The sequence below is a fragment of the Phascolarctos cinereus genome, unplaced genomic scaffold (assembly GCF_003287225.1).
Source record: "Phascolarctos cinereus isolate Bilbo 61053 unplaced genomic scaffold, phaCin_HiC Scaffold_726;HRSCAF=1367, whole genome shotgun sequence".
Classification (NCBI taxonomy): Eukaryota; Metazoa; Chordata; class Mammalia; order Diprotodontia; family Phascolarctidae; genus Phascolarctos; species Phascolarctos cinereus.
In genome coordinates, this window is record NW_027556098.1 from 216334883 (window position 1) to 216623240 (window position 288358).

The 288358-nt window shown below is 38.1% G+C and overlaps 2 protein-coding genes and 1 non-coding gene across 5 annotated transcripts; all 3 read right to left on the bottom strand.

Moving 5' to 3' along the window:
• Positions 1-15103: 15103 nt before the first annotated feature.
• LOC144454590 (U6 spliceosomal RNA) lies at positions 15104-15211 on the bottom strand. Its single transcript, XR_013483111.1, has one exon. It is a non-coding gene; the product is annotated as a U6 spliceosomal RNA (small nuclear RNA).
• A 6481-nt stretch (positions 15212-21692) lies between these two features.
• PDK1 (pyruvate dehydrogenase kinase 1) lies at positions 21693-51968 on the bottom strand. 2 transcript variants are annotated; one of them, XM_020990972.1, is made up of 11 exons: positions 51694-51968; positions 48686-48827; positions 46344-46415; positions 43706-43890; positions 43353-43448; positions 42050-42127; positions 40349-40425; positions 38268-38366; positions 33669-33779; positions 24051-24164; positions 21693-23630 (listed from the first exon to the last, which is right to left on the bottom strand). In XM_020990972.1, exons 1-11 carry the CDS (start codon positions 51866-51868, stop codon positions 23490-23492), a joined length of 1290 nt encoding a protein of 429 aa, XP_020846631.1. In that variant the 5' UTR covers positions 51869-51968; the 3' UTR covers positions 21693-23489. The 2 variants fall into 2 exon arrangements, with proteins under 2 accessions (XP_020846631.1, XP_020846632.1); XM_020990973.2 differs by having other exon boundaries at positions 51686-51762.
• A 12596-nt stretch (positions 51969-64564) lies between these two features.
• ITGA6 (integrin subunit alpha 6) lies at positions 64565-169998 on the bottom strand. Of its 2 annotated transcripts, XM_020990971.2 has the most exons (26): positions 169570-169998; positions 111206-111330; positions 107649-107728; positions 105571-105826; positions 102814-102945; positions 98656-98866; positions 92502-92695; positions 92272-92360; positions 91496-91614; positions 88465-88563; positions 87577-87638; positions 82349-82509; positions 81997-82140; positions 80080-80195; positions 79773-79962; positions 79572-79655; positions 79389-79468; positions 79159-79236; positions 78968-79070; positions 77552-77725; positions 76218-76319; positions 76022-76132; positions 75826-75924; positions 72244-72369; positions 69156-69285; positions 66700-66786 (listed from the first exon to the last, which is right to left on the bottom strand). In XM_020990971.2, the coding sequence occupies exons 1-25, from the start codon at positions 169752-169754 to the stop codon at positions 69178-69180; spliced, it is 3228 nt and encodes a 1075-aa protein (XP_020846630.1). In that variant the 5' UTR covers positions 169755-169998; the 3' UTR covers positions 66700-66786; positions 69156-69177. The 2 variants fall into 2 exon arrangements, with proteins under 2 accessions (XP_020846629.1, XP_020846630.1); XM_020990970.2 differs by lacking the exon at positions 69156-69285 and having other exon boundaries at positions 64565-66786.
• Between the last annotated feature and the right edge of the window lie 118360 nt (positions 169999-288358).

A 288358-nucleotide genomic window follows, 5' to 3' on the forward strand; every position in this document is an offset into this window, starting at 1 on the left:
GGAAGAGAAATTCCAGTTGACAAAAATGATGATGATAGCTATCATTCATATAGCATGTATTATGTGTCAGAATCTGTGCTAAGCATCTTACAAATATCTCATTTGATCCTCACACCACAACCCTGGGAGGTAGGTGCCATTATCTCCATTTTACAGATGAATACACACCACAACCCTGGGAGGTAGGTGCCATTATCTCCATTTTACAGATGAATAAACTGAGGCAGGTAGCATGACTTGCTTCACATCACATAGATAGTGTCTGAGGTCACATTTGAACTCAGGTCTTCCTGACTCCAGGCCCAACCCTATATCCAGTGTGTCACCCAGCTTCTGGTAGAGCTGTGAATTAATACAACCTTTATGGAAAGCAATTTGGAATTGTGTAAATAAAGTTAATAAAATGTCCAAGTCCTTTGACCCAGGGATTCTGCTATCAGGTTTATACCTCAAGGAATTTATTGATAAGAAAGTCTCCATTTAAACCAAAATATCTCTAGCAGTACTTTTTGTAGTAGCAAAGATCGGGGGGGAAAGATGGCCATCAATTAGGAAATGGAAAAACATTGTAGTGCATGACTGTAATGTAATATTCCCATGCCATAAGAAATATGATGAATATCTGGGGTTCTTGTCCTGATGAAAGTACTGAGTTCTTTAGAAATAATTTTAACAAACCTTTATTTCCAAGTTCATTATGGCAAGGTTGAGGAAAATCATAGGATCCACCAAAGAAGAAAGAAGAAAATTCTTTCAATTTCCTTTCAAAGGTGACATTGTATCTACAGTGAAAGAAACCAATCCAAAATGAAGGAAAAAATAATGGTCACTAAGAAAATACAAGAACTGGAAAAAGAAATTTATGAATTCAGAGAGAAGTTGGAGATGCAGAAAACTGTAGTTGCTGCAGAACAGAACTACTAAAGTCAAGGATTAATGAGTAATTTAGAAATAGTTCTATAGGGCATAGTCATTTAGCATGATAGACCTTTTTCAAAAATATTTCATACCCAAAATATTATTTTTGTGAATGTATGTTTCAAATACTATATTTAATAAATATGATATATGTACACAGACATATACATATGTATATGTGATATGTTATACATGTATGATATGACAAAATCTGTACTTTTGGGGAGTGGGGTCCATATCTATGATTCAATCGTTGTGGGTGAACTCCTGGTGAGGAAACTCCTTCTGTTCAATGAATATTGGCAGCTGCCTGTAATTTATAGTCTTAGAGAATTTGCACTGAGTATTGAGAGGTTATGTTCCTAGCTTATGGTCACATATGTTGTATGTGGAAGAGGAAGGTCTTCTTCGCTCCACAGCCAGCCCTCTATCCACTACCATGCCACTCAACCTCTTCCTTAGGAACCTTTATATTAACAAAATGTATAATTTACTTATAGATGTTGGTCTATTTATATTTTTTTACAAAATTTATCTGTAGGCCACAGAGTACTCTTACCGCCTCCCCCATACACACACACACATGCACACATACACATGCATACTACTGGGTTAGCCTACCCCAGGTTCTAGTATTTTGTAGGATAATTAATTTATATTGCATCTATTAAGCACCAGGTACTATTTCATTTGATCCTTACAACAGCTCTGCGAGGTAAATGCTATTATTATCCCCATTTAATAATTGAGGAAACCAAGGCAAATAGAGATTAAGTGACTAGTAAGTGGCCAAGGTCAGATCTGAATTCAGATCTTAACTCCAGGTCCAGCACTCTATCCACTATTATGTATGTCAGAACCCTCCCCAAACCATAGGTCACAAATCTTCCTGTTGTGTTTCATTTCACCAGTCATTCACAGAGCACACTCAGTTCCTAACAAAGTCTTTCTAATTAAATAACAATGTAAATAAAGTCATATAACATTTCTACCGTAAACCTTGAACTTACTCTTCCACAAACATATACATACTCAGTGGGAAGAGTGTCTCTTCCTAGTGATAATGCATGGGACATCTGTACATGCAGAATTCATTTGACCAGGACATCTGTGGGAAGAGATGCCCATGCATGGAACATGGGACCAGGGTACATATTTGGAAATGCAACTCAAATCCTTGATGCTGCAAAACTCCTGATGTGTCCTCCTGATAGAATCCTTGTTCTCTGGCAGACCTACTCTCCATCTAGAGGGCTCTTCATAATCAGGAGTGTTTCTCCTCTTCATCTGGTCCTCAACTGCAATCATTTTCAGAGTCAACCTGATATCTTGGACAATATCACTAGGGACACTGTGGTAAAACAGCTCTTTCACCAATTCTTTTACTCACCTACATTATGGTTAATGAGCTTCTGCCTGTAAAAAAAAAAAAAAAGAAAAGAAAAGAAAAAGAAAAAAAAAAGAAGCTACCTTGTCTTGTGGTCCATTTTTTTCAGACTCTTTCCCTGACTCAGCTTTCCTCTTCAAATGAGGTGTTAGTTTGAGAATTATCTTCCACTCCATTTGCTAGAGGTGTTATCACTAAACCATTGCCCATCAGAAAGGGCTCCAGGTGTTCTGCATTTGTGCCTATCCTAGCTTCTGGCCATCATCTGCTTGTCCATCTCATAGATGCAAGGCAACCAACCCATCCCAGCCATGTCACTTATGACCTTGTGACCTTAGACAAGTCACTTACTTTGTTTCAGTTTTTCACATACAAAATCAGGGAGTTAATGAGGGCAGCTAGGTGGTGCAGTGGACAGAGCACAGGCCCTGGATTCAGGAGGACCTGAGTTCAAATCTGGCCTCAGACATATAACACTTACTACCTGTGTGACCCTGGGCAAGTCACTTAACCCCATTGCCTAGCCAAAAAAACAAAAAACAAAAAACCCAAACAAAATGAGGGAGTTAAACTAGATGGCCTCTAAGGTCTCTTCTAGTCTCTATGATCCTGGGATCCCAAAGATTGAACAAAAAGTCTTGAGTGAATGTTAGCTGAGATTGGTTCAGGAGAGGTAAGGGCTAACTTAGAAATTTAGGCCATGAACAAACTTTTGACACCTTTATTCTTTGTTTCATCATGAAGCTTGTCATGAGTCTAACATAGGAAGCTCATGAGCAAATGCCAACCCTTTTAGGACTAGGTTACTACAGTAGTGTAACAGTCCTGGCAAGGCATAGGCTGGCTCCTTTGCAAGGGGACCTACATCACTACCTGGGGAGTTGCATTGCTTCCCAGCCTTACTGGCTGAAAATGCCTTTCATCTCTGAAGGAGGATGAATTGCTCATCTTCTTCTAGTTAGTTATCTATGCATGAATTAATGCATCAAAAAGCCTGACACTTTTGTTGACCCACAAACTATCACAGGGTTAACAGCTTAAGATAGAAAGTAAATAACCATTTAAGCTTGGGAACCTCAGGACTTCTCGTATAGCCTAGTAGAGTCAAATGGAAGCAAGGAATAAGAGTGCATAAAACTGGGGCTGCTGGGTGGCGCTGTGTATAGAGGATTGGCCCTGGAATCAGGAGGATCTGAGTTCAAATCCGACCTTGGACACATAACGCTTTATAGCTGTGTGACCCTGGGCAAGTCACTTAATCCCATTGCCTAGCCAAAAAAAAAAAAGTGCTTAAAAATACATGACGTTCAGTATCTCGGTCCATAGTTTATGTTTGAAATGTCTCCATTTTGTTCTGCCTCAGACTATTAGCTCATACTGCCCTGCCTCTGAGGAGTTCATAGTCTCTGACAATATCACTAGTCTTTTCCCCCTACCTTCTCCTCCTCCTCCCTACTTGGAACTTAAGAATCCTGAGTAAACCACCTGGCCAGCAGGTTCTTTTTTCCCGAAAATTACAGACCCTTTAAGCAGAGCCAAAAATGAGTTATATGAACTAATGGCCATGTGTTCAGGGAGAGGATGAGTTCCTGCATTCTGGGAAAATTTCTTAAGAGTCTAGGTTAGAGCCTGAACAGGCTCCTACCTCTGTGAAAATAGGACCAATATTGGCCATTGGCTAAGTCAGACACCACAGCCCCCTGCTCTTCCATCTTTACCCCCATCAACTTTAATCCCGTTAACCAACTGTAATGCTCAAAATGTAGATCTGGGAACAAAGGTAATAAATAATTAATACCTTGCTTTCTCAACAATCAGTGCCTTAGAGTTCATAGAAAATAAGGAAAACTAACCTGCTTAGATCAGAGATGGAACTTCTCTGTACAAGATGGTAAAGTTGGGAAGTCATTTTGGAGTTGCTCATCTTCTACCACCACCACCATAAAACTGAATGCATGTCCCACTGGGAAGGAAGCATTTGAGTCCAGACAGAACATGTCATTGAAACACTACAGTAGTGGCTGGGAATTAAGCTGGAGAAGAGAAGGCTAATAAAAAGCCTCAAAGGACCAACATTTGACTTCATACACGATTTCAAATAATAGGACCTTGATGTCACTGTGTCGGCATGCTTGCAGAGACTAGACTACATAGGTAATTTGGGAATTCAGAAAATTTAGAATAAATTTGGACAATTTATTTTTTTTAATTCTTTGGACAATTTTGTAATGCCAAACAACAACAGAAAAGAAAGAGAGATGCCCTCTGAATTTTTGCTGCAAGTGGAAAGACTACTTTGAAAGATTGGTGGCCAAGTGAAGAGCAATAAAGGTAGAACAAATTGATAGCTCCCAGATTATCCTGTTGGTGCTTGAACATAGAGCAGCTGGTGGGACGCTTGGCCATCTTTGAGATACTCAGAGAACTGATTGCATGGGACTAGCTGCTTCAGCAAGTGATTTTTTTTAAATAAAAGAAAAATAAAGTCTAAAACAGAGAACAGGAAGATGTTTCAAAGCCTTTTCACATATAGGTTATGAGGGCAAGGCAAGGGACAACTACTTGTTCAGATTCAGAAACAAAAATTCAAGGAAAGTCTGCTGATAAATAAAACAATAATATCACATATCCTATTAATATTATATTTCCTGGAAAGATAAAGGATGGTAGGACCAGAGGGTCCAAGTAGTAGAATACTACCAACAGGGTAAAGATGGGCAGGTAGAATTATTTCTATTATGATTATGTTACAGGTGTATGTGTAGATAGATATGTATATGCCTACATACACATATATATACACACATACATATATGTACATATATGTATATATATATGTGTATGTGTGTGTATACATATATATTAGATGCACTTGAAAGGCAAATGCAAAATTGGGTAACTCATGTTTACTACGCTGACTTTGAGGAATTGAAGATAGGGTCAGGGACAAATGACACTCTAGACCTCAAAGACCCTAAGACTAATTCAATTATCAATCATGCCCAAGTCTCAGGAATTAGTGTATGGGAACTTAGCTGAATTAAAACAATCCTCTTTGCCTCATTTGTCTTTGGATAACTGGAAGCAATAGAACAACTATCTGATGAACTAGAGTGATAATAACATGGGCATAATCTATTTTCATTCCAAAGAGGCCACCCTACTATTGAGAGAATAGCAGAAGGTAAAGCTATGAACTGAGTATAATATTGGTGTGTGTACATATATTATACATCTCACACAAAGAAGCAGTATGATCCTTGAGTTCCTTGTCAAGATCTTCAGCAAGGGAACAAAATTCTGCCAAGACATCTTGAAGTGAAGAAAAAGAGCTGAGATGACTAAATAGAAGGAAGAAATACAGCTGACTTCTCCCCCATAACTCTTACATAAAGATCTATAAAATGTGCTAGACCAAGGACTGATTGAGAAATACAAGAAAAAAAAAAAGATCACAGCAAGTTATTTTTCAAGCCCAGTTCAATAAGGGAGATAGGTCTGTGGACATCAGGGACAGGGTATCTCCAGAAGAATATAGGCTAGAGTGTTCCAGCTTAGGGACTGAATGAGGGTGGAAGCTTTGCACTAGTGGAAAAAGAGGTCCCAGACTCACATAGAATGACCTGAATTTGTATGGGATACAGAAACCAGTGTCAACTGGCAGCTCTGTCATTTACTACCCAGTACTGAGTCACAGGTGCAAGGTGGGCTGAAGAAGGGACCTGTTTGGGGGGTAATGTTCCAGGTGAGGTGTGGTTGTAAGTCCTAGAATGCATACTAAAGAAAGAGCACATTCAGAAGCAAGCATGAGCTGTGTGGCTCTGATCTCATTCCCAGTTCCTAGCCCTATCTGAAGCCTATAGCAGAATAATCAGGGCAGCAATCTCAGACAAGGGCAGAGCCTGCAATTCTGTCACTCTAAACCAACACAGCTTTACAGCTGTCTGATAATTGCTGAGGCCAGCAGCAGTCTACTCCAACCAGAGGCCAGCCCAAAAGTGTGTTGCCTAGACCCAGATCAGAAACTCAGAGAGCAGCAAGTAGACTTTGACCTGGATCAGACCACTTTGGGCCACTGAAAGTTTTCAGATCCCTGGCCTGAACTTGTACCTGAGACTCTAGAATAATACAACTCTCAATGCCCCAAGAAAATAGTAGTAGGACCCAAGCTCAACCTCGACATTCCCTAAAAATATGCATAAAGCACAGCCCTAACATAAAGTCTAAAGTGAGGGAGTAGTCAGGAAGAATGAACAAACAAAAAAGGAACTCCACCATAAAGAGTTATTATGGTGACATACATTCAAGACACATATAGAAGAGAATGACTCCAAAACATCTCTAAGTAAAGCCTCAGTGAAAAGCACATCTTGGACACAAATTCAACTAGACTCTCTGAAAAAGATATATCAAAAGTTTTAAGATACTTTTATAAAGGAAATGAGAGCATTAGATAAGGAAAATGGAAAAGAAATGAGAGCTGTGAAATAACTAGAAAGGAGATTAGCAGTTTGGCACAAGAGGTGCAGACCTTACCAAAGGAACAAACTCCCTCAAAATTAGAACAGATCAAAGTTAAGCTAATAACTCAATGAGGCAACAAGAAATATTTAAAATAACGTCAAAAGACTGAAAAAGTAAAAGAAACTGTAAGATATCTCATAGCAAAAACAAGTGATCTGAAAAACAGATCAGAGAGAGGTAACTTAATAATCACTGGACTACCTGACAGTCATGACCAAAGACCAAGATAACAAGAAGAACCTAGACATCATATTTCAAGAAATTTTAAAAGAAAACTACCCAGATCTCTTAGAACCAAAGGGCAAAGTGGAAATAGAAAGAATCCACAACACTTCTTGAAAGAAACCCCAAAATTAAACACATCCCCCCCAAACCCAGGAATATTATATGCAAAATCCAGAACTTTCAGGTTGAAGAAAAATGCTGTAAACAGCCATGAAGAAAGAATTCAAGTACCAAGGAGCCACACTCAGGATTAAACATGATTTAGGAGCCACCACTATAAAGTAGCAGAGAGCTTAGAACATGATAGTCCAGAAGGCAAAAGATAAGGGGCTGCTCGGTGGCACAGTGGATAGAGCACTGGCCCTGAAGTCAGGAGGACCTGAGTTCAAATCCAGCCTCTAGACCAAACACTTGACACTTACCAGCTGTGTGACCCTGGGCAAGTTACTTAACCCTAATTGCCTTAAAAAAAAAAAAAGAAGGCAAAAGATGCAGACTTATAGTCACAAATAACTTACTCAGCAAAATTGAGTATAATCCTACAAGGAATAAATATTTTTTTAATAAAATAGAGGACTTCTAAGCATTCCTGATTAAAAGACTTGACATAGAAACTTTGTGGTACAAACATAAGAGAGTCTAAAAATATAACTTTAAAAATAAACATAAAAAACCAGGCCTACACAATTAAACAAGGCTAAACTCTATTCTGTAATATAGGAAGCTGATATGTGTCCCTTCTGAGCCCTATTTTCATCATCAGGGTTGATAGAGGAAGTCTAATAAGACAGGGCCTGTGAGTGGTTTTTTATATTTTGATGATCTTAAAAGAAAAATGGAAAGGAAGGAGAAGAGGAATATACTAAAGTAGAAAAGGGAGAGGAAAAATGGGAAAAATTATCTTACATAATTAAGGTGTGAAAGTAAAAGATTATACAAACAAGGAAGATGGGGGAGAGGGCAGGCAATACTTGAACTTCACTTGCATTTGAAGAGGTCAAAGAAAGTAGGAATACATGCACATACACACACATGCGTGTGCGTGCACACACACACACACACACACACACACACACAGAGTTGTGTGCAAAAATACTTTTCGCTCAACAGAGAGACCAGAGGGAAAGAGAAAAGGAAGAGGGAGCAGAAAAAAGGGTGGATCTTGAGATCTTGGGGGAAGGGGGGGTAAAAGAAATGAAATAAAGAATAAGACCCTGTAATTGGGCTCTGGGTGAGAGACTGTACCAAACTCGGAGCACTGGTGCTGAGCATACTCTGTTCTCACTGACCTTTTCTTTATAAAGAGGGGACGGGAAACAAAGCAAAGGAACATCATAAGAGAATAGGATGAAGGGAAATACAAAATTAACTATGAATGTACACACACACACACACACCAAAAAAACCCCCAATGTAGCTAAAATTGTAATAGAAGCTGAGAAATGCGGGGAAGGGGGGAAGATCTTTGCATCAATTTCCTTTTTTCATTTGTTTGGGCAATGGGGGTTAAGTGACTTGCCCAGGGTCACACAGCCAGTAAATGCTATATGTCTGAGGCTGAATTTGAACTCAGGTCCTCCTGAATCCAGGGCTGGTGCTCTATCCACTGTGCCACCTAGCTGCCCCAGCCATTTTCTTTTATAAAGGTCTTCTAAGATATATAGTTTAATGATTCAAATTTATTAGAAATAATTATTAGAAATTTAGTAATTATTAGAAATTTATTAGAATAAGAGCCATTTCCCAATTAATAAATGGTCAAAGGATATGAAAAGGCAGTTTTCAGTTTTCAATAGTCATATATAAAAATACTCTAAATCATTAATAATTAGAGAAATGTAAAATTAAAACACCTCTAGAATTCTACCTCACACCCATCAAACTGGTAAAGTTGACAAGAAAGGCAAATAACAAACCCTGCAGAGGCTGTGGTAAAAGTGGGTGCATGGGTGTACTCTGAAGCTGTAAATCTGGTGCAGCCATTCTGGAAAGGAATTTGGAACTATACCCCAAAAGTTATTACATTGTGCATACCCTTTGACCCAGTGATACCATTATTAGGTCTTTGCCCCCAGGAGAAAGAAAAGAGTAAAAAGACCTATGTGTACAAAAATATTTATTATCAATTCTTTTATGGTGGCAAAAAAAATTAAGAATTGAGAGGGTGTCCATCATTTGGGGATTGGCTGAACAAGTTTTAGCGTATGAATATGATGGAAGAAATGGTGGAGATGGTTTCAGAGATACGTGAGTAGACTTGCATGAACTTATGAAGGGTGAAATCATTACATACAGCATTTTTCAACCCAGTTCTCTGTGGAGTAAATAAAAACAGAAAGGATCTGAAGGTGGATAAGAGTGCGTAACCCCAGGAGAGTACATTGAGGGTCCAAATTGGTCTCAAAACAAATGATCTTTCGTTCTTAATTGATCATAACAATCTCTGGAGTGTCCCTTTTCTGTCTCAGTGTCCTCATTGTCTGAGGCTCCTGTTTTCCTGTTCTGGGGAGCAGCAGCCATTCAGCCAATGTTCAACTCCTCAGTGAAAGAATTCAATAGAATGACTCCAAGTATGTCTGTCTCCTGGCTCTTGAATCATTACCATTATCTGCCACGTTCAAAGTCAAAGATTCCAGCATAGTAGAGTGGGGGAATGCAGAAAAGGGCCATTACTCTCCCAAAGCCAGTAAGAAGGCGCTCCAGAAGAAAGTCCTGCACTCCAACTCTTAGACCTCTAGGTCTTGATTGGCCTCTAGGAAGAACATCACAACAACAAAAAACAAACATTTGAAATTTCCTCCACAATGACACAGGTGTAATTGTATAAATTAAAACTTTTTCCTTTAAAAAAGTAATATATTATTCAGCTAATCCCAGATAGATGTAGATTTCGGTATGCTTTTAGCTCAACCACACAATCTTCCGGCATCTGCGTAACTCACTGTGCTTACAACACCCAGATGTCACAAGACCAAGAAGGATGTGAGGATGGTAGCTATAGGTGTGATGCTGCTAATGGGACACAAGTTTACCAGACCCTGGGAGCAGCGAGATCTGAGCCTGGGATGTAGCAGCAGCCTCAGATATCTGACAAGAAAGTGGCTTCTTTCTACACTGAAATTAGCTTTAGCTTTCAAGGACCTGTTCAAATTAGCCAATATGCTAAAGATTCACATTTCCATATATATATAATAGGATGCCAATAGCTACTCCTATACCATGTGCATGAGTACACGTGTGGGCGCACAACCACATACACATACACGCTGAGTGCGCCAATCAAGTTCATCTTATTTTAAAAAACACAGTACTAGACTCTTGGTGGCTTTCCGTTATATGTATTATGAAATTAAGGCAGGAATGAAGACTGCCATCATATTCTATCAGCAAAACCATGCAATTTGATGCTTCTTTTGCCACTGATACTGTTAGGTGAAATGTGGTTCCAGTTAACCATATTGAGTTAATTTTTTTAAAAAGTCTCCTTTTTAAAAAAAAATCAACCTTATTTTATTTTCAGTTTCCAAATTCTCTCCCTCCCCCAATCTCTCACCCATTGAGAAGGCAAGAAAAATAAAACCCATTACCAATATACCATCCTTTTTATCATTTTTTACAGCACTAAAGTATTTTATTATTTCAAATGGAATTTACCTTTGCGTCTTCCTGCTAGGTTTTGTTATATACAGAAATGTTAATGATTTGTGTGGGTTTATTTTATATCCTGCAATTTTGCTGAAGTTGTTCATTGTTTGATTCATTTTTTGGTTGACTTTAGGGTTGGTTTGTTTTTGGTTTTGTTTTTAAGTAAACTACATCATCTGCAAATTACTCAGGTTAATGTAACAGGAAATAGAAAAATTAAATAACTTTGTCTTGGTTTCCTCCTTGAGTTCTTTTTCTTGTCTTATTATTATAGCTAGCATTTTTAGTACAATATTGACTAGTGATATTGATAATGGACATCCTTGTTTCATCCTGAAAGGCTTCTAGCTTATTCCCATTACAGATAACATTTACTCTTGGTTTTAGATAGTTACTACTTATCTTTTTAAGGAAAGTTCCATTTATTCCTATGCTTTCAAATGTTTTGAAAAGGAATGGACATTGCATTTTGTCAAAAGTTTTTTCTCTTTTGAAATAATTATATGATTTTGTTGTTTTTGTTGTTAATATGGTCAATTATGCTTATAGTGTTCCTAATATTGAACCAGCCCTGCATTCCTGGAATAAATCCAGCCTGGTCATATTGTATGATCTTAGTGACATTTCAGTAATCTCTTTACTAGAGTGTTATTTTAAATTATGCATCAATATTCATCAGGGAAATTGGTCTATAGTTTTGGTTTGGTTGGGTTTTTTTTTCTGTTTTGACTCTCCCTGATTTAGGTATCAAGATCATATTTGTGTCATAGAAAGAATTTGGTAGCACTCCTTTACTTATTGTTTTATTCAGTTTAAGTAGTCTTGGAATTGTTCTTTAAATATTTGGTAGAATTCACTTGTTAATACAACTAGTCTTTTTTTTTTCCTTAGGGAATTCATTTATGGATTGTTCTAAGACAAGCTTATTTAAGTTTTCTATTTCCTGTTCCATTAATCTGAGAAATTTGCATTTTTGTAAATATTCATCCATTTCATTTAGATTTTCAGTTTTATTGGCAAATAAATAAATAAATTGGCAAATTAGCAAAATACCCTTTAACAGTTGTTTTTATTTCATTTTCATTGGTCGTGAATTCATCTTTTTCACTTTTGATACCAGTATTTTGGTTTTCTTTTTTAATAAAATTGAAACAATGGATTTTTAAAAACATGTTCCTAGTTTTATATATTAAATGGCTTTTTACTTTCAATTTTGTTCAACTCTCCTTTGATTTTCCAGGATTTCCATTTTGGTGTCTAATTGGTGGAGTTTTTTTTGTTTGGTTTTCTAATTTTTATAGTTACACACCAAATTCATTGATCTGCTTTTTTGTTTTTCTCTTTTACTGGTGTGAGTATTGAGAGACAGAAATTTTCCTCTAAGTACTATTTTGACTGCATCTACAAATATTTCTATATTGTCTCATTATTATCTTTAATGAAATTATTGTTTCTATTGGGTTTTTTTTGAACCACCTATTCTTTAAGATTAAGTTATTTAGTTTCCAATTAATTTTTAATCTATGCTTCAAAGGCCTTTTATTGAAAATAATTTTTATTACAGTATGGTCAGGGAAAGATACATTTAATATTTCTGCTTTTATGACAAATAGGTATACTCATTGCTATTCTCACTCAGTATTCCCCAATATCTATCATATTTTTTTCTAAAATTCTATTCAGTCGCTTAACTTCTTTCTTGTTTATTTTATGGTTAGATTTATCTAAGTCAGAGAGGTGAAGTTGAGGTCCTTCACTATTAGAGTTTTACCATTTCCTCCTGTAACTAAATTTAACTTCAGATATTATGTCATTTGGTATATATATGTTTAGTAATGATATTAATTCATTGCCTGCAGTACCTTTCAGGGAAATGTAATTTCTGTTTATCTCTTTTAATTATATCTATCTTTGTTTTCTTTGTCTGATATGGCTTTTTTTACCTTTTTTACTTCAGCTGAAGTACAATCAATTCTGCTGTAGCCCCTTATTTTAACTCTGAGTATCTTTTGGGTTCGAATGCTTATTTAAACATATATATATATATATATATATATATATATATATATATATATATATATATATATATATGTATATGTATATATAGTTTCTTATTAAAAATATTAGATTCTGGTTTCTAATCCATTCTGCTATATGCTTCTATTTTCTGGGTGAGTTCATCCCATTCACATCCAGAGTTGTGATTGCTGTGTATGTCCTCTTATCCTATTCTTATACTTATCTTTCTTTTTAACCCTGCACTTTAATTGCTTCTGACCACTGCCTCCCTGAAGTGCCATCCTTTTTATTCCCATTTGTGCTTCTTTCTCTTGATCCTTTTCCCTCCTACTTCCCTGTTGGCTAAGATGAATTTTTGTATCTAAATATGCGTATGCTTATTCTTCCCTCCTTGAACCAGTTCAGATAAGAGTGAGGTTCAAGTGTTAATTACTACACCCCAGAACTGTCTCCTTATATGTACCATTTGTACAAGATAATTGGTCCCATTCTTCCTCTCCCAGCGCATCCCTCTTTCTTAGCCTTGCATTCTTTTTTTTTTTTAGATTATCCCAACATAATAGACACACTCAGGTACCCTAAGTAGACTCCCTCTAACTGCCCTAGTGATAATAAAGTTCTGAGGGGTTATATGAATCATATCTCCATAAAAGAATGTAAACAGTTTTAACCTTTTTTAACTTCTTCATAGTTTCTCTCTCATGTTTACTTTTAAAATATACATATATATGTATATATATTTCCCAGTTAGATGTAAAGACAATTTTTAACATTAATTTTTTTTAAAAATTTTGAATTCCAAATTTTCTCTCCCTCTGTCACGTCCCCACTCCCTAAGACAGTAAGCAACTTGATATAGATTATACATATTCAATTAAGCAAAACATAGTACCACATTAGTCATGTTGTGAAAAAAGACACAGACCCAAAGGAAAAAAATCGCACCAAAAAATACAGAACGTGAAAAATACTATGCTTTGATTTGCCTTCAGACTCCATCTCTTCTTTCTCTGGAGATGGATAGCATTTTTCATCATGAGTACTTTGAAATTGTCTTGGATCATTGTATTGCTGACAATAGCTAAGTCATTCACAGTTGATCATTGTGCAGTATTGTTGTTATTGTGTACTGTTCTCCTGGTTCTGCTTAACTTACTTTGCATCAGTTCACATAGATCTTTTCAGGTTTTTCTGAAATCTGCCTGCACATCATTTCTTATTGCACATTAATATTCCATTATAATCATATACCACAATTTCTTCAGCAATTCCCCAATTGATGGGCATCCCCTCAATTTCCAATTCTTTGCCACCACAAAAAGAGCTGCTATATTTTTGTACAAATAGGTCCTCCCTCCCCTACTTTTTTTAATCTTGTTGGGATAAAGAACTAGTAGTGGTATTTCTGGGTCAAAGGGTATGCATATATTTTTGTACATATAGGTCATTTCCCCTTTTTGAAAGATCTCTTTGGGATACAGACCTAGTAGTGGCATTGCTAGATCAAAGGGTACGCATAGTTTTATAGCCCTTTGAGTATAGCTCCAAATTGCTGTCCAGAAAGGTTGGAAAAGTTCATAATTCCACCACATTAGTGTCCCCACTTTTCCACATGCCCTCCAACATTTGTTATTTTCCTTTTCTGTCATATTAGTCCATCTGATAGGTATGGGGATGAGTTGTTTTAATGTGCATTTCTCTAATCAATAGTAATTTATAACATTTTTTATATGACTACAGATAGCTTTGATTTCTTCATCTGAAAATTACCCATTCATATCTTTTGACCATTTATCAATTAGGAAATGACCAGTATTTTTACAAATTTGAATCAATTCTCTACATATTTGAGAAATGAGGCCTTTATCACTTGCTATATAAAATTGTTTCCCAGTTTTCTGCTTTCCTTCTGATCTTTGTTGCATTGGTTTTGTTTGTGCAAAACCATTTAAACTTAATAGAATCAAAATTGTCCATTTTACATTGTAGTAATGCTCTATATCTCTTGTTTGGTCATAAATTCTTCCCTTCTCCATAGATCTGACAGGTAAACTATTCCTTGTTCTACTTTGTTTATGTCATCACCCTTTATGTATAAATCATGTATCCATTTTGATCTTATCTTGGTGTAAGATGTTGGTCTGTACCTAGTTTCCGCCATACTGTTTTCCAGTTTCCCACCAGTTTTTGTCAAATAGTGAGTTCTTGTCCCAAATGCTGGGGTCTTTGGGCTTATCAAACAGTAGATTACTATGGTAATTTACTACTGAGTCTATTCCATTGATCCACCACTCTATTTCTTAGCCAGTACCACATAGCTTTGAAGATTACCACTTTAGAATACAGTCTGAGATATGGTATGGCTAGGCCACACATTCCTTCACAAAAAATATGGAATGTTTCATGAATTTGTGTGTCATCCTTTGCACAGGGGCCATGCTAATCTTCTCTGTACCATTCTAATTTTAGTATATGTGCTGTTGAAGCAAGCATTCATGTTTACCTTTTTACTTTTCTCTTGAATCCTATGTTTGAGTGTCAAATTTTCTATTCAGCTCTAGTCTTTTCATCTGGTATATGTGAAAATGATCCATTTTATTAAATATCAATTTTTCCCCTATAGGATTATACTGTTTTGCTAGGTAGGTTATTCTTGGTTGTAATCCTAGATGCTTTGCTTTCTGTGATATCATATTCCAAGCCCTCTGGTTCTTTATACTAGTGATTCCTAAATCCTGTGTAGTCTTGACTATGGTTCCATGTACTTGAATTCTTTTTCTGGCTACTTGCAGTATTTTTTTCCTTGAACTGGGAACTCTGGATTTTCATTATAATATCCCTCAGAGTTTTAATTTGGGGGTTTCTTTCAGGAGGTGACTGGTGAATTCTTTCCATTTCTGTGTCCTTTGAATCCTAGATATCTAGGCAGTTTTTCTTTATAATTTTTGAAGTATGATATCCAGAGTTTCTTTTTTTTAATGGTTTTCACATGGTCCAACAGTTCTTTTTTTTGGGGGGAGGGGGGCAATTGGGGTTAAGTGACTTGCCCAGGGTCACACAGCTAATAAGTGTCAAGTGTCAACTGAGGCCAGATTTGAACTCAGGACCTCCTGACTGCAGGGCCCGTGCTCTAGCCACCGTCTCACCTAGCTGCCCCTCCAACAATTCTTAAACTATCTATCCTAGATCTATTTTCCAGGTCAGTTGTTTTTCCAATGAGCTATTTCACATTTTCTTCTTTTTTTTTAGTCTTTTGACTTTTTCATTTCTGTATGTCTCAGTGAGTCATTAGATTTCATTTGACCAATTTTAATTTTCAAGGAGTTCCTTCAGTAAGATTTTGTACCTCTTTTAACAAATTATTAATTCTCTTTTCATATCTTTCTTCCATAGCTATTTTTTTAAAAAAATCATGCTTAGCTCCTTAGTGCTATGCTTCAAGAATTCTTATTGGGTTTGTGTCCAGTCTGCATTTTTTCCTGACTTTGTTTGTAGATGCTTTCAAGTTGTTTCCTTCTTCTGTGTTTGAGTCTTGCACTTCCTTATCACCATTGTAACTCTTTATTGTGGGAGTTTCTTTTTTTTAATTTTCATCCTTGCTCATTTCTTCCGGCCTACTTCTCGACTTTGGCTTTATGATAATAATGTTGGGTTCTGTTCACTTCTTGGGGTGGGGGGATAAAGTGGGGAGAGGATGTCGGGCCTGAGCTTATGCTCTTCTGCTATTTTCACAATTCAGTCTATGGACTTGCATGTTTTCCGTGCTTCCAAAGTGGTGTGATCTGGGGAGAGGTGTGTTCACTGCCCTCTTCGTCTGAGTTCTTCTAGTTGGTTCTGTTGGCTTGCATAGAGTTGTTTCAGTAGACTGCTATTGAACTCAGTCACTGTTAGCTTGCTGGGAAATTCTACAGATTCAGAGCAAATGAACTGCTGGTTCCCCTTTGGTTTTGGTCTTCTGCCCTGATTATTCTGCTGAAGGCTTGTGTTGGGCTAAAGGCTAAAATGGAGTCACTGCTCTGCTTCTGCATTTGGAGCCACACAACAAAGTTTCTGGAACTTGTTTTATGCTCCATACTTAGCTAGAATCCTGCTTGCTTGTGATCACTTTCTGTGCCCGGAGTCTGTGACCCAGAGTATGTAATAGGCAAAAAAAAAAAAAAGCTGCCAAAAAAGACCTATTCTTTTTTTTTGGGGGGGGTAATGGAGGTTAAGTGACTTGCCCAGGATCACACAGCCAGTAAGTGTTATGTGTCTGAGGCCAGAATCAAACTCAGGTCTTTCTGAATCCAGGGCTGGTGCTCTATCCACTGTGCTCCCTAGCTGCCCCAAAAGGACATATTCTTGATCCCAGAGCTGGTTCAGGTGTTCTCTGGGTTCTTTTTCCACCCTGGTGTTCTCTCTCAACTCCTTTTTTGTCCCAGGGCACTATAATATTCCCTGTCCTCATGGCCATTGCCATCTGCCCCAATCCCTGCCCCACTGTTGGCAGACCTAAGCTTCCCTGGTCTGGAAAAAATGACTCAATGTGACTTTTTCTTGGCTTTCCCATTCAGAATTCAGTCCGGAGCATTTTATAGATTGTTGTAAAGATTTGCTGGGAATGAAGGCAAAAATACTTCTCACTCTACAATCTTGTCTCTGACCCCAGCATCTCTTTTCAAATGTAATGAATATGTCACTTTCTGTTAAACACTTTGTTTTCTCTGAACCATTTTCTTTCACAATGCCACCTAGGCTTTTGTACACTGAATTTGAATTGTATTTATGGGCTGTGTCTCTTCTTCTCAATACAAGATTTGGGAGAATTAATTTATAATTTGCCAATTTTTAAATGCTTCATTCTCAAGGCTGCATGTTTATAGTACCATGAAAGCGAATTTTGGGTTCCTCAAGGCTATGCCAGTGGAATGCAAACCCTGGAAAGTTCTACCATTCTGGAAAGGCTTTGAGTGCGGTCTCAGAAATAGATCAAGTATGCTTTCCAAGTAAGAGCAGTGAGAGGCTCATCACCAGAAGGCTAGCCGGTCAATATTGAAATTTTTGGCCATAGCAAGCCCTGAAACAAAGCTAAATATAAAATAGCCCTCTTTTCTGAGTGGCCTCTTCTTCTTCTTCTTCACTGAAATCAGCAGAGTAGCAAGAAAGGGGGCAGATGGTTCTAAGAGTCACAAGTCTTTAGACTATCTCTAAATTTCAATTTGACTGTTAGTATTTTAAATGTGACACCTTGTCCAAACACCAATGAGGATATACTGTTAAAGGAACTGAATGCTAAAGGAACGTGACATTCTTGCTATAAACAAAACAGAAAAAAGAAGTTGCCCTAAATGGAGGGATAGTTCACAAGTACTCCTTAAAAAACAAAGAAGAGTTGATGAAATTGGCTTATTGTATACCCAAAGGCAAAACATATTGCAGTATGGAAGACATTTACAAAAAGTTCACCAGGAAAATAATTGTAGGGAAAGATCTAAAAGAGAACACTGAGGAACAAGAAGTCAACTCCTCTTCCCAGCTCATTGCATTGGAGGAACATGGGAAGTGGTATATTTAGTACTGGAAAGGGTAGTCAAGAACACAGCATCTTCTGGGGAAGCCAGGTTTCCCTGATTGCAAGAAAACTAAAGGAATACGAGAGGAGGCGATCTAATATGAAGAGCAGTTTGTTAATCATAGAATAGGCATTCCACAAGGCCCAATGGAAGGGCAGGACAGAAAAGAATAGGAACGTCGGAGGGATAGGGTTAACATAAATGGAAAAAAGGGTGCAGGGAGTGGTAGCAAGAGAAAGGCACTTCTTCCTAGACAGTCTATAACTAAATAACAAGATTCTGGGTGGAGTAGATTTGACACCATGCTATCTTCATCCCTGGACATGTTTAAACATAAGAAACTTCTCTCTCCCTAGGTTGGTTTTGATGCAATACTTGTGACGTAGATCAGGGCCATTTATATTTCTGCAACTATTTATTATTTTATCCTGAATGTAACTACTTTTGGGGAATATCAAATTATATCCTTTCAGTAAATAACACAAAATGGACATTCTTTCTGAGTGGCTTACAAACTGAAGTTAAAACAATCATAATGGAACTAAATATAATTTGCTTTTAACCAATATATAGACAATGAAAATAAGAAACCTCCTTGCTTTTTCCATTAGGGTAAACAAAGAATTTCAAAAAGTACCACAAAAGTTTATAGTTGGAAGGAATTTCTTGGAAGGAATACTTGTAGATCTACATCCAAATGGCAGAAATTCCTCTTCAGATACAATATCCCCAACAAATTTTCCCATTGAAGACATACAAGGAGGACCCTACTACCTCCCAAAGTTGCCTCTTTCTGATAAATCTAATTGTTAGGAAATTTTTTTCTTCCATCATGCTGATATTTGCCTCTGTAATTTCTCTCCTTTATTCTTATGCTCTGAGGTGCCGAGCAGCAAAACATAATGGATAAGTATATTTATACATAAATAAACCAAAGTAATTTCAGGGCTCTGGAAACAAGCACTTAAAACTGAGAGAACCAGAAACCTCTAGAAAGAAGTTGGACAACTTAAGCCTTGAAAGGAACCATGGTCTCCTAAAGGAGAGGAGAGGAGAGAAGAGAGCAGAGCAGGCATAGGGAAAAACTTGCGCAAAAGCAGAGACGAGTAAAATGTAAGTGAAATAAGGAGGCAAATTAGATTAAAATAAAGAATACATGAGGGAGAGTAATGTCAAATCAACCTGGAAAGATAGGATGGAGCCAGATTATGAAGGGCTTTAAAGGCTAAATAGGGAAGTTTGTATTTTATCCTAGAGGCACCAGGGAGTCCCTGAAGATACTTGAATTAGGCCACTTCACCTGGTGACACATAAAGGAACTTCCTTAGCCTACTAGTTTCCAGTCTCCCCATCACCTGAATCACTTCTTCTGGACATGCTCAAGCTTTGCAGCGTTCCTCCCACTTGCTCCCCAATTTTCCCCATCCTTCCTCATTTGGATCCCTGGCCCTCCGGCTTCTACTTAATTCAACCAACATTTCAGCACATACTACAATGATAGTGTACTACATATTGTATCATAATAGCACAATTATCATTATTATAGCTAGCATTTACATAGCACATCAGTTTGCAAAGTGCTTTATAAATATTCCATTTGATCCACATGACAACCCTGTGAGGCAGATGCTATTATTACCCCCATTTTGATATTGCTGCTCAGAAGGGCTAGGCTAGGGCCCTGACAATAGCCACACCATACTATCCTTGACTCTCCAGAATCTCAATATAGTCAGGAGAGATGCAAAAGCTGCATTTCCTACGTTTTTGTATCCCATCAGCACCCAGCACATAATAGGTGCTCAATAAATGACCTACTGTCCTCACCATCACTATAATAGTAACATGTTTCTATAGTGTATCAAGGTTTACAAAGAGCTTTCCTCACAACTCATAAGGTAAAGTGAGCATTAACATCTTCCATTTCAAGAACACCGAGGAAATTAAAACAGCAAGTGATAGTGGGAATCGAGTGAACCGACACCATATTGTGACTCAACTCTAGATGTAGCTCGATTCCCTTTCACTTATGAATCTGGTCCAATTTCTGATTTGTGAGAAAACTATTCAAAATTATGAGAACTGTGAGAAAACCCTTATTACATTGCTTGAACCTAGCCCTGTGGGGCTGGGAAACTGGATCTCCTTTACCTGGTGCTTTGAGACTCAAGCACCTAGGTTATGCTGACCAGAAAGAATGACACAAGGAGTTTTCTCACAATCATACATCTCAAGCAACCCATGTCTTATCTAAGAACTGGCCCTATACTGGTCAATCACGTACTGTTCCCATTTTCCTTTGATTGAATAGTCACTTCAGGTGAGTGGACACCTCTTTTTCTGAATCCAGGGAATTGCACCTGTTCATTCTCCCCATCCCAACATGAAAAATCTTTAATCTTTCCTCCAATTAGAAATCAGATTACCTAATTTTGTATCCTGGTTTATGCCATTTTCTTCTAATTGGTCTCATTTAATGTTTTTAATGCATAAAAATCTGTCTCCCCCCCCCCACCAGATTCAGGGTTCACTGCTAAAGCTGAGGAAGACCATTGGTTCCTGATTTGTTATACAACTGGCATTCACTGCATAATAAATCAATATACTTAGAAACTTGAACCTTTGTTTCCTCAGTCATTTCATTTTTTACTCTCCACAATACTATTTATGTCTGGCCACTAAAGAAAAAAAAAAAGATTTATGTAAATCATAAAGCAGCAATTTCCTATTTTCACCTCATCCCTTTCTGATGAAAATTTACTTGAACATTAGGCATTGATAGGGAAGAATAACTGATTTTATTGTATAGGACATAGCAGCTCTGTAGTAAAAACTTAATTTTGAAAGGATTTTTTTTAAGCTTAATCCATGGTATCAATTTAGTTCCACATACAAAATGTTTCATAAAATTACACTTTATACTTCCATTTGAATATCTCACTTAAAATTTCCTGATTCAAGAAAAGGAAACTGCAGGTGGGTATGAACATAGCCAAAACATAAAACAGAATACCTACTTCACTATGACTTCCTAAAACAGTTCATAATTTTCTCAGCTGTACTGATTTAGAAAATGAATGACATCTATATTATTACAGTTAAAAAATTATCTCTACCATATTTGCATAAACTAGGTCCTGGTGAATATATGTTTTAAAACAGCTTAAAGCCATCAATAACTATTAACTAATCAGGTAATACGCTAAGCTATAAGGAACCAGGAGGAAACAAAAAATTTCATATGTTTACATTTCTGTGGATGATCACAATAATCAGAAAGAAGGCCACATCAATCACCCTATCTAAAAGTATATGTCTAAGTTAAGCTGTCTGAAGGAAAAGGACACCCCATATGATGGGATAAAAAAAAATAGAAATGTTAATCTTATACGCCTCAATTGCAAAAATTTTAAGAAAGACAATGACCATTTTATAATTTATTTAAAACCTGTTCTGATTTGAAGACTTCCAAAAGTTTATACATCATTATTGCTAGAAAGTTTGAAGACAGTTATAAACAGCATCTTTTGCCCTTCATCTACTAATACATAGTGAACTAATACACTGTGGTTTTTTTAGTAGTTGATCATTCTTCCAAAATTAGGTCACATTGCAACATTTATATAGCACGGACAGTGATACCTCATTTAACCTGCATAATCAGAAAACACACCATTCTTTATAAGTGAAACTATTTTCCAATAAAAAGTGCTTTTTAACAAAATGTATGAGATACTTCTCCCGCTGCCTTAAACAAAATGACATAGATTCACAAAATAGTCTTATTACTTCATAGTCACATCTCCAATACTGAAGAACTGACCTCTTTTTGGTAACTTATCACAAAAATCAATTACCGTTTTGTGCTGATAGAATGATGCTACCAAGATAAAGATGGCTTTTTATACTTAAGTCTAATCTCTGCTACCAATTGTTATTTATTCAATTCTTATTCTTTCTATTCTGCTGTGTTTTCTTACATATAATTACCTATATAATGGTCCCTCCTTTACAATCAGATTCCCAGAATTGAGGAGGCTGGGAGACTGACCAATTGAAAGAGGTTTTATTATGCTTTTTTAGATGTCTGTGGAAACCTAATCTAGACCTATATCATTACGCCCATGTGTTATGTGTGGATAATTCTACCATTATTAGGATCAATTTTTGGGGAGGAAGCTAGATCTGTGATTTCATTGTTACGGTGAACTTGAGTTTAAAAATTCCCTCCATCAACACAAATCAACTTACAATCTTAGGGAATTAAGGCAAAGAGAAGTTAAGTGGCTGACCTTTGGTAAACACAGCTGGTATGTGTCAAGGCAAGACTCAGACCTAGGTTTTCCTGACTCCAATGTTGGCCTTTTATCAATTATGTCACACTGCTTCTTAACGCCATAATTAGAATCACTACAACACAAGCTATAATCACATAGTAAACAGCTATCCCCTCAAAACTTTTGAGGATTTTGTTAAGGATTGCTAGTGATTTAGCAATAAAAATTTTCCTCCTGAAATTAACAAAAAGAACATTCAGTGTGAATTTCAAAGGATCTTGACTAAACATAGAGAGAACTAGATATCGATTGTTCAGAAAAAGAAAATTTACTTCTAAAAATAAGTGGCTCTAAAGTCAACTACAAAAGGAAATTATAAACAGCAGGTGGTATTAAATCCACAGGGTAATAATTTTCTGCCTTTATATGTGCAACCAATAGGCAGTTATTGATTAATGTGAAAACAATTTTAATTTACTCTCATTCCTGAGTAAAATTAAATAAAGCATAATAAGGTTTTCCAGAGTACAAAAAGGTAGTTAACCAATTAATCAGTACAATTTGGGAAATGCTTTTACTAGATATAAGATAAATTTCACGGGTCCCATAAGGAACCTGGAGATTTCTACAGCAGAAACTTAGTCCCTGAAGTCCAATGACAGGAAGCAAAACATGTTAGCCACATTTGTAGTAGTTAAAAGTAAATGTACACAGTAGCTAGAATTTTCTTTCTTCTTACAATTAAATGGTATAGTTCAATGCTTTAGGAGGTCTGAAAGAAAGCTATAGAATTCAGTTTCCATTTATTCTACCCAGTCAGTGAGTGTGAAAATCAGATGTGAAATGTTTTATGTAACAGTTTTCCAAAGTCCTTCTCAAATATAATACTAGAAACCCATTTTTGGTTTGTTGTTTTTTTTTTTCAGATGGCCTAGATTGCAGCTATGCACTGCGGAATGTGGTCATGTCTTTTGGTTCACTGCTTGGCACACACCAGTCATCTGCCTCATGATTGGCATTATAATGTTTCCACGCAGCTTTATTATACACTGGGAGCCTTTCCACTGACTCTGTCGATAGTGCCTAGAAGAAACAGAAACTCATATTAAGTTCAGTTTACAACACAGCCATTGATACTTTAAAATGGACACGTTTAGCCATTGTGAATGGTTTCTCTACTAGATTAAGAGCGTGGCCTCATGGCCACTGTAGGAAAACAAAGGTAACCAACTTGATAAGCTAGGTTTACCACTTATCTCACTGTGGTGTTTCTCAAAGACCATTAAGATGCATTTTTTACACTCACACACATACACAACAGGTACACATACATAACAGGCACACTCACACACATATACAACAGGCACACATACACAACAGGCATACATATATGCACATCCACTGATGTACAGTTGGATTATAACTTAAAATTAAGCTTTTTGACAAATCAAAGACAAACTAAGACAGACTGATCTGGTAAATAAAAAGAGCTGTAGTCATTACCTTAATGTAAATAACAGCATCTGTCCCGTAACCTTCTAAGGAATACAATTTCAGGTCACCTTGAAAGTACTGTGCATAAAGCCGAGATATGGGCAATCCATAACCAAAACCAGCCTTTTAAATAAGAGTAAGAAAAAAAAAACAACAAAACTGGTGTAAGTTATAATCATAACTCCCAGATCCATTTATTAGACTTATTAGACTACACTTTGTTCACTTTTACATGTTAACATAAATCTGAAAGGCAGCTAGAGAATTTTTCATTTCAATGCCCAACAACAGTTTATTATAAATAACGAGCCTTAAATCTAAGTACTTTTTTTTAAACCTTCAACTCTGTTTACTCAAAACTCCTTTTTCCTTTATTTTATAGAAAACAGCTTGAGTACTGTTGCTAAGTTGACCATTATATGACACAGCCCAAACTTCCTTTTTCTTTGGTATAATTTATTTTTGGCTACCTCTTTCAAAATAACATTCATCTCTGACCATTTCTAAAAGCACCAAGGAACAGAAGATTAATGGATTTGGAGTCAGAAGACTGTGGCTTGAGAATTGGATCCGCTACTTACTAGCAGTGTAGACCTTGGGCAAGTCACAAAAACTTTTCTAAGCTTCAATGTCCTCATTCTGTAAAATGAAAATAATAATAGACTACTAAGTACTTCATAAGGTTTACTGTAGGGATAAAAGGAGATAATGTGCGTAAAGCATTCTGATGCCATGAAATTGCTAAAAACAAATGTCACCTATTTGACACTTATTTTTTCTAATTTTGGCCTTAAAAAGCTGTGATTATAAATCTAATACCATGGGAAAAAAGAATTGCATTACTTTAGCCACATCATGAATTTTCTTTAAGTTCTCAATCTCATGAACTCTTTACTAAGCCAACTTCCTTAGCTCCACTGTCACTTTTATCACAAATGCTTTCACTTACATAATGGTTACAACAGACTCATTCATACGTACATGCATGCATACTTATACACACCCATCATCTGTGCCTTAGGATCTAAATTCATCACTAAAATGGTCTTAACTATAGATTTCCAACCAGCTTCTCCTTGCTAATTAGAATCAGCAATAGTAAAATAAAACTGTTTTAATAAAAAATAAAACTTTTAAATATCATTTTGCTTAAAGCATCTTAGACTGCCTGTTACAATAGTTTTCCTTTCCCAACAGCAACCTAATTATAACGAAATTCTTCACTGTGACTAGGGCATGATTTGAGCAATATGATGCCTTGTAAAAAAAGTTTTATATGTAACATCTTAATTTACAATAAAACTGTAATAATGACAATTTTTCTTTTATATTTACCCATAAGCTTACTTTTTTTAAATTTTTGGGTCTCTCAGCATCTGTATTAGACATGTACCTGTTCACTTAAGACCATACTTCCCATATTTCTTGAGCAATTTGTACCTACAGACAATAGTGTTCCAGTTAGGAATTATTCCACCAAGACTCAAGCTCTGGATGTCATAGGTTTTTTTTTTCCTTTGAAATGTCTCTTTGATAATTTCTTTTGCATTCCCAATGCCAAACACTCTAATCCAGATGCTCAAAGCATCATGGTACAGTAAGAGAGCACTGGATTAAGAGTCAAAATGGCCTACATTGAAATCTCATTATTTATGTAACAATGCACAAGTCACATATTTTTCTACTTTCATCATCCATAAAATAAAGGGGCTGAATTGCCCCTTCCAGCTATAAATCCTAAGACTCAATGAGTTAATACAAGGCTTATAATTAGTCTCCCTAACTCCAGTCTCTCCCCTCTCTCATGCATAACACTACCAAAATTATTTCCTATAAAAGTATTTTTTTTTTACTATATCACCCCACCACCACTACTTGCATACCTAAAAGAACTCACCAACTCCCAACCACATCAAGTCCTTTTTTTTTTTTTTTTTGGTGAGGCAATCGGGGTTAAGTGACTTGCCCAAGGTCACACAGCTAGTAAGTGTCAAGTGTCTGAGGCTGGATTTGAACTCAGGTCCTCCTGACTCCAAAACTGGAACTTTATCCACTGTGTCACCTAGTTGCCCCAGCAATCACATCAAGTTCAAAATCTTGTGCTTTACTTTTAAGATGTTTCCACTGCAAATTTCATTTCTCAACCTGTTTCAGCCAGCTAGGTCTATCCACTGTCCTCTACAACTGTGAAGTCAAACTCAAAGAGAAACAGGAGCCCTTAAACTGTATATAAGGATCTTATGAGCCACACACTAACTTAGAAAACTACACTTTTATATGTGTGTGTGTGTGTGTATATGTATGTATGTATTTTTTATAAATACATTAACATCAGACAGGAATTACACTTTAATCTGATTCAGGTTGCGCTCAGCAGTGTTGTGAGCCACATGTTTGCTTGACACCTCTGCTCTACACATTCCATGCTCATTACTGCCTCTCTTTGACCATGCTGGTTCCCCTCCCCAAAAATGTCCTGTCTACTCTCTTGTAGGACCCCTATATGAAGTCCTATTACACTTGTCATGAATAATACACCCTTTAGCATTTGTTCTCTAATTTTTCCATGTATGTTAAGACCATATCCCCCACTCCAAGCTCCTTAAAGGGAAGGATCATGTCTTATATTTCACATAATGTTAGGCACAAAATTGATACTCAATAAAATACTTCTTACTGATTGAAGAAATCATGGTTGTTCTGAATTGTCCGGCTAATTTATGAGTTGATTTTTTTAAAAGTGCTTTCTTAAACTGAGTTATTAAACAATGACAAGATATGTATATACACATATATGCATCTATATATGTATGTGAAAATAATATATATATGTATAGAAATATATAGATACATATGTACAGGGGTGTGGTGTGTGTGTGTGTATGTGTGTCTGTCTCTACACTGCTGGAGCCATGAAAAAGTATCTTTCCATAAGTTCTCCACAAAGAATCTACCTAACACACTAAAGGCCTTCTCTTGGGTCTCTTCAAATTTTCTGTATAACCAGTATAGGATTTGGACTATTTATCTGTTATCTTCACAGTATATGATCAATCACCTTCTTTTCTAGTCATGAACATCTCTTGCCCTACTTCTCACAAGCGAATTTGCAATGATAATTTGTGGCAGTCTATTCACACCTACCACGCATGCCTCTTTTCATTGTCTTCGGGTCCTTTGAGGTAATTGTCTGAAAGGGTGGCATTATTATTACTTTGTCACCATAGAATTATCTCTAGGAAAAGACTGATTTTTAAAGTCAAGCAAAATATTACCAAAAGTGTACAAGTCCCAGTAACAGTAAGAGGGATAATGTAAGAAGGATAATGATCTATTAACAAAGAAGTTTGTCTATTAAGTCCTACCATTTAGATCCAAATTCTGACTCGTCAAAGGAAGATGAACAATCTACCACCAGAGGATAGGAAGCCTCATTCTTTTAAACATGCTTCTGCTTTAATCAATTGGAAGAAAACATACGTATTTAACAAAGAGCAACTTAGTATTTAACAACTATTTTCAAAGGAACCCATAGCCTGGTATGATATGAAAGAGAACTCTGAGGGAAGATCACTACTGATGAATCTAGAATACAGATCTAGTTTCAAAACTAAAGAGCTAGACAATTAGCACAAAAGAAAAAGCAGGCATCTCTGGTTTCAACCAACTCAAGAGATGCACCCAGAATAGTCATCTCCAAGTCAGATTCCCAAAGAGGACCTCCTTGAACACCTCTCCAAACATGAGTTATCCCCACCAAATGCAACCAGGTCCAACTCATGGTTAAGGCCAGGTGAGCATACTTGAAGAACTGGCCCAAGGAATAGCAGCTTCACAGGGAAGAGAAGTAGAACTTCAACCACTAAGGCTGCTTCCTCAGGATACAGCATTTCCCAAAGCCACCACTCTGGCTCCTCCTCAATCATAAGACCATCAACTCAACTTCAGCCTTATGCCTTCTCCAGGCCAGTTTCCCAGGGAAACTCCAGCCAGTGTGCATCCTCCTGGGCCCTGAAAGGAACACAAGGGCCGAAATATTATACCACATATACCTCCTTTTACAGAGAAGTGAAGCCACCACTGCATCCTCAGGACAGGACAATGGTATGTGTACTCACATTATCACCCACTGCCTCTTTAATATGTACAGGAGCTCCCACCTTAGCTGCAACAGCCACGTCCCCAGCAGCCACCAGCTCTGTTGCCCTCAATGTCCCAGCACCCCACCTTCCAAGTACAACAGCTGACCCCATCTCAGCAGCAGTCACCACAGAAGGATCAAGGCTGGACACAGCCACCCCCCTGGTGAGGTGGGGGAGAAGAGCAGCCAAATGAATTATTCCCTTCTTTTAACCAGGAAGAACTGCAGCCTTTCATTCTGACCAAGATAATTGTTGGGCTTAGATTTACACTGCTTCTTCCTGACGGACAACTGTCTATCCCCTACCCCCCAGAAGATCTAGATACCAACTTGAGAGAACTGCCTTTCCTTCAAGGACATCTGACTGCGGAGATACCAGATGTTATAGACAAGCAAATCAATGACTTCTTGGCTGTGTGAAACGATTAATTCTTGAGTAATTTGAGGAATGTTGTAACTATGGTGTGACCCAGCACTATAATAGTGCCTGTGACTCTAAAAGTCTTCCTGAGATGGATGTTTCTTGCTTTCAGGGCTTGTGAACTCACTTATAAAATGGAAAAGAATAAAAGAATGCATTAGAAAAACAAAGAAATTCTAGAAATACTCCTGTCTGCAAATTATACTGTGCTGATTTCAAAACTATTTGAACTATATTCAATATAATAATTCATCCTTTTTTAATTCAAAGCAAATCTTTTCAAGAATTACATGGTAATGCCTTTATATGTAAAAATAAATGTATTTTTCTCATGTTCATGATGAAATTTATCCTGTTACTAATAACAGATAGCATTTATATAATGTTTTAAGGTTTATAAAATTCTTTACAAATATTATTTCATCTGATCTTCTTAACAACGTAGGAAGTACTATCCCCATTTTACAGATAAGGAACATGAGGCTCAGAGAGGTTAAATAATTTGCCCACGTTCACACAGCTAGTAAGCACCCAAGGTCAAATTTAAACTCAGGTCTTCATGATTACAGGACCAGTACACTCTAAACACTGCGAAACCCAGATGCTTCTTACTGAAAGTTTCACACCAGAATTAATAATCATTTTAAAGAAGTTGTGATTTTTTTTAACTGAAGCACCTTTTTCTCATCTGAATTATCACCTCATTTCTTTAAGTCCTAGATTTGTATATTAGATTTTCTTCTAGTAAAGCACACTAGTAATAAAACTTTTTTGAATTAACCTAAGTATTTTTTAAATAGTCTCTATGTTAATTAATTTTTCTATACATGGTCTTCAAACCCAATATGAACTACCATATTAACAGAATCTTACATTATTTTTCCATTTGTATAGCAAATTTTATGTTTTTCAAATTTATTATTTATATTTAGCTTTTTTTCTGTCTAAATTTTTAGTGCCAAATTCTCTCCCTCCTTCACACTCCTCCTCCACCCAGTAAGACAAGCAAAATGATAAATTAATTATACATGTGAAATCATGTAAAAAAATATTTTTATATTAGCCATATCACAAAAAAAGTATTAAAGCAAGCAAGAAAATTATACTTCTATTCACACTCAGAGTTCATTACTTCTCTCTCTGAACTGTCTTAGATTATTATATTCATCAGATTAGCCAAGTTTTTCACAATTGATCAGCATTACAACACTGCTGTTCCTGTACCCAATGAACTCCAGTTCTCATTTCACTTTGCATCAGTTCTATAGGTCTTACCATTTTTTCTGAAACCACCTCCCTCACCATTTCTCATAGCACAACAGTATTCCATCACATTCATATAACACAACTTGTTCAGCCATTCCCCAATTGACAAGCATCCCCTCATTTTCCTATTCCTTGCCACCACAAAGAGTTGCTACAAATATTTTTTCTTTTGCTTTGTCTGAGACCATTACCACTACCTCTACCTTTTTTTACTTCAGCTAAAGCATATTACATTCTGCTCCAGTCTTTTATTTTAGCTTTCTGTTTCAAGTGAGACTCTTGTAAACAATATATTTCTAATCCATTCTGCTATCTGCTCTCATTTTATCAGTGAGCTTATTCCATTTACATTCAGTTATGATTACTGTTTATTTCCCTCCATCCTATTTTTTTTGTTTATCCTTCTTTTCATCCTGCCCTCCTCAAAACTCTGCTTTGCTTCTGACCACTCCCTCCCTTAATCTGCCTTCCCATTTATTATCCTTCCCTTTCCCATGTCTTACCCACTTTTCATTCTATTTCCCTATTGGGCAAGATAGATTTCTATACCCAACAGAGTGTGTATATATATTCTTCCCTCTTTGAACCAATTCTGATGAGAATAAAGTCAAGCACTGCCTGCCCTCCACTCATTTTCCCCTCCACTATAAAAGCTCTTCCTTGCCTTGCAAGCCTTTTTTACGTGAGAAAATTTTCCCCATTCTACTTCTCCCTTCCCCCTTCTCCCAATGCATCCCTGTCTTATCCCTTCATTTTATTTTTGGGGACACGGAAATCATCCCAATATATCTGACTCATACGCATGCCCTCTGTCTATGCAGACTCCTTCTAATAACTGCCTTAATAATAATAAAGCTCTTAGGAGTTAATATATCATCTCCCCACATAGACTGAAATGTAAACAGTTTAATTATATTGAGTCTCATGATTACTCTTTCACATTTACTTTTTGTGCTTCCCTGATTCTAGTGTTTGAAAGTCAAATTTTCTATTAAGTTCCAACCTTTTCACCAGGAATGATGGAAAATTCTCTATATCATCAAATGGCCATTGCCTCCCCCCACACCCCCACTCAGTTTTGCTGGGTAGGTTCTTCTTAATTATAATTCTATCTCCTTTGCCTCTGGAATATCATTTTCCAAGCCTTCCACTCCTTTAAAATGACAGCCACTAAGTCATGTGTGATCCTGACTATAGTTCCATAATATATGGTTTCTTTCTGGTTAACTTGCAATATTTTCTCCTTTACTTGGGAACTCTGGGATTTGACAATAATATTCCTGGGAATTTTTATTTTGGGATCTCTTTCATATGGTGATCGACAGATTCTTTTAATTTCTATTTTACCCTCTGGTTCTAGGATAACAGGACAGTTTCCTTTGTTACCTAGTTAGTGCCCCTGTTCACCTGCAATCACAAGCTCTTGGCCCTGGAAATGTGGACAGATCCTCTGCTCTCCTGCAGCCACAAGTACGGGTGCTCCTCTCCACTTTGGAACTCTGACCAGGGCGCCTCTGCTCCCTTGCAATCAATCACAGTGCTTCCCTCCATGGTGAAACTGCAACCCAGATTTGAACTCAGGTCCTCTTGAACTTCAGGGCCGGTGTCTATCCACTGTGACACCTAGCTCCTCCCCCTCCTCCCCCCTGCACTTGTAATCTCTTTCTGACCTGTTGTTTGTTTGACCCTCTTACCATCTCCAAGCTGAAAACTCCTGAAGCTGCCACTGCTGTCACAGTCACCTATACTGGTTCACAGACCTTTCCTGTCAACCTCCTAAATTGTCTTAGGCTGGGAAAAATGTCTCACTGACCTTTTGTTGTCTCTGCCACTCCAAAAATTGATTTGAGGATTTATTTTAAAGCTGTTTGGAAGGGAATGTTGAGAGAGTTCAGCTGTACTCCTGTACTCCACCATCTAGCCTCCACCTCCAAAAAGGCTTGATTTTAACCAAAAGCTTAACTATGTCACATTTAATTTAGCTTTCAATCAAGTATTAACAATATTTTCAGTGTTAATATTTTCTCCTAAATGAATTTTAGGGATTACTTTGGCATAAAGGAAGTAAATGAATAAATGCAATACACTAGAACTAGGTTATATGATATGGGGCCACATTATAGGTAAATTTGTAATGAAGCCTTTCTGGTAAATCCCTGGGGAGGATTCAAAATTTTATAATGAATCTTGTTCTGGTCATGTTACAGAAAAAACATTATTGGTATTCCATAACCTAAAAAAATGAGGCTGTTCCAAAACTGCAAATCATCCATTTCAGAAAGATACTTATCATAGGAGAATCTAATCCAGACTTCAGCAAATGTGAAAATATCACTGACATAATTCAATAAAAGAAAATTTAGAGAACTTGACTCAAATCATTAAATAAGCAATAAAACTTAATAGAACCTACCTTTCTAAATTTTAAACTTTTTAGCAGGTTGTAACATAGATGACTCTTTCATTACTTGCCAATGATTACTCCTGTTAGATTATAGTAAGGGTCCTTGAACCCAAGGATTTTCTTATTTCAAGTTTGCCTCTTTTAGCATAGTTCCATAAACATACTTCAGTAATTTAAAGTTGTGTGATACCATCGCCATGAATATTCCTTCCACCAATGCAGATAACTTCTATGCCTTAGCAGACTGTCTTCATGAGTAATTGTAGTTAAAAAATCTGTAGCTCAGTGGCCAATTTTCTGGTGATGAACCTCTCTGAATTTAGCTAAACTAGCTCTCATATGAGACACACAGGCCCTCACTTAGTTTTTTGGGGCCGCCACAAAAGCTAATGTAATCTTGAGCTGCATTACAACAGGACTAGCTTTTGGAAATAAAGTATGTCCCTCTCTAATCAGCTCTCCTCAGATCTCATCTGAAGTACTATGTTCTGGCCACCACAATTTAAGGTGGTGTGTCTAGAGAGGAGCAACCAAAATGATAAAGGACTTTTGAGTTCAGGTCAAGTGAAGGAACTGAGGATATTTAGCTTGGAGAAAAACTCAGGGGGGACAGCATATCTATGTTCAAATACCTAAAGTTCTGTCATGTGGAACAGGAACAAACTCATTCTGTTTGGCCCGAAAGCACAAAACTAGGAACAATGGGTAGATTTTGCAAAAAAACAAACTGACTTCATGTCAGAAAAATTGCCTCACAATGAGAGCTGTCCAAAAGTGGGACGGGTTGTCTAGAGAAGTGGCAGGTTACCCTTCATTAGCAATCTTCAAGCACAGGCTGGATAACCACTTGTTAGGTATGTTATGGTATGCATTCCTTTAGGGTACAGGTTGGACTAGATGGCTATTAAGGTCCCTTCCAACTCTCAAATTCTGTGATTTGTGACGAACATGTTTAAGATTTTTCCAGACCTTCTAATGTTTGTACTCTGGTGGTATAACCTTCAAGTATCCAGAATCACCTCAATGCTATGATGAGGCATCAGAGGAGAGCTTTACTTAATTCAATTCAACAAGCATTTATTAATCTATTCTCATACCACGTTAGTAAAAATATGCCAGAATGTGATTTACTACTTTTTGGCTTTGAAAATCTAATGAATATTCACTTCTATTAATTTTGTCTATCTTAATACATGAACTTACTCCAAAAGATTTTTTTTTAAAAGTAGGCACTGTTTTCTTTACAGAATGATCTTCCTTTATTCCTTGTGTAGAACCCCATCTTGTGGCCATACTGAGTAGTTTTTAAATGCTGCCTTTGGTAGCCTATCTCTTTTTACCTTGGGTAGAAAGGAACAACACTAGATCATATTTCATTATTACAAGATTACACACCAGCGGTACAGCCCGAGATGTCTCAACACGAGGTCGGGGTGCAGTTGAATACATGTAGTTGAAGAGTCTATCGATTTTTCTCAAAGGAACACCACCTCCACGATCACTCATCTAAGAGAAGAAAACATATTTTCTAACATTATCTTACAAAAGAAAAACAGCATTAACCTAGCACACATAGCTTTTGAAACAAAGACTTTTTAAATCAGGCACCTGATAAGTCAGATCCAAGACATGAGAACATATAGACACTGTCTTTATTGGAAGTTCTAAGAACTGAGGCAAAGAAAATCCCTTATGTGCCTATTGTAATTGGTTAATTCCTATTGAATAAAACCTACCCCCATGAAGAGTAAAAGGCAATGATTTTACACAAAGATTAGAGTGCTGCTACAATGAAGTCTGATTAAGTGCTGAATTTGGGTCCTTATTCGAATGTTACTTAAAAATTTTTTGGAAAAGTAACTATAACACTGTTCTGCCTATAGCAAAACAACATGAACAATTTTACTGTGAGAGAAGAACATATAAATTCCTTAAGTCTTTGTATAGTTTTAAAATTTTAACAAACTGTGGCATATAAATAGGATTAAAAGTCAAACTAACTTTTTTTCCTCACAATTCATATGAGCTTTAATTCTGTCAGTCAGAGGAGTTTATCACTTTTCACAAGATTTGAAATAAGGCATTGTATATGATTGCACGGCACAGTTGTCTGAGCCTTAGTAAATTTGTTTTAAATACCATACCATACCATACCTAACCTGTTAATTAATTTTTAGAGAGTGTAAGACCTATGAAGACCCAATATATGAAAACTGGTGTAGGAGAGCTAAGAGCAAGTTTGAGACAATACTCAGATTCAAATACCCATAGGCGATAAAGTAGAAATTTGTCCTAAAAATTAACGAAGTGGGTCCTAGGAACTTAATTATATAAAGGATTTTTCATATTATTCCTTAATCTAGAGTAGTCAATTTTTAATGTAAACACTGGGTATTTCTAATTCATTTGCAACTGGCTACACGAGTAATCAACATGTTAGCTAGCTACTAAATAAAATATATATAAAAGCTGTCTTTACCACTCCCAAAGTGACCAAGGTATTAATCTTCAATAAACAAGCACGCAGAAATACATTTCATCCTTTAGGAATGGCAACTGAAACAAGTCAGATAATGATACATAGGTCCCACTGTTTGGTTTTATTTACTCTTTCTACAGTTATTATAACTCAATTGCTGCTGAAAGGATTTAGTTTAGCTCTGAATAAAAAGGCAACTTGGCAAGAGGTTGTTTTAGAAAATGAGTCAGGAAAGCATGAGAAAAGCCAGAAAGCTGAGAAGCAACAAAAGTAATCTACCTAAGATAAAAGGAGAAAACTAGGCAGTAGAACTGCAAGTAAAAGCTAATGAGCTTATTTACCCTTTGAAACCCAAACACTGTATGTAAATGAAAATTTACATGAAACCACCTACAAAATTTGAGTGCATTAATGACATAATTTAAGTGCTTACTACAAAAATCATTTTAGCAGTAGAGGGGGGCCAGCAGCATTAGATACATTCAAGTAAATAAGTGATCTACTGTGGAATATTGTGTGGGAAAGCCCATCATAGTATTACTCTCTAATATTTTCACTAAGGATGCCTTTGACAAACATGTAGATTTTTTAAAAAAATAAATATTTCATGTAAATCAAAAATTTGGAATTTTTTGTTCTTTTTTGGGTAGTAATAAAGTTTAAATTTATTTCCATGCCTTTGGAACCTTCCCCTCCTTCAAATACCTTGATAATCAATAACTGGATACCCTCAAAATTGCATCAAATATAACACAGATATCCTCAGTTTATAACTGGTCTGGTCCTGCTTACTTTGCCATCCTTTTTCTCAAGTGCCTTGAGATTGTGATCAGTCAATAAATATTTACTAAGTGCCTACTAAATGCCAGGCACATTGCTAAGCACTGGGGACACAAATATGAAAGACGATCCCTTCCTTCAAGGAGCTTACAATCTAATGGGGAAGACATCACACAAAAGGATGCTAAAAAGGTTGGGGGGTGGTGTGGGGGGGGGTAGGTGAGGTCCAAAGGAATGCAGTTGTGTAGGAAGTGAAGAGATGGCTATCCTGAGCACACTCCTTAAATGGAGGTTTTAAGAAACTTCTCAGCCACCTCATCAGAGAGATCCCAGGGAAAAGGTACAGATGAGGGGTGAGTACCAAGGCTGATAAGTTCTACCAGGACTATGTCTAATTACCCATTGTTGGACAAGGATCTCACATTTAGAGTAGTTAAGAGCTAAGTTAAAGTTCTAGACATTTAAAAAACTGAAATCTTAGCACCATCTCCTTTTCTACCAAACTGCCATTTGTTAAAAGGAAGAAGATTTCTATGTAGGGGCTGGGGATTTAGTGGATTTAGATAAGCAAAAAAAAAAAAGGTCAAGAATTTCTTTTAACGAAAAGATTTTAAAAAGTACAAAAGGGGATACAAAGCAGTTTTGTTACTACTTTATTAAATTTCATATAGATTCACCTCATAAACTGAGTATGAGAGGTTCCATTTTTTGGACAAGTTTGTTCTTTTTGTGTATGAAAATATTTCATGACTGTTAAGTGCACAATAAAAAGAAAAACTATCTTCAGGCAAGTAGAAGAGGGATGTACAGAACTGAGGACCATTTTATATTTTGTTGTTGTGCTTTAATGAATTGCCATTACCCAAGAAGTCATCACCGAGAGAGCCCAATAGAGCTTAGCACAGTGCATGGCCATAGTAGGCACTAAATAAATGCTTACTGATTGGTGATAGAATTTTCTGTAATTAGCTAGACTGATCCTCAGAAAATGGACACCCTTGCCAGTATGACACTTACATCCCAAAGGCACAGCCTTAAAGACTCCAAAGTCAACCCCCCAGTCCTAAGGCACAGAAATAGAACTTTATGGTGGTAATAAGCTAATGAAGTTTAAATCAAATTCCACTTTGGATTATTTATAGTGAGTATTCGTGCATAGTAGTTTGAGTTGGAACCAGAGGGGCAAAATACTACATAATTTTGGACTGTAAAGATTTTTTAGAAGAGTGGAAAAAGTACTGACAAATACGAGGAATTTCAGTATCCTGTGGACTAAAAATTCACTGTGTGACTACAGGTAAGTCATTTAACCTCTATGGACTAAGAACCAGTTAAGTGACCCCAGGCAAGTCGTTTGCCATTTAACTTTACACACTGAAAAACGGCTATGCCACTGTGGGCAAGGCAGTTAACCTCTTTGAGCCACAGTTCTATTGTCTGAAACTTTTAATAAGAAAGAGGCTAGACTCTGAAAGAGTAACCAGAGTTCCCACCTTAACAAAATCTGGTCCCTGGAACCTTTGAAGTAGCTCTTCTAACACAAATTAAGGCAATAATTTAATATATGGAAATTTGGTGTAGGTGGTACACTTAAAAAAAAAACAAACTTGGATATGAAAAGGAATACTAGAGGCAAGGTAAAAAGCGGATGAAAGGTTGTATCTAGTTTAGGTTTTTTTTTTCTAGGACATCTCAGACTTCTAAAAAAAAGGATTTTTTTGGTTACTATCCCATAAAAATGATTCTTTGTATCCAACTGAAAAACAAAATTGCCAAGAATGAAGTCTTAAAGCAGAGCAAGCCTTAAAACTATGTTAAATGCATCATAGTTCTATCTGGAGATCTACAAATAACAGCAAAACATCAAAAGAAACTGATGAGTGACAAGTTAAATTTTGTCAGACATAAGCAAAATGAGTAAGAAAAGGTGCTATCATGACCTGCCAGAACACAACTTAAACCAATACTAACTTTGGCTGCAATTTTTTATTTGGAATAGAAGCATCTTGTACCCATGAATCATAAGGGCAGAACCACAAACACAACTGCTAGAGTAGTAAACCAGATAAACATCAACTATGTCTATATGGAAAGAACTGAGTGATACATAGGTTTTTTTTAAATCCCACAGATGAGAATACTCTCAAGGGTATCATCTAACACAAAGGAGTACAACAGACTATAAACTGTAAAACACACAAATGACTACAAACTCACCATACACTTTGAAGTTTCTTCCAATAATGGCAGCAAGCTGTGATGAGCCATCCACATTTCTCTTTTGAGGTGACTAGTCAGGTTTAGAGGGAAAGGTATATGGGGAAAGTTTCTTTACAAAAGCTAATTCATCTGTATTGGAATTCCACCATTAACAATAACAGTAACAACTCACATTTATGTAAGAGGTCTTAAGATTTATAAGGCTCAGAGCACCTGAATTAACCAGCCTATAGATCATATACAATTCTACATAAATACTCACACATTTTGAAACTGATTTGTCATGAATATCCCAGATTATTGTTGAAGTGATGTTATCTGTGTATTCTATAATACTTTTGCCTGAACTAGTGGGGTAATTCCACAGTTTGATAATGTTGGTATATGGCTACTGGCCAGAAGTGAAAAAATTTTCTTTCTGATTTAATCACTTATTTTAAATTTCACATCTTGAAATTAACAAACCTTTTTTCATTTTGGCATATCTAAGAACCAAATTTTTAAGCAGCAATTACCTTCACAGTTAAGTCCTCATTACCCAGTGTTACGTGAACCTGAATAGGAGGGTAAACACCTTTGTCGGCATGATGTTCCATAGTTGCTCTCATTGCATTCTGAAAAATATTAGTTATGTTAAAAGCTACAATTTTCCAAAACTCATAAGCTTCTTTGAAGTTTCTAATCCCAGTGAAGGAAAATAACAAATGGCTACAAATAACCTAGAGAATTCTCCTAAGTATTTTTAAAGGATCATTTTTTTTAAATTCATAAGAATTTTGAAAGGGAAGGACAGTCTTAGATTGCTCTCTATAAACAATAAATACACTTCTAAAACTCTTAAGAAGCCATGCTGAAGCAAAAAATTCTGCCAAAGAACTACTGTGTAATCATACTAGATAACTAGGTAAAAGAACTTTCCTCTCCTACATCAGATGTGTCAATACACTGTATTGTTTTGCTTTGTTTTGTTTTGGTTTTTTTTTGGGGGGAAGGTGCTAGGCAATGGGGTTAAGTGACTCGCCCAGGATCACACAGCTAGTAAGTGTCAAGTGTCTGAGGCTAAATTTGAATCAGGTCCTACTGACTCCAGGGTCAGTGCTCTATCCACTGCACCACCCAGCTGCATAGTTCCTGTCTTTTAGATAAGATCTTAAAATGTGCAAAAGAAAGAACAATTTTTTTTTATAAACAATGACTTCCAGAATAATCCTAATTCTAAACTATCGATTAAAGATAGGGATAAACAATTCAACAATAATGCACATTCCTAATCAATACCTAGATAGATCATGGCAACACACCCACATTTCCAAGTTTCCTCTATTTTCATCTTGTATTAGTCAGTTCTTATCATGTGCTTAGGAACAGTGTCTAGTTCTATATTTCACATAACATGGAAATAAGTGTTAATGAATAATTAAAAACATGTCTATTCCTTTTATCCTATGGAAATTAAACTATAACAGTAAATTTTTAAAATAGACTTTTAGTTTCAAGTGTTCTTAGAACACATACAACATATGCAAAAGATGAGTCCTTGACATTAAAATGGTATAGCAGAAAAAATTTAATTACATGAATGTCTCACTTATCTACCATCACTGTCAAGTGATATGTTCTAAACAAAACACCAAAACTTTATTCAAATGTGTTGATAGAAATCTTGGTAAAATATGTATCCTTATTTGGTTAAACAGAGCACATAGGGAAAAAAAAGTCTTTCTTGATGATTAGGGTCATCCTGGCAGCATGATTTACAGAAAGAACTTAAGAGTTTGGAATAAGAGGTTATAGGTTTATATCCCAGTTCACCTGTCACTTAACACAATCTCTCTGGACCTTGATATTAGCATCTATAAAATGAGAAGGCTGGACTAAATGATCTCAATGGGCCTTTCCAGCTCTAAATCCTATGAATCTGTCCATGCAATGGGAAGACCAATGAATGATCTGACTTTGAACACTGGCTTTCACACCTACCAGCTGCACAACCCTGAATCAATCATTTAACCTTTCTATACCTCAGTTTCCTCATCAATAAGATAAGGATAATACACTGTTCACTTCAAAGAGGGGTCACAAAGAAAGTACTTTGTAAACCTAGTAACTCTAGGTAAATGTCAGCTGATAATTAGCATTATCCATTACAATAGCATACCTTGTTTAGTTTTCTTGTCTCCTTTACTATTAGGCTTGGCACTAGTCACTTCTAACAACTGTCTATTTTATCTGTTGTTAAGAATCATTCCTTTCTCCCAAACACCTGGTCTTCCCTTCCCTATGTATAAGCTGTTAATTTTCTGCTTTTAATTTGCTATGGGTTAGAAACCAGATAATTAAGCTTACTAAGAATTAAGTTTTAAGTAAGAGTAAAAAACAACTGAATGAAAGGTTATATTTTTCTCACACTGTCCATTTCTTGAAGTCTAAGGCCATACCAGTCAGAACTACTGACTTTCAGATAAAGTGGAGTATTATTATATATTTTTAATGAAATTATATTTTACTTTTAAAGTGGCTTTCAAAATTAAGCAAGATTCCTTAAATTAAGGAAAAATCTAAGCATACATAGCTTATGTAATCCTACTTTACAAACCTTGAAAAGCTCAAACACCATGTGATAGAGATGTGATGGTACATAAACCACTTGCATGGGCTGTCCTGGTGATTTTGCTACAGAGTGGAAAAAGAAAAATGTAACTATGGAATTGGATCTACCCACACATCTTAAAAAGACAGTGTAATCAAGGAAGAAACATTTATTATGAAAGGTAATATTGTTTCTGAAGAGTTGTTATATAGCTCATTCTTCAGGGCAATAACGTTTGAATCTCCTTGCTCATGGAACTTACAACTGACAATGACAACACTGATAGTGTAGCAATCTCAAGGAACACTACAAAATAACCTAACAAAGTGGCTGTCCCCTACACTTTTTCTATTCCTCTGACTCTAATAAATTTCTTTAAAAGGCACTAAATATTCAAAATTATAGCATTTTGCTTTCCCAAAGAAAAGTTTTAAAGAGCTCAAGAAAACACAAACTTTCAGCTTACAGTTTTTTTGTTTTGTTTTTGAGGGTTGGGGTTTTTTTTGGCCAGTTCCCATAAATTCAGAAAGTACAAAAACAGGATATATTGAAAACAGCTCTCACTAAGGCAGAATTTTTCTATTCTTTTTCAGGTATTTACAAGTACCTTAGTCAAAAATGTTGTGTTACCTTTACTGTACTATGGGATATAATTTCAATATTCAAATGTTCACTAGGATCATGATGACAATAATTAGTCTGAAAATTAACAACAGGGTTGGGGAGAAAACAAAGGATTATGAGTCACTGTGGTTCACTATTCCAGTTCTGTCAATCAATGAGTGACATTCTCAAAAGATCAGAAAAAGGCTCTGGAATATGGGTTCAAATCCTACTTCCAACAAGAGCTGTGTGACCTAAAAAAGTCACTTAACCTCATCCACATTTGACTTTTCCAGTTCACACATCTCATATCAGAAGTAGGCTCTGAACCCAGATTCTTTGACTCAAGAGCCAGTATTTTTTCCGCTATGTCTTTTGAGAATCTCATTTGTTAACTGACAGAAGTGGAATAATAAGCCAAAGTGATTCATTTAAAAGTCACTTAACTTCATCTACAAAATGAGGAGGTTGAACTAGATAGTTTCCAGGTTCTCTTCCAGTTCTGCATCTATGATTCTATTTTCTAAGGAGGCAGGTCAGTACTTTTTGTGCCTACCTAGATTTCTTCATGTCACGAAGATTATATTTAACACACTAAAGTATCTGTTTACTTAAAGGCTGAAGAAGTTAACGACACTTGCAAAAATCCCTAAGTCACTTCTCTATTATCAATTCTGTAACTTCTCCTCCTACGTTTCCATGAGCACAGAGAGTTTCCTATGCACATGTTACAAAATCAGACTTAAAAAGAATTCCATCATCTCTAAGGTCCCTTCCAGCTCTAAATAAATGATCCAATGCCTATTTATTCTCTCTGAGTCTCAGTATCCTGATCTGTCCCTTCTATCTCTAAGTTCTCTGAAGCTATCGACTGATATTTACATTAGTTAACTTAAAAGAATTGCTGCAAAGGAAATATTCTGCAAGATGTAAATTGTTTTTAAATGTGAGCTGTTATGTATTTGTTTTACATAATCCAAAAATCTATGGCTCAATTAAGAGTAATAACTTTTATTTTACATATTCATAAAAAAAATCAATAAAACTCTCCTTATCATCTCTAACACTAACCATTAGTGAAAGAAAGGTGATACACAGTCTTACCATTTAATTCTTCAAGTTCTAGTTCTGGAGAATTAATGTAATACAAATCACAAAGACGCTTTGCATTTTCATAGCCATCTTGAGTAAATTAAAAAGGAAAATAAATACATTTAAAATTCATTTTCATACACTGAAGCAGCTGAACTGCTGCACCAAACAGGTCAAATTGATGAATAAAGTTTCTAAATTGTTATAATCAACTATTTCTGGCTCTATTTTGATGGGCTGAAAATCAAAATGAGAAGAATGCTTTTACTGAAAGGGTCCCAACCCATATGTGAGAAGTACTTGGAATATATTTTTACAAAATTAATTACTGGTACATTCTACAAAATACAATCATTTTGTTCATAGTATGTTTGTTAAGCATGTATGAAAAAACAAAAAAGTATAAAAGTTTTAGTTATTTTTAACCCATCCTTAAAAAGTTTCTCTCCTAGACAAAAGATACACAGAAGTATATGCTGTGATTTCATTTTAAAAAGTTTTTGCTGCAGGAATTCATTATCAGATTGCTTAAGTTATGAAGATTATTTTTTCAGCTGATAACATGGTCAGCTGATAATTTCTGGAAGGAAGACACTAATGATAAAATTTCACCTGGGGACTAATCATCAAAGAAAAATGCTTATTTTATAAGGGCAGAATTAAGTTATAAAAAGTTACAATCTATATACTTGACTGTGACGCCACACATATTGACAAAATACTGTAGGAAATACAAACTACTACTCTTCATGCATTCTACATTCTTTCCAAACCAGATTATTTGCCATTTTCTGAACAAATCTGGTGCTTTACTGCCTGTCTGTAATGTCTACGATGACCTCCCCTATCACCTACACCTTTTGAAATCCTAACCATTCTTTAAGTATCAGCTCAAATACTACCTCCTTCATGAAGTCTACTAATTCTTCAACCCCAGCCAGAAGTGTTCTCTTCCACGAACTCTTATAGCATCTTGTTCATACCTCACTTATACATTTACCACAGTCTATTTTGTACTATAGTTATTATCATCACTAATAGCTTACAAACACTTTGAGAGCAGGGGTTGTGTCTTATTTATCTTTTTTCTCCCAGTGCCTAGTACATTAGCCTGTACAGGATAAGCATTATAAATGTTTGCTGAATGATTATATAATACATCAGTCTTTAACAAGGTAAACTTACTTTGTAATCCTAATATTTGCTACTTGCTAAATTTTTCCATGTATTACAAATAGCTAACATCGTATGTAGCTAGGAAGTAACACCTTTGATTTCTACATATCTTTTACAATATAAATTCAGAGGAAATTACCTTTAATAACTTCAACAACATTACAATTTGGATTAATGCTTCCAATGTGTTTTCGGTGAGTTGAACTTCCTTTTCCTTTTCCACCAAACAGTAAGGCTACCCAAAATAAAAAAATTAAAAAGTTAAAATAGTTAAATACTATATTTCAGTCTTAGAGTTTTCTTCTCTCAGTAGATCTTAAACAGGAAGATATAAGTATTTTCTATAAGTATTAGCATAACCACTTATATTCACTAAAAACTGAATTGCTGCATGTACTTAGCTGATGTTGCTGATGGGCATGGAAGCAAATGAATAATTTGCTACTGTGTTTCACTTTAGTTTTTCTCCTCTCTTCGCTCCTAGATACTTACAGTGCTGATTGAGTAGCATTCTGATTGAAATTCGACTCATGTAAAAACGATCCAAAAAATACTGTACATTCTGGCTGGTCACTGGATCTACACCAAAGCTTTCCTTGTATTCAATCACACCCTGAGCCATGGTAGGAATGACATCATTATGACGATTCCGGATTCTTATAACAGTATCTGTAAAGCTAAACAAAATACACCTGTTAGACTGGTCCTACATTTTATAACTTCTTTTTAAAGTAACAAAATAAGCTGAACTAACAGGAAAGGGAAACAGAAATCCTCAATTTCTACATAGAATAGATATAAAAAAAACAGCATCAGTGCATTTTTTGGGTGGTAGTTTACCAATATATCTTAGCACAAAGTACAACCTTTCAATGAGTTCAAATTTCACATTCTGATCCACAATTATCAAAACTATACAGCTGCCAAAAATAACTTCCTTAAAGCCCAAGTCTAACCATGTCATTCCATTGGTTTAAAAACCTTCACTGGGGGGCAGCTAGGTGGCACAGTGGATAGAGCACTGGCCCTGGAGCCAGGAGGACCCGAGCTCAAAACTGAACTCAGACACTGGACACTTACTAGCTGTGTGATGCCAGGCAAGTCATTTAACCCTGACTGCCTCACCAAAAAAAAACAAAAACAAAATCTTTCACTGGCTCCCTATTACCCCTGCCCCCCCCACACCGGATAAAACATAAGTCTGTCATAGGCCAGGCATTTAACCCTTCACAATTTGGCTTTCATTTACTTTTGGGGGTCTATTTTATTACTCCTCTTCACATGTTCTGTGTTTCAGGCAAACTAGTCTATTTACTGTTTCCCAAACATGGCATTGCATCACTCATGTAAATGTCATTGCACAAAGTACCTCATATAATGTACCTCCACACCTGGATTTAGAATCCCTTCAAGAGACTGAGCACCATTATCTTAAAGATGATATTAAACATGCTATTGTGCCCTGCACAAATTTGATCACAATGAAAAAGTCCGAGTCAATATTTAGAGTCTTGGTACAAAGATACAGTAGTCTAGGCTAAGTTTTGGCCATTCCCCAATCCTTTCCTCACTCTCTTCCTTCCCTGCCTTCATCCTCATGGTGTTAAATTGGTAGAATGAATGAAACAGTACTGTCTAAGTCAAGGCTCAACTCAGGCACCATATCCTAAAAGGATCCTTTCCTGATCTTCTTAGGTATTAATGCTCTCTCTTGTGCCTTCAAATTATCATGAAGATTCTTATCTTTGTTTACATGCATTTGCATCCCACTGCAAGAAGAACCATAAGCTGCCTTAGGGAAGAAATACTTCTTCATCCAGTCTTTGAATCTTTAGTGTCTAGCACAGAATTTACACATGGTAAGAGACTAATAAATGCTTGTTAGCTTTGAAGTCTTTATCTAGCATTCACTGCAAGCATGGTACTACAGGGATGCTTCTGGAGTATGATCAGACAAAGGCTTTGTTCTTAGTCAATGGTGAAGCAAGATAAAGGCAATTCTCACTACTACAGTATTGGAAACTGTTGTTTATCTAGAGCAAAAAATTATGTATGCTGAACAAATATCATTTCATTCATTCTATTATGTTAACACTATGCAGATGAAGGCAGGGAAGGGTATGGATTAGTAAAGGAGGGGGAGGGGTGAGAGAAACGGCTAAAGCTGAGAATGGGCTACTACATCCTTATGCCAATAGTTTAAATACTGACAGAGGCCTGTACATATATGAGCAAATTTGTGGTGGGCACAAAAGTCACGTTAAAGATGATGCTTAGAACTAAGCTCAGTTAAGAAAAGATTAACAGAAGGAGTGTCAAAGAAAGATAGTTATTTTAAAACATATTACAAATACATTTTAAATCTAATTTTATGTTCTACATAACACGTTGTGTTAAAATAGCATTTCCAAACTATCTGGCACTCCCCTTAAAAAATCAGTTCATAGGAAATTCTAATATGCATAATCAAAATGGTTCAATGAGATAGAATTTTAATGGAATTTGTTTACTAAAAACAATAACAGAATTTATAGCTCTAAATTAGTACTGTCTCTTTCAAAGCACTGGGAAGCTGATACCCAATACTTATTCTTTCTGTCTTTCAAAAATTAAAACTGTATACCCAACTTGACCATCCTTCTTATCAACTAGACTTCGAATGGCTTTTATTTTCAAAAATCATAGTAAGTCTTTATCCTTTATTTACCATTAACCATATTCAAAAGTATGTGCCACAAGTTCTAAAGGCAATTCTAAAGCAGAACTTATTTTAAGCAATGACAGCATTGTTGGACTAAATGTACAGCCTCTTGTCTTTGAAAGGGACAAGACTCTTTCAGATGTGTGAATGCTAGCGTATTTTTTTTAAGCAAATAAGTCACATAACTTAACAGGAGGCAAGCCAAAAGGTGACAGAGAATATTAACAGTGGGAAGAAAACTTAGTTAAGCCAGTGTGACCTCAAAGAGTTAATAAACCCTCTAAACCTCCCCCCCCCCCAAAAAAAACCCCCTGCTTTTTTCCATTAACAAAATTAGGTCCGATGTATTTGCTTTTCAGAATAGCGTTTAGAGGACTGAAATTAAACAGTAAAGGGCATTACAGGGAATGGGATCAAGAATATACTTACTTATAAACAGCTTTAGCATCTTCAGCACTTTTATGCTTAAAATCAAGGAGCTCCTGTAGACTCTGAATGTACCTAAATGTAAGTCCCCAAGTTAAATTTGAACATATTATTTTCCAAGACTTTAATTTGGAAAAATATTTCAAATGTATTTTTAATATCACCTTTTGGTCAGGAACAATACTACGGTGTCACATTAGCAGTACATTAATTGCTGAAGAGATACTTTTTATATTTACTCAAAAGCTAGTCTACATTCCCTCTTTCTGACATGACATTATTCAAGAATCTTTAAGATCTCATCCTACTATGTTTTTTCCCTTAAATTCTATGTCTTCACTCTAAGTAACTCTGGGACATGTCTTTAATTCAAAAAATGGTGGTACAGTTCAACTGTACATTTGACTGATGAGTCAAGAGACTTAGATCTTAGCTCTGCCACCAGCCTTAGTTTCTTAATCTGTAAACTGAGGTGGCTGGACTAAGTAGGCCCTTAAAAGCTTTCCCAAAATGAAAATTCCAAAAATCTAACTCAAATGTCTTAACTCTAAAACTTGCAATTTTGCAATGTATGTGATCCTCTAACAGAAGGTAAACATAAATTAATAATAATAAAACCAAGGTTTTTTTTATTTACTTAGCATTATAAGAAAGCTGTTAATACTTGAAATAGTCAGTATTGCACTTCTAAAAGAGAGGAAGATATTACTCAAAAATGAGGAAAATGAGAAACAGGAAAGCTATTTAATTTTTTCAAGGTAATAAAATTATAATTTTTCTGAAAGTTGTAAGATTAGTACTCAAACCACTGTACTATAGTCTATTCTTGATTAAAAAGAACAGTTAGTTATACAGTGCCATGAAAACTTCTTCTTCCCAATCCCCACTGGTCTCAAATTGTATGAAAGATCAAGCAACAAAGATGTCTTAGGAAATACCTGTACAACTGTATTTGTTTTTAATGTGTTCCTGAATGCATGTGTCTGACTGAATTCCAAAGACATACATTCTGTTGTTTAGTCAATTAGTAATGTCTGACTCTGTGACTCCATTTGGGGTTTTCTTGGCAAAAACACTGGAGTGGTTTGCCACTTCCTTCTCCAGCTCATTTTACAGATGAGGAGACTGAGGCAAACAGGGTTAAGTGACTTGCCTAGGGATACATAGCTATTAAGTGTCTAAGATGGCATTTGAATTCAGCTCCTCCTGATTCCAGGGCCAGCACTTTATTCACTACACAAATCCTTAGGAATTTGTTCTGTGAAGCTTGGATTCAGTTAAAGGACCACACTTGAGGATGTATGTGGCCTTGAGACCACAGGTTCCTCATCCCGTGGTTCAGTCATTTCAGTATATGTATGTATGTGAATATAGATTACATATATATTTTTCAGACATAGAAATATATGTTCAATACATACAAATGCATATATTCGGTATGCACACAAATTTATTCTATATTAATCATCCCATATCTTCTGTCTAAAGGTATATATAACATGGAATAACTTTTTAAACATGAGATGTACTATTTTGACTGCAGCACATATTTCAGGCATGAAATTCCTCAGAAATATTTCAGCTTCCTTCTCTAATTCATAATCATTTTGTGCTTAATCAAATCTGTAATAGTTTAATGCTTAAAGCTGTACTGCCATTTAAAAAAATTAATGATTATGCTAATTTTGATCCACTTGTTTCTTTTGTGAACTTAAAAAATGGATATGCAAGAGCAGATTCTCTCATAGAAGTATAATTTCCACAAAGGAAAAAAAAATTAGAATCTCTTAAAATAATAACCATAATCAAGGAATAAAATTTGGTAACTAAATTATTTTTCATTCAAAATTTATCTTGGCCAACTCTTTTGTTAAATGTTTACAATGCTTAAGAAATAGCAATAGTGAAGACAGACAAGGACAATTACTTGAAACAGCACAGCAGTTAATAAAAAGATTATGACCAATTTTTTAAAATGTGGTTTATAAAACTGATGTTTTCACAATTGGATCAATACATTTGTTAAAAATGTGTGCTTTTAAAATACATTTACACATACTGATTGCATTTGTTTGAATTTTAGAGTGTTAAAAAATCATTCTTGTGAAATTTAACAAAAAATAAATCACAAGCCATACTTAACTATGGCACCTGCTTTTCTGTGCAGTACTGCTTCTTTCAAAGCAAAGAATAGCAATGTCTAGGACTTAGGGAACAAATACATACATCACAAATAAGGACTGCTTATAATTGTGGTAGTCCAATGAAGATTAACAAAAAGACCATGTTTAATGTAAGGTAAAATATTCTCCCCTGATACTCCAAAAACAAGATAGGATTCTTACCAACTCTGTACCAGTTGAACCGAAGGTGTTCTTAGAAGATTATCTGGAAGGAGACTTATTTCTTTCATTATGTTTGCCAATCTCACTGGCAACTCCTGCCGCAAAAACATAAACGAAGTCTTTTCACATGCATTCACAGATCCTGAAACCAAAAGGAAATGGAAATCAAAATGGAAGTGTGAAGGAAATGAGATTCCATAAGTACAAAACTATTCCTCCACCAAAAGTTGCTGTCACATTCTGTCTTTGTTTCTAAATGGTTAAATTCTGAAAATATCTGCTTACAAAATTACCATATTGTTTGAAAACTGAACCTTAATGGAAACAAGGAAATATGTAAGAGAAAGAAAATCATAAGTCTTCAAGATCAAGTCAAGTCTAACTAGAAAGAAGTGTAGTTTTACTAAGAAAAAAAACAAAGTTCCCAGTGACTAGCTCTTTGCCCTTTACCATTTTACCATGACAGCTCACTGACTTAAGGAATCTCAATAATGACGTAAGATAAATAACTACCAACATACTCTTAAATGTCTAGCAAACATTCCATTCAAAAGAATGGTTTCTTGATTCACTATCCAGGTAAAAAAGTTTGGAGTCCTGCTGAAGGAATTATAGGATTCTGTAATCTGAAGGGGAAGATGAGTCCAGAAAATATGCATTCTTCCGCTATAAAAAAATTAGACTAAATATACTGATTAAAGTATTCTGATGGAAGCCATTACTGTGCTTTTGTGTTCACTTATATTACACTATAACGGGATCAGTAGGTCCTACACATACTGATAACTGTAATTAAAATACCAAAAACAAGAGGGTTTTTTTAAGTAAGAATGCTTCATTACCATACCCTACTTTGTAGCCACTCAGACTAGTGATGAAACTCTTTTCTCTCTCCCTTGAAGATACTATAGATGCTCTGAAATTTCCTATGATTAGTAGAGAATAAACTGTCTTTTATCCTGTTTCTCTATTCTAAAATATCAATATCTAGATAGGAAATACATAAAATAGTCCATTTTGATTAAAATTAAATATGGCAACTTTTTAATAATTATAGCTACCATACCCATTTTAAAAGCAAGTTTTTTATTATTTCTTAATCTTAACTCATTTTTTAGTTGCATGTTCTTTTGATACAGTAAACCCATTTTTGAAAAAGTTAAGTGACTTGTCCTAGAGGTCATGCAATTAGTGGGAGAGCTAGGACAGAACCTGTTTCTCCTTACTCCAAGAAAAGTACTTTTCCCACCACAATGCAATACTTCTTCATACCACACTTGTCTCAAAAACTTTAAAGAAAAACACTTTCTCCTAAAAGTCAGCTTTGGTGGATACCATAGCAATGATCATGTCTTAACTATCAGAGCAACTGTTTCAAATTACAAATAAAAATAAAAACATAGGGAGGTTTTCTAGGCAAAAGAAACAGACCTCATAAACTAGGAGGAGTCTTTATTTTAAAATAATGAAATCATCAATATTATGCTATGGGTGTTCTACTAGGACACTGCAATGAATCCTGATAGCAAAAGAAGTAAATTATTGTTCCCAAGCATCACAAGTGAACAGTGCTTTTTTCCAAAGATTTGGAGTTTTCTACTTCTCTTTTTCTACCACCTTCAGGAAATCCCGAGTTCAAACAGGACTTCAAAAACTTACTAGCAGCCTGGGCAAGTTAATTAACCTCTGTTTTCCCTTGTTTCCTCATCTGTAAAATGGAGATAATAACAGCACCCATCTGCAGGGTTGTTGTGAAGATCAAATGAGATAATAATTGTAAAGTGCTTAGCACAGTGCCTGACACACAATAATCACTATACAAACATTAACTATTGTCATTAATATTAATTGGTGTATGTTTCACTTTGTGCAAGAAGGCAATAAACAAACTAAATCCCAAAGGCTTTTTAAATGCAACCACCTCTTTCATTTTTTATAACCTGCTAAATATCTTACTTGGGATAAACTTTAAAAAACCATCAATTTGAACAGGAAGAAAACTAGACTATAAATTACTTAAAAGCAGTCACATGAGTCCAGCAGCATTTTGTGTTTGAGTAGTTTATGTATGCTCAATATCTGTTTAAAACTAAAACACTTCCCCTGAGTTATCAACATTTATCAGTCCATAAACATTTACAAAGCACCTATTATGTGCCAGGCCCTGTTCCAAGCAGTTTTACAATTATTAATCTTCATTTGATCCTGGGGTATTTAAGCACTGGAGAGACAAAGAAAAGCTCCAGGAGCTCATGGTCTAATTAATCTCAATCCCTAGAAATATATGATTCTCTTTCAAGAAAAGGAGCAAAATGTGTTTTCATTCACAAGTCTAGATGACCAGTTGCTTCGTAAAAAAAAAAAAATGAACAGTAATCTTGGGATAAGAAAAATTCTACACCAACATAAAGCAGCAACAGATATCATAAATTAATAGATTAAGGGCTTTGTGCCAAAATGAGAATTTATTATTATTCCTCCCTCTTGTTGCATATTACAAACACAACTGTGGCTTGTGTCTGAGATTTTGTCCACAACTGTGAATTCTAGTTACGTCAAAATTAAATAGATAAATTAAAAAAAACAAAAAACAAAAAACTACAGAACGAGGCCCTGAAATGCTTCCTTGTCTTCCCCCTCTCCAGCACTAGGTGATTTTTCTAACTCCTAGTTTTTATTTAAAAATGAGAAGTGCATTAGACAAAAGGCATGGAAAGAAACACTAGATGAGGATACAAAGGTAAAATAAGAAAAGGAGGGAAGGAGGCACTAGGAGATGGAGCTACCCGGACAGAGGGACGGACAGAGCCGGGTGCGGAGCGGGAGAGGCACAGACTCCAAGGACACAGACACGAGTGACATGGGCCGGGGGAGGCGGGGCAGACACGGACAGAGGGACCCCGAGCAGGAGCGGGCAGCAGCCTCCCCTCCTCCCGCCGCCCATCACGGGGACCCTCGGGGGAGGGGGGGATCGCCGCCTCCCCGGGCAGAAGCGCAAACCTGCTCACCGAAGTCCAGAAACTGCTTCATGGAGAGCGGGGATGGCGAGAAGCGCGAGTAGAAATCCACCTGGCCCGGGACGCTGCGCTCGCCGCCGGCAGCGGGACCCTGGTTTGGGCTGGGACCCGGACCCGGGCCCGGGCCAGCCGAAGCTGTCCATCGCAGGTATCTCATTAACCTCATAGTGAAACGCGTCCCAGGAGATGTCAAGAAACAGGAGACCCGAAACCGGGAGGCGCCATCGCGCGCGCTACTCCCGTCATCCGCAGCGCGTACGTGCGGAGGGAGGGGGGCCGGAAGAGGCGGAGCCTCGGGCCCATCCTGGCGCGAGGCACCTGAGCAAGGGAGCCGAGCGCCCCGCCCCCAGGAGGGGAGGGAGGGTGGATCCCGGCGTCGCCCCGCCCCTTCTCGTCTAGGGCACAGAGCGCGCTCTCTTTGTGTCTCCAAACCAGAGGCACTTGCTGGGACTGGAAAGGGTCCGCCTTCCACCTTCTCCAGGGCTGCCCGAAGGGGCGCACTGTGCTTTGCCCCAGACATGGAGTAAGGTGAGGGAGAGGGGTCCGCAGAGAAAATCCCACTCCTGAATAAGCCCGGCAGGGCTAGGATGCGGGTGTTTTCCCGCCACGTGCGCGGTTCGCCTTCCCCTGCCCCCCTCCCCATCCAGCCACCCAGTGGGGTCCCTTTGGCATTAATCCCACCTTGCTTCCCCTAGGACCCCCCTCCCCCCCCCCCGCCTTCAGAAATGCACGGGAAGATGAATCCACACATGCATGCCAAGACCTGTTGCCAATGTTATTTGCATATGGGATGGATGGGGGCGGGATGGGGAAGACAGGTTTATAATCCTTGTATTCAGTTATTTGAAAGGGCTGCTCTGTGGTATGCAGGAATTAGAGTTACATTGATAGACTCTCCAGAGAGAACTGAAGTGGAAGTTAATTCATTCGACCAGCTTTTACGTGCCTCCTGTGATTACTTCCAATTTTACACCGTATATGTTTTATGAATACATTGTTTGCAAGTTGTCTCCACCATCGGAATGGAAGCTCATTGAGGGTGGTGACCATGTTTTTGCCTTCATTTGTATCTCCAGAATTTAGCACACAGCCCAGCACATAGATGCTTGTTGACTAAAAGTCAAGCACTGTGCTAAATCCTGGGATACAAAGGGTTAAAAAAAAAAGCCAGTCACTGCCCTTAAGGATGTTACTTTCTATTGCACAGAAACAACATAAAAATAAACACAAAGTATATACAAAGTAATTTCTGGAGAGAGGGCACCGGGAAATAAGGGGATCTAGATAAGTCTTCTGTAGTAGATGGCTCTTCAGTTGAGCCTTGAAGGGAACTACCTATTGTAAGAGACAGAGAGAAAGAGCGAGTGCATTCCAGGTGATGGAGAAACCTGACTGAGACCAGCTCCCATGAAGTTTAGGTCATGGAACATTAAGCACTTACTAAAAAGAGACTGACTTAGCCATAGTAGGAAAAAGAGATACATGATATTCAAAGGTGATAGTCTTTGATTCATCTGAGTGGAGCTCCCCTGCCACTGAGTTGCCCAGGGTTGTGTCCCAGCTAAAGCAGTTTCCATGACTTCTAATTGCCAGAAGGATCAAAAGAAAACTCCTCTGTAAGGCATCTGAACCCCTCTACAACCTGGCTCCAACCTTCTTTTCTAGACATAATGTACTTTATTTCCTTTCTTATTGTGTACCCCAGCCTATGCGGCCTGGTTGTTGCTCCATATGAAGATTTATTCTCCCTTCTCCATCGTTTCCACCATGTCTGGTGTTGTAAGAGACATCTACCAACATCCTCCTTGTCACCTGGAATTGGTCCAGAGAACTAAGGCTCAGGCTGTTAATTGTTTTCTCAGTCATCTGAGTAGAAAAAAAAAGCCATAAGGAGCTCCAGTGGGGTCCTGATATGTGATCCTGCACTTTACTAATATTAGGCAGCTGTTTGGAGGATATATAGGAGAGGGGAGAGATGGGGGAAGCCGGCATTCAATATTGAAGTTGTCTCACTCTGCCTTTCTCACCCTCCACTCCCATCCTAAAAGAGGTTGGCATGTGTGGCATTATATTTGGGCTAATAAAAAGGGAATCTGAAGCACAGGGGCTAGGGGATGGAGGAAGGAAGGAATCATTTCACAATTGTACCAGAACTCAGGTCCTTCCTTTCTTTATTCCACTAAATGTAAGTAAAAAAAACAGCAAATTCTTCTGCCACCACAGAATGAAATACCTTTGACTCCTCTCTGCTTCCCACCTCTCTCATTTCCTGAATCTAGGTGGCTATCCAGCCAGCACCCCCACTAATGTTTTAATTGACCGTTGTACCTTTAGAACTGGAAGCCTTGGAAAAAAGGCTGTAAGGATTATTATCTGTTTCCTCTATGATACTCCCTAGATTCTCAGTTTGGAGAAAAATCCATATTTTAATGGGGGACTTTGCTCTCCCCAACCCAGGGCCATTTTTTTTTATTGTGACATAACTGTCAGCCTCTGGTTCTGAACTCAGGTAAAGGGAAGGCCTAAGCAAACCCTGAAAGCCCTGATAAAATGCCCCAGTCTAATCTAGAAGCTGGTGAGGGCGTATGAATTGTTGCTCATATTATAGACTTTACAAGGACAGCAAGAAATGCTATACCAGGGTTGAAACCAGATCAAAATCAGTGTCCTAGAAGAGAGAATTCCAAGCATCTTTTGGTCAACAGGAAATATGAGCAGTTCCTCAACATTAAGCCAAAATATGGCCGCAACAAATTTGGAGGATAGGAGAAATGCTGTAGGCACACACTGAAGCCCAACTTTAAGTAATGTAATATAGCTGACAGATGGGGGGTAAGAAACAGACCAGCTGACATGGGATGGTCCAAAAGAAGATGGCTGTAGGGGCAAAAAGCATGAAGCAGCCCAGGAGGTAAAGAGGCAACCATAAATGGCTTCAGAGATCCCACCATCTCCAAGTGCATGCAATAAAAAAAAAAAAAAGCCAAAAGAAATTTAACTTTCAGTGAAATACAAATACAAAGATTGCACTATCTACTGTACATTGTATGGGTACGGACAATAATTAAAACAAGCTAATTGAACCTCATAATTAAGAAGGGAAAAATTAAATTCACCAATTAACAATGAATCAACAAATGTTCATTAATTGCCCATTGTGTGCTGAGTACTGTGTCATGCTCTGGTGATACAAATACAAAGAATGAAACAAACCCTACTTACAGGGAGCTTATATTCTAATAGGGGAGAGAACAAGGTTATGTGTCAATATCTTTATATTGTGAATAAATAAAATGTATGCAAAGTAGTTTGCACTAGCAACTGGGAAGATCAGGAAAGGCTTCATGAAAAGATGATTCCTTAGCTGCATTTTAGAAGGAAGAGAAGGACTCTATGGGGCAAAGATAAGAAGAGGGTGCATTCCAGGGATAGGCCAGTACAAAAGTAGAGATAGGAGATGGAGTCTCCTGTGTGAGGAACAAAGAGAAGGCCAGTTTGGCCAGTTTGCAGAGTGCGGATATGGGGGGAGGGGAATTCTAATAAAGTTGGAAAGATAGGTTTGGCCAGGTTATACAAAGTTTTTTAAAGTAAACAGAGAAGTGTATATTTTAATTCTAGAAGAACTAGAAAACCACTAGTTGATTAAGCAGGGAATTAATGTGGTCAGATCTGTGATTAAGAAAAATTAGTTTGGCAGCTGTGTGTAAAATGAATCACAGTAGAGAAAGACATGCGTCAAGAAGACCCAATTAAGAGGCTGTTAGAATAATCTAGGTGAGAGGTGATAAGGGCATGAACTAAGGTAGTATCTGTCTCTGAATGGAGACAAGAGGTCTGAAGCAAGAGATGTAGTGAAGGTAGAAATACAAGATTTGGCAACTGATTCAATATGTGGGGTGAAGGGGAATGAGTTGCAAATACCAAGGTTATAAACTTGGGTGACTTCAACAGAAATAGGGAAGCTTAGAAGAGGAGTAGGTTTAGAAGTTCAGTTTTGGACATGTTTAGCTTAAGACAGCTATTCTAAAAGGTTTAATGGGCAATTGATGATGCAGGACTAAAGTTCAGGGTAGATACAAGCATGAGAGAGAGAGAGAGAATCATCTGCATAGAGATGGTAGTTAAACCTGCAAGAACTGATGAGGTTACCAAGAGGGAGAAGATGATAGGGGCAGCTAGGTGTCAGAAGTAGATAGAGCAGGGGCCCTGGAGTCAGGAGGACCTGAGTTCAAATGTGGCTCCAGACACTTGATGCTTACAGCTGTGTGACCCTGGGCAAGTCACTTAACCTCATTGCCTAGCCCCCCCCAACCCAAAAAAAAAAGCAAAACAAGAGGGAAATGACCAAGGAAAGAACCTTGAGGTACATCCAAAGTTAGGGGGCATGATATAGATGATAAACCAGCAAAAGAGAATGAAAAAGAATATTCAGTCAAGTAGGAAGAGAACCAGGAGAGAGTAGTGTCATGAAAACTCAGAAAGGATTTTAGCATCATCCCTTTCCTCCTCCTGGTTCCCGGGTATTTTAGTGTATTTGGCTTTTGTTTGGATTGGTAGTTTGGAAATTTAGGTGGGTTTTTTTTTTGTTTGTTTGTTTTCCTAGAAGGACTGGTGGTAGAAAAGAGTAAAGGGAATTTGAAGGATTACTGATACTTGATCATAGAACAAAAACTAGTATGAAAAGTTCAGTTATATTTTTAATCACAAGTAGAAGAGGGAAGAATGGAATGTCTCACTACAAAAGCTTGCTATTTTTAACTATTGGGATTGGCTAGATTAGGCAATAAAATATGTATGATTCTAATGTGTTCCTGTGTTTAAAAGCTCTTTTGAATCCCACTAATTAAGAGACAGAGATGAGTATGGTACTTGAAAGTAAAATCTACTCATAGCTTTAATTCAATTTCAGTTTAACAAACATTTGGTAAGTAAGTCCTCAGCTAGGTGCTGACCATACAAAAATGCTAAAGGTGCCCTTGATAAGTTCACATAATACTGGAGGGACACAGCACATGATCATTAATAATAATTATGATATGAGTTATATTTTAATTACTTCCCAACATAATACTACTATTCCCTGAAACAATTCATTTCAGCAAACTATACTAACATAGCATAATGTGATATACAGGGTCCCTTGTTAAAATATTCTGGATGTCCAGGGATTCTCCAAAGTTAGGTGGATAGAGTGCTGGGCCTGAGGTCAGGAAGAACAGAATTTATATCTGGCCCCAGTCACTTAACTAGTTGTCTGACCCTGGGCAAGTCACTTAACCTATGTTTGCCAGAGTTTCCTTCTCTATAAAATGGGAATAATAATAGTACCTACCTCCCAGAGTTATTCTGAGGATCAGATGAGATAATTGTAAAGCACTTAGTATAGTGTCTAGCACATAGTACACACTAAATAAATGTTAGCTATTATTGTAACGTTTACGATTGGGTTCATTCCAAAGATGAGTTTTATCTACATATAAGCACGAATTAACTATATGCATTATTTATTCAATAATTAATTTAAAGTTTTTGTCCTCTGATCCCCTTTTTAATCCTTTCTGTAGCTTTTGAGATTGTTGGCCATCTTCTCCTGCATATTGCATACCTTGGGGATTTTCACGATACTGTCCTATTCTGGTTCTCCTCTCACCTATCTGTTTTTTCTTATTTAACTCCCTCAATAACCTTTGAAGACATTAGGGTTATGAAAGGACATAGCATCTTCTCCTCTTACTAGAATGTTAATTTTACATCATTAGATAGCCACATTCCAAGTGCTCAAATAAATTTATCTTCTTATTTCTCTGTTTGCACTTAAAAGTTCCTACTCAACTCTCTGCTTCTCACCATAGCCTCTCTAAATCTGCCCTCCCTCTTATTGTTGTACCAAGAAATCAGTGAGCGAGACCCAGATGTAATTTAAAGTGTGGATTTATTAGCATGCGGCTGCAAGGGGTATGCACACCCAAATCGAGCCGCCCTGATCAGGGGTTGAACTAGGGTTTATATGGAAAAGAGCATGGGAAAGAAATGCCAGGAACACTGATGAGGTAATCCAAAGGCGCAGGTGTCTTTGGGGGCTATGGATGGGAAAGTACAGGGAGTATACTGGACAGGGAGGGGAATGGATCTTTGGAGTCTGGCAGGAGGAAAAGTCCTTGGGCTGGCCAAGTACAAAACTCCTTGGGCTGGGCAAGGCACCCCTCTCCCTCTGTCTTGATGAGAGAATGCTCTGCAACAAGGGAAAGCTTTCTCACAACACAGGAACTTACTAAGGAATTGGGAGGCTTCCAGAGACACGATCTGAGGGTGGGAACCTGAGCAGCCCAGCTCTGTGTAGCTGTACCAGGGAGAGAGATAGGGATAGTGCTGAGGCCCATGCATGAATAACTGCTAGGCACAATGTCCTTGGGCTGGGGACTGGTTATCAGAGACAGTGTTTCTGAGACTAGGGAGAAATTGGGGCATAAGCACAAGCACAAGCACCTGAACACCCCATCATTACAGGTCAGAGATCACACAAACTAGACCAGGTGTCTCTGGTATAAACATAATTATCTAAAGCAATTATATTGCAAGCTTTCTTATCCATTTGCATTGGAGGTACGGGCTATGCTGAGCTATGCAAGAGTACATTTCACTATTATTTAGATTTAGGAGAAAAGAGGTCTGGGGCAAGATTAAGCAGTAATTTCTGCTTTCCATGACTTAAAGGGCCCTACTACCTAAATGGTAAAATAATGTTCTGTATTACATTATCACCTCTTGCCTTTCTCTTCTCCCCTTCCCTTCCTACTTACCTGTTGGGTAAAATAAATTTCTATACCCAAATGAGTGCGTGTGTATATATATATTCTTCCCCCTTTGAATGAGTTCAGATGAGAGAGGTTCAAGCATTGCTGTCCTCCATTTCCCCCTCCATTCTGCTCCATATCAAGCTATTATCTTTTCATAACTTTCTTGCACTGTTCTCATTTATTTTATCAATTTTTCCTCTACCAATCTCATTTGATTTTTAAACTCTTTTTTTGTTGTTTTTTATTTCCTCCAGGACTTCTTGTTGGGCTTGTGTTCACTTTGCATTTTTACTTGAAGTTTTGCGTGTAGCTGTTTTGACATCATTGTCTTCTGAGTTTGTGTCTTATCTTCACTGTCACCATAGTAGTTTTTTATGGTAATTTTTGTTGTTGTTGTTGTTTACTCCTTTTTCCATCCTATCACCTAGGGAAGTGAAAGGCCATTGTCCCAACCTTGAGGCTTCTTTGTGTTGCTATTTTCCAATCTAGTTCTGAGAGGTTGGCCACTACTCTTCTGATCTGCATTCTGATCCTTACCTAAGAAGGGTCTCTGATCTATTGCAGCTATAAGCATTATTGTTCCTCAGAGCCCCTGCTCCCTTGCAACTACAAATGCTTCTCTCTATCCTGAAACTATGATTTGGAAGTGAGTATGGCAATAAAGTTGTCAAATAATGTTCCATTCTATGTCCAGTATTAGCAGAGGGGTCCCTTGTAATCTTTTTCTGACCAGTCATGCAAACTCCTGTCTCTAGGCTGAAATTTCCAAAGCTGCTGCTGCTGCTGTCACTGCCATCTCCAAGCCAACAGCTGGTGTTGCCATCATGTGTACTCTTGGCCAGCCCCCATCCCAGTCTCACAGTCTTCTCCTCCTGACCTCTTAAGTTGTCTTAGGCTAGAAAAATACTTTTCCAGCCTTTTTTTGACTCTGCCACCCCAAAATGTGATTTGAGGCATTGAGGGGAATGTTAAGAGAGCTTGGCTACAAAGCTTCTGCTACTCTACCATCTTGGCTCTATCGCTAGGGTGATTCTTGATATTGGACCTGGCACTGGGACAGCCTGTATGGAAGAGGGATATGACCTCTTAACTGCCTTGCTACAAATGATCCTGCCTGACCTGGGATAAGATGGGTGACAGCAACGTCATCATCAGTCTTGTAGCCCTGATGTTCCTGGTGCTACTCCTGCTCATCGCTGCTACGTCAGGAGATTGACTGTAGTCTTCAGAGTTGGCATGAACTAGCACCTGACTAGATCATTAAGGTCTGGGACCCAGTCTTTCTAAAGCAAAGCCTGGGGCTTATGGTTTTTGTTCTGTTTTACATTATGTCGCTCCTTTAGGGGGCCATTACATTGTCTTTTGTTTTTTGAGAGGTATGTGTTGCTGTCTTCCCATTTTAATTGTTCTTTCCTTCTACCATGCTGTCAGTGCAAGGCTTCTCATGTCCCTAAGATGAGGATTGTCCAGTATTGGCCCTAAAACCATTTTAGTGTCACATTTGTGACTGCAAAACTCCTGTATGCCCAGAACAGATTAAAATGTAATTGGGAAATATTTAACAAAATAAATCAAAATGCAACACAACATAAATGATGTTAATTTGTGGCTTTGTAAATCAATATGAGAACCTCTGGGATCCATTTCTACTTGAGCTTGACACTACTCTTCTGGAATAACTTTGGGACCTTGCTACCAAGGAGTAGAGTGTGGGAGGAGCAATATCTGCCATGTAGGTTAGGCTAATTTTTTGTTAAAGGTAAGATCTTGACACTGACATAGCTTCCTGGTGACAAAATAGTAAAAAGCCCAGCAAAGGAAGAATAAATAGCACTTCTCTCAGGATTCTGACTGGAAGACCAAAATTTTCAATAGAAGCGGGGAAGATGTACCCAACTGAATCAATGCTATGTCCTTGCTTAATATCCTTTACCTTCATTGCCTAAGTAAACTTATGAAGTATGGCAAGACCTGTTTGTTGAGACTATTGTGGTGGGCTGGGCCTGATTCTGGGTTTGTCTGGTGCTTCTGATTCAGAATTAGAATGAAGTTAGACTGTCATAGACCATATAACAGATGGGTAGCTAGGTGATTAGATTGCTGGCCTTGGAGTTAGGAAGATGTGAGTTGGAATCCAGCCTAAGACACTTAATATCTCTGTGACCATGAGCAAGTCACTTAACTCAGCCTCAGCTTTCTCACCTCTTAAATGAGGATAATAGCTCCTGTTGTTGTTCAATTGTTCATGTCCTCGTGTGCTTCAGGACCCAATTTAGCGTTGTTTTTTTTTTTAACAAAAATACCATTTCCTTCTCCAGCTCACTTTACAGATGAGGAAACTGAGGCAAATTGTGACTTACCCAGGGTCACACAGTTAATAAGTGTCTGAGGTCACATCTGAACTCAGGAAGGTGAGTTTTCCTGACTCCAGGCCCAACACTCTATCCACTGCATAGCAGCCCCATATAGCATCTAGTTCCCACAGTTAATGTAAGGATCAACTAAGAAAACATATGAAAAGTGTTTTGCAAACCTTAAAGTTATCTTAAAGTTAGCTATCATTATTATTACTCGGACATGGTAGCTCCTTGAGATCCTCTCATCTAAATATGAGTAAATGTAATTACTACATGAGAAAACATCATTATCGGACCTGTCCCCTCACTTTTATCCTTCCCAGGTTCTATTTCCAAATGTGGCTGTAGCTATCCTAACTGACAAGCAGGGCTAGGCCAAAGAGAAGATTTTTACCCTGACACTTAGCTTTGCTGACTGTTATAAAAATGTCACTTGACATCGCTCACTTCAATGTAATCATCAAGTATTTATCTGCTCCATTTTCCCCATCATGGTGCCTGGCCTACCTTTACCCTGTGCTAAGCCAGTTTTCTTGCTAAGATCTGTGCGTTTACAACTTACTTCTCCTTAGACAGACAACTTAGCTGTTAATCCTTTTATTACTTTCCTGAGAGATAGGGACAAGTAGTAACAGCCACTCCACAGATGGTCTCAGTCAGCACTTCAGTAATACTCCCAAATTATAACAGCTGGATCAAACAACTTCCACATCTAAAAAAACCTATATTTATTTTAAGGTATGACAGAAGTAGAAACACCAATTTTCCATTTGGCCATAATCAGGAACCAAAGCAAACATCCATTTGTTTATTTATATAAACTCTCTTGAGGTCACAACTAAAGGGAGCTCCGAAGTCCCCCGGGGACTCATTTTCCCCACTAAGAACTGCCAACAGCAGGTCTCTTGACTTTGGTGTCAGAAAAACCTTTTAAAATCTTAATCCAAATGTCACCAAAGCTGACCAGACAGTGCCGTCCTCTAGGTATTAGGTAAAGTCCTCAAACCCAGAATGTTGTGTTTTCCAATCTGTTCTCCTTCTCCTTTGAGGGCATATAATCTAGAAACCTGTTTGTTAAACTGTCTTTTTGCTACCGTAGACCATCCTAACTATTAATTTCTTTATTGGTAGTTTTTACATTTTCCTCACGTTACAAAACACTCTAGAATCCATTAGCATTCTGACACAGGTTCTCGTGGATGCAAGATTCCTCTACTCCTTGAAGATAAACCAAGAAAGCATGGCATAATTTATCTTTCAGACAAATGCCAAGTTAAAAAAATTAATGAAGGCAATTATTTAGGACAGGTCAACAACTCAGTGCTCCTAGTATGTGACTTATTTTCATTTCGTTAAATTATTTGATAAACTATCATGACCTACTTCATATACTCTTATCATTCTAGAAAATGGGCCTACCAGCTATTACTTTTTACTCAGACTTGACGAACCATTTATTTCCTGCCTCTTTGCATTTGTACGATACATTCCCTTCATCTGGAACACACTCCTTGATTACCTTTTCCTCTTGGACTGTTTATCAGTATTTATTCAAGGCTCAGGTCAGGTGTAACCTCCCTGTTTCTCTCGCCTTTCTCTCCTCAGATATTCCCAGAACACTCTGATGACTCTTCTTTGCCCCCGTTGTTGCGTATCATGAATTATCATTATCTGTGCACATGCCATAGAGAGTGAAATGTAAATTTCTTGAAGACATGGACCACCTTCAGTTTTTGTCCTCACACCCCAATTACTTGGCACAGTAATACTCTTTGTGATCTCTCCTGCACCTGCCTCTTGTTCATTCCCTACCTTATATTGAACTTGTGCAAATTGTATCTGCCCAATAGAATGTAAACTTATTGAAGGGAGGGGCTCTTCCATTTTTGTCTTTATGCTTAGTATAGTGTCTTGTATATAGTCCCACATATGCCTAATAGATGTTTATTGACTTGAATCTTACCAGGAAAATTTAATAAAGCTGCTAGAGTGGGGATTAAGTCAAAATGATTAAAGACTTGTTTTTCAAAGAGTAGACCTGAAACAACAATTTACTTTGGAGGTAAGTAAACAGCTAGGCAGGAGTGGAAATGGATTCTTTTTAGTGCAGTGGTGGTACCAAATCATACCTTATCAGTGCCATCACAAGACTGAACAGTCCCACCGAGGTCATTAATTCTCAGTGTTGATAAGGATGATGATGGTGGTACCTTACCTTTGTATAAAGCCCTATAGCCTACAAAGTGCTTTTTAACATGTACTATCCCATTAGATCTTTATAATCTTGACTTGACTTGATAGGACATTTGAAACAATTCTAAAATAAATACTGCAATGATATTCTTGTTTAATTTTGGCTGAGGCCATTTTTTTTTTTTAAGTATCAGAGATCTACAACTGTCCAAACACCAGCTTGGGCTTCTCAGTTGTTCTAGTATAGACCACTTCAATTCTTTGATGCATCTGTGATCTCATGGATTTGGGTACTCTCTCCAGAGATGTAGACAGCAAAACAACCATGCCCAAGGTAGTTTAGAATATGGTTTATAACTTTGTCTACATGACTTTTGTCTGTCTGAGTCTTCCAGTAAATTTGTCAATGTGTCCAGTAATTTAACGAGTGAGGTAAATTACTTTATTATTATTGTTCCCATTTTGTTGTTGTTCAGTCGTGTCCAACTCTTTGTGACCCCATTTGGAGTGTTCTTGACAAAGTACTAGAGTGGTTTACCATTTAATTCTCCAGCTTATTTTACAGATGAAGAAACTGAAGGAAACAGGGTTAAAATAACTTGCCTGGGATCACACAGCTACTAAGTGTCTGAGGCTGGATTTGAACTCAGGTTTCCTTGACCCTAGTGCTCTATCTACTGAACCACCTAACTGCCCCATCTTAGATACAGAGGAATTGAGTCAGCTTAAATGACAATGACATAACAAGTAGTATTAGAATGAGAACCCAGGTGTTCTGACTCTAAGTCCAGTTTTTTTTCTATTATACAACATGGCCCAGAATCAGTATTCATTCTGCAGATGTTCTTCTACACAAGTAATCTCTTAGGCTTTTCATCCACTAGGGAAGAAAAACATTCTAAAATTTATCAACAACCAAGAGAAAAATGCGTACTTGATTACTTCAAATAACTTCACCTTTTGAATCTGACAAAGACACTATCTCACCTTCATCCAAAATTAATCTGGACACAGAATCATAGAGCTCAGATGGGTCTTTGAGACTTTCTAGTTGAATGTCCTTATACTACACGTGAGGCAACTGGGGTCCAGGTAATAAGTGGCAGACTTAGAACATACTAAGGACCTGGTAAATAATGTAGACCAGGAAAAAAATAAAAGTATTGCCTCCTTCATTAGCACAGACTCACATAAAATGGGTATACCATTGTAAAATGTTTAAAAGTTGTTTAAACTGTCCAAATTTTCTTAATTACAGATTTTATATCACCTTTTCTTTAGGTATTTGTTTAATACTCATTTATATCAAACACTAGTCAAAATCATATTTGGACAATTTTCAGATATTTTGTGCTTTAAAAGTAATTAAATAACACACAATTTCATAAATCTTATGTAAGACCTAGACATAACAGCTTTTGTGAAGACAGAAAGTCTGGCAATTAAGACTCTCTCACAAATGTCTGCTATATTACAGTACTAAAGTTGACCTCATGACAATGACTAAGCAATAAGCACTTTCATAAAAAAATTTTATTTCACACTTTCATACAAATATCCACAGGTACGTTCTTATCATGGAATGATTTCACAACGTTAGTTAGTATAAAAATTTATCAAATGCAAACAGACCAGTGACTTGACTTGAGATGACATTTTTAATTCTAAATTTAACACTGCAACAACATTCTTGCTTTTCGTGTTGTTGAAAACTACACTGACTTCAGGACATTCACTTTTTATAACAAAGGCCTACGAACACTGCCAACATAAGCAGCCTCTTAGTAGCTTATAAAGCCAGTACATTGGGATCTTGAGTTATCCAGGCAAGAAACTGAATTTTTAAACACTGATGATACCTTGTTTTTTGAGACTAAAATTGTAAACAAAATACAATTTGTGTAAATGTCTCTATGAATGAAGACTTTTGAAATACATAAGAATTTTAAGGGCATATAGTTCCTGAAAAGGAAAAAAAAATAGCCCAAACTGATGAAAGCACACATAACAGTATTTTGTACTTCAGGAAATTTCTTATACTAGTTTCAAACTAATTAGCACCTTCCTCCTTTCCCCCCTCATAAACTTAACATTTTGGAATTTGACAGTTAGGTAAACTGTTTTGTGATGCCTGTTTCTATTCAAGATATAATCAATGTATATAGTACAGCGATTGCCTTATTATGTCAGTAGAAGGCGATAAGCAGTTCGAAGGTATTGTAACGTTCTTATTTCAATATCACAAAGTCATTCAGGGAACATAGGTTGGAGAAAAAACATCAATGTACTTTTTTGATGGCTCTAATAGTAACCAAAAAATTAAAAGTCATGCTATCATGTCTGAAAAATAAAATCACTGTTTTGACATTAGAGCGTCTTTCAGTAGTCTCAAATTGGATCAGTTCAGATCCACCATATGCACCTAGCCTTTTTCCAAGTGCTATTAATAGAAAGCATCTGGAGAAGTGAGGGATGGGGACAAACAAGTCCATTTCCTCCAAGATTTCCTTAAAGCATGTGTGTGATGTTCTCAAAATAGTTGCTGGAGGGCAAACAAAATGCACCCCTTCCCCAAAAAAAGGATCCTGACTGTTCAGTAAGGACAAAATAATCTTAGCGTTAAATCCTATCTCTTAGCCAAACCCAGATCTAGATGGAGTTTAGGAAGAATAAGGATGTGAAGAGAGAAGAGGGGAAGACGCTACAATATATAGCTAAGTTTTAAGTTATTAAAAAAATATCTCTGGTATATTTATAAAGAATTATTATTTTCTTTTTGCAGTGAAAGATTTAGGTCAAAACCACTAACCACCTATGTGCTGACTCTGAACACCTAAACCAATCAAAGAAAGGTAAATTGGATAGTCTTTGGCCTATGTGTTAGTTAAAGGCAAAATGATTTATGAGAAAAATAAATACCAGGGCTAAAATATATACAAAAAATATAACTAGTATTCAAGCCTGTTGTGTGTGTGTGTGTGTGTGTTAGTCAAAAGAGAAGATGATAACCTGTATATTTTGGTGTGAGCAGTATTCACACAAATCTGAGGTTAAAAACAAGATGGTGGGATGGCAGCATCACCTTCTATTGCACATTTACTTGAAGACAGTACTTTAGCTTAAACTAACACTGTCGATTTAAAGTTCTCCAATTCTAGTGGAAGAAATGTTTGCAAAGGTAATGCTAGAATTATGAAACTTACTACATGCCAGTAGATATCAGCATGACTGATAATGGTGGCTTTTTTTCTAATATACCAATGGGAAGATTTCACAGGAGGTACAACTCAGCATACCCTTTCTCATCATGGGTCAGCCACACCAAAATGAAAGGCAATCTGGAAATTTAAATTAAGGCAGTTTAAAAAAAATCAGTTCCATCCATCTCAAATTTAGCTGTGCAAAATAAAAGCCTTGGGATACGTAACAATATCCACAGTTTAAAACTGTAGGTCCATACTGTCTGTAGTAAGTCTGAAACCAATCCTCAGTTACTGAAGGAACTTTTAAAATCCATTTAAATTTCTGAGTTGGAAAACAAGAGAACAGTCTGGAGAGTGTGCTGTTTTTTCCCCCTAGGAGTAGCTTTCATCTTCATTCCATTTTGTGATCCACTGTTTTTTTTCCAGGCCATCATTATATTTCTCATCTCTGATCTGTCGTTCCTCCTTCCGGATTCTTACAGCATGGTATCGGGGAACACTGTCATCGTACCTGGAGCGCTTAAAGAATCCACACTAGAGAAGAAGCAGAAAAGGGGAACAAAAAAAAAATTCAGTTATAAAATGCAAAAAAAAAGTACTAAGCAGGAATAGCTAAGCTTTTTTTTTTCCCTTTTAAAGTAATGCCCACATTTTGGAGAAAAGAAATAATTTTCCTTAAGAAAGGAACACATATGTCTGAAAAGAAAAATGGCTGAGGTTGGAGAAGGGGAGAATAATGGAGTAACAATACAGTAGAAGAGCTTATGCAACTAAAGGCCAAGTGCATTTTCACCTGTTGGCTTTAGATTAAATTTCTTTTTCTTTTTTTTACGACAGTGAAACCCATCTCTGTTCTAACAATTTAGGAGTCACTGGGAAAATGCTTCTACAATTTAACAAATAATCACAATATTATATTTGAATTATAGCTCATTTTAAAATCACACTAGGGGAGTCATTTCAGCATAAAGGACATTTTGGAAATAGATGAGGAGCTAAATCAAGCCTGAGGAAAAAAAAAAGAGAAAATGTTTCCTTACCAAAATAAATTGATGTTAAATCACAAACATTTTGCAAGATGGTATTTGAATATACCAGTATGGTGTAACTGGCATATTTAAAAACCTTACCTATGCCTCCTGTTTAAAGCTTCATTGCTCATATCATATCTCCTGGGAGCTATATGTCATCTCAATTGTATGGGACTTGTTGACCTGTCTACAAGTTAATCTCTTTTCTTTACAAGTAATGAAGTCACTGTGTGCTAGCATTAAGCTGAATTATATACTGCCTTTTGTTTGTTTGAGCTGCTGTGTGACTCAACGCATTGAAATAGCTCCTCTTTTTTCTTGGAAAATACAAGATGCCTTTTCCATTGAAAGTACAATGTGAATTAAGTACTTTAGCTGTATCTACCTTGCTCTGTTGAAAGACAATGCAATCTGAATAAATTTTCTAGGTTATTTCAGAATCAAAAACTGTTTGGAATGCAGTGTGGTAGTAAAAGAAGAGTATTCCAATTTAGAAATGCAGCTAGATGATGGATGATAAGGATATTTTAGAATGAAAGATTAGATTGTTTATTATGCAACTACCTATGGGAACAGAATGCTTATGTTGAATGGTATTACAGTATTATTAAAATACCATGGTAAAAATGCATAAGTATTAATATGGCAATAGGAAAAAAAATGGCATGACAGCTTTCATCTCAAGGCTACTTCTATGTTGATCACATTTTTTCATGAATAATAATCCCAGATCAGATCACAATAGTATCTACCTAGCATAAAACACAGCTGTTACCCCATTTAAGCAATTTAATGAATTTAAGTATTTCATGAACATTCAATGGCATGAGAGAGAAGTACTTTGCCAGTGAAATCTGAGTGGGGTCCTAAACAGCCATGGAAAGGAATAGGAAGTTGGGAAAATGTCCTCCTTTCCCTGCTTACCAAGATGTCAAAAAAAAAAAACCACCAAGAAAGGGAAACACTCAACTTCTCCCATGGGTTCACAAATAAGAAAAGTAACAGGAAATCTAAAAACTTAAGTGAAACCTCTGAAATACGGAGGTTAGGGTTTATTTTGTTGAACTGAAATTTCTTTGTATTTGTTATTACTCCACTAGTGCATAGAGCTTAGGTCACAATGTGCTGAAATGGGCTTTGGCCTGTCTTGTGTTTGCAGCAAAGCAAGGCTGTATCTCTTGATCTTAGCAGCACATTTCTGAACAACAAAATTATTCCAAACTATCAATTCCCCCCTCCATTTAATGTAAGTAGATTAAAATGATAATGATGAAAAAATCAGGTAAAATTAAAATGATGAAAAACCCTTTTCATCAAGAGAAATAACATGTTTTCAGCATGCAACAAAGGTTAATAAAGCAGCCAACGTCACTTCTAGTTATAGGCAATTTCATGACTAACAAAAAAAAAATCAGTAGCAATTTCTTATATGTGTTAGAATCTCCAATTTTGCTCACTATCCAGTAGTGAGTGTATATGTATGTATGTGTGTGTTCATACATGCACACAGGCATACATACACACACACACACATAGCAAGCTACACGTGATTATAGAAATTTGGGATATTCTTTGTTTAAGAGTATATAAGGATTCAAATTTTTGCTACTGTTTTAGGTTGTATTGGAACGGATGGGAAGGAGGGGAAATCATATTTGTAGCTGAAGGGTTTTTCTTATACTTTCTTGAAAAAAAAGCGCGTGAGCATTCAAATGCAAATAATGAAAATAAACAAAAGCAAGCAAGCACATGGAGATAACATGGAAACTCATCTGTTAATAGAACTAATGCAGCAAGCTCTTTCCCTTAACATTAGCCACCACAACCACAGCAGGTCCCACAGCTAGCAATGAAAAAACATTGATCAATTACCAATTACAGAAGTAGCTCAATACTATGCATCAGAAGTAAGCCTCTCTTTATCAGATGGCTGAGCATGGATCTCAGCCTTGTGATATGTGGCATCATAATGATCTTTCTTATTTCTCTTGAAGAAACCACACTATAAGGAAGCAAGGTACTTAGTCAATTTCACAGATTGATGTACAACAGCCAAACAAAAGAAAACTCAGAGCTTGATCCGTTACTTCTCTAGCCCAACTTCAAAGACACCAACTTCAGCAGCCAGTAGGTAAGACAGCACTAAATATTTGGGGTAACATTCAACCTTATCCCTCCAGGACATATTGCCTCTCCTGCAGATTTTCCTTTTACTATTCCAACAACTAAGGAACAAATATGGGTTAACGTATCAAAGGGGAATGGATTTCATTTATTCAGAAGAAAAATGTCAAGGCATGCATTTTTTCCAAACGGACGGCTTAAACATGCCAACCTGAGGCTTTAGTTTCATCTAGAAGGTGCGTTGTGCCCTTTTGCAGAAGGTCAAAAGGCTGACCTATGCTGTTTGTTCAGACAGTAGTTAGGAAATGAATTCTCCGAAGTGAGACTTTGCACAAATCCTAGGAAAAGAGCTTCTGAGAAGTTTTTTTTTTTCCTCCTTTCACAATAAATTCTGCAGCACAAATACCATCTATTTGAGGCCTAGGGATTTGTGGAGCAAATTACAATACAAATTCGAAGACACCACAGTGAAAGAATGATTGCTGTCATTTTCACAAATTCCGGCTGAACATGAAACCCTCAAATGGTAGAAACTTAAGTGAATTAGGTTAGGTCACTCTAAATGAGTATAAAAGCATTATCCCACTTTCCACTGTAATTTCCTTCATATAACTGGAGAACTTGGTCTATTTACTTATACTCAGTTCATAAGGCCTTGAAATTATACTTTGAAATATAGCTTGGCCTGATGGATCTGTGACCTTTGGCGAATTCAGCTTCTTATGCTGACAAATGTTATGAAGGAAAATATATACCTAGTTGATGTTGGGAAATGTATGCTTGTTTGTGAAACCACGTAATGATCTCCCAATTATCCATGCTAATCAAGAGACAGTGTGATCTAAAGAAGAAGTGTCAAATTCTTGAGAGCAAAGCCCAAATCATATTAAAATGTAATTGGGGAATGCTTGACAAAATACATTAAAAAAACAACACAGATAATGATAATTTGTGGTTTTCTAAGTAGTCAATATGCAGATCCAATCCTTTTGTATTTGAGTTTGACACCACTAGCTTAGTGGACAGAACACCACTCCAGTCAGGAAGTCCTGATTATGACATATAGTTCTGTGATCATGGGCAAGTCACTTAACCTTCTGATGCTCCAGGCAATTCTCTGATATTAAGTTATTGATCTGCATTGGTGTTCCCCACACCAAGAATTTACAGGTCTGGATCCCCCAAATGGAGGAAAAATCAAAGCCTTGGTATGATGAGAGTAACCATAAAATAATAAGTCTTAGTCACATGTATATTCTGTACAAAGACTTAAAAAAACCCTGAGTTATAGAATGCTGGATCTGGAACGGACCTTAAAAATTAAACAATCAAACTTCATCGTATTTCAAATAAGAAAACTGAGGCAAAGAGAGATTATGTTAGCCAAAACAACACAGCCAGCTGATGGGAGTGCTGGGGCTAGAAGTCACATCTTTTAAGTGCCTTTCCATGACATCAATTTTTAAATGAAAAGCTGTTAGCAAGGCTATCCTTAGGCACTCCCTAACACCAAAACACTTTTTTCTTGACTTCATTTTTCTTAATTTTTATTTTGGCATGGGTTGGTTAGATTGTCCCAGACTATGAAAAACACAATTGCATAAATTTGATGCTTGAGCAGTAGAAGGTCCACATTGAGCTAATGGAGGTCAGGCTCTAAGATTCACTGTGAATCAAAAGTTCTTGGGATAACAAGAACTCTGGGAGAGGTCTAAAGAATGACTTCACTTTGGGAGAAACAACATAAGCTTGGCAGGAACTGGAGAATGCGGAGAGGGGTAACAGTATTCTGTATAGCCCATTATACTCTGAACTCTATTTGTAATTTCTTTAATTTATTTGTAACTATCATAAAGAGGGTATCTAGATAATACAGGGGCTAAAGCACAGAAGTCTGAGAGATCTGAGTTCAAATCTGGCTTCAAACACTTACTAGCTATGTGACCCTGGACAAGTCACTTAACTCTGTTGGCCTCAGTTTCCTCATCTGTAAAATGAGCTGGAGAAGGAAATGGCAAATCACTCTAGTATATTTGCCAAGAAAACCCCAAAATGGGGTCATGAAGAATCGAACACGACTGAAAATGACTAAACAACAACAACAAAAATTGTAATATGAGATGAGGGAATTGTACATTACCAGTCATACTAAAAACTTACGCCGCAAAATAGTGTCTATATTTTGTAACCTCTAGGAACAGGATACATACAGGAAGAATCCTCATAAAGGATACATGTAGGAAATATGTATACATATATACATAATTCTCATATGAGATATATGATATGTATACATAACATATAAATCCTCACATAGCATACATATAGGAAATCATATGAGGATGAGTACAAGCTGTGTGGAGGAAATGTTTTTTAACATGGTAAAGTGATTTCAGAAAGGGAAGAGGGGAAGGTATTTTTACAGTTAAAAAGAAATGAAATTTTTCCATATAGGCTTCTATTATGTTTAGAATAGAAAGTATGGGTGGTATTTTTTTCATATTGATTCCAAGTTTTGCTCACCTTACATGGTCATTTCACCGGGGGGGGGGGGTTGGGGGAAGGGTGTGGCCAAAGCTTGCCAACACTACAGTAGCCAGCAATTAAGGATCTGTGTGATCCCAAATGAAGAGCACGCCAGCCTCAAGCAACAGAAAGACGAATCTAGTATTGCTAAAACATACTTAGTTATGCGTTCTATGGCGGTACATTAAGGTGGCTGAACTTCACACATCAAAACTTTCCATAATATTCAGATAATTATAACATGCTGGCCTCACTCTTCTAAAAACCAGTCATTTTAAAAACATGAAATAAAATGCCAAATAAAACCCACCTTCCATAGTAAGAATACTAATAGAGCAAGCATCAGAATTCCAGCAAGAATAGCCACAAGGATGACCCACCATGGCACTCCAGAATACTGCGCGACTGTCTTTGAAGGGAATACTGTGACACGGACCTGTGAGACAAGAAATCACGTGAGGACGAGTCGACACGGTGTGAAGGAATGCAAAGAGCGACAGTTTGACAGACCAATTCTAGCACAGATTTTGCCATCAAAGGCAGTTTAGCTAAGGCCATCTATGAAATATACTTAATTTTAAATGGAAATTTTTTCCCTCTATTAATAACTGTGTAATACATTACACACTTGCTTCCTTCTCCAATCCTGCTTTTTTCACGCTAGGCAGACTTAAAAGGGCTACCAGTCTACAATGATCAAGCTCTTTTTTTCCCAATTAAAAGTACAGTAAGGGAAAGAACTGTTAAATTAGGATATAAAGAATGTGTATGGACAATAAGCATTCCCAAATACTTTAGAGGTGCCAGTGAACACCACCAAGGCTGGTGGAGGGCAAGGAAGGCAGGAGGGATGTTGGCATGCATAAATATTTTTCTTTGGACAGAAGCAGCTTGGTGGAGGGAGTCAGGAGGACCCCTCCACATTCAAGTCCCTCATCCACCACATATTGGCTATGTGATTCTGGAAAATTCATTTCACCTCTCAATGGTCCAGGAAACTCTAAGACTATAAGTTGTGATATGCCCTGGTCAAAGAAGTTCCTCCCTAGGGACTCCCAGCACTGAGAAAATCTCAGATCTGGTCAATAAAAGTAACCTGCATACTTCCTAACTCTTTGCTTATTCAATACTGCTCCCTACACCAGCAATATCCTCCTTACTGCCTTCACCTGGTAACCTGCTGACCATCCTTTAAAGCCCAAATTCAAATGTTCTCTCATCCATGAAGCCTTCCTTGAAGCCCCCATCAGGATGACCTTTCCCCCTTTGTCCCTCACGTGACACTTTGCATCGTTTGGTAGGTTTGTCTTCTCTTATGACAATGTCCCAATGAGGGCTAACTACACCTTATATTTCCTCCCACCCTATCTCCATTAATGGCCTATTCACAGCAAGTTTTAAATAAATGTTTATTGAACTGAATTACTGATCAGTAATAATATTAAGAATATTTAGCTTTGAGAAAAAGGAGATCTCGTCAGTTTTCAAGTATTTGTATGAATGAAGTAAATATGTTTTGTATTACTCCAGAGTAGAGGTTCTTAACCTGAAGTCCTTGGTCCCCTTGGTCTATAGAGAGAGTCCAGGGAGTCTATGAACTTGGAAACTTTTCATATTTGGATAATTACTTCAGTATAATTGGTTTCCTTTATAATCCTAAGGATTTTGTTTCATACATTTATTTTAATTTTATTTTTTACTTTTAGGCAATTGGGGTTAAGTGAGTGGCCTATGGTCACACAACTAGTAAGTGTCAAGTGTTTGGTCTGAGGCCATATTTGAACTCAGGTCCTCCTGACTTCAGGGCCAGTGCTCTATCCACTGCACCACCTAGCTAGCTGCCCTTGTTTCATACATTTAAAAATATTATTCTGAGAAAGGGTCCAAAGACTTCATCTGACTGCTAAAGGGATAGATGACACACAAAAAGTTAGGACCTCTGTTCTATAGCATATAGCAGAAGGCAGAAGAATTACTGACGGATAGAAGCAATGTTGTGCTAATAAATATTTAACAACCAGCTCTCTGAAAACACATAATACCATTTTAAGTGTAATCTGCATTACTGGCACTTTCTTTATCACCTTCTTAAATCTAAAACAAATCAACAAAATAATAAATCAAGCCCTGATTTGTAGCATTTGCTGATTTCTAAAGTATAAATACTCACAATGAAAATTTAATAATCAGCTTTTGAAAGCCTACACAAGTTGACTCTAGTACATTCCTGGTCAAAAGTTACAAAGAGACCAACTTACACTCAACATAAGGAAGAATTTTGTAATAATTAAAGCCATTATACAATGGAATAAGATTCCTTGTGGGGTAGTAAGCTCCCTATAACAGGAGGCATTCAAATACAATTTTCTACAGCAAATACATTGTCACAGTCCCACTTGACTCAACTGTTTTGTGAAGACATGCTACTTTTGTGTTTATTGTAAATTGATCACGAGAGAGCATTTGGCTCTATAGAGTAAAATGTAGCTTTTAAGATTCTTCTCCAAAGTTTCTATCATGCAAATGTTAAGATCATGCAAGACTTTCCTGAAAGATGAAACCATAGTTATAACTTCAATCAATGATTGTCTGATGATTAATAGTAAGTAAGACATAAAACAGAGAGACATATGCTTGCCAAAGGTTAGCCACATTTTGGGGGAATGTCCTGTGTGGAGTCAAAATGGAAGAGGGATTACCCAGAGATATTGAGGTTCTCTCAATGTTCATGTTTGGAATTGTGCTGATTGCATCAATCCCTCAAATACTACAGGTCCTCTTCAATGAGATATTTTACTTCTCAAAGGAGACTAGCCCAATAATCACACAGGTAAAGCCAAGTAGATGAAGAATAAATATGCTTACTGGCCAGATTAGAGCATACTATTGATTTGGCAGCCCACTGAGTCAATCAGTTGCAAGTACCTTAAACAAACATAGAATAGGCATGGTCATGGGGTGCAAAATTGAACAAGTGTAGGATAGAAGACTATACTTCATTTGGGAAATTATGAAGCCCTATCGATGCTCCCTTTGGTTACCCAAAAGGCAAAAGAAAGATATATGGTGATTCTAAGTGAGTTACAGAGTATTAACCTAGAACTAAGCTATAGAGTACAATGATAACTTTCACTCAAGAGGACTAGAAGCCAGGATTATTTTGGTTTAAAGGAGTCACTGAAGACCTGTTTACTGGAAAAGAAGTCAGGCCAGTTATGTATAGATTGGAAGAGTTAACAGATAGGCAGTCTGTTATACTGATATCCGTAAAATATTAAAAGACCCAGAGAAGGCTTCTAGGTTGGAGGTTCTATGGAAGAAAATGGACAAGAATCACATAAGATGAGGAAGAAAAGATGGTTTGCAAAATTCACTAGCTGAGGTAATGCCCACATTTATGAGTTTATGGATCTATCATCTTAAAAAAAAATGAGAGGATTGGCCTAGATCAGGGGCATTTAACTTGAAGTCTATGAACTCAGTACAACAGTATTTCAATGTAACTGGTTTCCTTTATAGTCCTGAGTTTGATGCATTTAAAACCTTTATTCTGAGAAGGGGTCCATGACCCATAAAAAATGTTAAGATTACCTGACTTAGATAATCCTTGCAATTTCTCCAAACTCTAAAATTCAATTATTCTATAACTCATTTTACAAATACTTTTGATAAATTAATATGTGCAAGGACGGATGATTTCTAGGTTTCATTCTAACTCTAAAAGTCTATCAAAATGCATATGCCTCTTTAAAGGAATGGGGGGACTTATAAGGAAGAATGAAGAGTGGAATGATGAGACACAAGAGGGTACAAACAAAAAAAAACCTGACAATTAGAGTTTTATTTACCAACTAGCCCAGAAAAAGATCAAAATGATTCTGAAACTACTCACTTGAGTGCCTGCATTTGGAACCTTAATATTCTCTGCAACAGCAGTAACATTAATGGAAGCCTGAAGAAGAATATCTAAGTAGTTCAGCTTGGAATATTCCTATTTTGGGAAAAAGATAGTACACACGTCAAAGAAACGACTGATCTCTGTAACAAAGCAAACATCTCCAAACAAATGTCCCATTGTGAGGCCATACCTCTAGGAATGTACCGTTCCACAGTCTTGACCGTAATATAACAGAAGCTTTACTGTCCAAACCGTGTAGGGGACATTTTATGTTCACACAGTTAACATTTGTGCTACAGTTCTAGAAAGAAATTAAAATCGAAAAACTGAAATGTGATGTACCAAAGAATGCTAATAATCTGCCAAATCTCTTAAAGAACACTTACAAGTGTCTGATATTTTCTTTCTGCAAATAAAGAAAATTTTCTGCCATCATCTGTCTGTTTCTCTGCAATTTCTCGTTTCTTTCTAGAGTTGTGAGGAGATTCCTGAAGGAGAAGGAGAAGAATTGTCACCAGGAAGATCTCAAATGGTCAAATGGTTCTGCCTTTCCTTTTTTCCCCATACAAAGTGGACCTTTACTTATCATCCCTCCCAAAATGACTCCAAATCTACATTTTCATATTACAGTCACAAACAGATTCCTTCTCCACAATTTTATGTACAAAATCAGTAGAAGTTTTCATCATCTAAACTTTTTGACATTTAATGATTTTTCAGAGTAGGCAGATCATCCCTGGCTTACATAAATACATGCTGAAAGAACAGGATCCCCAGACAATTAGCTAGGGCATAAACAGCCCATCACTACATTTGTGTCAGGAACTCGCAGGGAGAACATTTCTTCTATTAATGTAGATTAGCACCTACTTGGAAGCTTGAGAGTCTTTCAGACAGATGCCCAGGGGCACTGAGATGTTATGGGTTACACAAGAGAGTACATTTCAGAGGCAGGATTAGAGACACTAAGGCCAACTCTCTATCACATCATGCTACCTTCTTACTGGTCCACAACAACAACAACAACAACAACAACAACAAGAAGCCCTTACGCCTGTGTTTTATTCTAAAGGACATTTTCAATGGCCAATAAATGTTCTACAAAACACCTCTGGCTGATATAGTGAGGTAAAGCAGAATTGAAACTGCCTGTCCAAGTCTCTAGCATGACTGAAGAATTATTCATTATAATTACTGACATTCCTGTAACACACTTAAGATTTGCAAAAGGTTTTCTGTGATCTTCATAATAACCCTGTAAGGTAAAGATTGCCAATAGCACTGTCTCATGTTACAAATGAAGAAACGGAGGCTTAAGAAGAAGACTGACTTGCTCATGGTCACACAGCCATTAAGTGTCAAAAGGCGAGATTAGAACCCAGGACTCTTCTGTCTATAAGTCCAGCTCTATTTTCACCGTACCACAATACCACACCAACCATACTATTATGCCTCCCAACTCTTCTCAGCTCTCAAAAGATTTTATCCTATTATTGGCCATCACATTCAGAAGTTTTCATTTCCTGGATTGAGTCCTAAGTAAAGGCAGCTCTAGCCTTTGGAATTGGGCATTTAATCTGAAAATTTCTCACTCTTCCTTGGTAACTTACGTTGATTTCCTCAACAAAGTTTGGTTAATGTATCAAAGCAATCCTCTCCCATTTCACTAACATAATGACATTAGGTAAGTTATAAGCTAACTAAACCCTTATTAACATACCTTTAGTCCCAGAGAGTTAATTTCATCTTGTGGCTCACAGTTTATTTGTTCCAACCCTTTGGATTCTATTTTCATCAAATAAAGCAGCCATTTGCCATTGCTAATTTCTTTGGGCCACTGAATGTTTAGAGATGCTGTGCCAAGATTTTTAAGAGGTTTACCTAAATTAATTACCTGTTGGGAAATAATAATGCATATGTTATCTCAAAGTAAATTCTCTTAATGCAAATTTACAGCAGCAGTTACCACTCATAAGCAGCTGGAAAAATGTCAAGAGTATTTGATGCAAAAATTGAATGAGAGCACAGAGAGGCGTTGGAATCACAGATTCTGGGGCCATGTTTGCTCATGCAGAGGACAAGGGCAAAGCACACTGGTCTCCTGATCCATGTCTATGTAATCAGGTCATCACCATTAACTTCAAATGTAAAGATACCCATTGGAATCTCCTCATGTTGCTGCTCTCATGGGTCAGGAATGACACCTCTATGACAGACAAGGCATGTCATAGCAGGCTTTTACTATATGTAATTGCTATATTTCTGAGCTCAGTATTTTTAGTCACAGGAAAGGGAAATCTATGTGTGACTTTACAGCAAGATTCAATGTCATATGGATAAAGTCAAGCAGATATTCAGACAATTTAATCATCTGCTGTGTAGCTAGTCCCCAGGGAATTTTTCATCACTTCAATGTTGCTGTTCAACACACCTCCAAGCCTCCTTTCCCACTGTGGTCAGTATGTTTTACAAAATATAAACCCAGTTTCACATTCCTTAAGTAAAACAAAAATAAGAAGGTAAACCTGTTGAGAGAAACAGAGATATTACCTTCCAAAAACCAAAAAATACATATATTTTTCAGATTTTCATCAGTACAAAAAATTACAAGGTGCCAAGTTGCCTTAGTTCCTCAACTGTAGATTGAGCTGGAGAAGAAAATGGCAAATCACTCCAATATCTTTGCCAAGAAAACTCCAAATTGGAGTCACAAAGAGTCAGACATGATTGAAACACTGAATAACAATGAACAACAAATTTATATAGTGCCTGCCCTGTGCCAAACACTGTGCTAAGTGCTTTACGAATATTATCTTGTCTGATCCTCATACCAACTCTGTGAGGTAAGTCTATTATAATCCCCATTTTGCAATTCAGGAAATTGAGGCAAACAGAGAACATAAAATGTTAGAGGTTGGATTTGAACTCAGGTTTTCCTGAGCCCAGGTCTTGTGCTGCACCCCCTGGCTGTGTAGAACATATGATATGCACAATGTAAAATAAAGATGGAAAGGTCCGACTGTGGGGGCCCTCAAATGCTAGTCTGGAGTTTATTTGGTAGATAATGGGGAGACAAGTAAAAAACTGAAATGATTTATATGAACACCATATCTTACACACATTTGCTCCAACTCACCCTGAATTCATATTCTATTAAGTTTCCAATTTCATCTTCAGATTTCATAGCTCTCTCACCAACAACAGTACCTCCAAAGTACACCTGGGAAGGTTTAGCAACTCTGTTAAATTAAAAAACACTGGGTTTCAGTAAAGACTGTAAACGGTTCTTTCAAACATTGATTTGTTATGCTAAATACAAACACTTACCCAGAGACCGACAAAAGCAGTTCAATAACCACTTTAGCTTTAGCTGTAATTGAAGCCAAATTATCTTGATTGCTTGTTCTGAAGTGAAAAGGAAACAATGGGGTTTTATTTTAACAGTTTTTTCATTACAATTACACTTCTCTCATGAGTCAGATCAGAGGCAATCCATAGAGACCTACACATTCATGGTACAAGGCTAAATGAAGAGACTGAGGAAAAAGAACTCTTACGTTTCTAACTTCAGATTCACGTCCAGGTCTGTGGTATCAAAGGTGACTTCTGTTGTACTTAAAATCAAATAAAAAGTAACCTAAAAAAGAGAAATACAAGTGTATGCCAATTAACATGAATCCAATCTATCAAAATCTGAACAACATTTTCAAGTAATAAAATGAAAAAAAGTTAGCACCCACACTGGAATTTCTCTTAAAGGGATTTCCAAGTTCACAATCTACTTGGGAACCATTTACGTTGGCTGCACAACTCAATTGTTTTTCCTATGAAAGAAAAAAAAAGTTAGGTCAAAATATCAAATGCTAAAGATTTATGTGTGCATATGAAATGAACACACCCATTCTCTTCCTCCTTTTTTGTGTTTCTTTAAGGACACTCACAGGATAAGCCCTCAGCTCTCTGTATGCAGAATAAGTTAAGGTATCAGGAAAAGTTGCAATAAGTTTGGCTTCATGGGCATCATCTCCATCTTTGGTAGGATTCCTGGGATTGGAAGGGCTATTTGTCACTGTTATTTCTAAAGCAATATCCTTCTGGTCTTTGAGAACAAGCTCTGGTATGCCATTGTGACTATAAAAAGACAGAGAGACAACAGAATCATTCTCAAGACACCTGAAATCCTTCCTCATCAAACGGCCCTTGTCAAATGATAACAGTTTATGCTAATGCTACAAAAGAGATTCTTACATTGGTAAATAAGAAAATTTGTCTTGGTTGCCATCTCGCGTACAAAATCTGTACTCTAATTTCAGATTGCTATTACAGATGTTATCATTTCCGCATCCCTCTTTTAAGAACTGGACCTAGAGAGAAACCAGAAATGAATGTAAGTTAACATCAATCAGGAAAATATAGACAGAAGGCTAAGTAAATCAATAACTTTTTCTATAATGTCCACATTCTGGCATGACAACTGCCACCTTTGGAGAAACCCAAAGCATACAAGCCCTTTGTGACATATCCAATTCCCATTTGGCTCTGAAAGGATGTAGTAAATAACATTTTAACAACTTTTTCCCAATCAATCACATAAGAATAAATCATGGCTAAAGTTGTCTTATGGCACAGTGGATACAGTGCCGGGTCTGGGGTCAGGAAGACTCATCTTCCTGAGTTCACATCTGGCCTCGGACACTTACTAGCTGTGTGACCCTGGGCAAGTCACTTCACCCTGTTTGCCTCAGTTTCCCCATCTATAAAATGAGCTGGAGAAGGAAATGGCAAACTGATCCAGTACCTCTGCCAAGAAAACCCCAAATGGGGTTAGGAAGAGTCAGACACGACTGAAACAACTGAACAACAACCACAAAAATGTCTTCTTCTTCTTCTTCTTTGTTTCACGATGCTACACTGAGGCTTTTGCCAGAGAAATGTACTAGAAAGAGCTTGTAACGATGACAAAAACATCCATTTCAATAACAGTCCAAGGAGTTTATGAGCCAGTGTTATACACTGTGGCATTTTATAAAGTTTAGATTTAACCTGACTCCAGTTTCAAAAAATCTTACACCTTTTACTATTCACTCTTAGAGAGTGGCCTCCAGCAATCCACCAAGACCAGCAGAGATCACAGAGGGGCTGTGTGTAGCACGAACGTAAGCTAGCCTACTGACAGCAAGAGAGGAGCGTAGTCATTAATAAGAGATTCTTCTCCTCTCTAAATCAGCACACTACCGATTCCTACCCCTTCCCCCCAACCCAGTACAGCATCTCTAACAATTCACACTGTAACTTTCTCCAATTCTAACATACTATAACTGAGGGTCTCATTGCTGTCCATTTCATCTTGCTGATCCTTTCTGAGTAAGACTTGACCCTTGGTTATAAGAACCAGACCAACCAAGAGCAGTTTTATGACTTTTCAAAGGTAGACAAAGTGTTTGGTATGAGAACACTGTGACAGGAGAAAAGTATGATATACTGCATAGAAATACTAAACTCAGGCTGGTTATAATATGAAAAAATTGCAATAGAAAAAATAATGTCAGCCTATAAACTACACATAATTAGCTATATGCCTTCTTAATTTGGGGGAGGGGGAGGAAAGAAATCATCATTTCACTGATGTCAAACAAGAGTATATGCATGGAAATATATGTATGTGTGAGCATGTATATGTACATGTATGTATATGAGCATGCATATACAAACACAATGATGTATACATCAATACCTATGATTCCTGTTAGTCTCTAGATTACTACAGATCAGAGTGAATAATAAACGTATTAGCTGCTAGAGTAAATGTATATATGTAACATGTACATATGATAAGATACATATGCACATGGCTTTTGCCTCAGAGATCAATAAAATGGTGATTTTTCCAAATTACTAAAAAATATAGGCACTTATTTGTACTGTATAAGCATAGATTATTTTTTTCCTATCATTATATCCTTAGATTATAATTGCCTAAGTTTAACATGTAATATATACTGAACATGTAACACATGCATTTACAATACAAATTTATACAAAGGAGCATTGTCTCAATCTAATACCATGTTCTAATTATCCCCCCCCCCCGTGAAGACATTTTACTAGATTGTTTAGCACTGGAGGAAAACACCTCTGACATGATGGCGAGTCAGGCAAATTTACCTCTGAGGTGACTGTTTTGGGTTCATTTGAATTCAAAATTGGAAGAAGTTCTGGAAGTGAATTTGCTCGCCTCCGTGAACTTGGTTCTTGGATTTCCACTGATGCTGTTATGGGAATGGGACGCAGTTTATCTCTGATGTTCTCCTGGAAAATATAACCACCTAATAAGGCTACTTATACATGGAAACAGTAACATTCTTACACATTTCTGAGGAATAGTTTATTTTGAATTTAAGTATACTACTTTCTTTTAAAAATCTGCACACACCACTATAAAACCCCTCTTAAATTAAATAAGAATCATATTCATGCAGTGCTTTACCCCTCCCTCCTTCATCTCTTAATCCCTTACCTGCAGCCAAAGTGTTCTGTCCATGCACATTTTTTGTTTCTGCGCTTTCAGAGTCAAGGCATGGGAAGACTTAGGCTCAGAAGCTTGATTTGGAAAATGAACTCTTGATGATAAGCCGGATTTCCTCCTCTGACTTTCAGCTTCAAGTGTGCCCACAATTGCTAAGGAAAATTCAACAAGCAAACAAAGAGACACTATGAAGCATATATATACTTTTATTAACTCAAAGTATATTCCTCTGTGAGTATATTTTGAGTTCTTTTAAAATCCTTTTTTTTTAACTTTAGTGGAAAAACATTTTTCCATTTACCAAGAGGGAAAATCTGGTGGCTAACCTGTCACTCAATGTGGAAACATGATCCCCCCCCGCCCCTTTTCCTATTTTCTACTAACAATTTATTTACACATTAAAAATCCAATGATTTATATAAATTAATTTCAACTCAAGCCACCTGAGGGCGCTCAAGAACAATCCAAAATTCCACAGCACTATATTTTCTATTAGTTTTTGGCTAACATGATTACAGCAAATCATAGAATTCTAGGGCTAAGGGGGGGGGAGGTGTCAAACTTCTCTTCAAAAAGTAAAACTATCCCACTGTCTTCAGGCAGGTGAATATCTAAAGCTATCAAGTAGGTAGTAGGTAGTTGTCTTAAAAAAAAAAGATTAAAAACAAGACAAAAGAAAACACTACAGAGACGCTGGTTGCATTTCCTTACAAATTTTACAGTTACGAAGTAGTCTTTTGATGATGGAATTGACTTCTAAAAAGAATTAAAAGTTGGTTGTTGTGTGCTCCTTTTGATGATGAAAAGCCACTATTACCAAGTTTCCTACACACAGTAATTCTGAGCTAGATATTAATGTTACAAATCAATATTTGATCATTTCTGTTTATGTAGCCTCTAAAATATAGAATCATAGAACCAGAGATAGAAGAACCCTCAAGAGCTCACCTAGTCCAACCCCATTTTACAGCTGATAAAACTGCAGTCCAATTTTAAGACTGTGACCTGCCAAAGGTCAAATAGATAACAAGCATCAGGCATGGGCTTTGAACCCAGACTGCCTCATTACATGATTGGGATGGCTGAAGGAACACTTAAATATGACTTCAGGATGCAGTTCCCACCCCCACCCTAGCCCCAAACAGCAGATTTGTTCTATTATGTTTCTTTGACTACTCTAACTTAGCTTGGATTCACTCAATACATGGCAACTTATCAGAAAGAGGAACAGTTCACAGGTAAGCTAGGTTTAATAATACTGTTATCATTAATATTAGCTGTTATTACTATTGGCACTAATAATACAAATTCAACCACTTCATTTTAAAGAATCTGGGAAAAGTAAAGTAATTTCCCCAGTTTACACCATGAATCAGAGACAGGGAGGGAGGTTTTGGGGGGGGAAGAGGAATCACCTTTAGGCCCAATTGTTCTTATGGGATCATAAAATCATGGATTTTATGGAAGAGACATCAGAAGCTATTTTTTTCTAACCCCCTAATTTTACAGATGAAAAACTGAGTACCAGAGACGTTAAATAATTTGCCCAAGATCAGGGATGGCCAACCATTATAGGGGTGGGATTTTAAACCTCAGTCAAATGACTCCAGACAATGCTCTTTCTGCCATATCATGGATTAAAAACAGTCATGATACCTAGTTCTATGTATTAAATACTAGTTCTATGTATTAAAACACACATATGAACATACACATACACAAATTCCACAGCTATGTGGCTCTCTCCTTGTAACTGATACTATTTCTATACAGACAGGCAAAACCAAAATTTAGAGACACTGACATATTGTTCCAACAGTAGGCATTTCTGTGTCCATCTGAAGAATTCCTAAATGTCAGAGCTGCCAAATGGAATGCTCCCCATTTTAAGGCCCTCCACAATCTTGACATTATCCATTTATCAGTGACCTGGAAACATTAAAATGAACTAGATGAAGGCTTATATGCTGAGTGCCCCTCAAAGCAAAAAGTCAGGAAGGGTTTGGGTGCATTAAAACCATTTATGTACCAAATTCTACTTTAACACTTACTAACCCTCCAGACAATTCACATCATCATAAAATATTTTCCAACTGCCTGTGAACTGACCTTTTGAGAGCAAGCCAAGTAGAAGATTCATTAAAACTAAATAATGAGTATCTGTATAAGTGGATTACTACATTTAAGGCCGGTACAATAACAACTATCTTGCCATACACTAGTTAATTTTTTTTTAAATACAGGGGGTGTATTAATTTTTTTTTATTAAGTGTATTAGTTTTTATAGCTTTGCAAACATTTTTCTAATTGACTTGCAATTTTTTTAATGCTATGGAATTACCATGAATAGCAGGTAATCTCTGAATATCCCCTGAAAAGGTTAACATATGCACATATCTCCAAATACAATACACACAGATAAAAATAAATATCCATATTGCAGGCATTTGATAAATATTTGATTGAGAGACTTATCATACAAGTGCAAGGTTCTGTACATAATTCGTAAAATATGGTGAAAACCTACCATACTTTAATCTTCCAAAGATTAAAAAATAGTTCATTTCCAGGGAGATAAGTGCTTTGAAGAATAGATCTCCTTTTTACACAAAATGTGATCTGAAAATTTCTCACTAGAATTTTAACAAAATTTAACAAGATTTGTCCTCATAGGATCATTAGTTTAGAACAAGAAGGGGCCTTTGAGATTATCTTGTCCAACACCCCCTACTGATGATGAGGAAATGTCTCCTGCCCAAGGTCACATACGTAGTCAAGGACAGAGCTGGAATTCAAAACCTAATCTTTGGATTCCAAACCAAGTGTTCTTTTCACTGTAGCTTTCTGCCTCCTAATGCTAGCCATGGAATAGTTTCTTTGTTTTTTTTTATTTTGAGTGGGGTGGCTAATTTACCCCAAAGAATAGTAGAGGATCTGTGATTCTTCAAATAAAGAAATACAAAGTACTGCATTTAAATAAAAAAAAAATCCCAACTACACTTGGATACATTGCAGACTGTTCTTTGTATATGTGAGCTCAAGTTCTGGCTAGCAGAGAATGCTGAGCAGTATTAAGGACAGTATTACAAATAAGATTAAAATCACTTCGGTATACTCCCTTTGCACAAAGTCACAGTGCACCTGCACCTGCAATACCAAATGCCAGACTCAAAGGATAATAAGAAAGACCTGATGGAACTGGAGATAATTCAGAGAAAGGCAGCTACCTTTCCAGGTAAAGGGGAAAAGCCTCAAGGGAATGAACAGAAGCCAAGTAAGGCTGCATAATATCTTTACATGTTGTCTTCCCCTATTAGCATGCAAACCCCTTGAGGGCAGAGACTGTTTCTTTTTTTGTCTTTGTTTCCCCAGCTCCCATCACTGTGCCTAGCACAGTAGGTACTTCATAAGTGCTTGCAGATCGACTCATTAATTCATCTGTATGGCTAGAGGCTAAGAGGGAATGTATGATCAAAGTGTATGTAATCTGGGGCTATTTACGCTAAGCAAACACAAATTTCACAAAAATCTAGAACGTACCAAAGGACATCCCTTGAAGCTTGAGAGGGGGTAAATCTGAGGAAAAAGGGTGAGGAGGGGAAGGGTACTATTCTACACAATGGCCAGTAAAGTCATCGAAATAATTATCCTCCCCACTCCCACCCCCAAAAGTAGTACAAGCTAAAAACTGTAAGTGGATTTAGAGAAATTAATGGAGGGTAGGTACACAATAGAATTTGTTCAAGAAAACTAGAATATCCTATAGGTAACCTATACCTATAACCTATATCTATATCTAACCTATATCTAACCATTTTGAGAGTGATGTATTACAGAGAACAATCATGTCCCTAGTACCTCTATCAAGAGAAAAAGATTTAATCATAAGTTGGACTCAGTACAAAAAATCTCATATTCTTATCATCTCACCTTGGAGATTCAAATACCCATTTAATTTGGCTTTAAACTCCTATATATTTGCCTCAACTATGGAACTAACCAATGAGGTCACTCACTGGGAAGTCTCATAATAGATGCCATATTACCACAAACACCTGTCGTTGCCTTATGTGTTTCAAACAAAAAAGAGGTGTACCACCTTACTAAATCATGCATCAAATTCAGTAACTAAATGTACCACAAAAAAGGAAAACTTTCATTCTATCACAAATTCTTATAACATTTTATAAGCAAAAATTTACCATTAAGACTGTCAAACATTTGTGGAAGAAGTCAACTTGATTGTTCAAGGAGATAGGATATCTGCCCTTTTAATGGATGAGCAAGGAAAAGAATCAATGCTGTTTGTGTCCTTCAGACCATGAAAGAGTGTGGGGTGAGGGGAGGTGACAGATAAGTAACCCAGGGTGTTGTAAGGGGTGGAGACAGAAGGAGGGTGGACTTGGTGAATCTACCACACTCTAGCCAGCTCCATAGAACATTCTTTTAACTAGTAACAACCCCAAAGCCAGCTTTTCCACATGCTAATTTGAAGAAAAGTCTTCACTGGGCTGCCATGAAACTGGGAGCAAGGGTGCAGGAGCAGTTATTCTCCAAAGTATCTTGGTATAAACTGATTTTCTTTGGAGAATCTACATGATGCTGGGATAAGCACTGTTGTATTTTTTAACATATTATTACATATATTATTATGTAAATATATTACAGTTATATATAAATATATTATATTTTTATATATAAATAGTAAATATAAAAATATTTTTAAAGAAGGAAGAGGAACTAGGTATACTCATATAATAATAATAGTAACATTTATTTATTATTATTTTTATTATTTATTGTTATTATTAATATTTATTAATATTCATACAGTGCTTTAAACATTTACAAAATGACATATTATATGTAAAGCACTTTATTGTCACAATGACCCTGGGAGGTGGGTGCTATTATTCCCATTTTATGAATGAAGAAAATGAGACCTACAGAAGTTACTTGCCTAGGGTCATATAGCTAAAAGTGTCTGAGGCAGGATTTGAATTCAAGTCCTCCTGATGCCAAATCTTGTGCTTTATCTTACTATGCCATTTTACTATCTCTAATAAAAAGCACTTTATTCCTGAAATATTTTTTTTGTTTGCCATAGTTCTATTTTTTCTAGAATTTTTGAAGATCTTTCAACTTGGAAGAAATTTCTTTAAAACTCTTTAAAAATACATTCAAAGAATATATACATATATACAATCTCAGGTACTTACATATTGCAGGATTGTAATTACTGGGCTTGGCAGTGTATTCAAAACAGGCCTTAACCTTCAGGCTGCATGAAATCAAACACATAATTCTTAAATAATGCCTTATCATGGTGGGATAAACCAATTAAAAACTTTAGTTTTCACAACTCCCCAAATTACTTTTTTTTTCAAAAAAAGGATGACTCATTAAGACTGTTTAGAAGAAGCGTAATAATAGCTAGCACTTACATGACTTTGAAGTTTACAAAACACTTCATGAATATTAGCTCATTTTATCCTTACAATGGCCCCGAAGGGTAGGTGATATTATTATACCTATTTTACAGCTGAGGAAACTGAGGTAGACAGAGGTTAAGTGATTTGCCCAGGGACACAGAACTAAAAGTGTCTGAGGCAGGATTTGAACGTAGGTTTTCCTGGCTCTAGACCCAGGGCTCTATCCATGGTACCACCCAGCTGCCTCTAAAACTCTGAAAAGCAGATACTATTAATATCCTCATTTTACAGTTGAGGAAAGTCAGACAAAAAAGGATTAAGGCATTTTCCCAGGACCACACAGCTATTAAGTGTATGAAGCAGGATTTGAACTCAGGTCTGTCCTGGCTCCAGGTCCAGGACTCTATCCAAGGATAACATAAGGTTTCTTCTTTCCATGCCCCAGCACATACTGCTTGTGGAATTTTGAGGAATGTTGTCATTGTAGTATCCAAGTATTACAAATAAAGAGAATCAAAATTCGCAGGAAAACACAGTATAGCGTGCGTGTATACACACACACACACGCACACGCATATACAAATCCAAAGTCAGTCTGACAGACAGCACTGACTATTCCCAATGTAGGAAGAAGCAGACAGAGGCAAGCCCAAATCACACAACTATAGATCTCACCATATTCCACTCGGCGCATCGCAGTTCATTTTCTGTCTTAGGTCAATTCTGTTCGGTGTTACTGTGATTGTTTTCAGGATATTGATCACAGGTCGAGATCTGGAAGAGGGGAAGAAACAAAAAACCCATTTAGAAGTCTGTTGGCCTCCCCCGCTGAACTTTCTCTCCAAACGGCCTTGCTGCGTGGAAAGTCAGGCAAACACCACAGCACAGAGATGTTTGGAATCCCAGGGCTTAGAACCTGAAGAGACCTTAAAAGTCATGGAACCCACTCCCCACATTTTACAGATGAGGATACTGATCACCCAAGTCTTAGTAGAAGAGCCAGATCTTGAACTCAAGTCTTCTGACTCCAAATCTAGTTTTCTTTTTATTGTACAAAAAAGTTAGTAAAGGATGGCCTGGGGCCAAAAACACAAGTGTGGTCTGGATGCAGCCCACAGGCTATGGTTCCCTGATTTCTTCCATGCTGCCTCTCTCTGTCCAATGGATCAATAATGTATTGAAGTGTTAAAGGCAATTTAAGCTGAAAGTAACTGATAACAGCAAATGTTAGCTTCAAAGATTTGATTTCTGGAAAAAGAAAAGAGACCAAATTCTTTGGGAAATCATTTTAACAACTGCTCTTCCTGAGCTCTGATATCACACAGGGTGGATGCCCACTCTGTACTGATCTATCAATAGTTTCCTGTTTTCCTCCTTTTTAAGACATAAACAGATGTCCATGTTTCTCTCTTTTTGTGCTTAGCACAATTTTTATTCCTCTGCCCTTTCTGTTCCTCTAGAGGAAGACTGGAATCCATGTCACAAGAAGGGACCTACAATTAGCACAGCAGGAAGGACAGCACAGCTGAGCCGTGGAGTCGGCGAGGGAACAGGTGCATCACTGTGACAGCCGAGCACACCAGCCTGAAGATGATGTCCTGAGGTGTGGGTGGCTGTTTGCTCTCCCAGACTACAGAACTATTCTTTCTCTTCATCACTGCTGGTGTCTGCCACTCACCACCCCCGTGGCCACTTCTAATCATGGCCACCACCATCACTTCCCTCCTCCCCTCCATTCTTCTCTTTTTTCCATCTTTTTTGTCTTCTCTCCCTCTTCTCCAGATGTGTTCCTTAGTTGCCAAGTGCTTAGGGAGGGGCTGCTTCTTCACTTGTAAAATAATTAGGCTGGGGTGTGTGTGTGTGTCTCCACCCACTTCCAGGTCTAAAGACATTCTGGAAGCTGAGAATTCTGAGGAAGCTATTTTCTGTATAGCATGGTTTTCCGCTACATTTCTTTAAAAATATTCTTTAATTCAGAAAATGTTTTTTTAAGTGTTCTTTCCCTCAATTAATCTAAAATGACTCAGGTTTTACTATCGACCTCTACTAAAGCACTACTCTGACACCTGAGCACGTAAGGAGCTGACCTTGGGTCCTCAAAGGCTACGTAAGTAGAGTACATTCTACCATGCTTCAGATAGAGGCTAGATAACTGTGCAACCACAGGCACTGACAAAATGCCTCCTATATGCCAGGCACTATGTTAAGTTCTGAGGATACAAAGGAAGGGTAAAAACACATTCTCTGCCCTCAAGGAGCTTCCATTCTAATGGAAGAGATACCACATAAACAACTATGGACATATAAGATGTATACAGTGGAAACGCAAGGTACTCTCAGAGAGAAGACACTAGCACTTGAGGGAGAAGGGGAAGAGGAGGGGAATGGGCCTAGGAAAGGTATTTCACAAAAAGTGGAATCAGAGCTGAATCTTTTAGTAAGTTAGAGAAGCCCAGAGGCAGAGACAAGGAGAGAGAACATTCCAGACGTGGGGAAAGCCAGTAAGAAGATGTTAAGAGTCAGGAGATAGAACGCTATGTGGGACAGCAAGGCCAGTGTCACTGGAATGTAGGGTATGTGTGAAGGAGGGAAAAGCAGATACAGCATAAAAAGCCTGGAAAGGCAGGAAAGGGTCAGGTTAGGATGGGATGTCCAAGTCAATCTAGGACTTTCTATTTGATCACGTTAACTGATTCTTGTCTAATGATCAGCCTAGCCAGCAGTGGGAATCCTGTGGCACTTGCTAAATTTGTTCTGTAAAATTTGGACTCAGTCAAAAGGCTGCACCTGAGGCCTTAGAAGGCCACATCTGCAGGCTCCCCAGGGAATTTTTCTGTGAAGTTTGGATTCAGACAAAGGGCTCACTTGAGGACCTAGAGGGCCAATTGTGGCCTCGAGGCTGCAGGTTCCCCACCCCTGTCGGCTCATTTATTAGGCTTGGTCACAGCAGTTCTCTATGAGGGGTTCTTAACCTGAGGAATCTATGGACAGATTTTGGGAAGTCCATGAACTCGGATGGGGGAAAAAGGTGTCTTTATTTTTGTTGTTTTGTTGTTGTTCGGTCGTTTTTCAGTTGTGTCCAACTTTTCATGACACCATCCGGGTTTTTCTCGGCAAAAATACTGAGTGCTTTGCCATTTCCTTCTCCATCTCATTTTATACATGAGGAAACTGAGGCAAACAGCATTAAGTGACTTGCCAGGATCACATAGCTACTAAGTGTCTGAGGCCAGATCTGATCTCAGAAGATGAGTCTTCCTGACTCCAGGTCTAGCACTCTTTATCAGCTGCACCTCCAACTGACAGCTGGCATTTTCTTCAATTATTGAATTCTGAGAAGGGGTCAATTGGCTTCGCCAGACTACCGAAGGGGTCTATGACACACAAAAAAAGTTTATGAACTTCCGGTTCTACTAATTTACAAATGGACTGGGAGCTCATCCATGGAGTGTGTTTCCATGCTAATGAAATAGCAGATTGCTTAAGTACTGAAATAGATATGGTATTAGAAAATTGTTTTTTGGTTTTTCTTTAAAACCTAAATATTTCTCAAAGCCAAAAAATATCTTCATGAAAATTCATGAAAAAAACCCCCAATATTTGCCTTTGAAACACAGACACCAAGCTTTTGAAATTTCAATCTAAATTATCATTTTAAATATGTCCTTAAAAATGTCAATTTGTATGATTAAAGACACATATGTACCTGAAAACTGACACTGAATCTGAGAGCGAACCAACGGCAACATCAGGATAGGAATTTTTATCAAGGTCCATATTTCCAGCAATTGAGTAGCCAAAGTATTGAGATTTACCCTCAAGAACCTAAAATGAGAAAGTGAGCAAGATATTAGGTTATTCAAATGAACTTTTTAGCCATGCTTTGAAAAAGAAATACAAAACTTCTTTTGGCACATATTCCTTTAAAGTTCATCTACAAGCACCCCTAATTTATACACCCAAAGTTCAAGTATTTTAGTTCATCCAAGGCTTCCAATTTATGTTGCGTCTATACAGGAGAAGTGTGTAATTATCTGATTAGCTTGTTCCATGTACAAAGCTAATCTAGATAATTCAATTTTTTAAAAAAGCTCTCATTTTCCTTAATAGCAGTTTTGAGGGCTTGAATCATCCAGGTAATTGCAATAATTCTCCACTTCATTCCACCTTAGTGGATACAAGCGGAAATCTGCATTTAGCATGGCTGTAGAAGGAAATCCTGGTTCAGAGAGTTACTTTGTAAAATATAGAAAGGCTATATAGTCAAAACTATTCCTCATTTGGGATTATTTTGATCTCCAGATGTTTATTTATAATATTTTAAAATTAAAATGAATAGGTCATGGAATTTGTCTCCAGAAGCAAATTTCCCAGATGTTTCCCAGTGCTAAAGATTTTTTAAAAAATTCAATTTGGACCTAAGAATTTTATATTAGGGCACAAAACCAAATGTGAAATAAATGGTCAATGATATTGAATCACCTGTGTTGGTTTTGTATTTATTCCACTTGGAGAGCCATGATAGATAAAAACCTTCCCCAAATCATCATAAGGTGCTCCAACTGCAATATCTGTTGAAGACATAACAGTTTGACAGGCATTTACATTTCCAAAAGTCACAAACAAGCATTTTTATAAGATTTTAGACATACTAATTACTGGAAGCCATTTTAACATTTAGACCATCAACATTTTGCCATCCATTGTCTCACCTGGGTATCCATCTTGATTAACATCACCGATGTTTTCCACTGCAATGCCAAACATAGAATCTTTGGTTCCATTAAGGCGAATTGGCTTGACATTATTCCATTTGCCTTGCTGATTAATGTAGACATACACAGCACCCCCAACTTCTCCATCTCTATCAAAATACTGTGGTGCTCCAATAACTATATCTTGCCAGCTTCAGATATAATAAAGGGAAGAATTGTCAGATATAATAAAGGGAAGAATTGTATACAATTAGGTCAAAATGCTTGAAAGTTTAGGGGTATAAGGTACCTATCCATATTGCTGAAATCTATAGTTGTCTTGTCATCATCAGCACAGAGGTGAGTTCAAAATCATTCTAGTCATCAAATTAAATACTGAACACTATATCTGGAAGAAATGGTGTGTCAAAGAAGTACTTCTGGTTCAGGGGAAGCAGGAAATCATGCTGTTTTGGTCAATACCTAAGAGTTTGGTCCAGTTCTTGAGGTATCTGAAAAGGTGGATACTGTATAGGACAGGAAATTTTGGTCCTAGGTTAATGCTCATACTGAGTCCCTTCATGGTATCTCAATCCATGTGGGAGAGGATTTAGGAGTCTTGGTTTGATCAAAATCCCATGAGAATTATACCCCAACTCCTAGAAAGGATGTAAATGCTAACCAGTCTACATATTTTCCTTTTGAAATCTCTAATATCCCTAGAAATCACTGATAGTTCTTATCATTTATTTTTTCTTTTACTTAGGTACCAGGAATATGTGGCTAGGATGGAAAGGCTAGGAGAAGGTGGTGGTAGTGGAAATTCCAATGCCATAAGCTTTTCCTATAACAGAGAATTGATGTGATGATGTGATAGGTGTGTGTCTCCATTTTGCTTTCCTAGGTTTCTCACTGGACTGAGGCCTAGACATAACCTACCATCTTGGGAGTTTCTGAGTCAATCAATCAATCAGTCAACAAGTGCCAGGGCACAATGAATGAAACCATTCCTGCTTACAAGAAGATTCCATTCTAAAGAGCAAAACAAAGACATGTCTAAAGTATATACATGACAAATATAAATTGTTGTTTAGTTGTTTCAATCCTATCTGACTCTGTGACCCCCATCTGGGGTTTTCTTTGCAAAGATATTGGGGTGGTTTGCCATTTCCTTCTCCAGATCGTTTTACAGATGAGGAAACTGAGGCAAAAAGGATGAAGTGACTTGCCCAGGGTCACATAGTTAGTAAGTGTCTGAGGCCAGATTTGAACTCCGGAAGATGAGTCTTCCTGACTCCAGATCCAGTACTTTATCCACTGTACCTCCTGGCTGCCCCATAAATACAAACAAAAATTGTTAAATACACGGTATTTTGGGAGGGAAGGCACCAGCACTACGCACTAGGGTGGTAGAGGAGAAAGATCCAAAAAGGCTTCATGTAGAAGGTAGTACTTGGGCTATGTCTTGAAAGATGAGGTGAAGATGAGGAAATGCATCACTATGAGTAAAGGCCTGAATGTGGGAAACTGGGTGGAGTCAGGGGAGAGGATGCAGCTGGATATAAACGTATCTGAGAGTCATCTGTATAAGAGCTCATGAGGTTTCCAAGAGAGGGAGTGTAGAGGGGGAAGAGAAGGCAGCCAGGAACAGAAGCCTGGGGATGTGAGATGGAGAATAACGTGAGGAAAAGAAGGGGAGCCAATGCTAAACTACAGAGCCCAAGAAGGAAAGGAATATTCAGTGAGGCTGGAAAGATTGGTTAGAGCTAAAATCAAGGGATCTGAGAACCAAACAGAAGAGTTTTCATTTTATCCCTGAGGCAACAGGCAGCGCCTGGGGTTAAGTGAATAGAAAACTGACATGGTTAGACTGTGTTAAAGGAAAATCACTTGGACAGCTATGTATACGAATGTCTGGAATTGTGAAAGGCTTGAGCTAGAGAGATCAGTCAGAGGCTGTTGTACTAACCCAGGTGAGAGCTGATGAGGGCCCAAGGAAGAAACACAGTGACTTCAGTTTTGGATATGCTGAGTGTGAGATGTCTCTAGGACATCCAGTTTGTAACGTACCCTGGGAAACTAGTGATGTGGGACTTGGGAGAAAATGGGACTACATACATATATACATACATATCTGTGAGTTATCTGCACAGAAATGATAGTTAAATCCATGGGAGCTGATGAAGTTACCAAGAGAAGCTGTATAGAGGGAGAAGGCCCAAAAACAGAACCCTGGAGTATTTCCACAATTCAGGAACCTGATAGTGGTATGGAAACCCAGAGAGGGCACAGTACACAGAAGGAAAGTGGGATCAATATGGTGAAATGTAGCACAGTTTGAGAAGGATGAGGTCTGAATAGACGATAGGATGTGGCAATTAAAAGAGCATTGGCAACTCTGGAGAAAAACATTTTGGTTGCATGATAAGGTTAAAAACCAGACTGCAAAGCCTTGGGTAGTGAGTGCCAGGTGTTCAGTACATGCTTAATGAATGTCTTTTGGTTTGAATTTTTGAAAACTGTATTTTAGCACTGTGATAAGCTTGGAGGATTCAGAGAGACATATGACACATTCCTTGTCCTCCAGGGATTTAACACCTAGTTGATGAGATAGTCAGTATTCACAGAAAGATAAATATGATGACAAACCTTTTTTTCTTTTTCTTTTTGTAAGCAGTATTTTATTTTTTTCCAATTACATGTAAAGATAGTTTTCAACATTCACGTTTTATAAGATTTTGAGTTCCAAATTTTTCTCCCTCTCTTCCCCCCTTTCCCAAGACAGCAAGCAATCTGACATAGGTTATACATGTAAGTTGTGTAAACATATTTCCACATTAGTCATGTTGTGAAAGAAGAAACAGAACAAAAGAGAAAAGCCACAAAAAAAAAAAAGTGAAAATAGTACGCTTCGATCTGCATTCAGACTCCATAGTTCTCTCTGGATGTGGACAGCATGGGTCTTTTGGAATTGTCTTGGATCATAACAAATCTTTTTATGTAATTACAATGTACTAGGCACTCAGAATATACAAAAATCACACAGTCTCTACCCTTAAGGAACTAAGATGTCCTGAAACTGAACTCATTATCTTTCTCCCAAACCCTCTATTTCTGTCAAAGGCAACACCATCCTTCTAGCCTCCCTGGTTGGTAACCCCAGCATTATCCTCAACACCTTACTCTCCCTCATCCCACATATCCAATAAACTGCCAACTCTTACCATTTCTATCTTTACAACACCTCTTGTATCTGACTCCTTCTCTCCAATTACATAGCTACCACTTCAGTTCAGGACCTCATCACTTCTCACGTGCATTATTGTACTAGCCTCCTAACTGGTTTGCCGGCTTCAAGTTTCCCACAACTCCAAGCCACTCTTTATGCTATTGCTAAAGTACAGTTATCCTTTCCACATCTCGACTTTCCCCACTGTGGTTTCAAAATATCACAGGTTGGCATAAAAAATCAAATGGGAATTTTTTGGGAGTTTTATGAAAGCAGCAGATGATAGGTAAAGGCCAGCAGACATTACAGAAAAAGTTTAGCAACTCAAAAATGCATAAAATATATGCACAGTACTGTATAATATCAATACTCCATAAAAGAAAACGAGAGAGAAAAAATTTAGATTTCTCTGGTACGAAAGGAGAGCCAAAAATTTTTACATGAATTTTCCAGATCACAGGGCCACTATGTCCCTAACCTCCAAGATGCGGAGGAGATAACTGTTAATTATGGATCACGACATTCTCCTACTCGTCATCTACACACTTCCTTCCTACTGCCTCTAGGATAAAATAGAAACACGTTCACAACTTGGCCCAACATATTTCCATCCTCAGTGAACATTCTGCTCCTTCCTGAACTCTGAAATCCAGCCAAACTAGCCCTCTCTCTGTCCCTCACACATGACTATCCATCTCCCTGGCTGTCTTCCATGCTTGGAACACACTCCTTCAGCTCCACCATATAGAGGGGACCCCCTTTTCCTTCAAGGCCCAGCTCAGCCTTTCCTGATCCCTCCCTGTCCTGTCCTTCTCCCCAACTGCTAGGTGCCTTCCCTCCCAAACTACCTTTTATTTAAATACTTTGTGTTTATTCGCCTTATATTTATCCTGCATGTGCTCACACATGTCATACATGTTCTTACACATGCCACCCTGCAAGTAGATATTGTTTCATTCTCTGTAATAATTGTATCCCCAATGCCTAGCACTTGTGCCAGGAACACAGCAGGCACTCAACAAACACTTGTTGATTTTTAATGACTGATGACATTCTCTGGAGGGGATATGACACATGTACAGATAGGTAAGTATGAAGTCATTTAAGGTGGGTGAGAGCATTCCAAACTGCTGGGGATTGGTTTCCTGTAGGAGGCAGCATCTAAGTCAAGTCTTGAAGAAAAATAAAGTTTTTGAGAAGACAGAAGAAGATCCAAGGATTCTGAGTGGAAGAAGAGCATTCCAAGTGTGGAGGCCACACTGTGCTAAAGCCACCTAAGTGATTTTCTTAAAACATAGGTCTGACCACCTCACCTCCTTCCCAATTTAATAGACTCCAACTGCTCCTCATTACTACCAGAATCAAATATCAAATCCTCCCTTCGGTATTTAAAGCTTTTCATATTCTTACCCATTTTTACCTCTTAAGCCTTATTACTCTTTGCTCTGACTGAGGCTAGGGACCTTTTTAATTTTTGTTGTATCCTCAGTGTTTAATAGAATGCCAGGTATAGAGTAATAAGACCTGAGTTCAAATCTGGCTCCAGACATTTACTAGCAGTATGACCCTAGGCAAGTCATTTAATTGTGTTTGCCTTGGTTTCCTCATGTATAAAATGAGCTGGAGAAGGAAGGGGCAAACCAGTCCAGTATCTGTGCCAAGAAAACCCCAAATGGGGTCACGAAGAGCTGGACACGACTGAAACAACTCAACAACAACAACAAAATGCTTGTTGACCTACTGTGTCTAGGGTAGAAGAGTAACATGAAACAAGGTTAGAAAAGAAGGTTCAGCACCATGTTATGCCGGGCTGAGGAATTCGTATTGAACCCTAGAGTTATTTAAAGCTTTGATACATGGGAGTGTCACAGTTAGGCTTGTGTTTTAAGAAGTTTATTTCTGTAGTTGTGTGAAGAGTGATTTAAGAGGAGAGAGACCAAGGATACCAATTAGGAAGTTATTATAATAACACGGGCATAACGCGAGAGAGGCTTGAACAAGCGTGGCGGTCTTGTTAAACGGACAGAAGGGGATGAATGTGAAATATGTGACAGTACTGATAGAATTTGGCAAATGACTGAATATGCGGGGTAAAGAAAAGTCAAGGATGAACCTGGATACCCGATAGGATGGTGGTAATTTCAACAAAAATAGGAAAGTCTAAAAGGGGGGATGGACAGGTTTTTAGATATAAGGGTAGATAACGAGTTCTTTTTTGGACATGTTAAACTTGAGGTGCCAACAGTACACATAGCAGCATAAGATAAACAGTAATCCTAGTTGCCATACACGATAAACAGTAATCCTAGTTGCCATACACTAAGTAATACAGATCACTACTAAGGCTGGCTTAAGCCAAAAGCAAGTTCAAGATAGTTGTACACTGGAATGGAGTTCTCATTACGGATGACAGTCTACATCTAAGGTGGCCCAAGTGCTGAAAGCCTGAACGCTAGCCTTCCTTTCTCCAGAATATTCTGGGATATCCCAGCCACTCCTAATGAACAACCAACTCAGTGTCAGAACATCTGCAAAGGCTGACATGTTGAGTGCTTTGTTGTTTTTTAGTTTTATTTACTTTTTTTTTTAAATCAAGAAGCAGTACAAGTTAACAGGGGTCTAATATCTCAAGGTCTTTAGAAAATTAGGCAGGCCTAAAACATGAGGTCAGTCAGTATTTAATATAAAAACCATATCGTAAAACACAGACAAATGTGATGATGCTCAGTTATCATGTGTGTTTTCCCCACATAACAGAAATAACAAAGAAACTATGGCAGCTTAGTAAAAATCTGTCAGTAGAACTAAGAAAATCCTTAACAGAAAAAAAAAACCCAAAACAATCTATATGCAAAGTTATCTTCAAGTCCTAAGACCCAGTAAGCAAAGGATGCTTTTCAGTATAAAATTAGGAATAAAATAGTCCTATTGAGAAATCCTTACCCATCTTTGTTGAGGTCCACTACTGCCACATCATAGCCAAATGAAGAGGCCAGCCCTTCTCCTTCAAACAGATACTCAGTAAAAAGATGGGCAGATTTCATGTCTCTCTTTAGGAGAACCACAGCTCCACTATGGTTGGCTCTTGGTGCACCAGACACAAAAGTGATATCATCTTTAGAGACAATACTTTTTCCTGAGTCCAGTGAAAAACCTAGGAAAGCAAGACAGAGACACACAACATCACAACAACTTTCTATTACAGGAAAGGCTTATGTCAACTGGTGTTTCCCCTATCACCACCTCCTCCCTGCCCCACCCTAAACCCCACCCACTTTGTCTGGTAAATGGACTACAGAGCCAAAATAAATGATAAGAACTATCAGTGCTTTCTAGGCATATTAAAGACTTCAAAAAGAAAATACCTACTCTGGTTAGCATTTACATAGCATGAAGCATTTACACAGTTTATAAATGTAACTAAGTTCATTTTAATGATGATAATTGGGATAAGCACAACACCTGGGTTGATATGCTATAATGACAGCCAAACATAATAGCGGACATCTTGGTGTACACACACAGAGGGCATGATTTGACTTTCAGCAGAGCTGAATCCATGCATTAAGTTGGGTTTTACCATTCCACATTGTATAATGCAACGATTAGGTTTTGATGCACTGATAAATCTTCTACAGTCAATCTATTCTGTAATTAATCAAAATAGAAATCTTTAATATACAATAGGTAGCACATAAATATTTCAAAGAGATTTGGTTCTTGGTCATGGACATGCAAAAAAAAAAAGGCATGATGTAATGCTGATCAGGTTATGTAATATTTGAGAAGTTGCAAGATGGAAAATGCTATCCACTTCCAGAGAAAGAACCATGGAGTCTGAATGCAGATGGAAGCAATGTTTTCACTTTCCTTTTCCTTTTTGTTTTGATTCTTCTTTCAAAACGTGACTAATGTGGAAATATGTTTAACATGATTGCACATGTATAACCTATATCAGATTGCTTGCTGTCTTTGAGAGGTGGGAAGAGAGGGAGAAAAATTTGAAACTCAAAATATTATAAAAAATTAATGTTGAAAATTATCTTTACATGTAATTGGAAAAAATAAAGTACTATTTAAAAAATAAAATGTAATATTAAAAAATTTTGAGAAGTTGGTATCAACAACAGAGGTAAATAAGTTGTAATTTCTCATTGAAATTTTCAGAAAAACACACCTAACAGGGACTGCACTTAATTATTTCAGGTTGTTTACTAGAATCTATTAGTAGAATACAAGTACTAAAGCATAGATGTGTGTATATGTACACACATGTGTATATGTGTATGCATGTGTGTTTTTACCTACACAGATATATGTAGATATAGATATAGATATAGATATAGATATAGATATAGATATATAGATATAGATATAGATATGTAGGTGCATATATACAGATATACATATATGTGTGGGTGTGTTTGTATTTGTGTGTGTGTGTGTGTGTGTGTGTGTGTGTGTAGGGAGGAGGGTTGTTGAGTAGGGTGAGTAACCTGGTCAGATCTGAGGCATAAACGCCAATAATGAACCATTCAAATTGAGAAATGAATCATATACAAAAGCACAGCAAATGCAGAAAAGCATCAGCTTAGCCCCTTTATTTTCTTTAATTTGTGGAAACTTTCACTACTACTGTTCCAATTCTCAAATTAGGAACTGACTTTAAAATATGATATATAAGAAAGCTACGGGAAGTTTTGACTGGAATGTTCAATTACCAAGCCATCTCGGAAAGTCACTGAAGGGCTGAATCCCTGCTAGCAAATGCTTTTTATTGTGGTTTTATTTGAAATGGAGTGAAATTTGAAAAAAAAAATGCTGACATATAAATCAAGGTGGATTTAAAAAAAAATGACAAAGACAATTTACTTGTCATCATGTCCAGGGTCACAGACCTAGGTAGCTATTCATCATCACATCAGGAGATTTGCCCACCCTTACACTGGGGGGTTGGGTTTTGTAAACAAACTGATCAGGATCTGTATAGGAAACACTGGTCAAAAAGAGAAGGCCTGGGTACACACACGGGGAAGAAATAGAAGAAAAGGCAATTATGCTCGGTAAACAATGTGATAACTATTGCGTTTCTCTTTAGATAACCAAAGATAGGACAGAAGCCAACATACTCCAAGTTGTGGGGTCACTTCCTCAGACCTTAGATACCTATCCCTTTATTCACAAGAAACAATAAACAAGAACGTACTTCAATCAAGCAATAAATCTATACACAGCTGAAAAAACATAACCAACACTGATGAGTTTGTTTTCTTGTTCTACTGTTGAAGCCCTGATACACAAGTAAGAGGAAAAAAAAGTGATAAGAGCTATCACTATCCCCTAATTTCTAGGGATATTAAAGATTTCAAAAGAAAAATATTTAGTCTGTTTAGCATTTACAGAGCTTGAATCATAAAGCATTTATTCAGCTTATAACTATAGGCTCATTGTCATGATGACACTGGAATGAGTGTAACACTAGGGTTATAAGCTATGCTATAATGAGAGCCATACATAATGCGTACATCCTTTTGTATGCACAAGATGGCATGATTTGACTTTACGTAGACTGAGTTTTTTCTATTCCATGCAATGATTATTCATTCAAAAGGAGGCAAAGGCAGTGTGATAACAAGGCGCAAACATTTACAAATGACAGCAAACCTGCAGTCAAAACATGAACATAATAAGCTCCTTGAGGGCAGAGGCTGTTTTTACTTTTTCTTTGCATCCCCATTATTTAGCATGGTGCCTACTTCTGAAGCATTTTCACTTGATCTTCATCTTCATCATTTCTTTCTTTGACCAGCTGCCATCTGATTTATCTTCTTTCTTTGTTCTTTAACTCAGCCTTTTAGTTGTGAATAAACAGTGCCTTCAGGATATAGGCTTTATTTTCCCCTTTCATTTCCTAATTCCTTATTGGATGTGCCAAACGTCTATAAAGTTAAAGCTAAAGATTTTTATAGAAGGTAGTTTTCAAAAATTTCAGGCTACAGTTAATTTTCTTCTTCAAGCTTCCTTGTTTGCAGTAGGATCACAGGACTGAATTGGTAGGACCTCAGGTATCACCTGGTCCGACCTCTTTATTTTACCGGCAAGAAAGCCGAAGGTGGTAACAGGAGTTGCCCACAGGCACAACACCACCAAGTAGCAAAGCCAAGATTCATTCTCAGATCTTCTCATGCCAAACCCAGTTACACCTATTACACCAAGGAGGACTCTTTATCAGTTCTAACCAAGTACTTTCTCCTCTTTGTTTGAGACAAATTCCTCAGCTTACTTTTGAATGGTTGATTTTCTTATGTTTTTGCCATGAAAACCACAGTAATTGTTCTTCATGTCAACTTACACCAAGAATTAGAGGTTTTTAAATCCTATTTATAATTACTGTAGTGTACTTGAATAACTTATAATAGCCATTAGTAATACCATGAAACCTTAGGCATTAAAGGATTGACACTTAGTCACCATTTTGTTAAGTCCCCATCATAGTTTCTGCAGTTAAACTCAAGCTAGAAAATAAATGGCACAAGCCAGGACCCAGCTGGCCTGGGTCTAAAGACCTTCCTGTCATACTTACCTTTCAGAGAATGTTTCCAAATCACAAAGTAAAAAAGATAAGGTCTTTACCACTCCATTTGGTAGTCCCAAACATAAAGAAACTCTTAAAAATACTTTCATAAAGAAGTTTGGATAGAGGGTTAGCACTCCACATGAAATTTCATATCTGTTTATCATTTTTTTTTAATTTCAGTATAGCCCACAGTTAAATGCCACCAGTGAGTAAGATGCCCTCCTTTTATGTACAAAGCAGAAGGCCACATCTCATGCCAAGGAATTTCAGGGAGGGCACCAGTTTGGGTAAAGATTGGCATTATTATTCTCTTTAAGTAATCTCATCAGGTAGAATTCCATTGCCAAGCCAGAACAAGTGTAGACAGTTACCTTTCACTATGGCTTTTATTAGGCAGAATCAAACAAACCCTGGAGTTCTGAGTTTCCAAGATTTGGGGAATGAAGCTTCAGAGAGAGGGCTGCAGGACTGTCATATAACAACAAACTGGTCTGGAAATGTTTGCCAACTACACTTATTCCTACCTAAATAACTGTTAGCTGGAACAGGAACTAGACTCTCATCGTGGTCAGTCTCACCACCAACTTCATATGGCCCATCTTCAAAGATATTCATGTCAAAAAAAGTGTTATTCTTTTGCTCTGCACGAACAATTCCTGAAGGAATGAAATGGCAAAAACAAAAAAGGGCATGAAGATAAAACCGAAAGAAAATAAATGGTTCCTAACACATTTTTCATGTGATCACTGAAAAGAAAAGAGCAGAGTTGAAAGGAGAAAGAGAGAGAATAATGATGAAGTGGATCATAATAACTAGGGTGAAAAGAATATTACTGTCATCCATGTAAATTCTAAAGAGTCAAGAAAATTGAGACTGTGATAATTTTAAAAAAAGATGCCTTGAATCTTAACGAAATCTATATGATGTCATGAAACAAGATGAAAACATGATGTTCGCTATAAAAATTGTAGAATATATATATGTATATGAGAAATTGACCAAAACTTCCTTTGTAAACAAACCAAAACCAATTTAACTTCTTTACTGTGATATGAAGAGTCAAAATTTGTTTTTAACCCCTTAGGAGAAAAATATGACCAGGTTATGACTTTTAAAAACTATATTCATTTAATTTTTAAAATTTCATATCACACACTCATATACTCTGTTGCTCAAAAAAAACCCCAGAAATAAAACCAAACTCCAAGCCCATTCTATCTCTGCTCTTATGTCAAGGCTTATAACAGCAAGAGGTGACAGTTACACAGTGCTTTATGGCCTAGGATTGCTTTCTATAAGTTATCTTTATGCTATCCCTGTGAGGTAGGAAGGACAGATATTATTATTATGATCATTTTACAGCTGAGGAAAATGAGGTCAAAAAAGAGGTCAAAGAAATTGAGGGACTTGCTCAAGGTTACTGGGCAAGAATGTGGCAGAGCTGGGGCACCAACCCAAGGCTGCTGCCTTCAAATCCACTGCTGCTTCTAAAACACTCCTGCTGTGAGTCCATACTTTTCACAGAAAGTGAAAGCACTATCCTCTTGCAGTTATCAGCAATAACTCCTCCTTGTTCAAGAGAAATTATTTAAAATTTCTAAATACTATTTCAATATGGTCAGAGCCACGTGGCAGGCACAGGAGGCATGTTATTATACCTTTTGTCAAGGAGTCACATGGGCAGATTAAGTAAAAATGTAATTATGAAATTTATTAGATGACAGTATTCGTAAGAACTATTTTTAACAGGAATCAAAACCTGAAAAGGCCCCGAAAGAAGGAAACTTTAAAAGCTATTTTTTCCTAGAGAAAAATAAATAAAATTCTTAATTGTTATTATTTCTAATCAGGTAATCTTCTTGATATGAGTTAGAAGAAAGCCAGCCATTCATTTGTTTTCTATTCTTTCAATGTCTGATAAAATTATTTTTATTATACTAGTAAAAGCTTTTAATGTTACTCTTAATTAATAACTGTGGACCAATTATCTACCTGACTCCCTCCCTGTCTCCCCAAACTATGCCTTTTCCTTGAAGTGATCATCTCAGCATCTCCTAATTGACTGAACTAGCTACTTTACCTTTTTGCAGGCATATGACATCCTAGAGAAAAATGCAACCAAAGAAATATCCACTACAACTGAGCTTTATGCATTCACCTGTCACTCCTTAACTTTTCTTGATCTTCTAGAGAATGATTTGCAGAAAAAAAAATTAATCTCCTGTTAGGACTCCTGTTAAGAGTAACAGATATCAAACTTGATAGTACTAACCATTATAGTTACGCTGAAAAGAAAATTATTATTTCCATGTATTATACATCTGCCTACATATGATAGATAATTATTAAAAACAGCAAATTTAAAAAGAAATAGGGATGAACTAAAAAAATTAAGACTTTGAAGAGGAATATAAATGTGGTATTATAAACCTTTTCCTTTAAATCATATAATTCAGAGGTAGGAAAAAATTAGGATATTTTGTTTCAATCTACTCTTGCTTCTTTTATGCTACATTCTTCAGGGAGAGATCTTGCTTACTCTTCTTAGTCTAGTTTAGACATTCTGAAGGATCAACGTTTTAAAATAGTGTAGTAATATTTTTATTCCTCTATTTCATCTGCCCCTTGCATCTGCATAAATAAAACTGCTCCCTTTTCTCATCTCCTTTCCTATAGCTATAGATTGCTAAAATCTGTCCTTTATTGGATGTTCAAAACAATTAAAGATTTTTGATATTGTTTTCTTCCAAAATCAAGATCCTACAGATCATTCTTAGTACTATTTTAAAAAAAAATTTTCTCCACTTGCTATCTAACAATAAAGTACTCCTTTAAATAAACTTAATCCTCACTGTAGGGATCATGGTAGCAGTTAAAATACTTTGAATTCTCAAAATTCGTTTTATAGATAATGACCTATATTGACAGCTTCAAGACATAGTGCTTCATGTCCAAAATTAAACCTAGAAAAGTAAAAATTCTTTGGCAAAAGTAAAAACTCTCACTAAATATACATACACATATAGATACACACATATGTATATATTTACATACACATTTACATACACATATACATATACATATGTTTTCCTACCTTTTCCCTATCCTACTTACTATGTCTAATCATTTATTTTCAATTCAGTACTAATTAAAAGAAACTTCTTTTTATAGATAATGGTGTATTTCGTGAAAAGGATACACAAGGCTCCCATCACCCACAGTTTCTCTCATGACTCTCAGGAGAATAATAATGCCATCTGTAAGAAGACAAGTTCTCTTACCTTTCCAATTGTAAGTGCCCGGGGCTCCAAAAACAATGTAATGGAAATCTTTAGTAAAAGTTGCAGATACACCTTGCTGACAGGAACCAAATTTCTCATGGCCTCTCAAACGGCCATCACAAAAACTCCAATCTCCTCCATCCATGTCGTCTTCAATGGTAAGAGACTGACTTAACACATAGCACCTCCCAATTATGTCCCGCGACTCCTGCTTGGTATTAACGTGTTGCCTTCTCTCATACCGATGGGCACACGTCTGTGAGGCAGGCATAGGAGATAAAAGTACAATTTAGTCTGTAAAAACAGTTCATAATGTTAAGCTTTGGAGGTCGACTGCACAGGGACCACGAACTATCAAAACAAGAGCTAATTCTATGACACAATAATTTGTTCATCATTTTAGGATCTGATCAAAAGGCATCCTCTAGTTCCTTGGTGAGATGATAACTAACTTCTAGCACTTCTAGTTCTCACCCAAGAGGAAGTTCCAAGTGCAACTGTTAGATGCTAATTCCCAAAATGGAAAGAAGAAATAGCAAATACTTCAATTTATTACAAAAATTTACAAAAACTAAGAAAATGCCTTATTTCCTTCTCTTTTTTTTGGTGAGTTAATTGGGGTTAAGTAACTTGCCCAGGGTCACACAGCTAGTATATTTCCTTCATTTTAAATCAACTCAATACTAACAAATTTGTAACAAGATGTAATTTTATGTTTTGAAAAAAAGAAAACATTGTAACATTTGCATATAGGGCCCAGTGCACTGATGCTTGAAATATATTTACATATGTTTGCATACATATATGTATGTATATTCACTTACATGTATAGACTACATATTAGTGTGCACATATATGCATATATATGTGTGTGAATTTATTATAGAGAGAAAGTCACATAAACATAAACTATTGGTACAGAGTACTCCCAGGGAAGGGAAAACCTCTACCAAGGAGATCAGCAACATTTCTGCATCTTAATAAGATGCCTGGGGCCCTCAGAGATTAAGTGATTTGCCTAGAATCACCCAGTAAGAATGTCAAAGGAAGGCCTTGAACCTAGGTCTTCCTGATGCTGAGGCCTGCTTCCTACTCACTATATAACACTGCCTCTCATTTACTGTGTGTGTGTGCTACTCTAAAAAGAGGGAAATATATAGTCTAAAAAGGTAATACTCTCTATTTTCCAATATTTTATTATAAAATCCATAGCAACCTCCAGGGTTCCATGAGACATGTAATGAAAACCAATGAAAACACTTATAAATTTCAATAACGAAATCCTTCTCCATCCCTTCCTCCTCACTCCTCCCTCCAAAAAACTACCATAAAAATAACAGAATCCTTTTGTTTCTTAAAATGCCCCTTATTCCTTTTTGCAAAGAATGCAAATTCATACAAACATACAACAGTGACCCAATCTACGGAAGATTCATACTAACTTTTTGCAAATTTTATGTTTCTTGTAATTATTTTTTACTCCAGTTCCATGATTTCATCAGTGAAGGTTACTTCAGGTGAGGAGTCTTAGTAAGTCTCACAGAGCACTGAGTTTAAGTGACTTGCCCAAAGTCACACAGCTAATATGTGTCAGAAGTGGGACAAGAACCCAGGTCTTCCTGATTCCAAGGCTGGCCATCTATCCAATATGCCACCTGGTGTTTCAACTTACCTATATGGATTGCAAATTTATTGTGTAATTACCAACTTATCAACTCCTATGGTTTTTAAATATCTTGTATATTTAGCATAGGTGACATACTTTTATGATTAAAAATTTGTTTTAACTGTTTATTACTTGTATGCAATTTTTTTTGGAGGCAATTAGAGTTAAGTGATTTGCTCAGGGTCACATAGCTACTAAGTGTCTGAGGACAGATATGAACTTGGGTCCTCCTGATTCCAGGGCCAGTGCTCTATCCATTGTGCCACTTAACTGCTCCTGTAATTTTTTAAAAAGGCAAGACAAACCTATTTCAAAGTATGTCAAAGAATAAACACTTCTACTGCTCATTACAGCCACTGGTAGCAAAGTCTAAAACAGCTGGTCCCTTAAACCTATGATTCTTAGTACTTACCACCACCTTTCCCCCTGGTCCCTGACTCTGGACAGTGACACCCATCCATTGGTCTTCCTTACTCTCAGAATTAGGGTCAGCTATGGTATAAAAAGATAATCACACACATATTTAGCACTTTGAGTTCTCCAAGAACATGAATATCTGCTTGCTTCTTTAAAAAAAAAATTGAAATTCTCTGCCCCCAGATCCTACCCAGAGATACATAGAAATTATTACTAACCTTGGACAAATTGATAGTTATTTGTAAGGATCTTTAAGAACATTCTATATATTGTTTTTTATTTTATTTGTTTTTAATTTATAAAATAAAACAAGCATTTCCATAATAGAATAATAAAATGATGATTACACATGCAACTACAAATCTATTATGTACAATTTGCTCTTCCTTTTAAATATATAAAAAATTTACCATGTAAATTTCTTCTCTCCACCTACCCCTCCCATCCTAGAGAAAACTACCACCAGACACAAATATGTATATATATGTAAAATCATTCTATCCATACTTATATCTATCAGTTCTTTCTCTGAATGGAGATAGGGTCTTCCTTCATATGTCCTTTGTAGTTAATTTGGGTATTTATGACAGTCAAAATGACTTAGTTGATCAAAGATGTTCTTAGAACAATATTGCTATTACTACACACAATGTTCTCTTGATTCTGCTCATTTTGCTCCTAATTATTTCATGCAAGTCTATCCATGTTTTTCTAAAATCAAAGAGCTCGTTATTTTTTATAAAAAGTTAAGAACTCCAGTTCTTTTCTGGGGGATTGGGGAATGGAAAAGTAATCAATGTTACATGACTTGCCCAGTGTCACACAGCTAGTGAGTGTCTGAGTCCAAATTTAAACTCAGGTCCTCCTGACTCCAGAGCCCAGACTCTATCCACTGTGCCACCTGGCTGCCCCATATATTACTGAAATATATAATACTAAATCATTGCTTGTTAACTCTTTCTCTTACCCTTTGACACTCTTCACAACATAAATGCCAAAAGATACTAATACCACTGTAAAGCCAAGGTAAATAAAGAGATCAACAATCCATCTGTACAAGGATTGTTAACAAGTACTTCTTGATGATGGCTAGAGGTAACATCTCCTATCTTGTACATTACCGTCACTTGTTCCTAAAGGTTACAAGCACAGAAGTGTTTCTTAAACTCCAACTTGTAGCCAAGACAGCAAAAAGTAGGTGCTTCTCAGCCGAAGACATCCAGTCAAAGAGCACCAGTAGAGCTGTATAATAATGAGTAACAGCACATTTCTCTTCATTTGAAGTAGAAAAGACTTCAACTCACTTTTTTTCCTTTTTGCTAACAATGTGTTTTCATGTTGTCAACCCCACTGGTTCGTGAACTTCTTGTAGGTAAGGATTGGTTTTTGCCTTTTTTTGTACACCCAGTACTTAACGCAGTGCAGGGTATACAATGGTCACTTAATAGACGTTTGCTGATTTAACAATTAAAGCTTCCTTTATAAGTCCCTAAAATGCCAACGATATGAATTACATTTACCAACACAGAATGACCTTCCTCTTCATTTCTATTTTATTTTCAACTAATAAATCATTTTCCTTCATGGCAATGTGTTTATAACAGAGTGAATTCTGAATTTTGGGTCAGAAAGATGTCTATTCAATATCTGCCTCTAATATATACAAGCTGCTATGACCATGGGCAAGTCACTCAACCTGTCTAAGCCTCAGACAACTCTCTAAGGCTATCACAAGATGGTGGAAGTTTCCACACCAACTCACAAATCACTAGGCCTTGACATACTGACATAAATAATCTTCACTATTTAAGCTAATCAGGGATCCGAAATCTAAGCTCTATTCAAGTGAAGTACAAAAGTTAAGTGAGAAACAACATTTAAGTACTAGCAAGTTCTAACTCCATTCCCAAGTATAACCCACTATGGAGTTTTACACCCGTCCTCCCATTGGTTTCAGCATTTCTCCTCAAAAAGGCAATAGTATTAACTCTAATCACTGAGACATAAAGATGGCATTTAATGATTTTGCAATCTAGGACTCTGGTAATATGAAAATTTAAAATAGCACCAAGTGGAAGGAACCTCTGTTCTTTTTCTCACATTGTATAAAGTGTGCAGAAATTATAACTGTAGTTAATAGTCTAGTTAAAACTGTAAAACAGCAGAGTTGCTAGACATTTCAAGGATAAATGCCTAAAAGTCTCCGGGCAGGGCACCACTAAAAAACGATTTGTTTAGTTGTTTTCAGTCATGTCCAACTCTTCGTGACCCCTTTTTGTGGTTTTCTTGGCAAAGATACTGGAGTGATTTGCCATTTCCTTCTCCAGCTCATTTTACAGATGAGGAAACTGAGGCAAACAGAGTTAAGTGACTGGCTCAGGATGACACAGCTCATAAATGTCTGAGGCCACATTTGAACTCAGGTCTTCCTAGCTTCAGGCCCCACACTCCATCCACTATGCCACCTAGCTGCCCTAAAGAACTGTAGGAAATAGTAAATTCGGTGTCAGAGGATAGCAAAACAGTGAGCAGTATCCCACTCACTATGGCACCAGATAAAAACGCGATATGAGATAGTAAAGAGAATGCTGGCCTTGGGGATCAGAAAGACCTACATTTCAGATTCTGTCAGATACTTATTAACTATGTGATACTTATTAGTTGTCTGACAGGTCATGTTTCCTCATTTGTAAAATTAGGATAATAACCCACGTACCTCACAAGGTTGCTACCAGCATCAAATGGGACAATGAAAGTAAAGCGTTTTGCAAGTCTTTAAAGCACTACGTGAAAGGGCGATATCATTACTATTTCTTACAAGGTAAGTTTCTAACCGAGCATCCAGAATTTTCATCATGTTTTCAACTTTCACCTTAGGAAAGAGATGTGGCATTTAAAGTCATCTTTTACTTTCAAATATTTTTCATATCAATTGTGGAGATTTGATCGCTGAGAATAAAATGCAAACTCTATTTTTCTCTTTGCTATGAATGCCTTCTTAAAGAATGGCCTTATGCAGTACCTCATTGTGTCAATAGGTGGCAATATCAGCACACTTTATTAGTGAAAGGCAGTGTTTTTAAATTAACTGCCAATCCTTGCTAGGATGGAAGCAGTAAAAAAAACTTTTAAAACACCTAGCTGAGATTTGAGACCTCATTACTTCATGAAAGAAAAAGTTTTAAATACAAACTATCAACATGTACAACTGTTAATGACACATGTAAACAAGGGTGTTTTATCCCCCTCACAGTGCTGGAAAGCACTTAGAGGCCACCTAGTCCAAACACGTCCATTTATAGATGAGGAAACAGATGCCCAAAGTGGTGACTCACTCAAGTCCACACAGGGAATAACAGAAGCGGAATCTGAACCCAGGTCCTTTAACTACAAAGTTGGCCCCCTTCCTACTTATACCCCGATAATCCATTACAAAAACAGTTAAAGGAGGAAGAGTGAGAAATTCACAAAAGTCACTACCTTCTAACACGATTCCTTACTCTAAGACCTCCAGAAATCGTATTTGTCTAAATAAAGTCAGGAAAAATTTACCATCATTATCAAATTCAATGCGTTGGCAAGGTTCCTGGGATGTGATGTCACAGCTGTACAGGCCTCCTGTCCGGTTAGCCTTCTGCAGTGGAAAAGCTCTGGCTCGGGGGGCCCCTACCAACAACCTGTAGACAAGATAAAAAGTAAAGGGGGTGTTTGAGCGTGCCTGGAAAAATCAGCATCTCTAAGATTGGCCAGAATAAAGCGACATTTACAATGGTTGGTATCAAAGACACTGGCAGATTCTGCAGGCCTTAGGCAGCCTTATCCATTTGTATTAGCTGCCCTCTCAGAACCTGTTTATTTACTCCTTAAAACATGGCACTCTCCTCTCATGTCCAATTACTTATCTCACTGTTCCTCTCGTTGCTCTTCCCACATTTAGACTGTAAACTCCTTAAGGGCAGGGATTGTCTTTTGCCTCTTTTTCCATCCCCAGTGCTTAGCACAGTTCCTGTTAGGCAGTAGGTACTTAATAAATATTTACTGAATTGAACTTAAAGGGGTAACAGGAGCCCTTAATCAGCTTTATGTCATGGACCCCTTTGCCAGCCTGGTGAAGTCTATCAGCCCCCTTCTCAGAATATTTTTGAACGCACAAAATTAATACATAATACATTATATCTATAGATATAGCTGTATAACAAACAACTATGCCCATTTTTTTTATCTATACTACTATATCTATGCAGATATAGCTGTCTATAGATTAGACAAAAAATAGACATAGTTGTTTGCATGTTGTCCCCCTCAATAGAATGTGAGCCCCTTAAGGACACTCTCTCTTCCATCCTCAGCACTAGGCACAATGCTTGGCACACTGTAGGCACTTAATAAATGGTTACTGACTGGCAGAAAACCAATTATATTGAAATAGTTATCAAAATAATTTTCAAAAAGTTCACAGACACCAGGTTAAGCTTCCCTGTTTCAGAAAGTCAGCTTTCTCTGCAAGTGATATTCTATCAACCCAACCATTATGAAGGACTTACTTTGTGATACTATGGTGGGTGGTTTTCTTGTCTCCTATTTAATGCTCTCCCAGCAGCTCCAACCTTCTAGGTTTGGACCAAAGTAAAATTGCCCATCTTTGGAATCAAAGAATCTTTAGAGTTGGAAGAGAGACCAACAATGTCTTTAATTCTAGTAATGCTGTGTCATTGTTGGGATCTGTTCTGCATAGATAACCCAGGGCAATTATGGAACAATCAGGAGTAGTAAAATGGAAATAAACAACTGAGTGGAGGGTAAAGGTATGGAGATGAAAGGGAGGAGAGGAGGCCACTGGAAGAGAACCAAAAGGAGAAAATTAAAAATTACTATTACAACCACTAGTCCCCCCATCCCAGGGTACATTCACATTCCCCAGGTGGCTTGTATTTTTCTGGATAGGAGAAGGGAAGAGATTGCTAAGTAAGACCTACCTAAGTCTGTCCGATTTTCAGGTCTAATAACATCATACAGTATTGTCATCAATTCTACAAATAGCTATTAAGAATCTGCTATGTGAGGAGCACCAGTATGTGAGTGGAAGGGAAAGGAGACACAGATAACTAACACACAGTCTTTATGAGCCCTGCCTAGAGATATGATATGATGGCGATCAGCCAAGACTGCTTAATAGAGGTACTAGATATCCACTGGGCACTTGGGAGACTGGGGTGGGGTCACTGGAGTAAGAACACAAAAGAAATGAAAGGCAGTTCTCTAACCTTAAGCAGCTTACAAATCTAAGTTGAAGAGATAAACCTGCATACATGAAATATTAAGACTTTACAGATCCCCATAATTAAATTCAATTCGACAAGCATTTATTAAGTACTTACTATGGACAAGGCACTGGAGATGCAAAAACCAAAACAAATCAAAAGTCCTTAAGATAGAGTGCCAAGAGAATAGAAATAAAAGTGTGTACAGAATAGAGGTTCATGGGTGGGGCTGTTTGTTAAGGTGACGAAGGGGAAAGGAAAGACCACAAACGAAAGGTGAGAATATCAAACTGTTTCGAACGTGTCTGTGCTGTACTATAATCTTTTTTAGGTGGTAAGCTAAGAGAGGCAAAGGGATGTTCTTTGCCATGTCTCAGGAACATCTAGTATAGATGATGCTCTACAAATAGCAGGCATTCAATTCATGTTGTCACCTGACTGACTGCTGCTCTGATCGATGGCTGCATTTAGAGGAAAGATCTGGCAGATGTAATTTTCTACGGCTCTTGCTGAATGCTGTGCCAGCAGTAAAGAACTGGTCCAGGTTCCCTGTTTCTTTTTTTTTTTAATTAATTTTTTTCAAAGAATAAAAATCTATTTCCCCCTCCATCACCCCATTGAGAGAGATAGAGAAGGGAAGAGAGGAGAGAGAGGGGGGAAGAAATGAGAGGGGGGAGATTAGAGAGGAAAAAGAAGAGGAAAAAGAGGAGAGGAGAAAGAAAGAAGGGAGAGAAACAGGGAAGAGGAAAAAGGGAGAAAGTGAGGGAGATAAAGAGGAAAAGAGAAGAGGGAGGGGAGGGGCAGAGAGAGAGAAGGAAGGGGAAGAAAAGAGAGGAGAGGAGGAGGGGAGGGGGGAGAGAAGAGAGAGACAAAGGGAGATTAGAAAGAGGGAGCAAAGGAGAGGAGAGAGAAGGAGGGAGAGAAAGAGGGAAGTGGAAGTGATAGTGATAGAAGAAATTGAGGGAGATAAAGAGAAGACAAGGAGAGGAGAGGAGGAAGAGGGGAGGGAGGGGGAGAGAGAGAGACACAGAGAGAGAGAGAGAGAGAGAGAGAGAGAGAGAGAGAGAGAGAGAGAGAGAGAGAGAGAGAGAGAGAGAGAATATGTGTGTGTGTGTGTGTGTGTGTGTGTGTGTGTGTGTGTTAAGGGAGGTGGTGTGTGTGACATGGTCAGACCTGTGCACTAAGAAAATCCCTCTGTCAGCTGTGAAGAGGAAAAATTCACTATAGAGAATGAGGTAGAAAGACCAATTAAGAAGCTAATGAAATTGTTAAGCTGGGAGGTTAAGAGTGAAAGTGAAGAGGGCCTGGACCAGGTGGGTGGCAGTTTGAGTGTAGAGGACGGGGCAATGCAAGAGATGTTTGTAGAGAGAGGAAAGACAAAGAAGATATGGCGACAAATCAAATATGTGGGGTAAAGAGAGTAACAAGTCAAGGCTGACTGAATGAAATGAAGCATTTTTTGGAAGCATTTATTAAGTACTTACCATATACAAAATATTGTGCTAAGAAAAATAAGGCAATCCCTGCTCTCAAGGCATACAGTTCCATGACAATGATGTACTAGGAACCTGGGAGATGAAAGAATGGTGATGCCCTCCAGGGAAATTTTGGGAAAAAAAAGTAGAGTTTTGGAATGAAATGGAAAACCATTTTTTAAGTATTTACTATGAGCCAAGCATGTGAATACAAATAAAAAAGCAAGGCAGCCCTGCTCACAAAGAGTGATTGGGAGAACTGATACATATAGGAGAGTTTGGATGAAATGTGCATGAAAAGGCCTAGGGGTCAATAAAGCATAATAGCATGGTACGAGGATAGGAAAATCCTGGCAGAATCCAGGTGGGTGGGTGGAGTTCTGAGTAGGTCCACCGGAACACAAAAGAGCGCTGCACTGGCCTGGAGTGCTCTGGATCTGGGAGAAAGACCATGAATTGTTTCAGACCTGCCAAGTCTGAGATGCCTATTAGACATCCAGTTTGAAAAGTCCAATAGGCAGTTTGAGGTATAGGGCTGGAGCTCAGGAGAGAGAGACTAGGGTTAGATAAATAGATCTCCGAGTCATCTTCATAGAGGTGATCATTGAAACCATGGCAGCTAATACGGTCTCCAAGAAGAGAGTGTAGAAGAAAAGAGTAGAGGGCCCAAGGCAAAGCCTACATACATTAGGGGAGGGGGCATGGATGATGATCTAACAATGGAGGAGAAATTGGCAGGCAGGTAAGAGGTGAACCACGAGAGTGAAATGTCAGGGAAATCCAGGAAGGAGAGAAGTATCTGGTAGGAGAAAATGGTCCTTGGTATCAAATGCTACAAAAGGATAAAAAGAACAAGGATTGAGAAATGGACATGAGATTTAGAAATTAAGAAATCATTGCTGACTTTGGAGGGAGAGATCTGGAGGGAGTGATGACACTAGAAGCCAGAATGCAGAGGGTTTAGAAGGGAGTGAAAAGACATTAAGTGGAGGCAGGGATGGGGGTGAACTGGATGTGTTTTTAGGCAGTAGAAAAGGAACCAGTAAATAGGGAGAGATGGAAAATAGGAAATCAAAGTAAGATTTGGTCGACAAGGAGGGGAAGACAGAAAAGGGGGGGGGATAGATAAAGAAGGGGAGAGAGACAAAGGGGGGCAGAGAGAAAAGGGGAACAGAGAGAGGATAAGGGAGGAGACAAAGTGGGGAAGAGAAAGACAAGGTGCAGAGAGAGAGAGACACAGAGAGAAGGAGAGACAGAGACAGAGAAACAGACAGATAAAGAGACAGAGAGAGAGAGAACCAGGATAATATGCTGGAGAAGATGGGAAGGGATAGAATCAACAGCACATACACAGAAGCTGACTTTGTTAAGGAAAAAGATTACCCCTTCATTAGAGGCCGATTGATCATCAGAGGAATATAAGTAATGTACATGCTCATGCATATTAAAATATCAAGCTGATTTTTTTATACTTATAATCTAGTATACAGTAAACAGTGCATATATCTGCATGGTGATGGCAGAGTTTTCAGAACAGTGAAAACAAATTTGTCTTTAAAAAAAGCCAAAAGAAAAAGAAATGAAGTGGTATATTATGCTGTCAAATTCCCTCAAAGTCAGGTTTGCCTTCATTACTGCCTACCCTTTAAATGGTAACAAGCCTATACTCAAAAATCTTTGAAATGCTCCTTTCCACCCCACGACCCTCACCCTTACTCCCATAAAGCCCTCTAGCCAGATCCTTTCCTCCCTCACCCAGGTAAATCCCTGTCTTCATTATTCCAGAGGAAGGAGAAATGAGCACTGGAAAGAACTAGACAGCAGAGGGCCCCTTGATCTCGCTCATGCAGTTTTCCAAGATTATTGTTCAGTCATTTTTCAGTCATGTCCGAATCTTCCTGCCCCCATTTGTTTTTTTGTCTTTTTTTTTTCTTGGCAAAGATACTGGAATGGTTTGCCATTTCCTTCTCCAGCTCATTTTACTGATAAGAAATTAAGGCAACAGGGTTATGTTCCTTGCCCAGGGTCACACAGCTGGTAAGTTTCTGAAGCGGGATTTGAACTGTGGCAAACATTAAAGATTCAGGGGATACTCTGATTAGGGAAATGGGGCTTACAAAAGTAAAGGTGAGTGAACCTGAAATTATCCACACCCAAGAGCAACAATCTGCTCTAGGTTTAGTAACCACAGGAAGGTATATAAGCCAGTTCAAGAGGTAAATTTGGGCTCCACATACTTTCAGTTCTGCTCACAACAAACTCCAGGGCAGCAGCTTACTGGAGGAAGATCTCACTCTAAACAAACGAATTAGATAAAAGAGAAGGGCTTCCCTGCCTACCAAAGGCACAGGATGCCACTAATCAGCACAGGAGATGCTAAAACATTCCATTGGGGATCTACTCTTATTGTCAGGGGCCAGCTAGGTGGAGCATACTGGGCTTGGAATCAGGACGACTCATCCTCATGAGTTCAAATCCAGCCTCAGACACTTACTAAGTGTATGACCCTGGGCAAGTCGCTCAACCTTGTATGCCTCACTTTCCTCATCTGTAAAATGAGCTGGAAAAGGAAATGGCAAACCACTCTAGTACCTTCACCAAGAAAACCCCAGATGGGGTCACAACTGAAATGACTCAACAACCGATTATCAGGAAGTTTTTCTTCATATTGGGCTGAAGTCTGCATCTCTGCCCTCTGGAGCCAAAGTAAGCCTAATCCCTCTTCCACAGGACAACACTTCAAATACTTGAAGGCACGAATTATGTCCTTCTTAAGGCTTCTCTTCTCCAAGATAAACATGACCATTTTCTTCAACTGACCTTCCGGGCAGCATGGTTTCAAGGTCCCTCACTCACTGTTGTGGCTGCCCTGCTCACATAGAGTCTCTCCTCAAATGTATTAGTCAGCTCTGAACCCGATAATCCAGATGTACTCAGATGAGAACAGCAAGACTCTTATTCTGCATGGCATTAAGTCATACTGGTATGAATGCAGCCTCTGCATTCATAGAAATAGATACAGTGCATAGAAACAATTCATTAACAGGCATTTTAAAGTTGTCTATTACGTGCCAAGAACTATCCTAGGTGGTACACATACTAAGGAAATATGAGCTCCATGTCAGCAAGGGTTATCTTTGGCCTCTCTGTATCACCAGCACTTAGCATACTGCCTGGCACATAGTCGTTGCTTAATGAACATTGATTGATTATCAATATTTCAGTACTAGGAGTCAGCATGTGCGTATATAAGCATATATAAAACATAAAAAAAATACAAGGCAATTTTGAGGAGGAAGGCACTGGATTTTTGAGGAATCAGTAAAGGCTTCATGTAAAAGGCAAGAGTTGAAATGTAGGTGAGGGAGAAAGGTCAGCAAATAGAGAAGGCTCCCAGAACGCTAAAAAGTTTTGGATTCTGGGTATCTGGTATCCTTCCCTGCCCTCCCCCAAATTCACTTCCCCTGGAGGTTTTCTGATCCACTCAGGAGAGGCCTGAGGTCCTTCAGTCCAGGAACCTCTACGTCACAGGGTCAGAATCCCTAATAGGACCTCTGGAATCCAGACAGCAAATTTCATTTACTGAAGCAAAACGTCAAACCATTTCACTCTTTCTTTGTTCTCTTCCCAAAACAACACTCTCCGTCCTGACCTATCCTATATTAATAAAAGGCATACTCATAACAACAATCTTAAATCCATAATGACAGTGCTGAAGGTATATTACATTTTGGCTTTAATGGAAAAATGGGAGAGGCTCGCAACATCAAGATGTCTATCTGGCCTACTACATCAGATCAAAACAAGAAAAAAATTAAATTATCATGGCTGAAAACAGAGCAAGCTTCTTGGTTTATACTTAAGCAGTTTTATCCACAAAAAAGAAAAAAAAACACAATAACTGTTTTCAACACATTTTTTATAGGACCAGCATATGATCACCTCCACAGAGATTTTGTCTGCCTCAGAATGTGCACTGCTATGCAAAGAACCATGGCACACTTACCAACAAGCCTTCAAAAACTTCAACCCTAAAACAAAACAAAATGAAATTCAAAAACCATAAAACCACAGTGCTTCCTGTAAAAGGTCAGGCAGAAAAAAACTGAAATTACATGACATCATTTCAACTGATGGAATAATGTGACCTACTCTAAGGCTATTAAGTCAAGCTTACTTCAAAATGCTTTACACAGTCCACTTTTCTGACCACCATCCAGTCTCTCCAAGTACCTCAAATGCCATCACTGAAATTCTTCAGTCATTCAAATTTCAAATCCATCTGCCTGTAGCATTTGAAAACCATTAATTCTAGGGAAAAGGAAAGCTTTGCTTCATGGTCCTTGGAAATAATTTAGGCCTTTGGGGATTCCCAATTATGCCTTAATTCAGCTTAACAACCCATCCAAAGAAGAGAAATATTGCTTCATCATACAAAATTGAGTTTTAGTATTTCTGAATTAAAATTTATGAAAATTAGTAGATGATATGATAGTCATTAGTGTGGTACTACTACATTTAGCCAGAACTAAAACAGTCATTTTTGAGGACTGGTTTTTTACTCCTGCCTAAAGATTCTGTGCAATCTAATTGTCTACTGAGTCCCCACTTTACTTTATCACTAACACCACAGGCTACATACAACACAACAAATTTTGGAGTTTAAAAAAAAATCTCTGAGCTAGAGATAATTAACCAAGTGTAAGGGTGGAGCTCCATTCCAGGCTAATTAATATAATCACGCATGGTCCAGATACTTGGATTGAATCAGTCAGAAGTATCAACTAGATGTGAATAAATCCTTAATCAATTTGAGAGGTTTACAATTGGCCAATGGGAGGGTAAAAGGCTGATGCCAAATAGGAAACATCTTGTAATTTCTTAAGAAGATCAAGTCATACTTTTTGGAGTCCAAATCCCCTTAATAAAAGGATTTGTTCTGTGAAGTTTGGATTCAGTCAAAGGGCTGTACTTGAGGACCTAGAGGGCCACACGTGGCCTTGAAGCCACAGCTATATTGAACCATAGACATAAAGACATCAGGCCATTCCCGGGACTGGGCAGTCAGGCAGTGAACCTGTATAGTGGTGAAAAGGGTTCCAGGTTGGAGAATCCCCATTTGAGAGTTGAAGCCAAGGCTCTGAAAAAGAACTGAAACAGGGAATGAGGGGGCAGAGAAGAATTTCTTTCTCTCTCTCTCTCTCTCTCTCTCTCTCTCTCTCTCTCTCTCTCTCTCTCTCTCTCTCTCTCTCTCTCTCTCTCTCCGTCTCCCTCTCCCTCTCCCTCTCTCTCTCTCTCCCTCTCCCCCAATAATCATGTTATCAAGGACAGTGGCTCAGTAGGAATGTTAGTGCATCCAGCTGGTGTCAAAAAGACTGGAGACAATACATCTACACCTGGGAGTTATACTCACTGGAAGAAAGGCAGATTCAGGTAGAACTCACTGATGAAAAGAGAAAGAAGTGCAGGTTAAGGAAGCTACAAAGGGATCAACCTAGGGACCAGGAGAAAGTTGTATCTAAGAGAATTTCACGAGGCCTCTGAAGGAAAAAAATAGCATGTAGTAACCATGAATTGTGAGATACTCCTTCACCACACGTTTTCTCTACATGTGCACCTTATCGCTTTTGTACTACAGTTTATGCCCACTCCCTATTTTATTATTTATAGAATTTTATTTGTTTTTTATTCTGAACTTACCGAATAAAATTAGAATTTCCATGTACATTTTGTTGTGGAATAGTTTTTTAGTCATGTCCGACTCTTCATGACCCCATTTGGGGTCAACCACTAGTGTGGTTTGCCATTTCCTTCTCTAGCTCATTTTATAGATAAGGAAACTGAGGCAAATGGGGTTTAAGTGACTTTCTCAGGGTCACACAGCTAGTAAGTATCTGAGGCCAGATTTGAACTCACCAAGATGAGCCTTCCTGACTTCAGGCCTGACACTCTATGCAATGCATCAACTAGCTGCCTTCCATGTATACACTAGACTAATAAGTTCATTTCTTTCTATATGTTGTGCACATAATCTATTCTACTCACTTAACTTTTCCATATTTTAACTTTTCAAAATTTAAACTTATATTTAGGTACCAAAAGGTTTTGAATATCACTGTTTTGTTGTGTAGTTTGAAATCTGATATTGTTAGACCCCCTTCTTTCCCACTTTTTTCATTATATCTGTTGAGATTCTTGAATTCCATTGTTAATTCTGCAGGTTCTATCAAATAATTCTTTAGCAGTTTATTGTGGCATTGAATAAAAATCAATTTAATTAGCACTGTCATTTTAATTATTTTGGCATAGTCTAACCACAAGCAATTAATATTTCTCTCATTATTTAGGTCTATTTCCATAGTGTTTTGTAGTTGTATTCATACAGTTCTTGAATGTGTGTGCTGACAGATAACTTCCAAATATTTTATATATCCTGAAGTTATTTTGGATGGAATTTCTCTTTCTATCTCTTCCTGCTGGGTTTTGTGATTTTATATATATATATATATATATATATATATATACACACACACACACACACACACACACATATATACACATACACATATACACACACACATATATACATATATATGTATGTATGTATATATACACGCACTTATATACATATATATTTTATATGTATATAAATGCTGATGATTTATATGGATTTTCTAATATCCTGTAAATTTGCTGAAGTTGTTTATCGTTTCAATTAACTTTTACTTCACTTTAGGGGTTTTCTGGATACGCTATCCTATCATCTGCAAAAAGTGATTGCTCTATTTCCTCTTTGCCTAAAATTATTTTCTCAATTTCTTTTTCTTATGTTACTACAGCCAGCATTTTTAGAACTACATCAAAAATTAGAGATTACAGATGTCCTTGGTTTATCCCTGATCTTACTGCCAAGGGGAAGGGTGAGAGGGAGAGAAAATATTTCTGTTAATTTCTTTTTAAAACTAGCGAGGTGTATGAGAGGGTGTTATAACTGTGAACTGTTGCATACATTTTCAGATGAAGTCGTATTATTAGTTTCACTTAACTGTTTTACTATAAGAGACTCTTATTACAAGAGGCTTCTTTTAATAATCTTGTCTTTTTATTACAAGAAACTTCTCACAGAGTAGGAATAATCTGTAAATGTTTGTCATGTAAAAACAAAACATATCAATAAAACTTTTTTTTTTTAAAATAGGCCTCTAGCCTTTCTTCATTACAGATAATTTTGGCCTGGATTTTAGTTTGATGGTATTTACTATAGTAATAGAAATTTAAATGTCTACTTACTCCTCTGCTTTTTAGTGTTTTTAATGGAAATGGATTTTGGATTTCTCAAAAAAGTTTCCCCCAGCATCTGTTGATATGATAAAAGTGCTTTTTAAAAATACTTTTATTATAAATATAGCCTATTATGTTTATAGTTTCCCTTAAACCAACCTTGCATTCCTCACATAAATCCAACCTGGTCATAATGTATCTTTTTACTACGTTTTTATTACAGCCTCTTGGCTAAAAATAAATTTTATCGTCCCAACAACCCTGTGAGGTAGGTTCTATTATTATCCCCATTCTACAGATGAGGAAACTGAGATACATGTTCTATGACTTGCTCAGGGTCACACAGTATCTGAGGCAGAATTTGAACATGTTTCCCTGACTCAGTCCAAGGCTTTATCTACTACACAACCTAACTGTGTTGTTTAATATTCTTATGTCAATGTTCATTAAGAATATTGGTCTATAATTTTCTTTCTCTGCCTTATCATTCCCTGGTTTAGGTATCAAGACTATATTTATTGCACAGAAAGGGTTTGGAAGGTTCTCTTTTTTCCCTATCTTTGCAAACAGTTTGTGCAATACTGGAATTAATTGTGCTTTAAACATTTAAGAGATGTCACTTGTAAATCTAGTCTTTTTTTGGGGGGGAGTTCAGTTTATGATTTGTTCAATTTCTTTTTTCTGTTACTAGATTACATAAGCAATCTATTATTCTACTAACATGGATATCTTATCTTGTTGCATGTATCTGCATTACAATATAATTTTTTTTAAGGCAATTGGGGTTAAGTGACTTGCCCAGGGTCACACAGCTAATAAGTGTCAAGTGCTTGGTCTAAGGCAGGATTTGAACTCAGGTACTCCTAACTTCAGGGCCAGTGCTCTATCCACCGCACCACCTAACTGCCCCTTACAATATAATTTTTATATTATAAATATTCACATTTCATCTAAGTTATCAGGGTTTTTGACAGGCATATAATTGGGAACACAGTTTGGTAGTTTCCTTTATTTCACCTTCAATTGCTGTGAAATCACTTTTTTCATTTTTAATGCAAACAATTTGGCCCCTTTTTTTAAAGCAGACTAGATAGTAAGTTTTTAAAATTACATGCTTCCTATCCCCAACAACAACAAGACCTGCTCTTGCTTGCTCTCTCCGTCTCTCTGTCTCTATGTATCTCTCTCCCTCTCCTTTCAATTTTGTTCATCTCTTCTTTGATTGTTGGAGTTTCTATTTTCCATGTTTAGTTGAGAGTTTTTGATTTGTTGCTTTTCTAGTTTGTTTTCTTTTTAGTTGCATGTCTAATTGATCTGTTCTTTCCCTCTTCTGCTGATGAAAGTGTTGAGCGATATAAATTTCTCACTAAGGACTGTTTTAGTTGCATCCCCTAAGTTTTGTTATACTGTCTCATTGTTGCCATTTTCTCTTATAGAATTGCCTTCATTTCTATGATTTGCTCTTTTGAGCCACCATTTTTGGGGGAATTAAATTAGTCTCCAATTAATTTTAATCCTTTATTCAAAGGCCCTCTGAAGAATAGAATTTTTAATAAAATGCTGACAATAAAGGATATCTTCAAGACCTTTTGGGGGGGGACATCATTGTGAGGTTTTTATTCCTTGGTACATGATGGTCAATTTTTGTAAAGTAGCTAATCTCAGCTATTTTATCCTCAGGGAATCATGTAAACATCATTCTGTTCCAATTCAATAATAGCCAGAAATCCATCATAATTAACTTTTCTAAAGTTTTATTCAGTCCCTAGCTTTTTTTCTAATTTTTGCTATATTTGTTTAGGGTTAAAAGGGGTAGATTGAACAACATTCCTCCCTTTTATAGTTTTACTGTCCATTTCTCCCTGCAATTTGATTAATTTTTCCTTTAAGTATTTATCTAAGCCATTTAAAAGTATTCATATTTAAGTATTTGCAATAAGCCATTCAGTGAATATAAGTATTGATGTTGATTATCTATGGTGCCTTTATGCATAATGTAATTTCCCAGCTTATCACTTTTTATTGTTTTTTGTTTACTGTTGCCTTGTCTGAAATCCTGATTACTTACTCCCTGCTTTTTTTGAGTTCACCTGAAATATACTTTACTCCATCCCTTCATTTTTAAACGTATATGAATCTTTATGTTTCAAATATGTTTCTTACAACATATTGTTGGAGTGTGCTTTCTAATCCATTCTGCTATTATCTTCCATTTCTTGGGTGAGTTCAATCCCATTTGTGTTTATGGTTATAATTACAAGTATGCATTTCCTTTTATCTTGTGTTCTTATACTTTTTTCTGCCTTCTTTTCCTTTGTCCTCTAAAAGAATCTGATGAAAGAGAAGGAATATGTCTAACACTAGTGATCTAGAATGGACATAAGCCATTTCTGCTGTCGTGACTCTTCACCTTGCCTTACTCCTAGTCACATGTTTTTACTCTTTCTTTCCTTTTAAACCGCTCAGCACAACTTGCCCTGACACTGGAATTTGTTTGTCCTTTAGCTATACCCACAACAAAAAGCCATAGCAAGAGGTCTCCCTTCTTATCTCTTTCTATTTCCCTGTTGAGTTTAATTCATTTTTACACCAAATTCTGTGTGTGTGTGTGTGTGTGTGTGTGTTCAATTGTCCGGTTCAAATGAAAGAGAGGTTCATGGGATGTCTATTTCCTCCACCTCTTCTTCGGTGTCATCATAGGGTCCATCTCATTTATTGCTATTTATGAGATGCAGTAAACTCCGACCTCTTCCTTCTCCTTTCCTATTCAGTAACATATTCCACTTTCCTTTCTATTTCCTTCTTCAACTAATACTATTAAAAAACAAACAGCTCCAGGACCTGTGCTTTACTTAACTTTCCCTAGAACTGCTGCAGTCTAAGGAAGACACTTGTTTCTTTTCCCACATTAGAATGTAAATGATTCTTTATCTTGATGTCCCTAAACAATCAATCAAATGTATTTACCTTTCTAGGTTTCTCTTAACTCCTGTGTTTGCATTTGCAAAGTTTCTACTCAATTAAAAAAAAAAAACAGGAATGCTAGGAAGTCTTCTATTTCATTAAAGGTTTATTTTTTCCCCTCTTTTGCCAGGTAAATTATTCTTGGTTGTAAGCCTTTATCTTTTGCCTTTCATAATATATTCTAAGCTCTCCTATCCTCTGAACTGGCAGCTGCCCAGTTTTTTCATGATTCTGACTGTGGTTTCTTAGTACTTGAACTCTTTTGGTTCGTTATATTATTTTTCATTTGATCTGGAAGCTCTGGATTTGGGGCATGGCACTCCTGGGAATTTTCAGTTGGGAATTTCTCAGGATGCTACCCAATGGATTCTTTCTTTAACATTTCCATCTGGTTTTAATAGAGGTGGGGACGTTTCATTTACGATTTCTCAAAGAATGGTGTACAGGCTTTTTTGTTGTTGTTATAATTTTCAGGTAATCCGATGATTATCTCTTAACCTACTTTCCAGGTCAGTTATTTATAATGTACTTACCTTAAATTTTAATTTTTTATAATCTTTTGATTTTAATATTGTTATCATGCAGTCCTTACTTTCTGTTTGGCCCATTTCATGAAAGTTGGCTATTGGGTAAGCATCTTTTCTAAGTGATTACCATGCCTCTCCAGCTGTCATTTAACATTAGATTTCACATTTCTTGCTTCATTTATTCCAGGTTTTCTTAGAGTACTTGTGTCCAGGGTATTCTTTTCTTTCATGCTCTATATGGACTTGTTATAGAAGTATTTTCTTCTTCTGGGTTTATCTCTTAGGCATCTCTCAGGCCACAGTATTTCTTCGTTGTATTTGGCATTTTCTTCTGTTTATTATATCTCCAGCCTCAGTTTCTGGAATGACCCTTTGTGTTTGGGTAAGATTCTGTTCCCTCCTGTATCCATGGATCATGGAGATAGGCCCTGCTTGGCCCTGGATGTGGTTGGTTCTGAGATTTGACCTGCCTTCTACAGGATCCCTGCATCTCAGTATCCTGATAACTCAACTTATCTCAGGCCTGGAAGGTCCCCACAAGATCATGTTGTTTCTACAGGTAAGCAGCAGGCCTCCAGCAAGATTCCAGGTGCTTAGTTTCCCCAGGGCTTCTCTGGCCCTTCTGCCTGCTATGGCTAAGACTTGGTGCTGCCCAAGTACCAGTCTGGTCCTGTCTTCTTCCATGACTTGTGGGCTGCCCACATACTGAGCTGGTCCTGTCTCTTATTGAGGTCATCACTATGGCTGTCGCTTTGATCTCATCTACTCTCCTGCTGTACCTCACATACTGATTGCCTGGATGCCTGTCTGGCCCTGTCTTCTACTATGCCTCAATCAATAAACATTTATGAAATGCAATGTAAAGATAAAAATGAACCAGTCCTTGCCTTGAAAGAGCTTACATTCTTTCAGGACAGACAATATGTGCATAAACATATAAAAACAAATGCCAGGTAAATTTCTTTGAGGGACACGGGCACTAGTAGCTAGGAAAGATGTCCTATGGAAGGTAGTGTTTAATTTGTGAAGGAAAATAGGGATTTGAAGAGGCAGAGGTGAGAGGAGAGTGCACTCTAGGCATGGGGAACAGCTAGTCCAAAGACTAGGGAACATACAGAGGGCTATAAGGTTCGTGAAGTGCTTCATGTATGTTATTTCATTGGACCTACACAGTAGTAACCAACAAATGGTATGAAGAGGAAGTGACCAGTTCAGGCTCATACAGCTACAGTATGAGCGTGGGTTTCCAAACTTCACCTCTCCAAGTCTAAATCCAATACTCTATCAATTATTTCACATTAAGGCTCTCAGGCCAGGGCCAAATAAAATAGTCTCCTGATTCCTCAAGCCAATGATATTGCTAACTAAACACAATTGTGAGCAGCCTTCAGGGCATCATCAGATCTTTCCCATCATGTACCAAGCCAACAATACAGCCATCTTTTCACCCGAAGAAAACAGCATACCAGAGGAACAATCTTGTTACAGTACAAGTCCATCTCAATGAGAGTCAACTGTCAATTAGCGACCTGCAGATTTATCTCCCTCAAATTTTGCTTTCAAGGTTATTGACAGCATCTCTCCTATTTCATTACAGCTTTGTTAACATCTAGATTCCCTCTATTAATCTTGCATGCAGAGAATCCTCTGAAACCCAGATACTTAACCACCTCTCTTACTACAAAGCAAGGATGGACAACCTCATTTGAAAGAAAGCAGGGTAAACTGAAGGACCTAAAGTCAGGAAGATCTGAGTTCAAATTCAACTTCAAACACTCCCTAACTGTGTGACCTTAGGCAAGTCACTTTCAACCTCTATTTGTCTTAGTTTTCTAATCATAAAAAGGGGATAATAATAGCGCCTACTTTGCAGGACTGTTGTGAGGATCAAATGAGATAATATGTAGAATACTTAGCACAGTTCCTGGTACATAATGAGTGCTATATAAATGTTAACAGGTATTATTATTCATTCTTCTTCTTCATCATCATCATCATCATCATCATCATCATCATCATCATCATCATCATCATCATCATCATCTCCCAAATTGGTGATATTACAAACTAAACTGGGAGCCACAAGCAAAAAAAAAAAAGGCAGTATTTTAGGTCAGGTCTTCAGAGTACCACCTCATTATTGCTTGAAGTGAATTTACAGATTTAGAGCTAAAATAGACTTAAAGATTGCCTAGTCCAACCATTTTCTTTTAGAGACTAGAAAAGGCAGTCCAAAGAAGTTAAATGACTTGCCCAAGGTCACACAGCTAGTTGGAAGGAAAATCAAGAATAAAATCCAGGGTGTCTGGTTCTAAACCTGGCATCATTATACCATGCAACTTATCCCAAATTATTTTAAAAAAAGACATGAAAACTCACCCCAAGCCAAACAAGTGGAGAGATTTTTTTCCCCTAAATTATTAATCCCTGCTTCTGCTACCCTCCAGGAATACAAATAGTGAAGAGTAAACAATAGTTACTTGGAAAAAATTCAATTCAAAAAGCATTTATTAAATGCCTCTTTGCCAAGCACTGTACTAAACACCAATGCTACAAAGGCAAAAATGGAACATTCCTTGTCCTCAAGAGACATCTTTTACTAGGAAGAAATAAAATATACATTAATAAGTAAAGACAAAGTATTATCAAGGGAGAGGAAGATCACTAACAAGTGACTGGGGCAGGAAGGAGGCACGGTCTCAGATAGGAGGGGGAGGTTAGGCTGATCTATAAAGGAACCTTGAGATTCCATGAGGCTGAGGTGAGAAGGGAGGACATTCAAGGCAGGGAGAGAGTCTGTGCAAAGACATGGGGGAGGAGGTAAGATGAAGCATCCATCACATAGGAGGAGGAACATGTAGGCCGGTCTGGCTAGAATACAGCATGAATAAAGGGAAGGAATTAGAAATCAGTCTAGAATGATAAATTCATGATCCAAGAGTACTGGAGAGAACAGACTGGGAAGGATTTTAAGTTCTAAACAGAAGATGTTAATGTCAATTTCTTCTGGGAAGAAAATTTTACAAAGTTTTGCAAGCAGTGATAAAAAATCTTTGTACATATAAAATTTTTCTTTGTAATATATGTACATACTTATGTGTTCACATTTACATGTGTATTACATGTATACTGTGCATATATATAAATACAAACCTGGATTGTGTGTATCTATATAGCTTAGAAAGTATTGTGATGAAAAAACTTTGTAACGATCAAATTTTTTTAGTAACATATGTACATACTTATATGTTCACATTTGTGTTACATGTATATAATATGTATATAAATGCAAACATGTACATCACATTGTGTATGAATAGTTTCACAAGTAGTTGTAATGAAAAAACTATACGTAACAAATTTCTGTAACATGTGTACAGTCATATGTTCACACATATGTTGCATGTATAACATGTGTATAGAAATACAAACATGTACGCTGTGTGTATATAGTTTCACAAGTAGCTGTGATGAAAAATGTAATTTTCTTGGCAACATATGTATACATTTCTGTTTCATACTTACATGTGTGCTACATGTATACAATATGTATACAGATATTAATATATGTGTGTGGGGGTGTGGGTGTATGTGTATATGTGTGTGTGTGTAATTAAGGGATAGAATGCTAGACCTGGAATAAGGAATACCTGAGTTCAAATCCAACCTCAGATTTTCTAGATATATTAGCTGGGTGAGTCATTTAAATTCTGTCTGCCTCACTTTCCTCATCTGTAGAATGGGGATAATAATTGCATCAGGATTGTTGAGAGGATAAAATGAATTAATATTTATAAAGCAATTCACAAAATTTATTGCTCTATATAAATGCAAGCTATCAGTTATTATGTAACATACTCTCATATCTAAGGCTTTGAGCATACTGATCATCCATTAATTAATTTTTACACTTATGAACTAGAACGTCATAAAAGGTGGTGTCACAGATATAGTGGACAAACCTTAGGATCTAATGTTTAGGCTGTATCTTTTCAACTCTATCTCAATCAACCAACAAATTAGAATATTTTGGATATTTAGTTTTTATTTTGGGATCTCTTTTAGGTCAAAGAGAAAACACTTCAAGTAGTAAAAAAGATACCATTCCAGTACTGTAGAGCAATAGTCAGGGTCATACATGATTTAGCAACAATCACACTTACAGGAACAGAGAGCTTGGAATATGATATCCGAGAAGACAAAAGAGCTGGGATTATAACCAAGAATAATCTACCCAGCAAAACTGAGTATAATCTTTCAAGGGGGAAAATGGATATTTAATGAAATAGAGGACTTTCTAGGACTCCTGCTGAAAAGACCAAAGCTGAATAGAAAAATTTGTCTTTTACATAACAAGACTCAAGAGATGCATATAGGTAAACATGAAAGAGAAACCATAAGGGACTCAGTAAGGTTAAACTGTTTACCTTTCCATGTGGGAAGATAATATACTTATTTTCTAAGAACTTTATCATTAAGATATACAAGTAATGGGGTATAAAAATCTATCCTGCCCTACAGGAAAATAAAAGGGGAAGGGGATAAGAGAAGGCAGGGAGATAGAAAGGAGGGCAGATTAGGGGAAGGGGTATTCAGAATGCACACCGTCTTGGGGTGGGGGGAGGGACGAGATAAGGAGAAAATTTGGAACTCAAAATCTTGTGGAAGTGAATGTTGAAAACTAAAAATAAATAAATTAACAAAGAACGTTATCATTATCAGGGCAGTTAGAGAGTGCTGGAATGAGTCAATTAAAGTGGGACGCATTTTTTAAAATAGATAAATGAAAAAGAAGGAAGCCCGGAAAATGGGGGAAGAGAGAAGGAGAATGAGGAATACTATCTCACATAAAAGAAGAGTTCAAGGAAGAGCTTTTATAGTAGAGGGGAAAATTATGTGGGGCAGGGAGGTAGGCAACAAACACTTGAACCACATTCACATCTTTTTTTTTTTAATGAGGCAACTGGGGTTAAGTGACTTTTCCAGAGTCACACTGCTAGTAAGTGTTATGTGTCTGAGGCTGGATTTGAACTCAGGTCCTCCTGACTCGAGGGACAGTGCTCTATCCACTGTGCCACCCAGCTGCCCCTACCATACTCATATCTAAATTGGTTCAAAGAGAGAAAATATACACACACAGACACATAATTGGTAATAAAAAAAATCTATCTTACCCAACAAGGAAGTAAGCAGAGAAGGGGATTAGAGAAAGGGTGGGGAGATGACAAAAGGGAGATCAGATAAAAGAAGGCAGTGGTCAGAAGCAAGGAGGGACAGCAGAGAGAGAGAGAGAGAGAGAGAGAGAGAGAGAGAGAGAGAGAGAGAGAGAGAGAGAGAGAGAGAGAGAGAGAGAGAAGAAAATAGGATAGAGGGAAATGCAGTTAGTAATCTTAACTGAATGTGAATAGCATAAACTCACCCATAAAATGGAAGCAGATATCAGAATGGATTAGAAACCAGAATCCAACAATATGTCATTTACAAAAAATATACTTGAAACAGAAAGACATTCACGGAGTTAATTTAATAAAAGGTTGAAGCCAAATCTATTATACTTCAGTTGAGGTTAAAAAAAAAAAGCAGGGAAAGCAATTATGATTTCAGACAAAACAAAAGACAAAACAGATCCAACCAAAAGAGATAATCATGGAAACTACATTTTGGTAAAAGGTACCATATTATGGACAATAAAATGGTATCAATTCTAAACATATATGTACCAAATTCAATACTAAACATATATACATCCAAGTTCTTAAAGGAAAAGTTGAATGAATTATAGAAAGAAATAGGCAGCAAACTATACTAGTAGGGGACCTCTACTTTCCCCTCTCAGAGCTAGATAAATCTAACCATAAAATAAATAAGAGTTAAGGAAATGAATAGAATTTTAGAAAAGTTAGACCTCTGGAGAAAACTAAATAGGAATAGAAAGGAGTATAAGTTTTTCTCAGCTGTATATGGCACCATCACAAAAAATGACTCTATACTACGGTAAAAAAACTTATAACCAAATGCAAAAAAGCAGAAATATTAAATGCATACTTTTCAGACCATAATGCAATAAAGATTACATTTTAAAAAGCATCAGAAGCATAGATCAAAAGCTAATTGGAAATTAAATAATCTAATCCTAGAGAACAAGTGAGTCAAAGAACAAATCATAGAAACAATCAATAACTTCATTAAAGAGAATGACGACAATGAGACAACATTCCAAAATAATCAAAGCAGTACATAGGATAAAATTTATATCTCTAAATGCATACATCAATAAAAGAGATAAAGAGTAAATCAATGAACTGAGCATGTAACTAAAAAAACTAGAAAAATAAAAAATTTAAAATCCCCAATTAAAAATCAAATTGGAAATCCTGAAAATCAAAGGAGAGATGAATAAAACAGAAAGTAAAAACAAAACAAAACACTGAATAAATAAAACTTAGAGCTGGTTTTATTGAGGCAAAACCACAATAAAATACATAAGCCATTGGTTAACTTGATTTAAAAGAAGAAAAAACCCCAAATTACTAACATCAAAAATGAAAAAGGTGAATATACCACCAATGAAGATGAAATTAAAGCAATTATAAGTTATTTTGTCCAATTATATGCCAGTAAAACTGACAATAAGTGAAATAGATGAATATTTACAAAATATAAACTTCCCAGATTAACAGAAGAGGAAATAGAATATTTAAATAATTCTTATCTTAGAAAAAAGAAACCAAATAAACCATCAGTGAGCTCCCTAAGAAAAAATTCCCAGAAACAGATGGATTTACTAGTCAATTCTATCAAACATTCAACAAATTAATCTTAATACTATATAAATTGTTTGAAAAAAATAGGTAAAGGAGTCCTACAAAACTTCTCTTATAACACCAATATGGTTGTAATACCTTAATCCAGATAAAGAAAAACAGAAAAAGAAAACTAAAGACCAATTTCCTTAATGAATATGGATGTAAAAATTTTAAATAAAATAGTATCAAGGAGATAACAGTAATATATCGTAAAGATCGTACACCATGACCAGGTGGGATTTATACCAGGCATGCAAGGTCTGTTCAACATTAGGAAAACTAAGAGCATAACTGACTATATTAATAACAAACCCAACAAAAACCACATGACTATATCAATAGACACAGAAAAGGCCTTTGACAAAATACAATACCTATTCCTATTAAAAAACAACAACATTAGAAAGCAGAGGAATCAATAGCATCTTTCTTAAAATGATAAGTAGTAGTCATCTAAAACCAAAAGCAAGCATTATCTATAATGCGGATAAACTTGAAGTCTTTCCAATAAGATCAGGTGTGAAGCAAGGATGTCACCACTATTATTCAATATTGTACTAGAAATGCTAACTATAGCAATAAGACAAGAAAAAGAAATTGAAGGAATAAAAATAGGCAATGAGAAAACAGAACTATCACTTTTTTTTTTGCAGATGATACGATGGTATACTTAAAGAACTCGTGAGAATTGACTAAAAAACTAATTCAAACAATTAACAACTTTGGCAAAGTTGTAGGATATAAAATAAGCCCAAATAAATCATCATCATCATTTCTATATACTACCAACAAAACCCAGCAGCAAGAGATAGAAAGAGAAATCCCATTTAAAATAACTACAGACAATATAAAATATTGGGAGTCTACCTGCCAAGACAAACCTAGGGATTATATGAACACAATTACAAACACTTTTCATACAAATTTTAGAAAGACCTAAACAACTGAAGAAATATTAATTGCTCACAGGTAGGCCAAGACAATACAATAAAAATGACAATCCTCCTTAAGTTAATTTACCTACTGAGAGCCATACCAATCATGCTACCAAAAAATTACTTTATAGAGCTTGAAAAAAATAGCAACAAAATTTATGTAGAAGAACAAAAGGTCAGAAATGTTAGAGAAGCAATTCCATATTTCGAACTACATAAAAAAGTAATACTGGCTAAAAAACAGAATGGTGAATCAGTGAAATTGATTAGGTACACTCTACATAACACTAAATGACCATAATAATTCAGTGTTTGATAAACCTAACAATCCAAGCTTTTGAGGTAAGAATCCAACATTTTACAAAATTGTTGGGGAAACTGGAAAACAAAACAGAAACTAGGCACAGATCAAAATCTCACACTATATCCCAAGATAAGGTCAAAATGGATACATGATTTGGACATAATGGGTGATATTATAAGTATATTAGGGAAGAACAGAAAAATGTTACCTGTCAAATCTATGGATAATGTAAGAGTTTATGACCAACAGGAGAAAGAGAGGATCAGAAAAAGTAAAACAGATAATTCTGACTACATTAAATTAAAAGGCTTTTGCACAAACAAAACCAATGCGGCCAAAATTAGAAGGAAAACAGGAAATGAAGAAAAAATTTTACAGCAAGTTTTTCTGATAAAGGTCTCATTTCTCAAATACATAGGAAACTGAGCAAAATCATACAAATAAGAGGCATTCACCAATTGAAAAATGATCAAAGGATATGACAGTTTCAGAAGAAGAAATCAAAACTATCAATAGTCGCATAAAAATCCTCTAAGTCACTACTGTTTAGAGAAATGCAAATTAAAACAATTCTGAGATACCACCTCACACCTAACAGATTGCCTAACACAACAGCAAAGGAAAATGACAAAAGCTGGAGGGTATGTGGAAAAAATAGGACACTAATGCTCGTAGAGTTGTGAACTACTCGAACCATTCTGGAGAACAATTTGGAACTATGCCTAAAGGGCTATAAAACTGTACAAACCCTTTCATCCAGCAATACCACTGCTAGGTCTATATCCCAAAGAGAGCAAAGAAAAAGAGACAGGATCTATTTGTATGAAAATATTCATAGCAGCTCTTTTTGTGGTGGCAAAGAACTGGAAATCAAGCGAATGCCTATCAACTGGGAATGGCCGAACAAGTTGCAGTATATGATTGTGATGGTATACTATTATGCTATAAGAAATGAGAAGCAGGATGATTTCAGAAAAACATGGGAAGATTTATATGAAAATGAAGCAAACAGAACCAGAAGAACATTGTATACAGTAACAGTAATATTGTATGGATGATCAACTGTGAAAGACCTAGCTACTTTTGACATAAGACAATGATTCAAGACTCGTGATAAAGGGACTCATGATGAAAAATCCTATCTACCTCCAGGGAGAGAACTGATGAACTCTGAATGCAAAGTGAAGCATACTTTTTTTTTTCACTTTTTTAATTTTGCGTTTTCTTTTGCAACATGGCTAATATGGAAATATGTTTTGCATAACTCCACATGTATAATCAATACAAATTCTTGCCTTCTAAAGGAGAAGGGAAGAGTGGAAGCGAGGGAGAGAATTTGGAACAACTTTTTTAAATGGTTGTCAAAAATATTTTTACATATAATTGGGAAATATTTAACAAAATAAATAAAAATAATTTCTTAAAGAAAATCACCATTTTAGAGATGAGGAAACTAAGGCCCTGTAGAGTTAAATGACTTGCCTAAGGTCACACAGCTAGTTAAGTCTTTGTGGTAGGGTTTAACGTTAAACCCAGTCCTCCTGATTTGAGTCCAGCACTCTTACCTATTAAATTTCAGAATTTTATAGTATCTTAGAATCAAATCTCTACTTAAAAATTTCTGGCATTAAACATATTTGTAAAACCTTCACAAACTTACTCCTAATATGACAGTAGCCAAAAACACTTGGCTTAAAAATCTAAGTTAGTATCATGCAAAATGTCTAAGGGCTCTGTGAATACCACCCTCTAGAAGTAGACACCAGAACAGCAGTTCTCAACCTCCCCTAACTGATGGAGCCCCTCCTCTCCCAAAGTGATATCTGTCCCTGTAGGCAGGGACAGACAGATATAAAATCAATCTTGCTTAAGAACTAAAAATTTCACATTGAATCTCAATATCACTTCACATCTCATACTAGCCAGAGCTGATTGTTGAAGTTTCACTGTGAGCACACATACCTTAGAAATCCTCAAATGCTACAAATTAAGGCTTGACTTATTGTTTTGTTGATCTCTAGAGTTAAAAAAAAGTAACAGAAAAAATTCTAATAATGCAGATTAAACATAAAAGTTTGTCATTGTTTAAAGACAGCTGTTAAACATTTACCAAAACACCTCTGCACCACATTCATCAAAAGCCAGGCAGCATGACTTAATAAAAAGAGCCCTAGACTACAGAGATCCCTCCTCTGACGCTTAGTAGGTATCATGGGTTAGTCACTTAATCCCACTAAGCCTGATTCCTCATCTATAAAATGAGCATTATAATAACACCTACCTCCCAGGGTGGTTGTGAGGATCAAATCTGATATGTTTAACACATTTTGCAAACTTTAAATCATTATATAAATTGCAAGCTATAATATTACCAATAGCAAAGACGTTAAAAGATGAGAAAATTTATCACTGGAGAAGTTAAGGGAAAAAAGGAATGCTAGTTCATAAGATCAGAGATTAAGAGCTGAAAGGGACCTTATATACCATCAAGACCAATTGCTTCATTGTATAGATGAGAAGTCTAAGGCCAAGAGAGATTAAATAATTTGTGCAGGCTCACATGACCAGAATCTAAGGCAGAATTTGAACTCAGACCTTCCAGATTCAAAGCTCTGTACTTCATTCACTGGGCCATTTATTGGTAGAGTTATGACTTGGTTCAACCATAGGAAAAAACAATTTAGAATTATGCAAGAAGAATTACTAAACTGTTGTAGATTTTTGACCCAAAGATTCCACAGCTGGAGGGTTTAGGCAACAAACGAAGAAGCATCTGTACATAAATCTTTATAGCAGCATTAATCGTGATAACAAAAAGCACATATCTGTGAAACAAAGTATACGAACAACTGAGAAATTATCCAGCACATTTTGGTACATGCATATATGAGAATATCATTGCACCATCAGGAATATGAAGAATTTAGAAAACCATCAGACTACTTGTATACAGAGTGAAAAAAAACCAGACATTATGCACAATGAAAATAGCACTGTGAATAAAGTCAGCTAGGAAAGGCAAGAAAAGCCTGGTTACCTACAATGGTCAATTTTATTACCACATGTGATCAAAGTGAAAGGACTCCTCTCCTTTTACAGTTAATTGATAAAAATAACTGTGGAGGGGGGAGTGGAGCATGAACTTTATAAAGGGGTTTGTTTTGGTGTTTGTTGAGATTTTCTGTTGTATCAAAATAAAATTTATCATTAGTTTACTTTTAAAATAAAATCAAATAAACTGACCCTCCATCTGGAAGCTGGTTCCAATTAGGTTAGAAATGAGAATGACCATGAGAAGATCATCTTTCCCATTAAAACAGGAATTCTTAACTTGGGCTTGGTCAAAAGATTTCAGGGGGCCTGTGAACTTGGATGAGAAAACAACTACATCTTTATTTTTATTAAACTTTATCTGAAGTTTAACATTTCCTTCCATTATAAACATGGACAACAAGCCACAGTGTTCACAGAAGCACCTGAGAATCTGTCGCCAACAGAAATCACAGATGTTTTCTTATCACACTATAGTGGCTGCAAAGATCTCAAAATATCACTTACACCTTCACTACTTAGGGATTACTAGTTATTAGACCTAATCCCGTATTGCACATGATTACATTCTTCCTGTCTACAGATACTATTTCAATATAACTGCTTTCTTTTGCAATCCTATATATTTTATCTTACGCACTTAAAAATTATTTTGAGAAAAGGTCTAGTTTTCATTAAACTGCATGACACAAACAAAGTTGAGTCCCTGTATCAGGATTCTTAATGATATATAGAAAAATATACATTTATCTTGAATCCCCATTGTCATCATGACAAAAAACAGGCCTTCCAATTTTTTCCTCCCAACTAAATGTGAGTTTCTCATTCAATTTAAGGCCATTGAGGCCAAGCCCACAATAACCATGGTGTTTTCTTTGAATGTTCCCACGGGCCATGGGACTGTGAGAACACAGGAGAGGTAGTGACAGGCTTCAGAGCTGAAGGGAACTTAGGGGATGGGGCATCTAGTTCAGTCCCAACTTGTTTTACAGTGGAGGAAGACAAGGCCAAGGGACAGGAACTGAAGTGACTTTTCTAAGGTCAGACAAGAGGTAAACAGAAGAGGTTGAACCCAGATAGTCTAACTCCAAATCTAGTACTCCTGCCATTACGATGCGCGTGCGCACACACACACACACACACATACACACTCACTGTCTAACTAGTTTTGCTTCCATCTCATTTAAAAAAAAAAAGGATCTGTTACTGTTCAGTCACGTACGATTCTTCATGACCCCATTTGGGTTTTCTTGGCAAAGATACAGAAGTGGTTTGCCATTTCCTTCTCCAGCTCATTTTACAGATGAGGAAACTAAGGCAAACAGAGTTAAATGACTTGCCCAAGGTCACACAGCTAGTAAGTATCTAAGGCCAGATTTGAACTCATGAAGTTGAGTCTTCCCAACTCCAGGCCCAGCACTCTATGCACTATGGCGCCACCTAGTTGCCCAAAAGGATCTGACAGTCTCCCTAATTTAAACCCGATGACTAGACCTCCCACATTTAAGTAAGACGCTCTTGAATCTTGTTAAATTCTGAACTGGACTAGTCAAGTTAGAACAAGATAGCAAGGTATATTCTGAATTTAATCTATCATACAAATAAGTACGAATGAGCACTAGTTTATCAGAAGAAAAGAGGAAAGAAAATCTGAGTTTTATGGACTTTTATTTCATGGGTTTGGAGGTAAAGGGAAGGTAAAAAATGAGGTGACTGGACTTTAGTCAGAGTCAGCAAACCTTAAACTCAAGATTTTTTTTTTCAAGCCCAGACCTGAGATTTCATGGATGCTGAAATACCCTCCACTGGTGAACTCAGGCCTACAACTTCTCTGTAATTTATCAGCTTGGAAAATTGCCTGTGGATACTGAGAGCTTAAGTGCCTGGCCCATGGTTGTACAATCTAAGGCAGAAGGCTGCACCAGGCCTAAGATTAATGCTATGTAATAATAATCCTCTAGCTCACTCCTACTAACTGGTTTTTCTAGTGAGATCAGTGAACATGGGTTTCATATGGACATGTAAAAATTATCAAAATGAAGTAGCCATTTAATTTCCAAAAATTCTTTGTTCAACTAGTAAGAAATATTATTTAACAAGTCAAGTCCCACAAGGCCATCATTCCTATACCAAGAAAGACGGTCTAATGTTCATACATACTATAACACCAGAGATCTGAAGGGCATCATTTCTATGAAGCTATGGCTGTGACCAACTAGAAATTATCATAATTCAAGCAGTCATTTGCAAATAATATCTCATTACTGTAATTCCCAGGTCTCACAATAAACTGATTTTGTTCTTCTCAGCCCAGTCTATACAAGTTATAATACATTGCCAATGAAAGTGTGGTTAGAGAGAGTGGCTGTGTGAGTGTCTGAGTACGTGAGACAGATTCAAGTACCGAACCATATTACCACATATCACAATTAATAATAATAATAATAATAATAACTTCACAGATATCACTTTAAGATTTGCAAAGCACTTTACATGTTATCTCATGTGTTCTTGACAAGTCTGGGAACTGGGTAATCTTAGCATTTCTATCTTATAAATGAGGAAATTGAGGCAGAGGGACGTTAAGTGACTTGTCCAGAGTCATATGACCAGTAAGTGCCTGAGGCCTGATTTTAATTCCTTACTTCCTAACACCAAGTCCAGTGCTCTATCCCCTGGCCTATACCATCTAGCTGCCATATATGACATATCAATACGGAATTCAGAGTTCTAGGTTTTTAAGAAAAATAGTTTTCAAACTTCCCCTCACTAGGGTTAAGAATTCCCTTAATTTGACCTCTCCTCCCCATCCCCTCAACCAAGAAAATTCCATCTTAAACATACACTGATACTGGCTACCTAGATACGTGTGTTCTAAAGCCCTGCTGTTTGCCTATCAGAAATTCTCTAGTTTACCTCAACTATCTCTAAAGGGCAAAGATTTTGTTGGGAGATATGGATTGAGTTAGTAGAAAAGAGAGGTCATGACATATGGCAAACAAGTTCATAATTTAATAGAGATTCTTCTTTCTAAGCTTCCTGCCTAGGAAACCAAAGCTTCCCCAATGGCCTTGCTCTCCCCATCAGTTTATTGAAGAACTAAGGGAATTTATTGTAAGTTAATTGGTCAGTTTGGTCTGTTTCTCCAGCAAGACCTATGTTCAGAATTAAGAAATTGGTGAATCTAAGCATGATGGCCCAATTAGACCCTAGTCTACCAACAACCTATTGAACTAAACTAATATGCAAACCCCAGAAAACTCAATTTCAGACCTCTGGAAGTTACCATCTATCCAACTAAAGTCAGCACTATTCATCCTTGTCCATTTTCATGTTCAACAACAAAGAGTCAACAAACATTTATGAAGCGCTTTCTATATTCCAGGCACTGGGGTAAGTGCTGAGGATACAAAGAAAAGCAAAGGAAGGTTCCTGCCCTCAAGAAGCTCACAGTTTAATGGGGAGCCATCAACTATGTACAAATAAAATCTGAACAGTTTAGATGGGAGATAATCTCTAAGAGAACGCACTAAGAATGCCTATGAAGGCCTTCTTGCAGAAGGCTGATATGTTAGGTGGCATTTGTAGTCTTCCAGCTCACTTCTACCAACTGGAAGGTAGGATATGAGATCTTGAAAATAAAAACCCAAACTATCTTATTTTGGATGGTTCCCTGGCTTCAGAAAAAGAAAGGTGAATATTGCCAGTATAAAGGAGTTTAAAGTGAATATAACCAAGGAAACCTTTAATTTGTAAAGACATTCAAAGTCACCGTCTCAAGCAGCTCTTTTCCTATGTTTCTCGTGAAAACTTTCTTACAGATATAAAACTTACTATTTAGGCACGTATTTTTAAAGTAGAAGAGTAAGAATTCAGACACAGTACTTCTCCATATAGAATATAACAGACCAATATAAGGTATATCCCCTGTGGACTGTATTAGGTCTAAATATCTGCTGACAAATAATAGTGTTTGTCATTTTCCCAGCATCCCCTTAGATTTAAGAGCTTCGAAGCATTTTGCAACCAGCATTTCCCAACATGTACCTAAGAATTACCTTACTCAAGAACTGCTAGGCATAAAAACAATCTGTCAAGGATGGCTTTTTGAATCTCCTTCTTTAGGAACATTAAAAAAAGAAATCAGGCTTAATACAAGACTTGGTAGAGACCAAGGCAAGACACATGATCTAGGTTTAAATCCTGGCTCTGCCACGTCTACCTTGTATTAGCCAGGATCAATTACTTAACTTCACTGTAGTTTTTTTTTTTAGTCTGTAAAATGAAAATATTGACCTAGCATTAACCACTAAGGTCCATTCCATTCTAAACTCCCATGAGCACTTTTTTTTTTAAAGTCAGGGTCTCCCTATCTCTCCCAGGCTGGAAGTTTAGGGGCTAGTTACTGCCTAGTCCCTCTCTGACAGGCAGAGGAGCCTTGACCTATTTCATTTCGGATTTGAGCAGGTTGACCCCCTCATTAGATAGCCTGTGGATGGGGGATGGGGGGAATCACCATATTAATGCCAAACTTAGCACAGACAACTGATTGGCTAAGACCATGGCAGTTCAGAACTCCTGAGTTCAAGAGATCTGCCAGCTTCTCCAAGAAGAGAGATTACAGGTGTGCACCCCCACAATCCTCCCATCTTTCTAAAGTTTCCTTATCTGGGAAGATCCCAGTAATCTGGTTTTCCTAATCAACTCTAATAACCTATTTATATTCCAATTGACTTTAATGTCTTCCCTAAATCCTGTTGTTTCCCAATTTCCTTTTTTAAAATCCCAGGCCCACAAACCACTTTCATTTTACAAAGGCCAATAAAACATATCTATGCCAAATCTTTGCCGCATGATTCTGCTCAGAGAATACTTTCCAACCTAGTTTACAAGGTCACAATTCAATGCCCGCCCCTGGGAAGACACCCCACGTTCCCAGATATTTCCTTCAGAATCAGCTTGCTCACCACTGCTGCCTGGTAGAGGGAGATGGAGGTTGAAAGTTAACTTCCAAAAAAAAAAAATTAAATGAGAGCTTCCAAATATACAGGAGGTAGAGTGTAGGCTTTACCCAAAATCTTGTCTGGCCTATACACTTTACTTACTTACTACACCTCCTGCCTTCTCAACAGTTAATACAGTTCTGTATTTCCAATAGCTTTTGGACATCTCCATTTATCTCTCTATCCACTCAACATATCCATTTCAACCAGTTGCATCATCATCCCCACCAACCCCAACTTTCACAAACTGACTCTTCTTCTCCACATCCCATTACTTCAATAATGGTTCCATCAACCTAGAAAATTTAGACTTGTCCATTACCTTAAATGGTTCCATCAACCTAGAAAATTTAGACTTGTCTTTGACTTTCCATTTCTTTTGACCCATAAAACCAATCTGTAACCAAGTGGTATTTCTTTACACAAAATTTTACATGAAGTCACTCTTTATTCCCCTCATTGTAGGTCCTTATCACCTAGTGTATGCCCAGATGACTGGGACAATCTCCTAGCATTCATATCCCTAATACAGGTTACTCCCCACTCCAACTAATTCTTTACACTAATGCCAGATGAATCTTCCTAGACCACCATTTTTATCGTTATTCCCCTCCTAGAAAAGTTACAATGGCTTCTTATTATATAAGTTCAGTCATCTACTTTACTTTCAAAACCTTCTATAACATACTCACATAGTAGCCACTTCACCTAATCTTCTATACCACCTACTATTCATGCTAAGCTGGCCACCTTACTGTCCCATATATCATGCCTTTAATCCATGCTCCTCTCTGCTTTTCCCCCAAATCGCCTGCTAACCTCTCCTCCCCATCCTGGAATCTCTCCAGCTTTCTATCTCCTCCAAGAAGTTCTCTCTCAGTAATGTAGTCCATGCTTATCTCCTTTCTCTGATTTCCTAGACAATTTTCAGTCAATGCCATTATCAATTAAATGTTTTTTAATTGCTTCATATCTTTGTTATCAGCCCAACAATTCTGTTTGTTCCTCGAGTACACACATGGTGCCTTACATGTCTTTAGGGTCCTTGATATCTCATAGCATAGTGCTGCACAGGTCATTCAAATCCAAAAGTCACTTAAATAATTTCTTTATTAATTAACAGCTGGCGCACAAATTATTTCCCATTTTACAGATGTTCAAAACTCTTAACCCTGATTTATCAAGACTAAAGAGCAAGTGAAAGTGAATTTTCTGTATATTAGCACACTCCCATTTTTACTTTCTGAAATAATGGATTTCTGAAATAAAAGAATTCTAAATTAATGAAATTTTAAGAATTCACATAACAGTAAAGCCATAAGCTCTCCAGGACCATTAGGAAATGAGGCATTTTAAATACCAAAATTTTTTGGCTATCGGATTGTCATTGTCAAACAAATTTTACAATTCACTTGTCCCTTTTTTTAGTATAGAAGTAGTAATTATATTATTATTATTATTACTATCATTATTAATAGCTAACATTTACATAGCACCTACTGTGTGCCAGGCACTGTACTAATAAGCACTTTAGCATTATTATTTCATTTGATCCTCACAACAACTCTAGAAGGTAGGTATTATTATTATTATTATTATTATTATTATTATTATCATTATTATTACTATGACTATGACTACTAATCCTCTTCTTCCTTCTCCTCCTTCTCAGGTCTTCTTAACTCCAGGCCCAGGGCTCCATCCATTGCTCCACTGAACTGCTCAAAATGAGAGCTTTACTCAAGACAATTCCTAAAAATGCACTTGCCAGGACAATGACAATGTATGTAGCTCATCACCCTCATTCCCATCCTTCCAAGCTCAGGTCAGCCCTAACTTTGCAGCCTTGCCCTGATTCTTACCCAAAGGATGGATGGCTTTTGTTAAGTCTGTGGGCTAGAACCCCATGGTTTGCCACTGTACATATCAATCCATGCTTATACTTCATCCAGATGGCATACTGGAAAGAGGACTAGACCTGAAGTCAGGAAGATCCAAGTTCAAACTCAACCTCAGAAACTTACTAGTTGTGTGACTCCAAGCAAAGCACTTAACTTGCCCGACCTTGGTTTGCTCATCTATAAAATAGGAATAATAAGAATACCTACCTCTCAGGTATATTGTGAGGATAATTATTTCTAAAGATAATATTTGTAAAGTGCTTTGCAAACCTACTATATAAATGCTAGCTATGATTAAGCAGCTTTTATATCATCTACATGAGTACTGCCTCTACTGGTAGAGAACACAATCCTTCCATGCCTTGGTGGACTATCATGATATATTATAATTATATTATGTAACATTATTAATATTATCATAGCTTATAATTTTAATCAATCTTGACTCCAGACCCAGTATTCTATCCAGGCAACAGTTTAACAAATGGAAATAAGGGAATGGCCTCCTCATTGGTCCCCCTAACTCAACTATCTCCCTTTTCCAGTCTATTCTCCACATAGCTGTGGAGTTCCCTACATCAAAGAAATGGGAAATCCAGTCCCTATCCCTTTCATCAACAAGGACCAAATCTGGAATTCTAAACCAGGTCTTTGACTTCAAATCTCCTAAGTGATCCTCACACCAAACCACACTGTTTCTATTGTTTCTTGGGTAGAAATGTGCATACAACCAAGGAAGCTATACTATAGCTTTACTGACTGATTTAATTTAGTGTGCTTCTAGCTTCTGGACCTTTGTAATTAAAAGTATAGTTTTTTCTAGTAAACTACCCAGCATGGTGGCTGGCACTTAGTAAGTGCTTAATAAATATTTATTCCCTGGTTATGTTCATAGCATTGATCGCCTCCATCTACACAATGATCATACCTTACAAATTTTCTGATACAGCCCCAGTTTCAAGAAAAGAAAGTGTCTTGATTTTTGATTCTGAAAATATGGTCACCGTATAACAATATACTTGTTTGGCAATTACATACACATTGACTCTGACATACCTTGAATTGTTTAACTTTTTATATGTCTTGTATCCCCCTCCCCCACTAGATTATAAGCTTCTAGATTATAAGCTTCTTGAGGACAGGATCTGTCTTGGCAAATAAGGTCCTTTCACAGAGTAGAGACCTGGTGAATGTTTACTGGTATGCATAATTGCTATTCTAGGATCAAAAAAAGAAAAGGCCATTCTGGTATCACTGGAATTGGCTGTATAAAGCCAGTCTCTAGCTCTTAAGGGAGCCTCCTTCACATAGATGCTAGAGATGAGAGCTACTGAATGCAACTGTGAAAGTCAGTGCTTCTATGGCCTCCTAAGGTCCTCCATTTATTATGCTGCCCTACCCATATTTGCAATAACTTTAAAATAACTTTTTCTCTAGGAGTGGCCGCCCTCTGTAACCAGAGGCTGTAGTCCATCCTTTGACATCAAAGGTTCACACAGATAATAGTGAACTATTCCTCAAAACCAAAGGCGACAGTTATATCCGTCTAAGTCATTCACTGCCTAGGACAATTAGAGAGCTCAGCTGGGTTGTAGATTTTTATATTTGTGCCTCCCATACCTTTGCTTGTTCAACCTAAGGCTGTACAGAACACTAGAAATATATCTTATCTCTTGTCCATTTGGGTACCTGGGTCAAAAGATTTATCATGGTAACAAGTCACTTAACTTTTAGTTTTATGTCATGAATGACAGTTTTGACTTCAAGAGCTATTTGTGACAGTGCAGGTTCATTCTCTTTTTATTGTCAGTCAGTAATGCTAGATTGATTTTGTAAAAGAGTAATGAGTCATCATTCCCAGGCAACTTCCTTCAACCTGTCAGGGTCAATTCATACTCTCTTCAGTCTAAAAGCAGAGGACTAAGTAAATTCTCTGAAAGGAGCACTTAGTGCTATGACTTGGGGGGTTTTTTTAATCTCATAAAGTCAATCATTAGAGCAAAAACGTAAAGGTAAGCAACATAAATATTTAACTGTACTCTGGTTTCTGTATCTTTTAAAAAAATTTTTTGCTATCTACATAGACACACACACACACACACACACACACACACACACACACACACACACACAATAAGGTCAATACCTTATAGTCTTGAAGAGTTTCCCAGTGTTCTTTTATCAGTATATATGTATGTATATATGTATGTATGTATATATGTATATAATGAATGCTCTAGGCAGCTATATGTACTGGTGCCCAATAGGTCTTACTTCAGGTTTAAGCTGAGACAAACAGATACAAATAGGTACAGATATAATACGTATATATGCATGCATCAAAAGTACCTATGTCTTGTGTGCATATGTCTACATGTGTTTTTGTGTGTGACAAATCAAGTCTGCATCTAGCGTACTTATATCTGTATATGTGTGTATACTACCCATGCTTTGGTAGCAGGAGTCCTCCATACAAATGAAATCACGAGTCCATTCCTCATCCATATCATGGACTCATGGAGCTAAAGCTGGAAATGGACAGTTCTCAGAGGTCATCGAATCCAATGACATCATTTCACAAATAAGGAAATTGAGGTTAAGTGATTTGTCCAAGGTCACACAGGTAATGGGTGTCAGAACTGGAGATCAAACCAAGTCCGAATCTCAAACCAGCATTATTTTCTGCTGTACCTATTTAGATACAATAATGATACAGAGATTCATGACTGAAAGCACTTTTACATATGTTCTCTCATGGATCACTGAATATTCCTATATGGTGGGTAGAGCAATTATTATTCTGACTTCACAGATGAAGAAATTGGAACTCAGTGGGGTCAGGTGGCTTTCTCCAGCACCCATCACTAGTGAGGTCTTCTGACTTCAAACTCACTAATCTTCTACTTAATATGAGTTTTCTTTAAATCCATTCTCCATCCCTCCCCATTCCCATATCTCTCAAAGTGTAATCAAAAGAACTTAAAAATGACTTTTAAAATTACTGGAAAATAGTCAAGCTTGAGAGATTATGTAAAAAGCAGAGAGCACCAACTTTGTTTTATCTCCTAAGAAGAAATAGGCACATTTCCCCAAAGTTTTTTTTTTCATTCTGACATGAATACCTTATATTTTGCTATATTGGTAAGTCCATTATTTAATGGCTTATTTAAGAGGCAAGTTTACTAGCAAGCAGACTTTCGTGAAGGTCAAAGCAAAGACTGGCAACTGGAAAATCAGGTATTTGATCTTACAGCTCAGAATTAGGAAGTGATTAAATGTTAGATACCATTAAGGTTTCTTCCAGAAACTGGCTGCATTTGAGAAGCACTGGCAGCTGCTAGGGGTGACTGAAATAACATCCATTTCTTCAGGACGCTTTCAGAACCAAGAACTCACTTTTTTCTTAGTTTCTTTATTGGAAATCTGATGGTTTATGGGTTTTGATTTTTCTTGAATTTCTTTTTTCAATTAAAAAGCATTTAATATCCTCCCTCCTACCTCTCTACCATCCCCCCATCCCTCAAATCTGGAAGGGGAGAAGAAAAAAAAACTTGTGGTTTTTAAAAAGTGATTGTCTTTTACAAAATTATTAGAGCAGAAAGGATTTATAGTGAATAAGAAACTACAGCCAGGAAGATAATCATTCAGAGACTTACTAGTCCTGCACTCCATAAATACTCACAGAGTAGAATCATTCACACAATCTGTTGTCTCCACTAGTGGCTATTATGGTTTTGATTTTCTTATATGGAGTCTAGAGAGCTTTTCATATACTAACATGAAGACTTCATGAACAGTTTAAGAGGGAGATGGGCCACAAGTACTGATAATTTTCTCTTTATAAGTAGAGAAAAAGAGCTCCCATTGAAAAATCAGTGACAGGAATAGAACCAGGATTCCTTACTCTCAATCTGCTGATCTGCCAGCTCTTAGCAGCTTTCCATTTAAACTGAAGGTCTGAGCCTGTTTAAAAGCAATGGATCCGATTTTCACTGCTATTATTTTTTCCTGGAAAGAAACTGGATGAGTATGTAACAGCAATAATGCATGTACTTTGGGAGTTGTCTTTATTATATGAACTACTTTGTCCTTAATCAGAGACACACCTAGATTAAGAAAGTGAAAGGAGCCAAGCTGATATCACAACTGTAACCTACAGGCTCAAACTCTGGTATAATTCCATAGTCATTGGAAACTGGGTTTGGTTCGACTAGGTGCTTTGTATGTATGAGGCTTCTGTCTCCTCATTCTCTCTCTCTCTCTCTCTCTCTCTCTCTCTCTCTCTCTCTCTCTCTCTCCTCTTCTCCTCTCTCCCCTCCATCTCATCTTTCCCGCTCACTACTTTACACCCAATTTACTGTTTCTTTCAGTTCTTTGGGGCAGCTAGGTGGCATAGGGGGATAGAGTGTCAGGTCTGGAGTCAGAAAGACTCATATTTGTAGAGTTCAAACCTGGCCTTAGATACTAGCTGTGTGACCCTGGGTAAATCACTTAACCCTGTTTGCCTCAGTTTCTTCATCTATAAAATAAGCTGGAGAAGAAAATGGCAAACTACTTCTAGTTAATCTTTGTCAAAAAAAAAAACATCTCACAAAGAGTTGGACATGTCTAAAACAATTTAACAACCATCACATTTATAAAATAAATATTGTTTTTAAAAAGGATCAAATTGAGGTATCTAATAATTCAAGATGTTTTTCAGAGCTGAGAACAGTATTAGGCATTTTAGTCTTTTGTTTTAAGCAGCCAGAGAGTATATTTTCTTATGTCAAGGCCTTTCATCATATCATAGTGACTCTTTACTTATCTGGAACTCAGTTATCTCACAACCTCACCTGTCCAAAACACAGCACCAAATCAGGAGATGAAAAAATGAAAGCTTTCTTCATAACCAGAATAAATAACAGGAAGTCCATGTACTTTAGGTTCATATACTTTAATTACATAATGATGCTTTCAGGGCCTCACTTAGTCATCTTGCTCTTAACTTACAATGCTAATGTTTTGGCCATCTGATTTCTGAGCCCAAAGCACAATGGTGATGGCAAGGGACCAACACAGTCAGCCACATGAGAAGTAGAAAGACACAAGGGAAGAGACAGAAAAAGCATGAAAAGCAGACACAAAAGCTCCCCAAAACGCACAGCAGGAAGTGCAAACAGTCCTAATTCCTGAGTAGGTTTAGAGGGTTTTGCTATATTTTAGCACAATATAGTAAGTTCAAAATTAAGATGTTGAGAAATTTTAAAAAAGAGTCTATTATATATATTCTCTTTTAAGAATGAAGGCAAGTTGGGGCAGCTAGGTGGTACAGTGGATAGTGCCTTGGAGTCAGGAGGACCTGAGTTCAAATCCAGCCTCACACACTTGACACTTATTAGCTGTGTGACCCTGGGCAAGTCACTTAACCCCAAATGCCTCACCGGGGGAAAAAAAATTAAGGCAAGTTATATTCCTCAGACAACACTCCATATTTTGAACACTGCTCCCTAATCAAAAGTTAACTGTTTTGTGTCCCATCTCCTCTGAGACCTTAATTTTTTAAAGCAATAGCTCAATAATCTAAGTTTGACAAATGAGCTAATGCTCCTGCCTTACAAGGTAATGTCTATGTTATTTTCCTTAGTGGACTTCTGGAGGCAATGCTTTATCCCAACAGAATAACTCTTAAAAAGAAGAATGTAATATGGCAGTGGGAAGTGACAGGGCCTTGTCTTCCTTCTCAAATTACACTGCCTAGGTAGGTTTTATTTTCCTGATCCAGCCCCTCATTGACAGTCATATTCAAACATGGTGCACAGGTGACCCTGGATTTACAAAGATTATGCTGATAGGGCCAGGCTTATCTGAGGATCAGCACAAATATGTGGCCACCAATTATTTTGTTTTTAGTTTGGTTTTAGTTGTGGTTTTTTTTTGGGGGGGGGAGGTGGGCAGGGACAGCATGAAGCACTGGACCTGGGAAACCTGAGTTCAAATACAGCCTTGGGCACTTATTAGCTATGTGACCCTGGTCAAGTCATCCAGCCTCTTAGTTACTTCATTTCCTCTTCTGAAAAATAGGAATAATAAAAATAGCACCCACTTTGCAGGGTTTTTGTGAGGATCAGATGAGATATCTGTAAAACACTTAGATAGCACTTGGCATATAGGAAGTGCTTAATAAATGCATGTTTCTGACAAATATGGAAGTGGTTTGTATGACTTCACATATATAATCAATATCATATAGCTTGCCTTCTCAAGGGGAGGGAAGGAGAGAATTTGGAACTCAAAATTCTTAAATAAATATTTTTAAAAATTTTAATTGGGAAATATTTAACAAAATAAATAAAAATGTATTTAAAAATAAATGTATGTTTTCTATTTCTTTTCTTCCTTCAAAGTTCAGTTCAACTCCCAAGTTTCATGAAGGCTTTCTCCAGATATCCAATGAGGAATACTCCAACCCTACTCCATTTTTTCACACACTGCCTTTAGGCAACACAGTACCATGGTACAAAGAACTCTTGAACTGGAATGGAACAAGATGACTTGTTTTACATCCAAGCTCTGTTATATGCTACCTTGTTTAACCTTGGGCTAAGTTTCTTCCCCTCTGTGGACCTTAGCTTTCTCAGCTGTCAAATAAGAAGACTAAACTTTATCATCTCAAAGATCCTTTCCGGTTCTAAATTCTATGATTCTATGACCTCTCCTTGGGGCAGCTAGATGACACAGTGGATAGAGTCAGGAAGATTCTTCTTCTTTAGTTCAAATCCAGCCTCGGATGCTTACTCAGCTGTGTGACTGTGGGCAAATCACTTATCCCTGTTTGCCTCAGTTTTCTCATCAGTAAAATGAGCTGGAAAAGGAAATGGCAAACCACTCCATTATTTTTGCCAAGAAAAACCCCAAATGGGGTCACAGAGAGTCGGACACAACTGAAAAAGGACTAAACAACAATAAATCACCTTTCCTATAAAATATAGGAAATATCATATTCTTACTTGAATTACAGTCCCATATAAACTCCCAAAGGCAAGAAGTAATTGCATCTCCCCCTCCCAACCCCACTTTTGTAACCCAGCACCAAGCATGTTGCCTCTACTCAATAAGCCTTCGATAAGCATTTGCTGAATTAAACTGTACTCGGGAAATTAAAAGGCAACTGTCAAACAGGATCTAGCCTAAAAAATACCTCCCCTTGTATCCTGTTCAGAAGGGAATGAATCACTCCCATTTAAAATCAGGATGGAATTCAAAGCTTTAAAAAAAAATTTAAAGCACCCATTTATAACTAATTCTCATGTCAAAACATTTTAAAACATCATCAGTGGGCTAAGTAGCCTGCAGCAACCTCTTTCCAAGTGGATCACCCAGATCAAACACTGAGTCACTGCTGGGGTGAGAGAGAGAAAAGGGAGTTTGAAAAAGGAAGAAGGGATGAGCACATCTTGTTCAGTAACAGAAGTAAAGTCCAAGGAGAAGGAGGACACTTGGAGCAGGCATTGGTTTAATAGTTGAGATCTAGCCAAAGCCAACCCAGAAGGCCTTGCTTGGACTGTCTATTCAATCAGAAGCGCTGAGGAGGAGGATAAATCAGGAGAGCCCTATAGCTAAGAGCTCTGCTTCTGCTTCAGTTAGAAAAGGAACTGGATGTGGAAATGTGTTCAGCAGGCCCCAACAAACCCTTCTAGAATTTGGGTGGAGTATTCAGAAAAGGCCACATGGTTTAACGAGCAGAGCTGGATTTGGGAGTCAGGAAGAAGTAGTTTTAAATTCTGCCTCAGATGCTTCACTTGCCTGGGTGACTTTGGGCAGGTTATTTCACTCATGGCTGTGTGACTCTAAGCAAATCACTTAACATTCTAAGCAACTCTCCAAGACTGAATTGCAGAGAAGACACTTACTTGCACTGGTAAAGGGAGTGTCTCCATCTAAGAGTTCCCTATATTGATGAAATCACAATGAAATCAGAATGCAACCAATTATTATTATTATTATTATTATTATTATTATTATTATTACTATTAATAGTAGCATTGTTAACCAATCCTACAAAGCTCCAAATCAGTAATAAGAGAAATGCAAATCAAAACAACCCTCCAGTTTTACCTCATACCCAGAAAATTAGCAAAGATGACAAAAGATAGAAAAGAATTGTAGAAATATGGGCTCACAAATGCCTTATTAGTGGAGCCATGAATTAGTACATCCATTTTGGAAAGCAATTAGGAATCATACAAATAAAACTGCTAAAATGTCCAAACTCTCTGACCCAGAGATTCCACTGCTAGGAGATCACTGACAAAAAGAAAGGCTTCATGGACACCAAAATATTTACAGCAGCACATTTTGTGGTAGCAAATAACTGGAAACAAAGTAAATGATCATTGATTGGGAAACGGCTACAGATCGTGGTTTTGACTATAATGGAATATATTATCACCCTGTTAGAAAGGCCCAACATGATGAATACAGAAAAACATGGAAGGACTTACACGAATTACACAACTTTGCACTGCAAAGCATGCATTGACTACAGCAATTTAAATGCAAAGAACACCCACATTAACAATCAACAGTGAACACTGAGAAATTATAAAGACTGTGTGGGTTCAAAGAACAGATATCTAAGGATGATCCCCTCCCAAACACAAGCTTTTCCAAAGATGTGCACCACTGCAGAGAGTGTCAGATCTTTTCAATAGGTCGACTAGTTTTGCTGACATCTTTTCTCTTTTTCCACTTCTTTAAAAAATAAAAATCACTTGTTATAGGAATGGCTCTCAGGAAGGGGGAGGAAGAAAGACACAGGGGAAATCTAGGAGATGTTTTTAAAAAAATCAATAAAATCTATACAAAAGAAACAAAAATACCCAATCTCGCTTTGTAGCCACTAGCTAATGGTGTCAAATACTTTTTTTATGGCTTAGTAAAACTGGGGGCTATTGTCATTTCACGTTAAGTTCTGAAGGCAAGTAGATGTTCCACCTGAACTATGCATTTTCCCCAATAGATGGCTAATAAGTGTTTGTTGAGTCAAGTTGATTATTTTTACTAGCTGACATTAGTTTTCTCCATTTTTTGACAAGATGACAAAAAACAATAACACAGTGGACGGAATGGTAGATTTAAGGTCCATGGATTTGTGCCCAACTCACTACTTATGTGAACTGAGGTAACAAAATTCATCTCTTTAGACTTCAGTTTCTTCATTTGTAAAACAAATGGGTAGGTCATAGCTTTAGATACAGGATTCTGTGAAATGTGTATTAGCACTTTTTATTGTTCAGTCACATCTGACTCTTCATGACTTTGTGGCTCATACCGTCCATGGAGTTTTCTTGACAACGGTACTAGAGTGGTTTGCCATTTCCTTTTCTAGTGGATTAAGGCAAACAGAAGTTAAGTGACTTGCCCAAGGTCATACAGATAGTAAGCATCTGGGGCCACATTTGAACTCAGGTCTTCCTGACTTCAGGCCCAGCACTCTCTCCACGGAGCCACCTCGCTGCCTCAGAACAGCACTACTTGGTAGCGTTATTTAATTTGCTGGCTCTTTCATTACCTCCCTTAGTAAGGACCCTGTTTGTATAAATAAAAACACAGGATGGCTTGTCCTTCTGTTTCAATGTTTAGCCGATATTATTTTCTAAACCTGATGCAAAAAAATTAATTAAGATGTTACTCTTGGCGTGTGAACCTGGGCACACTACTCCCATATGAAAAGCCAAGAGCTATACACAGGAATATTGTATTGGGGAATTCCTAATGAAAACACCAGTAGAGAGTAAAGCAAGTGTGTTAAACTACATACACCAGGATCCAGACACATGAATCAATAATGGCCAAACCATGGAAATGTATCACAGAATGGAAAACAACAAAAAAAAACTATTAAAATCAAATGCACTGATACAGACAGCCCTGAAGGAAGCCATGGGAAAAAAAAGTTTAAACAAAGAAAGAATGTGCCATCCATGCCAATGAAAGGGTTATTACCTACTGGGGCCAGCTGCTGCCATATCTGTGTGTTCCCTGGGCTTCTTTTTGAACTTCAACCTGTAAATGTGCTTCTAACATAGCAAAACCTCCAGCAGAAGCTGGGAATACATAGTGAAACAAGTCTGGGCCTCCGAGGAACTTTCAAGAGGCACTCTGATACACAAACAGATAATTCAAGTTGCGCTTTTAGGGACAGCTTTTGTTTCCTGGGGAATGTCAAAGGGGCAGTAAGTGGCATTTCTGCTGTCTAGGAATTTATAATTTAGTAGGGGGTCAAAAAATGGACACTATTCCAAACAACATAAGTTTATCAAAATATTTAATGAACACCTACTACATAAAAGGCTCTGTACTAATTATTGCAAAGGAAACAATGACAGTCTCTGCCTTTGGCATAACAGAGTTCTTAATAACCTGGGAATTGTGAACTTGAGTTTTTTTCCACATTTTGCTAACTATAATTCAAATTATCTGATTTTTCTTTGTAATCTTACATACTTTATTTCATACATGTAAAACATTATTGTGAGAAAGGGTCTAAGGGCTTCACAAGATTGTCAAAGGATTCCGTGACAAGGAATATAAAAAAGTAAAAACACTTGGTGCAAAGGAAAAAGGTCTCAATTTGTAACAAAAAACCTGGCTTCCAATCTTGGATCTGTTATTTAATACCAATGTGGGAGAAAGAGTGGTAGATTCGGAGTCCAAGGACCCAAGTCCAAATTTCACCTTTTCAACTTAGTACTTACTTAGTATTTCTGGGACCTCAGGCAAATCTCTTAACCCTCTGCATCCAAGTTTCTTTATCTGTAAAACGTGGAATAAATGATCTCCAAAGTCCCTTTGAGCTCTACATCTATAATTCTTGGTAATTACATTTTTCTGAACCTCAGATTCTTCACCTATAAAATTAAAGGATCTATAATAATGTCCATAGAACCTACTTCATTGGGGTATTTGTGATGATCACATGTGATTACATATTGAAGCACTCTGCCAATATTAAAAAGTTATTTACTAGCTGTGTGACCCTAGACAAGTCACTTAACCACTCTCTGCCTCAGTTCCCCCCTCTGCAAAATGAGGATAATAATAGCACCTACTTCCCAAGGCTATTTTTTGTTGTCTAGTCGATTAGTCATGTCTGACTCTTCATGATCTCATTTGGGGTCCTCTTGGCAAAGATACTGGAGTGGTTTACCATTTCCTTCTCCAGCTCATTTGACAGATGAGGAAACTGAGGCAAACAGGGTTAAGTGATTTGCCGAGGATCACACAGATAGTGTTTTCAGGCCAGATTTAAACTTGGGTGTTCCTGCCTCCAGGCCCAGCACTCTATCCTCTGAGCCACCTAGCTGCCTCCTAGGCAAATAGAGGTCAATGATTTGGCCAGCGTCATACAGTTAGTAACTATCTGAGGCTGAACTTGAACTTTGGTTTTCCTGACTCCAGGCCCAGCACTCTATCTACAACAACAACAAGAACAAACCCAAGGTGGCTGTGAGGATCACATGAGAATTAATATATGTAAAGCACCTAGCACGTGCCTAGCACATAGTAGGTGCTTTTTCTGTTTATTATCATTATTATTATTATTATTTAATAAGCTCATCTTCTATAGGTTCAATAAAAGCATCTTCAGAAGAAAAGCTCCAGTAGCATAGAAGACTATGGAGGTGGCACGTACCCCATCCTGTTCCCACAGGAACTTTTTAATGAACACCTACTACATAAAAGGCTCTGTGCTAGAAAGATCTCTATACATCTACATGGTTTGAATATTATTAAATATGCAGTATTTTGACATGCTAAAAATGGTCTTAAATTTCTATGAATCAGCGTGTCAACAGCTGTGGCTGGCAGATGCTCAGTTCAAGCATAAGTTTATTTTTTGGATTCTCAAGGATATTTTGGAGTTTGTATTTCTAATACAAGGATGTATGGTCTATTTGTTTCTGAAGAGCGATTAGCTTCTAATACATAATTTAAAGAAAAATAATTTGACCAACAAAAGTGCCCAATTTTTTTTCTCTAGACCTGGCAAGGTGCTCCTGATGGGGTATTTCCTCTACCAATGCAGAGGAGGCCCTGAGTCACTTCCAGTATGAGTCAAGGGTAGGATTTTAACCTAGGTTTCCTGAGGCCAGGACTTTTTTTATCCATTCTGCCAATGTACTTCTCACCTGCTCTGTTAATGATTATCATTACAATGAGAATGATGACGTGAAACTTCCAATTCCTTCAATTTAAGACAATGTATTATCAAGCATGAAGTCATGCGGCATTGATTAAAGGAATCCTGGGAGGGCAAAAATCATTGCTTTTTTAAAATAACATAATTTAGCAGAAAGAACACTGGACAATGAGTCAGGAGAACCAGGCTGTAGTGTTGGCTCTCTCACTAGCTTGGCTGATTTCTTCATCTGCAAAAGGAGGTGACTAGGCTAAATCAGAAACTCTAGGCTTCTTTAATCTATGGCTCACGCTCATATGTACATATAATCTCAAAGACACTTCACTTCCACTTTAATCAGTTCTTTCAAGTTACCTACTTAGCTCTCACCTCATTTTCTGAGTAATAGGACACTGTGTAATATACAAAGGGCTGACTACATCCCTTTAGGACAAAGATTTCCACAGCTCTCCTAGAAATAAGCAAACAAAACAGTAATCGATAGGATGCAGTAACAGGAAACATAAGGGATGCCAGAATTACAGAGAAATCAGCTGAAACAGCAAAAAACAAAAATCACAGGCTTCTCTCTTATGACTAGCTCCCAATTCCATACACTTACTTTACGGAAACCAATATATAAATACAATAGGGACTGTGTCTCTCCTGGGTTCATTTGAACTTGGTAACCTATTTCAGCCTACAACTCAAATCAAACAGTAGAGATCTGGATCACACTTTCAGGAAAAAGAGTGATACAAAGAGAATTTAATTATAAAACTTTAAGTTCCTGGTAGTTTAAATATAAGATATATAGCCCTAAAACAATCTTTCCCATGGTCATGTTTCTCTTCCCCCCATTCAAGCACACATTTCCTATCCTTCTCACTTTCCTATCTTTAATGCTAAGGAACAGGGGACTGTTTCCATTGCTACATGTTACCTGCTCCGACCCCAATCCCACCACCTGTTATAGGGTTCTCCTATAACAAAAAAGGCTCCAACCTATGCTTTTGGCCTATGGCCATACACCAGTGGTGGTTAACTTTAACCCTGACCCACACTGTGATGGTAGAATTGGAAGCTCTAGCCATGTAACTGAGGGAAAGGCATAAGACGAGATTTTTTTCCCAAAATGTTCCCTTGTCATTTATGAATACATGAGAACTACAAACCAATTAATCAACAAGCATTTATTAAGCATGTACTATGTGCTCAAAGAGTTATTAAACTACCTATACCCTTTGACCCAGCCAAACCGCTACTAGGTCTATTTCCAAAGATGATTAGGGATAAAAGGAAAAGAACCTATATATTCTAAAATGGCTATAGCAGCTCTCTTTGTGGTGGCAAAGAACTAGAAATTGCTGGGATGTCCGTCAATTGGGGAATGGCTGAACAAGTTGTGGTACATGACTGTGAGAGAATACTACTGTGCTATAAAAAATAATGAGTTCAATTATCTTAGAAAAACATGGGAAGACTTGTATGAAATAATGATGAGCAAAGTGAGCAGAGCGTGCAGTAATTGTAATATCGTTTTAAGAATGATTCTAAGTTATTTTGACTATTATAAATACCCAAATTAAATATAAAGGACAGATGAAGAAAGACACTATCTGCATCCAGAGAAAGAACTGATAAATAGAAGTATATCTAGAATAATTTTATACACACACACACACACACACCCCCTAATAGTAGCCATCTCCAGGGCAGGGGTGAGGGATAGGGAAGAAAAAAAAGGAAAAAAAGGAAATTTACATGATGATTTTGTTGTATATTTGAAAGGAATAGCAAGTTGTGCATAGTAGATTTGCCATTTCAAATGCAATCATCTTTTTCATTGTACTATGTTATGATATGCTTGTTTTATTCCATAAATTAAGAATAAAATAACTTTTTAAAAGTACTATGTGCTTTTCTAGATGTCAAAGATACAAGAACAAAAATGAAACCCAGTCTTCAAGGAGTTTATATTCTATCAAAAAGCACCGCATCACCAACTTATTGGTAGAATGATATTATCTCTATAGGGAAACCTCTTAGTAGTAAGTTACAAAGGACAAAAAAATCCAGTACAGGATAAGTACATTTAAACAAATGTACCTATTTTTCTGGCAACTGACAGTAATTCCCAAAGATTTGCAACATCCATGTTTTCTATCATATGCCGCAGGCATATCATTACACTTCTTTTTGCACCATGCCCTTGTTAGGACTTAATTCAATTGGGACATTTGTGAATAAAAGATAAGATACTTTGTTTTATCACGAGTGCTAATTACAACCAAGCAAAAGGGAACATCCTCAGAAGGATGTACACTGCAATATGACAGGAAGTCTTCAAATTCTTGCAATGATTTCAAGAAATTATTTGGTCCAGGATACTTTTGCTTCAGATGCTGGGTGACATAATGGATAAAGGCTTAGGCTTTAAGTTAGGAAGAACTGGGTTCAAATCCTGCCTCTGATATTGAGGTGTGTGATCCCCTGGGAAGTCACCTAAACCCTAGTTCAGGGGTGGGGAACCTGAGGCCCCGAGGCCACATGTGGCCTTCTAGGTCCTTGGGTTCAGCCTTTTGACCAAGTCCAAGTTTTACAGAACAAATTCTTTTATTAAGGAAGTTTCGATTCAGTCACAGGGCCATGCTTCAGGACCTAGAAGGCCACGTGTTTCCCACCTCTGCCCTAGTTGCTTCACATTATTCTACCAACTAATAGCCAGATTACAATCTGCAAAGGGGAGGGAAGCAAGAAGAGTGTCCACACTGAGAGCTCTCTACACAGATTCTCTTGATAAAATGTGAACTCCCTGAGGCCAGAGCCTGTTTCATTTTTGTCTTTTTACCTCTAGTGCCTAACATAGTGCTTAGTACATAGCAGGCACTTAATAAATGCTTGCTAATTTATCTTTCATGTATTCACTTTTGGTTCATGGACTTCCAACCTTTTAGAAGACTAGAAAATCTAAAACACTTCCCATTTTTAATGAAAATAAGAAAGCCAGACATTACAAAAGCCATGCACTTGAAATTTATTTTGAATTGCTTAAGAAGACACTCAACCTAAGAACAGATTAGACACTACTGAGGTTGCAGGCAATTATTAGAAAACAAGGCACAGGTATTAACCAAGGATATTATTATTCCTTATGTCATTAATTTCACAACATGTTTCTTTCAAAATATTCCTGCTTATTTACCTCCCAATCCAACCAAGACTTAGGAAAAAAAATTAACATAAATATCTGCCTTAAATTATAGCTGAAAAGGCATTTCAAACAAACATGATGCATTGTTTTTTACACAATCCACTAAGTGTGGCTCCTATGCATATGCAGGTATGTGTATGTATGTACACATATGCATGTACACACATAAACTTTAATAGCTTAAAACTGCACAAAGACTTTTGGAACATGGGCTGGGGTGTGTGTGTTGGAGCTTCACCAATGAATAGCATCTCTGGCACTGTTTGGGATGCTGGCATCTGTGGCTTGTGGATACATCATCATCACCATCAATGGGATAAATTCCAAATACACACACACAGACACACACTAATAAGCCAGGCAATGTTTTTATTCAGTGCTTATTCACACTCATAAGACAAATGTTTTCTCTACTTTCTATCTTGGGGGTCAAGGGAGGGAGAAGTTACATTTTAGAGAAGATCTGTTGAAACTGAAAAGAGAAACTGGACTGGTGGCTGGCTGCATGCTCTAGCTAATCATCATTTTACTCGAACAGATGTCAACCTTCCAACCTGGTAAACTGACTTGGAATTGTTGTGCCACTTTCTTCTACACAGAAAAGTCAAATAGGAGAAGATAAGATAGTCATCAGTCTAGTTACTAGTCTGAAAGAGAATTGTGTTAGTGAGAAACCCACCTAACTTGTCCCTGTTTGGGACTGATCAACAATTAGCTGTTTTCCATTAATTCCAAGTGATCACTGTTTACCTTTAAATATCAGTTTCATGATATAATTTACTTGTTTTTATTAGGAAAATAGTGTTTCAAAACTCTCTATGTATCTCTCAACTGTAGGAAGTTTCAACATTTCTTCAGTGACTAGGTTGAGCTCTGTAGTAGATAGACATTAGATCAAAATATCAAACAAAATGGGGAATGCCAATTTTTATCCAACCTCTAGAATAACTGCACCAGCTTGCAAACTACTTCCTGTGCCTCCCAGAGAGGCAAAAGAGACTTTTCTGACATGAGGTTGAGAAGGCATGGCAACCAGGGAAGAAAAATGACAGCTGGTATTCTTTATTAAGAATTCTGCTTGGCCATAACACAATCCCGCTCCATGGGAGTTCCACCTTCATGACAAAGGCCAATCTAAGAACTTCATCACACCACAACTCTCTGTACATTCATCTTCTCTCTTTCAAATTAGTCTTTGAACTACCCCAACTGGTATTGGATCTATTTATTAATGACTATCAAAAGTCTACAAGGCATTTTCCTTCCATATCTTTTGTAGTTATCTACTGTGGAACAGTCTTACTCTGATGGATCATTATGAAGGGGAGATGAGATGATGATGGCTTCTGAAGATTATGCTGCACAGCCTATGGGCCTGACTAGCTCAATTCAGAGAGGCCCACAACCCACCTTGCAGATTAGGGGCAAAGTGGCAAAATTTTCAGGCACCATATGAAGACCACCTCCTAAGGGGCTTAGAGATTGCTTATATGTTGGTGAAGAGAGTACTCACAGCAAAGAAATCACAGATCCTGGAAGTGTTTTAAGTCATGACTGTGGAATAGAGCCTTAAAAATAGGAAAATGCATTTTTAAATGTGACCAAACCCCAAACAGAAAATGTATACATATTCAGGACAGTAATGGCTATGTCTATGTAATTTAATACTGAGCTAAATGGGGTGAATTTATAATTGTCATCATTGGTACTCCTTCAAACTTCTATCCTCCCCCTCTAACCACTCCAAAAGGCAAAGGGCTTTGATGCATATAACATAGGAATGACCATAAAGAACCCAGGCAACTATCCTCCTTGCAGATGCTCCAAGGAAAACGCCACAGCAAAGCGTGTTTATCCTCTTTAAGGTTTAAGTATAATAACCAAGCCATATCTCTTGTTGCTCCAAGTTTATTACATATGAAGCAGCACTTTGTCTTACACTGATTTCACCAAGGATATCTTGTAATATTCTCAGCTTTTTTTTTTTTAAATCAGCAAGCACTTACTCAGGGTCTACTGGGGATACAAACATATCATCCACACTGAAAAAACTAAGTGGATAAAAAAGAGAATTGTTCAAATCATAACATGCAGTTGTATTTACAGCCCAGTGAGTTAGTCCAGAACTACACTTACTTACACACACACACACCCCACCTTAAACGTAATTCAGATAAGACAATTTGCTGGGTCCAACCTTGAGTAACAAGAGGGGGTAGTAGTTAAAAGCTGTATCAGCTTAGGGAAATATCTGCATTTTTTATTTATTCTGATCACATCTACAAAAAGATTATACTGGTGTTTAAAAGACACCCAGTAATGATAAAAGGCTATGCATCATGGGACAGCATTATCTACAATCTAACCTGAAAATGTTAATGACTCTAGCATCCCTTTCACCCCGCCAGGATATCATCCTAAACTTTCCCAGATCTCATTAGCCTCGTGATCCACTTTTGTAACTCCCTAATGAATTGACCACATTAATATGCATTATGTCTTACCTCCCTACTAGACTGTAAATAATTCAAGCTGATAGGTGTAGCTAAATTAGTTAGGAAAACACTATTGAAATCTATCCTCATTAACTTGGTTCTTCACTATGAGGGTTAAGGATGATCAAATCCAGTCCTTTGAAGACGCCCCTGCACAGCAAAGTATCCTACCAAACTCACAAACTCTTCTGGAACGCTACTTTGATCCCCGTTTGGTTTTGAGAGGCAAACCGTGCTGAAGTATACAAAAAGGAAGCATGGGAAGCTGTCTTGGTTCCCTGTGGGCCTGAGGATAGACAGACAGAGTCTGGCTATTTAAACACGAGCCTTTGGTACAATTTAATAGATCAACCTATATAAGTGTTACCCAAACGTAAGAGAGCCTTACAAATTTTTTCTGGATCTTAAAGTCAACCTTGTCCTGCCCCCACTTTTTTTTTTAACTACTAAGGCAAAAATAAATAACACACTATAATAAAGAGTCGGGAATGCAGAAGTGGCATGTAGGACCCTCCCCCACAACACACACTGCACTGGGAAAAGAAACAGCAGTAGTGGGAAAGAGAGAGGGAGAAAAAATTCAGAATCACCAAGTACAGAGAGGCTTTTCATGTCTCCAACTGTCTAGATATTTTGCCTTCCAGCCATAGATTCATGTCTTACCAGAAGAGCTAACAGAGATGAATCATAGGCTTGAAGGCACTTTGCAGATGTCATCAAGTCCATCCCTCTGCCTCCAGCGATGACTATTTCTTAAATACTGGAGGATTACAGACTTGAAAATATTATTTCATGAACTCACTTAATAACTTCTATGGTTGAATAAGCCTTTAGAGTCAAGAAATTCTTCTTTTGTAGAAAACCCACAAAGTCACTTAAGGTACCTTTACACTCCCCATAGCATTAGGCACATGCAGCATGTTTCCAAAGGCAGTACTCAAATAAAGCGCTCTTCCATTTTTAAAAAGCTTAAATACAGCACTTAATGCTATTATTTCAGTTCCCACAAGCACAGTTCTTATGGTCAAAAACACCTAATCAATGTTTTCAAATCTCAAAAAGGCACCTTGGGATAGTGAATAGAGCTGGCCTTAGAGTTAGGAAGACTTGGGTTCGAGTGCTGCCTTTGCTACATACTGGCTGGGTTATTCCCCCATCAGACTCCAAGTCCCTTCACTAAACTAGGCTTCTTAGCCCAAAGTCCAAGAACTTGTTTTTGTTTTTTAATTTAGATAACTATTTTAATATAATTGGTTTCTTTGTGATCCTATGTATTTTATTTGTTGCATTTAAAAACATTCTGAAAACGGGTTCACTGGCTTGACCAAACTGCCAAAGGAGTCCATGACACACAAAAAAGGATAAATAATTTCCAAGTTATTCCTAGGGTCCTGGAGTTCTAAGACTCTAAGCTGCAGAGATGGTGCCAATTTGCATTGGTAGAGGTAGTTGCCTCACCAGGGAGTTCCACATACTAGTGAAATCACAGGTCCAGTACAGCCCTATCCCTAAAAACATCTATTCTGATAGATTCTATTTTTTTAATGCAACCATATTCATAGGATAATGGAATTCAAACTGGAAGGGCCCTGTGAGGTCATCTAGTCCAAACACCTCATTTACATATTTGGAAACTGAGGCCTCGCAAAAGGAAGCAACTTGTCTGAAGTAACATAGGTACTATGGAACAAGGCTAGATATGAATCCAGAGTCTCTTAACTCTAAATCAGAACTCTTTCTACTTTGTCACTGCCCACCATCATTTTGTCCTAAGACTTAGAAAATTCACTATGGTAAAGTATTGATAATAATCAGTTCAATATATATCAGGTATTGTGGTAGAACATTGCCCGGGGGAAATATACAGTTTAGATGAGACATATTCTACCTACTCCCATGGAGCTTAGCAGGGGGAAATAACACATCAATACACAGATAATTCTAACTTTAAGTAAAGCATAAATGCTTTAGAGAAGTGCTATGTGGGGTCCTAGGCTACCTTTTATGTCAATATTAAACCTAAAGTATAAATATTACTTCATCTATTCAACAAATATTTGATGAATGCTTACTATGTGCAAGACCTATGGGAAGCATTTACAAAGATAAGACAATGGTTTCTGCCTGCAGGAAATTTACAGTCCAATAGGTTGTTGTTTTGCATACCATAAATGTAGATGATCTTACATATTGCTTGGAGCCCTAGCACGTTAAAGGACTTTCTGGGTAAGTCAGATTGGATTGCAAAGGAAACTGATCTAACACACTGAATGAAAAATTCTTATTGAATAGATCGTGAGATGTAGCAGCACAAATAACTCTCAGAATTCCTCTATAAATATGTTTTGGTCAAGAGCTGCTCCTGGAAAGTGCTGAGCCTGGAATCGATGAGCTCAGGCTAGGCTTCATTGGAGAAACAGTAGAGTGGTTCTAGTGCAACCAAATGGCCTTCACTACAAAAGCCCAGCTCTTTAAAACTAATATTTTCTCAGTTGCACTGGAATGGCTATAACTTGTGGAATACCACGATCTCAAAATTACAAATAATCCACAGGGTGACGTAAAAACAACTGACAGGTCTAAGCAGGCTGTAACGTGTTACCAACAATGACTTATACAGAAGAAGTGTTGTCAAAAGACATTACCAAGGAAATGACTAGCAAAGGAAGTGGTCCAATTGTGTAAGGATGAGAGACAACAGGCGGACCTCCCAAATAGTACACTGTATATCCCTGAACTAAAAAAGAGGAAAGTCTCTAGCCATTGGGCAGATATTCCAGGATTTTTTTTTTGGGAAACGAGCAAAGATCACATAGGAATGGCATACAGGGATGATCTAGCAGATTAAAATCCCAAGTCCATCAAAGTATACAGAGACTGAATGATTATTAAAAAGTAATTGGCCAACCATTCTGCAGAGCAATTTGAACTGTGCCCAAAGGGCTATAAAAATGTGCATGCCCTTTGACCCAGCAATACCATTTCTAGGTCTGATTCCCAAAGAGATCACAAAAAAGGGAAAAGGACCCACATGTATTTATAGCTGCTCTTTTTGAGGGATGCCCCTCAATTGGGCAATGGCTGAACAAGTTGTGGTATATGAATGTAATAGACTACCACTGTGTTATAAGAAATAACGAGCAGGCAGACTTCAGAAAAACCTGAAAAGACACATATGTGCGATGACTGACTTTGATAGACTAGGCTCTTCTCAGCAATTCAAGGATATAAAACAGCTCCAAAAGACTCATGATGGAAAATGCTATCCCCATCCAGAGAAAGAGCTATGGAGTCTGAATGCAGCGAAGCACACTATTTGCTCTCTCTTTCCGTTTTGTTTCTTTCTTATGGTTCCTCCCATTCACTCTAATTCTTCTTTACAACATGACTAATGTGAAAATATGTTTAATAAGAATGTATATGTAGAGCCAATATTAGATTGCACGCCATCTTGGGGAGGGGGGAGGGGATGAGGAAAGGAAGGAGAGAAAATTTAAAACTCAAAAACTTATGGAAGTGAATGTTGAAAACTGAAAATAAATTAATTTTTAAAAAATGTTTAAAAGAGAGAGAAAAAAAGAAATTGGTTTAATTTGGCATGGTTGTAAACAGTACTAGATTAGGAGTCAAAAGAGCTGAGTTCTAGTTCTTAGTAATTTAAGTGGGTAATAATATTGGGTAAATAATTTGTCGGAGCTTCAGTTTCAACATCTATAAAATTATGGGGCTTGATGCAGATCTCTGAAATCCCTTCCAGGTCTAGATGGTTAAATACATGTCACACACCTCTTTTTTTCCTTCCCCACACCTCTTCTCCTCTTCTCACCTCCTTCTGCTTTTCTTTCTAGTGAGGGGGTGATAGCAGACTTGTGACAATGCTAAAAGTTAACATCTATAAAATGGTTTATGATTTGCAAAGTGTCTTTACACATGTCTCATTTGATCCTTGCCAAATCCTGTCAGGTACGCACTATTTATTGTTATCCTTATTTTAGAGATGAGGAAACTGAGGCTGAGAAGAGTCATACAGCTAATAAGTGGCTGAAAAAGGAATTCAAACTCAGGTCTTCTTTACTCCAAGTTTATATGCTATACCACTAAGCTAAAGACAAACACCCTTTGAATTTTCCAGTCTTGTAGATCTCAATTTTAAAAAGGACAAAGTGTTAAAGTACAACATAAGAAGATCAAGTCTGAGTTTGGGGTGGAAAAGGCATAGAAATTTTCTTCAACCTAGAAATTTCAAAACAGAATCCACGGATCCATTAATCCAAACAGTGCCAACAAAGCTTTCACTGTAATATTTGGAATGAGAAAGTTTATACCTCTACCTACATATTGTCTAAGGAGTTGGCAAAAAGATGAGGAATTAAGAATCTAAAACATTAATCTGGAAAAGCCCATTTTTTTTTATTATAATACAGCAAAAAGACCCCCAATAATCAGACTTCATAGTTAACACCTGGTCCCTTCAGGATTTTGTCTTCACCACTAGTGATATCAGTCATGGAAATGGAGCATTTTTCAATATAATTCTAAATAGAATTTAATTTAATTTAAATATAAAGCTCTAACTAAAAACCAGGCCTTTTTTTTTTACATGCACACTTGTTCAACATTTGGAATTTATGATAATTCAAACACTACCTGTTTGAACCTTGCTTTTAAAATTCAGTCGATACATTTTCACTCTGGTTTACATCCTACTGGATGGCCTCTCACTATCACAGTATAATGGGCTTGCTCTATGTCACAGGCGCATTTCCTTTGGCTGCTCCCATAACCCTTCACTTCACTCTAACCCTCTGGTTACTAAGAATAGCTTGGTTTTATGATCTGCAGAATAAAGATGCTCCCCCAAAATTATTACTAGATATAACAATGCAAGCAGCTTTTAAGCCCAAGCAGTTTGGCCTTGCTAAGGTCCAAAGATGGTTCAGTATCCCTGAGTGATCACCCCCCTCTCCCCAAAAATCCCATTAGAAGTAATTGAAAATTTTGCAGGACTACTGTAAAATAAAAGAGTGAATTTTTTACTAGATAAACAAAATAAAATGGATAAACTTCCAAATCTTGAAATCCTACTGGGTTAAAATCCTACTATATCTCAAGGTAAAAGAATGAGTAGTTTTCCTAAGAGAATTCTAAGTCCTTTTTAGGCATTCTAAGAACTAGACCTTTTCTCACCTTCTAGACTTTCAGGTCAGCCCCTAAGAAGAACATTCCTACACACCTGATGCTTTTCACTTGATTTTAAGACAAGTACTTCATATTTTTTAAACCTATCCAGAATCTGAAACAAGTCAAAGAATCTCAGATCCTTTTTGACTTTCCCTACAAGCATTTCACCTTGTTGACCATCCCCTACTTCTGTTTATTCTCATCTCTCTTGGTCCTGCTCAGCATCCTTATCATCCTCCGCCTGCTCCCCAAATATGGCTAATCCCTAAATCTCCATCCTAGACGGTTTCTAGGCCATAACTATCATTTAGGTTTCCAGTGCTATCAGTGACTGCCTGCCATACATGTCCATTTCTAAATACCAATAGTCCCTCACACTCAGCATATACCCAAGTGAACTAAATCCATGATGTTCCACTCAGATGTGCCCCTTCTTTGACTTTATCATTTCTGTTGATAACTTCATAATTATATTATGAAGATTATGTTTATCTTCAAATATGTTCAAAACCTCAGAATCACCTATTTTTCTCCTTTTACCCCTCCCTCACCCAACTGACTGTCAAGTTCTGTTGATTCTACTTTCACAATCTCTCTTACTTTAAATAAATGGTCTCCACTTAATACTCCCACTGTCCAAATTCAGTCTCTCATTCTCTGTTACTAGCTGTTTCCCATCTCAGCTTGCCCTCTGCACTCTCAACATTTCCCTGGGGTCCCTCTTCATATTTGGAAGGAACTTGTTTCTCATCTATAACTTTTTTCAAGGCCTAGCTTAGACACCACAGCCTCCATAAAAACCTTTCTTGATTCCCCCAATGGAGAAAAATTATCACGATATCTCTCTCTCTGTCTTTCTCTCTCCAAATTTCCCTAGAATATCCAATCTCTCTTTTGCTCTTATCATTCTACTTTGCACCTCATTTATTTGTGTTCACAGACTAAATTCCTAGATAGCAGTAACTGATTTTGGTTTTTGTCTCAATTTCCCCAGTATCTCCAACACTGCCTTGTCCTAAGTGGCCACTCAATAAATATGGATTGAATAGAATTCTCTAATGGTTCAGGGCATACAATGAAAAAGGAGATACCAGAGACTAATGAATGATTAACTGATTTAACTACCAAATTTCAGAAAGTAAATTTAGAAAAATTCTTCATATCCCAATATTGTTTGCAATTTGTCTTGATTGAGAATTTTTAAGTGAGACATAAAATTTGCCAGGAATTTTGCAGGGAAAAAATGTCATCAACACATTATTATGCAGGCAGGCCTGTGACTAGCTGTGGCCATTAAGGTTCCAAATCTACATATAGACCAACATTTTTACATAATCATGCCCTTTGAAAGCACAGAACTCTACAAGGTGAACCAGCTAGGTCAAATTGTACTTTTTTTTTTTGGTTCAGATTTGAAACTTAACCAGGAAGCTCTACAAGTCAACAATTTCATGGTGTCCTGGTCCCTCAAACTGTCTACTAAGTTAAAATGCTCTGCTACACTAACAGGTGTAACAGAAAAATGGCATTCTGAGGCCATTCTGACTCTTTAAGAGTCAGTCCCCAAGGAGTATTTGAAGACCCCAAGTTTCTCATCTTCAGTCATTAAGTTTCTCCTTCCTTCTCTAAAAAGGCTATGACTCCATGTACCTTTCCCATGCAGAAAAGTTCTGTCTTGGAAACTGCATTGTTTTCTTCGATCCGTTGATTCTGAAATGGCTTCAACTAAAAGCCTTGGGAGTGGGGGAGTGGAGGCTGGGGTGGGGGGTAAACCTTTCGTTGTTTCTTTCTTTTTTTCCCCACCCCCCAAGCCCAGATCAAGAACGCAACAAGACCGTAATTACTAAGCTCCAAAAAAAAATTTGTCCTCTCCAGCACTATATTCTCAAAAAAAAAAATCTCGCCTCGAACTGGTTTCTGATAAGCTGGATCATGTGGGAAGCAAGACTTTGTTAAGTTTTCTTAGAAAGAATGAAAGAGACGACAAGCTGAGCCAACTAAGCTACCACTTTTCCCCAGGCTTGGCTGGAGACAGAGATGGGGGGAGGGGGGCATGTCACTTTTCCATACTTTATTTCCAAGAGACTGATCCCGGATCGGACTTTTGCTTTAACCTCTGGAGGGAGGCGGGGAAGACCAGTGAAAAGGAAAAGGGGTTCCAGGCTTTCGCGGGGGCCGCAGCAGTTGCGTGTGGTGGGCAGGGAAGAAGGGGACATAGCCCAGCTTTACAGCTTGTTTTCTCAGCTGATCTATTTCTGCTAACAGGTGGCTGGTTAACTCCACCTTTAAACAAAATGTTTTTAAAGACTTCATTCTGCTATCACAGGAAAGTACCATCTACTCCTTACAAGACACGAACACGCCTTAGGGGTAAACCACAGGAAACACAATTAAAACAGACTTGCAAAATCGTGTCTGCCACAAGTGGCCCCCGAACTCATCAGCTCAGAGGGAGAGCCGAGGCTCCAGGGTACAAGTTTTTCCCTGCGCGCGCACACACACATATACAAAGGTGAACCTCTGAGAGGGAAACCCGGATCTCTGTTACAACTCTCTCCCCGTGCGCGCGCGCATACACACATATATACTCATGCACATACACAAATGTGGACCTCTTAAGAGAGAGACTCGGATCTCTGATACAACTCTCTCCCCGTGCACACGTACCCACACTCACGCACACATACACAAAGGTGGAGCTCTGAGACGGAGACTCGCATTTCTTTGATATAACTTTCTCCCCAAGAGCACATACACATACACACAAAAGAGGACCTCTGAAAAGCCGCCACCTGCCAGGTTCCCTGCAAAAACACTCAAGAGTGAAATAAACTCTTCTGGGAGGCGGTGAGGATAGAACGGGGGTGGGGGTGAAAGTTGTAAATCAGAGAAACGCTGCTGCTACCGCCGCCTGGACACTTGCCCTAGCCCGGGAGGGAACCCAGTAGAGTGTGCTCCCTTCCCCTTCATCGTCCGCCGCAGCCCCAGAGGATGGAAGTTCGTGCGGAGGAGAAGGATGAATCAGGAGCCGGGATCCCGGAGCCACGGGCGGCACGTTCAGCACTGGTTATTGCCGGTCCCCCTCCGCAACCAGACCTGCTTGGCCGCAGGGCAGAGCTGCTACGGGTGGGGCGAAGAGAAGGGCAAGCATCCGCGCAGGGGTGTGGACGTTCTCGGGCTCTCTCAAAAGAGCCGCCTCCAGGGCTCTCGCAGGCAGAGGCGGAGGGAGGGGAGGGAAGGGAAGGGAGAGGAGAAGGGAGGAGGGTAGGGCTGGGCAGGGCTGGGAGGGTTGCTGCTAAGGGGTGAGGGGCGAAGGGGGGCGGGGGAGAAAGGACGCGGCGGGCTGAGAACTTACAGCCTCTTGTCCTGCGGCTGCAGCTGCCAATGCATGGCCAGGGAGAATCCGAAAAGACTGTCAGGCTCCCCGGTCTTGCGGATCACGTTTTCCTCCCGAGTGTCCAAGTTAAAGGCGGCGCAGAAATAGAGCAGCAGGCACGCCGACAGGTAGAAGAGGAGCTCCGGCTGCCCTTCAGCCGCCATCGGCAATTACGGCGGGGCGGGGAAGGAAAAAGAGAAAGGGACCTGCTGCTGCTGCTGCCACCGCTACCGCTTCTGCTGCTGCTGCTGCTGCCACCGCTACCGCTTCTGCTGCTGCTGCTGCTGCCGCTGCCACCACTACCACCTTCTCCTTCCCCGGCTCGGCTCTCCTGCCCCACCCCCCGGGACTAGCCGCACTCCCTGTCCAGCCTCTCCCCCTCGCAGCCCGCTCTCGAACAGCTGAAAGAGCCCGTTGTTCTCTGGAGACTCGCAGGCGTTTTATCAAGTGACGAAGGAAGCCGGGCCCCGCCTCTCCCCCCACCCCTCCTTGACTCTCACTCCTCCCCGGCCCGGCCGGCCGGCTCTCTCTCCGCCTAGCCTGCACCTTCTCCGGCCGGAGCACGGGCTAGTCTTCTCTTTAAGGACCTCTCACCTAGCCACCTCTGCCCCAGCCCCTGCCAAGAGCGGCAGTCCTAGAAAAGTCTTTCGCTCTGAAAGTCGCTCATTCTCTAACTCATTCATTTCGACACGTGGCGCGCCATCCCTGGCTTACCTGTTCCGGTGAGCTCCAGGGGTGGAAGAAGGGCGAGTTCTGTGTTGCACTGGTGGCCCCAAGTTGAATCTTTAAGCCCTTGGACTAGGAAGGATCCTGCAAAATTATCTAGCCCACCCTACAGCTGCTAGGCTACACCGCCCCTTATCTAGGGTATCGCTTTCCCTGGCTTCCTCTTAAAAAAAAAAAGCAGCATCTAAACTTGGGGGGAGGAGGGTTCGGGCTTGGTTTAGATTGAGACCGCATAGTTTAGACAAGTGTATTGAAGGCACTTAATAATTGTTCGTTCATAACAATTATAATGAGCTCTCTACTGACCCCTGCTTACATGCTACCATATGTTGATCATCTAATGTCCATAGACACTGTCCATCTAATCTCAATTTCAAAAGCTACATACAGTTGGATGCGTGAAGATAAATGTTTTTCAGGGAAGTCATGGTTTCAGTCATTCAAAATGTATTTTACATATTGAGCCCCCAAAGAGGAAACTAAACAGTAAAAAGCTGATCTTTAAAACTGGCATCAGCAAATGTGCCTTAAAAGAGCCCACATCTCACAGCACCTCTCATTTAACATGATTTTTCTGCCACAGATAATTTAGGAGAAAGGTAAGATGTAGGGAGGATGCTATTGCAGTGGTCCAGAGAAGGGGTAATGAGGGTCTGGGCGAGAGCCAGGGAATGGGAATGGAAAGGAGAAGAAGGATTGGAGACTGTGGAAAGAGTTTAATAGCATTAAAAAAAAAAAAAACAACTGATTGGATGCAAAGAGTGAGAAGAAAAGGCCAAAGATATCTGATGTTTCAGAGAATCTTAAGATGCCCAAAAAGAGATAGTAGTAAGCCCTCTTGGAGTATGATATACTTGCATGTGAAATAGGGCACAAAGGATACATGTAGGAGATAAGAAGAAATGCTGAAGCACATGCTGGGATGGTAATTATTGCCAGATTCTCAGGCACAAAGTGGGCCATACCTCGGCTGCAACATACCAGATTCCCTGACCTTTTGCCTCACTAAATGAGTTGATTAACTCATGAGCATATATTTGGTTCTTGTGATGTTTCCTTGTCAAAAATTACTCAGGTCAAGCCTAGACCAAACTAAATAGTGGGAGATAATCCCAGTAATTTCATAGTATCAACTAATGTGTCCAAACAGTTGCTGACAGGATTGCACAGAATGAATTCTAATTTGGTGAGCCATTGTAAACCCAAGAAATATTAGTCAGTCTTCCTCAAGATAACTTTTGGTATATTTGAGGATTGTTATAGTAAATCGAATCCAATCCAATCCAATAAGCATTCAAGTACCTAATATGTGTAAAGCACTGTGCTAGGCCCTAAGAGTTCCTAACATAGAGTCTGCTGTATATTTCAGGGGACCCATGAACTTGTGTGGGAAAAAAAATCACATCTTTATTTCCACTAACCTGTAGTAAATATTTAACATTTCCTTCCTTTATAAATGTAGCCAGTAAAGACAGTAAATTAGCAGTACCTGTGACTTTATCACCAACAGAAATCAGATATTTTCATATTAGTTGTTGCAAATATCTTGAAATATCATTTATACTCATCACCACTTTGTAATTACTGTTCTCTAGTAATTATATTTGTTAATATAGTTTATATGTAATATGGCTATAAATGATCATAATATGATTGTTTTATATAGTTCTTAGACCTGCTGCTAGATATAAAACTATATGACAAATCTTAAAAACATTTTGAAAATTGTATTTTAATATATAGCTTTTTGTAATTTTATATATTATAGTAATAATATTTTAAAAATAAAATTTTTTTAATCCTATGTATTATCTTTTATGCAGGAAGTCAATAAGCATTTATTAAATGTCTGCTGTATTCCAGGTACTGAGTCCTAAGTATTAGGGAGACAAAGAAAGGCAAAAAATAATTCTTATTCTCAAAGAGCTCATAGTCTAATGGGGTATGCAACATGCAAACAAGTATGCATAAGCAAGATCTATACAGATATATTGGAGAGAGCACTAATATTAAGGATGATTAAGAAAGGCTTCTTTTGGAGCAGCTAGATGGTGGGGTGGATAGAGCACTGGCCTTGAAGTCAAGAGGACCTGAGTTCAAAGTCAGCTTCAGACACATAACACTTACTAGCTATGTGACCCTAAGCAAGTCACTTAACCCCATTGCCCAACCCCCCCAAAAAAATAGTGATTTAAGAAAGGCTTCTTTTAAAAGCATTATACACATTATACTGAAAAGGGGTCTGTAAGCTTCATCAGACTGCCAAAGGGGTCCATGACACAATAAAAGGTTACCTTGCACTAATAAAAAGAAAAATGAAAAACAGTCCCTGCACTTGAGGACCTTATGTTTTTTTCTGGGAGGAAGTAAAATATAAACAGATAAGTATAGGGTCACATATTTAAAGCTGAAAAGGACCTTAGAAGTCATCTTGTCCAACCCTTTCATTTTACAGATGAAGAAACAAGCTGAGAATTTATATAACTTGCCTGGGATCACACACCAAGCTACTTTTCAAGCATGCTAACTCCTTCAGTCTCTTAACAGGAGGAGGGGCTTCTGAAGAATGGGACAAGTAGCAAAAGCAAAGACTGAGACTGAGGAGATTGAAAGGAAAAGGTCTCAACCTAACTCTAAGATTAAGTAGGGTCACACTGAAGAGTACCCCCATGGAAGAAGAGGTATGTGCTGGTAACTAGGAAATGGAAACCTTAGGATGGGTATATACACATGGTTGGGGTTTGGGAACCTTTCTGGTTCTAACCAATCATAGAGATGGGGTTGGGGGAGAGGAACAGAGGGCTTAGAGGGCTTATGTTCTCCTTCCTGGGCATTTTCCGAGCCAATTGGCTCAAGGTGACTCTGTGGAGCATATGGATAGCACCAGTTTGGGGATGATTCCAAACATTCAGCTCAACACTCACCTTGAGTTCAAAGGCTTCAATTTGATCTGGACCTCAGCCCTATCTGCTTCTTCTGATGCTCCTGAAAGGGCTGAGAGGTCCTTTTCCAAGTTGAATTTAGCAGCGATTATGTCCAGCATTCCAAGGACACAGCTTCTTTGCCAGCAGCTGTACAGAAGAAACAGCATATACTTTGATGGAGCCACTGCTCATGAAATATTTGGTGGTTGTGCCATCCTTAGTGTACAGTGGGACCACACCTAGCTTCAACACCTGGAGGGTGAGGATGTGGGTGGCCAGGATCCCAGGGTCCCACTCTAGACTGCAATATCCACCTGCTTTATATTGGCCTCAGTGAAATACACCTGCATGGAGAGATGAAGGTGAAGTTGGAAAAATTGGTATTTGTGAGGCTGGGCCAAAGGTGGGCATAAGCATGTTAATTTGAGGAAAGTGAGAGAACTTACAACCTAGATGATTCAGAAAGGCTTCATGTAAAAAGTAGCCCATGAGCTGAACTTTGAAGGGAGCAAGAGATTTTAAAAGGAGTAGGCTTAGGAGCAATACCTTCCAGTATGAAGTATAAGCTATGCATATATTCCATAGCCCACTACCATGTTAATGCAACCCCTGTCCCAAAGCCCATTGGTATGAGACATTCTCCTTATTTTGATGCAGGTGAAGGCTGGGAAAGGTGAGACCAGCATTCTTCAGTCCCCCTTAAACCCTTAAGAACCCTTCAGGTCCATCCCCCTTTGAGACTGGTCAAGCTTCAAAACTTCTTTGAGCTTTGAATTGGCTTTCAACTTCAAGAAAGAGGACAGAGCAGGGCGCAGCCAAGATGGCAGAGTGAAAGCAGTGACTTGCTTGAGCTGTCCCCCAAACCCCTCCAAATAACTCATAAAAAATGGCTCTAAACAAATTCTGAAGCAGCAGAACCCACAAAAAGACGGAGTGAAACAAATTTCCAGCACAAGGCAACCTGGATGATTGATCAGAAAGGTATCCACCAATGCCAAAGACAACTTACAAGGTCAGTGGGAAAAGTCTGTTTCTGCAGTGCTGAGACAGGAAGGTGGGGTCTCAGCTCCATTCCCCAAGAGTGTGGGTGGGGCGGGGGGGGGGAAGCTGCATCCCGAGCTTCCAGCCCACAGACTGAGGGGGAATCCAGTGGCTGATCAGAGAGGAATTGCAGGGATCTCTTTGCCAGTGCTGAGGCAGGAATCTCTTGCTTTGCCCATGTTTGGATCTGGGTCACAGTTCTGGGCGGCAGTGCTGGGGTGAGGAGCACTGGCATGGTGGAGCTTGTAGTGGCTGTGGAGAGGAAACCCTCCTCACAGTTACAGGACAGAAAGGAGTACTTGTGGTCACAGGCCAGGAAAGGAGTAAACACCTTGCCCCTTATCATACCACCTTGGAAGAACTGAAAATTTACAGGTCCCTACAAGTATCTCTGAAAACAGCTGTACAAACCCCTGAAGCTTGGGACAGTACATTCTCCACATTGGAAGCAGATTCATACCTTAACAAAGAGTTTAAAACTCAAGTAATTGGCCGGGATCATGAGCAAGCAGCGCAAAAAGAGTCAGACTATATTATCTTACTTTGGTGAAAAAGAAGATCAAAATATACAACCAGAAGAAGACAACAAAGTAAAAGCTCCTACATCCAAAGCCTCCAAGAAAAATATGAATCAGTCCCAGGCCTTGGAAGAGCTCAAAAGGGATTTTGAGAAGCAAGTAAGGGAAGTAGAGGAAAAACTGGGAAGAGAAATGAGAGTGATGCAAGAAAATCATGAAAAACAAGTCAACAGCTTGCTAAAGGAGACCCAAAAAAGTACTAAAGAAAATAACATCTTAAAAAATAGCCTAACCCAAATGGCAAAAGAGGTCCAAAAAGCCAATGAGGAGAAAATGCCCTAAAAAGAAAAATTGGCCAAATGGAAAAAGAAGTCCAAAAGATTACTGAAGAAAATACTTCCTTAAAAATTAGAATAGAGCAATTGGAAGATAGTGACTTTATGAGAAATCAAGACACGGTGAAACAAATCCAAAAGAATGAAAAATTAGAAAACAATGTGAAATATCTCATTGGAAAAACAACTGACCTGGAAAATAGATCCAGGAGAGAGAATTTAAAAATTATTGAACTATCTGAAAGCCATGATCAAAAAAAGAGCCTAGACATCATCTTTCAAGAAATTATCAAGGAAAACTGCCCTGATATATTAGAACCAGAGGGCAAAATAGAAATTGAAAGAATCCACAGATCTCCTCCTGAAAGAGATCCCCAAAGGAAAACTCCTAGGAATATTATAGCCAAATTCCAGAGTTCCCAGGTCAAGGAGAAAATATTACAAGCTGCCAGAAGGAAACAATTCAAGTACTGTGGAAACACAATCAGGATAACACAAGATTTAGCAGCTTCTACATTAAAGGACCCATGGGGCGTGGAATATAATATTCCAGAGGGCAAAGGAGGTAGGATTACAACCAAGAATCACCTACCCAGCAAAACTGAGTATAATCCTTCAGGGGAAAAAATGGTAATTCAGTGAAATAGAGGACTTTCAAGCATTCTGATGAAAAGACCAGAGCTGAATAGAAAATTTGACTTTCAAACACATGAAGAGGTAAACAAGAAAGAGAAATCATAAGAGACTTATTAAGGTTGAACTGTTTACATTCCTGCATGGAAAGATGATATTTATAACTCATGAGACCTTTGTCAGTATTAGGGTAGTTGGAAGGAAAAAAATTATATGTATGTTATATAGATAGATAGAGGGCACAGGGTGAGTTGAAGATTAAGGGGTCATATCTGGAGAATAAAATTAAGGGATGAGAGAGGATTATACTCAGAAGAAGAAAGGGAGAGGTAGAATGGGGTAAATTATCTCAAAAAAAAAACAGAAAAGAAAAGTCTCTTACAGTGGAGGGGAAACGGGGAAGGTGAGAGGGAATGAGTGAATCTTATTCTCATAGGATTTGGCTTAAGGGGAATAACATACACATTCAATTGGGTATGGAAATCTGTCTTACCCTACAGGAAAATAGGGGGAGAAGGGGACAAGAGAGCAAGGGGATGATAGAGAGGAGGGCAGATTGGGAAAGGCAGTAATCAGAAGTAAATACTTCTGAGGAGGGACAGGGTCAGAAGAAAGAATAGAATAAATGGGAGGGCAGGATAGGATTAAGGGAAATAGAGTTAGTTTTTTACCACATGTCTACTATGGACGTGTTTTATGTAACTACGTGTGTACAACCTATATTGAGTTGCTTGCCTTTTCAATGAGGGTGGGTGGGGAGGGAGGAAGAGAGAAAATTTGAAACCTAAAGTTTTAAAAACATATGTTTTAAAAAAATGTTTTCAAATGCTACTGGGAAATAAGAAATACAGGAAATGGGGTACAGAAATCTATCCTGCCCTACAGGAAAATAGAAGGGGAAGGGGATAAGAGAAGGGGGGAGAGATAGAAGAGAGGACAGACTAGGGGAAGGGATATTCAGAATGCATGCCATCTTGGGGTGGGGGGAGGGGTGAGATGAGGTGAAAATTTGGAACTCATAGATTTGTGGAAGTGAATGTTGAAAACTAAAAATAAATAAATTTATATTAAAAAAAGAAAGAAAAAAGACAGAAGGGACCAATTTCACTTCAGGTTGTTGAAGGGAAAGACTCCAGGAAAACATGAAAGAAACTGGCAATTTCCATCTTGTCTTCATCCCTAGCTTGCTACTCTAGAGACTTTAGGGAGTTTCCCTTTGGAGGAGACTGAAGACCTTTGAGCTGAGTTATCTTTCTCCCAAAGGGAGAGCTCCTTCACCTTGCATTGTCTGGTTCACATTCTCCTATGCATACCTTTTCTGATTTCTGTCTTGTTGTGATTTAGATAAATGGGTTTATTTGCTATGTACATTCATTGTGAAACATATTTGGTGGGAAAGAGGTCAAGCTTTGGATATCAATTTTGGAGTCTCCTTTCCCCCAGAGATAACAAAGTAATTGGAAGTTAGATAGAACTCAATCATATCCCCTAGACTAGTAATATTTAAGGAAGCAGATAGATATACTTCTAGCCCAGGACCCCCTTTCTGTGAGAAGAGCTGGATGGTTTGGGCTCCAACTTCCTGCTTCTACTCCTAGAAGGAATTAAAGCCTCTTTTGAAGAAGGGGAAGGGGGGGCAAAGAGACTAGATATGTCTATTCTGCCTACCTTTAAGCCACACAAGGACATCTTCCTCACTGCACATACGCACTCTTTACACAGAGGACTTCATTAGGCTACACAAAGGCATGGTGGTAGGGTATGGAGGAACCATACGTTAAGGAAACACAAGTGAGATGATTTGGCTAAAAGGAATAGTGAATGAAAGCAAGTAATACAAAGTCAGTCAGGAGAGGCAGGTTGGGAGCCATCCTAGGAAGGGCTTTTAATACCAAACTGAAAAGTTTGTATTTTTTTCCCCTAGAGACATTAGAAAATCATTCAAGGTTTTTGAGCAGGGGAGTGACATGTTCCGACTTGTGCTTTAGAAAGATTGTTTTGACACCTTTGTGTAGGATGGATTGGAGTGGAGAGAGACTGAAAGCTGGGAGTCCAATTAGGAGGGTGTTGAAATAGTCCAGGCCTGAACTATTAGATTGTGAACTCCTTAAGGGCAGAGACTGTCTTTTCCCTCTTTTTATATCCCTAGTGTTTAGCATCGTGGTAGGCGCTCACTAAAAGCTTATTGATTATTGATAACTAAGGTGGTAGCCATATGAGTGAAAAGAAGGTGGTGGATGGGAGATATGTTGTGGAGGTAGAATGGACAAGATATAAGGGATGACTGAAAAGGAAGAGTCAGGCATCACATCATGTGCAGGTTGTAAACTTGGTGACTAGGAGGATGATGATAACCTTGACAGAAATTGGAAAGCTTTTGGAAAGTGTGACTTTATAGGGGGAAATAATGAGTTCTGTTTTGAACATGTTGAATTTGAGATGCTCATGGGACATACAGTTGGAGATATCAGGAAGACAGATGGTCCTGAGGGACTTGTGCTCAGGAGAAAAGTAAGGCTAGGTAGATCTGGGAGTCATCTCACTGAGATAGCAATTGAACCCATTAGAGCTGATGAGATTACTAAGAGAGAAGGTGTAGAAAAAAAAGGGAACAAAGCCCAGGAAAGAGTCTTTTCTCAATTTAAGCCAATATTGTCATTAGGCCAACTATCCTAAACTCCTTTAATCATTCACTTCAGACTCTATTTTCCATTCTTCTCTTAACTTTTTTGAAAGTTGCAAATGTAAACATAGACTATTTCCAAGAAGTTGGGTTTGGGGTTCCAGCTTCTTCATTAACGGAACACCAACATCTGACAAAATGCTCCTATCAAGATATATTTACAGATAGAACAAAATTCCTAAGAGTATTATTTCCAAGATGCTCATTTAAGCCCACTGTATTACAGAATGGGACTAGATTCAACTAGAGAGTAGCATTGCTGAGCTCAGTTACTTTTATACAAGATGAAGAGAGGTAGGGAGAGGAAAGGGGGAAACTCATAACAATTTGGCTTATCCCTATTAAGTACTCATTATGTTATAAAATACTCTTTCCCTTGCCATCTCCCCCTAACTTTCCCCTGACCCAGATGCCAAGCATAGATGGGAATGAGTCAAGATCTGGGACTCATTTTTAATAAGAATCTTTTTGAAGATTTCCTGCTTTTCCTGACAGATTAACAATAACAATCAAAGCTTGTGATTCAACAGTGACTTCCTCAGGGATGACAGAGTTTGGCCACAAGCAGAAAAGTGAGAGATAAAGATTGTCCAAAAGCAGAGTTTGGAGATCCCTTGGGCTTTGCTGAACATGACGTCAGTCTCAGGGGATAAAAGATGGAAGGAGCAGGAGAGCAATGGAGATTACTATGAGCCTGGAGGAGGACACTTGATAAGTAGCTGTCTGGGATGGAAGGGAGAAAGCAGTGGCCTGGAGATATAAAATAAAGAAATGATAACTGTAGGGTGTGAGAGGAGAATAAGTGGAAATGGATAAATCAGAAGAAGTGATCCACTAAATTCTGGCAAGTGATTAAAAGTTTTGCTAAAATTTCATCACGTTTAAAAAATTGGGGGAGAAAAATCTTAAGAAACAGTGAACAAGAGACTTCAGCATCCTAGAAGAAATTAGAAAAAGGAAAACTAAGAACAGATGAGTTAATTACCTATTTTTTATTGTGATGAGGGAGGTGAAGGTGGAAATGGGGTGGAAGTAGGGTGGGGCCATCCTGTCTATAATTTCACAGGTCTGAAAACTCTCTTCATTAATGCAGAATGACAACCCTTCTATAACTCATAGTTTCATTGCCTGGAACAATGAGAGGTGACATAGATAATCACATATCAAGCATGTGTCGGGAGCAGGATGGCAGGTCTAGAGTTAGAAGGGACCTTAAAGGACATCTTCTACAACCCCTTCATTTACAGATGAGGAAACCAAAACCCAAGAAGACTGATTTTTCCACAGTCACACAGGTGGTATAGGATTTGAACCCATGTTCTCTGGCTCAAAAGTCAGTGCGCTTTCCACTGTTGAGGTTTTTGGGTTTATTAAACATTGTACTACTATATTTGTTTGACTCTGTTTGTTGCATACGTCTTAAACTTGTCTTGAACTTAAGTCTTCTAGAGTTCAAGGCTAGTCCACTAACCATTATGTCCCACTGCCTTTCAGCAGTTTAGATGCACCATAAATGGAAAATTCTCCCTTTGGGGAAGGGGGGAGAGAAGAGGTTGTCACAAAAATTCAAAGTGAACTTTGCTTATTACACTCAAGATGAAAATCACTTTTAAAAAGTAAATTTCATTTGAATATTTCATATTCACTTACATTGGCTTAATCAAAGGTTTCATGGCAAGAACCATTTGATACTATATTTTAAGATGAGATTCTTTTTATCATTGTTTATTTATTTTCTGAAAAAAGATGCCACTTTTTTTACCAGCCAGGAAGAAAAACTCAAAAATCCCTGGAAGAAATGAATTTAATAAAAAATTTCTCTTTATGGTTGGAGTAAGATCCTAACTTTATGCAACATGATTACCCATTCTTTCTATCAGTGGAACATGAAGCTGTGTGCAGCTCATTCCATGTGCAATGCAAACTCCAAGGTCCAATTGTTGAAGTTAATTTTTTTTCTTAATTTCTCCAAGGGGAAAACAAAGAAGTATTCTTTCTAAAAAAATATTAGGGTCAGTTAAAAAAAAAGCCAATCTACAGATCCACTTGTGGAATAACTGGATTTGATCTTTTTTATATTTTTCCATTTGTTGACAACCACAGCCCTACCAAAAAAAAAAAGATATTTCTGTTCAATCAGTCTCAAGCATTACCCCCTAGCAATCTACTGAGTGTAACAATAATTCATGGCAAGGGGCAGCTATGTGGCTCAGTGCACAGCCTGGAGTCAGAAAGACCTGAGGTATTTACTAGCAATGTGACCCTGGGCAAGTCACTTAACTCTAATTGCCTCAAAAAGAAAGAAAGAAAGAAAGAAAGAAAGAAAGAAAGAAAGAAAGAAAGAAAGAAAGAAAGAAAGAAAGAAAGAAAGAAAGAAAGAAAGAAAACCTCAATTACTCATGGCAATGTTGAATTCATAGTCATCTTTTATAGCTCAACTCAAATACTCCCTCTACCAGGAAGTCATTTGCAATTTACTGATTAGTAACAACCTTTTCCCATCAACCTCATAAAACGTTTTCTTTACATCTCTCTAATGTAATTATCAAACCAACTATTTATCTATGTATTACATCCACCCACTAGATCCAGTCTGGGAGGGCAGGATTCTTGTCTTATACAAGACCTAAGTCTTGTATCTACCCTAATGCCTAGCCCTGAAATGGGTGCAGCCTGTGAGGTGGACCTGTGCTGTCATCGGTGAATGGAACTTCCATTGTGGAAACTCTTCATTTATGCAGAGCAGCAACTAACTGCAACTTAAAAGTCTTTTATTTTGCTTTTTTTGTTTGTTTAACATATGAAACTGCAAATCTCTATTACATATACAATCAGCTGATTTTTCCCAATATGTAATAAGTTCTACAGGTTAGATTCAAAGCTGTCCTGATTGTCTATCTCCCTCTAAACTTTCTGTTCTCTTCAGTGTATTTTTTAAAAAACGTTTTGCTACCTTTCTTTTTTTTTCTTTTTTTATGGTATCATCATCAATGATCCCTGTATTACCCCAATTCTCCCCTCAAAAAAAATATAAAACCCTCTCTTATAACAAATGTACAGTCAAGCAAAGTAAATTTACACATTAGCCATGCCCCAAAATGCATGTTTTTATTTATTTATGGCGAGGCAATTGGGGGTAAGTAATTTGCCCAGTGGCACACAGCTAGTAAGTGTCACATCTGGTCTGAGACCAGATTTGAACTCAAATCCTCCTGACTCTAGGGCTGATGGTCTATCCCCCTGTGCCACTGAGCTGCCCCCTCCCAAAATGCATGTTTGTGCTCCATCTGTAGTCAAAGGGCAGGGAGCATTTCATCATTGTCCTTGTGAAGCCAGGGTTGGTCATTGAATTGATTCAGAGTGCTTAAGTCTTTCAAAGTTTTGTTTTGTTTTGTTTCATAATACTGTTGGCATAAATTGGTCTCCAGGAGTAGCTAGGTTGTAGGGGTGGCACAGTAGATAGAGCCCTGGACTTAGGATCAGGAAGACTCATCTTTCTGAGTTTAAATCTAGCCTCAGACACTAGCTGAGTGACCCTGGGCAAGTCACTTAACTCTGCTTCAATTTCCTCATCTAGAAAATGGCAAACCGCTCCAGTATCTTTGGGTTTTTGTTTTTTGTTTTGTTTTGTTTTTTAGTTGGGCAATGGGGGTTAAGTGACTTGCCCAGGGTCACACAGATAGTGTTATGTGTCTGAGGCTGGATTTGAACTCAGGTCCTCCTGAATCCAGGGCCAGTGCTCTATCCACTGTGCCACCTAGCTGCCCCCCACTCCAGTATCTTTGCCAAGAAAATCCCAAATGGGGTCACAAAGAGTTGGACACAACCAAAATGAGAAACAACAACAAAACTCATTTCACTCTGCATCACTTTATATAAGTCTTCCCAGGTTTCTCTGAATTCATTATTTTCATCGTATCTTATAACAAAATAATATTCCATTACATTTACATACCATAATTTGCTCAGCCATTCCCCAATTAATAGTCATTCTTCCTTTCTTGCTTTCCATTCATTGCTACAGCAAACAGTGCTGCTATGAATGTTTTTGTACATATGGATCCCTTCCATCTTTTCCTGTATCTCTTTTGGATGTGTGCCTAGTAACAGTATCACTGGATCAAAGGGTGTATAAGTCCAATTGGCTTTCCAAAATGGCTGGACTAATTTACCACTATAACAATGGTGCGTTAGTGTGCTCATTTTCCAGCAGCCCCTCCAAAAAGTGTCATTTTCCCATCTTGTCATTTTTGCCAATCTGATGGGTGTAAGATGGACCTTCATAGTTGTTTTAATTTGCATTTCTATTACCATCAGTGATTTAGAGCATTTTCCATACAGTTGTTGATAGCTTGGATTTCTTCCCTTGAGAACTGCCTGTTTAGCTTTTGGCCATTTAGCCAATGAGAGAAATGTCTCTTGTTCTTATATGTATATGTGCCCATAAGGTGATTTCTCAAGGTAATAGTTAAGGCATCACCAGATGGATGACCTGCTGCAGAGTACAGTGAGCAGAGCTGGAGAACAACTTGTTATTACACCAATATTATAAAAATGAACAATTCTCAAGACTTAAGAACTCTGATCCCTGCAACGTTCCATAGGACAGAAGAGGAAGAACACTGCCTCCAGGCAGAAAGGTGATGAATAAATAAGCAGAATAGAACACACACTTTTGTAAATGGCCAATATAATAATTTATTTTGCTTGACTGTGCATATTTATTATACTCCTTTTGGGTGTGTTTTCATGTGCGCTCTTGGCATGATTTAACAAATATTTATGGATCGCCTGTTATGGGCATAGGTTAGCTAGATGGTACAGTGGATAGAGTGCCAGGCCTGAACTCAAGAAGACTTATTTTCATGAGTTCAAATCTGGCCTCAGACATGGCTGTGTGACCCTGGGCAAGTCACTAAACTTTGTTTGCCTTACATTTCCTCATTTGTAAATGAGTTGGAAAAGTAAATGGCAAACCACATCAGTATCTTTGCCAAGAAAACCCCAATTGAGATCACAAGAAGTCAGACATGACTGAAAGACAATTAAACAACAATTATCGGCATGATAGAGAAGCAGCATTTTATATACATGATCTCAGCTGATTTTCATAATAATCCAATGAGGTAGGTTCTTTTTTATCACTGTTTTTCCAGATAAAAGAAAATGAGGTTCAGAAAAATTAAGTGACTTGCCCAGTGCCACGTAGTTATTAAGTAGTAAGTTAGTATAGCCTTTCTGAGATGTGGGGGTCCTTATCCCCCTCATTCCCACCCAAGGTGAAGAATCTTCCAGATCAAGGCCAGCTACCTAGACTCTGGTTGCTCATCTCAACTCTCTTAGTGGAAAGTTGGGTTCCTCCTCAAGTTTCTAGGGGTATCCCTGAGGGATTGGGAGTGCCTTTGTAATGCTGGTATCCTGATATTGTTCTCCTCAATCTCAACTGCCAGTTATCTCATCGATATCATCTAACCAGGGCCAGTTATATCTCTTCAGTATCATCAATACCTTTGATTAGCATTCCACCATTATTTAATCAATTAGCTTTTACAAAGGGATATTTACTGAGAAGATATCCAAGAACAGAAGTTCAAAACACTCCACCCACACCAAGGCTTATCTTAAAGGGAATATTCCAAAGCATTTGCCCTGAGAAGTTTATTTCTGAATGTGCTGTAGCTGATGGCCACATAAACTGTAAACCAGCATCTAGGTGTCAATCCATGGCTGGACTGGTCAAGCAGGTTGTTCAGGCCTTCACTTTTCACCTAGTTTGGCTGGGCTTAAACTCTGACATGGACTCCAGTTCTTAGACACTGGTACTCTCCTGACCTTCAGAGCTCACAAGGTCACATGCTAATCTGTTTTGTCTTCATGCAAGGCAGGAAGGAATAAATATAACAGGGATAGAAGTAGAAGCAAGGCCAAGCATTCATGGCTTCATGTCAGCCTGGGTGGGGAGAGTAGATCACTGGCACTCTCCCCAGCCACAGGCTTTCAGCCGTCCTTGCTTCCTTACTTAAATGAAGCCAGGGGGGTAACAGAACAAAGTTGAGTCACTGGGGTCTTTTGCATGCATGTTTAATTCTGGCTCAGAAACTGATAGTAAAGCCTTTCCTCACTACAAGGTAAGCAGACCAGAAATAGTCAGAGAATTCCCGTGCATGCTCCAAAGTTCCAGTAAGGGATTGAATCAGGCTGAGCATACCACAAATGCCCATCAGGGCTGGGCTCTCAATGACCAGGCCCCCATTACATTACTAATACAGGATTCAAATATGGGTCCTCCTGATTCCAAATGTAGCTTTGTACCTACTGACTTTAAAAACAGATTATTTTCTTAGATGTTTTACTTAATCTAATAGTAAAATCAATTTACATTCCCTTAGTAAACATTGCCCAGGTGATTGGAGGAATGGCAGGCTGGCAACACACTATATGAAGGGAACTAACCTTGAATTTAAAAACTGCTAAAAACAATCTATAAAATAATTTCATATAGATAATTAAAATTTGACTGTACTGAACAACTGTATTAGTAAGTTATTAATGTACTTAAAGATTGTATAAAATATTTACAGCTGCTCTTTTTGTGGTAGCAAAGACTTGGAAATTGAAGGAATTGTCTAAACAAGTGTATATAATTGCGATGGCATACTATTGTGCTATAAGAAATGATGAGCAGGATGCCCTCAGAAAAACCTAAAAAGGCATACGTGAACTGATGCGAAGTGAAGTGAGCAGAACCAACAGAACATTGTAAGAAGTAAGAGCAACATTGTACAATGATCAACTGTGAATAACTTGGCCAGGGGTTGGGAACCTTTGGCTTTGGCCTCAAGGCCACCTGTGGCTTTCTAGGTCCTTGGGTGTAGCCTTTTGACTGAGTCCAAGTTTTACAGAACAGATCCTTTTATTAAGGGGATTTGTTCTGTGAAGTTTGGATTCAGTCAAAGGGATACACTTGAGGACCTAGAAGGCTACACGTGGCCTCCAGGCCAAGTCTATAGTTTCCCTACCCCTGACTAGCTATTCTCCACAATACAATGATCCAAGATAATTCCGAAGGACTTATGGTAAAAAATGCTATCCGCCTTCAGAAAAAGAACTAATAGAATCCGAATTCAGATCAAAGCACATTTTAAAAAATTTTTCTTTATTTTTCTTGGAGTTTTTTGTCTGCATTTTGTAACATGTTTAATATGGAAATACATTTTGCATGACAGCACATGTATAATCTACATCAAATTGCTTACCTTCTGAGTGAGGGGGGAAGGCAGGGAAGAGGGAAAGAATTTAGAACTCAAAAATTTTGTGTAAAAAGCATGTTAAAAAGCGTTTTTACATGTAATTTTCTAAATAAAAAATTTTCAAGAAATAAAGAAAAAATTGTATAATTCTGCTTTTTATCTATAAGGCACTACGAAACAAATTACAAAAGAAGGAAAAGAATCATAGATCCCTAGAGTCACTTAATAATGGAAATATTTCTCTAACAACTAATCTACAGCCCCAAGTCACAAAGCCAAAATAAAGGCTCACACATTCCAGCTTCATGTATATTACTGGAAATGTATGCGCATTCCCAGTAAAGGGGAAAATTGGGTTCATTGATAGTGCATATCAAGTTTCCTTTCTATAACTCATTAAAAACATCATTAATTTTAAGTCATCACATAGCCATGAGGCAAAAGCTATCATCCTGAGGCAGAATATGGGAAATCAAAGATGGGCTTTTTCACATACAGAGGATGTGAACATCAATGCCTGGATTAAGACTCAGGATTTCCCTGCTTCTTACTTCATACTAAGAGCACACTTTCAGTCCCTTCTTTAGTGCTGGCAGAGAATTATTCCATTGAGGCCAAATTTCCTGCCTCTTCAAGGAGGGGTAGAAGTTGAAGAAGTGTGATCTTGATCAAGCTTGATTTCTGGCACGAAGTAGCCGGCAGGAACATTTTGGCAGTTAAGTTGGACTGTTCAAAATGAACACAGGTTGCTTGTTCTTTCTCTTCAGAGAAGGCTAAGTACCAGAAGACTCACCAGTGAAATGCTTGCCTCAGCTTCACAAACTTTGCCCTGAGTCAATTGGTTCAGATTTGGATGCCACTGGCAAACAGAACCCTTCCCTCTTTGCTCCAGACAAAGTTTACTTTCCTCATAAAAGCCAAACCCCTCCCTGGTTGCTGTTAGCTACAGAAATGGAAATGGTTGGTTGAATGCCAGATTGGTAGAGAAGGAGGAGGGAGAGAGGGTGGAAGACAGTTAGGCCTTTGATTTTTCTGGGTTTGTGAATTTTTAGAAGTTCCTAATATACACTCTGTAAATAACCAAAATACACCTATTTCTATAGGACTTTATGCTCTATGCCAACAGTCAAATACTGTTATCTTTTATAATTGTAAATGGTCCCAATAGTATTTTGAACATAATGCAAGCCAGGGGAAAAAACAGGAAAAGTCACTCTTTTGTGTTTCATTTTTTAAAATTAGTGTTTTTTTCTTATCCCCTTTTTACTTTCAAAGGTTAACTTCTGTGGTCCTACACACACACACACACACACACACACAACACACACACACACACACACACACATTCATACACACACACATGCACATGTGTGTGCACACACACACATATGAAATTGTGAATTCCTCCAGGGCAGGGACTATTTTTTACCTTTCTTTACATCCCTAGTATTTACCACAGTGCCCAGTATATAGTAGGCACTTAATAAATGTTTATTGACCCACTGACACACATATATTAGTCTGGTAAATAGTTCACAAGGATGGTTTTGGACAAGGTGGCTAAGTTACAAGTATATGCTTAACTTCTAAATGTGTGGAGGTTTTCTTTGGTGGGATGGTGAGAATTTTTGCAATTCTTTTTTAAAACTCTAATTTTACTTACTACTTCCAACCTTTCTTTAAAAAAACAAACTTATCCTGTGTTAAATGTCAACAGTGTATGGTATCACAAAAGAACAGAATTTCAGAGTTAGAAGAGACCCTCACAAACCAGCTATCCTAACCCATAACTGAAGAAAGAATCCACAAGTGGTCATCCAGCATTTGCGTGGAGACCTCAAGGGAGGGGAAATCTGCCTACCCAGCAAGGCATCCCATTCCACTTTTGGATAGCTCTGATTGTTAAGACATTTTTCCTTACATCAAATTTAAATTTATGTCTTTGTTACTTATACTCATTGCTTCTAGTTCTGCCTTCTGGGACCAAATAGAACAAATCACAGAGTCAATCATTTGCCAAATCTTGTTTCTAACCTCTACAACATCTCTCGCATCTAATCCCTTCTCTCGACTTGTACAGCTACCACCTATATCAGGCCCTCATTAGACTGGGCTGAAGGTTTGAATTGAGACCCTATTCTGCTTCCTCTATGCTGGACTTGGGACCTTCTCATGCCTTGGTGCATAGTGTCTCTATATGCCGAAGTGCTCCTCCTTGTGGCACGCTCCTGGCGGGTCTGCAGAATTCTCTGTCTCCTTTTGCTGACATAGGCTAGAAAAATGACTCATTGTGATTTTTTTCTTGGATTTCCTGATCAGGATTTGTTTTGTTTTGTTTTCTGGATCTGTTTAGAGAAGTTTTTTTTAATATAATCTCAAAAATGACAGAATGATATCTTTTCAAATCCAAGGCAAACCACTCAACATCATAGTGATACAAGTCTATGCTCCAACCACTGATGCTAAAGAAGCCAAAGTTGCTCAGTTCTATGAAGATCTACAATATCTTCTAGAAATAACATCGAAAATGATGACACATTCATCACAGAGGATTGGAATGCTAAAGTAGGAAATCAAAAAATAATTGGAATAACAGACAAGTTTAGCCTTAGGGTACAAAATGAAGCAGGGTAGAGACTAATAGAGTTTTATTAAGATAACTCGTGATCATAGCAAACACTCTTTCAATAACCCAAAAGGTAACTCTACATCACAGATAGTCCTTATCAAAATCAGATTCATTCTATACTTTGCAGCCAAAGGTGAAGAGGCTCTATACAGTCAGTTAAAACAGGACCTGGAGCTGATTGTGGCTCAGATCATGAACTTCTTATCGCAAAATTCAGACTTATATTGAAAAAAGTAAGGAAAACCATCAGACTATATAGGTTTGACCTAAATAACATCTTTATGAACATGAGCTAGAAGTGATGAATAGATCTGGTAGATAGAGTGCCTGAAGAACTATGAACAGAGGTTCTCAATATTGTATAGGAAGCTGCAAACAAAAACCATTCCAAAGAAAAAGAAGAGCAAGAAAGCAAAATGGCTATCTGATGAGGCTTTACAAATAGTTGAGGAAAGAAGGAGAGTGAAAGATAAAAGAAAATGGGAAAGGTATACTCAACTGAATGCATAATTCCAGAGAATAGCAAGAAGAGATAAGAAGGTTTTCTTGAATGAGCAATGCAAGAAATAGAAGAAAATAATAGAATGGGAAAAACAAGAGATCTCTTCAAGAAAATTAGAGATATCAAGGGGAAAATGGGCATGATAAAAGACGAAAATGGTAGGGACTCAACAGATGTAGAAGAGATTAAAAAGAGGTTGCAAGAATATATAGAACTATACAAGAAAGATTTTAGCATTATGGATAACCATGATAATGTGATTAATGATCTAGAGCCAGATATCCTGGAGAATAAAGTCAGGTGGGCTTTAGGAAGCACTGCTAACTATGAGACTAGTGGAGGTGACAGAATTCCAGCTGAGCTACTTAAAATTCTAAAAGATTATACTGTTAAAAGTGCTGCACTTAATGCGCTAGCAAAGTTAGAAAACTCAACAGTGGCCACTGGATTGGAAAAAATAAGTTTACATCCCAATCCCAAGCAATGGCAATGCCAAAGAATGTTCAAGTCACTGAACAACTGTGTTCATTTCACATGATAGCGAGGTTATGCTTAAGATTCTGTAAGCTAAGCTTCAGCAATATGTGAACCAAGAACTATCAGAAGAGCAGGCTGGTTTTTGAAAAGGTAGAGGAACTAGAGACCAAATTACCAACATTCACTGGATTATGAAGAAAGCAAGGGAGTTCCAGAAAAACATCTGCTTCTGCTTTATTGACTACACTAAAGCTTTTGACTATGTGGATCACAACAAAATGTGGCAAGTCCTCAAAGAAATGGGAGTACTAGATCATCTTACTTGTATCCTGAAGAACTTGTTTGCAGGTCAAAAAGCAACAGTTGGAATCAAACATGGAACAACTGACTGCTTTAAGATTGGAAAAGAAGTATGACAAGGCTGTATACTGTCACCTTATTTATTTCACTTATATGCAAACTATATCATGTGAAATGCCAGGCTGTATGAATCAAAAGCCAGAATTAAGGTTGCTGGGAGAAATATCAACAATCTCAGACATGCAGATGATACCATTCTGATGACAGAAAGTGAAGAAGAACTAAGAAGCCTCTGGATGAGGGTGAAAGAAGAGAGTGTGAAAGCTGGCTTGAAACTTAACATCAAAAAAACTAAGACTTTGGCAACTGGTCCTATCACTTCCTGGCAAATAGAGGGAGAGGAAATGGAAGCAGTATCGGAGTTTATATTTCTGGGCTCAAAGATCACTACAGATGGCAACTGCAGCCATGAAATTAAAAGACACCATGTTCCTTGGAAGGAAAGCTATGGCAAATCTGGACAGCACACTAAAAAGCAGAAATATCAACTTGCTGACAAAAGTCTGTATAATCAAAGCTATGGTTTTTCCAGTACATCTGTAAGAGTTGGACTATAAAGAAAGCTGAGCACTGCAGAATCGAGGCTTTCAAATTGTACTGCTGGAGAAAACTTTTGAGAGTCCCTTTGGACAGCAAGGACATCAAATCAGTCAATACTCAAAGAAATTAATTCAGACTATTCACTGGAATGTCAAATACTGAAGTTGAAGTTTAAATTTTGGCCACCTAATGAAAAGACGGGACTCATTGAGAAAGACCCTGATGTTGGGAAAGATTTAAGGCAAAAGGAAAAGGGAATAGCAGAGTATGAGATGATAGATAGTGTCATAGAAGCAACAAAAGTGAGCTTGGACAGATATTGGGAGACAGTGGAGGGTAGAAAGCCTAGTGTGCTATGCTCCATGAAGAGTTGGAGATCACTGAATGACTCAACAACAATAATAACAACAGCAAATTAGAAAAGTTTTATTTTGTTTTGATTTGGTTTTGGATGATGGACCTTCCTGTTCTTCTTCCTCTTAATATGCCATCTTGGCTCTTGCCTAGAAACATTAAGTTCTTGACACCACTATCTAAATCATTCTCTGTTATCTACAGCATGCCTATCAGTGACACTGGCACCCTTGCAGTCAGAAGTTGAGGGAGCCCTTGCACCTGATGAGATTCTCCTAAAGGTTAGCTGATGGCAGATCTTATGATAATAAAAATCACTTGTTCCGCAAATGGATATAACCCAAATAACAGCACCATAACAGTGAAAAGTTGTATATTTACAAACTAGATCAGTGTAAGTAAGGCAAAGAGAAACTAGGCTACCAACTGGATTGGGAGGAAGTGTTGCCTTAGACTGGATAAAGCAACTAAGATCACTCCAGCACTGGAGGGAAGGTAGGTATAAGCCCCAGGTACTAAGGGGAAGGAAGGAGCTATATTTGTCTTATTCTTTGATCTTTAGTCACTGGGTGCTCATACTGCTACTGCCTTCATATATATATATATATATATATATATATATATATATATATATATATATATATATATATATATATATATACACATATATATATGTATATATATATATACACATATATATATACATATATATACATATATATATATATACATATATATACATATATATATACATATATATATAAACTGCCCTCATATATCTATCTATCTATATACACATATATAGATAGATAGATAGATATACATATATATACATATATATATATATACATATATATATATATAAAATTTAAAAAAAAAATTTTTTTGGCAAGGCAATAGGGGTTAAGTGACTTGCCCAGGGTCACACAGCTAGTGAGTGTTACATGTCTGAGGCCAGATTTGAACTCAGGTCCTCCTGACTCCGGGTCTGGTGGTCTATCCTCCATGCCATCTAGCGGCCCCCTTCCTATATCTTGTCCTTCAGCAAAAGAAGGGCTAGTTCAAAAGATACTTTCCTTCCTTAACACTTAGTATAATAGTCCCTGCCCACCTCTCCATCCCTGCCCTCATTTGCACCTGCTAAATAAAAGTGAGGAAATATAGCACTGGCACTTCCCCAAACAAAATTACTCTATAGCAAACTCACTAAAAGAAATGAAGACTAGATTGCTTATCAAACTAGTGATAGCCAGATTCTATGAGCTTGAAGCAGGAAAACAGATGTGACTTTTGTTGCAATTTATATTAGCAAGGGCTTTGGGGAGTGTGTTTTTGTTGGTAGCTGTGAAACACGTATCATTGGTTCAAAACCAGAAAATTAGTAGCCTACCTAGAATTCTAAGGACCTATGTGGAGGATGGAGGAGGAAATGGGGGACAAGGGGGTAGTGACAGTTGGAAAGTTTCTCATAATTGCTATTACCATAGACCCAAAAGTTTCTTTGCAGGAATGTGAAGTGTTGTTATGGCATCAAGATAACATGTTCTTAAGCAACAAACTGAAAAGACTATCAGAGTACAAAAAAGATTCTAATGTGTAGGATCCAGGACAAAATATACATATCCTATGTCCTTAATTTGGGATGCAATTTTGTATTCTTTTATGCATAAGAATCTACTTTTGCAGGTGTATTATTGAATGGTTCTACTTTTTTTTTAAAATTTAGCCGTCTTTTTGATTTGACAAATCATGCCAAAAAAATAGATCCTGAAATCTATCCAATAAATCACATTATATTTCTTCATACTATATATGCCAATTAGACTTCAGCAAATATTTGATGAAAATTTAGAGAACTGTACTAGGTGTTGGGGGAGATATTCAGTTAACATAAGATACTATTGCTGAACTTAAACTTATAGACTAGCCCAGAAATATGGCACATGCACAAATAACTATAATGCAATACGATAACTTGACAAATGAATGAGAAGTACAAACAAAGTGTTATATGAGTTCTAAAAGTGGAAGGATCTTTACTTACTGGGAAGCATGAGGAATTTTCTATTTAGGAGTTGCTATTTGAAGTGTGCCTTAGAGAATGGGTTGAATTGATGGTGTTGCTGATTGGGATGATTTTGTGGGGGAGGGAGGGGATTCTTGAGATAAGGAACAATGTGAACAAAATATACACACATATGTACGCATGCGCACACATGCATATATACACATCCATTGTCCAGTTTTAGTAGGACACCGATTATAGGAAGGAACGTAGTATGATAAGAGGCTAGAAACGTAGGGTGGTATCAGATTGTGAAAGAACTGGAAGGAATCTGAACTTTATTTGGAAAGATCCATTGAAGTTTTTTTTTATTTTTTTTTAACAAAAGAATAATATCAAATTCTGTCCATAAAGAATTTAATCTGGAAGTAATGTAAAGAATGAATTGGAGTGGGAAAAATTGGATTTTATCAAAATTATATTGGCATGTTCTCGTCTCCTTACAGTGTTCTCTCTATGAATACAATAACTCACTATTTCCTTACAGCCTATAGCTCTATCTTTGTAGAGTTTCTGTCATTGGCTGTCTGGGTACAAGGCTGGCTGGAGGCAAAACTAGGAAATAAGCATCACCCACCTTTCCTATTTAGGAATTAATATTATTAATATTATTTATCTTCTCCCCCAGTTATTTTACCTCTTTTATTTTCAGCTCCTGCATACTCAGAGATCTGAACTCCACAATCCTGAAGAAAGGATCTGATAAACAAATTCACAGTAAGATATTAGTTTGATAACAAGAGTAGACTTCCCAGGAGTATGTGCAGATGTGGCAAAATAGAACAAATGAAATTCCAATGAGAATTTTAGTCACTGCTCCTCTAGATAGGGAGGTACTTTTCTTTTTTGGGGGGGATACTTTTTGAAGGAGGAAGTGGAAGATGTGTTTCCCAAGTCTTACTACTTGAGAGGCACATGGGTAGAGAATGCATTGCCTGGGGTGGGGTGGGGGCACCTTGAAACTCCTGGTTCTTAGAGTCCTTTTCTCCCTTGTGCTGTCTTCACTAAATTCCTGTTAGCTGGAAAGGCATCACAGAGGCCTCCAAGGGTCTATGCTTATATTGAGCCCATAGTTGGCACATCTCTCTGCTGACATTTCTCTGAATCTATCTGTAGCTGCTTCCATTGGATTACAACTACCATTCTGGTGGCAGCCACTGTCTCTTGTCACTGGTGGGACTCTGGATCTCCCAAACTCACCAGGTCATGTGTGCTAATCTCTCAATATTTGTTAGCTTAAGGTCAGGAAAGAAAAAACAGAAAGAGAGTGAGGTGGCCATGTGCTCAAGTCTTAGGGTGATAGGGGAGGGCAATTCCTCCCCCCACCCCACACCCTTTGGGCAAGTCAGAGTCTTCCTCACAGTCACAACAGAAAAAGATGGCAAGGTAGATACACTCAGTTCTGACTCGCAATTCTTGACTGTCAGCCCATGGCCCTGGGCCAATCATTAACACCTCATGGCCAGAATCTGACTTTCTCTGTTTCCACATGATAACTTGGACTGAAATTAGGTGGGGGGTTTTAATGCATGCTCAAAGAACTGAAATTTAGCACCAAATGTTGGAGTAGTGCTGAATACTCAGTGAGCTTCTCCCATCCCAAAATGCCTCCAAACAGACTTATAAGATGCAAAGGTTTGAATCCTGATGGCGAAATCCAAGAAAAGATCAGAGTGAGTCATTTTTCCAGTCCAGGTTAAGATAAGGAGATAGACTAAGGGTCTTGGGACACTGAGGATGGGTCTGTACCATGTAGAGCATGCCATAGAACAGGCTGTGCCCTGGGGCAAGAGGAGTTCCCCACCCAGTCCTATATCAGGGGACTGTGATGGGAACTGTTACCAATTGGCAGCTTTGGAGCCTACTACTACTTGTGTCTGGGTTGCAGACACAAGGTAAACTGAGGAAGGTTCTAGGGTATTATTTCATCTAAGGAAAATGAGACAAACTGAATTACCTAGGATCATATTGCTAATAAGTGTCTGAGGCTAGATTTGAAATCAGGTCTTCCTGACTACAGGTCCAGTGCTCTATCCCCTGCACCAGCTTGCTGCTGAAGGGAAACAGGGAGCAACACATTAGGACTACAGCTAGACAAATTCAGGATAATCCAGAACAGAAATAAAAAGCAAATATAGGCACACCTCATTTTATTGGGCTTCACTTTATTACACTTTGCAGATATTGCATCTTTTAACAAATTGAAGGTTTGTGGCAACTGCACATTGAGCAAGTCTATTAGCACCATTTTTCCAACAGTATGTGCCCACTTAGTGTCTCGATGTCACATTTTGTAATTCTTGCAATAGTTCAAACTTTTTCATTATTATTATATGTGTCAGACTTGTCAAAGTCTCTGAACAGTGTATTAAGAAGGAGCAAGTTCAAAAGCCAGCAGCCGTGTGGCTTATACCCAATGAGCAGAAGAGTCTTGTTTCTAGCTTCTAGCCCAGTCTGAAGCCTTCAAGAGGGACAAGAAACCCAGACTGAAGGGTTACCTATAATTCTGTCACTCTGAAACAGCAGAGCTTCCTACTGTCAGCCAGTGGCTGAGACCACTGTTACTCAGACCCAAGCCCAGGCCAAAAACTTGCAAAGTTCAGACCAGGGAGATGGCAATCTGACTTTACTGGATCAGACACTTTGAGAATACTGAAAGTGTATGAGTCCCCAGTCTGAGCTATCCTTGAGATTCTGGAATAATACAACATTCAATACTCCAAAGAAAGCAGCAGCAAGATCAGCCTAGACATTCCCTCCAGAAATGGGCAGAGCCAGGCCCTAATATGAAGTCCAAAGTCAGGATGCAGGATGGAAGAAAGGGCAAATAAAAAAAAATACAATATAAAAAGTTAATTTGGTGACAGAAATAATCAAGACACAAGCCCAAGGGGGAAAAAAAGAATGACTACAAAGCATCTACAAGCAAAGCCTCAAAGAAAAACACAACTTTAGACACAAATTCAACTAGAATTCCTGGAAAGGATAAAGTAAGGGTTTTTTAAAAAAAAATAAAGAGAGCTTGGAATACAATATTGCAGAAGGTGAAGAATACAGGCTTACATTCAAGAATAACTTAGCCAGCAAAACTGAGTATAATGCTACATGAAAAAAAAAGAATGAAATAGAGGACTTCCAAGGATTCCTAATGAAAAGACCAGAGTGGAACAGAAATATAAACACAGGAGTTAAACATTAAAACAGTAAACAGGAACGAATATCCATAAAGGACTAAAGAAAAGGATAAACTGCCCTATATTCAAATGTGGGAAGATGAAATCTATCATCAGGGTCATAAAATGAGTCTAAATAGGCAAGGCCTAGGAGTGGTTCTGTTATAGCTTGACGATCTTAAGAGAAGAATGGAAAGAGTGGGGAAGAGGAATACACTAAGAAAGGAAGAAAAACAAAGGTCAAGGAAAATTATCTCACATATAATCAAGGTGCACAAGTAGACCTTTATACAGAGCAGGAGGTGGGGAAGAGGCTGACACTTAAATCTCACTGTCATTTGAACTACTCAAAGGAAACAAGAGTGCGCACGCACACACACACACACACACACACACACACACAGAGTTATATTTAGAAATGTTTCCCTTAACAGCAAAATAGGAGGGAAAGGGAGGAAGAAAAAGGGGAAAATTAAATGGAAGCTATATTAAGGAAGGGATTAGTCCTAAGCAAACAAACTCTAAAGCTGTACAAAATATAGATAGACCTTTTTCAAGTGGCAAAGAATGGGACTGTGAGGGGGTGCCCAATAACTAGGCAATGACAGAACAAATTATGTTGTATAAATGTAATAGAATACTATTGTACTTTAAGAAATGATGAAGGGCATGATTTCAGAGAAACCTGAGAAGACTTGTATGAGCTGATGCAGAATAAAGTGAATAGAACCAGGACAATTTATTTCCTGAATTGAACTGTGGTCTCAGACACTTACTAGCTGAGTGATCCTGGGGCAAGTTACTTAACCCTCTTTGTCTCAGTTTCTTCATCTGTAAAAAAAAAAAAACTAGAGAAGGAAATGGCAAACCACTCCTGTATCTCTACCAAGAAAACCCCAAATAAGGTGATGAAGAGTTGGACTGACTGAAATGGCTTAACAACAATAACAACATGTATATATGTATAAGTATGTATGTATGCACATATATGCATACAGATTTATACACGTATTTTAAATATATTTCCCCCAGTTATATGTTAAAATGTTTTCTTCAACACTTGGGTTTTTTTAAAAGTTTTGAGTTTCAAATTCTATCCCTCCTTCTCTCTCTCCCCTCCTCCCTCCCTGAGATAGTAAGTAATCAGATATAGGTAATACATGTGCAATCATGTAAAACGTTTCCATATTAGTCATTTTCTACAGGAAGACTCAAATAAAAGAAAAAGAATGAAAGAAAGTGAAAATAGTATGCTTCAGTCTGTATTCAAACAACATCAATTTTTTGTTTGTTTTGGGGTTTTTTTGGAGGCAGATAGAATGCTTCATCCTTAGTCTTTTGATATTTTCTTGGATCGTTGTATTGCTGGGAATAACTAAGTCATTCATAGATCTTCAATGAATAATATTGCTGTTACTGTGTATAATGTTTTCCTAGTTCTGTTCATATCATTATGCATAAGTTCATGTAAGTCTTTCCAGGTTTTTCTGAAATCATCCTGCTCGCCATTTGTTACAACACAATAATATTCCATTGCAATCATACCACAGCTTGTTTAGGCATTCCCTAATTGATGGGCAATCCCTTTGATTTCCAATTCTTTGCCACCACAAAAAGAGCTGCTTTAATGTATTTGTACATATCAGTCCTTTCCCCTTCCCCCCCTTTTTTAAAATGTCTTTGGGATATAGACCTAGCAGTGGCATTGCTAGATCAAAGGGTATGCACAGTGTACATATATTTTTTAAAAGCACTAAAACTCCATGTGCCAGTCCACTCCTACTACACATGCATATATTTCATACACAGATACTCCACTTTAACACAGAACATATCTATTCTCATATCCAGAAAGACTCTAATATTACTTATAAGCATTTCATGAGTTATTGAAGAGAGACTAGACACTTAGTTCAATTCAATTCAACACACATTTAAATCTTGGTAATTTTATTTTATTCCTTGGATCAAGCCTGTAGCTTGTGAATTTAGACAAACTTTTGTTTTATGCCAACATTTATGGTATTCATTCAGTCTTGTACTTTTCAAATTCCCCTTTCATCACAATTACCAAATATTATTTATTAAAATGTGTTTTGTCATGGTGCTATTTATGGCAAGATTTAGACTGAACAGACATGACTATTCCCTCACAGCTTCTGGTTTGAAACAGATAATGCTGAGTTGGACCCACATAAACTGTAAAATGCTTCATGTAGGGAGTCAAGTAAGCAATGCAATATCAGTAAAGAGCAGACTTTGGAGTTGTTTGTCAAACACACAACATACATTCCTATATAAAAGAGTGTGAACAGTGAGAGCAGAAGAAAAGCACCTAAGGATTTTGCTCCTGTTCATCATTCTGAAGAGGTTATCCTTTAAAAAAAAATCTGTTAGAATTTTAGGTTACCTAGTTTAACCTAGAGACAGCTGATAGTGTTGGGCCTGGAATCAGGAAAACCTGAATTCAAATTTGGCCCCAGACACTTACTAGTTGTGTGATCCTGGGCTAGTCACTTAAAACCTCTGTTTGCCTCAGTTTCCTCAACTGTAAAATAGGTAGAATAATAGCACCTACCTCCCAGGGTGAGGATCAAATGAGATATTTATAAAAGTACTTAGCACAATGCCTAGCACGTAGTGGGCACTATATAAATGCTTATTCCCTTCCTTGCTTCAGTTTTCTCATCTGTAAAGTGGGTAAATAATAGCATCTATCTCCGAGGGTTGTTTTGAAGATAAAATGAGATAACAGCTGTAAAATGCTTTGTAAACTTTAAAACACTATATAAAGTATATGAATACTTATTATTATTATTATTATTATCTGAGGCTCAGAAAGAAGTGACCTGCCAAAGGTTATGCAGTATATTTTAGTGGCTTGTGCCAATATGGAAACATAGAATTTTAGAACTGAAAGGGCTTATCTTTCATCTTCACTTATTGTTTCACTAATACAAGATACTCCCAATGAGGAAATACCTACTGCAAACACAGATGGACAACTCAGCTATTTATTCTCTTAGAGAGTTGCCTGGGGTAATGAAAAGCTAACTGACTTGACCTTGGCCAATATGTGTCAGAAGTAGGACTTGAACCTAGGTCTTCTTAACTCTGAAAGCAGCTCTCTATTCACTGTATCATGGTGCCTGTTGTCATAACAGTAATAATTATTTTTATTATTGTTAACATTTCTATAGCACTTTAAGGCTTGCAAAATGTTTTATGTAAATTATTTCATTCAGTCCTGCTATTATTATACAGCTAGATTCTGATTAGTGCAAATAATGAATGCCTGTAGGAATTCACACTAAAATTATAATTTTGTATAATACGGTCACTGACTTTACACCAATAGAAATATGTAGCGCAAATCCAAATGATGCAACCACTTCATCATAATTATCATTATTGTATTAATATTAATAATAATGACTAGAAAATATTAATTATCAATAATATTGCTAATTGGCCAATAATATTATTGCTACTATTAAACACTAATAATTACTAATATTATTATTATTAGATTGGGACTTAGTTGTAATCCCTATTTTACAGAAAACTGAAACAGTAAGAAGTTAAGTGACTTGTCACACAGCTGGTAAGTGTCTGAAATTCTAGTCCTATTCTGAATCCAGCTCAAAAATGAGGAGTCCCTCAAGATATTAGGGGTGTTTAGAGCCTCTTGAGTTAACTATAGCTACCCTTCCATTATTTTCAAAAGGAAAATGATAACAAAGATAAGCACAAGCTTGCAACATTTTTCACTGCCCCGTGATTTTCTGAGATAGGGAGATAATGACCTGCTTTAGGGTGGCTATCACAGACTTTGGGGGCAATGATTTCATGGCTTTCTGGACAAATTCCCAAGCACCTTAGTAATGGGTCTAAAGCACAAGAGATATGTTAAGTTTGATGTAGTGTTTCCAAGGATATAACACATAGAAAAATACAAATTCCCCAGGTCTTTTACACATGGGAACTGCTTCCATTAATTCCAACAAAATGCCCTTCACTTAACTTCACTTTATTTTTAAAGGCCCTTTTTATACCTCAAATAGCTAATACCCAGCCTTTACATTTCCATTAGCAGGAAAGGGGTTTTTGTTTGTTTGTTTCTGTTTTTTAAGTAACAACAGTTTCCCAGCTGAGGTGGAATACAACTTGTATTCCTTCTTGCCTCAAACAGAAATATCCCAGATAGAGCAACACCAAGATATCCCAGAAGGAAGGAGGACTCTGCAAAACTCAAGAACCATCCCTCTTTTCCCCAATCCCCACCTTCCAATTGAGGCCTCTACTTCTCTCCTCCTTCTGAAGACTTTTTCCCCCTGCAGCTCCAGTTTCACTATGTGCAAAGGTTCACTGCCTTATGTTGTCCTAAGCAGACAAGCTTATCGAGTGAATTGTAAATCCAATCAGTTTGGCAAAGAGGCTTCATGGGAGCCATGGAAACAGTAGCTCCAGTTGCATTAGCTTCAATGACTTCAACTGGTGCGTGGTTTGGTTCACTTGTGCAGAACAGTTGGGAAACACAATGGAAAGCCCATTAATTGCTGAAGAGCAGTTCTAACAAAAGAGGAAAGTCTGAGCCCCTGAGATAGTTTTGGATGTTAGCCTCTACTGAAAGGATTTCTATTTGTAAGGTGGAGATTTCCCCTTACAAAGGTATCTCTTTCTATTCTATTTTCTTTCCATTCTCTCAATATTCCTTATTTCCACAGAACTTCTGGCAACTGTCACTGAAATCTGGGTTCTGAAGAGGAAGAAAGAATTTCTTTTCTCCTAGTTCCTCTGGCCTCCATGCTGTTCCTCTCACACAACACACCATCTCCCAACTCAGGACGTTTTCACTGACTGCCCCTCGTGTTTGGAATTGTTTCTCTCCTCATCTCCACCTCCTGGCTTCTCCGGCTTCCTTCAAGTCTCAATTAGTCTGACCTTCTGCAAAAAGCCTTTCTCCGTCCTCCTTAACCTTTTTTTGTATCACCAGTATTAAGTAGTGTCTGCCACATAGTAGGCACTTAATAAGTGCTTTTTGGTTGACTCGACTACTAATATTGACAGTAGGGTAGCTAAGAGGCAATGTAGATAGCATGCTGAGCATAGAGTCAGGAAGACTCATCTTCCTGAATTCAAATCTGGCCTCAGACACTTACTAGCTGTGTCACCCTGGACAAATCACTTAACCCTTTTTGCCTCAGTTTCCTCATCTGTAAAATGAGCTGGAGAAGGAAATGGCAAACCACTCTAGTATCTTTGCCAAGAAAACCCCAAGTGGTGTCACAAAGAGTTAGACATGACTGAAAACAACAGAACAACAAAAAAATTGATCAAGACCCAGTTCCTGAACCTAGTCCACGAAAATCTTTTTAAAACAAAATTTTCATTGATATCTTTTGTTGTGCCACTTTCATTTTCCAACACATCCCTCTCTGCCCCTTACTCAAAGAGCCATCCATGATAACAAAGTCTGGCCTGCACTGCCTGAAGGCTATGTGTGTTACATTTTACCTCTCCCCTAGGGTTCTTCAATACTCTTAAAGGAGTTTGGAGGTATCTAGTCTCTGTCATTAACAATCCTTCACTGATTATTGCCCCCTGATTTTAGGGGTCTCTATAGCACTTCAAAAATACAGCATGAACAAATACATAAACATTTCCTTCTAATAGCTGAGAAGATCAATCCTCCTTATATAACCCTCAGTCTCTGAGGAACAGAGGAGTATTACGTTAACAGTTTGACTCAGTTCCCATATAGCATAATTCCACCAAATTTCAAGTCCAAAGCCCCCTTGGTCTTGATTCCTGGCACCCTGGCTTTTTAGGCAGCTATATCTGGCATGGAATCCCAGCTCCACGGTTGCAATGGCTTGTACTCCCAGGCATTGGTTCTCCATTGCCTCTGCTGAGAACTGAAAAAGATGAACAAAATAAGACTAAAATCCCAAGTCCATTTCTTGGGTCCACCAGAGCCTAAGGTGGGAAAGGAAAGGGCCATCTTCCTTTTCCCCCAGCTTAGTGAATGGTGGCCATGTTGTAGATGAACAAGACCTTCACCCCCAAACATAGCTAGAAAAGAAAGAGAGACTGGCCCAGTCTGGTAGTTTCAAAGATGCAGCCTGTTCTGGATACACAGACAATGGAAAGAGGTTATTCCCACCCATTGGTAAGGGAAGACAGAATGACTTCTCCCAGAACCAGGTGTCTATTGTCTCTCACAGAGGTGCCTTCATCTCAGATGATCTGGGCATGAGCAAAACCATATCATAAAAACCAGCCCTCTATTCATTATGCCATGATGTCTCCCTACAATGAAATCTATTTTATAAAGGTGAAAAATGTCTTATGAGCTTGTGAAGTTTACATAGCTATTGAAATCACACCAGTTTTCAATGTCCTTACAAATGCTCACTTTCCAGATGGAAAAATGAATATTCTTCACAGTACCATGGGGGAAGCCAATTTCCCATCAGTCCCTGGCATTAGGCAGTGAAGTTGTAATGTTGTATTAATTTAAGACATTTTGCTATTCTCTGGAGCCTTGGATTTAAATGTTGGCTGAGATTGCAAATGAATATAAATGGGATTGATGGCATTTGCCTTATTCCAAATTGTCTGTAAAAAGAAGGAAAGCATTTATGCTTGAAATAAGCAGATATGGAAGCATTTATCATAATCACAATGTTTATGATAGTGTTAAGAGAGGCCTCATGTTTAGAAGCTGTGAACTCAAGCTGTGTATTGAATGAAATTGAACTTCTAGGCAGGCTTTTTGGAGCTTGGCTAGAGATGATTACCACCAACATCATACTTCATTGTTTATTAGATTTTTGACAGTAAACTGTAGGTAGAGAAATATACGTCTGACTATTTCATTTTATTGTGGTAGTACACAATTTCATTTGTCCCTCGAACCTCTATATCCCAAAGCAGGAGAAGAAATAAAATATTTATTTTTAACAGTGCCACCATGAGGTGTTGCTATTCAGAGTTCTAACTAGGAATTTTGTTACCTGAGCAAATTCATTAGAGGGAGAGAGAGTAACTGTGATACAGAATATCTCCAAACTTAAGAGTCATTGCATCAGAAAAGCAGGTTAATAGTCACCCAAAGAATGGAGCCCTCACCCTAGGGGAAATGTGGGAGACTATGAGCTCAAGGAGAGGGACCCTATGATGATAGAGCCTTTGGTATGTAGACTGAGATGCAGTCACACCCTGTAGTGGTTCAGGATGGCAGAAAACCATGAGGTAGGGGATGTGGGAGGTAAGCATCCTGCTCCCCCCCCTCCGAGAGAATGAGCACCCCACCTGTCCAGATGTGGCATTTGGGGCAAAGTTCTGGTCTCCTTGCACTAGTTACATCTCTGTCCACTTTCATCAAATTAGTATACATTTCAGAAGAGCCATAAGTTTGCCAGGGTGGGTCATAACCCTTCCGTGTCTTAGTAGCCAATTTTTATGAGTTGCTAAAACAAAAAAAAGTCATTTTCTGATAAGTAACCTTCTCACGATGAGCCTATCAGTACTCAATGAGGCTGATCCTCAGATAAGTGATTTGTCCTTGGCCTGTACTTGAAGTCCATCTAATTAAGTAGAAACTTATTCTTTATTAGCATAGAGAAGCCAGGGGTACCTCCACATCATGATGAGACATAGGAATAGAACTTGAACGAAGGAAATTGTTTACAGTTTTGCCAAAAGTTGTATGTGGGATAGGACTTTTAATTCAAATATGTCGAATCAAGTTCAATTAGTTGATTAGTGCAGTTGCTTTCCAGTTCAATGTTCAGAACAGGAAATAAACATAGTATAACAAAGATATCTGGAAGGAAGCTACCTAAATGGCTTTGTGGAGAACAAATCGTGCCAGACCAATTGAATTTCATTCTATGACAGAATGACAGTCCAGATATATCACATATATCACTTTTCTGTAATCTGCCTTGATTTCAGTAAAATTTTTTATTCTATTCTACCTGACAGCCTCATGGACAGTTTGGTAAAGAATAGGCAAATTTTGACTGTACTGTTTTGGGATGAATCAATAATTGATTTCAGGGTCAAGTTTCAGAGAAATAGTGAATAGAATGCTAGACCTGGAATTAAGAAGGTCTGAGTTCAAAATCAGCTTTAGACATTTACTAGCTATGTGACCCTGATCAAGTCATTTAGCCTCTGTCTCCCCCAGTTTCCTCATCTGTGAAATGAGGCCAATAAGAGCCCCTTCCTCACAGGTGCTACCATACATCCTTGTTGTAAGGATCAAATGAGATAATATTTATAAAGGGTTTTGCAAATTTAAAAAGCATTATATAAATGCTATTATTATTATTATTATTATTATTTTCCAACTCAAAGGTTGGCTATTGATTGCCTCATGTCAGTCTGGATGGCTGTTTTGAATGGCGTACCACAGAGATTAGTCTTGACTTCTAGTCTATTTATTATCATCTATATTTATGACCCACTGGAAGGGAATTGAGAATATACTAATAAAAATTACAGATATTCTTAAATTTGGTAGGATTCTTAGAATTGTGAAAGACAAAAGATAAACCCAAAACAGCCTTGACAAGATGGAAAAATGGGCCTATGAAGAAGAAGAAGACAAAATTCAACAGAGGCAAATGTGAAGTGGTATATTTGGGACAAAAACCCACCAATACAGGACAGGAAAACATTGGCCAGGCACAAACATAAAGGAAGGAAAACATGGAGTCATGGTGGGCCATAAGATAAGTACAAACCAGCAATGCAACAATGTAGGGGGGTGGGGGGAACCAAAATTATGACAAGAATTAGGTTACTCAGTAGTTGAAAAATACCTTGATATATTTCGCATTAGTCAAACACTTTATTAGAGTATTGTGCACGATTTTGGTTATCATACTTTTGAAAAGATGCAGAAAAACTGGAGAAGGTTCGAAAAGCAACAGTGATAATTAAAGGAATGAAAAATTGGTATATAGGAAAACCAGAAGGAACTGGGTTCCTTAGCCTAAAGAAAAAGTTTACACTTGGCAGTTATCAGTTGTTGTTCAGTCGTTTTCAGAAAACGCCCCCGTTTGGTGTTTTCTTGGCAAAGATACTAAAATGGTTTACCATTTCCTTCTTCAGCTCATTTTACAGGTGAGGAAACTGAGGCAAACAGGGTTAAGTGACTTGCTCAGGGTCACACAGCTAGTAAGTGTCTGAGGCCAGATTTGAACTCAGGAAAAAAATCTTCCAGACTCCAGGCCCAGCACTCTATCAGTTGCACCACCTAGCTGTCCCTGACAACTATTATGTTCAAGTATTTGAAGAATGTTTATGACAAGGATATCCATCAGGGATATTTTATGTCCAGGCAAGACAGAACTGAAATGGGTTTAAAGTAAAGCCTTTTCAGCAGCTACAAACGAGAACCTCATGACTGAGAAAACATTGCAACAAGCTACTAGGCCCTCAAGATCTGTGAGAAAAGAAAGAACACCCATCTGACAAGTATGGTCTTATGCTAGGAATCAGCATCCTTTCCAGCTCTGTTTACCACCAATGCTTATAGGTACTACTGGCAGGCTGGAGATAGATGATAGGGTATAAGGAGAAAAAAATAAAAGACATAGATAAGGATAAATATAGAAAACAGGGAAAGGTATAAATGTTGGAAGAGAAGAAGTGGCGCTGCGAGGCATGTATGTTCCAAGTGTTCTTTTTAAAGTTTCTTTCAGTAGTGTTATTCTACAAAATATGACACAAGCAGATTTTTTTTTAATTGACCAATGTAATCATGCTCTTATAATAGTTGAATGAATAAATCCTGGCTTCATAGAAATGCCTACACAGTCACAGGGAACAATGCAGATGCACAAAGGAAGAAGCTAATGGCTAAAGAACTTTTTACACATTACATAAAACTTAAGTGAGACGGGCACTTAGGACTTAAATGCATTTTTGCAGATGAGGAAATGAGTCAGAGAGAGGAAGTGATCTAATCAGTGTTACCTAGATAGTTAGTGGAGAGCTGACAGTGAACTAGATTCCCTGTCTAGTTTCCTGTGCTCTGCATAGCTTCCCCATGCCCCCTTCCCTATCTCCATGTTAACACACCAGCTCAAAGGCCAGACCAATTTAAGCCAAGACAGACTTCGAAGCTCCTTCGAGACTCCACTGGAGGGTGGTTGCCGAGCAACTCAAATGGTAATGGAAGACAGGAATGTCCTGGCCGGTGTGATCATTCCTAAGACAATGTTCTGGTGCTCTCTGCCCACACTGTAGCCCTATGATTTCTGAAAAGGTAAGTGAATTGGTCCATTTTTTTCCCCAAGCTATTGAACATCATCCAAGAATATGACTACTTGATTGATGAATGGAGCCTAGGAGGCAGCATGGTCCATGATTAGGGTAGTCTGGAGAGCTAAGTTCTATTCCCCAAATCCATTTCTGTACTACTGATAGACTCTGGGCATTCATATTCTTTCTGTTCTCAATTTCTCTGTCTTTAGAATGGAGATAATAGTGGCTGGTCTTTGTCTACTTGACTGTGCTATTATGGTAATTACTTAATGCTGGCTTATAAAAATTCAGGGAATAAAAAGGAATATGTCATGAATACCCTGTAAATATGAGGTTCTGTCATGTGTGATATGACTTATTTTCCTATAAAACAGTGATTCTTGAACTTTTAGATCTGTTGACCACTTGAATTAGGTGGTTAGAGACCATCTAATTCATTGTCTTATCTAATCTAACATCTCTCACTTTACATATGAAGAAATTAAAACCTAGGCTCATTTAAGTTCATATCTCCAGTTACTGGTAGAATGAGACGTAAATTGAACTCAGCTCTCCTGGCTCCCACTCTGATGCTTTATTCACTAAACTAAGCTGGGGCTAAAAGCCCATCTGCACAGTTCACTTGTTTTCGTAGCCTGAAAAGAAAAAAGATTGAAATGCTATAATAGTATGGGAAAATCTGCCTGGCTAATCAATCGACAGGTATTCACTTTTGGAACCCATGTGTTAATCAAGGAGATCTGGACCTCATTCCATGTTGGAGACATCAACAATAACATCATGGCTTGTGACTCTATCTAGATAAATGAGGGAACATCGGGTTTTGGCTTATTATTAGATCTTATGCCCTCAATTCCCTTACAAACACCAAGGTAACAAGGCAAGGAACATAGAAGACATGTATTGCACATGACAAATAATATAGAAATATACCTAAGTCCATAGGCAATTAAATAAACATCCTCCTGATAATTAGCCCTGTTTTACCCAAGGACACATAGAATCACCCCAACAAATGGTGCAATCCCCACTTCAATGGGGAAAGAAATAAGGTTTGCCAATGAGAGAATTAATCCACAGCTGGAAAAAATCAACCTACACCTTTGTTGAGCTCCAAAGACCTATATAGTTGCTCTAGATTTGTTAAAATACCACCCTGGGGTTGAGACCCCCTCAAACATGAGAACTCTAGGTTGTTAGAGAATCAACTCTCCTCCTCAAGACCTGCAAGGTCCACATAACTCATGGTATCCAGAGAATCAACTCTCCTCCTCAAGACCTGCAAGGTCAACATAACTCACGGTATCCATGAAGAGTGAAGTCTGGGTTTGCTCTTCTACCTCACAGTTTTGAGCCTCTCCTGTGTTCGAAGAACTTAGCATGGTCCAATAACTCAGCATGGTTGAGGAACTCCTCGGTCCTCTGCAACTTCTACTTTAATGGGGCAGTAGCAGAGGGACACAAGAATGACCTAATCACACCAAGTTCCCCCATTGTTAACATCTACTTTTTGAGTCTTATAAGCCTTTTTTTTTAAATAGCTGCTGTTGCTGTCCTCCATCTTCAGAAATGTTCTCCATTTCCCACTAGAATTGCCATTGCTTTCTCATCAAAGTGTCATAACTCCTTTAGAACAAGACCACCTAGGCCAATGTTCCTGAGGGCTAGCCAATATGCTCTCAACCCTGTTGTTATTTAAGCCTATAGTCCCATACATTGGCATAGAAAAAGGCTATTAGGGCAGATGGTAAGACGGTCAGCAGGTCTCCAGCCCTTACTCCTACCTAAAGTTTGAACAAATAAATTCTATTTACTATTTCCTTGCCTCAGGGTTATAGACAGTATGCTTCTACCACATAATAGATTTATTATAACCCTACCCTGGGGTTGAGGTCCACTCAATCAGGGTGGTACCTCTTTGAGTAGTCTTTCTGAAGCTGGAATTAAACACTTGTACCTCTTTTTTATTTGCCTCTTTCAACCCCCATCGTTCCCCTGGGGACAAGTGTCAGGCTATGCAAATTATTTTAATCCTTGGATAAATCTCAAAATATTAGTAGTAATACCAGAGGTGGAAAGAGCAAAATTTGCTTATGTTCCAATTACACTAAGAACCTACTATATATCTAGCATTGTGCTAGGCAGTAGGAGCTTACATAAAAAACACACTCTCACTGCCCACAAAGAATTTGTGGGTAATCAAAACCTTTAAATCTTTTTTCCCCCACAAACTGTTGGAAAGTCAGATCTTCTCCATCTTGTAGTTGCATACTTGATTTTTTGAACCTGCAGATAAGACTTTACATTTATACCTGTTAAATTTCATCCTCATGGCCCAGAATTCTAATCTGTCTAATAAGACCTCTAGTCATCATATTAGATATTCTATTTTTTGTGTTATCCGAAAATTTGGTGAATATGATTCTACTTCTTTGTAGTATGGTTTGCTCTGGTCTTCTTTCCCAACATTAGCCAAGTTATACCTTCCTTCGGGGTTCCAGGGTTTATAATTATCTGTTCTCTACCAACATTGGTTTTAATCCCTCACCAGATATGTGTCTCCTTCCGTTTTAGAGGATCTGATTCTAATTCTCTATTTAACAGATATCTATTATATCCTATATATCCTAATAGATATCTGTTACATCCTAAAAGATATTTTTACTTTAAAGATTTAGCTAGAAAAAAGTACAAACATTGTACCTCCCCTCCCCCCACCTCCCACCAATACCTCAGGTGCATAAATTCTCCCATACTGCCTTGATCTCTGGGGAAATAAGCTCAAAGCTTAGCTCAATTCCTATAGAGTTTTGCCTTTGCCAGTTTCATGGCCAGATGAGACATCACAGTTGGGTGAGACTTTCCGCTGGGCTGGGGTCCCAAAGGTCGTTCTCAAACATTGTCCCTTGTTACTTGGGGCATAAATGCTGTAATCAGTGCAAAACCCAGTTTAGATTCTGACTCCTTGAATCCTGTGACTCACTCTTCCAACTTCTGAAACTCACAAGGTCTGAGATTCCACTTCCTTTACCCATAATGAAAAAGAGCAAGTGAAAAGTTCAAGGACTAAAGCTTGTTTCTAGAGGCTAGACAACTTCTGAGGGGAGAAGACCCTAAGGCCCTTTCCCTTACCTCTTTGTCCCTCTCACCAGGTACAATGAACAGAGTCCTTGAATGAAATGAACAGAGAGGTAGCTGAAAGCCAAGTTAGGCCTTTTTGAAGACACCTACAGTTCCAGCTACATAGCCTATCAAAAAAAGGCTTTTCTAACCACAGGGTTAGACATCCAGAACTTGTTACAGACTGTCTACTTATGCTCCACAGTCTCTCCAAAGTACTTTCCTTTTGTGTTATCACATTTTCCTGGAAGCAAGCTCCCTAATGTGACCTCCACTTGAAGAGGCTATGTCAGCCTACCAAGCTGATGGGGCTTGCATATACATCAGACACCAATAACATTTTAGTCTAAGCCATAGAAATATGTAATAGGACAGGACTAAAACTGAATTTCAATATGGACAGTACTATATATGTTAGAATGCTTATGAATATATATGGTCTATTTTTAACTTTTTTATTAATATCTTTTTGAAGTTTTAAAAATTTTATTCTGAACTTAATGAACAGTCTAAAAATTTCTATGTACAAATATTCATTGTACAAAGTACAATAGGAAAAGAGGATTAAACATGAAAGTGTAAATCTCTATTACCTATAGCTTGCTTTTTAAAAAAATGTATATAAGAAATTCATGCTACTTTCAAAGCTATCTTGCTTGTCTGTGTTTCCTTCTACACTTCCTTTTGTTCCCTTCCATACATTTTTATTTGTTTATTTTTCTTTGCTTTTTTTTTTTTGGTGAGACGATCAGGGTGAAGTGACTCGCCCAAGGTCACACAGCTAGTAAGTGTTAAGTGTCTGAGGCTGGATTTGAACTCAGGTCCTTCTGACTCCAAGGCCAGAGCTGTATTCACTATACCACCTAGCTGCCTCTCCTTCCATGCATTTTTAAAAGAGGCTTCAATGACCCTCTTAATATTTCCTTTCTTCAACATTAACATGCCCCCTGAAATCCTATCACACACACACCATTCCCCAAATAAGAAAGGGAAAAACATAATACTTGTAACAAATAAATACAGTCAAGCAAAATAAATCCATACATTTACCATTTTCAAAAATGCATGTCTCATTTTACATCTTCGGTCCATCATGCCTCTGTCATGAGGTATGTATTATGCTTCCTCATCGGTAATATGGGATTATCGCATTGCATTGCTCTGAGCCCTTGGGTCTATCAGAAGAGTTTTACTTCACAGTGTTCTTGCTATGCTAAAAATTGCTTTACAGGTTCTTCCTGCTTTGCATCAGTTAATGCATGTCTTCCCAGGTTTGTCTAAACCTGTGCTTTTTGTCATTTATGGAAAAAAATATTCTGTTACTTTTGTATACCATCATTTGTTCAGCTTATCCCCAATTGCTGGGTACTCCAATATCTTTTGTTCTTATATTACTTTCATTTCCAGATATATTCCATCTTTCCCCTACCCAGAGAACCATTCCTTATAACAAAGAAATTTTAAAAAGAAAGAGCAAAAAATCAGCTCAGCAACCCCAAATAATCACCTTGGTCTCATCAACTGAGTGTGACAATGTATACAATATTTCACACCCTAAGTCCCTCAATTCTGAAAATAAGAGAAGTCCATTTTCTTATCTTTTAGTCAGGCACAAGCTTGGTCATGATAATTACACAGAGTTCAATTAAAAAATTTTTATTGTTCCTTCCATTTACAGTTGTAGTCATTGTGCATATTGTTTTTCTGGCTTTCCTTCATTTTATACTAGTTCATATAAGTATTCCCATGTTTCTCTGTATTTGTTGTATTTGTCATTTCCTATGTCTAAGCAATATTCTATTATGTGCAAGTTCCACAATTTGTTTAACATTTTATGAATTGATGGACATCTCCTTTGTTTTCAGTTCTATGCTACCAAGAAAAATTGCTACTACTATTAATATTTTATCATAAATGGGACATGTTGCTGTTGTTGTTCAGTCTTTTCAGTCATTTCTGACCTTTCATGACCCCATTTGGGTTTTCTTTTTTGGCAAAGATACTGGAGTGCTTTGCCATTTCCTTCTCCAGCTCATTTTACAGATGAGGAAACTGAGGCAAACAGGATTAAGTGACTTACCCAAGGTCACACAACTAGTAAATGTCTGAGGACAGATTTAATTCAGGAAAAAGAGTCTTCCTGATGCCCAGGCCTGGCACTCTATCCGCTGTACCACCCAGCTGCCCCAATGAAGGCAATATGCATATGCATATATATATGTGTGCTTTCTTTGTACCACTACCGATCTAGAAAATGATCAAAAATGGACAAAAAACTCTAGTTGCAGTTGCAATTCCTCCTATATAATACTCCATCTCCTATCTCCATGTCTTTGCATTTACTGTCTCCTATTCCTGGAATGTTCTCCCTCCTCAATTCTTCTTGTTTTTCTTTTTCTTCTTCTTCTTCTGGCAATTGGGGTTAAGTGACTTGTTAGTAAGTGTTATGTATCCAGTGCACAAGTTGAACTCAGGACCTCCTAACCCTAGGACCAGTGCTGTATCCACTGCACCACCTAGCTGCCCCTCTCACTTCTGCTTCTTAGAATCATTTGCTTCCTTCGAGGCTTATCTTAAGCACCATCTTCTACAGGAAGTCTTGGTTAGCCACTCCAGCAGTTAGTATCTTTCTCTCTAAGGTTATCTTGTTATCTACCATTTTGCATACATCTGTCTAGTATTGAAACATAGCTTGAACAAGCACACAGGGCACTCACCCTTCCTTGCCGTGCTCCCAGTTATGTGATTGAACTGGGTTCAGTCCTCTAAAATCTGGCGCCTGATGAGACGGGGCTCTCTTTTCTCACCTTCGTTGGCTCATTAGCAAGTCCCTACCATGGTGCCTTGGGGAATGAGGGCTTTCACAAAAGAGGTAAGTACTAAAGTATAGTATGAACAGGATGTGAGACAGGTAATTCATTCCTTTTCATACACACAAAAAAGCTAAACATAGAAGAAAAACAACATGCACTAACAGAGTTAATAGGATTAGCAGAATTGTGACTTATAACTGTGGTTATAATTATAATTTATGTATAATTGTAATTTGAATTAGAATTATAAATGATGGGAGGCTAATATTTAGGCCTCATCAGAACATAAAGGAGTATTGCAAGACTGCTAATCAGGCATTTTATTTTTTTTGTCTGTTTTAATTTTTTTTAATAATTTATTTATTCTTAGTTTTCAACATTTACTTTCATAAGATTTTGAGTTTTAAATTTTCTCACCTTTCCTCTCCTCTCCCCTCCCCAAGACAGCATGCAACCTGATTATAGGGTCTATATTATACATTATAGGGTATACATTCATATTAAGCATATTTTCCCATTAATCATAATGTAAAGAAGTAGAACTGATGGAGCAACTATAAGAATGAAGCAACAAAACAAAACAACAGAAGAAAAGGATTGCAAATAGTATGCTTCCATATGCATCCAGTTCTTTGGATATGGATAACACTGTCCATCTTGAGTCTCTTGGAGTTGTCTTAGATCCTTGCATTGAGAAGAGCCAAGTCTATCAAAGTCAGTCATTGCACAATTTGGATGTTTCTGTGTACAGTGTTCTCCACATTCTGCTCATTTCATTCAGCATCAGCTCATATAAGTTTTTCTAGATTTTTCTGAAGTCTACCTGCTCATCATTTCTTATAGCACAGTAGTATTCCATTACATTCATACACCACACACAGCTTGTTCAGCCATATCCCAATTGATGGGCATCCCATCAATTTCCAATTCCTGGCCACCACAAAAAGAGCTGCTATAAATATTTTTGTACACATGGGTCCTTTTCCCATTTTTATGATCTCTTTGGGATACAGACCTAGAAGTGGTATTGCTGGGTCAAAGGGTATCCATGATTTTCTAACCCTTTGGGCATAGTTTCAAATTGCTCTCCAGAATGATTGGATCAGTTCACAACTCCACCAACAGTGCATTAGTGTTCCAATTTTCCCACATCTTCTCCAACATTTATCATTTTCCTGTTTTAAATCAGGCATTTTATATTTCACCTTGGTCCTGCACTGTACAACTATATCTGGTACTTGTTCAAGGGTCAGGCTTAAGTCGATCCTCCTGTTGGTGACCATCCTCTCCAATTCAGGAGTTATACCTGCCATACATCACTGCTCTGGCAACACAACTGGACTTGCAAACTTCCTAGGACCTCTAGACCTCTGGAACTTTCTAGATCATACCAGGCATGACAATGATATACACTCATTTGCCTAACATCAAGAAAGAACAAACACAAGAGAGACAAAGGCAGCCATGCACTCAGAAACTGGGAGTGAGAGCAATTTTGTCCCTTCTGCCTGACTCTCAGGGAAGAGTTGGGGATCGTCCACATGCTTCATGGCTGGAAAAGAAGAGAAAGATGGAGAGACCAGAGGCTCATTTATGTACATCCAATGAGTCATCATCTCTTTTGGCTGAGAAGCCAATTAAGAGACTCTTCAACATCTCCTTTTGCAAGCCCTTCAGTAACTAGTCTTACATGGTTAGAAGCAGGTCTTCCCCATTCCATAAGCTTCCATGTGGTTCCCTGGAACTAGGAATGGTGACTGAGCATGTTGGGGTGGGGGAAGAGGAAAGGCCCCCACTATACTTATTTATGTATATGTTATCTCTACCACTAGAATGTAAGCTTCTTGAGGGCAGGGACTATTCTCACTTTTTCTTTGTATCCCCACTGCTTAGCACAGTGCCTGGCACATAGTAAACACTTATTAAATGCTTGTTGATTCAATTAATCAATTGACAAGAATTTATCAAGTACTTCATATGTGCCAGGCACTGTTCTAGGCACTGGGGATATAAATACAACAAATGAAAGAATCCCTGTTCAGAAATTGTAAGGAGGAGGACAACTACATATACATGTATATGAAGACTAAATATAAAGAGGATAAATACACATTTAGGAGGGGAAGGTGAGTATCAGGAAAGGCTTCATGTGGAAGATTGGCAGCGCTTGAGCTGTTTCTTGAAAGAAAAGACTAATTCTGTGGGGCAGAAGTGAGAAAGAATGGCATTCTCAGAATGGGAGATGATTAGTAAAAAAGCACCAAGGTGATTCAGTTGAGCCCTGGGCCTGGAGTCAGGAAGACCTGAGTTCAAATCCTGCTTCAAACACTTACCAATTGTGCGACTCTGGGCAAGTCACTTAACCCTGTTTGCCTTAATCCACTGGAGAAGGAAATGGCAAACCACTCTAATATCTTTTCCAAGAAAACCTCATGAGCAGTATTGGCTTGCTATGGTCCACAGGGTCATGAAGAGTTGGACTTGACTGTACAGCAGCAACAGTGCAAAGGCAGAGATGGTAGACAGAGTATCCTGTAGGAGAAACAGAGAGAAGGCCATTTTGGCCTGACTGCAGAGTGCAGGAGCTGAGTAAGGTCCGATGAGACCAGGTTGTGAGGGATTTAAAAGCTCGGCAGAGGAATTTATAGTTTATTCTAGAGACAATAGGAAACTTCTGGAACTGCTCAAGTAGGTGAATGAGATGGTCAGATTTGTGCTGAAGGAAGAATGTAGAAAGGATTTGGATGGCAAGAGACTTTAGACCGGGAAAAAAATCAGGACATTGTTTCAATAATCCTGTGAGAGGTGATGAGGACCTGAACTAAGGTGGTATAGTTGAGTAAGTTAGAGAGATGTTGTGGTGGTAGAAATGACAAGATGTGGCAAATGACTGGATATGTAGGGTGAAGGAGGATGAAGAGTTAACTGAAAGAATGGAAGAGTTTTCAACAGAAATAGAGAAATCTAAAAAGGGCAGCTAGGTGGCACAGTAGATAGAGGGCTAGGTCTGGAGTCAGGAGCACCTGAATTCAAATGTGGACTCAGACACTTACTAGCTGTGTGACCCTGGGCAAGTCACTCAACCCTGTTTGCTTCAGTTTTCTCATCTGTAAAATGAGCTGGAGAAGGAAACGTCAAACCATTCCAGTATCTTTGCCGAGAAAACCCCAAGTGGGGTCATGAAGAGTCGGACATGACTGAACAACAACAAAAAGGGATAGATTTTTTTGGGAGATTTTTTGGACATGTTTTAGATATTTCTGGGATAGTCAATTTGAAATATCCAATAGGCAATTGGTGATGTGGGACTGAAGATCGGGGGCTAGAGATAGAGAGACCTGTGAATCATTGGTATAGAGATGATAGTTAAATCTGTAAGTGCTGATGAGATCACTGAGAGAGAATGTAGAGAGAAGAGGATGGAGCTTAGGATAGAGCCTTGGGGAACACCCAAAGTTAGGGGTGTGATATGCATGATGAACCAGCAAAATAAATAAAGGAACAGGGAGGGGTTAGACTGGTAGGAGAAGAACCAGGAAGAGCAGAATTCCAAGAACTCATAGAGGATAAATTACTGTATATAAGAGGAGAGGGTGGCCAGCAGTATGAATTGCCACAGATAGATTGAGAAAAATGAGGACTGAGAAAACATCCGATTTGGAAATTAATATATCACTGGCAACTTTCGAGAGAGAAGTTTTAGTTGAGTGATGAAGTCAGAAGTCAAATTAAAGAGAGTTTGGGAGACAGGGAGAGGAGAGGAAATGGAGACATAAGTCTAGACTAATTTCATTATGATTTTGGTTGAGAAAGAAAAGAGCAATATATAGGATGATGACTTGAGGATACAGTAGAGTCTAATGAAAGGGGTTTTGTTTGGTTTTTAAGATTAGTGGAGATTTGGGCATGTTTGAAGGTAGTAGGGAAGGAACCAGGAGATAGTAAGAGAGACAGAGATAGAGGGAGAAGAAAGGGAAAAAGAGGAGGAAGGGATGAGAGAGAGGGGGAGAGGGAGGAGAAAAGAGAGAGAGAAAAGAAAGAGAGAAAAAGAAAAAGAGAAAGAAAGAAAAAGAAAGGCAGGAAGGAACAAAGAAAGAAACAGAAAGGAAAAAAGAAGAAAGGGAGGGAGGGAAAATAAGAGAGAGAGACAGACAGACTATGGATTACTGAGGTCAAAAATCTACTGGAGAAGGGAGGGGATGAGATCAAGTACATAGTTATTGGTCTTGGCAAGGAGAAAGGCAACTGCATTATGAGAGACTGAGGAAAAGAAGAACAAGGTAAAGAGCTTAGTAAATGATGTCAATGGAGTCTGAGACAAATAGAAGATAGGAGAGTGCTTTATAGCCTCAATGTTATCAGCAAATAGGCAAGGTCCTTGGGGTGGGAGAGAGGGAGATCTCAGAGAGGCTTGAGGAAAGAAGAGAGTATTTGGAATAGTGGAATCAATTAGGGAGGACTGAAAGTACTGCCTTGAACCAGGGAGGGTCCAGTTAAAGAAAGACAACATGAATATATAATGTGCCCAGTGAGCATAGGTGCATGTCTTCCTCTACCTCTGTTCAGTCAGTTAATATTTGTTATGGGCTTCCTATGAGCCAGGCACTGTGCCAAGTGCTAAGGATACAAAAAGAGGCAAAAAATAGTTCCTGCCCTCAAGGAGCTTGATTAATAAGGATTCCAAGGTATTGAGAGATTTGTGTGATTTGTGCCAAGGATTTAATGTTTGAATAATGGTTTTGCTTTGCATACCCGAAGTATATATTCAATCTATGGCCATGTTACACCAAAAATGAAAACTTTCAAAGTAATAGTGGTTATAGAAGTCTAATAATTTGAAAATAATTCTAGACTGAAATCCTTTCCCAAAACTTTTCTCCTGGGTTGCTGAAAAGTCTCAAATGCAGGAGATCTCAGCTTTAGGGGTGACTGGTTTCTTTAGACTGTTCTGGGTGCAGTGTCTCTGAAACTGCAATTCTCGTTGGAGAAGGAATCTCTAGAAGAAGCCTGTTTTGGTTTATTTGCATTAGCAACTGGGCCAAAGCCTAGGTGAGGTTCTCCTGATTATTATTTTTTCCAGAAACAGAAGTAGGTAGGTTGGTTTGACTTTTAAAGGAAACTTCTCTCCAGGTCCTTGATGACTAATGCAGGCCCACACCCAGATAGCTGTGGGTTGTGTCTTCACATGTTTCAGGGCAGAAGATATAACCCTGGGGGATATTTATCTGAAGCAATCCCAAGCCTGCCAGAAGCTTGCCAATTGCAGAAGGGGCAGGGACACCTGTACTAAGGAGAGAAGTGTTGCCTGTACATTAGACAGCAATACCACCATTATGCTGTGGCTCCCCACACCCCCTTACTCTACACATACAAACACCTCCCCACCTTCCCTTGAGCTATAATTATAACCAGATTACATGTTGGGAATTGGCTGACTTGCATTCCCAGTCTCAGACAGCCTATTAACTTTCATTTAGCTCCTTTTTAGGCAAATCAATATAGGGTGAGAGGCAAGGACGAAGTAGAACATGAAAGTGACCCTATACTTTCTTCAGGATGATTTTGGAGTAACCTCTAAGCATTGTGGTCCGAGGAACTGAAGTACACAGTTAAGAAAACTGGATATCCATCCAGGGGCTAAAAAATCAAGTCTAACTTGATTGTGACAAAAAAGCAGAGCAGAAAGCCAAATTGTTTTAAAATGCTCAAAGGGCTGTAGCCTCAGCTCTCCTTCCCCACTCAGGCAACTCTGAATTTCAGTCCTGGTTTTGCTGCTTCTTTCTTTGTGACTCAGAGAGACTGCCCTTTGCCTTAGTTTCTCCATTTGTAGAATATGGTTATAAGTCACCACTCCAGCACAGGATGAATCTGTTCCTGGTCACAGTCAGACCCCAGTAGATTGTCTGTCCAAATTCTCCTGTGGTCCCGGAATTCAGTTCTATCAAATAGTTTAATACTTCGAGGGTCCATGATTTCATGGACATGAATGGGTACTCACTACACTGAGGCAGATTTCAATCCCTCCACTCCCTAAGAGACATCTTTGTGAATTGTTAAAATCCTCCCAAATTCATTACTCAGTGGCCAAGCCTCTAGCTAGGGGACTCCCGAAATTTCTCTACACTGGACCACAAACAGTAGGCAAAGCCAATCTGGTTTGGCTAGGCCTTGCCAGGACTTGGATAGAGCTTTCAAGAACTCAGGGTTCTGACAACATGATGAGGCATTGGAGTAAGAATTAGTCAGTTCCATCAAATACTGCTTCAAATGAGGAAGCTTGGGGCTTCCTTATCAATTGGGACTTAGAAATCTTGTTACACTGAGAATCTCATATTGCACAGTGCTTGGTAGTCAGTCCATAACAAACCAGTCAACGAGCATTTGTTTAGTGCCCACAGTGTGCCAGGACAGCTGGGTGACTCAGTGGATAGAGCGCTAGGCCTGGGAGTCAGGAAGACTTCAAATCCGGTCTGAGATACTTACTAGCTATATGACCCTGGGCAAGTCACTTACCTTTATTGGCCTCAATTTCCTCATCTGTAAGAGGAGCTGGAGAAGGAAATGGCAAACCTCTCTAGTATCTTGCCAAGAAAACCCCAAATGGGGTCACAAAGAGCTGGATATGACTGAAATGACTGAACAACAAAATACAGGGGTTCAAGCACCATCCTAGAGGCAAAAATAATGCCCTGCTTTCAAGGAGCTCCTACCATAATGGAAGAGATGAAATGCACCTAGTTAATTACATGGAAGATATATACAGAGTAGATGGAGGCCATTTAAAAGGGAAAGGTATTGGCAGCTTGGGGAGGGGGAAGCAGAACTTAACATGCTTTTCATTGATTTTCAGTTCCAAAGAAAATTAACCTATGTTTTTAAGTAAATACTTAAGGTTCATGTAGCTCCCCAAAATTGTCAATTGTCAAAAGTTACATTTTAGTTTCTGTTTTAGAAAGAAACGTTATCAGTGGAAGTATCACTGTGTTCTTATTGAAGGATATATCGTCTAAAAAAGCTCACTTAAAAATCACTGGTGAATTTAACTTAAAAAACACATTTTGTAGTAGCAAAAAAACTGGGCCCAAAGCAGGAGCCTTTCAGTTGGGAATGACTGAACAAATTGTGGTATATGAACACAATGTAATATCATTACACTAGAAGAAATTATAAATGTGATTAATTCATTTTTAATTTTTTATTAATTTTGAAAAACACAAAGAGGGGGGAAAAGAATATTTTCATGTACACAGCACAACGTAAAGAGAAGATTCAATATAAAACCATAAATTACATTTCAGACTGTTCACTTTTCTTAAAAAAACTATGTAATAAATACTACACACTGTTTTTAAAACTACCCTGCTTTTTTGTGCTTCCTTCTAAGTTTTCTTTTCTCTGCTATGCATTTTTTTCTCCTTCCCTCCCCACCCAGCCCTAGAGAAGGCTACAATTAAACACAAATACACATGCATAATCATACACACACATACACACAAATAAATATGTGTATATATATATATATATATATATATATATACACATACATATATATCATACTGTACATACTTCTATTTATCAGTTCTTTCTCTGGAGGTGAATAGTATCTTCCTTCATAGGTCCGTTGTAGTTGGTTTGCATATTTATGATACTCAAGATGAATTAGTCATTCAAAGTTGTTCTTAGGGCATATTTCAGTTACTATGTACATTGTTCTCTTAGTGCTGTTCATTTCACTTTTCATTATTTCATGCAAGTCTTTCCATGTTTTTTCTAAAATCAACCAGCTCGTCATTTCTTATAGCACAGTAGTATTCTATTGCAATCATATACTACAAATTTAGCCATTCCTCAGTTGAAAGGCTATCATTTTAGTCAATCGGATATGTGTAAGATGATAGCTCAAAGTTGTTTTAATTTGCATTTCTTTAATCAATAATGTAAATGTGATTAATTTAAAAGAACATGGCAAGACATGAATATATACAGAATGAGAAAAGCAAAAATAGTAGAATACCATATACCAAACTGCAATAATGTTCAAACAAACCAACCAGCCAGTCACTAAAAGGAGTTTCAAAGAGCAGTCTTCATCCCAGAGAACAAATGGTTAGTGGAAATGGGAGGCTACGTATGGAGAATGTTTTATACGTTATCAAATATGGTTGTTTCATTAGTCAGTTTTACTTAGCTGTTTTTCTTTGTTATTAGACAGAGTTCAATGGGGTAGGAAGTATAATAGCAGGAAACTACTGTGGTATTTTTTAAAAAGCAGGAATAAAAACATTTTAAAGAAAAATTCAAATTGATAATGATAAATGTTGGGATTAGTCAATGTCAAAGAGCTTGTAAAAAGACACATAAGCTAATACACTATTGGTAGAACTTTGGATTGGTCCAACCATTCTGTAGGCAATTTGGAATTATGTTTAAAAAAGTGATTGTAATGTTTATAACTTTTGACCTAGAGATTCCATTGCTACATGGCACCAAGAAGGTCAGAAATGGAAGTCTCATGTACTCCAAGATATTTATAGCATCACTTTTTGTGGTAGCAAAGAACTGGAAACAAAGTAGATGAACATCATCTAGGAAGTGGCTAAAAAAATTTGGAATCCATGAATTTAATGGAATATTACTTCCCTATAAAAACAATGAGTGTGATGAATACAGAATAACATGTGAAGACGAATATGAACAGATCCAAACTGAAATAGGCAGATGAGAACCAGAAAAACAATATATACACTGAATTCAAAGTAAATAGAAAAATAATAACCACATGAGATATAATAAAACAATAACCAAAATATGATAAAATGATAACCAACAAATGCTGTGAAATTATAACGATCAAATTTGACTCCAAAGGAAAAATATAAGAATGCACCTCCCTCATTTCTATTCAGATGTGGGATACCATGTGTGTGGGACAGAATATATAATGCTGAACCTTGTTGACGTTATTGGCTAGTTTTGCTGAACTATTTATATTCTCTTTTTTATTTTTTGTTATAAAGGATGGCTCTCTGGGAGGGAGTGGGGAGGATATATTGGAAAATGTAATCAAGCAACAAGTTTTTATTAAATGCCTACTATGTGCCAGGCATATAGACATATAAAGATAAAAAAAAATGAAACAATTCCTATTCTTAAGGAGCTTACATTCTATCAGGAGAACAACACATCCATATATACATGTGTAAATAGAATAAATACAAGATAAATACTAAATAAACAAAAGATAGTTAAATACAAGTTAGGGTTTGGGGGAGGGCACCATGAAAGATTTTGTATAGAAGGCATCACTTAAACTGTGTATTGAAGGAAGTGAGGGATTCTATGAGGCTGTTGAGGCTTAACACAGTGGTCTGGTGGTTCAGGCTCCAAACTGGAATGAAATAAACCCTCACAGGAGAGCTAATGGCTAAGAAAAAGAAGTTTCCTTAGCAATCCCTTGGAAAGGATATTCATGAAGGATACAGCATTGATTCATTTGGGTACAATTTCTCTACCTTCATGTCTGCCATGGTGCCACAGTGGTCAGACCTGAAGCCTAAGGGAGGAGATCCTGACTCCTCCTGTGCTGGCTTTGATACTTAGGCCACCAAGAAGCTATGGCAAAAATTAGAGTCTTAGTCTCCTGGGCCAATTAAGTTTCATCGACAGTTTTAATACCTTTTAAGGAAAAGCTGTACTAGTCTGTGCGGGGCAGAAACTTTGGAAAAGTTAGATTATCCTATGTGGTGGGGCCCTAGATAAAACCAACCTACTCTGAGTGACAAAGAACCTAGGAGATATTACGGCTTCGACAGATGCAAAGGTAAGAAAGGAGTGCATTTGAGACGTGGGGAGAGCCAGTGAAAACAAACATATAGGAGATAAAGCACCTCATATGCAGAATAGGGAACGGGCTAGTTTGTCTGGATTGTAGAGTGAAAAAGGAAGAATAATGTATAATGAGTCTGGAAAGGTAGGTTACAGCCAGGTTGGGAAGGGTTTTAAAAGACAGAGGAATTTTTATTTTATCATAAAGAATAACAGGGGAGTGGGGTGCCAAGATGGTGGAGTACAGTGAGCTCCACCCCCACTCCACTCCCAACTCTTGAAAACAGATTTAGAAAACACATGAGATTGAATTCTAGTGGGGAAAGCCAAGAAAAAGCCAGTGAGTCTTTTTTCCCGCCCAGGTTGGCATACGGAGACAGAGAAGTTTGTCAACACTGGGGAGGGGGTCTGTCTAGAAGTATGCCAACTACAGAGTACTCCAAAGCCTTGAGGGAAGCTGAGCATTAGGCCAAGATAGGGTCCCAGACCTATGCTAGGGCACTGTGTGGGAACGGGTGCTAACTGACAGCTTTGGGTTCTGGGTCACAGTTCAAAGGCGGACTGAGAAGGACACCTGCACCTAGGAGCCATTTTCTGGCATAGGGAAACCTCAGGCTATATAATCTGTATACCAAAAGAGGCAGAAGTTAAGAAGCTAGCAAAAGCAATGTGCTTCACATCCCAGCAGCAGAACAAGAGTATCATTTCTAGCTTCTATCTCAGTCTGAAGCCTGCAGAGGAATGACTAGGACAAGAAGTCCAGAGCAAAGTGAAGCCTATGGTTCCATCGCTCCGAAACAGCATGGCATCCCAGTTGGCTAATAGTGGCTCAGTTCAGCAGCAGTCTAGTGTTGCTCAGACTCAAACCCATGGAATCTAATTAGAGAAGACCTGGGAGTGGTTTCGATGATCTTAAGAGAAAAATTGAGGGGCAGCTAGATGGTGCAGTGGATAGAGCACTGGCCCTAGATTCAGGAAGACCTGAGTTCAAATCCAGCCTCAGACACATAACACTTACTAGCTGTGTGACCCTGGGCAAGTCACTTAACCCCATTGCCTAGCCCCCCCCAAAAAAAAAGAAAAGAGAAAAATTGAAATGGGGGTGGGGTGAGGAAGGAATTCACTATGGGGGGGGTAGAAAGGAATATTAGGGAAAATTATCTCTCATAATAATATAGACATCTATACAAACCAGGAGGTTGGGTGGGTGAATGGGTAAGGTAGCAGCTGACACTTGAACTTCACTTTTACTTCACTTGAACTGGTCAAAGGAGGGAAAAATATACACATACCAGTATAGAAATATATTTCACTCAACAGGGAAATAGAGAGGAGGAAGAAGAAGAAATTGGAAAGTAGGTTAAAGAAGGGATTGGTCCCAGGTAAAACAAATTCTAACTAAGCATGTACAAAAATGCCAGTAGCTCTTTTCCAGGTGGTTAAGAATAGGAATCTGAGAGGATGCCCATCAACTGAAGAATGACTTAACAAGTTGTGGTATATAACTGTGATGGAATACTATTTTGCTGTAAGAAGTGATGAAGGGGATGGTTTCAGGAAAACCTGAGAAGACTTGTAGGAACTGATGCAGAGTGAGGCTAGCAGAATTAGAACAATTTATACAGTTACAATAATTTGGTAAAGACAAACAACTTTGAAAGAATTAGGAACTCTAACCAATATAGTGCTAGGCCATGATTCAAGAGGACTAATAACAAAACAGGCTCCCTGCTTCCTGATAGAGATGAAGAACTCAAAGTACAGAATGAAGTGTATATTCTTTTGGACATGGCCAATGTGGAATTTTTTTTGCTTGATCATATATACTTATAACAGGAGTTTTATTTTTCTTCAATTCTCAATTGGGAATGGAGGTGGGGTTGGGGTGATAGGAAGAAAAGGTGGATTTTTTTTCTGATTAATAGGTATATACATAGATATGTAAGTATATACATATATAAGGTATATACATATATACATATAGAGGGAGAGAGAGAGAGAGAGAGAGAGAGGAGAGAGAGAGGAGAGACAGAGAGAGAGAATAATAGGGAGCCACTGAAGTTTATTGAGTCAGGGAGTGATATCTTCTATTTTACTCTTAGGGAAAATTACTTTGGCAGCAGTGTGTAAAATAAACTAGATTGAGGAGAGACTTGAGAGGCTGGGATATTGATTAGGAGGCCTTTGTAATAATCCAGACATAAGATGATAAGGCCCTGAATTAATGTGGCGGCTGAGTAGAGATAGGGGAACAGGTGCAAATGATATTCTGGCAGTAGAAACGGCAAGATTTGGCAACTGTTCAGAAATAATAGGTGTAAAAAAATGTAGATATGTTTAGAGATGCAGGTGATATAAAAAACAAATCATATTAATAAGGAATTCTAAATGTGGGTCCCAAAAGCTTGGTTTCTGAAAGATAAAGAAGCAACTGGATTAATAGGACAATCAGTAATAAATTACTTTGCAAGTTGAATCATAATTCAGTAAGTCAGGTAGCAAAGTAGAAAGTACTGCACTTTTACTTTGCCACCTATTTTCTCAATTTATCTTCTTATCTACCCTGTGAGTTAATTAGGGGAAGGTAGTAGTATCCTCAGTTTGCAGATAAATCAATCAACCAATGACTCAATAATATTTATTAAATCTTACAATATACCAGGCACTCTGAATTAAAAAAAATAATGGCTGCCCTTGGGAAACATACATTCTATTTCTATTGGATCAAAAAATCCCAGTGTAGAAAGGTTAAGTGATTTTCAAGGGTCACACACTTAGTTAATGAAGCATTATAATGTAGGTCACATGACCCCTATCATTTTCCTACTTGATCAATGGTTTCTAATCTGTGGCTTGTGGACCTCTGGAGGGTTGTGGAGTTATTGCAAGGTGTCCCTGAATTTATTGGCACCCCAAGGACTGTCATTTTGATCTTTATTTAGCTGCACCTGCATGTATGATAATCAGTAATATGCCTCACACAGTCCTATGATTCAAATATATGTAGATGGTGTTGTGATTAATAAAATACACCATTACTGAAATCATAGTAGCTTTTTTGTCAGCATATATTTCTTAAAACATTTTAATAATACAACTATTATCATGTAGGACTTTGTGAAAGTTTTGGTGTTCAGAAGAAGCTGCACAATAGAAAAAAACTGTGAGTACCACTGCCTCACAGGCAGTTTCTCTATAAAATAAACATCCTCCAGATGTTGTCATACCTTGACCCAAATAAGAGACTTCCTACTTAATCAAGGCCTAAAATTATCTCCATAGTAGTCTGAATCATTATCATACTTAATAGAATCTAGGAATGTAATAATTTATTTCTTTACAAAACATCTTATATTTGAAAAAGGCTTTACAATAATTTCTCATTAATACCACAGAATGAAAGACAGGAAGGAGAGGTCTTCTTGAAGTTAGGAAGACCTAGGTTCACGTCCTCTGACCCACACTAGCTATGTGACCTTAATTATAAGTCATATAACCACTCAATCAATGCCCAGGTAATTCTCGAACACTATAAGCTATAGAGGATTTGACAATCTACATCAGAGGAAGGAGTTTCCATACTGGGAATTTCCTAAATTGATGAAATCATATCTGAACCAAACATACACATACACACACACAAACACATATATGTTTCTATACATCCCTCCAAACACTAGTGCTCTTCATTCTCAAGCTATCTTATATTTAAATACTTTTTATTTGTATTTATTCTCCTTACATGTATACTGTATACATATCTTTATAATCTTCCCTCATTAGAAGGTAAGCTCCTTGTGAGTAGGGATTGTTTTATTCATAGTACTTGTATTTCCAGGGCTTAACATAGAGTAGGCATTTAATAAATACATACATACGTATATGTGTATATGTATATATGTGTACAATACATACATACACATATATGTGGTGTGTGGGGGGGTGTATGGTGGCTCAGTGTATAGAGTGCCAGGCCTAGAGTCGGAAAGACTCATATTCCTGAGTTCAAATCTGGCCTTAGACACTTACTAGCTGTGTGACCCTGGGCCAGTAACTTAACCCTATTTGCCTCAGTTTCCTCATCTGCAAAATGAGCTAGAGAAGGAAATGGATTTTTGCCAAGAAAACCCATGGGGTCATGAAGCGTTGAACATGCCTGAAAACAACTGAATGACAACAACAGATGTGACATTTGTGTAGCTATTCTATGCATATATGTATGTGTGTGTATATATACATGTAATATATTATATGTATGTATTTTATAGATAGTGAAATAGCAAGGCACTATTACACATTTGTAAATGGTGAAGGGCCAGAAAAAGAAATCTGTTGGAGAATTTGCTGTGTTTCTGCTATGTCAAGCTCTGGTTTTGAGGAGCTGAATCTTGGCATTTTTGCTGGACAGGCTCACTGGTTTGGCCCAGGAAAGGGGGTTAGATGACTGCCCTCCTTTATTATTCAAAGATGCCATAGATTAATTTTAAAGACTCTCTTTCATCTACATAACAGTAAGGGTTCAGATGGCCTTTTAAGCTATTATCTTCAGCTTGGAACTTAGGGCTGAAAAGTCATAAGAGTTATACAATGGAGGTCTGTTAGGAACAGTGAACAATGGGAGTTTGACATTCTTTTCCTTCTGCCTCCAGAAAAGAGCCAATGCAGCTATTTTATTGAATTTATGTGTTTTATCCAGGAATGTGGGGTTATACTTACATGCCAGTAAACTTGATGAAAATGACACAACTGAGAAACTTGTTTAAGAAGACATTCTCATTAGCACCTCCTCCCAACAGGGCTCTTTGAAGGAACATGGCAGCACATTTATTTCATGCTGGGAGACCCAGCCTGCATAGTCTGTTAAGCTTTCACATTTTGTGGATGTGTCCAAATAAAAGAATGAAGACTAAGAGAATTTAGACTTCTCTCAGCTGAAATGGAAATACGTGCTCATATTTGACACAGAAAGAAAGCCCTGCCCTTCACCAAGAGCATTGCTTGGTTACAAAATACCTTTATGACATTATGTTGCTTCTGTTTGCTCTGATTTTTTATTGATTTCGTGAGAGTGTGCATGCATGTATGGGCCTTTTTTGAATTCAAATGACCTAAACTCTAAATCACCTGAGATAGCTAGCTCAGCTAGCTAGCTGAGGAAATCTGCCTACCCACCTAAGCATCTCAGAGGGCCTGAGACTTACTGAAAAGGATTCCATTTTTTGATTGACCTTCCAATAAGGCTGCAGTTCATCTGAGACAAGCTCTTCTTTGACCCAAGATGAAAACACACTAAGGTCCTTTGCGGAACAAAGAAATACACATAGGAAATCAAGACATTGTTTCATCAAAGCTTCATCTTGTACTCTGACGTAAACTACCCGAAAAAAAAAATTTGGTCTTTCCTCTTGAAAGGAAAGTAGTTGGAATCTGTTTTTTCCATACTTAAAAAAGAAACCCCGACTAAACTAGATTTGATCTATAAACAAATTTAAGTGATTTTCCCCATTAGCCTTTTGAGTTTTTCCCAGCATTCCCTTATGTTTGTGTTTGACTATCAAATACAGACTGTGAACCCACTGGTACTCAATAAATGATTAGGACCAGATTTCTAATCCCCTATCTATGGTATTTAGTATGATTAATCCTATATATTTAGGTTGATGTCCCACATATTGGAGGAGTTTATGTAGACATGCCATGAGCTGGCATGTCCTGCACATACTTCCAAGGCCTTTAACCTCTCTCTTATATAGAGAAGTAGGATGGGTAGTTGGAAGAGCACTGGGTTTGGCTATAGACTATCTTAAGCTTAGCCCCTCACTCTGCTATATACTACTTGCATGACCTTAGACAAGTCACTTCACTTTAAAAAAATTTTTTTTAACTTAACAAACATCAACAAACATAAACATTTCAATATACAGGGTTGTGTATGAAACTGTGAACTTTTATTATATAGTTTGGGTACTTTTAAAGTGTTTATTAAATTTAGTGTAATAGTAATAGATAATATTTAAATATTACCTACTATGTGCCAGGCCCCATGCTAAGAATTTTACAATGATTATCTCTTTTGATCTTCACAACAACCCTGTGAAGTAGGTGCAATTACTATCTTCATTTTACAGATGAGGAAACTGAGGCAGACAGAGGTTAAGTGACTTGTCCAGAGTCACACAGCTAGTAAGTATTTGTCTATGAAACCTCCTGAGCTTCCTTTCTGAAGTCACTTAACTTTTCTGGACCTCTATTTCCTCACCTGTAAAATGAGGAGATTGATCTAGAGATGACTTCTTAGGTCCCTTTCAGTCCTAATCCTATCATCCTTTGATGGATCTCTTGGCCTATAGGCAGTTCTCAATGGATATGGTCCAGAGAGGGTATGGCTAGAACGGAATATACATCTTGGATTATGTAAATTAAGCATATTCTAAGATTTTCTGAGCCTAATGTATGTGTGTATGCAAATATGTATGTGTGTTATATATTTATATATGTGTATGTGTATATATATGTATGTATGTGTATATATATATGTGTGTGTATGTATACACACTAGCTCATTAACTGCCCACTTGTGTAGCCAAGACAGTGCAAATCTCAAAGGACAGGGGTAGTGCAGGGAAGGGGGTGTCCTGCCACTCCCTGCCCTTTCTGTCTCATTTTGCACTTTAAGAAAATGTATTCCCTAACATAAAGGACCCAAATGAGTTCAACGAGCATGCCAAGCTGTCAATATTATTCTTGCTATTCTTATAGTTGCCTAAGACTATATATGTACCATAATTTTTTGTACAACTCTGTCTTATGCCCTAACAAGCTGATTAGGTGGCATTAGTCAGTAGACCAAAACAATGGTCTCCAAACCTTTTTGATCATGCCTCTATCAGTAAAAAAAATTTTGATCATGCATCTCCAATATTTGTGTATTTATTTCTTTAAAAATTACAGATGTACTCATATTGTATCATAAAAAATAGACATTTTAAAAGCTGAGATGAAAAATAAAACAATATTTTAAAAATGATTTTTATTTATTAAAGGTTCAAAAGAATTTTGTGCTCTCTATAAAAATAAACAAGGCAACTTTCCATCTAACAGCTGAAGAAACCAAGCAGAGACAAAGCCGGCTGTTGCCATAATTAATCCTCTTCTCAAGAACTGGAAAGAAAATATATTTGGAGTTAAAAGACCTGGTTTCAAATCCTGGCTCAGCTCCTTAGAACTGGTATGACAATAGTTAATTCAGTTAACCAACTTGGGCCTCAGTCACCACGTATATAAAATAAAGGGTGGGACCAGATGACTTCTGAGATCCTTTCTAGTTCTAAGTTTATAATTCTTTGATTCTCTATGTCAATAGAGGACCTATAATTTCACTGCAGTGGAGACTCCCTTTCTGCAACCTTTATAACTTTCTGCAACCTTTATAACTTTCTGCAACATCTATAACTTAGAGTTTTAGTTATCTGAGGCTCAGAGTGACTTGCACATGGTCATAATGTTAGAGGTATTGACATTAACACAGGTAATCCTGCCTCCAAGTTCATCACTCTATCCACCATACCACATTGCCTCTCTAAGTAAAGAGAAGAATTTGGAAAGAGTTGATACAGACGTAAAAAATGAAAATTATATATATACAGTATTGCAAGAATTAATTTAACAAGACTTTCAGAAACAAACAAACAAAAAATCAACGATAATAGTTCTTGAGTCAAGGGTTGAAATCCTAGACAAGCTTTTAGGAAGTTCCCAAACCACATAACCCTGAAACCTGAGATCCTATGTGTGAAGTGTCATCCATATACATATATATATATATATATAAACAGGAGGTTATATAAACAACCAAAGTCACTGACAATTAGTTCTAGGTCTTGACTTCTTTAAAGAATGTTTCATAAAAGAAGTGTATGATAACAAAAGGAGTGATTACAAAATATTTCACAAGAATGCTATGCTAATAATACCTGATTTATGACATTTGAAAACAACCTCCTTTTATCAAAAGACAAAAACAGCTCAATTTTAGTCGAGTAGCAACCCCAGATTTGCTTACCTACTAATTTCAACCAATACTGAGAATTACCATGATAAAGATTCACTCACATCCTGAGAACAGAAAAGATTATGCCAATTATCAAAGGACAATGTAGGCTCTATGTGTAATCAAAGAAGGCAACAGAGATGTACCTCCATCCTACAAGAGATATGGAAGTCTATCCAATTTTTAAAATTTTCTGGGCAAGATGACAATTAATCTCAGGTATTTTTTTCAGTCTCTACCATGGTTTTACCAGGAGCATTCCTCCTTATGTCCAATTTGAAAGATCTTCTAGTTATCTATTAAATATTTCCTTGACAGGTCTGAAATAATAGTAATAATAAGAAGAAATATTTATATGGTACTTTAAAGTTTGCAAAGTGCTTTACATACAATATTTCATTTGATCCTCACTATAACTCTAAGAGGTATGTGCTATTATTTCCCCCATTTTTCAGGGGAGGAAATTGAGGCAAACAGAAATTAAGTGGCTTGCCCAGGGTCACACAGCTAGTAAATGTCTGAGGTAGGATTTGAACTCAGGTGCTCCTGACTCCAGGCCCAGAACTTCATTCGCTGAGCCCCTTTTGCTACCTGAAGTCCATTATAATTCCCCTCTCCCCTCACCCCACCCCCTACCAAAGAATTCATTGGACTTCCCCTTTTTCTTGGACAGCAGAGTTGAGGAACTGGGTTTTAATGGTTGGAGGGGACATGGAGAAAGGAGGAGCAAATGAAACATAAACCCAGTCATTTTGATCCCAGTTAGTTTTAATAATGTCAAAAATCCCAGCAAATGATTCATATTAACAGAAGTTTATTGAGACCTTTCTATGTGAAAAGTTGAGGGATGCAAAGCTAAGTGCTAGGGAGACAAAACAAAGATCTTGTATTAATAGAGCCTACAATCTAATAAGGAGGAAAAAGGCATGCATTGCCTCTGGGGTCACTTCTCCATCTTGAACTTGCACTGGCAGTCTGAGGCCCAAAAGGGCAACTGCTTGTGTCTACTTAATATTCTAAGGATAACCCCGAGGGATTGTGGCTTCTAGCATTGTAGCTCTCAAGCCCCCACCAGTGTGTTCCCACTTATCAGCCAACCAATTGAACATTACTTTTTAGAAAAAGAATTTACTGAGAACATAGCAAGAACCCTTGGTACAAAATATTGGGTAGAATGGGCTCAAACTTAAAGTATAAGAGTACTGAGACGTATGTATGAAGCACATATGCGGCCAAGAAGTTCTTCCCAGCTCCTCTCCCTAGAAGCTCTTTTCTCCCTGCGCAGAATTCTCATGAAATTCCTTTAAGCATAACTCTCTTCTGGGATCTTTTAGAGTCCATACCTCATACCTCTCTCTTCCATGAGGATTACCCTCTGTGGAACCACTGTCACCTTGAGGAGGCTATTTTTCCAGATCTGTCTGTGGTTGTCTCCTTTGTTATTGGCAACTATTACTCTGGGAAGTCCTTACTACCACCTCCAGTCATAGGTAGAAGAACCTGTCCTGGGACACCAGGCTCTCCCAAATTCATCAGATCTCCTGGGCACTCACAGTTTGGAATATTTGCTCACCAAAGGTCTGGAAAGAATAAATACAAAAGAAACAGAGTTGCCCTGTGCTCATAGATACATGGCAGGTGGATGGGATAATATGGCCAGATGTTCTTCCTCCACCCAGCAGCTCAAAGCAGTCCTTTTCACTCTAAGCCACCAAGTAAAAGAAAGTTATATATGGGCAGGTTACTCCATCTGTATGCACACTCAGTTGTTCTGGCTCAGTCACTCTTGAGTCATCAATTCTTCCTGCTTTACAGTCAATTGGAAGACTTTCTATTATCATGTTGTACCAACCCCTAAGTCATCATGATTGGAAACTGTCTCCTTAAGGTCCATGTGGTAGACTAGAATGAATTAGGGAATATTTGTTCATACTCTACACAACCACTAGGAAGAGTAAATCTGAGTATGAGCTCTAGATTGTGTTACAGGTAACATCTTCTAGACATATATAATTAACAAGAGAGAAGGTGGATATTATAAAGAAGAGGTCCAGATAAAATACTATGAGAAATTTGAAAAAGGAAAGAACATTTATCATATGACAAAGATTCTGTCCATATTATGATAGACCATAATGCATAAATGTTGACTTTTACTTTGGCATCCAGGGTCCCAGCAGAGCTTTCAAGTTGCTCGATCAGATCCCAGGGTTATAAAAGCAACATCAATGCTAGAAGTCCCAACTTTCATCCCTTTGGGCTCCTCATTCTTCCCAGTGCTGGGTCTTGTGCATAGCATGAATGTTTTCATACAATAGAAACCAAATATGGAATCATTTTGGGAGAAGGAGGAGATAGTGGGAGTCTTCTATAGCAAGATAATTGGTTAGGGGTTGGTTCCTGAGCAAACAGCTTTTCTGGTCCTCCCTCTTTTTCAGCCATAATATCTAGGCTCCCAGTTTTGAGGAAAAATACCCTTCTTTCCTCTCCATAGCCACAAATGTGCTGTGCTGATGGAGACCCAACCCCAAAGTTGTCTGGAGAGGAGAAAGGACTTCTGTGGAGAAGGAAGTTGGAGGAGTAGGTTGTTTGGGGCTATCATGGGAAATATAAGTAAAAGTTCCACTCCATGAAAAGGAAGCAGATTGGCTTAGACAAGAAGAATGACAGAAGTGGCCTATATATCTCAGGTCATCACGGAACATTTGGCCTGTTGTTTGTTAACTAATATATCTGAGGATTTGATGGCTTTTTAAAGATAGTAATATAGTTTAACAAATTATATAATTAATTAATCTACTTGAGGAGTTGATTGCTTCTTAAAGATATTCCTGCTTAATAAATTTCTGATGTAGTATGACATCATGGCTAGAGGGCTGGCCTTTGCCGTATATTAGTTGTGTGATGTAGGTGGCGCAGGCCAGGAATCAGGAAGACCTGAGTTCAAATCTGACCTCAGACACTTACTAGCTGTGGGACCCTGGGCAAGTCACTTAATTCTGTTTGCCTCAGTTTCCTCACTTGTAAAATGAGCTGGAGAAGGAAATGGCAAACCACTCCAGTATCTTTATCAAGAAAACCCCAAATGGGGCCACAAAATGTTGGACACAACTGAAATGACTGAGCAACAATAGTTGTGTGACCATGGGCAAGTCATTTAATCTCTCAATATCTCAGGAAATTCTCTAAGACTATGACCTATAGCTAAATTGCCTGTCTGCATTGCTGGAGAACATTTCCCCACTAGGAGTACCCAATCCCTAACAGAGGCAGCCAGGTGGTGCAGCACTATAGAATGCTCAGTTTGGAGTCAGAAAGACCTGAGCTCAAAGCCGCCCAAACTCTTACTAGATGTGTGACTCTGGGAATGTCTCAGCCTCAGTTTCCTCATCTGTTAAGTAAGGATAATAATTGCATCTACCCCCACCCCCAACCCTGGGCTGTTGTGAGGATCAAATGGGATAATTAAAAAAGTATAATGCTTTGAAAATCTATACTACATAAATGCTGACTATTATTATTGTCATGGATTCAGCACTCTTCTCTGTCTGCTTTCCCTCTCCCCCGAATGAAACTATCTAGTTCCGTTAAAGAAAAAACATGTTGATAGATTCAGGGGCAAAAAAGGAAGCTGGCAAAGGCTTCAGTAACTCTGTGTTGATAGCTAGATTCCTGCCTGGATTAAGAATCATCAGTAATTTAAAATAAATTTTGAGAGCAGCTGTAAATAACTAACAGTCCCTACATATCAATTCATAAGCCATAGCTTTATCTTTCAACTGTTACATATTTGTCTTTTGACTTTATTTATGTGTAGGCTGTAGGGGTTTTTTTTAAACTAAAAGCGGCAATGTGTTGGTAAATGTTTTAACAATTAGCTTGGGAGACAGAGGGTGGGGAACAATATACGTAGGACACATTGTTAAGTTTAATCTATATTATTGACATTTTCTACATCACTTTTCTAAGTCTGGATAATCAGCAAAAAATAAATCAAGTCTTGATTTGTAATGTTGGATTTCTGAAGTATAAATGCTCACATTTAAAATTTAACAATGGGCTCTCAAGAGCTTCTTAGCTGCCTCTAGCACACCCCCAGCTATCAAGACATCAGAGATCCCCTAGTCTCACCCCATCATTCTGTAGTTAAGGGTATTTCATCCTGTATGCAGCATTCATTTCATTTCAATTAATGTTTATTAAATGTGTGCTATGTGCCCAGCAGTGTGCTGGATGCTGGGAATCCAAAGACAGAAAAATAATATTTTCCTACAACTCTGGTGTCATCCAAGAGCTCTTGCTTCCTTGGGTGGTTGAACTGCAGAGCGGATGTAGATGGACAAAAGAAATGAAAACTTCCCCTGGTGGAAGTGGCAAATGAGAACAGTCTGTTCCAGTGGCCACTAGGGCAGCTGAAACAGGTGCTGTGGAGGCCTTAGAGCAGACCTGCCCAACCTGTGGGCCTGCCGGCTGCTTACAGCTCGAGGGCGCACCAAAGGATTTCAGAGACCCGTGAAAAATGTGGAGGATGTTTTCCTCTACATTTTTCTCAGGCCACCCAAAAGTTGTGCAGGCCTGCCTTAGAGCTTGGTCAGACATAGAAGACACCCATGTCATCCTCTGCATCCCCAGCCATCGTCAGTTGTCTTGATTTTTGTCCTGGCCTTGGACTCTGATGACTCTGGAAGAGACAGTGAGGCTGATGACTTGGTGCAACTCTGCCTCGTTTAAATCCAAGTCATCTCAAGTTGGGACATTACCCCGTGGTGTCACTGGTCCTTTTAGAGAATGAAGGACAAATACTGCCACCACCACCACCAGCAACAACAACTACAGAGGTGGCTACAATGTCCATAGAAGCAATTGCCAAGCTGCAATCCATAAGGGTAGTTTTCCTGGACAAGGAAACTCTACCAATACATGTTATAAAATTGATAGTTGCCCGAGGCACTGAGAAATGAAATGGTTCGCCCAGAGTGACATAGCTGGTGTATATCAGAATCAGGACCTGAATCCAGGTCCTTTTGACACAGAGAGGAGCTGAAGAAAACTGGCTCTCTACCATCAACGATTCTCCGTTGTTCAGTTAGTGCTAATAAAATAAAAGGTTATGCTGTTGAAAGTATAATATTGAATTATTTGAAATATTCAGCATTCACTAAAAATCAAAGGGTTCTCACTTTTTTGGCTTCTAGTACTGCCTATTTTTTCAAGAGATTAATGAATTCTTGGGTTGCTGATTCTTAAGCATCTTTAAGTCGTCAGAGTTTGTTTCATGAGAGCCGTGATATCCTAGGACTCTCTGGAGCCTTGTATCTAAGAAACAGGAAACTGATTTACCCAAGAATGTGATGGTGCTGACACTCAAAGGCCTGAATTTGGTTCTAGACTTCCCCACTCAGACATAACAGACTGAAGTTTTGGACTTGGTCAGATATGTACCCCACTGCTGGTCTAGACAATCAACAGCTGGGCATCTTTCATCACCTAGTGCCTACCACCCCTCCAATGCTAATATCGTCTTTATTTCCCCTAAAAAGTCTCTAAAGTCACTAAAAGTCAGTGACAAACATAAAGAAAGCATGCTGATTCTGTAAACCAAGGTGACTGTTTTTGTATCAGAGTATAATAATCTAAAGAAATTGTCATCTGCCTCAAGCACTCTTTTCTACTTCATCAAAACCAACGTTTTGTGACAAGAAGATGTGATTTGAGTATGGCTATTTTCTGAGCTAAAAAGGGACAAAGAAGACCCATATGGATGTCCAAATGAGAACAGTGGATTATCATATCCTTGAAGAAAAACATCCTTTAACTTCAGCATAGAAGCTTTTGGAGCCAGGTGGTGAGCTCAGTCATTGAGACAAGCCTGTTCTTTGGTCAGCTGGGGAGAGCTGGCTGGATTCCACCAAAGAAGAATGGACTGGGAGAGGCTAACACCAAGGGTAAGGAATGTCCAGCTATTTGCTCCTAAGTCTTTTAGATTTAGAACATTCTGTATGCAGCAGTTGACTTGAATCACCCCTCCTTGTCCCAGGGATGCTGGGAAATGTTTTAAGAAGAGAATCAGGAAAGAGACACCTGTGACATCTTAAGATCTGGACAGACTAAGAAAAGATAATGGAAAGGGAAAAAAAAAGAAAGCTACATGATAACATTATTATATATTTAAAAGGAATAGCAAGTTGTACATAATAGTTTTGCATGTACAATCTTTTTTTCTATTCTACTATGTTATGGAAATGCTTATTTTATTTCTTAAGCTCAGAATAAAATAAATAAAATTTTAAAAACGATAATGGAAGTAAGCCAAGATTATTTGGAAAGTTAAATAAAGATATAAACTAGAGAAATGACTTAAATACTCTTTCAATAAGCTGGAGGGGAATCTATAAAATGAGAAACACAGTTTCTTCCTGATTACTAATGGAAAAAACAACAACAACTTGGTACCACCTTTACTAATAGTTTGAATTAATTTACTCCATTTAGGGTGTTCTTTGGATATGATTAGCTGTGAGAAGGCTGTGCTCTGGGTTACCAAGATAACCATTTTTCACAGCTGTTAACAAGTAATTCATAAAATGATAGACTTTTAGAGCTAGAAGGAAACCTAAAATGTCATCTAGTTCAACCTTCTTATTTTACAAATAAGGAAATTGAATTTTGGATAAGTAACTTGTGTCGTGTCACACTAGAGGAAGACCCAGGACTAGAACCCAGGACCCTAACTTCCAGTTCAACATTCTTCCACAGTGAATGATAATCATCATAAATAGCAGTGGTAACCATTTTTACAATAGCTTATCTCTGCTTAACATTTTTGTGTTTCCGAATAGCTGCTCCCCATCTGCATTTTTCTAATAGCTTTTGCATACAAAGTTGATCTTTATAGCCCACGGTGGGCTCAACCTGTTATTATACTTAAGATATGAAACAAGGGGCCAGAAGCCTAATGATGCAACTGCAAGACAAACCGAGGCCCTCCTGAGATCAGCTGTGGAAGGTCAGCAGGAAATCCTCCGAGGGGCATATAATACTGGCAGAAAAGAAAAAGAAAGCCCCAGGTGGGTGCTCCCCTCCACACTCCTGCCCCCACCGAAGTATAGCATTGCCTGTCCCTGGCGGGAAGAGCCAGAACCATTGGAATTTCACATGAAGGCAGCAAATTAATCATTGTTGCTGCTTCTAGGGGCTGGGGGCTGGCAGCTGGTAAGGGCTTGTGAGGGAGTGTCAGCTTTCCAAAGAGGCAACTGCATTTCTGAGGAAAGGGCCTGACCCTTCAAAAACAACAACAATTCTAATAGCTGTTTTTATTCCAAAAGCATGAATTGTTGAACATGAAAGAACAAGGGCACCTACAAACCCTTTGTTCTCCACCTCTGACCGGTTGGAGCCACTCCTCAGAAAATGGGGATTCAAAGCAAGGAAACCAGCAATTCCAAGGACACTGAGTTGGAAGGGCTCTGTTGGGTCATCAGATCAAACTCCCTTATTTTACAGAGTTGGAAACTAAGACCTAGGCTTTTCCATTATTAAGAACCAGAGCTAAGATTCAAACCCAGGATGTCTGACTCCAAAGGCAACGTTCTGTTTGCTGCACCCAATGAGCCCTACAGAACACAGTGTAAAAGGCAGTGTACACTTATAGCCAATTTATGGTTACGTATGCTAACTAGAGTGACAGAAATGCCAGTTAGATTTATAATTCTAAGTGCACATGAGCACATTTTACTAATATGTGCAAATAATAACTTTCTCTAAGAAAAAACCACCAATCTGAGTCTTAGAGGTTTCAATATTCTTTCACTTTGGACTAATAAGACTGGTTCCCTCTCAGCACTGCCTTGGCCAAACACTGGCTGCCAGTCTTGAGTGCAGGGAAATACAGAAGCCAGCTCCAGACCTAGGATGAAGCCTCTAATAAGTTTTTTATTATTCTAACTATGGGTGTTCCTAAATTGTTTATCACATAATTTTATTGGTAGTTTACTAAAAAAAAAATTACTGATAAAGTTGTTTTCTGTCTCATCAGAGGATCCACATATGCTTATCAGTTGTTTAGGAACACGCACATATTTTGCTTACTACAAATACCACACAAGTGCCTGTCTTATTATTGGAAAACAGTTTATAGGAAAATCAACTTACTGAAAACAGCTCAGTTATAAAATGGAGGCTTAAAACAAAATGGAGTTAGCACTTGCTGACAAACTTATGCCTAAGCTACTAAAATTTATTCTCATTACACAGAGATTCTGAGAACTGATGGTGCATAAACAAGCATATGTTAGATGCTTACCATGTGCCAGATATTATGTTAAGCACTGGGGAAACAAATGAAGGGAGAGTATATCTCTGTATATGTCAAATTGTCCTCAAGGAGCTTAGATTCCAATAGGGGAGACAATATACAAAGTATCATGTGTATATAAGGGGCACCTAACCTAAATGAGGGAAGGCTCTGGCAGTGGGCACTGGGAAAGGGCTCTTGCAGAACATGGGATTTGAGCTGTCTTGAATGAAGTGGGGGAATCCAGAAGTGATGTGGGAAAATATTCCAGACATGGGATACAGGCACTGAAAAGGCACATGGAAAGTGCTATGTACTAGTGTTTGAACCTACCTACAGGTAACGAGTAAACTGGAAAAACGATGAGAAACCAATAGTATAGTCAGTCGGATACGAGGCCATCCAGGAACACAGAAAGCTTCTGTTTCATTCAAATATTTATCAAGAATATAATCTATGCCCAACACAATAATAGGTGATAAGCAGGATATAGAAAGTTAAGACCTGGTCCATCAAGGAGGAAGTCCTTAAGGAGCTTATGGTCTGCTTAAGGTTATAAGGTTAATATATATCAATGACCAATGCAAGATGGTGTACAATTAAGAGCTTAACTATGTGGCCCATGTTATATGGTTAATGCTATAGGAGTTCAGGGAAAAGGTTGATCAATAAAAGCTAGTGTAGTTAGGAAAGGTTGGCCTTTCTTCTCTTTTATCCAGTCCCAATGGAAAAGGTCATTTCCATAATCCTTTTTTTTTCTTAAGTTTTATTGACACATTTTGTTTTTACTATAATGTAAATGTTTATAAGTTAACCACCCTTCCACTCCATGACAGGTCTCTTTGTACAAAAGCACAATTTAGCAAAACTAACAATACAATGACCTTATCTGAAAGAGAATGTAGCACCCCAATTCTCTTTTTTAATGTTTTTTTTTTTAAATTACCAGAAATCTATTTCCTCTCCCTTCCTCCACTGCCTCAGGGAACAAAAGAGAAAACAAAAATAAATTCCTTGTAACAAATATGCATAGTCAAGAAAAAGAAATTCTCTTATTGGCTGTATATAAAAACATAGATTTTTTAAAATTCTACACCCTAAATCTGTCTCCTATCTAGGAGGAGGTGGGTAGTATGTTTCACCTTTGATCCTTTGGAATTATATGTGGTCAGTGTATTGATCATAGTTCTTAGAACTTCTAAATTTGTCTTTCAGTTTAAATCAGAACAATTCATAAATTCTTCTCCCAGTTCTACTCATTTCACTATTCATCATTTTATAACAGTTTTCAAAATTGTTCACTTCACTCTGCATCATCTCATGTAAGTCTTTCCAGCTGTTTCTAAAATAATCTATTTCTTCATTTCTTATAGTACAATAATACTTCAACATATCCATATCCCACAACTCATTTAGCCACTCCTCAGTTGATGGACATCCCTATAGTTTCCAGGGTTTTTTTTAATATCACAAAAAGAGTTGCTGTAAGTACTTTTATATATGAAGGACATTTTCCTCTTCCTTTGATCTCTTTTGAGTATAGGCCTAACAATGGTATCATCCTTTTCAGTCTCACTCTCCACTTGATCAATGTCTGATGCTGCATACCAGATCCCATGATTCCTCAGGATAATTCTCTCAAGAGGGAGCCTTCTTTGATTCACGTCAAAGATTCAGAAGAAGGGGGCTACCTCTGACCTTTTGTCTTCAGACTTACTACTACTCAGCATCAGCAGTTACAACTGGGTCTACTTTGGTCAGTGAGGAGCCCAGTTGGGCTTCCTGCCTTCTTGTTTTTCCTCACTTCATAGCCAGTTATAAGATAGTAGCAGCACCATGGAGCTGAGCCTGGGGCTCTGCTACAGCGGGGGATACGGAGGAGGACATGCACCACGGTCTAGCAGCTGCAGCTTATCTGGTTCAACTCAGTGATGCAGACAGATGTGTCCAGGCTGACCTTCCTGACTGAGGAAGTGTGGGAACTGGGGGATTCCCATGGGAAGAAATGACAGGACATTGGCAACAACAAAGAAGCAAGATGGTTTTTGTAGGTGTGGTGGCACAGCACCAAATTTGAGCACCTTCCTTTCCTAGCTTGCTGAGCAGAGAGAAGTCTATCACCTCTTGGGGAACATTTGGAAGGGAAGAGAGGAATGGCCGGCCTCTGAAACCTAAAAGTTGGTGATGCTGATACAACAGTGATCCTGTTGTATATTAACCCCAGAGAGAGCCCATTTCCATAGTCAGTGCTGCTGTCTCACCATCAATTTATGTTAATAACTCTTCTCAGCTCACAGTCAACACATATTTATTAAAGCACCTACTATGTGCTGAGCACTGGAGATATGAAGGAAAAAAAGCTTCCGATTCACAGGCCAACCTCCCCCTCCCCCATTCCCCGCCTTTCTCCAATCTCTTTGCTCTTCTGGTTCTCACTTCTAGTGAGTTGGGGCCATTTGCCACGGCTACATGTAATTAAATTGAAACTACCATAGTCCAGGAAGGAAAAAATGTAGGACTTCTTGTTAGATTTAAGAAACTCCAGGCCTGTTCTCCAACATGTGGATGAACTTGGAAGGAAACCAAAAGAATGGATAGACTGCCTCCCTTCTCAAAGGTCATATTAACCTCTAAAGAACAAACTTTAGAAAAATTCTACTTTCTTTCTCTTTAAAAATTGACATTATGCTTCACAGTCTGTGAAGTGTTTTATATATATTATTTTGTTTGAGCCTAATGAAAGTAAATAGTGCAAATAGCCTCATGCTCATTTTATGTATGAAGAATCTTAGGGCAAGAGAGCTGAAATGATTTATCCTCGGTCACTGAGCTAGTAAGAAGAGCCCAGTATTTGAACACAAGTACTCTGACGCCTACTTCATCGCCTTCCCCACTGCAGCACATGACCTCCATGGAATGGTTTTGAATATAGGCCTGGCAACAGACTGTTTCAACGATCTGTGGACCAGCTTGCCAAAGTACAAAGATTCTCATTACCTGAAGAATAAAGGAATTTTTTTGGCCAGGGAGATCCCATGAAACAATTAAAAATATAAAACATCCTGTAGATGGTCCTCTTATACTTCTTGTACAAGTGATGTGATGGGGACAGTGGTGAGAAAGGGCTATATGATACACACAGTGGGGCTAAGGCTGGAGGATCTTTTAAACCTGGTGGTTCTGAGCAGCAAGGGCCTAAGCTGATTGGTTGTCTGCACTGTCTGGTATCCATATGATGAGTTCCAGGAACAAAGGGAGGAACTGGGTTGCCAATGAGGGGTAAAACAGTCCAGGTCAGAAACACAGCAGGTCAAAATTCCTACTTAAGGTTAGTAGGTTGATTTGTAGTGGGATCAAGTACGTGAGTAAGTCATAATAATAGCTAATAAAAGGTAGCATTAATATAGCACTTTAAGGTTTGCAAAATATTTTACAAATAGCTCATGTTATCTTCATAACAACTCTGGCAGGTAAATGCTATTAATATTATACCCATTTTATAGATGAGGAAAGTGAGTGAGGCAGAGATTAAATGATTTGCCCAGACTTACAGATCTAGTAAGCATCTGAGGCTGGATTTGAACTGAAGTCTTCCTAATCTCTGTATTCATTGAGCCACCCACCTTCCTAGAAACTTGCAGGGTAGCCACTGTACTTCCAGGCTGGGAGAGAGAAGAAAAACCTTAGTCTCAACACACAGGCGTATGCACACACACACACACAGTTCTTACAGCATCTGCGGAACATGGACAAGAATCCCCCAGGATGAGAGGCCGTGGAGAAGCCACTATATGGAAGGAATATCCACAGCAATAGAATAAAGCACCCACCCAGTTTAAAGTCTGTATAGTGAGGCTTACCCTGAATTCACATTTGTAAAGGGCTTTGAGATTCTTGGAGGAAGAACAATCTGTAAACGGTTCTAATCCTTTCTCAGAACAGAGTTACCACCTTTTTCTTCTGAGGAGGAAGGAGAACATACAAATGATATCTCACATTTATACAGCTTTGGGGCAGTTAGATGGTGCAGTGGATAGAGCACTGGCCCTGGAGTGAGGAGACCCTAACCTCATGGTTCAATGGACAGAGCATTGGACTCACTGGACTAGGAATCAGGACGACTCCTCTTCCCAAGTTCAAATCCTCAGATACTTACTAACTATGTGACCCTGGGCAAGTCACTTAACCTTGTTTGCCTTGGTTTCCTCATCCATAAAATAAACTGGAGAAGGAATTGGCAAACCATTCCAACACCTTTGCCAAGAAGACCCCAAATGGGGTCACAAAGAGTCAGACACGACTGAACAAAAAATAGAGCTTAGGTTTATATGAAAATTTTCCCCATAGCAACTCTGTGAGGTAGATAGAACAAGTTTTACTATTCTCAATTCAATTCACAGATAAGGAAACAGGTTCAGAATGGTTGAGTGACTTGTTCATAATCACACAGCTCATAAACGTCAGAACTGGAATTTAAACTTTGATCCCTTTATTCAAAATGCAGTTTGTTTTCTGCTCTCTAGCTTTACATAGGGCAAAGCTGACATTAATATGCAAGTCATACTGCGATTTCATCGATAGGACATTTAACCTCCCATCACACCATGTGCTTAGACTTCAGAGCCTTCTAAATAAGGAGGCATCGGGCACATTAATAACAATATTTAGTATTTATTAAGGGGCTATAGGAAAATCCTGACTTATAAAGTAAACTAGTTCTTCATAGCAGATTCCTAGGAAGGAAAATTCATTTCACCTATTTCAGCACTTTGCTTCCAAGGAATATATTTTATTTTTCTTATTTGACAGTAGGATGGGGGTCATTATTAGAATTTCTTTTCTGAGTGCAGCAAAGCTATCAGGAGAATGACCAGGGTGCCATTTTCTATTCTGTTTGATTGCCCTTTTCTCCTCTTCATCCCTACCCTGTCCACTCCCCACTTCAGTTAAGCATTACCTTTCTAATTAAAGAGACCCTAGGTTGGATATAGGCAGCCAAGTTCCAGACCAGAGAAAGAACAAAAAAGTAATTTTCCAAAGCAAGTTTTTCCTTCTCCCTTACCCAACTCAAACAGCCATGGAGTGAATTTTGCTCAGATTTTCCAAAATAACTTCCCTTTGGGCTGACACCCAAGTATGTGTCACTTCAGGCCAAAAAGAATATTGAGAAAGTTACAAGTCACTAAAAATAGACAATTTACAACAGAAATCTTTTCTCACTTCTCCCATTATTTTTGCTGTTGGCCCCCCAAATACAAAGGCAGAATCGACCTGTGGAAAGTGGGAAAAAATACCACATGTTTCAACACATAGCATATTCAGAGAAGAATAAATGTGAGGAATCATAGATTCTTTTTTATGAATGGATTTAGCCCCAAACTATCTGTGATAGTAAAATAGAGGTTCTATCGCTACCATACTATATCCTCCTGATGATTTCTGTAAGAATGGATAGAATAACAACAACCATGCCTATGGCCAACCCTGGAAGGCAGACCTGCCTTTTACAAGTATGTGTATGTATATATGTGTGTGTGTGTGTGTGTGTGTGTGTGTGTGTGTGTGTGTGTGTGTGTGTGTGTTCATAGACTGTCTTGTCTACTTGGAATGGAAGTTAGGTGGTCATGATGCTTTCTCCACATCCTGTAAAATAAAAAAAAAAATCTCCTGTTGGACCAAAAGGTTCAATGAATTACGTGCTGACCTGCTATCCTGGGCATTCTTGAGATTTTCCAGGGCTTGGCTCTGGTCTTGGGCTACCTTAAGAGCTCTAGTTCATGCCATGATCTGGCAAAAAGACTGATACATAAGCAGGCTCTTAATCGTGTTTGATGAATTGAACTGGACCATCATATGTGGACTTTAAATCCCAATGCAGGCCATACTTGGTCCCAATTGCCCAATCATAATTTCTTTGGGAGCAGGGACTATGTTCCTCTTTATCTCTGTACGCTCCTTGAGGCCTAGCTCAATGTCTTGCATAGGTGCTTAATATTTATTGAACTGAATTGGAAAAAAGTCCATCTCAATGATACTTCATCAAGACAAATATTGGATCTCGGTGGAGTTCCAGGTCAATGCTCACCTCACCAAGGTGCACGAGGCCCTTATGCTGCTTTATATCAAGCACCAGGATGTTAATATGAGATGTGGGGTGGAGAGGTTGGGAATTTCTGGCATTATTACACTCAGGCATTATTAAGCTAGAGTCTGATACATGTGCATCTCTTGAGCTGAAGCAATAAACTTTTCATATACCTTATGCAATGTAGGTTTGTACAGAGCATTCCAAAGTTCTTCTGGAAACTTCCAAGGACTCCAATGACAAGGTGACTCATTTCTTAAGCCTTTGGGGATGACAAAGTTCCTGGATATTCCTGGCCATGTGGTAGGCCAGCACTGAAAGAAACTTGGTATTTTAGAATTATGTAATAAACCCTGTCTGACTTGGGTGATAGCATCAGGGGGCAGAGTGCAGAATCTGGTCAAAGAAGAGCCAGATTCTGATTTGCTCTCTTTTGGCTGCAGGTATAAAGGTAACGAGATACAGGGTTGAATAGTATAGGACCCATTCTCTGGTTCAAGTTCATGTCTATCCTGCCCAGCTAGTACTGGGTGCTGAAACTATATATTCTTACTCCTGGGTCTCTGCCAGTGCTTGACTCTTTTGTATTTCCTTTTTTTGGACAGGCAACCTTGTTATCTTGAAAAGTCTATAGATAGTGGCGGCATTAACTGAGTATTAGGGTTGTAGCAATAGCATGAGTAGGATGGCAGCAAGTAAAGGTTCAGCTCTGGAGAAAGAGACCATTAGGAAGGACCAAGCTTGGTTGTTTGGATGAATAGTGCCAGAGCCAAGGTGAAATATTTGCACAACTGTCTTATGCTCTTATGAGGCTTAGAATATTAGCCTCCCAAATTATTGTAACCATAGCTATTTAAGTTATATAATATATAAAAATATTATATATAATATATAATATATATAATATGTTGTATTATATATAATATATGATATGTTATATTATATATAATATATTATATATAATATGTCATATTATATATAATATATTATATATAATATGACATATTATATATAATATATTATATTTTGTATTATACATAATATATATTTATATAACCATAGTTATATTAAGGAATGCTGCTTTGATTTGCACAACTGTCTTATGTGCTTAAGAGGCTTAGAATATTAGCTTCCCAAATTATTGTAACCATAGTTATATTAAGGAATGCTGCTTTAATCAGTCTTTTAATATATTCTTTGATGCTTCCTGGTTTAGCATTGTTTTCCATTTAGGAAGAAAGGAATTGCCTGATATCGGATTCATATTGCATATTGGAGATCTCTTTTACTTTCCACTTAGGGAGGCCTAGACGTGAACCTTAACCAATTCTATAATTTGCCTGAAATAGTAGTGTGGAAGTTTATTATCAATTCAAGAAATGTGAGAATGGGAAACTCAGTTCTGCTGAGGAGAGAAAGGTTTTTCCCAGTAATGAACCCAATACAGGACCTCATAGTAGAATAGAGGACAAGGAGGGACACATCTCCAAGGCCTATGACCTCAGGCAAGTGGTACCTCTGTGCTCTATTCAAGATCTACATTTAATAATGTTCTATTGTATTGTAAGCCCCTTGACTCATAGCCCCTGATATTTACTCAGATTGATTCTTCTGACCAGGAGAGGTTGGGGAAAGTTTGCCACCAATATGGCTCCTAATCCTCCATAAAGGAATTCTATCAAGCCCTAGGTGAGATAGGTAGGAAGGAAGATGTTGCCATTGGGTTATTTCTGGAATCCTGTTGCCAACTCCTGGAAAGCAGATACTGATCTTAGAAGGTAGATGAGCTTACATAATAAACAAGGTATCGAGGCAACCTTAATTACTTTTTTACAGTAAGAAGGTAAGAAAAGTCATGTTAGGGTAAGTATGGCTTACTATTGGTCCATCTAATCCAAGATTCTATCTCAAACAGTGACACCGAAAAAGATACACCATCAGTATCCAAAAGTTTCATCTTAGGCAGGAACTATGGGACACCTCTCTGTAGAATATATGTGGACAGGTTTGCAAAACAAAAAAGAAAAAAGTCCATGCTTTCTTATTTGAAAACCTGTGGAATATCTTATCTAGGAAGTGGGAAAAACAAGCATAGAACCATTGGTTAGCTAGGTGGCATCATGAATAAATAGAATACTAGAACCTAGAGTGAGGAAGAACTGAATTTGAATCCTGCCTCAGATACTTACTAGCTGTGTGACCCTGGGCAAGTCACTTAACCTCTGCCAGTCTCACTTTACTCACCTGTAAAATGGGGGTGATAACAGCTACTTCAGAGAGTTGTCGTGGGGATCAAATGAGGTAATATATGTGAAGTGCTATATAAATGCTAGCGATTATTATCATTGGCCTGGAAACTCATACAATCTATCCCTCATTGCAACCTCAAGGCAGGACCATGCCTGATTTATCTGAGCAAGATGTGGACTAGCCCTATTTTTAAAGACTTCCAGAGGAGAAGATCCAAACCCTTTCAGCCTTCTCATTCCCTTTCATCTTTCTCTAAACCTGTTAATTGCCTTTACAATTTCCCCTGAGCCTTCTCCAAATTCTCTACCATCCTTTATCATTGTAAAATCCCATTGCAGACACTGTATTTTATAGATGAGCTGACTGGTGCTGAGAATCATCTAATAGCAAAGGACCCATATTTCTGAAGGCCTTTTTTCCCTGGTTCACTGGAAAAGGAATTTGCATGTTAACTAAGTCCTTTCTTCTTGCTGCTTCCTGCTTCAGAAGTTATGTGTAGCTGTGAATACTCACTGCTGTATTCCAGAGGATGTGAGGTTAGGAATGGTCTTAGGGAAGAAGCAGTCGGAGCAGATTAGGACAACACCCCAGAATGGAGAGGTCACACTACCAGTTCTGACTCGGATTTTTCACAAAACCCTACCTGGGCACTCTTCACAATTGAAGTTCACAATATCAGCTCCTTTCCTCTAAAGGTTAACACTATTACTATTAGAGATCTATTTGTTGTTAAGAAGAAAAACATTGGAGTAATGCCAGCCATTATTCCATTCTTAGCTAACTCTACCTTAAACTGTGAAATAATATAATAAAGAACAGAAGACAATTTGCTGTGTACATGTCTAAGTAACCTGTTATGAACTTCAGCAGGAGAAATTTTAATAGGGTATCTCCAGAGCATACAGGGCCTGGAGTAAAAGACAAATCTACAGAGAAAAGATCATAGGTCCATAGGTCTATAGTTGGGTGGGACCTCAGAGGTCATCTAGTCTGACATAATTTCACAGATGAGAAAACTAAAAGCCTAGGGAGGTCATGAAATTTGCCCAAGGTCACACAAAGGTAGCAAGCATTGGAAAAGGATAACCAAGGCCCTCTAAATCTTTAGTCAATGTTCTTACCAACTGTTATAAAGATGACCCCAGACTCAGTTCTGAAGACTGGTGTCTCAGACTTTTTATTAAAGAGGTTAAAGTGTGTCCTTTCGATTCTTGAGACAAGTGGGCACACCTCCTTTGAAGGGGAGAGTGAGAGGGTACAGAAGCCAGAGCAAGCTTTATATAGTTAGTTATTATAGTTAGTAATTGCCTAACTCCTCCCTTCTGGATCAGGATTGGTCCTAATCTTTCTGGGGTTACAATCTTCCTTGTATGCCCCACCCTTCACATACATTATATGCCTAGAATTGTGTTGTCACTCCACCTTCCCCACCCCCTCCCCACCCCCCCCATGGAGGAGTTAGCCTGTCTGTGCTGATTTCTGTGGAAACTTAACTCTTTCATTTCTCACACCAATGTCATGTAATTGTACTAATTCTTTTGCTATGAGGAAAAATGGCTAAAAAGTAACCTTTTTTACAACAATAAATGAAGTTGTCATCTCCATCATTTTATATAATAATAATTTGTTTCTAAACCTAACCTGTGATTTTGTCAATATAGGGGTTACTGATGAGGAACTCCCTCAGTCAAGGTAAATTGGCGCCTTCTCTGCAATATATAATCTTAGAAAATTGGGGTGGAGGGGAATGTATTAAGAGTGATCATCTCAGAGTCATAAAACTCTACATCTCTAATGATATTTGACCCCAGGTCTCCTTGACTCCAAGTCCACAACTTGTCTACTACATAGCTTGAGGTAGAATCCATTGAAATGCATATGGTACCAGCATGAATGTTAAATCAATCGTTTCTAGTTCTTGAGAATCCAGGAAAACTCTTTTTCTCATATAAGCAGACCACAGCCTTTCCTCTGTGGGAGAATGACTCCTTGCCCCCTGATCCTGAAAGCTCCCAGGGAGTACATTCAATTAAGGCACAGTAAATATTTATTGTTAACAATAATGATGTGCCTGATTTTTTATGGTCCAGAGAATAACATTTTCTAACCTCACAGAATATTATATGGGATGAATGCTGTTCAGTGTGGTATTTAGAGAAAACTTTTGCTGTTGATTTTCTTTTATAATAATTTTTTTAAAAAATATATATTGAAAAACCATTGTCACTGTTCTGGTCCAGTGAAAGACAACAGGATCTAGATAAGAGTCCTGGCTGTGCTTAGAGGTTTTTTAACTTCCTAAAAATTTAAAAGAAGCTGAAGATCAGATATCTAAAGCCAGAAATTGTCAGATTCAGGTCAGATCTAAGACCTTGGTGGCAATCCAGGGTCTTCAGGTGGCTAGAGAATATGGATTTTCAATGCTTTGTGGCAAAACTGCCTCTTTCTCTTTGACAAGGAAAAACTTGCTTTCACTTGTGAAGTAGTACAGAATTAGAAAATATTAAGATTGAACAAACTTTACTAAGGTCCTTTCATGGCTCATTATGGAATACATGTGTCCCTCCATAGGATAAATAGATTTTATCATAAAACCATAGATTCATAGCATGAAGGGATCTTAGAGGTCAAGATTCTCAAAGGTCATTTCAGTAAGGCACAAAGCTCTACCAAGCTGGAAAGACTTTGTATACAATCTGGTCACAGTCTGTTTTCCAAGAATTGGTCTGGCTGAATTTGGAGAAGCTCACCATCTCCAGAAGATTGGCCCCCAAGTAATGAATATCTTGGGCCACAGTAACTCATGACATTGGCTTCTAAGGAAGTGGTCTCCAAAGTGGGGTACATGCATGCCATAAAGGGTATACAAGGCTACCCATTGGAGCATGAGATTACTCTATCAGAGGACACTCCCACCATGATAACCAATAGTCCAACATATTTCAAACTAATTCTTCCACCCATTATCTCCTAATACTTCCCTATTTTGCTCTCCTCCTGATCCACTGGACCCAATAGCTGTTCAAGCTCTTTCCCAACTTCATCCCATTTATACCTGGAATAGAAATAGTTATAACAGTGGCCTGGACACCCAGCAGCTGGGCTGGCATCATGATGGTTGGTGCCCTTTCAGCTGACTTAGCTGGCTCTACACTCTGGACCACCCAGTGAATTAAGAACCTGGCCTGTCCAGGTTTCTTTTCATTATAAGTCAGTGATTTTTCAATATTGAAATTTACCTGCTTGACTAGCTATATGACCAATTTAATTGCATAATTATTAATAAACAATTATTATTTATTAGTCCACTTTGTCCCCAGGACATACACGGAGATTTTTAAAAATGAAAATGATCAAGCTTAATAACTCATTCTAGCTTGTAATCACTGTGTAAGCAGCAGATGACCAAACTGAGAAGTACAGTTTAAAAGTCTGCTTTCTTATTTCTTATTTTTATTTTCACTAAAAGGAAGAAATTAAGCTTTGTTAATATTTCACAAATGAGTATGATAGTCTATGGATGAGAAGCAATATGGCATAACAGGAAGTAGGACTCAGACTCAGAAACACCTGGGTTCAATTCCTATCTCTGACATATGCCGGCTGGCAATATGACCCTGGGCAAGTCACTTAATCTTTAATTACCCCAGACAACTCTTTAAGCTCAGAGGTGTTGAACATGCTGCCCATGGGCCAGATTGTGGCCTGCACCTCTCACAAGTACAGCCTGAACCAGATTAAAATGGAAATGGAAAATATTTAACAAAATAAATATAACAAAACATAGATAACATTACATTTTAAAACTAAGTCAATATAGGGCCCCCAAGGATCCTTATGTATAGCCCTTGTTTTTATGAGTTTGACACCACTGCATCTAAGCTTATAAATAGCAGAGCAGGTGCTAATTTGCATTGGTAGAGCTCTCTAAGTGGATGAAATCACAGGTGTGTTGGGGAGATACAAGAGGAGGAAAGGGGGGAGGGAGAAAATACAAACCTGAAAATTAAATAAAATAGAATTTAAGAAAAAGAAATTACAGATCTGGTTCAAAGAAAGGCACACAGCTAGAATTTATAAGACATAAATAAATATATTAGGAATGTGTTCTCAGAGGTTTTTAAAAATACATATATTTCATATTTCCCCACAATTACATGTTAAAACAATTTTTTAAACCTTTTTTTGAGTTTTGAGTTTCAAATTCTATCCCTCCTTCCCTCCCTCCCCTTCCTGTTCTCTGAGATGGTAAGCAATCAGATATAGTTTATACATGTGAAATCACGTAAAACATTTCCATATTAGTCATTTTGTATGAGAAGATTCAAATAAAAGGAAAAAAATGAAAGAAAGAAAGTAAAAAATAGCATGCTTAAGTCTGTATTCAAACAATGTCAGTTCTTTCTCTGGAGGATAGTATGATTCATCATTAGTCCTTTGGGATTGTCTTGAATCATTGTATTGCTGAGAATAGCTGTCATTCATAGTTCTTTATCACACAATATTGCTCTTACTGTGTGTAAAGTTCTCCTGCTTCTATTCACTTCATCTTGCATCAGTTCATGTAAGTCTTTCCAGGTTTTTCTGAAAGTATCCTATTTGTCAATTCTTCTAGCACAATAATATCCCATTGTAATCATATATCACAGCTTGTGTAGCCATTCCCCAATTGATGGGCATCTCTTTGATTTCCAGTTCTTCCACATAAAGAGCTGCTATAAATACTTTTGTACAAGTAGGTCCTTTTCCCTTTTTTTGATGTCTTTGGCATGTAGATCTAGCAGTTGTATTGTGGGATCAAAGTGTATGCACAGTTTTATAGTCTTTTGGGCATAGTTCCAAACTGCTTTCCAGAATGGCTGGGTCAGTTCACAACTCCACCAACAATGCATTAGGGTTTTTTGTTGTTGTTGTTGTTGTTTGGTTTGGTTTGGTTTTTTACTTACAAGGCTATGAAATTTAAAAAGCTTCAAGACCACTGTTCTAAGGCATGCAGAGTCCTTGCACAGTTGGATTCACCACCACTGCTGGAATGCTTGCCCTCCTTGCCAGCCTCTTGGAATCCCAAACATTAAGTGAAGGCTTTTACACTTGCCACCTCCTACACAAAGTCTTTTCTGAATCTTCTAGTTCTTCATGCTTTCCAATCCCTTAAGGTTATTTTGTATTTACTTAATGTTTTTGCATTTACTTAATACTTTGTTTACTTACATTCCGATTTACTTGGCCCATGTATTTATCTGTAGTTAGTTAGCCCATATATTTATCTGTATACATCCAGGCAGTAGATTCAAGCTTACATTCAGGGATCCTTTCCATTTTTGCTTTTGTATCACCAACACCTAACACATGATAGCCCCTTTAATTGAAATTAATTGAAAGGGTTGAGAACTGCATGGATAGAGGAAGCATCCATACTAATGAAATCTGGGTTCTTGCAATTTTGAAGGAAAATTCAGCACTGCCTTGAAAGCAACATTTCTTCATAATTAAAGGTTTAAAAGCATCCTCTTTCTATATGAAGCTACGCTACTACTTCTATTTACTAAGAAAATGGAAAGGAAATTGTAGTGTTAGGTGTTACTGCTAAAATACCACTTCAGAATTAAAAGGAAAAGGAATCAAAGGATGGGGCAACTGTTTATGTAATTATTCATGGCAGTTTATCTTAGATCAATTTTTTTTTTAAGTTCTCCAAAGGGAAAGGGGAAGTGGTTGTTTCCTGTACACATAACTTGCTTGGTCATGATCAACAATTTAGGAATTTCAATGAATAGTACTTACACACACACACACACACACACACACACACTCACACACACACACATTTGTATGTATGGATATGTATATATGTATGTATATGTCTATTGTACGCATGCACACACACACACACACACACACACACACACACACACACACACAGAGTTTTGTTTCTCTACTAAAAAGGAATGCAGCCTGCTGCTCCCAAATGAAATCTTCCTGCCTAGCCTTCAGCTTTCACAAGTCTGGCATTCCACCGCCATTGAAGCACTGGACAGTGCCCAAGTGAAGAGAACACTGGGCATTTCCAAATTCCCCTACAGATCTCTGTAGGAAATCCTAGGGATTCACATGAAAAGAAAGGAGCAGAATTTCTCCCCATGAGCCAAATGCTCATTTTCAGGCTGAAGGTGTCATGCCTAAATGATTGTGTTGAAGTGTGGTGTGAGGTCTTTACTACTCTAAGGTGACTGGAGACATAGTGAGTCTCTGATAAGAGGATCTCAGTGAAAGTTTGACAAGTGTCTATGGATGGGAAACAGCAAGAGGACAGCAACAGCATCTTAAAAGTAGAACACCAGGTTATTCTCTTTCTGGTGCAATTCTCATGCTGGGATACCTAATTTTCCCAAATAGTTTATATATTTTTCAATTGTATGATTTCTGTGGTTTTGTTATTGACCATAATCAATTATGTTACTATCAAATGATAACTGCACCCCTGGTATAAATCCCACGCAGTCAAAGTGTATGATCCCTGTGATATAATTGCTGTGATCTTGCTAGCCTTTTATTTAAAATTTTTGCATGAATATTCATTAGGGAAATTGGTCTATAGTTTTCTTTCTCTATTTTCCCTCTTCCTGGTTTAGGTATCAGCACCATATCTGTGCTGTAAATGGAATTTGGTAGGACTCCTTCTTTGCCTATTTTTCCAAATAGTTTATACAGCTGGGGTACCCAAGAATCATGAAATAAGAAACAAAGAAAGCTAGTATGTGTTAAGGCCAGTCGGTCAACAAGCATTTATTAAGCACCTACTCTGCACCAGACTTGTGCTAAGTGCTGAGATACAAAAATAGGGAAAAATATTCTCCCGTCTCAAAGAGTTCACCGTGGAATGAGGAAGAAAAAATGCAAACAACTGCGCAAAAGCAAGATACAGGCAGAATAAGTTGGAGGTAATGAAAAAAGGGGAAGCACTAACATTAAAGGGATCTGGAAAGTCTTCTCATAGAAGGTGAGATTTTAGCAGGCACTTTAAAGAAACCAGGAAGGGACGTGAGGAGGCAAAGACTTTGAGTCCTGGAGGACAGCCATTTAAAATGCCAGGAATCAGGAAACAGTGTGAAGAACAGCCAGGAAGCCAGTGTCACTGCATTACATTACAGAGTACACAAGGGTGAGCAAGGTGTTAGAAGACTAGAAAGGTAGGAGGGGGCCCAGTTACAAAGAGCTTTGAACACCAGAGGATTTTCTATTTGATGCTAGAGATGATAGTGATCCGCTGAGTTTATTATATGGAGGAGCTCAGGTGAACATCGCCAGACCTGCTCTTCAGGAAGATGAACGTGATGACTGAGTAAAGGAGAGACTGGAGTGAGGGAGACCAACTAGAAAGGGTATTTGCAATAATCCAGGCCCGTCTCAGGGTGGAAGGGGACTTATATGAGATGTGTTACTCAAGGTAATAGCAACAAAACTTGGCAACAGATTAGTTATAGGGGATGAGAGAGAATGAGGAATTGAGGATGATACCTACGTGCAAGCCTGGAACTAGGAGGATGGTGGTGCTCTCAAAATGTTTGGAGATTTAGGAAGAAGGGAAGGATTTGGGGGGCAGTGGGGGGATAATGAGTTCAGTTTTGAACCTGTCAAGTTTGAGATGTCCAATAGGTAGCTGGAGATGCAAGTCTGGAAGCTAAGAGAGAGGTTAGGTCTGGATAAGTAATCTGAGTATCATCAGCATAGATATGATCATTGAATCCATGGGAATTGATGAGATCACCAAGTAAAATAATGTAGAGGGAGAAGTCAAAGAGGCCCAGGCCAGAGCCCTGAGGGAATACTCGGCATTAGTGGGCACAGCTATCCACCTGAGGGAATACCTGCCATTCCCCACATGTGAATGGGCACTATCGTGGGCATGGCCTACAGTGAAGGTCTAGCAAAGTAAACCAAGGGAATGGTCAGGCAGGTGGGGAGGAGAACTAGGTTGATATTAAAGCTAAAACTTGGAGGGCTATAGATCAAGACAGATAAAGGACTAGGATTAGACTCCAGGGTTTGATAACACTAGGGTTTCTAGATAGGAAAGGGACCCAGCCAAGAAGCCAGGGAGTATTGGGAAGGTGTGGTGATGATCTTCACACCAGATTGAGTGAGTAGAGGCTGAAGTCCAGGTAAGCACTGGCTTCGCATTCAGTAAGGATTCATGTGAAAAATGTCTATATTCACAATCTCGGAGTTTATACTGGGCAAGAATAAGAATAAGAATAGTTTTCAAGTTTATAGGTTATGTTTAGAGTCCAGAAATATGGAACAGGTAGGAAGACATGGGCAGATGTCAAAGACTGATGTCCAGCATGAGGAATCATACTTCATCACTGCCCTGATTTTACAGATGAAGAAACTGAGGTTCAAGAGGTTAAGTGACTTGCCCAGAGTCACACAGCTAGGTAAATGTCCAAACCTAGATTTGAATTCAGGTATTTCCAATTCCAAACTCACTACTCCATCTACTATGCTACCAGCTATTTGAGCAACACTCACAAAGTAGGACAGGTGGGTGACAGATCTAAGGGGTCTTATGTGTTCCCTGCCCAGGATTTGAATTGGATGTGGGCAGAACTGAGCCCCTTAGACAGGGTCAGGGGCTACAAGTGGCCAGAAGAGAGTGTCAGGCTGGGAATTAGGCTGTACTCAGCAGTAGGAGGCAAACACATTTCCTCTATATATTGTATGAAGATTTCCAGAAAAGTAAATAGAAAGGAAAACAAAGCCTGGTGTCCAATGGTTATAAGATACTTATCTCTGTCGGGCTTGAGTGGCTTTGCCAAGCTTCTAAGAGAAAAAAAAAAGAAAAAGTATTATGAAGGGCCTTAATTGGCCACATACAGAGCTAACAGTAACATAAGTTGCCATGGCAGCTAATGTACATGTCCCTCATAATAAATAATGCCCATCTTATCAGCTTTAAAAATAAAAAGCAAAAGCAAAACTACATCTCCTATTGAAAATGAACAAATCTAAGGAAGATTCTCATTTCCTTCCAATTTTTTTTTTCTCTGCACTTTTTCTGGTGATTAGGAGAGAACCATGTGATTGTGTTTTGGCTCCCAAATAGGAAGCAAACTTGACTTAGCAGGCTTTGCTTTTAATGGAAGTGTTTAGCATTTTATATTTTATCCTGTTGTATAGCAGAGGATATTTGAAGTATCAAGAGTTGCAGCAAGAATTACAACAGAATACCCATGACAGCTCATATGGTCATTTTCACAGACTGAATAGAATGAGCTTTATAGTCCTGACACCACAAGGGATTTTTGCCTGATGTGCTCTCTCTTTTAGCAGAGAGAAGGAAAAATACTGCCTGTGTGACTTTGGGTAAGTCATTTCCCAATCTGTACTTCTATTTCGTCCTAAAATGAAAGAGTTGGACTTGATAGCCTTTGAGATCCTTTCCAGCTCTAGGATCCTGTGCCATTATCTCTGGGATAATGCTCTGTAATGATTCATCTATAGGGTCCTTTCAAGTTCTTTGGTTAGATGTTCTCAAATAAGACTCAGATCCAGCATGAAAGGCCTTTGACAGCTTGAGCTTACCCCTTTGTTTAATTGGTACAGCCCTATCCTCTCCCCTTTATAGAAACCAGAGATAGAAAAAAAATTCATGAGGTCATCTTGTCGATGCCCTGCGGGGTCAGCATAAGCCTATTCTCTGCAGCACTGAGTAAGAGAGAGAGCTTCATTCAGGCATGTTTGAAAGGATTTGAGTGATGTGGCTTCTACCACTTCCTTTGGCAAGCTTCAGCATTCTCAGACTAAGACAGTCATTTAGCCCTTTCAAGATGGTTGGTTTGTCATGGAGGCCATTGTTTCCCAAGTGATAAATTCACACAGACTCTGGGTTGCATGGCAAAATCATGGCACACAGAGGTAGCTGTGCCCAGAGACATCCCAGCATCAGAAAAGTTTTCATGTAATCCAGGTTGGGATTTTTTTTTTCTGTTCAGTTTCATCCACTCCATCTGTATGCTTTTCTTTACCTCAGACCCATTGCTGTTTGTTTTTTTAAAATTCAGTTGTTTCTTCAATTAATAAGTATTTTTATGTCTCTTCCAACCCCCCCAACAAAAAAAATGGACAAACAAAACTTTGTAACAAATATATGTAATCAACCTCAGCTGCTTAAATAAAAATAGGCAACAGCCCTTGAGTTTGACATCAATGGAGCCAATGACACTAATAGAATACAGTAAGTTTTGTCAAGCACTTTACAATCATTATCTTCATCTGACCCTTACAACAACCCTCGGGGGTGGGTGCTATTATTATTCCATTTTATAGTTGAGGAAACTGAGGTAAACAGGTTAAATGACATGCTCAGAGTCACACAACTGGGGCTAGATTTGAACTCAGGTCTTCATGACTCCAAGCCCAGTGTTCTATCCATTGTGCCGCCTAGCTGCCAGGACATAGTAGTTACTAATATAAATGTTAGCTATTGATAATAATAATTCTTACTTCTACCTTATTTTCTTTCAAATTTCCTTATCTTTTTTTAAGGCCCAGCTCAGGGGCTACCTCACCCAAGAAATTTTCTCTGAGAGACCTCTACGAACTGATGCAGAGCAAAGTAAGAGAACCATTTATACGAGGAGAGCAACATTAAAGGGAAAAACAATTTTTGAAAGACTTGAGAACTCTCATCAGTGCAATGATAAACCATGAGTCCAAAAGAATGGAGTTGAAACACACCATTCACTTCGTGACAGGGGGGTGATGAACTTAAAATGCAAAAAGAGACATTCATTTTCAAATATGGCCAACCTGGGAATTTGTTTGGCCAGACCATATACATAGGCATTGAGGGTTTTTTTTAAATTTACTCAATGGTAGGATGGGAGTGGAGAAGTAGTGGGAGAACATACTAAAAAAAGATATATATTCAGTTACATATATGTGTATACATATATGTATATATGTGTGTCTATATGTATATGTGTGCACATATATATGTATATATACCCATGCAGTGTTTTTGCTCTGAATAAAAACCCAGGCACTGAACCATACTGCTAAATAGGAACAGTGAAAATATACTTTATCATCTTGGAAATGTCAACTTGAAATAAAGAGAACTACCCAAGTAGCAGCAACAGGAGTCTAAAATTGAGGCAAGGGAATTGCAATTAGGGACAATGGGCAGCATTGAAGTACTGGAGTGCCAGGAGGGGGAGAAGGGGTAGGGTTTAAATACACTGCAATGGGGAGTGGGTCTCATGGAAGCAACAGCCTGTGAAGCTGTTACACACAGCTGAAAATCCATAGAGAAGGCTGGGGAGGGTTGGGGAGCAGTGACATCTGATCAGAACAACAGGGTCCAGATGCAACAGTAGGGGAATTTCCAGAGATAGCACAAGGCCAACTTCAACTAGTTTGAACCTGCTCCAACCATGTAGGTAACCCCTTTTGATGACTACTAATAAAAAAAATTTTAATGCACTATCCTGGTTAGATTGCACCGGTATTGATATCGCTGTCCTTTTTCACGAATGGGGAGCATTTCGGGGGGGGGGGAGTGTGTTAAGTGGAAAGGATTTAAAGTAGATACTATTTGTAATTTTTAAATCATTGTACTTATACAAAATATATGCTGGGTAATAAGATAAAATTAAAAAAAAAATCAGTCAAAGCAAAAGGATATCTTTCTTGATCGCACCAGTTGCTATTGCTCTGAACCTCTTCAAATTACCTTGCAATTACTTCTCTTCACAGGTGTTTCATCCCATCCTCCACCCACCCACCCAGTAGAATATAAGCTCTTTGAAGGCAAAGATTACTTTGTTTTTGTATCTCCATTTATGCCATTCATATAGTTGGCACTTAAGAAATGTTTGTTGTCTTGGATTAAACTGAATCTAGTCATTTCATTCTGCTCAAAAATATTCATGGGTTCCTTAATATCTATTAAATCAAATTCTAATCCGTTTGACCTTCCACAAATCTAGCAAGGACCTTTCCAACTTTAGCCAAATTGGTTAGCCTTCTTCCCCAATCCATATTGTGTACATTCCTATCTCCATACATTTGCTACATTTGCTTAGATTCTTCCTTCCTGACTGTCCTCCTTCCTCTTTTTCAACTATAGAATTTCTGCCTCTCCTTTAAAGTCCGACACAAACACCACCTCCTGAAAGCCTTCTCTTATTCCTGTGAGTCTGGAAGGAGGTTTTTTCTCCCTTGGACCTCATAAAGCATTTTGTTGAACCTTTGTGTGTGTGTGTGTGTGTGTGTGTGTACCAATCATGTATTATTTTGTATTCTAGTTATCTAGTTATCATTTCCCTCTACTTGTCTCTAAGCTTCAAGAAGACTGAGGTCCTGTCTTACCGATACTTTGTATCTTATTGGGGGTCAAGGCAGAGAGGGTTGCACATAGCACGTGCTTAACAAATTTTTAGCCAAATTCATAAGATTTAGAATTAAAAGAGACATTAGAGGTCATCTAATCCAATGCCTTCATTTTATGGAATTGAATCAAAATGAGTAATCATGAGAAAGTCAGTTAAATCCCCTAGATCTGCTTCCTCATTTATAAGATGAAATCATAAATTATCTCAGATCCCTTCCACTCTAAATCATATGAAACCTATGAACTGAGTAAAGAAAGACCAGGCCAAAGCCAACATGTATTTCCATTGGGGGGATCAGGGCTTTCCCCCAGTACCCCTGACATCCTAGAGATATACTTCCTTCTCTTACCTTCTATACATTCCTCCAGGCCAGGGCCATCTCCAGGTTTCCTGATCTATATCTTGCCACCGGACCCAGATGGCTTTAGAGGAGAAAGTGAGGCTGGTGGCTTTGCACAGCCCTGCCTCACTTAAATCCAATTCATTTGCAAGTCATGGCATCACCTCCTGATGTCATGGTCCTCTTCAAGAACGAAGGACAAACAACAAACAACAACATTCCTCCCAGTGATTGTCCTGGGTTTCCTGACCGTCTTCCAGTCCTGCCATCACACACTGCTCCCCCCCACCTCCATATACACATACACACACGAGTCCATCTCTGTTTTCTGCCTAAATCCCAGGCCACCACACCTGTCCTGGCCTGCCCCTCTCCTTGGCTGGTGGCTGACTTACTGTTCTGAAGACACATGTATTCTACTGCAGGAAGGGATCGAGAGATGGTCACAGTGCCACCCACCATCCAGACCCCAATTTGTTACCCCTCCTGACTGCATCTCTACCTAGATGGTTATGGGATTTGGAGATTATAGGCTATACCACAAGGCGTCTTAGGCTGAACTCTCTGGGAGACAGATTACTTTTTCCCAAATTCAGTTGCAAGTGGCCCAGCCCCAGACTACTCTCTTTCCCAGTGTTGGCCTCCTTATTAAGAGTTTCAGGGTGCCCTGGGATCTCTGGTCTGTGTTCTGCCCACCAGGCTATACCCCAAATCCTATTTCCTCTCTGGACTTTGTGTCCAAACAACCAAGAGGTCTTTCTCCTCATCCCCTATACTTCCTTAGTTTCTAGAATTGTCAGTTACTGCCCTGATATTGCCTGACAGATGCTACCTCCAAACCCTACAGTCCCAGGTTTGCCAAAAGCATTTTCTCCAGGTCACCCACATTACAGCTTTGCGAAGAATCTTAAATGTTGTTGCTTTTTAAAATGCCAGTCTCAATATGCTCATTCCTAGTGCAAGTACCTATGGTATTATGGAAAATCAAATCTATCCTAGTCCTTAGACCCCTAAAGAGCCAAACAGTTAATGACACTTGTTACTCTTCAGGGTAAAAGAGTATTTTCCATGGACTTCACAAGTAGTGAATTTAACCTCCCCTCTCCAGATGCCTTGGGGATGGGGGATGGTTAGGGAATGGCTTTTACTGAGCTCAGCCCATCCTGGCCCTTGGGTTGCTAATTGGCTCAAGAGAGGGAAGATGCTTGAAACAAATAACAGCACAGACCATGCTGTCTCTCATCAAGAAAATTTCATTAGTACATTTCATCATCTCTTCAAAAATAAAGAGAAAAAAGAGATACAACCAATCTGAAGCCAAGGTTCAAGCTCTATAATTATTCAGTTTAATCATATATATTCACAGGGTGGGGGATTTAGCAATTTATTTGTGAGGAAAAAAAATTTCCATCCTCAGTGCTTGTAAAATGCACTCTATTATGTGTTAGAAAAGAATTGGCCAAGGTGCATGATTTTGGAAAAAATGCTTTTAAGTCTTTTTTTTTTTCCAGTTGAGACTTAGACTTGCTATAAGCAATTCCAGAAGCTTTCTGGGTTGTGTTGCCAAAGGAAAAAGAAAAGTAGGTGGGGCAGCCACTGACCCCTAAAAGGGAACTCTTTTTTTAATCTCAACATCCAATTCATTAAACTTGTGGGCACAGATTACATTCCTCCAAAGGGAAGGGGATTCATCAAAGAGGCACTGATACTCCAGCCTCCAGAGGTAACGTTCTTGATTACTTTGAGTCTGTTTTCCTGGCAGGCTCAGGACATTGGACGGGCCTGGGCAAGGAGAAGGGTCCTTCAAATAGTACTGAAAGGAAGTGGGATCCATATAGCTGTAATAGCCCATGCCTTCTTAAAATGAACATATTTCCCTAGTCCAGGAACTTATATTTCACTAATCCTTATCCCTTTTCACCACTGAAAAACAAAACTTAGCAACATATCAGCAGACAGTGACAAGGCGCTAATGATTCTGTATCCCAAACCACAATCACTACTCCCAGGGATAACACAGCTGCACTTAGTGCTGGGAGGTCAAGGAAGGTGGATGAGGGCCTTTCAATGAAGGCACGGTTCTACTGGAGGGTACCCAAGAGTAGTGGGGAGACCACAAGAAGGAATGGGCATCTTCATCACTGACCCCACACCCCAGCCTCTGAAGAAGTTCAACAGCACCTGACAAATGATAAAACTCTTCATTCTTATAGGATATATATATGTATATATGTATATATGTGTATATATATGTATATATGTGTGTGTATATATATATGTATGTGTGTATACATATATATATATATATATATATATATATATATATATATATATATATATATATGTATACACACATACATATATATACAGGCTATATATGGATGTTCCCTAGACTTCCCAGGAATGGAATTGGAACCGTTCAGACAGAGATGCACTCAAGGTGTGTATAACAAGCATAGACAGTCTGTTATAGAACAGTAAAAAAACCTTCCTCTGCCGGGGTGGGAGCATCGCACTTTGTCTCCTCCCATGAAAAGAGACACAATTCATTTGTGAGAATACCAAGATGCCCACGAATGCCTTCGAACTCGTTTATGGCCCCAGTTGAATAGATTTGTTTGAGACCTCCCCTTCCAAATCGGGGATCCATTTGCTTGGTTTTACAAGGCCCAGATCTCCACACAGATAACTAATTAGCATTCTTTTGGTTTTCCAAGAAGTTGCTTTGCAAATGCTGCACTCAAATCCCTGGCACTAGCCTGCAGAGGTTCCTGAAGCATGAATTTCCAACAAGGATTTTTTTAAAGGCTCTGCATTCATCCAGAAATGGCCTTTTCTTTCCTTCAATGGCTATGTTAATGAAACAGTTGGATGTTACAGTGACCTACACGCTGCCTATTGGAGAATTCCTAGGCAGGGGAGGTTTGCATCAGAACACATGATATGTTGAATTTAAAAAAGAAAAGAGGCAAATGCCCTGCAATATAAGGATTTGGAGACTGGGAGGCTCCCCGTCACTCCCAGCTTTGCATCAAGATGTAAAAGATCTCAATCTTCTGAGTTATTGGTGATAAATAGCTGTTCAGGTCACTTTAGCACTACAAGTGCTGATGAAATGGGGACTTTCTGGGAGTGAAGCATCAATTAAGGAGGAAAGAAGCTGCCTTGAGCAATGTGACCTCAGTGCCAGAGAAGCACATGGGTCATATTTGAGATTTACACCAACTATTTCTCTGTCTGGGATTCGCCTTTAAATAGAAATCTCATACAATACAGTCTCACAGGGTTCTCTGCCAGGCACAAGGCCCTTCTAGGGAGGAAAAGTGCGTGAGAAGTGCTACATGGGCTTGGGAGATTCTCATATAAAAGAACCCAGCTTTCTGAGTCTTATCTCCTGCTTTTCAAAGGCAAAACTCATTCTTGAAATAATCAGTGAGAATAAGTAGCCTCCATTTCCAGGGCTCTTTGGTTAGTTAGTCTGTGACTTTGCAGCTTTCCCTTGTCCTGTGTTCTGCATAATTAATAGGTTCCTTCAGAGGGCATCACAGCCACCAGCCCTGATGAGCCTTAGCAGTAGATGATGTTTGAACTTTCACGGGAATTGCATCCATCCAAAAAATAGGCTGACTGAGTAAGGACACTGGCAGGCCAGAAAGTGGCTTGGAGGCCCGGAAGGGTAGAGGCCAAACCATCTGACAGAGCTCTTGCTAACTCACTTCACCCTTCACCAATGGTGAGTACCATTGCCTTTACCAGCTTAGTTAGTGCTATAGATGGGCTTCGCCAGAAGTATGGTGAGGTTGTTCTGAAGGAAGTCTAGGATGCCTCTGAACAAGTCTAAACAAGGGCTGAACCCATTGACCGATAGTTGATTGTGGCTGTCATCAATACTTTTTATATGCCATTAAATATTTGCGTTAAATAAGTCCAACCTGGGACAAAATAAAGTGGTAAATTTCTTCCTTGTGAGTCTGATCAAAAGCTTCTGTCTTCTCCACACCTCTCTGCAATTACTTTTTAATATGACTTTTTTTCCCCAACCCTTCCCTCAGCTTATTTCAATAAACATTTATTAAGCACCTACTATGTGCCAGGTTCTGGGCTAAATGCTGGGGATACAAAAAAAGAAGCAAAAGACAATCCCTGCCCTCACGGAGCTTACAGTCTAACAGATTCTAACTCTTAGTGACTTCAAAGATGAAAACTGGTTAATATGATCAACCTGAGGGAACCCTCGAATATCTCTCCTCCCCTCTCAGCTAACACATGCGCTATTGTACAGTTAAACTGAACTCTTGTTTTCCAAACTTATCCTTTATTCGAGTCACACCTTCTCCCTGGAATGTCCTTCTTGTATTCCTTTTCCTTCTTCTTCCCCTCCCAGCTTTTTTTACCTATTGAAATATTATCTGGCCTTTAAGGCCAATCATCTCAAATGCAATTCTCTGTGTAGCAGTGTGCTCTGAATTCATCCTATCAGCACCCCCTCAGAATTCTAGGGGATACCCTGAGAGGTTGGGGTGAGGAAGAGGTTTCTACTGCTATCAACTTGAGCCCAATTGGCTTGTTTCTCCCTACTGCCATCATTAGGTGCCAGTAACTAGCACTCCAATTTCATTTTAGCCATTTAATATCAATTCCTTCCTTCCTTCCTTCCTTCCTTCCTTCCTTCCTTCCTTCCTTCCTTCCTTCCTTCCTTCCTTCCTTCCTTCCTTCCTTCCTTCCTTCCTTCCTTCCTTCCTTCCCTCCTTCCTTCCTTCCTTCCTTTCTTTCTTCCCTCCTTTCTTCCCTCTTTCCTTCCTTCCTTCCTTCCTTCCTTCCTTCCTTCCTTCCTTCCTTCCTTCCTTCCTTTCTTCCTTCTCTCCTTTCTTTCTTTCTTTCTTTCTTTCTTTCTTTCTTTCTTTCTTTCTTTCTTTCTTTCTTTCTTTCTTCCTTCCTTCCTTCCTTCCTTCCTTCCTTCCTTTCTTTCTTCCTTCCTTCCTTCCTTCCTTCCTTCCTTCCTTCTCTCCTTTCTTTCTTTCTTTCTTTCTTTCTTTTCTTTCTTTCTTTCTTTCTTTCTTTCTTTCTTTCTTCCTTCCTTCCTTCCTTCCTTCCTTCCTTCTCTCCTTTCTTTCTTTCTTTCTTTCTTTCTTTCTTTCTTTCTTTCTTCTTTCTTCTCTTTTTTCTTTCTTCCTTCCTTCCTTCCTTCCTTCCTTCCTTCCTTCCTTCCTTCCTTTCTTTCTTTCTTTCTTTCTTTCTTTCTTTCTTTCTTTCTTTCTTTCTTTCTTTCTTTCTTTCTTTCTTTCTTTCTCTCAGCAGAGAGAACTTTGAAGATACAGCAATAACAAAGTACAAACTTTCCCCCAAACATCTCAGGGACATACTTTCCCCTATCCCATCTCAGTTTCTGGGGAGAATAGACTCAAACTTAGCTCAGCTCCTACATAACATTGGTCCTACTCATTCCATGTCCAAATGCAGCATCGCTGCCATATGAGTCCCTGTCTCAGCTACCACTGGGCTGAGTTTCAAAGGTCACTCCTGAAAGTCAATTCTTGCTCTTGGGAGCATCAGCGATAAGCTAGCTGCTGACTTAGGACTTGGGATGCTGGGACAGTGGGACATCACTCTCCCTTCACCTAAAATGAAAGAACAAATGCAGAGACAGACCAAGAACTCAGGCCTGTATTCCCAGGGCCACAGGGCCTCAAGAAGAGAAGTTCCAAAGCCTTTCCTTGTCTTCTCTCACCGTACACTATGAGCTGAGTCAAAAAGATCCCCCAGGATTAAACAGCCAAACAAAATGCAGCTGAAGAGAAAAACAACCAAGGCCAACTAAGGCATTTTTTAAAGGCACTTTCAGTTCCAGCTGTGCAGCCAATAGAAAAAATGCTTCTCCTGACCACTTGGTTAGCAGACTGGAACCAGTGATGGATGGTCTAAGCGTTCACTACAATCTCACTAAGGTACTTTTATCACCAGTCATCACAATTATCTCAGAAACAGGCCCCCCAGCCTTTCCACAAGAGAAATTTGCATCACAGGAACATGCAGATACACTCTGAATGTGTACCAGTCCCTTTTTCAGCTCCAGGAAGCTTTCTCAGATTCCTGGGGAACAAAATAAAAATCCTAGAATGGAAGAGGTCTGAGATTTGCCTGCAGAAGGGTTCCTTTCAATAAGTCCCTTCAGAGAAGTTTTACTTCGTCAGGGCCACCAAGGGCAGATACAGTTTTAGTCCTATTATAATGCCAGACAAGGTTTTCATTCAGACAGAAAGTGACTTCTTCAGAAATCACTTCCCCAATAACTTTATATTATGGTTATAGTTAGTACAAAGTCATTCAATCCCAACACTGAATAAATCAGATGAAAAGATAAATATTTAATTGCTTCTAACCTTTAAGCAGATTAAAAGTTTAAGGCATTGGTCTCCTGGTTCTGTAGTAGCTGTATATTCAATTACAGCTTTCAAAAAGCAAGGAATTTACATCCTCTTTAACGCTGCATTTATTCAGGATTGGGTCTTATTTTGAGCTTATACCTAACTTAATTGTACCAATAAGAAAATCACATTGCAGCAAAGCTACAGAATTAATAAATAGAAATGACTGGGGGAAGGGGAAGTAAGGTGAAATTTGAAACTACATGAGTACTGTATGGGACTCCTGGTGTGGAATCTCCCTTCACTGATGCAGATTAGCAAATTAATATACACTCTTAGTGAATTGCTTGGGGACAGTGAGTTGTTAAATGGTTTGTCTCACCACTAGCATGGTTAGAGGCAGGATTTTAATACAGGTCCTTCTTGTCCACTAGCTCTCTTTCCACTATGTCATCCAGGAATAATTTCAAAAATTCACCTCATAAACTATTTTTGCTTTGACTAATGAGCATTTATTCTTTGTGTACTTGGGAAGTGAAGGCGATATTTATGTCTGTGCCACTATATTTTAAAAATGAAGTTTTCTGATAGGAGATAAACCATTGTATCTAAGAAAAGTTGTAGAATTATAATTACATAGTGATTTCCTTAAGGCAAAATTTTAGGTTGTAGAGAGTACTACCATTTATATATACTGGATTAGATGATCTCAGAAGTCCATTGTTAACTCTGAGATTCTATGATACTTCAATTTGTGAGTGTTCTCTAAAGATTAGACAGATAGGTGGAAATAAATATTGCGTTGTAGTTCAGTTGTTTCAGTAGTGTCTGACTCTTTGTGACCCCATTTGAGGTTTTCTTGGCAAAGATACTGGAGTGGTTTGCCATTTCCTTCTCTAGCTCATTTTATAGGTGAAATTGAGAAAAAGTTTGCCTCAGAAACTGAGGCAAAAAGGGTTAAGTGACTTGTCCAGGGCCACATAGCTAGTAAGTGTCTGAAGCCAGATTTTAATTCAGAAAGATGAGTTTTCCTGTCTCCAGACCCGGCACTCTATCCACTGTGCCACTTAGCTGCCCTGAATAAGTTTGTGGCTCTGTTACTATTCCAATAAATATAATCCTGAAGGCCCAGGCATGTGGTTGATTAAATCAATCAGTTAGAAGCATTAAGTAATGGTGTGAACAAATCCTTAATATGAAAGGATTATAGGGTTTTAGTCACTGGAAGAAAAGCAGATGTTATCAGATAGGAAATATCTTATGGTTGGTTGAAATCAAATAACAACTCTCGAGTTATAAATTCAAAAAAAAATGGCAAGCCAGTTCAGAGTCTGAATGCTAAGCCATGAGTCAATCTGGTGGTGACGTATTTCAATTATGAAGATTCCAGTTCAAGAGTTGGAGCAGACCTGCTGAGAGAGAATCACTCCCTGGGGGAGGAAAAAGTTGCTCTTTCTCCCTCCTCCAAGACCCTTCCCCCTGCCATCTAAGAGACTGGTTCAGTAACACACAGTGCTTCCATCTGAGATCAGAGATCCCGGACCAGCAGGAGACAATATATCTTAGTGACAGTCACCAAAGCAAAGGTAGCTTCAAAAGTGTCACCTCCTTTGGAAGAGAAAAGTGCCAGCTGTGGACTCTAGGAGTCCAACCAAGAGATAAACCCAAAAGAAACTTCATGAGAACTCTACAAAGGGAGGAAAGGACTGCTAGTAGCCAGAAGTTGTGAATTAGCTCTTTGTCACATATATTCTTGATGTGTGTTTTACTACTTTTGTACTTTTAAGTTTTTGCGCACTCTCTCCATAAGCCACATGCATTTATGGGAGTATTCCGCAGACTTTTGGGAGGCAATGTTTTTATAACTACTATTCTCGCTATGCCATCTTAGGAAATACGTTTGCTAGAAGGCTAATTAATTCTAGATAATTATTAGTGGGGAGCGCACCAATGGGGACTTGTGACTAATACTACTAGAAATTCAACCTCTCAGAGTTATCGCTATACTCCAGGGTAACACTAGCCACCCTCTGCGGACTCAGATCACCAGCACAAATGGGAGTTGGAGAAGTATCCCAGAGGGGGTGACAAACATATATGACAATATAGAATGACATCCAACTGTCCCAAAGTTCAACTGCCTTGAAGATAATCAGACCAGCCAAGATTTTACTGTGAAAATGTTGTTTTGCTTTTTTAAAAATGGAAATACTTCCTAAGGGCAAAGTATCTTCTTAACATAAAGCATTCTGTGGTGTATTTCTTTCCCTGGAGAGAATATTATAGAGATATTTTATTCCCTCTCTAGCCTTGCCTGAATATGGTGTTCATTAACATAAAATTATAATGCATTCACATGTATCTCCTGGAACTATCCCTCCTTGGCAGAGTGAGGTGTAATAGACATGATATCTTCCTTGTTCTCCCCAACCTCATTCTCCTTACTGGGCAATAGCTCTAAGGGCTAGGCTAAAACTTTGTCATAAAGATGACCTCTCAATAAATAATCTTTTCTTGATTTTACTATAGCAACAGTATCACAAGGTGTCGATCTTGGAACCCTGAGGCTTTTCCAAGGAGTGATATTTGGACCTGGTCTCATTGTGTCCATGCTTATTTCAGAGGGTCCATCCAGGTTAACTCCTTAGCTACTAAAACAATGTAGGTCACCATTTTCTCGTTTGTATCAGGACGTTTGAGTGCATAATAAAAATAGCAACGGTATAATAAATGTAGTATATATACTATAATACATATAATAAAAATAGTAATGGTACAACAAACATAATTTCAATATAACTTAAAATAGTTCTTTCAGGTTTATACAGAAAAACTACTGACTTGGAGTCAGAGGACCCAGGTTCAAATTCTTTCTTACCACTTGTGTGATTTTGGTGAAATCACAATGTCCATGGGTCTCAGTTGTCTGGGCCTGAGGAACCTCAGGAGGAAAACCTCACTTTTAAAATGAGGAGGGTTGGATTAGTTGGCCTCTGCAGTCCCTTCTAGCTCTAAATCTAAGACACTATGATCCCCCTGAAACATAAAGGACATGCCTTTTGAACTTTATTTCCCGCAATGCTCAAGAGCCACTTTGGAGAAAGTCTCTGGATTATGTAGTCACAATGCTTACAATGCTCGGGTAGTATGTGGGTCCAGATCATGAGAATATGAACCCAGTGAGGTGTCTGACTGGTGAGGAAGTACTCTAAAAGGTGGGAAGTTTCAAAAGACAGAGTAGTTTGGACAGGGGGCTTTGACTGAGGAAAGGTGATGCAGAGTCAGAGTAGAGTGAGAGAAGATGGCTCCAGAGAGCAGGGTAGCCAAAAAATCCCTAAACCCCAGTGTCATATCTAGACCACAATGACTCTAGAACCAAGGTGAGAGCTTTTAGTCCTTTTCCAGTTTGTCTCTAGGTAGTTCTTGGAAAAATATTCTAATGGACACATCATACCACTACTTGAAGCATCTATCAGTCCAGTTATAAGTCCTGAAGCCATGCTTGGGAGTCAAAAATATTCATGGAGAATTTACTTAAACTCTAGAGTTGTAGAAGTTTGCACATCAGAGGCCACAGAACTGTTCCTAAATCAAAGATGTGGATCAGAAGATTCTCTATAGTTTGAGACCGGCTTGTAAGAGGTGTTTCTACACTGGCAAACACCTCAGTAAAAGTTCTAAATGTGTTATACAAGCAAGGAGGTACCATTTGGGGGGGGGGGCAGCACAAAATGAATCATGAGTTCTTAGCAAGTCCTCTGGGAAGAAGGATTTTGTTTGTTTGATTTTGAACTCTATGCCTCCTGTGAAGACATATGAATTTGGAGAATTTAATTCAAGCATAATAGTCTGACAGGATGCATGCTTATGGATCAAGAAACACGAAAGATATGCCCTCAACTCTCAGTACAATGAATGTCATGTAGCTCAAATTCTCAGAGGTAAAAATCACTCACTTCCTGTTTCACAACCTAGACTATATGAGAATAGAAGGGGGGGAAAACAACAGAAAATGCTTTAGAAGGCATGATTAATGTAATTAAAATTATTGGTAGAAATCTGTTAATGAGATATATGGAGGTACAGTAAGTTTGTATATTTGGGGGTGATGTGAGAGGAGAGGACAATGGTTCTAAAATTATTGTTTATTGGGAAAATCTTTAAGAAACCAATCATTTTGTCCACTTACACCCACAAATTTTTGCTCTACCAAGCTCTGGTCCTTAGGCTTTGCTGTTTTGCAGACAAGGAACAAGAAGTGACTTGTAACATAAGTCTGACATGGAAAAAAATGAATCTGAAAAGTATCACTTAGCTGGATCTTTCTCCACTTCTTTGGTTGGGGGAATATACCATCCTGGTACTCCTGGGAAGGAGCTGAGCAGCTCTTGTTTCAAGATTTTTTATACATCCCAGGGAAAGCAAGTCCAAGATTCTAGCCTTGATTGTATTTCATCAAGGAAGGCAATGTGTTATAATGGAAAGAATACTGACTCTGGAGTCTGAAGATTTGGGTTCAAATCCTATCTCTGTGTGGCCTTGGGCAAGTTTCTTAACCACTCTGATCCTCAGTAAAATGAGGGGTTTGGCCTGGATGACCTCTGAAGTCCCTACTAGCTCTAAATCTGTGATCCTGCTAACTTATCCATCCCTGAAGACAAGGCTCTTTGGAAGAGTTCAAACATGACCTTCCAAGGGTGAGTATTAAAGATTTATAGGCCTAAGCCTAATCAGAGATTTTCCTGGTTGAGTAAATATTGAGCATTTCAATTCAACAGCACCTACAGGTGGCAAGCTACAACTTGTGCCTTGTCCTCCATGTTTCCTGTGAGCAACAAAAACCAACAATTCAGTCAGTCAGTCAGTCCGCTTCAGAATTATGCATACTAAGGGGGAAGGAGACTAAACAGAGTGCTGACTGAGCAGAGCCTGAGTCACCCTGTACTGCAATTCTGGTAATAAGCCTCAAACATTCATTTGGAGGCCCCTTCCAAAAAAAACCCAACAGTTAACTATTAATCTACAGTACTGCTCCTTCAACTGATCCGTTAGAATCACAGAATTCCCGGAGTTAGAAAGGGCCTCAAAGGTGGTCTAACCTTACCTTTACCTGAGAAAGAATCCTCTCTTCAACAAACCCAATAACAGGTCATTCAGTAAAGACTGGGGAAACCTACTAGTTTCCCCAGTAAAAGCAATTCATTCCATTTTGGGATGGCTCTAATTTTTAGGAAGTTTTTCCTCTTATGGAGCTGAAATCTGTCTCCTTACAACTTCCATTCATTGTTCTATTTCTTCCCCCCTGGAGTCAAGCAGAATAATATGACAGCTACAAACACCTCAAGGCTGCCATCATAGCACCCACTTCCCACTCCACTCACATTAAGTCTTCTCTTAGATGAAACATCCCCTTCTCAAGGTGCAACATACCAAATTCCTATATGGCTTAAACTCAAAACTCTTCACCATCTTGGATAACCTCCTCCTGGAGAATCTCTATTTCATTAATTAGTCCTTGTTTAAATAGTCAGTGACATCTGCCAGAAAGTCTAGTCTTGGACTGAAAAAGCATTTCTTCCTGCTGTAAGAGAGTCAGCCAAAAATTCAATGATCATAACTTGGAAGGTCTTGCGTTTTGGAAAGGATAAGAAATAATGCCTCAATACCTAATTTCCCATCACTATAAAATCTTTATGAGAATATTTTATACATGTAGTGAGAATATCCTTTACGAAAACATTAGAAAAGAACAGGCAGGTTTTGCCAATTATTTCCTACAGCAGCCCATATCTTCACAGTCAAATAACTCACTAAGTTACCAAGAAAATAAGTTCCTACTGTGGTTGCTGCTTGTTGAGAACAAAAAATTATTTGACTTTGAAGAGCAGAACGTATCCTTAAAGGCTCTTCTCCCATAAGGTTTCTGCCATGTAAACTTTAAGATCTTACAAAATTCCTTGATGGGTGAAACCATAGAGTTATATTTATTTAATCAAGTAATATAAAACAGGGATATGTAGTCACTAAACATTTTTTTTGTCAGTATTCTAGAGGATGTTCTGAACAAAATGCGAAGAGAAGAGGGATTCCCTTCAAATGGTGAGGTTCTCCAAATGACATTTGCTCTTTGGATTGAGCCCTATAAGACTTCCTCAGTGACACTGGTGATCATTGAAAAGAAATCAGTCTAGCAATGCAGAATGGAATAGCCACATGTATGAAGAACACATATTGCTCTGATTATCATATTGAAGTTGGATAAAGAGGTGATAGAGCTTATCCAGCAGTACCTATGACCTGGATATGTAACCTGCAGAGAGACAATGAATGAGGAATCACAGAAACACAACATCTCAGAGTTGGAAGTGACCACAGAGGTCATTTTGTCCGACCTGTCCTTAACCAAGAATCCCCTTCTAGAACATCAATCAATCAGTCAGTCAACAAGTATTTATTAAAAGCACCCGCTATGTTCCGGGTCCTGTGCTAGGCACCATAAGATACAAACACAAGGAATGAAACAATTCACCATCACTTGAAGAACTCAGGTAAGGGGAAACCCATTATTACCAAGGCAGCTGATTCTACTCTGAGGCATCTCTAATTTTTAGGAAGTGTTTACTCATGCAGAGTTGAAATCTGCCTCTCTACAACTTTCATCCATTGATCCTAGTCCTCCTTGGAACCAGAGCTAGACAATATAACAGACCTTCAGTTCCTTGAAGACAGCCATGTGTCCTCCCACCCCTACAAGTCTCCTTTTCTTCAAGCTAAACATTCCAAGGTCCTTCAAGAAGACTCTTTCACCAATCTGGTTGCTTTCCTCTAGATGCCTGATAACTTGTCAGTGCCTTTAGTAAAATATGGAGCCCAGAGCTGAAGGATGTATTCCTGATTTAGTTTGGAGATTAGCATAAAATGCTCCAAAGTACAATGAAAAGCATAGGGTTATTATCACTTTCCTGGTCTTGCACTCTGTGCCCTTCCTTAATGCATTGTGAGATTACATTAGTTCTCTTGGTCGTCATATCCCATAATTGCCATATTGGGCTTGTAGTCCACTAGAACTCTTGAATCTTTTTCAGACAAATCACTGTTTAGTTATACCTTCCATGGATTATATTTGTGAGGTTGATTTTTAGAAATTCAAATATCAGACTCCTTTTGTTCCTATTAAATATCATCATTTTAAATTCAACCCAGTGCCAAAGCCTATTTAAACCTTTTTTGGAGCCTTGACTCTGTCATCCAACTTATTACCTATTCTTCCTGGCCTTGTGTTATCTTCAAATTTGTTAAACACGCTATCAATGTCTTTATCCAAGTCCCCAAGAGAAATGTCAAACAGCAAAAGACCAAGGGCAAATCTCTGGAGAACTCCATCAAAGACCTCCTTCCAAATTACCTGGCCTCTGGGGCAGCTAGGTGGTACAGTGGATAGAGCATCAGCCCTGGAGTCAGGAGGACCTGAATTCAAATCCCCAATCTGGCCTCAGACACATAATACTTCCTAGCTGTGTGACTGTGGGCGAGTCACTCAACCTCAATGGCCTCACTAAAAAAAGAAAAACAACAAACAAATTACCTGGCTCTAGGCTCTCTTTTGTGTTCCAGTCCTGTGTCTCCAACTGTCTATTGGACATTTCTAACTGGATGTTCCTTAGGCATTGAAAACTTGACACGTCCAAAACACAACTCACTAACATTTCCCTCAAACCATTCCCTCTTCTGAACTTCCTATTACTGCTGAGGGCTCCACCTTCTAGACAGTTCCACAAGTCTGTGACTCTTGCTCAACTCTTCACTCTCACTAAACCCCCAAAATTCAATCTGTTGCCAAATCTTGTCATTTCTACCCTCACAACAGCCCTCATTGATATCTTCTTCTCTCCACTCATACAGCTGCTAGACCTGATATCAGACCTTGTCACCTATTACCTGACAATTACAGTAGTCTTCCAGTTGGCCTCCTTGCCTCATCTTTCTCCCCATCCTAATCCATCCTTCACCCAGTTGCCAAAGAAGTTTTCCTGAAATGTAGGTCTAATCGTGTTACCCCAGCCTGCAATAAACTCCAGCGGCTCACTATTGCCTTCAGGACTGGTATAAAGTCCTTTGTCATTTAAGGCTCTTCTCACTTTCCCTTACTGCCTTTCCAATTTTCTTCCATATTGTTCTCCTTCACAGAATCTATGACAATGACACTGGCTTAATTGCTCTTCCTCTCACACAACACTATTTCTCTTCTCCGTACCTTTACGTCGGCTATTTCCCATCACTAAGATGCTCTTCCTCCTCACTTCTACCTCTCGAAATCTCTGACTTCCTTCAGGACTCAGATAAAAGAGCAGCTTTTGCAAAAACTTTTTGCAGTTCTTATTATTAATGAGAGGTTTGTAAAGCAATTAGCACAGTGCCTGACACATAGTGGGTATTTAATAAATGCAATAACTTGGTCCTGGAGTGAGAAAGACCTGAGTTCAAAGCCAACCTCAGGCACTTACTAGGTGTAAGCCAGTGGACAAATCATTTAACCTCTCTTGGCCTCAGTTTCTTCAGCTGTAAAATGGGGTAATAATCACAGCTACCTCTTGGGGTTGTGTTAGTTGTGTCCGACTCTTCACGACCCTATTTTGGGTTTTCTCGGCAAAGATACTGAAGTAGTTTGCCATTTCTTTCTCCAGCTCATTTTATAGGTGAAGAACTGAGGCAAACAGGGCCAAGTGACTTATATTGGGTCACATAGCTACTGTATCTGAGGCTGGATTTGAAGTCATGAGGATGAGCCTTCCTTTTTCCAAGCCCAGTGCTCTGGCCACTGTACTACCTTGCTGCCCAGTAAATGAGATGATATTTGTAAAGTACTTAGCATAGTGCCTGGCATATAACAGACACTTAATAAATGGTTATCTCCTTCCCCTTTAAGGAAAAGGAAAATGTCCTTTATTCTATATTTTATATGTACCTATTTATTTTCCTATTGTCTCTCTCATTAGAATGTAAACTCCTTAGGGCAGGGACTATTCTTGCCTTCTTTGTATCCCCAGGAAGTAGCTTAATATCAGACATATAGTAATAGTTTAATAAATGCTTGTTGATGAATTGATTAACCTTGTTCTCTAGGAACTAAGTTCTGTTGTTTCTACGCTGATGAAGATTTGCAGGCCGGGTCAGTGTTCTCCAAATTCAATAACCTGGGGGGGAAAGCCCAGTTGGCCCACTCTAGTTATGGCCATACCCAACGCATCTTGACGGTCTTCTTGTTTTTGGTGTTGTGGGTTGATAATACCACGTCTAGGGATTACGCAGCTACCAAGGCAGCAAATATGGGTCTTACTCTGCACTGTCAGTCACTGACTATGAGCCCATTATACCCATCTGCATTGGAATGTACAACATTGCCTGTATTTGACTCTCTATGATCTGTGGTCTCCGACATGATCAACTGGGAATCCAAAGCTCAATTAGCCATGACTGTGCATCAAGCACCACTCAGTCCACCAAGGTAAACTAATTGTTCTGATTAGCTACCAGAAACAGTATTTAATAATTGATGGTCCATTTTGTAAAGGGTCTAATCCCTTGCCTTCTTCATCCTGACTTCCCTTTGGTCCTTTCACCCACTTTTAGCATCTTGGCTAATGAGGAGGACCAGGAGGATAATAATAATCACTAATGGCTAGTATTTATATAGTGCCTTAAGGTATATAAAGTACTTTATAAATATTATCTCCTTTGATCCTCATAACAACCTGGTAGGTAGGTACTATTATTGCCCCCACTTTACAGATGAAGAAACTAAAGTAGATATATGTTAAGTGAGACTTTCTGGCTCCAGTACTCTATCCTCTGTGCTACTTAGCTACTTCTGTAAGGATATTGGCTCATAGATTTAGAGCTGAAGAGGACTGGATGAGACCTTAGACCTAATCCAGCTTAACCCTCTCATTTTACAGACAAGGAAACTAGGCTCTGAGAGGTTCATAGTTTTTACTCAAGGTGAATAGTGAAGTAGATCTCAGACTAGTCAGCAGTGCTACCTGTTAGCAGCTATGAGAAAAATATTGTGGTGGGAAGAGGAAGTTGAAAATCTTGTCCAAGGTAATGACTTGGGTTGAATATAACATGCCTTTTAGTTTTCTTATGCTCCCTACTTGCAATGAAAATTAAGCCTTGGATATCTGTGTGAACATCTTTAAGAATGAGATGTTTCTCTAGGGCTATATCCCAAAGAGATCGTACAAATGGGAAAAAGACCCACATGTACAAAAATATGCATAGCAGCTCTTTTTGTGGTGGCAAAGAATTGGAAATTGAGGGGATGCTCATCAGTTGGGGAATGGCCGAACAAGTTGTTGTATATGAGTGTAATGGAATACTCTTGTGCTATAAGAAATGATGAAGAGGCTGACTTCAGAAAAACCTGGAAAGACTTGTATGGTCTGATGCTGAGAGTGAAGTGAGCAGAACTAAGAGAACTTTGTACACAATAACAGCCACGTTATGCGATGACTAATATTGATAAACTTAACCCTTCCCAGCAATGCAAGGATCTAAGACATCTCCAAAGGCTTTGTGATAGAAAATGCTATCCACAAAGAAGAAAGAACTATGGAATTTGAATGCAGATCAAAGCATACTATTTGCTATTTTTTTCTCTTCTGTTGAGTTTTGTTTCCTCTTTCTGGTGGTTCCTCCTATTGGTTCTAATTTTTACTTACATCATCACTAATCTGAAAATGTGTTTAATAAGAATGTACATATATAGCCTATATCAGATTGTGTGCCATCTCTGGGAAGGTGGTGGTAAGGGGGAGAAAAATTTTAAACTCAAAAGCATATGGAAGTGATTGTTGATAAATCAAAATAAATTAATAAAAACAAATAAATAAATAGACAAAAATAAATGAATGAATAAACAAACAAACAAACAAACAAATAAGTAAAGAAAGAAAGAAAGAATGCAGGTGTTTCATTTTGATACTCTCCTTGGGGTTTCATGTTTTTCAGGGCAAAGAGAATTCTATGTGATGAATACAATGCAAGGCAAGACTTCAGCAGTGGCTTCCCCGGAAAACAAGGCCTTTAAAATCTATGTGAATATCTTGTCATGACAAATATGATAGCAGATTTCATCTTTGTGATAGGGAAGGAGCTATGAGACTGTGCTTTATCACTATCTTTAAGGAAATAATATAATACACTGGAATCCAAAGATAGAGTGGTCAATCCTCCACCTTTAAAATGATTTATGTTCCAAAAGATTCATTGGTAAGTTGGTTATTTAGAATTTAGCTGAAAGAAAGAAAAGCATGGTCAAGCAGTAGTCAGGGTTATTAGCTTGCATTTCTACTAGAATATAGGGTCAGGCCCAGTGCCCTCATCACGGGACCTATGATAGGGCAAAGGGGATCTGAAAGCATGGGTGTGTGCATGGGCAGGTACAGGCACAGAGCTTGGGACTGACTGTGCAGGCACACCCTGGGAAGAGCATTACCATTGGCCATTGCTTTGAGGTGAGGGTGGAGGGAAGAGAGAAGAAGGGACTCACCCTCTGGGTATGCCTATGGGTGTGTATAAGAACAGCTCAGCCTTCCACAGAGGGCACGCCTAGGTGGAGCCCAATCAGTATTTGGGCTAGATTATATAAGATCAGTCTGACTTTGTGAGAGCCCTACCAACCTGGCATCTCCTGAAGCTGGTAAATGTCAACAGCGCCAGGACTCAAAGGCAAGGCAATGCCCAGGGGAGAAAAGGGGTCAGAGTAAATCATAATGGGTCCTCATCCCACTGCCATCCGTACTGTTCACCCCTTTTTAGTAATCTCCATACTTTTGTACAGGTCAAAAGTTTAAATGTAGACGCAGGGAAGTTTTAAAAGGAGAAAAGAAAGTCACAAAGCAGAAGTCTGGTATCTTCCAAGTGGGAGGAACTGCTCATGATCTTTTGCCTTACAGTTAAGGGCACGGGGAGTTGATGGGATGATTGTATGTAGACAAGGCTTTTCTCCTTTTCTGCTAGCTCCCACAGTTATTTAGGTATGGGTCTGCTCAGTACCCCCTTTTGTTCTGGTACTTCTATTGATGTTACAGCCAGTCCTATTCTCAGCCCCTCTTTTCCTGGCCACAGATAAACTGACAATAGTAGGTGAGGGGGCTTAAGATAGATTTAAATCACAATTAATAGGATATTGTACCCCACCCCCCAGTTTTGTTTTTAAGAGAAAAATATCGGGGACTGACGAATTAAACTTAATTTTAAAAATTAATCACTAAGGCTCTGAAAGAACAGCAAGGCATGGTAGATAAGGAACCACCCTCATAGCCAAGAAGACCTGAATTCAAGTCCCGTCTGTTACATACTAGCTACATTCACTTAATTTATAGTTTTAAAAGAATTGCTTTCCTAAGACTATAAATTACAGAGAAGGAAGGGTCTGACCTACACTGGTAGGGTGAATTTCTTTACCTAGGAGGTCTCCGGTGTCTTGGTAAATGTTTAATGACTGGCTCTCAGGACACATTTTAAAATTTAACCTGAATTATTAACATTTTCTCTCACTTTCTTAAGTCTAGACAATTAACAAGACGATAAGTCAAGTCTTGATTTTTAGTGTTTGCTGATTTCCAAGGTGTGAATACTCACACTGAAAATTTGATAAACAGCTGGGGAGTTCAAGCTGATTCCAACAAACACTAATATGGAGGAAATCGCTGGTCCAGTATTTACTCCTGCCCCCCTTTACTAAATGTAAGATCTTTGTTTCTCCTCCATATGCCAGGAGAATGGAAGCTTGTTGAGGGCATGCTTACTGTTGAAATCACACGGACACTCTCTTTTCCTAATGTTAAAAATTTTCAGGAAATTACATTCATCAATTCATTAATACAATAAGCATACTATATGCAATGTATTGTTAGAAGATATAGAGGCCAGCCATGTTTTCATGAAATAATAAAGAACAAAATGAACAGAATCAAGAGAATGTTGTATACAGTGACAGCAATACTATTTTAAGAATGTCTTTGAGCAAATAAGTCATTTTGATTATTCTAAATAAAAAATTAATCACAAAGGACCTATGAAGGAAGATGCTATCTACTTCCAAAGAAAGAACTGATAAATAGAAGTATATATAGAATGATTTTCCATATCTATCTATCTATCTATCTATCTATCTATCTATCTATCTATCTATCTATCCACACATAGATGTATACATTTTTGTGTCTAATGGAGGGGTGAAGAAATTTACATAACTTTATTATATATTTAAAAGGAATAATACATCATACATAACAGATTTGCAGTTTCATGTGCAATCATTTTTTCATTATTCTACTATGTTACGGAAATGCTTATTTTATTACATAAACTAAAAATAGGGGCAGCTAGGTAGCACAGTAGGTAGAGTGCTGGCCCTGGATTCAGGAGGACCTAAGTTCAAATCCGGCCTCAGACACATAAAAAAACCTTACTAGCTGTGTGACCCTAGGCAAGTCACTTAACCCCATTGACTAGCAAAAAAAAAAAGAGAAAGAAAGAAAAAAAACTAAAAATAAATAAATTTTTAAAAAGAACAAAAAAGAGGCAATTGGGGCACTGTTGCAAAAGCTCTTGGAATCTGGGGACTTTGTGGTCATATCCTGGCTCTACCATCTGGTGTCTGTTTGACCTTGGGCAAGACACGCTATCTCTGAGGTCCTTGGTTTCAACATCTGTAAAATAAGAATGCTGAACTAGATTACCTCTACGGTTCCTTCTAACTCTAAAACCGAGGAGCAGATTCAATTAGGACCTTTTCTAGAAGCTTACAATCTAATAAGGAGATATGACACAAAAAGCTAGAAGGTAAAGTAGGTCACGTAGAGTGGGAGCAAGCACTCTACTTCAGAAAATGGACACAGGAGCTCTGACACAAGACGGTCAGAAATCTGAGGTTTGCCAACCCCCAAATAAAGCATATGCTTAACAGCACTTGTTGGGGCTCTAAGCAATTCTCTTAGACAACATGTTGCAGAGAAAGTAATGGTAGATGGAGTTTGTTCATCTGGGACCTCCTTACACCTAGGAAATCACAGGTCTAATTCCCTGCCTCCTTTTCTAAATGTGAGATTCTAGATGCCCAGTAGAACATCCTTAAGGGCACCAGTAATTTTGGGTTTTATATCTGGATCCTCAGTACTTAGCACTGAATTGAAGTGAATTGAATTGAGTGGAAAAAATACATTATCTGGAGGGAACTAGGTTCAAATCCCAAGGCTGATAGTTACTAGATGTTTGATCACAGGCAAATCACTTAACTTCTCTAAGATTCAGTTTCTTAATCTGTAAAATAGAACAACCACAGCATCTCACAAGTTTGGTGAGAAGATCAAATACTATAAAGTATGTAAAATACTTTGAAAACCTTCAAGCATTATATAAGTATGAGATATTATTGTGCTAGAAAATTATCACCCTACAAAATAATGAAAAGCAGTTAGTAGGAGAGAAAATTAGTGTGCTAAAAGCTTGACATGGGACCTAAGCTAACTCATCCCCAGAGCATTTATAGTTGAAACTGGAAAAAGGACAAGAGACAAAAAATAGGAGAGATTTGTCAGCATTTCTATAACAAAACTATTTTCATCATCCTGTGACAACGAAACCCTATTGTGCAAGATAAGGAAGTAGAAATGGCACCAAAGAAGATAAAGATGGAAAGAGGAATTGGACCAGACCAAGAACACCCAGAAGAAAGTCATTCTAAATAGAAGTATTGAAAAATCAATTTTCAGGATATCTGAATGGGGAGAAACTGCTAGACATTTGGAAAATAATCACTGATCGTATGATTATCAAGACTATGCAATCAAAAGGCTGTTGCCTTCTCAATTTATTGGCAAAAAACCCCAACTCCAAAGTGGTTAAATGTCTTGCCTAAAGAAGCACAAACAGGAGGCAGCAGAGCCAGGTTTGGTATGTTGACTCCACCATGCTTTCCTCTCTACTGTGCTGCCAGAGCAAGCAGCAGTTACCATTTTAGGTGTTTACTTTTTCATCTTTAGAAAATTTTTATGAAAATGATTTGTGTCATGATGATCAACTATGAATAACTTAGTTATTCTCAGCAATGTAGGGATTCAAGACAATTCTGAAGGACTTATGATGAAAAATGCTATGCATCTCCAGAGAAAGAACGGATGGAATCTGAACACAGATCGAAGCATACTTTTTCTTTACTTTCTTTATTTTTCTTGGGGGTTTTTTGGTCTGTGTTTTCTTTCACAGTATGACTTAGCATGGAAATATGTTTTGTATGACTGCACAGGTATAACCTATATCAAATTGCTTGTCTTCTCATGGAGGGGAGGATTTGGAACTCAAACTTTGAAAAAAGAATGTTAAATTGTTTTCACATGTGATTGGGGAAAAATAAAATATTAAATTTTGAAAAAAGAAAATTATCTACATCACTTTTATTGGTATTATTGATGAAAATATGAAAAGCAAAAAGGCATGTTGTCACAAATTATTTTCAATAGCAACTCCCATTTTCACAGTCATGTCATTGAATGAAAGGTACAGAGGAATACAAGATCCTACTGTTAATTTTTTTGTGTGTTTTTTTTAAAGCATTTACAGAACAAAATTCATTCTGAAAGGCCATCTTACATCAAGATGTCTCTCATGCATATGTTAAGATCATACAAGATTCCTTGAGAGATAGAACACTAGAAATAATTTTGTTTAATGATCCTCTGATCGTCAATATCAAGGAAATTGTAAAACAGAGAGATGTTTGTCATAAGTGCTTGTCATGGACTGTATCCAAATGGAAGGATCCCTTTTAGGTGATGAAGTACTCCAGATGTTCCTGGAAGCAACAGGGTACAGTGCCTAAATAATGCATTTCACTGCATAATTGTTGCACCCTGGTTTTTTTTTTCAGTCCAAAAATTGGTTTATAACCTTTCATCGAGTAATTGTCACGTGGTATAATTCTATTCATCATGCCATTTAAATGGTAAACAAAGCAGCAATATATTTACCAGTGGCATATAGATATGCATTTATCTCTTACACATTATGAGTTGTGAGCCTAGAATTCTCAGCCCATGGGCATTGTCAGTATATTTCCAAAAGCCAACTTGCATGGTTTGTTTAAATTGCTGCAGTACTAATGGTGTTGTCACTCAGCCCAATGCAATGAAGAGCCCTAGGTACGAGTGGAGCAGGTGGGCAGGCAAAGCTGCCATGAACAAGTCACATGATATGGTAAAACTTGAATTTTGCCTCTTCAGTTAAACTGTACAATTCATCTGCTAGTGATACAGTTCAGTAATAAATGATTTTAAAGTAATTTCAGCACAATTTTAAAGCTTCACATAATGGTTACATCTCACTTTTTTGCAAAAAATTTTGTCACAAAATCTGCAATGATTATGTGGTAAGATAAGGTATGTCACAGAATAGCTGACAGCATTAGGAGCTTAGGAAAGGGAGAAATAACCATCTTGCTTTTTTTTTTAAGAACAGTCTTTAGAAGCACTTCAGACCTCTACCCAGATTTATAAAATGACTGAAAAATTCATAAAATCATAGATTTAGACCTGGAAAGGATTTTAGAAGCCATCTAGTCCAATCTTCTCCTTTTTACAGATGAGGAAACTGAGGCTCAAAGAGACGAAGTGATTTGCCCAAGGACACACAGAATTTCTACTGGACCCAGTGTCTGGGTCCATTGGGTGATTCGCATCTACCACAAGATGTCATAGCTGATTTTGGAGTGGGGAAATATCTTTCCCCAAAGTCTTTCCAAATGGTGAGAGATGATTGCCTCCCAAGGGTTCTTCCATAACTGGCTATCTTCTTGACTGCTAGAACTCACACTCCTCAGAGCAGTCTCCTCCCTTGACTACCTCCCTGGAGAGTACTTTTTTGCCTTTTAAAGGCCTCTAGGGGTGTGGTTCATCCTTCCATCAGCCAATGGCTAGCCTCCCTACGTTTCCATGAAATTTTGTTAAAGAAATTTTTCACATCTCCAAAAGGAGTAACAAGCATAAACACTTCTTTACACTTCCTGTAAAACCTGGACACCTTCAAGTCTCCTGCCCCTAACATCCTATACCAGGGGTAGGGAACCTGTGGCCTCAAGGCCACATGTGGCCCTCTAGGTCCTCAAGTGCGACCCTTTGACTGAATCCAAACTTCACAGAACAAATCTTTTCGGACCTATACTATCACTAAGTGGACTGGGGGAAAATTAGCTATTCCATGATAAAAATTCTCTCCATTCCCCACTACATACAAATGGAGACTTGAAGCTCAGAGAAGTTAAACAATAACCCTTTAGTAGCAGGGACTCTTAAATTAGTGCCCAGTTGTCTCAACTATTATGCCAGATTCAGTCAGTGAGTGGAGCGATGGATTCAATGCAAAAATTTTTTTAAAAATTAAAGTATTTTGTAAGAATCTGCTATGTTTAATGTTTCAGACGAGGTGCTGGGTAAAGGCTATCACTTTAAACATAGTTCCAGTCCTTACAAAGATTGCAATTTAGTGGGATGATGAAACAAAAATACAAATACACATGGGGCAGCTAGGTGGTGCAGTAGATAGAGCACCAGCCCTGTATTTAGGAGGACCTGAGTTCAAATCTGACCTCAAACACATAACACTTACTAGCTGTGTGACCCTGGGCAAGTCACTTAACCCCATTGCCTAGATCCAAAAAAAAAATACAAATACACAAATATTATACTATGTCATACTATGCTATGCCCACAGGTAAGGGCCAAACAGACAAAGGATTTGAGAAGAAAGAAATCCCTTGTTTCTTAGCTCAGGGAAGTTTTCATGAAGAAATGGCAGCTGAGCTAAGGACTTCAATAGGTAGAGGTATGGAAGGAGATCATTCCCAGTGTGGGAGATGATGAACCAGAAAGGGTTTGACAAGATCAGGGAATTACAAATAGGCCAATCTTTTTTGGAACATTGATACACAAAGGAGAGCAACCTTTAATAACACTAGAAAGGGAAGCTAGAGCCTGATTGTGAAGGGCCTTAAATGCCAGGGTATAAACAGTTTGCATTTTAGGTAATAGAAGAGACTCCAATGATTATTTTATTTTTAAAAATGGGAGTGCTGTGATCAAATCTATGCACTAGAAAGATCACTTTGGACCTCTGTGAAGAATTGAAGTGGGGAGAGTCTGAGGGTAAGGAGGACAATTATACAGGCCTATGACCATAACCTAGGCAAGGTTGATAAGGGCACAAAATGGAAAGGTAGCAAAAGGAGTGGAAAGGAGAGGGCAGATTTGAGAAGGACTGGAATCATCCAAATGACAAGATTTGGCAATTGATTGGATATAGGGAGAGAGAGAGAGAGAGAGAGAGAGAGAGAGAGAGAGAGAGAGAGAGAGAGAGAGAGAGCAAAGAGTCAGAGATGATTGAAGTTTCAAGCCTGCATGATAAGGAAAACGGTAGTGCCATTAGCAGAAATAAATTCTTTTTTAAAAATTAATTTATTTTGAATCATCAACAATCACTTCTGAACTTCTGAATAAGCTTCTGAACTTCTCCCTCTCCCTGCCAACCTCCCTCCCCAAGATGCCGTGCAATATGATACAGGCTATACATATACATTCCTATTAAACATATTTTTACATTCGTGATGTTGTAAGTAAGAATTAGAGCCAATAGGAGGAACCACCAGAAAGAGAAAACAAAACACAACAGAAGAAAAAAAAGTAACAAATAGTATAGCAGAAATAAATTCTAAAAAATCCATTTATAACATCATCCTCAGGAAAATTTCGGCCATTGTCAGATATGTCCGAGTATAATGGAGCGAGGAAGACAGCAAGTACCCATCACATCCCAGCAAACTGTCAATAATGCTCAAACCCTGGGTGCGTATGGCTAGCAGAGAGGTTGAGGGCCACCATTCCATTCACGCAGTAATGCAGGGTTTAGAAACCAGAGAGGCAGAGGACAGCTTTGTCAGATTCTCATGTACCCAAGATGTCGATAACCATGCCTGGTATTTAAAATTTATCCTGTATTTAGCTTGTTTGTGCATATGGTCTCCCCCATTAGATTGGGAGCTACTTGAGAGCAGGAGACTTTTTTTAAACCTTTCTTCATATTCCCAGGGCTTAGCACGATACCTGGCACACAGTAGATGCTAAAAAAAAAGTTTGTTGATTCACTGATTGACATGATCTTTCACAGAGGTTGTGTGGTGGAGTAGAATGTTCACCTCAGAGCCACCAAGCCTGAGTCTGAGTCCCAGCTCTGCTTCTCAGTGTCCTTACCCATAGAATGGAGGTCAGATGGGGGTAGTTTAATTTCTAGAGTTCTTCCTAGCTCTAATGACATGGCCTTCCTACCATCATAAGTTATTGGACTGTGCGCATAGGTCCCATAGATGAGAGGATGACCTCTAACTATCCCCAAACACTTTATTCCACCTAGGTGGCATCGGACTCTTTGCTTCTCTCCTCTTCTGTCATGAGGGTCTACTTGTGGCTATCCCGCTTGCCACCAGGAACATCTAACCAGACACACACCAGTTTTGTGCAGGTTGTCTTAGCTAAGCAGATGTCATCCAAGAAGGTCATATAAGCTGACAACAAATAAGTTGCTCTGCCTTCCATAAGGGTGTGTTAGGATTCCTTTGAGATGCATCATTATGATGATACTGATATAACCAATCAATACAAATCAATCATTTAGCAAATTGCTTAATATATGCCAGACACTGTGCAAGGCCCTGGAGATACAAAGAGAAAAAGTGGAACAGTTCCTGCCCTCAATGAGCTTTCATTCCAATGGAGGAAACATTCACATCTATAAACATTACAGAACTGGCGAATGACAGCTGAGCATGTGTGGTGTGCTAGACATGAAGCAGTCCTCATGTACACCTGGACGACGGAATGTGAATATTTACCATCTGCTAACTGGTAAAGAAATAGACTTTTGATTGACTGATGAGCCGGACCTTGGTTTGCATTCAAAAGATACTAAGTAGCCAAAGCAATATTCTTTCTTTTACTGTCTCCTATATTCAAATATAGAGAAACCCTTTCCCCTTAGTAAGTGGCTAATTTAGTTGCTTACTGAATTACTAAGTGCCATAACAATTTTAATGAGCAAAAATCTGTTTTCTGTCCTTCTCACATATTCCACCTGTGGTTTGTCCTTCATTCTCAAAGAGGACCATGACATCATAGCTCTTCCATGGCTCTTCCAATCTTTTTCCTCCTCAAGCCCAAAATTCCAAACTTATTCCCTATGAAATGAGAGTGGGAGGTGGGGGTGGAGATGGTACATATGTTCTCTCAGCCCAGTTGCATTGAGGTACACGGGACAAGATCTGCACAGTTCTAGAGACGCTGTCTGGGGATGCGTTGTGATCTTGGTTAGAGTTCTTGTGACCCTAAACAAGTCATTTAAACCATCCCAGCCTCAGTTTCCTCATTTGTGGAATGCTGGGCCTGGAGTCAGGAAGACTCATCTTCCAGAATTCAAATCTGGCCCGGGCACTTACTAGCTGTGTGTCCCTGGGCAAGTTACTTAATCCTGTTTGCCTCAGTTCCTCATCTGTAAAATGATCTGGAGAAGGAAATGGCAAACTGATCCAGTATCTTTGCCAAGAAGACCTCGAATAGAGTCATGAAGAATCAGACACAACTGAGACTAAAGAATAACATTCAAATGAGGAGGTTAGAACTGTTTCAAATCTCTGCCTGGGTAGGGAAATGCCCTACTCTCCCCACCTGGACAGACTGGAAGCTAGGCACACATGGCCCAGCTCAGGCTTCTGTGCCTACTGTGCTCATTCTGTCTTGCCTTAGGTGAAAGAGTAGTGAAGATGGAATGGATTAGTCCAGTTTGATTTTTTGTTTTAATTAAAGGGGCCATCCCTTGACTCACTCCTCTGTGACCATACCAAGTCCTCTCCCAGTAGATTGTAAGCTCCATGAAGGCAGGATCTAAGTCATTCATCTTTATATTCTTATTGCCTAACACAGTGCCTTTTGCATAACCAGATCATTACAAAGTTGGATGAAGAAAATGGGAACAAGGGCAGCCAGGTGATGCAGTGGATAGAGCACTGGCCCTGGAGTCAGGAGGACCTGAGTTCAAATCCAGCCTCAGACACATAGCACTTACTAGCTGTGTGACCCTGGGCAAGTCACTTAACCCTAATTGCCCCCACAAAAAAAAAAGAAAGAAAGAAAAAAAAGAAAATGGTGACAAACAAACAATAAAACCCCTTGAAATCATTGCACCTAGCAGTGGGGACAAAGACATGATTGCCAAATAAACCAAGCAGATACCTTTGTGGACAGTTATTTGCCCAGATCCTTCTTCATTGAATGGTTTTCAACTTTCTTCATCATTTGATAAACTGATTCTCTGGAGAAACTGAGCATAGTTCATAGAACTGGGTGTGCATATTGGTCTTCCCCACCATTTAGCAGCAAATGCTTTCTAAATGATTCCTTTTGAAAGAATCCAGTGACCACATAACATGAGATACAATACAAGTACAAAACTTGCATACCTGAAGCTAAATTTATTGAGATGGAATGATGGGATATAGTCATTAGGTCTTTGACCTCATATAGCAGGAACACAGCTGCTGAGGGTCCCCAGAGCAGTTTCCGTTTGGGGGCATGTTAGTTATTCCAGGTCCTGGGTGTCTCCTTAATAAAAGGATTTGTTCTGTGTAGTTTGGATTCATTCAAAGGGCCACATGTGGCCTTGAGGTTGCAGGTTCCCCATCCCTGCTCCAGGACTTTAAGACTCTTTGCCTTGGGCCTGCTACAGCTTAGACATAAGTTCTCAAAGATCATGGCACCACAAAAGGGGAGCTTTTGTCTTTCCTTATATTCAGAAAGGTGGTTCAGTTCCTCACAAGAGCCATAAGGTTCCTATCAGTTTTCTTGTCCTCTAAAATCTAAACCACATTAGATTCATGGGAGTCAGAGTCCAAACTCAAAATTTAACTTTATAGTATGCCTTAGGGACATATCTGTGAAAAGAAATTCTTATCTGCCCACAGGCCCAGGGTGGGAGGGTAGATTTCTCAACTTAAATTAAGAGCTGACAGCTTTTGTCCAACAATGAGCGTGGGAAAAGACTAGATCAATTGTAGGACTAACCTTCCTCACCTTTACCTTAAAGATTTCAGCTGCTTTCAAATATAGCTCAGGTGTCACTTCCTATATAGAAGAAGGCCTTTCTTGATCCTCCTCTTCTCCCTCTTGAAGCAACTTTGTCTTACTGTTTGTACTTACTTGTATACACGCTGTAACCCCAGTAGAATATAGTCTTCTTAAGAATAAGAACTGTTTTTTCTAGTTGTTATTTATTTTTTGGTCTGGGTGTTGTCAGTGCCTACCACAATGTCACATTACAGAGTCAGTGGTTAATCAATGTTTGTTGAATCTTATCAAGTTTTTCATAGAATTTCTCTAGTTCATCATCTGCAATAGATATTGATACAGAAATGACAATCATCTTTCTGGTGGTCCCCATGTCAATATTTTTGAGAAGCAGCTCAAAACCTGATTGATCAAGCATCCCAATAAATAATGTTTCTTGTTTTTGGCCCAAGGTGAAACTAACTATGCATTGACCTTTATTAGATTTTCCCCCCTTTTAAAAATTTTTTAAATTTATTCCTCAGTTACCTGTAAAAACAATTTTTACATTCATTTTCTAAACTTTGGGG

Coding starts and splice junctions, on each gene's coding strand:
- PDK1 (XM_020990972.1), bottom strand. CDS start 51,868: ATGAGGTTAATGAGATACCTGCGATGGACAGCTTCGGCTGGCCCGGGC. Junction 46,416..48,685: donor GTTCAACTGGTACAGAGTTG/GTAAGAATCCTA, acceptor ACTTACATTTAG/GTACATTCAGAGTCTACAGG. Junction 33,780..38,267: donor ATGAGGACTTAACTGTGAAG/GTAATTGCTGCT, acceptor TTCTTCTCTTAG/ATGAGTGATCGTGGAGGTGG.
- ITGA6 (XM_020990970.2), bottom strand. CDS start 169,754: ATGGCGGCTGAAGGGCAGCCGGAGCTCCTCTTCTACCTGTCGGCGTGC. Junction 82,510..87,576: donor TAATTACAATCCTGCAATAT/GTAAGTACCTGA, acceptor AATTTTCCTTAG/CAATTGTGGGCACACTTGAA. Junction 76,133..76,217: donor AAAGAAAATATCAGACACTT/GTAAGTGTTCTT, acceptor ATTTCTTTCTAG/AACTGTAGCACAAATGTTAA.